Genomic DNA, 288358 nt, shown 5'->3' with positions numbered 1-288358 from the left:
AAACCAAGACTGTCATCTTGCAAAGATTAGCACACCTGCTTCTGGTTAAGCATGTAAGGAATTCAATGTGATTCTTTGCATACTTAAAAATTCTGCATGTTTTCTATCACAAGATCTGGCACTCCTCATCACTGCCAACATGTATCCATCTATGAAAAAACTGAGTTGAATATCAGCCCTCTTCTCTGAGAGGCAGTGTCATCTGCTCAGGGACTGATTGGAAATACTATTGAAAAATTGAGAGAAGAAAAACAAGCATCAGAAACGTGCTGTGCTACAAAAAAAGGTTAAAGAGATGAACATAAGGAGAGCTATTCAGTGATACAGACTGACAAATCAAGTTCTCTTTATAGACTGCAAAAAAGGATACATAATAGCGTAAAAAGTATACATTTATTACAACCCACAGAATATATCTTGTTTCCCACTAGGCTCTTGTGGCCTGGCAGATTTTTCTTCCATTATAGCATCTGGATAGGAAATTAAATGAGCTGTTCTTTGCTGTAGTTTCTCATCCCTTGAAACAATGAAGCTCTTAAAGGACCTTTAAAGCACATCTGACTGAACAATCCTTTACAAGTAGGGCTGAGCAAAAATAAGAACTTTTTCTCCTTATGAAAATTTACATTTGTCTGAGCTGGGGCAAAATAACTAATGTTCACAAATTCTCAAGGAACAAAAAAATCCAGGAAATGACAGTTGAAAAATTTATTGTTGGTATAAAATTTTTTTTTTTTGATTATATAATTGGGCAGATGCACAGAGCTTAGCTAGATAAAGGCTGGTGTTGGTAGTACAGTGTGTTCCCCAGTGAGGCAGCACCTATGCCATTGCGTTCTCCACATAAATACCACTGAGGAAACAGTTCTGCCCAGGGAAATCTGGAAGAATCACCTTGGCTTTGCTAAACTCTTTGATGATGAGCCCGCATTTCCCTATAGAAAGCATAAAATGGGTGGAAAGGCAGCAAAAAGGAATCTCACATTCTTCTGCCTTTGGTTAGGTTGTTTGCATTTTCCAGCTGACAATACAAGTGATGAAAAATAGCTGAGTTCCTGCTTGCTTTCACTCAAAAGCATTAAATCCTTTAGGCTTTCAAACAGACGGGTCAACTCCATTATAGTGTTTACATTTAATTCCTCAAGCTTATATTTTTGTGTACAGAGTTCTCAATGGTTAAATCATTCATTACCTTAAAATTAGACCTACAATCACTGCAGGTACCCTCTGCGCATAGGAAGCTAGTAATGGGGCTAGGAACTGCTGGTCTAGCAATATCCTCTGTTCAGATTACAAATATTATCCTAGCTTTGATTATAAAGGAACTGAAGGATTATGCTGGTGCATCTCTGTGGATATACCACTAATGTAATGATGGTTCATTATATTTTAACTACTCTGCTTTTCCTATGTGTATGTTACACAGCTTACCGCTGGTTCTCCCCTTAGCAGATGTCAGACATTTTCCATTTGGCCATTTTGTTTTTAGCATAATTTGTCTAATTTGCTAACACTATATTTGTTGATGAATTCCCAGGACCAACCAATGTGGTCAACTTCTTCCACCACATCACTGGGATTCCTTTCTTTGACTCTTCCCACATTCTCCCCAGATGATACCCTTCTACTATCTTTTGATGAAGACTTCTGCAACATGGTCCAAGGAGAGGGAAAATCCCAGCACACATGTGCGCATACATGAAGTACCAGAAGTACCTTCTCAAAAATGCTCTTGGGGTCTTATTCTTAATGCAGATCACACAGGCTGAAATCATCCTCTCTTTTAGGCCTAATTACATCCCTTTTATAAGTGGAGCCAGCTGGGGTTTTTTCCAGCTTCTTGAATTCCTGGAAGGTTACTCTAGCTCAGTGCCTATCAGGTTACTGCTGCCAAGGAGTTTACAGCTGTACTCAGAGAGGATAATCTACTACTATATCAGTCATCTAATCTATATGTTCACAGGTAAACTTGGTTTCTTGAGGACTGGTTTGGTTTGGTTTTCTTTTTTTGCTGTTTCTGACATGCTGCTGTCCATTGCCTGGGTGTGCTTGAAAGGAGGAAATCACTGGAGCACCCAGGATGAATTCTCATACTCAAGAAATGCACTCATAGCTTAGCTTCAGCAGTGACAGGGCGGGATAGGGATGAAGGGGCTTTTCTTCTGGCTGTGAGCCATCCTCATGGTGCAGGGTGTTTAGAGGAAGGAAATGCATCTCTATTCTTTATTCTGCCGGTTCTTTATTATGCTAGTCATGTTGGAGGGCTTATTTTGAGCTGTGGTAGGAAACCTCTCTTTTTCTATTCAGCAGAAAGTGTTTAGACAGTTTGAAGAACTCTTGTCTCCCTTCCTCTATTTGAGCTTAAGTCTTCAATTAGATGTAATTGAAAAAGGTAGAGTAAATGGCAGGTGCCTGCCTCTTTGGAAGGCATAATTATGACTAGCTTGCAGACTTGGAATTTTGATGACTGAATAAATAAAGAAGACAGATGTGTTTGTGTACACACTGACAGCAGTATTGACAGGATGACACAGGGACATTTTAGCTCTGTAGAATGAGGGGAAAAGTGAGGGGTCTGGACTACTTTCCCCCTCTTATTTAGAAAATGAGCATCTGTTCTCTCTCTCTCTTCATGTCTATGGACGAGGTGAATTTCTATTGTGCCTATGAAAAATAATAACAGCTGTAACTGGGACTTAGGCATTGATTTCTGCTAGCTAGAGGATTCCCATTCAACATATTCAATAAGAGGTCGTCTTGTATTTCTACTTCCACTTCTATTCTCTTTTGTCTTCTCAGCATTCTACTGGTAAGAAATGACCTTGAATCCGATCAGAAATTGGAATGTGTTGCCAGGTAATCCTGTCTCCTAAACTCAAAGATATTCCACAAAAAACGGGCTGCGCAAAGGACTTCCATCTCCTTTAAAAGCACTATCGTAGCCATGTTGTTGTGTGACATCTTTATCAGCCATAAAAAAAAAAAAAAGGCCAGGGCAAGTATTACTTGGAGTGGAACAACAGAATATTTGGGTAACCAAGTTCTTTACAAGGTTTTCATGCTCCCTCTGCCATGGCTTGCAGGTGGTGATACTGGGGCAAACCAGGTTCTGCTAACAAACCAGTCGAGAATAAGCTGTTATCTAATCTTTAGCTTAATAAAATATTGATGCTTCTAAGACATTAACTGTCTTCCCTTCATATATTGTTAACTTGCCTATCATTATTGTATCTGATATCAAAAAATGTTCTCAAAACACTGTTTGGTCAGCAGTCCTCTGTTTTTTTCATTATCTTGTATGTTACAGATTCACGTACTCGTGTATTATGTTGTTGTACTCTTTGCACGCAATCACAGGATGGTCACTGCTGAAATTACCATTTTTTAATTTACAGAGGCCTTGTGAGAAAACTCCCGGGTATATTTTTAACACATTTTGTAAGCTCAGTTCAAGAATGGCACATTAGTTTAAGATAATTTCCTTTACACTTTGTAGCACCGACTTCATACATGGTCAGACTTTGCTAGACCTGCTCTGATACTGCTCTTGCCACATGGAAGGGGTTCTGATTTGCTGTGTTTTACAACTTTCTTCTCTTTCACTGATACATTATCTTAAATAGCCAGTATGTAAATTAAAACAGCATAGACGTTTTGATGGTGTACGTAGGGCTTGGGGATTTCGGCATAAGGACTGATAACTTAAGAGGGTCTCTATTTTATTGTCAGTTGCGAATTTGCCTCTGTTGTAGATACAGTTTCTTATGAACAGTATCTGAGAAAGCCCGTGCAAAGGGTGGTTAGGATTGCATAAGGAAACAGCTTTACTCATCTATTTATCCTGAAAAAAACTTAATTACTAGGGATATGCCTTCATTGCTCCCTAAGGAATAATAGAGGAAAATAAAACATCTAAACAGAGTGTAAAATATGTAAGCAAATAGAGTAGGAGAAAGGAACAGAAATGGCTTTGAACAGAATGTCTCTTCCTATGCTAAACTATTATGGGGTTTTTAGACGGTGGGTTTTTTGAATTCAGCTATTCCCTGTTAGCTCGCACTTCATTTGTTTCCCCCCTCTGTTCTGCTCAGTGAAATAGTTTATTTCTGTAGCTGAGTGTCCATGATGTTGTGTACCAGGGCCCTTCAAATTGCAAATACTTTCATACTTTTTATTCCTTCAACTAAAACCAAGGCTCTTGTCTGTGAGACACCTGTATTCTAATCACTGTACCTGCTATTGTGGGCTCCTTAGTTGTGTTTTATAGACCTACATGGTCACAGCTGCCTTTACATTGCTTGCACAATGTGCATTGTTCACTCCAACGTATGTCCTGTTTCCACCACATATCTGGTGTGATTCCTCAGGGAACTTCCCTGTGCCCTCAGCCAGTTTTACATCGAATGTAGAAAATGCTAAAATGTATTAATATCATGTGGTTTATTTTTATGGAATAAGCTCACTTCTGCCTCTGTTGGTGTGTTGTTGCAGCTTGACCATATTCTTCTGTCTGTCTTCATTTTAATAAAAGCTCTGCTGGTGCTGGATACTCAATAAATGTAATGCAAATCATTGCTGTGAGAGCTCGGTTCAGCTTTTTTGCTTTAGATGATAAAGTAACCGCCCATTCCATGTGTTTTGAAACAGTAATCTAGAAATGGGAGAATGTGCTTAATAAAATTTCTGGATGTAGTACTATTTTGATCACAGCCCTCCTCCTACTGCAAGCACTATAGCTAATGTATAGCATTAAATTTTTACATAGGAAATGAGCAACAGGTGTATTTAATAAAAATAAATTACATTTGCTGTCTAAGGTCATCTTCCTGCCTTGACTGGTGTGAAGTAACCCCGGAAAGTTCATTGCCAGAGGAGCTTTTCCTTCAGATATGACTACGGTACATAGTAGCAAAGTGGCGTTTTTATTTCTATCATTTATTTTTGCTCCTGTTTCCTTTCATAAATTAAAAGAAGGCAAAAGCCCCGGTTTGCAAATAAAGCTGCCTCTGTATCACCGAGGCGATAGCACAGTTATCTTTGTCATTGGTTGTACCGCTTCACTACCCTCGTTGCTACCAGGGTGTCAGCTAAGCTTGTCTTAATCAAAGAAAGTTGTGTTGTGAAGATAAAAAGGACAGCAAGGAAGGAGGAAATGGAAATGTTTTCCACAGCTCTTATTTAATTCTTCTATTTAATTAAAAAAATATTTTTCCTAATATTAAAATAAATAATGTCAACATTGAATTTCTTTTTTTTTTCCTCCCCCTCTTTTGGTCTGGTTAAGGAGAGGAGAAAAAGAGAATAGATGGAAAAAATATTAGAAATATTATTTAAATTATAAAGAACTGGGATAAAATGGGCAATGCACCTCCATCTACAGTGTGAAAGTTACGTATGTACACTGTTGTAGGGTCTAGCCATCCTATAAAATTTGGAGAGCGGGACTGTGAAGGGGAGACGCAGGGGAGAGTTCACATGAATAAGAAAGGAGACAAATACAAGGTCTTATACCACAATAGTGTACTGCAGCTATTGTCCTGGATCTGTGAATCAAAAGCGACTCTTTTGTATCATTATTAAATATTTTGAAGAAAAAATATTCTTATATCAAAATATAATTCAAAAGCTAAAGAAAATAAAAGTCACTGTTCAGATAACAAGAACACTTGCATCTTCTGGAGTTCAAACTGCTGTGAAGACCTAAGTGTATGAGCTGCAGCTTAAGAAATGAGGAAAAACTTCAGTGAAAAGACTGCAGTTGGGCTAAAAATGATATTATTCTGGTCTGTAAATGTGGCACATCCATTTGCCCTTCAAGTCCATTTTGGGCTTATGTTCTGGACTGTTGTGGGTGAATGGAGTACAGGCGTGTACTGCTTGCTTCCCTCACAGGTCTGGTCTGTGTGTGCTTATACCCGTGTCTACTGACTCTGTGCCCAGAGATCCAGCCTCTGCCGGCAAAAGCCCTCTGCTAGAATGTTCCTATGAAATGCACAAAAAAGTTATCTTAAAAGTTACTATTTAGTAGAAACTCTTAAAAGAAACTATTTAGTAGTTCCTCATGCAGAACAAGTAAGGAGGTATCAAAAATTAAAAATTCATTATACAGTATGTTGGAATGAGTAACATTTTTGAGTGGTGCAACATGCACTGCAGTGAGGAAGCATGTTACAAGCAGAATGTGACTGATATGGCATAAATGATCATCAGTTTTGATGCAATTTGGAGCTTTGCCAGTTACACTTTTGATGAAACACTTGATTCTGAGAATGTTCTTATGCTGTATAAAAATATCCCGTATTATATGACATAAACTATGCATTACTGTAGTTCATGTTCCAAAAATGTGTCTTGTGTTACAAAAATAACTTTAAATTATCATGGGAATTCTCCAGGTCCTTTGGAATTTGGTGTTCCAGTAGTAATTCTCTCACAGACAATTATAAAATTGTTCACCTGAAATATTTTTGTCTGTATGATGTCAGAATTGCTGCAAAACATTTTCCGTGGAGAAAAATATATTAATCATCTAATTAAAAAAAGAAGAGTGAGAGAAATGTTTTGGTGAAATGATCAGTGAGCAGGAAAGAAAGTGATCAGTTGCCTCCCCAAAAATACTGTACTGATGTGTCTGTTGCAGATGTATCCAAGCGGTGTGCCTTTAGTCACATTCAGGTACCAAGTCCCTGGTTTTGCACACAGACTTTTCACATTTCTGGGTTATTTTTCAGTTCACTCGACTATCTGTACCCACTGCTGTGTAATGTTCTGACTTAATGTAATGAGTAATTGGTCCTTTAAGCAAAATTATTAACTATCTGAAAGTATCATTGATATCTGATGTAGAGAATGTCTTTTATGTCCGCTGATTCACAGTGATCTGCTTCTAGTATTTCTGGCATAGGCATCCTAGCCTTTAAGGATTGGTTGGCCCTGTTTAGACAGCACACGCATAATTAATAATCCATGAAAGGGTCCTTTTCTGCGTCATGTGATCTGTTGAGTACACACGCATATGCTTCATCTACTATTAATTCTACAGAATAGGAAAATCACCCTTTGGATGTCTAACAAAGCTGTTCCACCCCACACCCAATTTCCATATCGAGATATTTTGGAGGATTGTTGTTCCCTAAGGTATTCTGCTGTCTTGCTACTCTAGTTCTTGAAAAATCTCTGTCAAGATGCTTTCCCTCCCTTGCAAAGGGCAACATCTGGCCCCTTATCAGCAGCCAACATGCAGTAGTATTTCTTTCAATACAGTTTGCCATCTCTTTGTTTCCTCTCAGCCTCACAGAAATTTCAACTGTGTTATTTTCATTGTGCACTCTATTTTATTTCTGGGTTTGTTTTTTATTTTGTTTTATTTTATTTCCTGGAGCATTTTTGCAAGTTCTTAGGAGTTTTCTCTGCTTCAGCCATTGGCATAGCGTAGCACTGCCCTGACAATGTGTCCGCAGTCATTTCCTGTTCCACGTACTGCCATATCTCTCATTATATCACTGTGCATAACCCTTGCCAGGAAAAAAAGGGTCTCAAATTGATTTTTCATAGGAAAACATGGATATATTTATTTGGTTTGCTACTACAAATATTCTTCCTCTAGGTTGTGACCGGGTGAATTCCAGGCATGTAGAAGCCAATGGAAATCTGGCACTTGGCTTCAGTGGAGCCAGGATTTCCACCCAGATTTTTGCCTGTTTGGAGAATTAGAACTGACAATGATTGTTGACAAAAACCCTGGAACAGCACAGCTCTTTAAAAAAAAAAAAAAAAAAAAAAGATTCAGTCATTTCTGCTACTATCAAATAATGGCTTTTTCAACACTGCGTGAAAGCAATTCAAACAACTAAGCCTTATGTTTTGCTTGGCTTTTCTTTTAAATCATTACCTGTTGTTATTTGTGTGATGATAGGATCAAGGAGTCCTAGCCACAGATAAGAACCTCAGTGTTGTATAAACAGAGAAAGAAAGCACAGCCTCCTTCAGGCTTGCCAAATAAGTGCTCACCAAGAGACAAGGGAACATGGGAAAATGCCATGACTACACTGATCGGTACCTTAGGCTGCGCATTGGCACCCTGGGAGCCTCTTCTTGGGCTTTTCTAGATGTGATGACAGAGGAGAGCTTTAGGAGGCATTTTAAGGAATATAGAGGAGATCTGTGCTAGCAGATAGTTCTTTCAAAACAGGAAGAAAAGGGAAAGGTGTGTGAAACACCTAGAAAGCTGTTAGGGAAGGCTGGAGTTATGAGCCGTTGCCTTTGATAGCCAAGAGAAGAATGGAGATGAGGGAAGAGCAAGGCCAGGAAGTGCAGGGGAGGGTCTGTGAAGCAGTAATGGCAGTAACAGCAGGACTGGTGAGACTGGATAGCCGTTCCTCAGGAGAGGAAGGTATCTCAATCCACCTCTCCTTTCTCCTCAGCATGGCTTCTTAACACATCTCTGGTGTTTCCAGTGTTGGTTGTATCCACATAATCCAAAATTCAGAGGCTCAAATCAAATAAATGTCCATATCCAGACACTTCTCTCACACCATCAGCAAGCACTTTTGGAACTGGATGTAGCCCAGCTGGAAATAAGAAGAGAACAGATTTTCTTGCAAGATTTCTCATACAGACAAGTTTTGGCTGGGTTGGAGACATTTTGAAAGAAGTATTTTTTTCATGCTATTTCAGCATTTCATCATCCAGTCAAAGCCAGGGATAATAGTTTTAAAAGAGAAAGATACTGAAACCTGATTGCAGAGCTATAGTAACTGACATAATAGAAATATGATAAGCAGATTTTTTTTATTTGAAAAAGAGTAGTGGGGGTTTCAGACAATCTATGATATGAATGAAGGCTCAAGCAGGCCACTCCTCCACTACAACCCATGGTTCTTCATTTAATAAACATGGGTTCAAACCAGATCCCAGACCCTAAATATTTTTAAACTTCGAGGCTCTTTGAAATCTCCATCTGTATTATATTTTCCATATAATGAGAGTAGATAGCTCATCTAAAGTCAAGTCTAAGAGTACACTAGAATTTGGAAGCACAGAAATACCATAGAAGAGTGACACAGGAGACCATCTTGGTGAAACCAGGGCTCAGAGCTGCTGCCCTCGAACACTGAGCATATCAGCCTAACCTCTGCTTTTGTAACTGTTGAGCGGAGCCTGTAGTTCAGTGTAGGTGTCTGAAACATGGCTTTTGACGTTGAGGCTTGTACCCCCCTCTATTTGACTGTCACAAGGTAGACCTCCCTTTCTTTTTCATCTCAAGTTCGCTTTGTCTCTTCTTGAATCATGGTAACACACTCCTCTGCCTCTGCTCCTTCAGATTTTTATTTCCTGCCTTACTTTTTCTAATCCCTTCCTATCTGAGCACTTTGGTCATGTAGACATTCTTTATTGGACCCTATATTTTTCTGGTAGTGGTGGGAAGAGGAGATAAATATAGTTCTTGTGTGTGAACTTGGGTAAGCACTACCGTGTGTGTTCTTTTGACTGCTAAGCCATATTTCCTGCTGGCTTTGTTACCCACAGCAGTATGTAGCTTTCCTTCCTTTGTCCCATTCAAACTCTTAAAAAAAAGAATCAATTCTGAAAGCAGTTATAGGTTTATGATTTCTAAATATTCCGCTTTCCTTCTTTTTCCTTACCTCACAAGCAGATTCTTTAACTTTATGAGAATAACCACTTACCCTGGCTTATCTGTGCCATGCCAGAGGTGCTCAACACACGTCTTCTGTTCTCAACATGAATACTCCTGCCCTGACCACTGCAGGTTAAGAGTCAAAAGTGCTGCTTCTGTGCTTATGTAGCAGGGTGTTTGATGTTATGTGGCTATAACTGTACAAGAAAAAAAGCTTTCCTGTCCCACAGTTTAGTTTTGAAATTGTGGCTTTCATCCCAATTCTAACCAGTTGGAATTTTTTCCCTTAGACCATGGACTTATTTTTTTACTATAACTACGAGCTAGCTAGGATGATTTTTCAGAAAAAAGTAATTTTGAAATTGGCACCTGTGTAAACTTTTCTTAAATACAAAAAAAATATTTTGTTGCTCTGGAAACTTTTCTGTTAATATTTTTAAATTGTAAAATTTATCTAAAGTGATTGTTTCCTGCACAAATAAAAATCTATTTATTTTTGATAAATGGATGTTTTCTGACTGGGAAAGTTGTATCAAGAAATTCCCAAAAGGCTCCTCTGCAGGCCTACCAATATAGAATAGTGACACATTAGAGAGCTGCTTTAAAAACTTTAATTTCACTACTCAGTCAGTAGTAATACAGGTTTTATCTAAAGCCTGATCCAAAAGTTAATGTAGTCAGCACTTAATGGACTTCACACCTGGAAAAATCAAAGCCATCGACAGATAGTAGTAGCTTCATGTGGCACCTCTGAGGAGCTTGGTGAATTTTCTCAATGTTCCAGATGTCGAACCTGAAGCATACCAAAGGTGAAGGGACTTGCTCAAGGACATGCTGTGGGTCAGTAGTGACATCCTGAACAGCAGCAGCGACATCTCATTACTAGACTTTGGCCTTCGGAGTACAGAACAGAAAATATACACCAGGACAGTAGTAATAATCTTAATGTTCAAGGTTTTCATTCGTTTGTGATCGCAACAGAGAGTACAAATTTAGAACACATTAAGTGCAAGTGGCTTAATAGAGTCATGTGCAATGCAGGTGGATTAATAGATGTCTAGTGGCAGTTAGTGGGGAACCACGCACATTGGACAATAAAGCTCAGCTTTAGAGGGAGCAGCACCGCCTTAAGGATCAGCTGCTGCTCTGAAGGCATTTATAAAAGAACTACTTTTTCCCTTATGCATTTCCAACTGGCTGTGCCTAATGCTGACAACAGCTTCAGAGTCTCAACCCAGCCCCAGGATCTCGGAGTAGCTTCAGGCATAGTTCTCAGTACCATAATTTCTTTCAATGGAGAAATACTGTCCCTGCTCCATTAGGTCAATGAGCCACAAATTTCCTGATATGTATTTTGTTATTTTGAGCAATATTTGTATGTGTCCTTTGTCTGTCAGGGGCAGAACTCAGCTGAAGCATCCCTTGCTGTGTTGCCTTTTTTCCTGTTGATGCTTTAGCCCCTCCTTACACAGACTTTTTTTTTTTTTATTGTCAGCCTAGCTGTAGCACAGCACCTCTGTTGTTTTTTTTTTTTCAAAGTTTCCCCAAGGCTCTAATCGCGTTCTTCCATTGGTTTTCTAATAGTCAGGAAATGCCGCCTCTGTTGAACTTAATGCCTATTGTAGATCTAGGCAATCTAAACCGTTGCATTTTCTGACGTAACTTTTGTGTCCTGAAATGAGCCCAGTTTGAGGAAACACTTGTCATATGAAGTGCTGCATCTGCCCGGACTTGTTAGGTGTGATCATGGTAAGCATCAGCTGGCACAATGTCATGAGTTACAGGGGCCATCTCTTGCTGGGCTCAACTTAAACCACCTTTTACCCCAGTCTTTTGTCATCTCTTGATTTTTCTCAGGTAGCTCCACTGGGTTCCCTGATTTGAGTAAATCTGAGTACATTGTCAAGGTCTGTTTATGTGTCCTCCAGTGTTCTGTCTTGGAGCTGTTTGCTCCAGGCATTAATGAGTGTCTCGTGCAGCGTCCAGTTTTCCCCTTCCCAAACACTGTAAGGCTCTGCAGCCTGGGTTCATCTGTAAACATGCTTCTAACTGCCCCCACCCTTCCCCCTTGTATTCTCTGTTCAAGAACTGTCATCTCTCACATTTCATTTTTCCTCTGGAGTGTAACAGGCTTCATATTTTTGTAATGCAATTTCACTTTTTCTTCTTTCTGTCTGGATTAATTAATGACTGTAAAAATCTACCAACTGCTTTGGAAACCCACTGTTGTCAGAAACAGGAAGATATTCCAGTTACATTTTTTCCCTGAAACCTGTGCTCTCAGACTCAAAACAAACGATGATTGTATTCCTTTTCCAGTTCAGCATAATTTCAGAGACATTCAGCTCCAGTGGAGCTTCTGAGTGTGCCATATTCCCATCAGCAAATTGTCTTATCTCTTTCATGCATATAGCACTCAAAGTCCAGCGAACATGAGGTGCTTAAATTAGGACATGGAAGAGATGACCCTTTTTTTCTGTGTCTGGTTCCATCTGGCTGCCTGTAACAGGAGTTTGACAGAAGCCTAAACAGACCATTCTGGAAAACTCAAAGCATAAAGACAAAATCCCCAGTAGTGAAAGGAATTATTTAAGCGCCACTCACTGAAGGCATGGAAATCAGTCCAACCATGGATGGTACCTGTGGAGTAGAAGTAATTGGGAGATGACATAAAAAAAGCTTGCAGCAGTGAGCCAGAAAGCTGTGCAGTTAGTTAGGATGTATGGTATTTCAGTTATGACTGAGGGACACTTTAGTATAATGTATTTAACTTCATTGGGAAACTATGTATGTGATCATCATAGAGCGGAGGTGGGTCTCACCTAGCCCAGTTTATTGTCTGTCTCACTCCCGTGACTGCTTCCTGCCTGTGTGGGGGACACTCCGTAAGAAGCATCCTTAGGGTGTATGTCAAATTCAAAAATTCCTGCAGAAGCTTAACCCACGAAAGAACAGGAAGGGCTGACTTGTTGCAGTCCATAGACATTTCGGCATTTATGTGGCACAGCACTGTGTTGCCGCCTTTGTATCTTGGGACTGGGCTACCTCTTTGATCCAATCCATAAAACCCCCACCCTGTAAATTTTGTATCTTGCGTAATCCTTAGGCACCGAGGAGAAGAAAGGGATTTTCTTTGCCCCTTTCCCGCCTGTGTACTTCTGTTGCTGTGGCTGTTTAACAGCAACCTGCCAGGAATGCAACGTGGAAGTAGGGGAAGGCAGACCAGTATGAGAGGGCAAAAAGTGCCACGGCTCAGCCTGTTGAGTGTGAAAGGGAGCCTAATACCCCTAAAGGGTTTTACTTTTTTGAACTACCTCTGGGGTAAGAGCAGCAACATGCTGGCCATCAGATAGGACCTGGAGCAGCCAGATATCTGTTCCTGTACTAGCTGTCAGCCTCTGAGCAGTCACAATGAAATCTCCTGCTGGAATTTTTGCACATTTGCCCAGAAGAAACTGAAGATGTGCGTGAGCTCTGTTGATTGCCACAATCAAAACAGCCATGGCAGCAAGCAAAACCTGCTAATAGGCTGTGATATTCATTGTCTCCCCAGTCTGGAAGGACAAGAGATTGTGATAATGATGTCTTGGGGAAAGCAGCTTTACAGAGTTACTCTTTATGTATGACACATCATACCGTTGTTCGTTTCTTCACATACATACACGTGGACATTAACTTCATTGTCATGTGCACAGTTACATATCTGTCTTGCAGGCATCTTATCCATGCCTAACTTCTAATACCAAAACAGCTCTGCGACTTAGTTCAACACACATCCCAATGTAACAGGCAATCATATCTTTATATTTTATTTCCTGATCAACATAAAGCTCTCTTTCCCTCGTGGGGTGGAAAAGCGAATTGCTACACAAAATCTTCTCTCATTCATTTATTCATGTTGCAAAACTCCCACCAATTAGGCCTCCAGGGGCAGATACTTTTCTTCGACTTGCATCACTGTGTTGCTAAAAGCCCAGTGCAGTAAACAATATGGCAGGGACACAATTCAAGACATTCAGACCGGCCTGTTTTTCATATCTCTACTTTTCATGCCGGTCCAGGTCTGCAGAGGGATAGGGTGTGACAAATAGAAAGGCCAGATCTGAAAGAAGTGATATGATGGAAGTCCAATAACTAACATTTTGGGAAAACAATTCATTCATAAAAGTATAAATGCTTTAGGACTTATTCCTTAGTTTACATAACTGTTTCTACACCTTCTGTTAAGTGGCTTGTAATTTGGCAATAAAAATCAGCAGAATGAGTAAGTTAACTGCCTGCATGACTCTGGAATACGGGCAGGTTTGGAGCCCAAGTGAGATGTTACGTTTATTGTGCTACCAGCCTTCCTAACCTGCAGAGCAAAATATGAGGTTTTGATCAAGTTAATGTAGAAAAGGCATTATTAGACGCCTGCTTATTTGTTTGATTTGCTACTGAACTTTGTTCCTGCTTCTCTTTTACTGTGCACTGATTTGATCTGTGTTTTGGTGGAAGACGTGCTACATGTGCTTTTCTGTCTATAGGCACCTCACAGGCGTTCCAGCTATCACGTAGCAGTCATCTGAATGGGAAGTTTAAGACTCAGAGGGGAGTGCCTGTGGGGCACAGGATGAAGCTTTCCCCCCAGGTTGATGAAAGGCCCACCCTTGGCTCCTGCTGGAATGTTGTAACTCTCCTGGAAAGGAGAGTGGAGAAGATCAAAGGCAAAATACTGCCAAAGAAGAAAATTTAACAAAGATTCCTCACCCTGCCTAATTATCACATCACACTTTCTGTCAACATGTGAAGCTGCTGGTGCCAGGTGTGAAAAAGGCAATTAATAACTTTAAACGGAGCCCAGCTTCAGAGTCAGGATGAGAAGCTGCGAAGAGCTACGTACAGGTAACAGGCACACTGTTTTCATCCCTTGATGCGGCACACTGGTTGTTTCATGGTGGTGTAGTAGGGGTGGTGGAAAACACCTTTGAGAGACTTTAAGAAACATAATGAAATCTAGATAGATTTTAAAAGATCTCTGTTTATCCTAAAAAGGTAGCAATGGCATTTCAAGAGGACAAGGCAAGTACTGCTCACCCTCATCCTGGCTGGAGTGCTGCACTGCCAAGTGCTGCAAGCGGAATGGCAAAGGGCTTGAGTTCTGCTATTGTGAGGTGAATTTTCCAAAGGGAATATGGGTCTTTACCAACACAAATTATGCGCTGGCTTCCTTCAAAGGACCTTAAAGACTGTCTAAACACTCCTGGTTGAATCACTGTAGCAGCAGGTGATGTAAACTTTGTAAACGGTGCTATCTCCATTTTACAGGTGAGAAGCTAAAGCACAGGAAGTAACATTGATTTGAGCAAAAGGTCCATGAAGCCCCAAAAGGGTGACAGTTGTTTGCAGACAGTCTGATGCTGGTGGTCAGCTCGTTTCAAAATTCCAGTTCTGAGTCTGTGCCTGCATTGTGTCCACCAAAAGAAGGCACTTTCTTGGCACTGAACAACTTGCTCTGACTCAGAGAGGAAGGCTGTGGCTGACTGAAGGCTAGCAATCAGGTGCCTTCATTTGGGTGCTTGTCCTTGAAACAGAGACCTCTATTTCATCTCTTTAGCATGTGAATAACCTGTTCCACATACCTTGTAATACCTTCAGGCACCACACACCAAGCATTTGCCATCAATGGCAGGCCTGGCAGCCAGAAAAGTGTTCCCCAATACCTGATGTGTGGTTTATGGAAAGAAGGATTTCATGACCAATTTTACTACACATTAAGGGCAAAAAAAATGCCCAAGTGTGTTTTATATATACATATAGAAGAAATCCCTAGCATTTCTGAAGCTGTTTCTAAGCCACCTTGATTCAATTTGAGATTTTGCTATAAAATAAACCTTCTTAAAAGCTGCATGTCATTATGTTTTGACTTAAAATTAAAGGAACATTGTAACTCCTTTTATTTTGCTAATATTCCAAAAATAAACATTTTTACTTATAAAGCTTTTAGGAAAATTCATTCCTGTTTACAGTCCCAGCACATGCACCATGCTGGTTCCAATTCTGTCAGCCAAGCAGCTGTCCTGCCATTAACGCTCTTTAGCAGCTGTGTTCTCTCTGCTACCTGGGGACCTGTTAAAAAGCGTTTACAGAGTTTCGTGCAGACAGGTGTCCCTGCAAACGCGATGCTGCCTGCAAAGGAATGCAATAAGAGCAACCTCTCTTCCAACACCCTCGGATATTTTAGATATTTTATTTCAATAATAGAAAAGTAAATTGTTAAGGTGCTCCACCCGCCTGCCGCTCAGATAATTTAAACACGTCGTAGAAGTTGTACTTTTGCAAAAGTGTCCACTGGCATGGAAAATCTGTCTGCCTCACTTTTTTTCTAAAGCACTCTCGGAAAAGAGCTAGAAAGGTGTTAAGGAATGAACTAATGCAGAATAGATATTCCACATCCCCAACAGCCGCCTTTTTGTGCAGGATACCACAACTGAGGTGTCTTCTTTCATTTTGTAAATCTTTAAGAGACCATTGAAGTCTGTAAGAGTTCCTTGAGAGTTTGATGGACAGAACTAAATCTGTGTTGTAAGGCCCTGTTATGCTCAACTGCATGATGACATGTATGCTTTGTGATTGATGGGTGTCATTGTGAGTGGTCTGGCAGAGGCTGCCAGGTAAAGGCAAACTGGCAGAAAGCCTTCTGGTCACCTCTGTCTACCTGCAGCTGAGCTAATAAAGTTTTGCTATGTCTGAGGTAAGAAATGGCCTCTGAGGAAGGGTTTTGGCCTGTACATGGTCTAAGTGCCTCGTGGAAGTCCTTAGGCTAGGCAGGGATCTCGCACGAATCGGAGGGTGACCTGTTGTACCGGCCGAGGGGTAGGGCAGCTGTGCACGTGCTGCCAGAGCCTGTCTGTAGGGGTGGATGTTAGGGCATATTGGTGACGTGTCTGCACCAAGCATTGACCTAGAGGCACCTGCGTGAGCTCCAAGCCTGCTGATGTAGCTACCTGGCAAAGCGAAGCACTACCTCAGACCCCAGATGCAGTACAGCTGCATTAGCAAGCCTTGCTCTTGGACTCATCAGGCCTGCGTTGTAAAGCACTTCTGTGGGACACAGGGACCTTTGATCCAGGCCTGTCCTGGACCCGAGAGGTAAGATCTAGACAAACATACCCAGCATTGCTGGGAAAAGGCTCTGGTGTCTGGCCTGTTAGATAAGGGAGCAGTAGAGACTTGGTTTTGTCTGGCTAGTCCCCTTCGTATTTTCAACTTCAAGTATTTGAAAAAAAATCATAAGTAACTATATATCTAATTGTCTAGCCCTCTCTGCTGGAAAAAAAAGAAACCAGAGGAGAACGACAATTTTGGCAGTCAGCCAGGAATAGAAGATCTCTTCTCATCTGTGTAAGACCATAGGACCACACAAATGTTGGCTGAGAGCAGCCTCTGGATTTCAGATCTCTACTCACACCTCACCACCAAAATCTAAGCTTTACATTATGGTTTAAGAAGGTAGTATTGTATTTGTGCTGTATGACTTCTTCACGTCTGGTTTTCTGCCTGACAGTAAGACACCTCTGAGGAGGTCCCCTCTGCTTGTCAGAGCCTGTCCTGTTTCCACAAGCTTTATGATTTTTCCAGTTAGCTACAGTTGGATCCTCTTTTTATGCATCTCCCTAGTGTATCTGGAGTTGGCACATGGCGATGCCTAGCCACTTTTTGCAGATGGTGGCTACAGCAAATGGAACACAGAAATTCAGGGAGAAAGGTAAAAATCATCACTTCATTTGCTTACTGAGGTGTCTGCAGTTGGAAAAGGACACATGCAGGTCCTTGGACTAACTTCTTCATTTTCAACTTTACTTTCAGGGTTAAAAAATTTCAATTAAAGAAAAATAAACAAAAGTGGCCAGTATTGCTCTCACAGATGTGGCCAAGGGGTTTTCACCAGTAAAGGAAGCAGAGCTGAGAGATTATCTTAAACTTCTTCCCTATTAAAACAATTCATTTCATATATTGCCACAATGCAGCAACTTTATCTGAACTTCCTTCCAACCTCTATAAACATGCTTAAAATAAATGCTGTGAATTAATAATATTTGAAAAACAAACTCTCTCCATGACATTGGAGAACATTTTTTAAGTAGTAGAGGTAGTAGAATTTGCTTCAAAACAAAAAGCATTGCATTATTGTGTGAAATAGAACTTAGTTGGAAAATATGCCTAGTGTGTAAACCAGCTGTAACTTTAAGGTAATTTTTTCTGGTTTTTAATGAGCTTTGTTGCATAAAATTGAGGTTTGGATCTAACAGTTGTTCTGGGGCAAAACCTCCGCTGAAAGAGTTTGAGCAAGTCTGTGAAATATAACAGATAAGAAGGACTATCATTTGTTATCCATGGAATACTGAACTGAATTGTAAAACCTCCTGTGAAGGAATATCTCTTCTTGATACTCAGTCCCGTTCTTTGGGATGTTTTTTTCAGAGAAGAAAAGATTAATTAAGAGTCAAAGTGCCTGTTTTATGCGCCCACTTCAAGGAGTGAGGAAAATTGGTGCTGTCATTCAGCAAGGGCAGTGTTGTTTTGTTACTCCTGAGGTTGTCTGGAAGAGGTCTCTGCTGGAGACCATGAAAGAAGTTATAGAAGAGGAATTTTCGTATATGCATGACCCCAAAATGAATGAAGAAAAATAGGATTGTGTATCTAGCGATTTTATTGCTTTAGCTTTTAAAGTTCTTAAATCTGGATTCTGATTTGATTCCTTAATGTTACTATAATGTGAGAGCATGGGAACACTTGCTGCGTTAACCAGAGAAAACTGTTCTGGGGAAGCGGTATGTGTGACAGAAAATTTAAGACTCGGGATTGGGGGAAGGACTGTCAGGCTCCAGGCCTTTCCCGTGGCTTTTGTCTCCGTCTCATAACTTGCCGCTCCTGCCTGGCTTCCCTCCCTTTCAAATATGTTGCAGTGCACTCCAGGCAGATTTGGCTGCATGGCGGGGTTTATGGATTTTAACATTGTTGCCTCAAGGTCTGTAGTCCAATTTCTTGCACCATAAATGGATATCAAGGAATCAATGTAGGTGAGAAAGTACTTCTGTGCATTTCAAGTTGGGAGTAAGGGGCGCACCTCCGCCTCTTCCCCCAGCCATGCAGGTGTCTGCAGGAAGGCTATGCTTCTGCACAGGCACCCGCGTTTCTGAATGGGGAGGAGTTTTGGGTGCCCTCTCCTGACACGCCGTTTGGCAGCTAGTCACTGGGAAGCAGAATAAGAGCCATTGCATTTTAAAGATCTTTGCAAGGTCCCACAACGAAGTCTTGAAACAGCAAGGAGGACCCTCAGAGTGTGAAAACCATCCACGCACGGGTGCACACAGCGGGACGAGCAGGCTTGGCCAAACCCTGTGCCTACGGCAAGCTTGGCTTATTTTGAAACGAGGGCTGGGTCTGAGGGGGGGACCCTGCACCTGCCTCCCTGTTCCCCCTTCTCTTCCTGTGTGTTCCTTTTCCCTCCGGGGGGATTTATTTTTTTCTTCCCCTGGCAGCAGCCTCTTAATGGTTTTAGTTTGCCAACAGCAGCAGGCAGCAAGTGCTTTGCACACCTTGAAACAATTTCTTTCACAGGTCACGCCGTGGAGTGAATCTGAGCAGCTGAGGTGCTGTCAGTGCAGAGGAGCTGCATGCTGAGGCGCTGCGAATCTGCCTAAATCCCATTGACCTCAGCAGGAGATGGTTAAATGTACATTTAGGATTTGGGGGAAAATGGTGAATAGGCATAGGAGAGAATGCAGCCCTAAGGAGTGGGGATTTGGTGGTGAATTCTGAACTCCTGTTTTTCTAATTAAAAAAAAAAAAAAAGAAAATCACTTAAAACACTGAGGTAAAAGTTTTTGGGTGGGTTTTTGGTTTTGGGTTTGTTGGTTGTTTTTTTTTTTTTTTTAATTCCACTCATTTTGGACACATCCAGGTTTAGGAAGGATAACTTGTGCCCCACGAATGCCGGGTGTCCAGAGGACTGATTAGATCCCCAAAGTCAGTTAGAGGAGCCCAGTGGGCTGCTCAGGATTACCACCCCTCACTCAAAGGACAATTTAGCTGTCGACTGCAGTCTGGAGCAACCATGAGACCTGAATTTTCCTGTGCAGCGAAGTTTGCATTTGGACCTGGACAAGCATGAAGGATAGAAACTAAAAAATAAGTTAAAGTAAATAATGTTTTGTTGCCTGTACTATTCCATAGGGTTTCAGCTTGTGGTCTCTGTTGATGAAAGAAGAGGAAGAGGCTACCAGCATGATGGAAAAAGATCCTACAAATAATATGACAACCTACAGGACAAATAGCTTTCAATTGAAACATGAAGAATCAAATCTAGAATACTTCAATATAAGCTATACAGAACAAAGTAGGGGTGTCTTCTTTTTGAATAGCCACCTAAATGTCTCACATACAGTGTTTAAGGGCTAAAAAGTGCTGTCAAGCTGCTTGTCTTGAAGTCCCTGTGGAAGGAAACGCTGAGCTTATGCAACGCCGCAGCCTTGCCTTGCAGATCCATTGAAACAGTTGTTTCTGTGCTATTACAGAGCTGCCTTTTCTGTGTCCCCGTTGTAACCGACCTCCTAACCTGCCTGCCAGGCATTCCCCCCCTGGAAGATGACAGTAGCTTCATGCTGGCACTTACTTGGAGAAGCTCATTCTAATTTTCTGCTTATCTGCCAAAGGAGTGTGATCAGACATGCTATTTGAAAGGTGTATTGGGGTTTCTAAGCCTCATGAAACAAGGCAGAGGTTAACCCAGGCAACTGTAAGGCTGTAGTTGAAAATTGGCCTGCCTTCAGAGGATAAAAGAGCAGTGGGAGGGTCTCTTCAGGCAAACACAGCTAGTGAATTGCTAAAATACCTTGATCTTCAAGACATAGAAAGAAGGAGCTTTCTGAACTTGGAGAAGATTGGTAAACTGGAGGTTGACTGCAGAACGTTGGTGCCCCCCCACATAGAGGGGATGGGGACTGTGTTGCGTTCCAGTTGGAGGAGAGCTTTGCTATGAGGGGATGCTCTCGGGTCAGGTGAAGACAGCGGGATTCTTGCAAACCAGATAGGTAAGTCAGCTCCTCAGAGCTGGATTTCAAATGAAACCTGGACCAGTTCATTATTCCGGGGTGGAACCAGGAATTTCCATGGCTTTGATCAAAATCATACAAAAGTAATGGTTGTGGAGACGGTTTGCTTTGAAGTTTTGAATTTGAAGTTTGAGAATCCAAAATGCAAACTAGAATAGGCTGAAATTTGTTTCAATAAAAACATTTTGTGAAAAAATAAATGAAAGACAAACATGAAATATCATGGAAAGGAAAGGAAATATTGTTTCAACGTTGGTGGAACGTGTGCACATGTTTCAATTAATCTTCCTGATGAAAAGAAGATAAGACTCTCCAAATAAAAAATGATAATGTTTTCACTGAAAAGGGGATTGGCTTTTACACACTATGCTTTCTTTGTTTAGTTTTGGGGTTTTTTTTTAAATTATTTTAACTTCAGCAGAACAAATACAATACAAACTCTTCTATGTACCTGAAAACACAGTGGTGTGAGAAGCGAGGTTAATACTTTTCTCTCCGTTTTCCAACTTGCAAAAATCTTGAAAAAGATAAATAAGCTCCCATTTATTCCCTGAACCTTCCTTCAGGAAAATCTTTCAAACTTCCAAACATTTTTTCTTCTGGAACAATTCTTATGGGGAATGTTCTAACTTGATAGTCATCCGTAGTGCAAATGACACGTAAAATCATTTTGTACAAACGCTGCTGATCGGATACTGCTGACCTTAGCCTCGCTGCGTTCCTTCTAGGGAAACTGATTACTGTAACTGTGGTTATTGAGGAGGCAGGAGAAATATTTTAATTGAACTCCAGGTGTGGTTTGTGTCTGTGTATGTATTTGTGTGTCCATGCAAATATATATATAGGTACTATATACTATATGTGTGTAAGTATGTACACGTGTGTGTATATATATATGAAGTACCTCGGTTTGTGTTTTCCAGAGTACTGGGAACTCTTGCATCAAGACACCAACATTTGGTTGCACCCTGTGACAAGAGTAGTTTACACACAGCTGAAGAACAGAGTCACTATTTAAATTGTCAAATTTTCTGTTTCATGCCACTTTCATCTTGACGGACATTAATGTTACTTTCTTTCACCAAGCTGAAGATAAGATGTTTGTCTTGCAGTCTCATTCCAAAATAGAGAAATTACTTCAAGTGCCTCACCCCTAAAAGGAACAGTATGTGATGAAACAGAATATGCCTGAACTTATATTTAATTTTGCTGACAAATGTCTTTTGAGTGACTGGCTGTTCCTCAGCCTCTTTTCCAGACCTCTATTTTTATGAGATTTTTTTTAATACTGATCTTTCCACAAACTGGTGACACAATGTCATCTCAAGATTGGAACTGGTCAGAACATGTTTGATGAAATATATTTTAAATGAAATATGCTGCTTCTTGGATGCCAAAACATTTTGCAGAGGGGTTGGTGTTGATGAATGGGGAGTTTTCTGTATCCCAGGATGAGGTCTCTGATTACGTCTGATCTGAAAGCCTGATTGAAAACTTGATCTTTCTAACTCAGAAATAGATGTTTCAACACAATTCCACACCCTTCTATTTGAAAAGATTCTGTTTTCAGTTCAAGACCATATGAAAAAATTGTAAACCCTGCACAGTTTTGGAATGGAGTTTTTCCATGGTCACACAGCCAGCTCTGATGGAGACCTTCTCTCCCATAGATGACTGTGCCAGATTTCCAGAAAAGGGTGTAGGGCTACAGCCATAGTTTTATTCCTCAGAAGTCACCTGTCACTTTCACTGTAGCTTGAGCTTCAACACACTTTCTTTTCCATGGAGGCAGCTACGAGATGTTGGAGCAGACCACAAGCACACATGCGGCCAGAGCTCTGACTCTGCTTTTTGGCTCTGGGATGCTGTTGTGGACATCCTTCCTAGTTTTGGCAGTGTGACCGCCATGTCCAGGTTTTTTTTAAAAAAAACAAAACCAACAAAAAACAAACCAACCAACAAACAAAAAAAAACCCCAACCAAAAAAGTTTATAACTGTTTGACTTCAAATTCCTGCACAGGGGTGACTTAATTGAAACCCACACCTGGTTGAACAGGGCTAGGCTGTGCCAAAGAAAGCCTCTGTGCCTCATTTGAATCTTATGGAGGGAAGATAGGTCATTAAGTCTGCGGTTTCTAGAAATGTCTCTGATGTGGAGTTAAACTTTTTTTGTTTTGAACTCTTGTTTTGTTAAATGAGTGCAATGTTAGTTGTACAGCCTGAATTTTAATGACCTGTTACTTGGTTTAAAGAGATGGAGTCACATTTTCAACCTTTAAGGCTGTGGTTGGAGATCAGGTAGATAAGCTAAAAGCCTGACCAGCTCCCCTAATTAGACTTTGGTTCTTGCAGTATATGCTGAACTTCATTGGTAATGTTTCCACTCACTGAATTCTCAGGCCATTTCCCAACACACCTTGACCTTACAGTAAAACCTGAAATATCTTATCGGAAGTGTTTTTTATTTGGGTTCCCTGGAAGTCATAAACTTGATCTGAAGAAAAATACTTTTTCCAAGAGTAAGGCATTCATTGAAATTGTCAATAGTTTTGAAAAGTGGCTGTCCTGTTAGTCAAAATATTAACAGCAAATGCTATGTTCTAATTCTTTGAAAAGTACAATGAAAAGCAGTAGGCACTTCTATCAAACCTTTCTTCCATACAGGATCTTGCATTGCCATTCCTAGAAATATGTAAGGGGTGAATTCTCCAAGAGCTCATAACCTGCCAACCATACCAAGAACCAAATATCTAAATACTGCTTAAGGAGGTGGCCCTTGGAGAATGAAGCGTTGGTGTCTGTCTGACAGGCTGTGGGAGGTGGGGTCCTGATCCCTCAGGCCGTTTCTGAAAATGGCACTTGGGGTGACTGAAGCACTGTAGGAAAATGGGCTGCACACCTTTATGGGGTTCCTTTTGTAGACCTTTGGAAAGTGTGTCACTGGGGATGGTCTGCGCTAATGGTTTGACAGCAGTGGCTGTAAAATTGAGTCTGGCAGGTTGCATGGTTTTTATCTAGTTTAAAGTATGTAACATGCATGCTCCGCAGCTGGTGGGCAGAAACCACAGAGGAGCTTGTAGGGGACGTCACCAAGATGACTGCAATCTGTTAAGGGGAAAATATCCAACTCCTCCTTCTCAAAGTAGGAATTTATCATTGTGCCTAGCTGTTACAGTGGGTGGTCTCTGTACTACTACTATGATGTAGCTGTTAGAAAGGTATTCCCATCCCTCAAAATTTTGTACTGTTTACTTACCCTTGCTGTGACACTGCTATTGACTCTGCAGTTGTAATTATAACTAATAATTCCGTAATCCTGATGATATATTGCAACAAATTGACCAATGATCACAGAGGACACTCTATTGTGGCAGTCACTGGGGACTGCCTAGCATCAGACAACTTTAATTAGAGGCGACTAATACCTTATCCAGCCTCCAGGGTGCAGAAGATGTTGAGTGCTAAATGCTAACATTTCTATTAATTTAAATGATCTTAGGGGATGCCAATTTGCTAACTGTTCAAATCAAGGAATCTCCTTTTGCAAAAAAAGACTGGTTTGTGGCACATGGAAGAACACCATTCCAGCTGCCATTAGCTCTAGCTGAAATCAGCATCATCCTGGATTGTCAAAATCAAACAGTTCTGTGAGGAGGAGCGTAAGTGCCTGCAGAAGTGCCTGGCTCCTCTACAGGCACTAAGATGAAAGCTGTTTTTCCTTTATTGAGAAAAAAAATTAAAATCCATAATATGTTTGTAGCCATGACAGTCAGTTACCCAAAGAACTGTGAACATGAACTGGAGAGGAAAACTACCCCTCTCCACCCCAGACTCCCAAGAACGCTGTTTCTATTTCGATTAAATGTGTGGCATGTGCCACTTGTTTTTTCAGTAACACTAGTGAGATGCAGCATGAGAAGCCCTTGGGATCAACAAGCTATTTGTAAGGAATCTGTAATCTACAAATTAAGAAAAGACAGTCTATATATTCTGTGTACTACCTACACATGTGGGAATTTCAAAATATGTCTTCTTTTGCTTTAGAAAATTTGCAGTTATCCACGAGTGGAAATCACAGTTTGCACCATAGCAAAAATCGGCAGATACCTCCCTGGTTTGTGGGGGGCTGCCATTCAAGGTATTGCTGTGGTTTTTTCCACAGCACGTCTAATACAGGTACCATCATCCCTTTCTTCCCTGTAAATTGTTTTCCCATATGCAGCTCTACTGCGAAACCAACTCCTCCGTAGTGGCTTCAGGACAGTGGAAGAAATGCATTCAATTACATACACAAACCTAACCATGAAAAGTTAAAACGGGTTCAGCTGACTACCTTCTCACATACCTTTCATATCTTGCTTGTTTTCTAAGCTTTGGGACAGAAGCCTTGTTTAAACATAAGTGAGCATAACACCCTAATTTTAAATATGGACCTGTAGGCAGCAGTATAACATAAGTGTTAATGCAATAAGTATGGCTGCAGACCTCAGCTGAACCCTAGAGCCATAGTTATTCTGTAGTACAAATATAGTCATTCAGGGGTGATCCTTTGCTTGGATAAAATGCTTCCATTCAAAACTAATGATAGTGTTTAAATTAATTAAGTTATAACTGAAGTTTTTACATGATGCTATCTTAGAATAATAACCTAGCAGTGGTACCCACAGCCTAATCAAAATCAGGCTTTGTGGTTTTAGGTGGTATACAAACTCTTCTGTAGGCCTGAGGTAAAAAAGTGGAGCATTTCTAAGGGAATTAAGAACCTCAAACTCACCACCTAAAGCAATTCTGCTACTTAGGATCAGTTTTTTCACTGTTTATGCATTGCCCCTTTCAACAGGAACAAAAGGTAAATGATAAAAAGAGACATGCAAATTATAGGTGCAGATTTTGGTAGCCTGAAGTACCCAGGCCCACCTCTGCAGCTATTTGCACCTATCTACTTTTAAAAACCTGAGCTTAGATACCTCCCTCACTTTTAAATACGGGAATCAAAACCACAAAGCCTAAGCATGAACAGAGCAATGTGAGCCAGAATACCTTTAGAAAATAATTTTCAAAGGTATATTGTTAGCTCAGGTTGTAAATAAGCTGCCTGGGAGAGTTTGTTGTATGAGGTTAGTTACAGAAGTAACTTGAACTATCCTGACAGGCATCTGTCTGTCTGCTTAGCTGGGAAGTTGTTTAGAAAACCAGTGTGCTAAACATGCCACACTTGGTAGTTAGGCTCCTAAGTCACTGTTGAAATTTGTCTTTAGAGTTGCCCTGAAGCACCTGTACTGTGCTTGGGAAAGGAATGCACAAAGGAACAGAGATGTTAGGACCAAATACTTATAACAAAACAGGGCTTTTTATGTTAAAAGAAACGGTATGTCTTGTGTAATGTGCCTTCAAAATGTTAGAAGCTTTTCTGTCTGAAGCTGTCCTGTGAAGTGAACAGAAGGCAGAAGGAAAGCTCCTTAAAGGCTCAGGCTCACTTTGAGCTTTCACTCGTGGAAATGTTTTTTGACTGGTGTCTTGTATAAATTAATTTAGTGTCACTTGTGCTGAAAGGACATGTTGTCTCTTGATCTTATTGCTCACAGGCACTTTTCTTTGTATACCAGAGAGACAAGAAAGCATCCATCAAATCACAGCACTTACAAGAAAGAGGCAGAGAGAACTCTCTCCTTCCTCTACTTTTCAGCCACAGGAGTTTCTGAAAGTGCTGTCTTGCCGCTCCCCTCAGCTTCCCAGCACTGTCCTACAGTTCAGACCATCCCTAGCATCACCTTGCAATAGACATGTACTGGGCTGCGATGAGATTTAATTAAGCTGGTGGAATCAGGCAGAGGGCTTGAGCATGGTTACAGTGCAGGGTATACTTGAGGGATTTTTTCACTGTGTCTGAACCAAGCCTGAGTTAATCTTGAAGCTAATTTGAGATCAAAAGCACAGAGACTGTTTGAAATCTTATCTGAATCAGACTGCCAGATCATTTAAGGCAAACGTTAAGTAAGATTGCTTCAATTACTCCAATCAGTCAATCTTGGTAACTGAGATTGGGCTATTCAGATCAGGGGATGTTCTACTACTATTAGGGTAGTAAATGCAGTACATTAATTTACATGTATTTCTTAGGGCTGTGGCTAGGCATCTGGAAAGCTGGCTTCTCCATATATGGACCACACCATGGCATAGCTAAAACCTGGGCTCACAAGTCTGGCACTGTTGTTTCCAGCATCCAAAGGGCTCAGAGTCAGGGTTTCAATTTTGACTCACCATCAGTTTGGCCACAAAAAAAAAAAAAAAAAAAATCCCAACATTTCCAGGGGCATTGCCTTTGCAAATAGACTTATACCATTAGATAAAAAAGTACCATAACAGTCTTTGTGATAGCTGAGAGGCTACAGGAAATGTTCGCTGTGATATGAGATAGTTATAAAAAATGTTTTAACTGAACCTACCGTAGTCAGGTGTTGGCTGAAATCCTGACAAAATCAGCTCATTTAAAAATGCACCTGTGTATGAGTAGGTTGGCTTTGTTTCATCTGCAATGGTTTGTATTAGAAGGTAGATAGGTCTGATATGTACAAATTTTTGCAGAGCTTTTTACTAGCTGAGCATTTTTTCCCCCTTTTCATGATTGGCTTTGACTTGCAGTTCCCATGGTTTACATATCAGGTTGGGCAGCTGGAACTCAGGACAGGAAATGTGGGGCCAAGCTTCTGGTCTCTGCTTTCTGGTGCCTGCCTGAAGCACGGTCCCTGGCTATGTCCCTGCCTCTCTTCCCAGGCTGTAAAATGTCTGTCAGAGCTTTTGTCTGTCTCAAAAATTAGTTGAGGCCTTTGACTGACTACAGAAGTGAAAAGGGCTTTTATTTTTCCTCCTAGTTTTAGCTGTTTAGGACCTCTACCTCTTATGCTAATCTTTCCTTTTGGTAATTCCCTCTCCTTCTCAGAGTAGGTATAAAGAAACTTGTTAAAGAAAAAATTCTTTGTTTCAGAAAAAAAAAAGGTTGCTTTGAATTACAGATTTTCAGGTATCAAAAATACAAACCCATGGTTCAAACTATGGCTGAGCATAGTTATCGTCTTTTCCCTTGTGTGCAGCTGTTTCTGCCCTTGCAAAGAGGACTATATGCATTTTAAGAGAGAACGCAGGCCCCGCTCTTATATTTTCTTTGTACAGCTCTGTGGAGGTACTTCACGCCTTTCTGCAGAGTCCACTTTTGCAGGAGCTCTGAACATGCTGGTGGGTTTATAACGTACCCAAATGGAGGCTTAGAGTAAGGCCACCAGATTCATTTTCACTCCCAACCTCAGGCAGGGTCAGAATGCAGATGAAAGGCTGAGGCCCCAACCCACCGAGTCACCTCACTTGTAAAAGAGGCTGGAGGAATCAATAACACATGTAATTTACAACATAGCAGTAATAGTGGAATTTTATAGTGGCTTTCAATTATAGCCTTGAAATTGATTTCTTTACCTTCTGTATATTAAATATGCATAACACTTGCTGTGGTACAGGGCTGGAGCAAGCCAAGCGATGGGTGTTAGATCCCAGTACAGCAAACAAGTCTCAGTGTAATGTTGCCTACAGTATATGGTAAGCTCCCATGGCTCAAATGTGCTTATCCCTCTTTCCACATATATTTCACAAGTTCACAAGCCATAGCTGTTAATAATACCAGCGAATTCCTGTTGTTTTTTTTTTTTACTAAAAAAGGCAGATTCTTTTGTAAATATAAGCAACATCTGGTTGTGATTGGGGAGGAGATCAGTATTGGAAGTAATTCTGAGAGGTTTATAATGCTTCTTCAAAAACTGTCTACAAAATCCCCTCCCTCTCATGTCCCAGGGCCTAAAAAATACATTTCTTTTTTCCCTTTGATATCTTGACACTTTCTTTAAGGAAAGCTCTAGTAGGGAACAGTGCTTAAGATCCAAGGAAAACGTTCTTATCTATTGCCTCAAGCTACAGCTTTTACCTGCTTAACACCTGTAGTTTGATCAGTAACATGTTACAAGATGTGATAAAGATACTTAATGCCATTAGCAATATTCGCACACTAGTAAGCTTTGCTCAGAGTTATAGGTTCAGCCATTACCAGTAGCAGTTCCTATCTTCTGCTGCAAGCCGATTTATCAGGGTGTGCAAACTTCGCTTGGGACATGCAGTCCCAGTATGAATATGACCAAGCACATTCTTGTTTCATGATTAGATCTGTATGAAAATCAGGAGGGAGCACCTCTAGTTGCTTTATATTATGAAGTAGCTGTGGAGAAACCTGTTGCTGTGGCAATGCAAGATAGCAGTTGAGAGATTCGGTGCACTAGCTCAGCATAAAAACCTGTCCTCTTATTTCTTTCTATGAGACTCTTCCAGATGTGACTTACAGCTTGGCAAGATCCTCCATGGTTTTGCAGACTGACATTCGGACTTGTTTTCGGTATGACAGACACTCTTCCAGTAGAATAAACCTGCACTTCATTCTGCAGTTTTCTTGGTTCATACCCCCATGCTTTCGGCTCTGAAGGAATGCTATACTGGCACACAAAGCCTGGTTTTTCCCTAATCTAGCTTCTTGTGTGGTTACTGTTTGTTTTCCCCAAATGAGCGCATGCTGCTCTGTAGTGGTGTAAATGAGTTTTTCCAGGTGCCAGGTAAAACATCAGAGGATCAAACTAATAAAAAAAAAAAAGAGACGATAAGAAACCAGGATCATCTTAATGTCCCCTGGGGCTGTACAGCCATCCCACAAGGAAAAAGAAACTTCAGCTCAGTGGGTCTGGGAGAGAGGAATAGGCCAAACCTGTCAGGTATCCAGAAACTGAGGGCTCTCACCTGGACTGCTGTTGTTTAGGGACAGTCCTGCCAGATGAGGCTTGATAGCATTTTACACCTACCATCTTACTAAGCAAGGCAGGGAAGGATCAGGTCCAGGTCCTCTGCATTTGCCAGGCTTGTCTCTACTTTGATCTCCTTCCAAGGCAGTACTGCTGCATGTGCCTCCGTAGTGTCAAATCCCACCCTCAGAAATGTCCTTGAAACCACAGTGGTTGTCTGTAGAAGGCCACCCTGCTCTGATCCGCTCACAAGGCAAAGTTATTAAGGAAACAAGTGTTCCTACTCATTCCAGGTGAAATGGCAGATGCCAGCTGGCTGAGCTCTGCCCGGGGAAGCAGGCAGAGGCCTCCCTCCCATGGCTTTTTTGCATCCCAGCTTCTCCAGTGGGACACAAAGAGGGACAATGTTTGTAAAGTTCTTCCTGACCACTCGTTCAGCAGGGAAGTGTGTTTTAAATTTTTGTGTGTGTGATATTTTTAAATATTAACCTCAATGATCTTCGTAAATGGCAGAAAGTGATGCCTTAAATACCTGTTGAAAAAGCAACTTTATTATGATCTCCTCAGCAGGACAGTTGTGCTTTTTATTTCTTCACTTCCATTGCAGAGAGTTGCTAATTAAAGATGTCTTGTAGACCCACACAGGAAGGAAAGAATTTCACAAAATATCCTGTTTCCCACCCGTCGGATGGGAATAGAGTGGGGGGAGAGAGAATGAATCAAAGGATGAGCACAAGAATATAAAGTTAAAACTGCAATAGTGACAATAAGGGTTTGTTCTTTTCCACAGGAGCCTGTCCCAAGAAGGGATTCCTGGTGGGACATTTCCTGTTCACATTGCAGTCTTTCTCATGAGAATCCACTCTCAGACCCCGTGCCTCCTTGTGGACTCTGACAGATGGTGGCATCCAACTGGACCCTGACCAAGCAAAGTAAGGAAGAGTCAATGACATGAGACAGTACTGATGGTGCTGGAGTGTGATCCACAGCCAACACTCATGTTACAAGAACTGTAGCAAGAATAAAAAATATGTGTGATTGCTTGTGCCCACTCCGGATAAAAATAATGCAAGAATGCATTATTTTCAAGAATGAAAAGACACTTCAAAAGCTTTATTCCATTTTGGTTAATACATATTAAATTATACCTATGGTGCCCTGATCCTGTGAAGAGATTTCTTGACAAGTGTTTAGCATATCTGTTGTTTATCAAGACTGCTTAAGAATAATCAAGGGGTATTTGGTAGTCTGTACAGTTGACCTCGGAATAGCTGTTTGGCCAGGGGTGCTGTTGATCTAAACTCCTACTCACATCCATCTTGAGTGAAGAACCCTCTATGAGAGGGTTTGAGAAAGCAATACTTGCTAAGTAGATATTGTAAGGATGTTACTGTTCAGTTGTGTAGTGGCCCACTGCACCTAGGTACTGGTACTCTACATATCATAAAAAGAAACCAGAAGCATTGGGAAGCTGAGATCCACTGAAACCTGCCATTAGTAAAAAATCACACACTGTGGGTTTGGAAACCTTTGTCTTTAACCCGGTTACTCTTGTAGATGCCAAAAGAAGCCTATTCAGGCAATACTTGACCTTATGGAAAATATCCAAGATTACTTTTTTTAACTGTTAGCTAAAAACCGTGGCTTTGATAAAAGGAAGGCAAAGAATCTCTTCCTTTAGCTATCCTCTCACTAGTAAACCCAATTTATTTACTAGATGTCTAACTAATTTTCAGAAGTTGGGCAGACACTGAGATGTGGAAGACAGCTGATTATGGAAAGTTCTGCCAACATATTTTCCACGTGGAGGCAGATTGAGGCATAAAATAATTACAGAAAGTATGTGAGGCAGAAATAAGAGGAAAATTTCATGTCTGTTATTGCTGTGTTTTTAAATACAAAAAGATACCTACAAGATCTAAGAAAGATGGGCTTCCCTACTCAGTAGGACTCAATTACCGGATACTCCTAGAGAAATAATCTATAAGCCACTGAGAAATTTTTTTTTTTCCCCCAAGCATAGCGACCACTTTTTGGAAGTACCTTTTACTCCTGGCAGCTAGCAGAAATTTTATGGGGACTTGATAAGAGAATGGCAGTGCTGTCTGGTACTCTTGGCCAGCAGTGGTGGTGCCTGCCTGGCTGAGTGCAGCCACAGAGCCTGTTAGTGCAAAGCTAGAGCCCTCCTGGCAGGGAGCACAAGGCCGCGTTGCTCCAGAGAAAGCCCTAGAGATGATCTTGGAATGTTTCTTGGGAAATTAAATGGATGTTTGAAATCCTGCTTCTGTTAAAATGATATTCTATTCCCCTACATTTCACATAAATTTTTATGTATTGCTAATCTTAGTTGATGCCACTATTGGATAATAAATACAGATGGTGGAAACCTACCAGAGGCTGGATTTTCAAAAACATCATCACATGCTGGTGTTTCCAGTTTTGTTGCTAATGAGACTGGCCAGAAAGCTGTGGCCTTCACAGGAGCAAAGACTTCACCATGCACTTTTATAGTAGCAGGTGTGCATTTGCTTTCTTTTAGACCTCTAGTGGTCTGTTTGGAAGAAACTGGTAAAGGTAGAGAATACAAGTTTCTCTTGGAATACAAAAATGAGAATACTCAAAGGCAATGCAGAGCATAAATTCTTACAATTTCCTTTGTATCTGAGGTGATTCAATAGACTCATTGCACAATGGGAGCAACATAGGTAAGCCTGTAAGCTGGTTAAAATATTTAGATGGTCTCTATTACATCTTAAAGAACAATCACAGGAAAAGTAACAGTGGAGCTGGAAATGAGAACTAACTCAGAACAAATGTTTCTTCATCCAGAATTACCCTCCTGTCACTGTTGTTCAGGAACAGTTGCAGAACTGCTGTTCTATGATAACACCCCTTGGAGAGAAACGCATCAGTGGACAGGTGAATATTTTATTTCAATTTTCATGTCATTGGCTAAAACAGAGGGAATGTCATACAGTTCCTTACCATATCTGTGAGTCACCCATGAAGATCAAGATCTCAAAATGCAAGAGAAGATGCCTGCGGGTAGTAAGAGGTGAGAGCAAGCATTACTAAAGGGAAGTCCTAGAGACTCTTAGTCTTCACAGTCACAGTGAAAAAATTTACACCTATGTTCTTGTATTTCAGCATTTTCAGTTTCAAATCCTACTCAGGAAATGTGGTTAATTTGTGATTTCTTTCTTTTGCTATCGACCTATTGTTACTTTTAACCTGAAATCACTGTTTATATCATTCAGTAGTTTATCACCAAGAACACCTGTGTGGGAACTGAAGGTGATAAAGGAATTTTCAATACATCACTGTTTTCTATTAGCAAGGTGTGAGCACATATAGAAGTCACTATCTGTCTCCTATTTAAGTAAGATAAGGGAATTATAAAATGGGGTGTGTTTTACCTATGGTTAATATGTAAAATCCCCCCTGAAGAGATAAACACTTGGAAACTGTAAATTAAATGTAAAAACAATATCTCAAAAAAACGTTCACTCAGGGATTTTATCATGCATTTGTGTTCCAGAGAAAATCCTGTTTTATTTTCTTTTTTCTATAATACTTGTTAATGGCCATGCCACAGTGAGGTATTGACTTACATCACGCTTCTTAGGAACTGTGTTTGGGCAGCTTCTGGTTTTTATACTGGATTAGTGCTTGCAAGGATGTATGGCTGAAAACAAATATAAGGAGAATCCAAAATCTAATAGACTGGCTTTGGCCAAATAAATCCTGAGGGACTGTGCTGAGTTAACATGAGGGGTTCTCTTTGTAACTTCAGCGCAAATAGAGTGGAAAGGGGACTTGCCCTTTGAAAATACTCTTGTTTGAAAACATCCTGCACTGAGGATAATACAACCAAAGGGAAGGATGGACTTTGTGGGGAGCACTGGCCTGGGAATCAGGGTACTTGTCAGGAATTTTCACAGCTTTTCCTTTCCCTCACAGATAAAAAGTGCCTAAATTGTGCTGAATCCAGTAGTCTCAACTCTTCCGTGAATTTATGTGTTGCCTTCTTCTTTTTGAGTTCCCTGATAAAATACCAATGCCACTATTATAATCTATGTCTCGCTTTTTTAGACTGGAAGCTTCTAAACTAGTCTTGTTCTGTGCGTATTACTGTGATAATGTAAGATTAATCTGCTCCATTCGAACTGATATAGTTGGGTGCCTGTAGTGTATCCTTCATGCAAACAGCTGGAAAACATTATATGCATAGAAACACTGTTGTCTAACCCAAGGCATTTTCCTACCTCCATATTTAGTATGCAAATATGTAGTCTGGCTTTTGGATCTGTATCTTACCACTCTTTGAAGAGTTGGTGTTCTGCTTATCTTACTTTCTCGAAACTTCTCAGAAATCTGCTTTTCTCCTGCACATGAGACAAGACTTCTCAGTGGCGTAATGCAGACCTGCTAGCATGCTAGCTTGTCACTAGCAGGGCTTGGAAGACCTTGCCAGTCTTGCTTTGCATTGGTCAAGACTTAACACTGTAACTATGCTTCTTGACAGAGACTATAGAGAAGTCATATCTCCTGGGACAGAAAACAACCAGGAAGTTGTTTTCTGGCTTGGAGATCTTGACTCTGCTTCACTGGTCAGCCCTTGTCGAAGAAGCCCGGTTGTCCTGCTGCTTTTCAGGAGCCTTCTCACAGCTCCTTCTGGTTCCACTGTGAGCCACTATCTTCTGGCACCAAAACAGACAAGTGTCCTTGGGTGAGCTTAGCGCTCTCTGCCCATGTCAGGCAGCCTCCATTGCTAGCAGCTGTTTTGCTGCATGGAGGTACTTAAGTATTGCCTCCACTGAACTAAAAAGAGTGGACTTGGCAAGCTCGTTGGCTTAATGAGGTCTGCAAACTGTCTTTGAATCCAAGACTCCCATGATGGCAATTGTTGGCACTTTTCAACACAGCAGTCTTTATATGGGGTAAAATATTCAAAAGTGCTTAAGTGAAGGTCAATAAGACCTAGCTATTAAAATAAATAACTAAATAAATAAATAAATAAACCCTGGACCCATAATTAACAGATGTTTGTGGTCCTGCAATAAGTGAAACTATTTTAACAGCATTTTGGTAGAAACCAAATGCTGAAGTAACCCTTTGGTTAAAAGCAGCATAACTTTGTAGCCTGATGGGAAGAACTCCCTGCCTGAGAATAAGCAACCTCTGGGTTCAGTGAACATCAAATTACACAGGCAAACCAAAATACAGCGAAAAGGATGGTGCTTGGAAGCACTTCCACCGCCAGTGCTGTACCTTGGGAGACCATCTCGCCTGCGGCAGGGTAACCAGCTCCTTTGGAGGCAGCTGCTTCAAGCTCTGGCGCCTCACCTCATTTCCCCATGTGTTGTTTCCATATTTGGGACAGCGCAAAACAACCAGCATGGGTGAAAGCTGCCCAGCTGCAGGGCTCTGTGGAAAGTCACAGTCGGCTTGTCCCCCTTAGCTTAAGGGATGGTGAGTGGCATCCCCAGGGGGGAGAGACAGCTGGTTCAAACACTTCAGGAAGCCAAAGGATTTATCTTTTGCATCCAGGCTACTGAATGAAAAAGGGGAGAACTGCACTTGCTTTGTGTAATCTAGCCTTTTCATTTCCTTTGCTTTTACTACATCTGTCCAAAAATGAAGTGTTTCATTTTGGGGGTCAGAAGGAGCTTTTCAATGCAAAATTATGTTTTCGCTTTTTTCCTTTCATGTAAAAAAAGGTGGGTGTGGGGAGTTGCATCAGTTTAATCCAAGCTTCCAAAATATTTCCAATTCATCAGTCACGTGAAAATAAATGCAATTATTCACGCAGCCCTACTCACTTTGTACACAGTAGCAGTGAGATGATACACAAATACATATATTTCATTTTAAGGCATTCATCTACACAGTGAAGTAGCAGATTAAGCATGGGAATATATGTTTCAACTTCAGGGCCTGGATTTGTGACCGTATATGACGGACATAGATGATAGAAATTGAGTACAAATGCCACTAAGATTTGAGTTCCTCCTCCTGTTAAAGCCTGCAGCTTGTGCAGTGTATCTGATTGTTATTTTCTTTAATAGTAACAACCCTGTGTGGGTTGGAATGAAAGCTTTCCACAATAAACCTCAGCTCTACTGACCTGACTAACTTTGACCCAAGTATTAGATGACTTTCTACTGCAGGCTGTGGAGGTATGGTGTAAAATGAGAGAAGCATCTGTCCCTAGGTTGAGCAAATGAAACCCAGTTTATGGCAACAAAAACTGTGGAGGCTAACTGGCCATCTCCTTTATCCTTCTAAACATAAATGGAAATCACATGTAAAATATTATTAATAAAACAACTGGCACCTTTGGTTATTTTAAGCCTGGACTCTGCCAAATACAAATACAATAAATAATTTTAAAGAGCGAACTGAGTAGGCTAGTCCAAAATCTGTTTTTGTATTTTTTTATAGAGATGCCAAGACTGTTTGATCAGCATGGGAGAGCAATTTGTTGACTCACGAACCTAGCTCTCTCTGATTACTGCTTACATAGCACTTTGGAAAGGTTGGCCAAATACCTTCAAGTCAAGTACCTTGTTATTATGAACATGAGTGCCAATAACAAAGAAAAAATAGCCTACATGTCACTGAATAATAAATCATGGAGGCAAATAAATGGCTTTTCTAAGAAATGCTCTATTTACATTTTGTCACGTGACATGGCTTTGCTTATGCTCATGGACGTGATAACACTTCAAGGAATATTTCCTTTTCTGTGCAGCATCTTGGCATTAATCATCTTAGTGCAAATGCATATTCTGGGATCTGTTTGCAATCAGGCAAACGAATCGGCAAGGGAGATTTAGTGGTAAGACCAATTTTTAGTTTAAGTGATGAAGCTGTATAGGTAAACATAGCTGGCCTTATTCAGCGGTCAAAAACTACCTCCCTCACATGAGCCTTTGGTATAATTACTCATGCAGAGCAGGTATTCATCCTCTCTAAGCACCACATGAATGAGGCCATGGTAAAGTTATGCAAAGGGAATATGTATCCAATCTGATAAGAAGTCCCTAATAATTGCTGGTATTTTCCATAATATTAGTTTAGGGCTAGAGCCACAAAAAAGGTTTAGGCATGTAAGCTCTGCCTAACTGCCTCTGTAGGCATTTGCGGCCAATATTTAGATCCTTAAAACCCCTGTTCAGCTACTGCCTAACCCTGGAGGCGTCTGAAGTCTGCAAGTGCCTACGTTCCTGCCAGTAAAATTCCTGAGGTGCCCAAAGGTCTGCTCCTGGGCTTGCCTGGGACTGCCTCTGGTTTGTCTTCTTTTTTTTCCACCTTCCCTTCCTGAGCTCAGTAAGTAGACACCCAGCTCATGTTTAACCCCTCATGGCATCCATGAATGAAAGCTCTGACAGACATCCTTTGAGAAGCCCTAATTTTCCTCTGACCACAAAACAGAAAAACCAACTGACCAAACAAACAAAAAGTAGCACAGCTGGTGGAAACAGTGATTTCACCTCAGTCTGACCCCTCCATGGTGGCAGAAGACCTGACTTCAGGTCCTCCCTCTTCCAGAGAGGGGACATCCCCCCTCATTGCTGTGCTTCAGGCAGAAGGCAAGTCTAGTCTACGGCATCAAGAGGGCTCCCCAGCCAAAGTTGATGCTCTGTTTTATGGTGTAAACCTGCCTCCCCTGGCCGGGCGAGGGGACATCCCTGGACCTCAGCTGGCGAGCATCCCTGTGCCCTGCTGCCTGGCCAGCTGTGCCATTTGCCTGCCCAGGGGAACACCCTGGGGCACCAGGCTCAGTGCCAGCTTCAGCAGGGAGGGCCTGGGAATGCTTCAGCAGGGAGGGCCTGGGAATACTTCAGCCTCACCTGCCTCTGGCCTGGCGGTCTGGGTGTTTGGCTGGAGGCTTGGGCTGCACTTCCAGGACTGCCCAAGCAGCACAATCCCTCCCCACTGCCAAAAAGGGGAGGCCCTACTCCCTCACCCCATTCACCCCACGCCCCTCAGTCACAAGCCCTGCCCTCTCTTGTGGCAGTTCTGGCATCGCTGGCCTCTGCTGAGGCAATTCAACTTCCTAAAAAGCCAGAAAGATTTTTTTTTCCCCTCTTGGCAGGTATAGTTTTCTGCAGGTTTAGTGAGTTATGTCATCCCATGAAGGATCCAGCCATGCCCAGATCTGGCTGGGAGAAAGCAGTGCGAGCAGCCCTGCTGGTGGTGATCAGCTGTTGCCAGCTGCAGCAAAAGCTCTGTTTAGACATCAGAGAAAACTAACTAAGAAATTTAACTGGTTTTTCTTTCTTTTTCACAGCAGCAGTTCAGTGGCTGATCACCAAAATGAGCCTGTGGCCATCTTGTACAGGAGCTGATGTTCATGAGAAGGGGCTATTTAGGTACCCTACACCAAAGGAAGGTGCAGCCAACATGAGACAGCTACTTTGTTGCTAGCAAAGGGAAGAGGGAGGGTGATTTCTTTCAGAAACACACATTACTTTTCTAGCATCTTTTTAACTGCCTTCAGGTGACTTGTATGAAAGCAGATGTGCTAGCTGTGCTTCAGAGTAAAATGAGTCATGTGAATGTGATGGAGGTATTTCCCCCTTCTTGCTTTTCACTCTGTCAGATGAAATCTTGGAGATCAACAACACAGCAAATGCCAAATGTGGCAGGTAAGTGACCCAGGAGAAGGAGAGGGAGATAAAGAGTCAGAGCGTATCTAAGGCTGTGATGGAGAAGGGCCTATGGCCCTCCAGGTTCTTCCTGGATTTAACATTGTACTGCTTTGCAGTAAGTGTCCACCTCTACTTTCTCTAGTTATAAAAGCCAGAGAATCTCACAGAAGCTTTATTTGTGCCCTTCCTGGTGGACTTTTAGGTAGGAGAACTCAGTCTGGACCTTGTCTAGCCTGGTCAGGTATAGCTGGGCACCAGCATCTAGCAGAACACAGATGGAGTTCAAATGCTTTGGTGACTCAGACATGGAGCTGAGATTCACCTTTCTCAAAGCACCAGGACTCTTTGGAGGCACGTTGTCATGTGCAGGTAGGTGGCTGCACAATTTAAAATCTGTTACCAGTCTGTTATCTTAGTGACAAAACAGCAGCAGAAATATCGTCTGTGGCCATCCAGACTTGGATGAATTGTGCATGTATGTGTGCTTGCCTGTATAGTTTCCAGTTCTTGGATGTTTTCCTTGACCATGGCTGTACTGGTAGCAGTAGGACATGAATCCATGTATTTCAACAGATAACATAATACCAAGTATGTAGCAGAGATGACGTTCGGGCAAGCAGATGGGGCAATAAGCCGGTATGGTTTTAAGTTTGTGTTAGACAGCAGTGCCAAATGCACAGGGTGCAAGTGTAAGGAAGTGTAAGGAAGGCAGGACTTGCACCTTGCACCTGCTAGTGGCTCCTTTGTGTAATGCCAGATAAACTATATGACATCTCTGGTTTGGCTTCAAAAAAGTATTACCTTCTTGTGACTTTTCAGTCTGTGGCCTTCTCGCATAAATGTCGCATGCCTTAATAGATGTGCTACTGAATAGCAGGATAATGCAGCTAACTCCTTTTCTGTCCCATGTATGCTTGCCTTAAGATTTTCTGTCAGTGGAGGATGCTGGACCACCCCTTCTGCATGTCTGTGAATCGCAATAGCACTTGCAAAGGCAGAGCCCTAACCACCGGGGGGGGGGAGGCTTCCTGCTGCTACAGTATTGCAAAGGGTCATTAACAAGCAGCGTCCTATATCTAGTGAGGAAACAAGCAAAATGCATCACTGCTTGAGTGTCTGCTCCTTCCAGCTTCTGTGGTACAGTGGACTTAAAATGTCAGGATGCTTTGCTTTTTCTATATCTTACCAATTTCAAGCATGGTGTAAACCATTGTTTTAATTAATCAAAGAATTAACTTTAGGATAAATAAATAGAGTTGTCAGCTTCTGCCTCTTACAACAGTTTGAATTTGAGACACGTATTAAAGAAGGTCTCTGGTGTTCCTGCTCTCTCCCCTCCCTCTCTGCTCTGCTACTCGGTCTGTGAGAAAATGTGTCCTCCTGGTAGTGCCATATTAGAAAGGAGGGGTGAGTGTTTCCTGTCTAGTGGAGCTATCATCAAGTTTCAGTACAAATAAAGCTGAAAGGGTCTGCAGATTGGGAGGCTTTTCTGGTGAGACTTGCTCTGTACGTTTGTTTTTATAGTACTATAGTTGCCAATCAAAGAAGCAAGCAAATCACTGCTGAATCCAATGCAGTCTAAACAGCAAGGGGACTGGTTATGGGAATTTGCTTACAAAGAGATTTCCTGTTCTGTTTGGAGGTCAGTCCCAGTAAAAATAAGATAGTGGAGTGATTTACCTTGGTCCCTTAACCTACAAGCATGGAAGTGATAATCCCAGTTTAGCATGTGAAGAACATGGGCAGGAAACTACGAAGTGCCCATGGAGAGAGACATTTTCTCTGTTATGTTGAGGGGAGGGTACCCTTACAAACTGACAGACAACCCATGCCTTAGTTTTGTCTTGGCTGTCTTAGTTTTCAGACCATAACAATGGTGTAGATCCTTAAAAGACAAATTTTGGCAGATAATTCTTTTGCAATCATATTGGCAAGTTTCTCTCATAGCGATGAGCTAAACTGTTAGTATGTTTTACAATCTCATTTGCTTTTAATGGTCCTGAATTTTCATGTAAATGAGGGATTAGTCACTCAAACAAAAATCCAATCTCTAGGCATAATTTTAGAGATTAGCTAGAACATCTAATTGCTTCATCTGATGCAATCACACTCTTTCAAATGGGTACAATAGAGCAGGTTTGTCATTTTTGTTGCCTCAGGGAACTCCAGGATATGTTTTATGTAACCACACCATCATATTATGATAGATGGTTAGAATGAATCTGAGGTCAAGGGTCACAAACATAGGATGCTCCTAGGCAGCAGCGGTCAGTGCGTGAAGCGGCACAGGCTGGGAACAGTTTTCCATGAGGCAGTGAGAGCTTGCTCTTTCCATTACGCTATGAGGAAGTAGAGCTGGAGCTTCTTTTCCAAAGGGGATTACAAATGAACACCCTCTTCTTTCCTGCTTCATAATAAAAGTCCTGCAAGAATAACCGCCAAGGGTGGTCAGATTGCATTAATCATTTTTGCTTGGAAATGTCCTCTCATTAACCAGTGATGATGTGCATGTAAGTAAGCTGGGGCACTGGGAGGGGCTGCTGCTAACGAACAGTATGGTTAACGAGTGATACAGTTGTTCGGCTTATTGCTCTTTCACATGCCACCCTATCCCCTCTGAGGAAGGGAGCAAAGATGAGCCTTCCCACTGCCCACTCCTGGGTTTGAGTATGCATGGCCCAGGTGTAAACAGCAAGGGCAAGAGCTGCAGATAAAGGGCTGGACAAAGGTGAGAGCTGCAGTACTTGGTGAATGAAGAAGTTGATACCCAGAGTTACTCCTGGTTATGAGTTAACAGAGGAAGGAATAGGCAACACTAGTCAGTAAAGTCATAGGGGCCACAACTCCAGTCACAGCCCCGTCATCGCCCTTGTACTCTCTCCTTCCATTTAGGAGCAAATGTGCCAGCAGAGGAGTTGTGAATTGCTGGAGTTCAGTCCAGTCAAAGCTTAGCTCAGCCTACATGACAGGTGAACCATTCTTAGTAGATGTGCTACAGCCACGAGCAAGACCCCTGCCATTTCCATCTGTTTCTGGCTGCTCTCTACTCGTCCTCTGTGTTATGAAGCCTGATGCATTTTTCTTGTGCTGAGTAGTGTTTTTTTGGCCCTGCTCCCCTATATATCCTTCTCCCAGCAGATGCTCTATCTTCATTCTTAACATGTATCCTAGAAATGTCCTCCTACTTTTCTGGATAACTTTTGGTTGTGAAGCTATCAGGTTTATCCTGACGCTTGCCAGAGGTTTATTCCATTAAATGCTTAACTATTTGCTTTCAGAAACCTACAGACACCTGTTTTTTTATCTCCAATGCATTTCCAGCCTTTACATCCATATATCATATATATTTCCATATATGGAAATAATAATCAAGTTGAAAATCCGTGGTTTAGTTCTTAAGATACAGACTTTTAATGAACAAATCTAGTTTACTATGGTAAATGCAGTTGTTCTCTTTTGTGACATTAAAATTTCTTCTGTATTTCGAGATTCACCCACTCAGGCTTCTTACATAGGCTGGAGTGGGATCTGCCAAGGTTCTCGTTAGATTCTTCTTTTGGGGTGGGGTGTATGGAGATTATAGCAGATCATTTCTTTTCCAAAAATATGTTTGATTCTTTTCTGCAACCCTGGCCAAAATCTTTGTCTGTACTTGCATATACACCAAGCTGTCAAGTACATGAGCTATATATTATTACACTCACTATTTCTGTGAGTCGCCTGGTGTAACATTGTCAAATCACATGATACTTGTGTTGTGTTCATCTGCACTTTGTCTTTATAGTGACATTGATGGCAAAGCCAAACAAAAGCAATGAGAGAAGGCATCCTAGTTTGACAATGGGGTCTGTGCTGCATTTCTTTAATTGGTAAAATGAATCTTGATATAAAACTTGGCTTATATCAATTATCTTTGCTTGTATACATTAACTTAGTCAGTAAGTGCTGATTTCTCCTGTTATTTGTTTCACTGAATCTTCCATTTCTTTATTTGGATATGAGATACAGTGCTTCATAGTTCTGGGTGTTAATCTTGTTGTCTAAATCAATGCCTTCTTATGACGTTGATCTGTTTGGCATCTCTTGCAGATTTCATAGCCTTGTTCATCCTCACTTTAGGTTTCCTCAACTGAGAACAATTATAATTTTCGCCAAATACACAATGCTGTCCTGTGGAAAGAGCCGTGACACATCAATATTGACTACTGGTGGTGAATCTAACTGTAGTAACTCAGATGATCTCTATTTGAAATTACTGCTTTTATGCTTTGTGCAGTAGCTTTTTGATCCTAGTTTCCTCGGTGCTTCTTGGACTGGTTGGTTGTTTTGTTTGTTGTTGTTTTTTTTCTAAGTTTGAGCTTCTATTTTGCCACATGTCAGTTGGAGTAATTTCTCAGTTCCTCTATAAACTTAGAAGTCCTGGAAAGCTGATTCAAATTTCCTTCTACAGCACAGGTTGGCTAACCTGGCTGGTAGTGACTCTGCCTGGGGAATTCCACACTCCCTGGTGGATAGTGTTGTTTGGGAATATTTCTTTCCCTCTCTTCCAATTATGAAGCAGGGCACCAGCCCCAGTTCCACCAGCCTTCCGAAATTCTGTGGGGGAATAAAGGTTGTGCAAGTCTTTGACTTTCTCAGTGACTTCCTGTAGGGGCACACAGAATGTGTTCTTGAACTTGTCAGTTTGTTGGTTTCATGGCACAAATGTCATTTTTGGGAACTGTGTTTGATATCTACCTTGGAGCAATTGATTACTGAATTGCTGTTGATATGGAAGCAGTTTCTTTGCTTTGGAAATTATAAGCAACACTGTTGTTTTGGAATATAGTTAATTATGGCTCTAAAAAGATATTATTTCCAAAAAGAAATTATTTTAAACTGTTTTCTGTCACTCTGGCTCCCAATACCCAGCTATCCAAGACTGAAGATTTTGAGTGTGCATTAATTTCCTGTCATTGTTTATGCTGCTTTTATAACTTAGCAATCCTCCTTATGTTACAAAATTACATTTTTATAGCTTGTTACACTACTTGCAAAGAACTCACTGATTAATGCTTTCTGTACATTTTTTGCTGAGACTTGTTAAATCGTCTGGGACAAAAATCTGTTCCTCAGAATGGCTACCTAATGTTATTTCTGCAGGGTTTTGGATTTGGATGGATTTTTTTTTTAAAAATAATACTTCACTGTAAAGGACCTCAGGGTTTCCCCTCTGCCCTCACTGCTGTGACCTTGGTCACTAGCCTAACAAGCCAGGTTATCTTCTTATGTCTCCCTGTCCACATGAGTCCTGGTGGTGCTTGCCGGGGTGGCTGAGGACTGAGGGTGCTGAGCCTCCACCCAGAATATCTTGAGGCCCAAGAGTAGGTAAAAATGCCACTTTCAGCCCAGAGGTATGGCTGGAGCTTCTGCCTGAATGCACCACCCTGCATCCCTTGCACCACCACATCTGCCTCTTCCCTAGGTGGGGGAGGTACACCCAAAGAGCATGCGAGGCGTGTGTCTCCTGGCAGGGCAAGGGGAGGTTTCTGAGGGGAGATTTGAGGATCACTCTGGCTTTTAGCAGAGGCCAATCCTAGCCAACTCTTTGAAGCAGAAGCTGGCAGAGGTGCATAACCCTTCCCCAGGTACAGTACAGTCTCCCCAGGTGCCACGCATCTCGCTGCCTGGCATCAGGGCTTTTTGCTGAACCTAGTCCTCTGTCTTTACTCTTCCCTTATATAAAAGCCATTAGTGTACATATTAAATGGATTGGTTTCCTTTATTTATGCCTCGCTACGCAGCTGAACTTTGTCTTAAGTAAAATACAGTTCTGTGCAAACTAACAATAAAACTTCAACCTCTGTACAAAACTTTTCCCCAAGTGGCACAGTCTCTAGGTCTTTACAGAATTTATTATGCTTTCTTCCATAAAGAACATTTTACTTTCAATATTTTGTGTGCTTGAAGTAGCAAAATATTTCATGTGATGTTTGGGAACAACAGTAGCTATGCAGCCTTTTTTAAAAAATCTCTTTTCACAATCTCCATAAGCTTTCTAATATATTTACTTTGAAATTATTTTGGATTCACTATATGTTTCCTGCAAATCAAAGCTGATACAAATCATGTGTTGTATTAAGTACTTGATCTCCCCCCAAAAAATTCAGCTACTTTTTACTCAATGGCCTGTCCAAACAATGAATTAGTTTCTTCATTAACTGGGTAACAAAGGCCAGCCACAACATATGTTTTTTTTCTTTTGAAGTGCTCTCTTAAAAAAACAGCTTACATTCAGATGTTTACTAGTTTAAAAAAAGTTTCCTCTGAGTGAGATGTATCTAGGGAGTTTTAAAAGATTTTATTGTTATTATTATCACTATTGTAAATTTAGTAACACGCAGAACCAGCAACCCCAGTAAAACTCTGAAATTAAGGAAACATGAAAAGCAACATGTTCTTCTGTGTGTAATTCCTCATCATTCCCTGAAATATGTAATTCTTAAAGTGCCTAAAGTAATGGTTTTGGCTACTAATGAATGTGAGTGAATGCCCATATCAAAGGTTTGGTCCTCTTGATCAGAATTTTAGTTACACAGAGAAACATGCAGAAATTAATGGAACCAATGTTGTTGTTTTAAATATGGTTATAGAATATCAGACCCATAAACCTGAATTCTCTGTTAATTTCCAGTCTAATGGAGTGGGAAGATTTAATAATAGCACAATATATGTTTTAAATATTACCTTTTGTCTAAGGATTAAAAAATATGCCACAAAAGGCACACTGTCAGTATCATAATGCCATGAGTTGCCTGTTGACAAAGGAATATTTTGTGATGTACTGTGTACCTTAAGATGATTATGATGCAAATGAGAAACAGGAGTTAATCAAATATGGATGTTATCCCAGAATAAAATAGAATGTTAAAGAGCAACAGATTTTGGAACAGCTGTCCTGTGACACACAGTTAAGAAATGAGATTGGGTTTTTTTTCTTCTGGTTTAGCTCAACGCAGTTTCAAAAATTTCCCACTGTATTGTCAGAACATGTTCTGCCACATCTCTCCTACAGGACTTCTGTATGTGGGCAACCCCTGATCCTGCCAAAATGCCCCGAGACCTGCATTATCTTCCACATGAGGAGGGATAGTGAAAAGATTATCTCTCTTAAGTTTAAAAAGGGGGCAGTTAAAGGTATATACAATAACAAGAGGTAGAAAGAAATGAGATCTAGTGCTCAGGTTTGATCATTCTTAACAGAAGGATTAGAGAACAATTCACAATCTTGAAAGGCAAGTTGTTTAAACTGCTAGGAGACTTTCTGTTTTTCTTGTAAATAAAATACAGAAGTTACATTTTGAAAATATAGCCCTAATAAATTGTCTTACCATTGAACTGTGAGACAGATCAGCTATAATACTCTTAGAACTGGTCACACCACTTAGAAGCAAAATAAATGGGTTGGGTAAGGTATGAGCCAGACATTATCTGTTGAGCTGCTTGGCTGGCGGAAAAGGGCTTCAGTAACAATTTCTTTGAAGAAAGCCCCCGATCATTATGTATAAACCTGCTGGAGGAAGGGGCTGTTCCACCGCTAGGTAGCTCGGAAGAAGGTGAAGTGTGAGGCTTACCTCAGCAGCCCCTCATCAGCTGGGGCAGTCCAGGATGGGAAACAGGTTAAAGCATGGCATATCTCACCAGTTGCCACATGTATGTACGCCCCCGCAGTTTGCAAATTGGCAGGATATGCCCACATGGCACCAAGGGGCAACCCAAGGGCAGGGAGGCTCTTGGTCCCAGAAACCCTTACCAAACACAGTGCCAAGACTGCCCAAAGAGGCCAGTCTGGCTCATGCTGCAGCTCATGGGGTGGTCAGAAAGTTTCTCCTAGAAACTACAGATCACTGAGGTAACAAGAGGGAACAGCTCTGCCTGCAGAAGCTTGTTCTAACTCCACAAGTCTTCAGGTCCTCTTTCTGCCCACTCGGTGGTCAGAAGTGCAGAGGTGTGTCTGTATCCCCGTAACGGGCTGTCTTGTGGTGAAAGTTCCCAGAAGGTGTGTTTTGCAATATTTATGGTGCCTTACTTCATGGACCTTACTTCTTCCATGGAAGAAGCTCAAAGTCCAGCATGTGGAGTCCTAGAAAAGTGGAAGGTCAAACCACTCCAGACAGACAAGGTCGAAGGCAGGGAGGAGGTGCTAACCAGTCCACATTCAGGAGAAAATTATGTTGTACCTCTTTTCAGCTTCCTTCAGTTTAGGGGTGGTTAAAACTGAGGAACCATACCTCAGTCTTCTCCAATGCTCCTCCAAAAAAAAAACCAGTCAGGCCAAACTTTTATAAGTGATTGGAGAAAAAGATATTTCTAAATTAAAAGACTTAATAGTAGCCAAAGATGTACTTTTAACCACTTTATTTTCAGACCTTTTCTGACTATAGTGAAATCATATCACATCTGGGTTAAGGGATATATTTTTTCAATATAGCAGTTCTCCTGTTCTTCAGTATTCAAAGCTATATTATTAATGGAATAAAGGACTCCTAGTGTTATACTTTGGCATATAATATAATTCACCTCTGACTTCACTTAACAAACTTCTGCCTTTCTGTTTCCTTATAGGCGTTATTCATTGTGAGGAATTACCCCTAATTTTAGGGAATAACTGTGGATTTAACCACAACATACAGAAACTTTATGTGAAATTCTGCCTTTGTTTACAGCGGCATAACTCATACTAACCTCAGTTAATGTGGGGGGAAAAAAATCAAGACTTATTTTAGAACTCAAATCTGGATTTGGGATCTAAGTTTAGTTGGGTGAAAGTCCTGATTTTTGAAGAAATTTTTTTTGAAGCTACTGCTTTTGATTGGAACTATGGGTTTAAATACCTTTCAAAACTGTTAACCAAGGTAACATGCTTTAAGTTGCACAGCCAGGATCAACCCTGAGGATAGCCCTGGGTCATTTTCTTCTGTTGGTCTCTCTTCCCACCTGAGCTCTCAAATGTTCCTCTGAAGGTTTAAACACAAATTGGTGACTAAGCAGGCATTTTCATGCTGAAGAGATATAACAGAAAGCAAAGAATGGCTTTTTAGGTGAGGCAATACTGGCTCACCAGGTGTTCAAAAAAGAAATAAGATATGAATGTATATATGCATATAAAATATAGGATCAATAGAAAGTGCACCTTCTCTTTCCCTTCCCCAGCAGATGAAAGACTGCTCCACATGTGAAGGCAAAAGCCAAGAGACTCCTAATTACAGTGCCTGTGGAAAGCAAATTACTATCTCTTTTAATTCTATCCCTGATAACAAATACCTTTTTAATGTTAAAACATCTAGGGCTTCCTTTTTTTTTTTTATCATGTTATTCTTTACATCATCAAATAGTCCTAACCCCTTCTTCAATCTTTTTAGAAAGGATCATCCTTTGCATTTACAGGTGGAGAAATTGTGGCAGAAGCTGTGTCAGGTAGTCACAGAGCAGGGCAGGGGCAAAGCCAGGAATGTGTCCTGGCTGGGTGGCCCCTTTCCTTCCCCTCGTCCTAGAGCATGCGGCCTCCTTCACGCACAACTGGTTGTGTCTTCCTTGGAGGTGGGCCATAAGAGTAACAAAATTGCAGAGAAAGCCAAGTTTGCATAAATGGGGCTTTGACCTTTATCACAACCTACAGTTCTTGTGGGTGTGGTGAAGCTCCTTTAATCATTTGGGCTGTGTCTCTGTTGCTAAATAAAATTGGTCCAGGGAGTGTGTTTGAGCGCTGCTGAGCATCTGTGCTGCTTAATTTTGAGTAGGTTCTCTGGTCTTTTTGGCCTTTGCCAAGCGGTGCTCCCTAAGGCAATGCCTAGGCCTGGCACAAGGAAAACATAGAGCAGAAACCATTTCTGATAGGGAGTCTGGGTAAGGCTGAACCAAGTTTAGATGCCTCTTGACAGGACAGACCTCTGAGGTCCAGCAGCCTTTGCACCTTCCAACATCTCTGTCTCCTTGTGCAACACATGCATTGGACTCGTATCATGAAAATAGCATTCTGGTGGACCTGCACGTTATTTCAGGCATGCTGAGCTGAAAAAAAACACACCAAAACTGTAATTATGTCTTAGGGCAACCATTGCAAAATCTAAAGGATAAAGGTGGAGTGGTGGGTGGGACCAAGGCCAAGTACTGTAGATGTAGTCAGACTGGCCTCCGGGCCAGGTATACTCCCTGGACCTGATTTATTTAGCAGTCTTGATATAGCCTTAGAATCCAGCACAAATAAGTTCTTCCTACTTTAAATTTTTACTGTAGTAATTGCTACTCTTTTTCTTCTTGTATTTCTTTAGACTTTTAAAGTCCCTCTACACCATGCCAGCAGACCTTTGTAGAGATCTGGGTGGAAAATGAACCAGAGTTAATGTAAAACAACAATTGACCTTCCTTTCTTTTCATCTATGCAGTGTAATTTTTTTCAGAGTTTCATTATTAAGTTCTTGTAATATTTAATTGAATATAACTATTTTTCAAATAGTTAAGTGATAAGAAAGAGTAAAATTTAATGTCTCCTGAGCTGGAATGACAAAATATTGAAAGTATTTTTAAGTTTCTATTTTTTTTTCTGGCATCACTAGGGTGTCTTTAAGATCTCAGTTCAGAAATATATTAAAACCTCAAGAAAGCCTATAGCAATTTCACTCTACTAACAACTAACTTAGAAATATCAGTCTTCTTTCATCATTTAGGCAAAGAATAGCTGTCATACCATTGATTTATAGGTTGCAATGAATGCATGTCTTATAACAGAAAACAAGGAGTGTTGCAGATCTGAGGTTTCCTATTATCCAGAACACATCTTGAGGAAAAGCTGTTCCTGTGCTTACAGAATAGCTGCTGTTTCCAAGATAGGAGATGCTCATCTTCACCTTCTACCAAAAGGTAGGATTGCATCTGGCATGTAAATCTGCCGGCATCTTAGTCTGGTAGTATGTTCATAAACACTGCCCTCAAAAGCAAATGCACAGGCTTGGTACTGGTTGGAACCCATGAGTTACTCATGCATCTGAAGGTAACTGAGATTCTTTTTGGTTGGTTTGTCCTTAGGAGCTAAAAAGGTTGCATGATCTAATGGGACTTTGTAAAACAGGCTGGTGTTATAGAACTCCCTCATCCTTTTGCCCAAAATACCCCTGTACCTCCCTGAAACATGTTTTCACCATTTGGGGTTTAAACCTTGCCTTCTGCTCCACTGCTGTACCAAAAATGCAGGTTTGACTGTTCAGTCTTTTGGTGCCCCCAACATATGGTTAATGACGCCTCAGAGTAGGTTGCAGATAAATGCTGAGGACTTCATAGAGTGGGCCCAATGCAATGTTAAAAAGCTGATTCAGGGTATAGTTTGAGGTTTGGCATTCCCATAAAGAATGTTTCATGAAAACAAAGAACCTTTAATGGAAATATTTGGGAAGCTTGAAATACACTTTCATCAATTGTAGCAATATATAGGGGAATAAAAGGAAGTGAAAGCCTGTGTCTTATCACCAGAGATCCCAATCCCACAGAATTCAGTCTGGAAATCTACTTGAAATCATGGAAATCCGGCTACCTTTGAGACAAACCTGCCTGATGTGAATCAGCATGTAAATTTCTGTTACTTTTATTACTTATATTTGTTTGTTTAAATGTATTTACTATTTCTATTAACTATTGTTTCAAAAAACAGACAATCAGTTCAAAAAAGCACAACAGAAGGGTGGGTTTTTATTTTACTCTAAATCTGTTCAGTGCTAATGTCTTTCACATAAAGGGTTATGCTTAGGTCACGGTTGCTAAATGACATTAAAGATGAAAAGCAGTCTGTAATTTTACAATGAACAATATTAGCAATCGGTTTAACATCTGTGGAATATATTAATCGGATTTTATTTTTCTGTCACAGAAAATTTGCAGGGAAATTAATTTCTCTCCCAAATATCTTGGAGACAGAGCAATTTTGAAATGAGAAGTAAAGTGGCAAACTATTTCTGATTTGGTTTTTTCCTTTCAAATATGAACATTAAAGAAGAGCCGGTAGAAATAGTTTGTTTCTTCCAAAACAGTTTGTTTCTTCTTTCCAAAAGATCTTACCATGTTGTCTGGCACAGTAGGTGTGTTCTTTGTCTATTTACTTTTTGATCTAGTCAATACTAAATGTCGTAAAGGTGGCATGTTGAAGAAAGAAGAAAAATGAAAGAGCTTTAAGGCTCTTTGCAATCAGTAACACAAAAGGTTCTTTGCTTTGTTGCTTCATTTCAAGGCAAATATAAATTTTTTTTTTACAGTACAATTACTCACTGCAATGACTTAAACTCTCTATTTCTACCTCAAGTTCTTACTTTCCCTAGAAAAATTGTGCAGTGAAATGCTAGGGCTGGTGTTTTGCAGGAAGACACTGTGGATGATCATCATCTTGCCTTCTGACCACAAATTTTCAAAGCCTTGAAAAGTTTCTGCTTGACAAATACAACCTAAGATATTTGTACTCATTTCTCTAACCTGGCCTTTTTGTAAATGGCAAATTTATTTATGTGTAGGGAAGGTGCTAGGTTAGATTAGGGGCCATTTTGTGATTACAGTGTTTTAGTCTGCTGTGATGTACTTTTTCATTAAGCCCAGATGTTATGTAGTAGATGCAATATAAATAAAATAAATGTGTTTCAGCTTGTCCAGTATTGGGTTCCCAATGCAGATGCCTCAGCATAAAGAGCAAAACCCTTTTTGTGAAATGTGGTTGCAATGAATGGGATTTTCAGAGGGTAAAATTATGTTTAGTTTTATTCTGGTGGCTCTGAAGTCCACCAAAGGCCCCCATCAGCTTCAGTCAAAGCAGAAATAGGTCAACAGAGAGGGTTTCTGATGCACTGATCTTAAATCAGTAGCTGTTTGCTGTAACAGTTCTAACCTTTCTGCCTTTGGTCAGAACTGGCTGTCATAGCCTGAGTTGCCCATCAGCAGTCTAAGGGCTGCTTATTTTGTGGGATGTTCGTGATACTTCAAAATAGAAAGTGCTATACCAACTCCATCGCTTTATGTCAGTTTTTTTAAACAGAACCTCTGGAATAATTACTAACTGCCCATGTGAACTAAGTTTTTTCCTTGAAAGCATTGCCCAGTTTTATGGTTTGTTATAGTCCATCCCCTCATGCATGCATGCTGGTGCCTGCATGGTCCTGTTGTTGCGTGTTTGGACTCCTTGCAAGTGTTTGAAAATAGGAACAAAGGCAATATTTGTTTGGGTTGTCCTCAAACATAACCCCTGTCAATGGAGGCCATAGGTGGGCGCCAAGGCCAGCTGCTCGACTGATAATATGTATACTCAAGAGTTTTCTCTGAATGAATGTGGGTTGAAAAATAAGCCTGTGTTGGAATTCAGATATCGTGAGGTTATAGCAGGAGTGTGTTATTACCCCACTCGGCAGAAATAGACTTCAGTGTTGATTCTCCTTTCCCAAAAGGTGAAGCAAAAGTACATATACTACCTTCTGTCCTCATCTACAAGAATCCCAGAATCAGGGGTCCATCATGAAAAAAGGTTCAATGCATTTATTTAATGTGTGCTGTCAGTGTCCATGAAGCAGAAAGTATCAAACCTATTCCTGAGTGTTTATGTTAGGTTCCCTCCATGCAAGCAGGGTGGCTCCTTTTTCTCCCTGGGTCAAAGTTAGTGTTTTGAAAGCTGAAGGCTATTATGAGTTCTGGTTATACATGGCTAGCTTATAAGTGTGATGTCTGCTTGTATGATATGTGTCTATGGAGTGAGCCAACTGCATCTTGCCCAAAATGTTTTCCAAGCACAGGTTATGGAGGCCAAAACATTTCTGGGCTAAAAAAAGAAGGCTAACCTACTTTATAGAGGCTATTACACACCATACTTTAAAGTTGCTCTCAATTTAGATTCTAATAATTTGAAACCTTGATAAACATTGGGTAGAAACCATCTGAGGGCCTGAAATGTATCAAGGTCTAGAGGCATAACTTGGAAAAAACTCACTGCCCTTTTTTATAACTCTAAAATATTGGAACGTCTCTGAAGGGCACTATTTTAAATTCCTTCTTCTTGCCACTCAAGCTTTGCTTTAAACTCATGAGCCAGAAAAGTAATTTTGGAGAGTCTGGAAATGTAATCATAAGATCTGGAAGAATGGCCACATAAAGTATGCTGCTAGCTTAAGTAAGGTATGAGACAGAGAATTTTCAGTGTGCCAGTTTGAGAAAAATGTTGAAATAATGAAAGGAACCTATTCTCTTTTTTAACAATTAGTATTTATAATTATGACTAGAGTCTATGCCTCTCTAGCTGCAGTTACAAAGGAGGATGCATTCAAGATCTCCACCATAATCAGGGCTGTACAGATGAAGTATGCATCTGATGTGGTAATCTCTAATCTAACTTTAGCATTAAAGGCATCTCTTCGTGAAACACCAGTGTTTTATCCTAGAATACCTCTTAGAACCAATGGTGCTTCATAAACACCTAGCAATTCAAGGATGGTAGGTCAAAGTGTTCTGTGTTTCTGCCAGCAAGACTTTCTACTTGTCCATGGTGTATGAGCTGCTGACTGTCTAGATATTCATGGCAAATAGCTTAGTCAACACTTCAGCGCTATTTTCCTGTTTCCTGTTTAAGATACCAACCCTCTGAAATGATGCTCGGTGCTTATGCCTGGTTTCATTTCAGCTCTCAAATAATAAAGACCCAGGCTGTTTGAATTAATGCAAACTGTCTTGGGTGTAAAATTAAAATAAAACCCTGACTTTTTTCCTACCCTCACGTAGTCTGTATTTATTTATTTAAGTTTACATAGAACCCTATTTTGTTAATACAGAATTAAACTGTTGCAGAGCAGACAACTTGCTGCCCCATTCTTGTGCTGCAGAATTCCCCACAGTGGCACTTGCTAGCTCTGGTTTCCCATTGTAACAGGGGCTGGGCAGGCATCTGCATCATATAGCATGAACTTTGCTCTGGCTGACCCCAGCTGAACAGGGCAGAGGCTCTTTCCTCCTGCCCTTTGCCTTCTCCCCATCAAATCTGTGACTGTCACTGTTGATATGAACAGTTGCACACTGTGCCATAATGTCCCACCTGTACAAAAACATTGGAAATGCCAGCACAGCAGAATTCACTCCTGTTGCTGTTAATAATGCTTTTCATCTATTTAGCACTGTCACAGGTAGCTATTCAAAGTGCAAATCAGAGCAGAAGAGGGCATTTTGGCATGGTTTAAGTTTGTCTGGGTTCATATGGTTCCTTATAAGTTCATGAGGAAAAAACAGTAAGTCCTTTTGCTAGTTCAATGGTCTTTGTAACATCATTCAGGGACTGAGTCTGGGAATCTGGATGTAGTACCATGCCCACCTTGGAGAGCTGGGCTCCACCTTCTGGGATTTCAGCTTGAGCATCCACCCCAAAGCACTGTGAGACATGCTTGGTATTAGGCACATCCAATTCCTAGCAAAGCACTTCAGCATGTGCTGAAGCACTTGTGTGAACAGGGAAGGATTATTAAGATTGTAGGTGTGGTTATGAACTTTGTTGAATCAGGTTGTTGTTTTCTATGGTTTTTTTTTTGTTTTGTTTTGTTTTTGTAAGAGGTCCATGTAGGTGCTTCCTACTTTGTCTGTTCAGTTTGAGCCTGAGAGCATTTTAGAGCTGCTGAGCACTCTTCATTGCAGGAAGATTCAATAGGAACAGCAAATGCAGGATGCTTTCAAAAATCAGATCTTTCCCAGAAAACAGAAAAAAAAAGAGCTGGCATTTCTGAAAGCTTCTGTCTTTAATGTATAAAACAGAAACCAGGAAAAAGAAACGTAGCAAACTCCACTCCTAATGCACCAACAGAGTATCTCTGATTTCAGCCAGGCACAAATAAACATGAGAGGATACAAGTTTCCTTGAAGCCGACTTAGGATAGCAAGTGATATATCACCATCTTCAGGCAAAGTGGATTTGAACGAGCTTTCATGAGCCCCGTCATCATTTGGACTTTACTGCAGGCTTGCTGAGCTCAGGGGAAGTCTTACGGACCCTCACCAGGTCAGGTTCTTCTCCTAATAATGTTAATGGGAGCAGGTTCAGTCACAGACTTATCACCTGTAGAAAAACTCCCATACACACATACACATCATACTACAAATACAATATAAATATTAGTGTGTGGTTTAATTTCAGTATATATTTCTCTGCTCTCAGACAATGGTCTCATAAGAAATAAGAATAAAAAGCCTTAATAAGAGAGGCAAGTTTTTGTAAATATATAAATAACACACTTAAGTTATTTTTCAATCATGTTTTAAGACTTGCCCTTTCTAGCACCACAGCTTCCCAAGAATGTTTCTCAATTAATAGAAAAGAAGGGTGGGGTACAGCCCTGAAAGCCTTGTGTCCACCATATCCCAGTGCTTTCCTCCATTTCAGTGGTAATCATGGGTCCCAGATGACGAGCTGTACTGGATATGTTTCCCAACAACATCTGGCTGCCTGGCAGGAACCTCCCTGCCTGTAGCACCGACAGCTGTTAAGTCCCTTGGAGTTGCTTCGTGCTCCAGCAGCAGCACAGCTTTGCTATTCTTGGTCTGTCTGGGCAACCGTGCTCCTGTGGATGCTGTTTGCCTTTGATCCTCATAGCTTAGTTCTTGGCCATTTTCTAGTTTTCTGTAGAAGTACAGATCTCTCCTTGGGATTCTTGGGCAGCAGTTGTGATGCAAAAAAAAAAAAAATAAATGCCAGCAGTCACCATGTATGTTCTGTAGTGTCCTCTTTGGTGGGGACTCACACCTCAGCCCTACTAATGGGATCTTCAAATGCTACTGCCACCTTCCCATCCTAAAGCCCAGATAGCCTGGATAAAGGCACAGGTCCTTACTGCAGCCCTGGGCAGCCACGGAGGGAGGGTCTCTTCATTGGGATGCTGGGAAGCAGAGGTCAATCTGAAACAGGGCTTGTCTGAGGAATGCAGCTAGGAGCACTGGCAGCAGAAAAGGAAGGGAGGGAAGTAAGCCAGCAGCTTTTTTTTAAAATACATGCGCACACATAGGTATGTATATATCTATTTGCATGTGCATGCATTGCTATCAGCTAACTGTGCACTTCTCTGGCCTCCTGAAGGCCTTGGGTTACACGTCCGGTTGCCTTGAGCAAAAAAAAAAAAGAGTAGAAGTGGCTGAAATTTTCCACTTCAGACCTTGACTGGATTTTTTTTCTTTGAAAGCTTCAGAGGTCCATTTGCAGCTTCTTTTGTCTCACCACCTCCTGTTTGCAACAAGCTGTGATGGGAAGGGTATATTACAAGGAACAGGAGCAGTGCTGGGTGGGGAAGAAAGGGTTAAGGGACCTGAGGTCTGAGAGGGAAGGTGCAAGGGAGTTGGAAGCAGAGCACTGTGGAGAAGAGCCAACAGAGTTCTACAGTAGAAGAAAAATCCCATAATTTTTGCCAGTAATCACTGACGTGTCTTGTACCGTGTTTGGAAATAGAGGCACATGGCAGGCAGCAGATAGGACATGCTCTACCCTCGCAGCACTGCTGTGACCAAACAGTTAAAATAAGAAAAACAAACTTTCTTCTTCAACCGTTCAGCTGCCTCTGAACCCTGTTACAAACCCTGAGCACAGCAGCCTTGTTGAAATCTTGCTCTGACACAAGTTTCTACTCTGGCTCCATTCCTCCAAAATACAAAGTCTGCTTAATTTTATTTGAAAAGTTCCTCAATTTTGAGCAATTTCTTATGCAAACAATGACTCCCAATAAAGTTGTGAAACTTCCCATGAAACACATCCTTCTAAAAGTATTCTGGTCATGTCCCTTGCCTTTGATGGAAAAAGGCTACAGCTGTTTAAAAAAATACCAGTCTGATTGGGAACGTATTTGAGCCAACCCACGTGCTAGTATTAATCGGCACAACTCCCCTGAACTGGCTTAGCCTCTTCTAGGAAATATGACCTAGAACTTTGGTTCCCCACCATTGCTCCTAGAATCAAAGATTTATAGCAGTGCTCCAAGGAAATGACGCTGTGTTTCAAAGTCTTGCCTGTGAGAGAGTGAGATGCCCAGATTTTCTGTAAGGGTTAAGAAACCTGAAGGTGTTGGTGTTCTGGAAATTTGGAAGAAGGTATTCACTGCCTTTACTTCTATAGCTATGTAGTACATAAACGTCTGCGTAAGTACATATACAGACACATCAAACGGGGAATGGCTGTGGAGGAAGTTTGAACCTGAAAATGTTACAGTGAGCTGGATGTAACTTCTATAGCTGAGAGCAGAAAAAGGTTGAATGTGGAAAGGTTCATTATACTGCAAATATCTTTTTATATTTAAAGCGCTGTTGTATTTAATAATAACTGTTTGTGTCACAGCAGGAAGGAATATATAAATGTTCTAAATTATGACAAAATGTGCAAGTAAGTTGTTTTTCCAGGCGCAAGCACTTCTAGAGCTAATCAGAAAATTAGAAAAATCTTTTTTTTTGTTCCATTGGGTTTATTTTTTCAGTTTGCTAGACTATCACAAGTGTTAACTAGATTATTGTATTTGTTCTTCTGATAAAAAATTGTTAGGAAAGAAATCCCTCCTTAAAGAAATTATTTATGTAAGGCATAAAAAAAACTTATGTGGGGGTAAGTTTATAAGCATGTATTTTCTTTACATGAAAAAGAAAACCAGTTGAATATTAATTAAAATATCCTGATTATTAAAATGCTCTAATTATTACCACAAACAGTGGCCCTAGTTCAGGAAAGTGTTGAAATACTTGCGGGTTTGTTTTTTAAAGTCTCAGGGACTTTCCTGGGTTCTAGTGTGCGTGCATAAACATTCTTCACAATTTCAGACCCTCTCCTTGAATTAGCTCTGGAAAAATCTTGTCTGCACATGCAAAGAAACCCAAGGTCTCTGTAGTCTGATTCTGCAACTTCTCAGGGAATATAAGACCAAGATATTTTCATATTATGCAAAGTTGCACATTGAACTCACTGTTGTTTTAACCCCCCTGGAAGCTTGAGGCTGAAGTCTGTTTCCTTGCTGCTGCAGAAGCTTTTCTTTTCTATTGTGTGTGTCCTGGGTTGTTATTGTAGGGTTGTGATCTCGGGCTGTTTGGCTAGCTGTGCTTCTTTTTGAGTTTTAGTTCAGCGAAGCATTTGATCTGAAACAAAGTGAGCTATATGTGAACTGAATCGGAAGAAGCTCGAATCTGTCGCCTGGTACCACTGTGTCCATGATTTCTGGATAAATTTTTGGACACGGCGACGCATTCCCCGTGCAATACATTTGCTGGCTGGTGGGGTTGCTTCAGCCCCCGCTCGGCCTGAAGAAATAGCCAGAAATGCATCTGTCACGGGCATCTGAAGATAAAAAAGTAACACTTGCAGCGCTTTCTGGATCAGGTTGCGACCGCGTTGAACACAAACAGAAGCCCTCATGAGCGGATACGTAAAGGCGGGAGGGAACAAACAGGATGCGTGCGTGCTCCCTTACGGTGTCTCCGTGCAGGCAGCAGCCCGGGAAATACCTGCCAGAAACCTTTACCAAACTTCCAGACGTGAGGGGCGGCTTACGACTGTGCCATTCCAGCCCGAAGCAGGCGGGCGCGCCTCCCCCCCCGCCGCCGGCGTTTTGGGGAGGCCTCGGCTGACCCCTGGCGGCTGCGGCACGCCCCCACCCCCCCAGCCGGCCCTCCCCTCCTGCCCTGCCTGTCCGACATCTGCTTTCCATACCGCCTTTCACTTCCTCGCTCATCCATCGTCTCCATCGTCTTAAGCAGTTCTAGATCTCAGGCTGCCACTTCACGGACGATGACGATGAATCCTTGCGCGGATTTTTGTTGTCCTGATGGAAGGAACTTTTTTTTTTTTTAAATAAAATTTTCAAAAATTGTTTCAATATATGCAAAGAAAAATATTTAAAATTTAAAAGCAATCAGCGTCTCTAAACTGTGTCGCGGAGAAGGTAGCAATGTGATTACATGTCTGCTCTTAAGAATTCCTATTACATAAACTGTCATCACCTTCTTCCAGGTTTTCTTTGAAAACATAGCAAAAATGAATATTCGTTTCTTTTCAGCACACCTAACCTTTTTGACTCTCCAGAACAAAAGCTTTTCACATTTTCAACAGGTATTGGTTTTGGTTTTTATACGAACACAAAGGAAACTCTGTTAGTGGAAATTTTTTGAAAGGAACTGATTTTTGAGAAGTCCAAATCACTGGAAGTTCTTTGAACCGGACAGACACTTGGTACCCAGAAAAGGAGGAGGCAGCGCAACAGTTAGAGCAAGGAAGATGAAATCAAAAGTGAGGAGAAGTAGAAAGAAGTGAGATGCTAACTACACCTTGATACTAAGATTTGTGCTATAAATGTATTCTGAGCAATCCTAAAGAAAGGATCTGATCCTGTCTTTTTTTGTTTGTTTGTTTTGCCTGAGTAAATCGGGAATTAATGAAATTACCCTGTGTGTTATATAGTGCTGATATTGTACAAGTGCTTGTAGGTCCAGCCCTGCTTTGGTACCCAGGACCTGAACACATGTGTATAATGCTTCGTTTTAGTCTTGCATACACTAGCTTTGGTGGATTTGCCATATAAATTACATGGTATGTGTATAAATGGTCTTTTGTTTAGGGTTGTTTTGTTGTTTGTTTGGTTGGTTTTTTTTAATAGAGAATATCTGTAGAACTAAACTGAAGCCAGTGGAATAAGGGTGGATTTGCATTGGTGAGCACAACAGCAGCATGTTATATGTCCTGCAAAAAGCATCTCCCTGTTCTTTTTTTTGATTTCTATTCAGGATTGCCTGATACAGTACGTGTAAGGAAGCCTTCCTCATCTGAATTAGCTGTGCCAATTTGCTGTGTCGCAGTCTCCCCCTACTTTTGAAGGGACTTGCTGAAAAGGAAATCCCACAATCTTGTCACAAACATAAAGATAAGTAACATTCCTACTGATTCATGATCAAAGAGCTCAGTTGTATTCCCACATTCTTATTTCTCCTTTCAATGCATTCCAAGCTCTTTTCTTTTTTTTTTTCAGTCTGGAAGTGTTGTATACTTTTCATGAGACCTTTCTGACCAGTTCCCACTAAATCAGGAGGGTGAAGTGAATGTGTCTGGCTGTCACAACCTTCTCCTAGCGGACCCTTTGCAAATCCCTGCATTTTTCCTATGAAACTTCTAATTGTGTTAGAACTGCAGCACCAAAGTTACCTGATTTCTGTGCTGAGTTTTCATGCTGCCACAGTTGCCTGTCTGACAGAGAAGAGATTATAGCAAACCAAAGATGGGCTCAGGCTGCAGACCCTGATCCAGAACCACGATCTCTCAGCCTCTGTGAGCCCGAGCCAGGTTTCCATCCCCTTGCTGATACCACTGGTACATGTGTTTGGTACATGCTCCTGTATGGAGTGCTACCCACTTCTTGTGTGCTCTCCCATTCCCTGGTCAAGGTGCTCTAGGACGCTTTATATACACCCTGCAAATACCACTGCCAGTTGCAGAGGTGTAGTTGACCCCAGAGTGAGGCTACCAGCCTTTAGGAGGGGGAGAAGCAAGACTGTGTATAGGTACTCACAGGGAGGTAAAAATAGCCAAGAAAAGAAACCAAAACACCAAGCAGATGTTAGCTGGGGGTTTCGATGCAGTTCTTTCAGTCATTCTTCATGTCTTCTCACCAGTTTTCTCAACACCAAGTGGCTCTGCAGTAATGACCTTAATCGGTAGTGTTAACTAGATGTAAGCTAGATGTACTCCAGAATTTGACTCCAAACTATTTAAATAGCTAAATTAGAAAAGTTTGTTTATTGGTAACTGTACCTTTTTTAAAAAACTTTTTTTTTTTTTTACTGTGTGTTTAAGAGATAGGGGCAGATTTTCAGTCCTTGTAAGTTATGGAGCTTCATTGTTTCTTGTGGTATAATTTGTACTGAGTAAGGATGAAACTGTGAGACCCTTTTGGTTCACCTCTCTCAGGTCTCCCAGCTGATGGGTTCCAGCTTGATCCCTGTAAAGTGGGTAGTCTCTTATCTCAGTCATGACTTATGGGACATCAGATTAACACTGCACAGATATAAAGGATATCTTTGGGCACTAAAAACCCTGTTTTTATGGTATCTGCCTGTCCTTTGAATTTGAAGAATTATAATCTTTGATTTGTATTGCCATGAAATTTGGTTTTCCTTTATAAGGTAAGCTAAAATCCATGAGTCGTGCCTTTCATTAGGCTGTAGGCTGTAAACACCATGATGTTTCATACCTGACACAGACAGGGCTCTTTACCTTAAGCAAGTCTAAGCCTGCATTAGGAATACAGTTGAGTAGAAGAGGATGTGGCTGCACATAAATAAGAGGACCTTCAGATCCTTGTTAGGTTTTACCAAAAATCATGTCTGATGAGGCTGCGCTCTGAGAAAAGTCAAGTGAAAGACAGAACCAAAGATGACACGGCTCCCTCCACCCCTCATTTAAACCAAGTCTTCAAATAGCGCATCTGTTTTTCCTTTTTCACTCTTGTAAGCAGCAAAAGTGTTTTGGATTTTTAAACAAAAAACAATTCAGACATTTTTAGGTGAGGATCTGTGTGGTACAGTATGAAGGTCAGCCTTGGCTGACTGAGGTGATTCCCTCCTGGCCTTAAAAAGTGAGAGAAGTTGTGTGTTCCTAGTGATCCCTGATGGTGGTGAAGAATAAAGTTAATAGAATTTTTAATAAAAGATACAACCACTGGAACCGAATCCACCACTATGTTAAAACGTGAACTAGATACTTACCTTATAAAGCTAGAAAGTGTTTGGTTGGTAGCCATGGCAACTTACAGGTGTTAAATTAGCCACAATGGGGCTGCCTGGTTCCCTGATGCAACAGAAATATTTCGAAACTTACAATGAAAAAAATTAATAAAGCCATGCAATATAAAGAGTATAAAGTTCAAACAAGAATGGAGAGTGCAAAGTTAGATCCGTAGTGCTATGAAATTTCATAAAATGGGATTTTACACTGCGTAATACAACCTGCTGCTTCAACTGAAATAAGGGACTTGGTTTGATATTTTCATTAAATGCAAAGTATTTGTGGATACTGGTGGCAATTAGGTGTTGCAAATGCAGTCATCAGTTTGAAACTGTGCATATAAAAAGGTATTTTAATAAAAAAATACAGTCACCTTGGTACCTGCATCTAGCCTTATTGTATTGTATGGCAGACACTCTATCCATTAGACTGCAGTCACAGGTTAACAAGAAGGGAAATTTCAAGGCACAGAATTAGCTACAGGAAAGCTCTCCTATTACTGAATGAATGCAATAAAGACACAGCAAAATTTACAAGGAAAAATTTAATAAAATATTGACTATAAAGGCTACAACGTTCTATGTCTGCTCCATAGCTTATATCCAAATCCATGCGTGTTCAAAACTCCATGCAAATTGGACTTAATTTACTTTTGCTTTTTCCTTCTTCAGGAATATAAAGTGAGCTCAATAATTTTCCTTTATTTTATCTATAAATGGTTTCCTAAATGGGAGCTTATTAAAAAGGAGGCAGGGTTAGGCTGTCCAGGATGTTAGAGTGATTACATCTTGGCAGCACCAGAAGAGACTGAGTCCAAGGGCCTGACTGTTTGTTAGCGTGTAGCCAATACTCTGGATTCCTAATCAGCTTAAGAAATATATGGATAATGACAAGTGGATTCTTTCCCAGCTTTATTTTTGTCACTGCTGACAACTGACAGTTCTGGGTACTTTATTTACCTTTGGCTGTGTAGATGGCAATTGGAATTGCCATACCCACCTCTACCAGGGATCCCCAAGTTCCTCTGTTATAGGTCCATATTAAAAAAAGTTGCTTTCACTGCAAGTGTTTCTATTGTGAAATGAGAGAGGAAAAAAGACAGAGTTTCTAAGGTAAGCTGTGCCTTTTCTCCTTTTTTTCAGGAAGAGGTCTGAAGAGGTAGGGGACAAAAATGGCTGCTCTCTAGACAGCTTTTAAGAAGGTAAATGTCCATTAAAAGACCCCCAATAAATATAGCCAACTTTAGTTTACCAGTTGGCATCACATTGCTTTTGCTGTTGTATTGCATGACTGTTCATCAGTGTGACTTGGACTGGAGCTGGTTTTGGAGAACCGAGTTTGTCAGCTCCTATCTGTGTGCAGAATCACTCTCCAGCATGCAGCTGTGGTGGAGTCTCCTCCTCTGGCACTCTTAGGAGGGCATACACCCAGCACACGATAACCTGCCAGTTATACTGCTGCAGACACTCAAACCCCAACTCTGTGTAAACACCAATACGCATACACCTCTTGAGTAAGAGAATAAATGTAAAGAGTAACAGATCCATCCAAATGATCCCAGAGAGGTCTGGACTACATGCCCGTTAAAGATACACCCTGGGCTAGAAGATTTCCTGTGATCACATAGTTTTTTGGAGGACCTACATATCACGAGACTTGCACCTAGTTCAAACCAGCACGGGAAGAAATTTCCCAACATGAGAGGGATAATGTGTTAGGGGTATTGATAGCACTTTGTCATCCATGGGCCCAGGTTTCAATATCTTCTTCCAGAAAAAAAAGCTTTGGAAGCCAAAGGCAACTTTTGGCCCAAGGGAGGCACTCAGTATGAAGTGTTTTGTTTCTGCAATAGTTTATGAATGAATGGGGGAATGAGGATAATGACAGGGGAAGGTATATTACCTAAGCGTAGACTGTTGCAAACATGTCTGAGCTTTATCTGCTGTTTCTGCACGCTTGTTATCTTACAACTCATGGTGGTCCACAGTGAGTTTGCCTGTGTCCTCGGTCACTAGACAAAGTGACTGCTATTTACTTTAAAACCGGTGGTGTTGGTGTGCCAGCATTGTCAGTGACTCAGGTGGTGATTAAACACAGAAGTATTTTTCCCTACATTTATGAAATATAAAGATATTTGTTTTGATTCCATCACTGTCACCTCATTAGGCACCAGGAAAGCTAGGTTATACATAGAATCAGTTTTGCACTTGGCTTTGTTTACTTTTCATAAATTAACACAGTAATTCACTGCAAGAAAATTCTTCGTTTATACAAAGATATCAAAAGGCATCGTCCATTATTCTCTTTAATGTTACAGCTTTAAAACATGCAGCAAAAAGCCCTGTTTATATTGCAGCTGGATGGAGCAGTTACCACAGAGCGTCGCATCCCAGATATGCTCCGCTTTAAGAAGCAGCAGAGAAATGCCAAAAAATTACAAGACTCCCCACCCCCCCACCCCCAAACAAAAGAACACCTCCTCCACTAAAATGTCTCCATTCTTACCGAATTACTTATCCTAAACTCCATCTCCTTCCATTTACATTCCTTTCTCTTGGTCTAGCAAGCAGCAAGGAGGTACACTCCTAAAGACAAGAGAAGGCTGAATCCTACGAGCTGCTGTGTACAAAAGGGCTGTCCCAGTCATTAGAGCGAGAAACACCTGCAGTGAAGGCAGCATAGAATTCAGACAGACCGTGCACTTTTATCACTGGCAAATAACCGATCCTTTACTGTCACAAGGCTTGAAATGCCCTTCAGTCCTACTGTGCCTTAGCAGGTTTTGGATTCTGGGTGCCCTTCACTACTGATCCAAACTGTTTGAGTTCTCTGAAAAGGTTTGTGCTGCCTCTAATTTCTGATGCTGCTTGGCATTTGCCAGTACGTTATTTCAGTCCGCTATATAACTGGTACTGGAGTTGTAGGCTATAGAAGAAATTATCCAGCTTACTGACTTCCCACATGTGGACGTGAGGTATCGAGAGCAAAACAAAGCTTAGCTTAAGCTTCTGTTTCTTCTTTTCTCTCTCTTTCCTCTTTTAGGACTGTTTATGTTTGCATGAGCTGCAGGGGAACTGGAAGTGCACTAGCTTATTTAGCAAAGCACAAATCCCCCCCAAATATCTGTGTGCTTTATTTGGGTCTCCTCTGAACTTTTTTTTTTGGGGGGGTGGGGGGGAGGAAAGCAGAAAAAGGGAAGGATCCGATGGGTTAAAAATTCACTATTGTGCTTTACATCAGATAACATTCTAGCCTGTACTTACCCCAGTGTCGGCTAATTTCACTGAACAGAGAACACATGGCAGATGAGATCCGGCCATGCTTTGCCATAGCGTACAACAAAAGCACCCACAAGAAGAGATCACCTGTGCAGTGAGCCCATGATGATTTTTAAACAAGTATTCCTTCCTGGGTATTGAAAAGGGCTTTCAACATTGACACTTTAAAAACAAGGAGGGATATTTTGAAAGTCCATTTTTTTGAACAGTTCAGAGAATTTTTGCAGAAGTTTTATGAGCATGTTTGGAGCAACTACTGCTAGGAATATGTTAAAAAAAACTTGAAGGTTTAATTTTGGGGTTTAAAGAATAAACATTATGACATTTAGAAATAGGCTAATAATTAAACCTTTCATCTAAAAGATACAAAAATTTGGTATCTTTTGTACGTTGATGGATGACATGATGACGAACAGTAATTTTTATTAACTTTAATATTATCACCCGTTCAAGATAAGGGACAATAAATTAACTCTGTTCTGGAAATCAACAAGTTATAGGAAGATTTATCACACTGTTTCTAACATCTGGTTTGCAGAGCACTGATTGTACATCAATTACTTGCTGGCAATCTTCACCCAACACACAGGATTACAGTGGCTGTAATGCTAATTCCAGTCACAAAATGCAGGGTGGACCCAAATCCTAGAGTAGATAGGAGAGGATGTAGTGGACTGAGCTGGGCCCTGCAGTGGAGGCTATCACTCCAACCGCTGCAGTCCTGCCTGCAGTACAGGCAAGCAGCTGAACTGCAACGGGGAAGGCAGTTGCTACAAACAGATCTGAGGTCATCAGCCAAGTTAGGAAAAACACAGAGCCAGAAGCATTGGGATATTAGGGATGCACCGTGCCTAGGGAACGCTCTCAGCACAGGAAAGGGGTTAGTATTTTGGCAACCTCTTCTTGTGGAAGGAGCGTCCCCGCCCCAAGGGTCATGTCCCCAGGCTGGCCACAGGCATGTTCGCAGGTGGCTGGGGCTGTCCTTCTTCACCCAGATGGTGCCCCTCTGCTCTCCCACTTCCAGAGAGACTCCTCTTGCCACGAGGATTTGTCACTGGACTTGATCCCAAATCCACACAGTTTATGGAAAGATTCCTGCTAAGGTCAACTGCTTTGATTTGAGTCACTGCACGGAGGCACTCTTGAATTTTGGCAGTTCAGGGTGGGGTTCTGAGCCTCCATCAGGTGTCGAGAGAGGTGGCAGGGACAGTGACAGGCATGGTAATGCCTGCGAAGGGCCAGAGTTGCTTGAACGCGTTCTCTACGTTCCCCCCTCCCCTGCATTTTAGGGGTTTTTATGGAAAACACATTTGTAATGTATTCAATTGCATCTATGCAGGGGAGAATTAGATTGGCATAAAGGTAAACAACTGGCAAATTATTCATAACTCAAAATCTGCCCAATGTCTTTTTGTTCCAAAACTTCAGAAATTAGAGACTGCTCACCAGATGTTATAAAAGAAATTACTAATTTAACTGCTAAACTGCTAAAAGGCTCACTCTGGTAATATTTTCCTGCAGAAAATGTCTGTGTCTTGTTAAATGTTTATTGAATACTGTAATTATATTACATTTGCTGTTAAACGATATTGACGTTTTTGAATAAAAAGGGGTTTTTGTTGTTTTTTGTTTTGGGTTTTTTTTAATCCAGGCAGGATCTATAATGTGAACATCTGGTTGCAACCTAATATGTGGCATTGAAACAAAAAAACAACAAAAAAAAAAAACTCCCCGCCCTCAAAGAAAAAAGCTTTCTGCCAATGTTTTTCTCTGTGTATTATTTTTTCAAAGTAGCTCCGGCTTTTGCAGGACCAGCTATGATTAAGTACCAGGACTTTCTCACTATCAGCAAATGTTTAAAAGCAACTAACCAGCAAAGCTTCAGCAAGCCGATGGCTGGTGAAATAAGGATATATTTAGCAATGAAACAGCTGTTTCTTAAGCAATAACCCAGCTGTTTGGCTTGAAGAATACCTGTTAGAGTTATTAATCATATTAAAAAGCAGAACACACACACCCCCCCCCCGACTCTAGAAGGCATGAAACAGACATTTTAAGGACTCTTTTTACAAAAAAAAAGGGTGGCTTTCTCACTATAAGAAGTGTAAGGAAAAAAAGGGGGGGGAGAATTGGGAATCTTTTACTCTTTTAGAAGTGTATAGGTATTTAAACAGATGCATTTAATATTGCTGCCAGCTACCAATCGAGTTTCTTTTCTTCATTTAGTGGATGATGCTTTTGTAAAACACTTGCAAAATGCTTTGTATCATAGTGTTTTCCATATTCATTCCCTCCCCTAAATCTTTCTTTTGAATTACTGGGAAGGGTTGAGATGTGATGTTGGCTAACTGCACCACTCAGCGTGCATTTTTTTTCCCCATTCCCCATTGGGTAATGGAAGAGAGAAATTTGGCTCTCTTCAGCCTTGGGACCTATCCACAACTCAAAGGATGTGATTTCTACTGGAAGCCAAAGTAAGGAATACATATAAAATTCTACCATCTAGCTGGAATGTTAAGGACAGACTTTCTTTTATAGGGTTTCCCTGTCACGCAGTAGATTTAATCTAAAGAGCCAGTCAATTACAGCATGCTGGCATCGAACAGATGTGAGACACAACTCAAGTATTTAAATTGTAACTTGTGCTATTCATAAAGGTGTTCCTGGCTGAGAACATCTTCAAAAGAAAAAGTTTCCTTTATGTAGATAGGACCCAATCCTGCCTGCTGTATATGCATAAAAGTAATTCTAGAGGCTCCATTGTTACTCCAGGTGGTCGTACACTGCACAGCTGGAACCACTGCAAGAAAGGCCTACATAGGTACAAAGCACATGCTCTTTGGACAGTGCATAAATTCACTAAATAGTGGACTGATACATTTCGTTCCATTTTGGGTTTTTTTTCTGACTTACGGTCTTTGAGTTTTCTTTTGCTTTATGTCTCTTTAAAGAGTAAGAAAATGGAATAAAACTCAGGTATTTTAAACATCTCAGACCTGAGCTACTTTTTTCAGCTCGAACAAAACATTGCAGTGTTTTTTCCTTAGAATGCAATATTTTGACCTGTCAAAATGAAATGTTTCATTCAGAGGAAACTGAATCAGAGAATAAAGACAATCTAGTTAAGTTATACTTTTTTATTTATACCACCAATTTTTATAAAACCATCCATAGGAACAGAAATGTATTTGTCAACAATGAAAATAGCTCAGACTTCCATCAAAAAATTAATTCATGCATTGAAAGCTTCATGGACTATCATAGCTAAAAATCTGCTCCCATTTATTGTGGTTTACATTTTTTGTATTAGAGTAATCTGCTTGTTATACTGCAGGATGACTCGGAGGGTCTGGCACCATTCCCTCCCAGCCTCATGTGATACAAGATGAATGTGCTCACTTTTGCCCTGGGGCTGGACATATGCCCCATGCCTCACTGGATATAAGCTTTCTCCTGCGAATTCTCCGGACTTGAGAAGGTTTTGAGGAGGCGGTAATTAGGGCAGCATATTATGAGCCCCTTTTTGGTCATCACCAGCATTAACCTGTCAAAGGCTCCATGGCATCTAGCAGATACACCATTTCAGCAGCTCAGCATGTGATAAAAATGTGCCTGAGCTCTGTAAATATTACGCCAAGGTATCGTGTCCATTTACACATAAACAGCCCACAGTAAGACAAATCGGCACTAATACTACAATAATGTAATAGATCAATGGAATCACTCTTACCCTGCAAAGGCTATTTGTGTTTTCAGATTCTCCTTTGCCTCAGAACACCACCGTGACCTAGCTTGCAGTTGCACTTTCGCTGCAAGGGTTTCTTGCAACTCAGAGAAGATAAAACTTTCATTGCAGACAATGCAAAGGCTCACATTAATTTCAAGCATGCGGGTGGGTGGAGTTTAAATCTGGTCCTTACATTCAGGATGCCAGAGAGTTGCATCCTGTCCTGTAGTGATTTATACACACTGGCATTATAGTACCTCATGTAAAGCTAACATAAACGAGCCAGGGAAAAGAGTGCTGTAGAAGACAGAGCAGCCAGTGAGGACCACATCTTGTCTACATCGCGCACTGTGTTGCTCCACATCCCCTTTCAGGGTTGTGTGGTTTCAGCCGAGGCTGGGGACCCTGCTGCAGAGAAGTGAGGGGTGTAGAAGACATGCATTTGCAGCAGGTACCAAAGGCCCTGGCAGTCTCAGTGTGAGTTTTCTGCTGGCTTCTGGAATGAGCTACAGGAATAACAAAATCGGTCTCAAGGTACCACCAATAGCAACATGGTGGCTGTTTGTCCATTTTTTTCTCTCTTAGAGAAAAAATAAATGCTGGATATAATTAAACACTACCCACTCTGTTTCTGCTGCTCTAAACTGGATATTGAAACATAAATGGCTTAGAAAAATGTCACCCCTTGCTCTGCAGGTAGGTATTCATCAGCAAGGATATTGCAAAATGTTTTTCCTGGGTTGATAGTGGAATTTAAAATGTGGTTTGTAAACTAAAATTTGTTATGCTGAAGGCTTACCAGGGAGGTTTTGACAGCCACCTAGGATTGCATGTTCTTAATGATAAAAGTAACTTCTGAGATGCTGCAGAGTTTCATGGATTATTCAGCAAGGAATTGAACGACCAAGTTCCTAGACACTCTCAGCTGATGCTTCCAGCAGGGCAAGAGAAAGGTGTGAAGTGGCAGGTCTGACGTACAACCATGCTGACTGGATGCCAACTCACAAGCTGTGAAGCAGACCACATCACATTGCTGCCTCAGGTTTCTGTCCTCTGCATTTCATAAAACTAATAGGAACACCATTGTCTGTTAAATATTGAATTGGATTGAAACTGGCCTGGAAGTTACTGGGATAGAGGGAAGAAAAAGGTCTGACCAGGCAAATAGGTCATCCTGGAAGCTTTGTTGGTTTAGGATGCCTCACTAAAAATACTGCTCTAATTTCAATGACATTTAGTAGACACTTACACAATTCCATAATTTCCTGACGGATTTTTAGATGTATAGGGAAAGATCCCATGTAAGTGATCTTCATATAAATTTTATTATAATAATATTAAAGTTATTATTATATTCTTAAACATTAGAATAATTATTGTATTATAATTGTATTTATATTTGTGTAAGTTATAATTACAATCTCACATATGAATACATATATACATGCATGTGTGTATATATTTTACAAAAAGTTAAACAGAAAAATCTGGCTAATAGGATCTACCTAAAAATGTTTACAAAAAAGAAAAAAAAAACTTAATTCCGAAGTGTAATCCTTAAGAAAATAATTGTTTGTTGTTTCGGAGCCTTCTTCACCACTCTGGGGCAAGTGCAGATGTCCATTTGTTTGTGGAGATGATAGGGTTTGTAAAAAGTTCTCAAGAACTTTTTAACCAGCCAAATCATTGCTGAGCAGCTGTCCAGTGAGCCAAAGGAGAATTAAGACATTTGCCAGTATGTGAAACAAATCTGACAAATATCCTGCCAGAACCTTTCCCAAGGGCTGTTCAGTCTTTCTCGTACATCATATGGTTAAGCACAAGCATATATGGTTATACTGATACGGATGTTTGCTCTTCATGGCATGGGTCCCAAAACCAGAGGGGAGTGTCACCCATCCTGAAGCTGGATATTCTGCAATAGTCTGACCATGTGCCAGTCTAACAAGAGACAAATAGTAAAAAAACGTTACTGCTATAACATGATATTTTCATCATCTGGAAGATGCCATCTTTTGTGAAGTTCTGCATTCAAGCAAATTAACACTATATTAATCCATGAGAAAAATTTGAACCATTTATCTGTAGTTTTAGTCCCTTTTTGTCCACATATTTCCAGGCTAATTACAGTTGTGATGTCATTTTTGCAGAACTTCATATTTGTGCAGTGATTTCTAATGCACAGCTTTTGCTATTCACCTTTTTGTCTCATTGTTGCTGGATGGTTGAGAGCACTGTTTCTGTTGCCTGACTAGATTCATGCACAAGAATTCCTTGTGGAATACTTGTGAAACACATCTCTGTTAATTACATTAGAATGGGAACAGAATAGTCTCCAAATGGTGTACATTTGTGTATAAAAGACTGTATCATAGTAGCATTTATTAAATCTCTGCCCCCTCATCTAAATTCTAACAAAATTTCATTAGTGCTCCTATTTGTTAATTTACCTTTACAGAGCAAGGAAACAAAGCTAGGCTGCAGGACTCAAAGCTTTGTTTTATGTACACTTCCTAAGAGCAGCTGAATCCACGGAAAAATATACTAGAAAGTAGAAGGCGCTAATTGTTAAGAGCTTTTTCGCTTAGATCTCTGTTATTCAGATATATTTTTCTTTTCATGAAGAATTCAAATATGCTTGCTTGAGCAATGCCATCTGCAGGCTTTCTAAAGACAGTGGTTTGTTCTTTCAGGTCTCAATTCTTTAGAAACTTAAATCCATCCTAAAGGTCACACCTTGACTTGGTCTCATTGACTTAAACAAGACTACCTACCAAAGAGGTAAGCAGTGGGGTTGCAGTGAAAAGTCTCCGTTTGTCATCCTCTCCAACAGATGCATTAGAAAGACACAATGTGGCATACAAAATTGTAGTGACCAGCAAGATGCCTGTCAAGCTCCTAACTTCCTACTGCTGGAGCAAAAATCCTGTCAAAAGCAGGCTGTTGCACGTGACACTGAGAAAAGAGAAAAAGACAAAAATCCTGTCCCCTTCAGTCTCTAGGGATAGCAATCCCCAAATTTCGTCTGAATCATGAATCATAAATGGGGACTCCTCTCAAACGGTGCAGATGACAGACAGGTTTCGTGCCTCTCTCTCCCAGTAAGCACGTACAAGGGGGTCAGTGACCGTAACCTTGTAGTTCATCTCTTTCCACAGTTCAGCTTGATGCAGATAAGGATGTTTTATTCTTTTTACCTGAAGAGTGATTGCATGCTCTAAATCTTATCTATTTTTTCAACTATTTTAGTTAGTCTAATAAAAGATAATGCCTCTCTCTACACACCTGACCTTGGTTATACCCTTAGACCATCATAGTACAACATTACTTATAAACCATCATGAAAGTAAAAAATAACACATCCATTTTTTTATTTTAATATTCTTATAAAGTTGAAGTGAAATTTCAACATTTTTATAACCCATGAGCACTGTGAGCAAAAGCAGGATGTAGAAATGCTTGTGGTCTGATCCCTAATTGGTTTAAAAGGCAATAAAGATAGATTGTTTCTTTTAAGATGCTGCAGTCACTTTCTTTTCCTAACTCATAGTACTAATCTTTCATAGCAGCAATAGTTCTGCATGGGTCTGACTCCTTGAAAGGCCCTTATAAGGCTTTGTAGCTCCAACACAGCTTTCTCTTAGTACCTACTTGTTCTCAGAAGAATCTTTTTTGTCATGTCACGCAAAGAGAAAAACTAAAGTCAGTTCCTCTTCCTAGCACTCTCAGCCATTAAGTCTGTGAGCTAGGAGGACCAAGACATGCATAAGTATATTACTAACTGCATTAACATTGTAGTGTTAGAAGGAGCAAATGATACACAATCCTTAAAGTCAATGGAAGTCCAGAGAAGGCCAAGCTGTTTATCCATTTTCAGTTCCTCTGCAGCACTGGGACAGAAGCAAGTTTGCATCTGAAATGAAATGCAGTACAAAGAGTAAATATACACCGGACACAACATCAGAAAATGTTGACGGAAGCAACTTTTCCTGCTACCAAAGCTAGTTCTCAGAGAACGTCCTGCTGAAAGTCCACACATAATATCTTTAGAATGGGGGTTGCTCTCTCCAGCACCATAGCATTTGCTGGGAAGGCAAAAGCAATTCAGCGCTTTTGGTCCATGATGGAAGTTATAGGAAGTTGGTGGAGGTTTAGGACTTTTATTTGAGTAAGAGGTCTCCATGAGAGCCAGAAGAAAACAGATATTTTTGAAGGCACTGAAATCAGGTCAGAAGAGAAACTGATACCTGAAACCGTCTCTGGTTTGGCTGCAGCAGGTGTAAACCAAGCCTACAAGAATAAATGAGATGGCTAGGTTTATGCTGTAGATGAAGTACTGACAGCTTACCTAAGGATAGAACTAAAAAAAACCTGACCTAACAATAGCCCTGATTCCAAAGGTCCCGTCCTAACTAAATCATTCTGTGACTCCTAGTATGATCTTCTTATGCTATACTGTCTTTTACAATATTGGTGAGTTATAAAAATTTCCAAATTACAAACATTCTACATCATGAGGGTTTGTGTTTGTTCAGCAGCCTCTAGCATGGTGGCCTGGGCAATAGCTTCATTAAATCCTATTTTGCTTTTTTATTGTGCCTGTTCCCTAGTGCAGAGTGTTTTTTAAATCTTACAACCAAAAAATTTTTTGTTTCTACAGCTTCTCATCTCCTCTTTTCTCTTGTTCCTTTTAATACATATTTTATACCCACACCCAAAATGAGCACCACTTGCAATTCTTCATTACTAACATTATCTACACATAGACAGCTATCTGCCACTTATGCTCTTTCTTTACAGAAACACAATTATAATCTTTAGAAAGCTAATGCCAAGCCTCATTTCTTTCTTTCATGACTTGGAAAGACTAATAAATCATCATAATGGGAGCTAGTAAAGACCACATTAAGCCAGTATCAACCTGATGTAAATACTTCTTTGACAGAGCCATCAACCCTCAAACCATTATACTCACTGCTTATCCTCTAGTATTGCAAAGCTATTTTGGCTAAAAATATATGGAAAGCTATAGAAGTGCCTTTCACCTGATATTGTGATATCTTCAGGCTCTTATGGAGGAGGGTGGTCTCATGGTTACAGCGTGGGACAAGAAGACAGAAGAGCTTGCTTCATTCCCAACCCTCACCCCAATTTTTCTGCAGGACTTCAAACAAGTCATCAAAGCTGGGAGAACTGGACAGACAACGAGTTGGCCAGAGTACAGTATGCACAAAATCTGTGAGGGTAAGAAATAAGGGAGGCAAAATTTTCTCTGCCTTGGGCATCTACTCTTTTTGCATTAAAGAAACAAGACGCACTTTAGTGTTTCTAAAGATGATATTTAACTATCTCATAGTTCTGTCACTATGGTGGAGGAATGTTTTCTAGATCGCATTGTATTGGTGGCTTTCTATGAACTTCTGTAGATAACTGCATGTACCTTTTCCTTGTCTCCCCCACCCCTACCCTGCCACCTTCTTTTCAAGTTATCCAGGAAGGTCTCAAGATTCTTTAGATCTATCACTCTAAAATGCATTGCATTGTCTGGCATCAGAAAGAGAAAATGGCTGAATCCATCAAATTAACATTTCACTGTTGACAAAATGAGCTGTACTGTTATTAGAGATTTACATGCTTATTCATTGCTATTTCTCACATAAAGATATAAATGCTTTTTTTTCTCAGTGCTTTTATAAATCTCCAAATGAGATTGATTACTTCTGTTGAGAGATTTCATTGTTGGTGTACATTTTCCATGGGAATGATGAAAGCCAGCTAGAATTACTGCTGAGTGAACTAGAGCAATCGAGGATTATGATGAATGGGAGCGGTGAATGATCACTGACTCATGTAAGTGAAACATACTGAGTTTGAAGCACCTGTAATTGGAGGGACATGATACTTCAGTTGAACATTTCCATGTCAAACATGGGGACAAATACAATATTAGTCTTTAAGTACCGAAAACCTTTGAGTGAGAAATTAGTTAATCACAAAATGGCACGTGGTTCCTATACAGCAAGCTAACTCACCCATTGCATAGCTTCAGCAGAACAGGGCTTATTTATATCAGGGCTGAATTTGGCAAGTGAGAACTAAAACATTGGGAAATGTTTCATCAGAGCTTGAGTTGACCCTGGTCACACAAAATCCTCCTATCCCATTACAAAATTTAGGTCTCATCACTAATCAAGAAGTGACCCTTTTCTCCTACAGCTTCCCATACCTGCTAGGCTCCACTCTGATATACCTTAGGAAACATTACTCTGTGCTCAGGTTGCTGCCTGGAAATAACTTATTTGGCCCCTTGAATTTGAATCAATATCTCTTCTCCTTTTTTTTTTTTTTTTTTTTTGTCCAATAGAGGATATGGCTCACAGACTACGGGGTGGTTACGTCAGGATATGTCAGGCGGCAGCTGGAAAGCTTACCTCCAAGAGCAGTATTTACAGAGCTGATGATCGTACTTAAAAGGATGTGACCCATATACAGGAAATCATGGCGATAAAGAAATCCTATTTTTCTAGTAAAACTCATTTCTGGTGAAACCTAAGAGTTTCTGAGGCTTAACTCAAACCTGATTTTGAGCAACAGTAGGTAATAGTAGAACATCGCTTCTGGAGGAGAAACCAAGGAGGTCAAAGTAATTGGCTTTAATTAGAGGAGACAGAAAGTGGAGAGAATATTGGTTTTTGAAGGCAGGACATCGGGAGTGCAGATCTTTACCTCCTGTACAAAGCAGTATGTATAATCAGAGTACTGGTGGCATAGAGTGGACCTTATGTTCACCTCAGTCCTCATTTCCTGAGGTTCTTTTGACACCACTGAAGTATATTAAAGACAATCTTCTCTGGCACTATTTCAAGAGAGAAGGGATATTATGAAATGCAGCAAGAGCAGAGAAAAATAAATGATCATCAGTAATGTCCTTTTAACATTGTGTGTGTAGAGGGGGAGTGTGAGCATGTGCACACATGTAAGTAATCTGGATTTAAACTGATTTTAGATTAAATGCTGTCAGATGCACAAAACAAACAGAAAAAAAATGTTTCTGTTCTGATTTGCCCACATTTGGGTAAGCTTGGCTGGAAACAACTGTGAGTAAAGAAAAATATTAGAAGAGCAATCCATATTGGTGCTGTTCCTTTAGGAGAAATGACTGGTAAACGGTTGTGGTGCTTCATACAGGCTTTGTTACATCTCTTTCCCTTTGCTTCTCTAAAGGAAATAGATCTGGGCCAGCACACTGTGTATATTAGCAGGTTAACATACTGGGCCGTACTTACAATTTATTGTAAATGTTTTTGGTACTTCTTCTAAGTCTGTGTTTACCTTGGGTATTTTCGTAGTTCACACATGTGAAATAACAGCTGGGACTTGCCAAAATATAGCAGTCAAGTGCTGTACATGTAGTAGCTTTAAAACTAACACAGGTGTCCTGGATCCCTTACACAGAATAAACAGAAGCACACGATCAAGAGTGTGTCTAACTCCTCTCTTCTGGAAATGATGTGTCTTGAAATGCTTGATCTGACAATTGCTCTGGTCTCTCAAGAAAGATGCATCACATGGGTGAAATGCTGTTGATTTCTACAAACAAGTACACCATCTCTTTTTTTTTCTTTTTTTTTTTTTAAATAGTAAGGCAGTACCATAACCTGACTCTACTGATTTCCACCCTTTTTCTTTTTTTCAAAGGAAAGGCAAGTACATTTTAATGAGCTCAGTTCACTCCTGGGTCACACCGGGAACGGAAGGACAGGACCTCCATCACTGGAAAGACCACCCAGAGAGAAGGAAGCCGCTTTTGCCCAGGAAGGCAAGAAGATCCCAATGGTTTTCCTCCAGAGCCCAAGCCATCAGTACCAGCAGCCTCACTAGCAGAAGCTCAGGGGCCTGGCCATGCAGAAGGGGCCTGTTTCTTTTCAGTGTGAGTACACCTCATTTCCTTTGTGCTGGCAAGGCTGTCTGTGAACGAGAAAATACAAATGTAAGGAGCTGCTTGTGATTTTTGTTATGGTGGCCTTTTCTTTTGTTGGGTGTTTTTGTTACCATGATTTTACGTTGTTCTGCTGTTTCTATATCTGAAAGAGAAGTAAAATAGGATATAGTACAGCAATAGCAGCTACTATACACAGAGGAGGACCTCACTATGGGTTTGCACAGCTGTACCCACCTGGGATTGAGTAAAGACTCAAGAATTCCACTGACAATGCACAGGAGGAACGGGAATTCAGGACAAAATTCAGGGAATTTTGTTCTCAGAGCCGTTTTGGCTCCACAAAGATGACAAACATAAAAGTGATATGCCCGTGGGGACACCTGTGCCTGCATAACTGACTGGAAGAAGATAAACAAGCCTAAACATGTACAAGAAAGAAGAGCAGCTGGTTGCTTCTACTGAAGCTGCATTGTTTTGCAAGGATACCATTCAGAGTAGCATCCAGAGTATTCCAAGTGAAGACATTCACTTGGCAACTTCACTCAAGAGGAAGTTGCATTTTGCATAGTAATCTCATTAACCTACACTTTCTCACGAACGTGCATGATTCATATTGTCTGTAAGGATAGAAATTAAGCTGTCAGAAAAAAAAAAAAAGTCAATTCTCTGGAATCAATGTACTCAGTTTAAGAATTTTGTGAGACTGGACAGAGGTTTCCAATACTAAAAATACAGCTAATTTTGACAAATGCATTTGCGATGTTAGCTCTAGCATATGAGATCCTATGGAAGTATCTTGGGTTTTGCTGTCATAAAAATGAAAGCTGGGAATTTATTTCTAATTACACTATGAAAATGTTTTCCATGAAGATATAAAAACAAGTATCTTAGGGTTAATATGTAAATGTCCAATGCCAAAAGACTTGTTGTCACTGCAGGGCTAATCTAAACTAAACTTCAGGTGTTGCCCATAGCTGCACTGGGTCTCTGTGCCTGAAAAGTTGTCTGCTTTTTCCAGCTGTATCGGTTGATCTGATGAAAGATATTGCTTCTCATTAGAGCTTATCTTGCTGTTTTTGTAGATATCACAGCTCAGTAAATCTTATTGAGTGTTTCGTCCTGACCTTTCTGTAGAGGTAAAAGTGTCTTGGATTCAAACCCAGATTCCCAAATACTTTTCTTGCAGATAAAGTACTATATGTAGTTTTCCACATTGTGCCTGGCCAGGACAGGATTAGTGCAGCATTAATTGATTGCAGGAGGATCAAGGAAGTGGATTAAAGCTGCTTCACAACCAAGAAAGTTGATGATCCTGAAGGTAAACTCCCCTGCTTGGGGTTATGAGATGAAGAAAGCAAGATTTAGTGAACTGCTTTGAGAAAAGTGTAAAGCCAGTCTTATGTCCTGGTTTCCTGCTATATTCCAGTTATCCCTTGGGATAACTATATTTTAATACAATGCCAACTTTCTTTTTATTATGATCCTTGAAATTTCTTTTAGGCCACCTAAAATGTCATGGCTTTTTTTCTTCATCAGTCAAAACATTTTTTTTTTAACTGCAGGATGTTTATTCAGTAGAGCTCGTTGTTTTTCTTTCATTGATTTTCTTTTTAACATGCAGTTGTTGAAAACTTAATTTTCAGTTTAGTCAGCTTTGTTCAAGATGCATTGCTGTTCCAAGTAGAATTTGTGGTATGTTTTCTGCAGTCCAGTCTAAGGGACATACGGCATGATGGATGATGTTTGGAATGAAAAGCTGAATGAATACAGGCATTACTAGAGCTGCCTTCTTGATCTGAAAAGAGAAATCCCTTTCTTTGTTACTCCTTGATAAGAAAATTTACAGCGATATGTTGTTGGAAATAATTCCCCCTGAAAAATAAACGCTACTTTAGATTTGGCAGTAAGATGTGGTTTGTGATTTTTGTCTTTCGTGCAAAAACCTTGTGAACGTAAAAACATGTTTAAAGTGTGTGTGTGTGGGTGTTCCTACTTTGACTTTATGGTCACTTATTAATCTTTCTATGTAAAATTGCCACTTCTTCCCCTTGAAACTTTTCCTCCTATCTATATTAGTGTTGCCCACCCAATGTTAGTAGCAAGCACTGGTTATTGCTACTTTTTTATTCCTGCCTAGGAGAGCCCATACAGTCCTCTAATGCCTGACAGATAAATTTGCTGCCGTAAGAAATTGCATATAGTGACCCAAATGCACGGTGCTAAGTTTTCAGCAAGGCAAGAAAGTATTATTGCCACTAGGTAATCTCCTGATTACCCATTTGGGAATTTTCTTTTATGCTCAGAATGGAAAAAAAATGACCAGCTTGTCCTACATCAGGGTTCAGGGAAATGTGGTTTGTGGGCAAATGTGGTTTGTGTGGCAAAACCAGATTTTAGGTGATATGGCATACAAAGCTTTGGTGGGAATACTGTGCCACTAATTCATTCTCTCTGTCTAGTATGGCTGCTGTGCTCTTTTTCCTCTGGGGATAATTCAGAGCAGGGACTGCAGCTGATTGCCTGGGTGTTCCCTTTAGCAGTGGTGGAAGAGCACATACTCTCAACGCTTACTCAGTGCCATACTTTTGAGAGCTGTTTGTACCATTGGAAAACAAGCCATAACTGCCGAAGCACCACACCAGTTTGGGTGGGCTTTAAGAAATTAGGAATGGTGGGGCACAGCCCGCTTCTCGCACCCACTGTGGAGAGCAAAGTAAAACAAATTGTAAAACAGATTTGCAGTTCCTCCATATTGTTAGCATCTGGCATGCTTTGGAGAAGACATAGGATGATATTCTTTAACCAGTGATTTTTGATATGTATTCCTAGATCACTGAGAAGATAAGCATGGTGTCAGTAGGGCTGATGTTATGGTATCAGAGTCTGTGCATCTGGAGACATGGCAGACTGGCCAGGACTGCAACCCACTGATCAGAAGATATGCAGCTCTGTAAGTGCAGCATGGTGACACATAGGAACCTGTACAGAAGTTTATTTTCTCCATGTTCCTTCTCAGTTGTGTGGGTATATTTGGCCATGAGAAGCATCTTAATGTTTGAGAATAAAAGATACTAATGAAGCGGTATCTTTCAACAGCATGTTAATTGACATGCTTAATTTAAATGCTGCAGTTGTCTGCCCAGTGGCTTAATTAGCATGGTATGAGATTAGCATGAAAAACTGCAAGTCCCTGTTGTGAAACAATCAAAGAAATTATCTGTTCCGCAAGCACATTCCTGTTATAACTTCAAGAGGCAAAATTCTCAGCTAGTGTGAACCTGCATAGCCTCCCATTCCAGATGTTGTCTTATACCAGCTGAGAATCTGGCCCCAATAGCCTTATGCTTCCTGCCCCAATAGTGTCACTTGGTAAAGAAGTGATAACAGCCTTACACATATGCAAGGCGTTAGATCATAAGGTCTCGTAAGTCCTGGAGGAGAAAAAACAGACTTTCAAGCAGTTTGAAGGCTGGAGAAGTCAAAGCATGCTGATCCAACAGCATAATCTTGAAAATACCGTGACAAATAGCAGAGTTAACTAATAGCTTCATCCTAAATTGCTGAGCTCAAGCAGATTTGACCTCCGTACCTGCAGCATAAGTTGTTAGTTAATGTGATTATCTTATTGATAATACAGAAATCTCCCAGGGAACAAGTTGTGCCTGAACCACCAGTTCAACCCTGACAGGTTCACCACCACCACCTCTCCCCTCACATCCCCACTCTATCTTTCCTGGTTCTGGTTGCCTGTGAGGGGCAGGAATATGTGAACTCTCTGTCTCATGCGAGGGAGTGTCATGAAGAGCCAGGAGCTTCCCAGGGGATGACACTGGTGACTTACTAGAGCAGTTTCTGTCACTGATTTCAGGAGGTTCCACTGCTGCTTTCCAAGAAACACATTTCTAGCCCTTATGGTTGCAGAGGAAAACCTTAAAACCTAAATCCCTGACAACTCAGAAAAATAGGATAAATAAAAGTAACCCTATTTTTGAAGTCAAAGCTGTTTTAGTTTTACTGTATTGCTTTCCTTCAAGCTGTAGCTGACCCCCAGGACTGCTGCTCTCTGAACAAGAGGCACCTGCCGGGCCAGTGAACAGAACTGGGGCAAGCTGGGCCTCTCCTTCTTCTCCTCTTCCCTCTGGCCACCCCTGTGGGCAGGGGGTGGGGTGAGAAGCCCTCCAGCATCACCCCACAGCTGCAGTGTGTAGAGGCAGAGGACTGGAGGAGGCTTAGTGCGGAGCTGTGGACACCAGCATGATGGGGACCGCACAAAGGCGGCTGCATGCTCTTGGCTGGGTGTCATCAGGCATAAGAACGTGCTGCTTCCCAGAGGTGCTTTTGTCCGTGGATAAGTAAGCCCAATGCCCTCTTTCAGAAAAAGCTTTCAGACGTATCCCCAAAGAGGAAAAAGGAAGTTTTGAAAGGTGGGATCTGAGGAGAGGAAGTGACTCATGGGCTCAAAGAGAAACGGGCAGGGAGCGACAGCCGGCCGAGGCAGCAGAAGTGATCCCCAACTGTGCCGAGTCGTGGGAATGGGGGTGAGGAAGGAGCCTGAGGCTGGAGGATCTGAGCTGTGCCATGGATGTGGGTTTGGAGGTGACTCCAGCTGCCCTCCCAGCCAGCAGAGCCCCGGCGGGCCCCACAGGGTGCCAGCCGCCATGCTGAGAGCGCAGCACACCTCACATGGCAGCTCTGACTTCCCCAGTTGCACGGGCACACCATCGCTCCGGCTGTGGCTGCAGCCCTTCCCGGCGCAGTCTGAGGGACAGGAAGGGTACCTGTGATTTGAGTGAAGAACAAGAGATTTTTGCCCTCATTTTACATTTTGCAAATAGCTGTCTTTTGTCACTTTAAAGCAGTAAGAGCAGACCTGGGGTGGGTTTACGGGGGTTCATGAGAGATGTGACACATGAGAGAGTCACATTTGGGACTTTTGCACTGGCCCCTTGCAGAGCTTCTTTGTCAGGAAGGACTTTCCTCCAGAAATGGGATGCCCTTTTTTACCTGACTGAGGGATGACCTCTTTCCATGAAGCTTCTCCTGCACCTTATAATCTGCGTAGCCTCTGGTAGAACGAGTTTTCTCTCTTAATGAGGAAGCCGTAATGGTCAGGACTTTGTGAAAACTAAATGAGGAATTTCCTGTCTTTCAAACAATTTCCCCCTGTAATTATGATGTTCTAATAACATAAATTTTTAAAAAATTAATCTTTACTTGATCCCTCATCTGCGGAGTACTCAAATAATAAACTGCCTGCAATTCTCTACTGTGTCTCCTAGAAAGGAAGTGAGGCCAGAGATAACACGATGTTACCTTTTGTTCCGTTTATTTATTTATTATGTATTTATCTTTGATGAGTTGTCCTATGGACTAAGTAAAGTAGACCAGATGAAAGCGCTCATTTTGAATGTTGAATTAGACCCTTTTTTGTTGAGATCAGTGTAGTTGAGATCTGCACTGCAGGAATATTACCAATCCAAGTTTTACTGGCTTTTGCTTCATAGCATCGACTAGTCTATTTGAAAAGTGTGTGTAAACAGAACTGCATATTAGTTAAGCACTTCAGGCATTGTTTAAAGCATCTTCTTCCTCGGAGGACTGCGGAGCTATAACTGGGAAAGAACTACTTCCTCCATCACTGAGGTCACAGGAGTGGAATTAAAACAAATGGTAAGAGTTTGCTGTAGAAGCTGGAAATAACACTCTACAGTTACATCTGCAAAAGCTGTAGGTAATTACGTTCTGTGTGCACCTCCAGAACCAAAGTGTCACAAAGACACACAGCTTCTTGCAGACAGCTCAAGCCAGTTATTAGCTAAAGCTTGGTTTGGAAAATGTTGCAAGTAAAACCTGAGGCTATTCATCGAGAGAGATGTATGCAAGATGTCTTTGCTTCCATGCCTGGAAAAAGAATACTGTATTGTAGAACCTTTCCCGAGAGTTAATAAGGGTTAAGATTCAATTTTTGGCTACAGCAAACACAGCTCATGTAATCTTCATTAATTTTACTTGGCTGTTTAAATAAACAGTATTTTCATGTGTCGGGTCTTGCTATCAGCTCTTACATTTTGTCCATCTTCTTCTTAGGCTTTTCTGTACTTTAAGATTTTAATTTTTTCCCATATCTAGAAAACTAGAACTTGCATCCTGAAGATACTGACCTAGGCAAGGGCAAAAAAGTTATATGCAGTGTGCTGTATCATCATGCTAGATTTCTTGGGCTTTTCCTAGAATCTACTTTTGTTTTAGCCAGACCCAATTGAACTTCTGGAAGGACCTTTGTCTCAGGTTATTATGGTAAGGAATCATGACTCATGCTTAATATTTTTAGCCTTTCTGGTAAAAGTGCCTAATCACTTGGTCTGGTAAGTCCCTTTGGACCAGCTGCACGGTTCCTTATTTATTGTATATTCTAGGCTAGGTAATGCTTAGTTAAATCAATCGGTAACCAACTGACTGATAGCCAAATTGGTACCAAGTCATACAGTATTTTAGTCCAGATTTTGAAGTACTTCTCCATGACAGTCACTGCAATCACTAATATTCAAGGTGTAGACACTTGTAGAATCATCTCAACACTTCATGACTCCATGCTCCTCACTCTTTCACCCAAAGAATGAGCTTTTCCCCAGTGATAAACTTAGCTATCAGTGCTTAAAGGGAGAAGGCTCTGGCAATCGTGTGAAGCACCCCGAAGCCATCTTGTAAATAACATCACTCATGTTTTCTTGCACCTGATGGTGTTACACAGTTGAAACAGTACACCTTGAAAGCATGTTCCTAAATGATTATGTATTTTAGAGTATTTGGCTGCCTCACCTCTAACATATATCTTTTGGCATGCTGGAACTATTATGAGTTGTATTAATAATTGTCAGGAACCCATTTAAAAGGCTCTTCTAATATAGTTCTATGTGTATCAAGTGTCACTGTCCATAACTTTTGCATCTATGTGGATCTTGGTGAATCAGCAATTAGCATATTTCTTTGAAGCAAAAGACAGTTTAATTCTTACTCTATTTTTTCATTGCCAACCCCAACATGACTTTGCTTATATTTATAAGAATTTATGGCCTCCCTCTGGTGGTTTCTGAAAACCAGAAAGCTAGTAGAAGAACATAAATTAAAAAAACCAGTAGTTTTGTTGATTGTTTGCAGAAGGCTGCATGCCTGATTCCTCCTCTGTCTGTCATCACACTTGTTTTTAAGCTGAGCTAGTTTTTTTCTATCAAGGCATTTTACCGTGGTGATGTATCTTCAGAGAGGAGAAATGCATATTGATATATCACAGAGCAATGAGGTAGATAATTCTGCCAAGGTGCTGTGCTTTCATTAACAGTTTCACCAGCAAAACCTCCAAGTGTTTACTAGTTCTTCACCTCCTTGTTCTACTAGTTCTTCATCTCCTGCACCGGATTTGTAATTACTCCATAGTTATTTACTGTAGAAAAGTATTGTTAAATTTTTTTTTCTTCGTAGCTACTGTGAAAATTATTAATAACATAAACAGAGAGTCGGACTTCACTCATAAATAGCCATGTTCTCAATATAGCATTTATATCTGGAGGTCAAAGGGGAAATAAAAAAAGAAAACACTGACGTCAACGACAACTTTCTTTCTCCCCAGGCTCAAATACATGGATATGCTATTTGCTGGTGAAAAGAGAATTTGTATAGGAATGTTCCGCATTAATTCACAGCTAATTACAAACATACAGAACATGCCAGGTGAAAATTGCTCCTAATCATGTTCTGCTTCTGCGGAAGTTGGTGCCGGCTTGCAGGCGGTCTGGCAGCGGGCTAGAATTTCAGTGCAGGCGTGCACATGGTGGCTGAAGCCCAAACACCACGGCCAGGATGCTCAGATGCCGGTTGCGCATTTGCTGCCTGACTGCTGCGGGACTCTTTGGGCAGCCAGGTGATGATTTGAGCCCAGGAATGTCCCTGGGACAGTCCCCTCACCCTTTACTATGATCGCTCCCTAGGTTTTTTTTCCCAGAGCAGCTGCATGATAGTCTGGAGAGGAAAACAGGGAACTACCTTTGATCTGCAGGAGCCCAGAGGCATCATGGTCAAACTTCCTATAGATTTTCCTGCCTTCCAAAGTAGAAAAGCTTTTTTTCCATTGTATTTGAATTAAACAATAGTTGTAGGGAAGGAAAGAAGGGAAGAAGTCTTAGAATTGAGAATGAGTTTTACCTGTGCAAAGATGTGTGGTTGTGTTCAAAATACCTCTGAATTATTGTAATTTTTTGGCTGACTAATTTGATCCTTCTGTCTTGTTTGATTAACATTCAGGAAACAAATCTGTTGCATTAAAATAACATGACTTCTCTACCTTTTTCATTTTGATTGTATTAAACATATTAATGGATAATTTGGTCACTGGCCATAGGAAATTGCAATTTAATTTAATATGAGAGTCAAATCTGAAGTTTGAAGAAGGCTCCAAATCAGCCTATGTCAGGTAATAAGGGATGAGCAAAATCCTGGCCCCATGACAAAAATGGCAGTGCTCCCATTTTGTTTCATGGAACCAGGATTTTTACCCAAATGACTTAACCAAAAGTCTTGTTGTTCAACTCTACATGTATAATTATATTTCTAAAATCTGTAGGTAGTTGCCATCAGGTGGACCCCTGCTTCTGAGGATAAGTGTTACGAGTGTTATTAGGAAACATGTGCTTTTTTAAAAATTAGTAGCTTTTACTCCACCTAAGGGATTTGTTCAATATTCAGTTTCTGTCCTGAGTGCCAGCAAAGAGCTCAGTCCTGAAAGGTGCTGAGCACTCTGGCTCCCATCCAGAAAGGCACTTAGGCATGTCCTTAATCTTAAACATGGGTCTAATACCCAGGACTTCACCAAACAGAAGCTGAAGAGCTCAGTACCCTGCAGATGTGACCCCCAAATGTCCTCTCCATTGGTCTTCTGCAGAGCTTCCATAGTTTTGTTATAGTAATATGGTAAGAATTAAGCCAATGGCATTTAAGGTATTGTTTTAAAAATACTGCACAAAGATAATACATGCTATATCATACAGTAGATCAGTTTTCAAACCAGGAAAATGAAGTTTTCTGCAATCTTCAGTTCCTTTGTTTTTTCATACAATAGGGAACACTCTTGTAGCATCTTACGTGGTTTTGATTATAGTATTTGTGATTCTTTAAATATTTATTCTTCAGCAGTTAAAAAACTTGGTGAAGGGGAACTTTATAAACATTTATCATGGATCAAGTGTTCACGTGGAAAGGAAATGAGTCTCTCTCTTCCTATAGGGAAGAAGTACCTTTTCATAAAAGCTGTGGCCTCAATTCGGCAGAGCATCTTGATTCAGGACAATGATTGACCTTATACCCAGCCCTACACACGTGTCCAAGTTATCTAAAAGTTGTCTAGACTCCCCGAAACACATAAATGCTGCCCTGAATCGGTGCCTATTCCACTTAGCTGCACACAGATCACTTCAGCAATATTAGATGTGCCATTTGGCATTCACAGCATGCAGTTCTCCAGAAGACAGATGAATAAACTTTTCCCTTACAGTGTCATGTAAAATACCACCAGGCAAATTCCTTTTGATTAAATAATTACCACGTATGACCAAAAACCGTAGCATTATGCATGAAAACAAATTAAAACTCCCAAAATTCCCTGTCATTCCTTCCTTGCTCTGTTAATTGCTCTTTCACAGGCGAGTGACGCAATTACAGATTTAAACTAAAAAAGTTCCAGGGTAGGTATGGTACTTGGAACTTAAAGTATCCTGTGATGATTAAAAATTTTACATATCTTATTTAAAACAGCTTCCCTGAGAAGAGGTGGAAAGTGCATCACTCAATGGACCCCAGGTAGTTTTCAGCATATTCAGCCCCACAGAACTTTTCCTAGGGAGGGTCTGGAACTGCAAGGAGATTGCTTCTGCCTCCTAATGCAAATAATTGGGGTCTCTTTTTGTGGCCCAGTTTTTCCAGGCTCTAACGGGGCAGAATCCCCTGTGACTTTAGTGCAATTAGGACTGTTAAAAAGACTTGCAGGATAGCTTCCAGTTCCCCAAACAGTAAAAGACAATGAAAATGGTGTGTACCTCATAAATAGATAGGATCAATCAGGTACAGGCACAGTTGTGATTTAAAGGGATTCCTGGGGTCATGGCAGCACAGCTAGGCACCACTGGCTGCTTGCTGTGACATAGGAACATGCCCATTACTAGTAGCGTGGTAAAAACATGATTAACAGTGCCTGCTGATATTAAGAGGGATACACAGAGAAATCTTGGCCCCATAGAGGCTGGTGGAAGATCCATCATCCCTTCCCCACTCCCACTCGTGGCTGCACTTGTTTTGTGCGCTCCTCTGCCAGCCGAGGTAGTACATCGGCCTGGCTGGTGGGATGAGGGTCTCCTGCGATGCTGCAGTGCCACCCTCAGCTGACAGTCGCAACATCAGTCGGATACAGCAAAATAGGAGGGCAGTTGTAGGGAAAGGTTGGCTGGATTCTTCAGCTGGATTGGTCTTAAAGTTTCTTTCATTTTGTTCTTCACGTTTTAGGCAGTTGCTTTCAGGATGAAGGCCTGGCACAGCACCTTCTGTCACCAGTGGGAGCCCTTCCTCTGACCTGCAGAAAGAGATGTAGTGTCTTCTTTTGTGCTTTTTAGTTTTTTAATTTTCTGAAGTGCTTTGTCCAACTCAGCCTTCAAATATCTTCCAAATACCGCTTTGTCTATAAAGGCTGTGCTAAAAGAGAAGTGTTTCATTTCTGATGCTGTGTGCGTCTGCTTGATTGGGCTGTATTTCTAGATTCCGGACAGATTTATTCTGAAAGTGGCATTACTCCACCTTGGTCAGTAGCTGTTGATGGTATTACTCCAGACAAGCCTGACCTGTTGAGATGTAATGTTTCTCATACTAGTTTCCCAAACTAGTGAGGCTGTTGCTATTTCAGGTGGCTTAAAAATATGTGCACAGTTTGTACTTTGAATGTTTAATAAGCTTAAAACATGAAATATTTAATGCAGCTTGAACTTTCTAGTGTTATTTCATCACCAAAAAAGCAAAGTCTTGAGGCTCAGCAATTGCCTTTGTCAGAATGTAAATTCCAGCATGTAATACCCAAGCTGTATGTTTCAGGAAATCAGTATTAACCTATTAGCATGCAGTTTTCCTTGGAGAAGAGCCATCTTCACACTGAGCCTGTATTCCTGCTTCAAACCTCCCTGTCACTGTTCCGTATCCACGACCCAGCCTAAGGCTGCCTTTGACGGTTCTCCAGCCATTTCCTGCATACTGCACTAGCACTAATTGAAAATTTGGGTGGCCTTGCTTATTTATTTTCCTGGAATGTAGTGGGTTATATTTTCATGGCACTTTCTCAGCAGTGCAACGTTTCAATTTCAAAACCACTGCAATATGAGGAAAAGTACGCCCCAAAATTAAAAAAAAAAAAAAACCAACACGAAAAAAATCCCAATAAAAACCAGCATAGCTTTGATTAATTTTTACAATAGTTCTTTTGTAAAAATATATAATGGAAAAAGAATTCAGTGTTGCTTTTGTCTCTCAAGATCAGAGGGAAGAGTAGCAATTTAAATGCATGTACAAGATGATCACATGCAGACACAATGAGGCATGAAACTTTAATTGTACAGATGCCGTGGAAATGAAAAGATAATACAACGTGTGTTCTTTGCAAGTCTTGCGGAGTTCAATAGCTACATAATGTGTGTGCAGGGAAGAGAGAAGCAGCCCCCCTGCACTCTCTAGGAAAATTCTAACTATGTCTGGACGTACCATTGGCACTAGTGCTGTACTTTTCCTCCCTGGATTTCTGCAGGAATGTAATTCCACAGCAGCCAGGGTTAGTGTGTCACTGTTACCTCCGTGCTTGGAGGTACATGTGGTTGGGTATGAGTGTCTGCATTAGATACCAAGTTTTGAGCAAATATTTTCCCCAATCCGTTCCCAAAATTTCAAACCTATATTTTTTTTCCTCTTCTTGTCTAATTATTTTTTTTTGTTGCATTTATTTTTGTGTGTGCAAAAACTAAAGGTTGGTGCAACCAAGTCAGCATCAACAAATAGTATCCTGTTTGGTTTTTTCCTAATACACTGAGTGGAACTATTGAAGTCTTTTGGGAATCATGTTTTGTTCCCCGGACTGCAGGCATAAGGAAATGTTTAACAGTAAATATGCCATTAAGATGCTGATTTGTATCCCAGAAATTATTTGTAGAAAGAGTGAACTGAAGACGGAATCTTTTTTTACCTACAGCCACACATTTAAGGATTACCCAACTATTTGAATTTATATACGTTTCAGAATGGAGAAAAAACTGTAGGCTGAAAGGAAAAGAAAGTCTCAAAAAAGAAAATGCCTGCTCCTATTTCTGAGTTTTCAGGATGCCATTTTGGGGGTTTAGCTATAACCCTGAAATTTGAAGACTTTTTAGTCAAGCACCAAACATTTTAATGTAAATGTGTAAAATAACAAAACAAGCGTGGTTTTTTTTCATTTGGTTTGTTGCGGGGTTTTGTTTGGGTTTCTTGTTTGGTTTGTGTTTTTGTTTGTTTCTTTGTTTGTTTATCAGAGGCAGTCTCAAATCAAAGTGTCAGCCCTAGCATTCCCTCGTTTCCATTTCCTTCTTTGAAAAGTCTAGATCTCCCCACCGGGGAAGTTCAGATTTGGAGTGGACCTCCCCAGCCTGTTCCAAATCCTATTTCCAAACTCCCTCACTACACATTTCCCAGGCAGAAGGTTGATTTTGGCGGTTTAAAAGTGCCCCAAGCTAAGGGTAGTGTAGCAATCGATCAAAGTGTATCTTGCATGTGCATATTGTGCCTCGTTACAATTAACAATGAATTCTGGATCAGCTGGATGTTACAAACTCCCTGAAGTGTAACACAAGTGATTAAATGAACACTTCCCTCTATATTTATGGCTGGTTAATTCTGCCTGGTAAATGTGAGCAGTTATCAATTAGGAAAAATGGATTAAAATGGAAGAAGATGGTGCTCCCCTGGCCCTGTCTCTTCCCACTGAAGGTTTCTGCCCCTTGTCGAGGATGCAGCCACACTGCCAGCTTGGCATTTGGCACAACTGAGGCACAGCACGGAATGGGAGGGACCCTGCGGCAGGCACAAGGGGCACTTTTAAAAGTGGGTTTGCTGCCCCTAGAGGAAATTCTTATTGTATAATCACCAGAGCGCAATCTGCTTTCTTCCTCTAGGCTTTTCCTTTACTTCGGGTGAAGGCAGCACCAAGGGCTACTGCCTTTTCGTGGTTATGCTCTGGAGGAGGGAGCAGGTACTTTAGGTGCAGGCTGGATCTCTTACAAACCTGAACAACAACTAGTGACTTTCACATTTGCAAATGACTATCAATGTACTAACTCCTTTAAGTTTCGTTTTGTATTTTTTTCTGCAAGTGCTCCTTTAAAGAAAACGCCAGGATTTCTGTTAGATCATGACTGATGTTGTCTTCAACTGCAGCTGATAGCTTTGGGAATGGAAAAGGGGAATGGAAACTATTTTAGCCAGTTTTCACATGACATCTTTTTTTTCTGTTGCTAGAAATACTTGCACAAGCCAAAAAATTGTCTGATCCTGCTGCTTGCTCATAGCTGAATCATGACACAGGTCCTGTGTGGGCAAATGCAAGGGTATCAGCAGAGAGGGCTAGCCAGTACATAGCAAGAGCCAAATATAGGCCTGATGCTGATACTAATAGTTGCACAGGGCTATAAGGGACCTTACAAACTTGCCTAGTACATGCTGCCTCTTAAGGAAGGACTGACTACAGCATGAGGAATAGCATTGCTCCTGTAGGTGCTTTATCTAGCCTGTTCTTAAAGGCTTCCAGTGAAGGAGGTTCAGTCCATTTCCTAAACAACCTACACCAGTATTTCATTGTCCCTAGTGTTTCTGTTATCCCCCATGCCTCACCTGAATGCCCTTTGCTAGACTGCCTTCTATTAATTACCCTGTCCCTCCCAGCTATGGAAAACTGACTCTTAACTGCTGCTGTGGGACTTTTATCAGGCCTTCAGAAGTGGGCGAATAGTGCCCACGAGTTGGACTTGGATGTGCAAAACCCAATAAATAATAATAATCATAAACAACAAGTAGAAACAGAATATTCATTACAACTGTATTCAGATATTGTCCATAATATACCTTTAAAAATGTGTGTCTCAAAGTAAGTTCGGAAAGTGTGTCTGATGGGCATTCGGCCCTTTTGAAAAAACAGCCCTGCAATCAGAGTAGTTTTACTGCTATGGCCAGTTCCACTACTGCAACAGGGCAAGCCACGCGAATAAAGTGAGTCAGGGTCTTAGCTGCGGGCAGAATGGGACTGGGGGGTGTATAAGGCTGAGATCAACAGGCTACTTAATGTACATGCTTGTTTTTAAGTATTTGAGTCCAGTTATTTTGGTAAAGTGAATAATAGACCTGAATGTGTTTTAAAGCTAATGGGAACACATAAGTGCTTTCTTGGATCACAGCCAGAGTGCTCAGCACGTTGTAGGGCTAAATACAGATTTAACAGTCTAAATTTAGGCCCTTATGTTTTAAAACACTGACCAACATTCTTTTCAGAAATTTCTGTGGAAATTGCTGTAGATCTGAAGTCAAGGCCAAACACCTCTCTCACGAAAATGTACTTCTGCGTCTAAGAATAAAAGTCAATAAGAAACATTAAAGACTAGAACTGTAGTTCATTAAAATCAAATATTGTCATGTATTTAATGGGTTTCAGATTAAGTTGTCTGGTCTGGTACCTTTGATCGTACATTTTGGTCATAGATCAAAATGTACATTTTAATGTTAATTGCTTGTCTGATATATTAAATTAATTTTTGTCTCTCAGAGGAACTTCATAATTATATCCAATTGATGTAAAATGCAACCCCTTGCTAATAGCACACAGTTGTGATACTAATTTGAATGTAAATTATCTAAAAAGTGAATTTTTGAAAGAACAATTATACTTGGCCCAGATTGCATAGTTTACCTAACTGTGTTTTGCCATTCTTGTTCCCTTTTCCCCAGCCTTATTTTGTAATTTCCCCTTCCTTTTTCACCTTAGGACAATTACAGATCAGGAGGATGGGAGGAAGAAGGGAGGAAGAAGAGAGGAAGGAAGAAGAGAAAGACAGGGAAAATTAGGAAGAAAAAATATACAGTCAAGAAGGGATTTAGAAATAGATGGAATCTTTATTTGTAATATTAAACACAAAAACCGCCTGTATTATTTCCATTAAAACAAATGTGGTTTTGCAAGTACGTGTGTATGTGATACACTTATTGTGGTATCAGATCTGATTATTTATTGTTGTGTATCAATTGCCAAAAAACAACCCCCATTGTACTACCTATTGAACAGTTGTAATGGCAAAATGGATCTGTCCCTGAAATGCATGTAATATAAAGCCATGTTCCTGCAAGACACTGCACATAGACATGAAATTACAAGCTGATAGGCACTCTGGCAAGCAAGCACTGCTAGTGGCAAAACCCAGCCAACCCTGGGCTGCTTGTCACATCTTCTCTCTACAGGCACGTGTCAGTAGAGCCACTGAATGGGGCAAGTGAGGGCAACAACTTGATTCCATCGAAATGAGCCCGACTGATAATTAAATAATAGTTACTTGTTACTCCAGCTGATTTTCACTGCATTGGGAAGTGCTGGCTGCTACCACAGTAGAGGTATACTCTCTTCCAGTGGAGGGGAGCTGGGGTGTGCAGGCAACTATGAACAGTCCCACAGGTACAGTTCAATTCAGAACAGGAGATCTGATCTCTGCCCCCACTCAACATGATTTCAAAAGCCTGTGGAAAAAATATCTAATGAAGAGCTCTCCCCTGCTTATTCCCAAAAGCATAGAAATGATAGCAGCTGTGCCAGAGTTTGGTCTTGTGGTAAATAGGGACAGAATTTTACCTGGAATTTGAGGGGCAAAAACTGCCACATGGTTTTTGGAGTGTTTTTGTGCCTTTTTTTTCCCTTTGAGAAAGAAATATGGCAAAATTATAAGTTGGTTTAGGTTTCAACTTCCCCCCCACCCCTCCCCCTGCATCTATTGTTTTAAAATACACACAGTAGATGAAGGTTGGTTCCAAGAAGTATTTAAACCGGTGCAACTTAGTAGTGACACCCTTGACAGAGCTGTGGTATATAACATTCAGTATTTTTAGCTGCACAAAGTAACTTAATAATTTGTTTCGTCAGTGCTGTTTAGAGAAACAATGCCTCTGGGTCAGTAGTGCACAGATTCCTTGGATAGGCCTTGAAAGGGAAGAATTAGAGTGGTATTAGCCAAGAAAGTAAAACAGTGAGAGAATTTTGTGTACTGTTGGAGATGGCTTAAAGTGCACAAGACTATATTTTTTGTTTGATGTGGAAAAAGTGACTGTACATGTTCTGGAAGAAAACTCAAAATATTGTGTGCATTTATTTATATGTTGTTCCTCTTGAAACATACCAGAAATCTTCTGGGGGAAAACACTGATCAGTAAGTTGTTTCCTTCTCTCTCGCCTTTCAGCTAAGATAAATACATTTCACTTCATAATGAAGGTTTCTGGCTTAAAATCCTGGATAATGCTCAAAATGCTGCCAAGGTCATAGAGCTTATTTCTGTACTTGTTCTTTTTTTTTTTTTAATAAAAGCGTAAGATTTAAGTAGATCACTTCCTGGATGTTGGTATGACAACACAGATCCAGGTGATTTTCAGTTTAGGAGGAAGCAGAAAGGAGGTGGTCTTGGGAGCATAATACAACACAGGAAATCTGCTTGGAAACTGAAGTATCTGTATGAATTTTTCATAAAATCTGAGGCAGCTGCTAGAAGCCAACATCTGCAGGAATGTTCCATCAATGGATCAAGAGAATAAAGAGAAGTGGAATCAATGAGGTGAATAAAGGTTGTGCAGGGATTATAGACATGTTAGAGCAGGCAAGGACAGGTTGGGCTTCTTGGCTCTGCTCCTGGTTCTACTGCTACAGCTTTGGCAGGTTACTGATCTCCATTCAGAAGATACCTCTCACAGTCATGGAAGCAGCCCTCTTAATTTCAATCAGGCTTAAAGTTAAGTACACATGAGAAAAAGGAGGAGCTGGTGAGTTATAGATATAATTAGCTTCAGTTTGTGGAAATTATGAAGCAACCATCTGTAAGCATTAGAAGACAGACAGACAAGTAACAATAAACATGGATTTCTCAAGAACAAATCCTGTTAAACCAACCTGATATCCTTCTACAATAAGGTAATAGGTGTTATGCAAAGGAGAGAAGTATTAAAAAGTCATGTATATTCACTTTAGTAAAGTTTTTGACAACATTTCTCAAGAATAAACAATGACAGTATGACCCAGATTGAAAATCCCAGTGGGTCAGAAAAAGTAGGGCTGAGGAAGAGTTAGCAGAATGGGGCACTATCAAAACGGAGAGATTATATTGAAAGAGGTTCCTCAAGGGTCTATCCTATATCTGATACTACTTAAAAAACATCTGAAGAACAGAAGAGACACTAAGCTTGCTACATTTGCAGTGGGCATGAAGAAGAGAGCAGCTAAAAGTGTGCTAGAGAACAGAATTAGAATTCAGAGGGATTTTGTCAAACTGGAGACTTTTTTGTAATAAAAACACAAAATATAGTACTCAGTAGGTGCAAGTGTAGTCTATTAGACATAGCATCATCAGTTCCCCAGATACAGGAAGAGGAAAAGTAAACAGGATTACAGTTGCATAGAAAAAATGTAGAGTGAATCACAGGCTAAACATGAGTCACCGCTGTTATGCTGTTGTAAAAAGGCAAATGTCATACGAGGGGGGTAGGAACAGGAAGGCAGCCTGCAAAAGAGGCAAAGCAATTATTTTGCCCTGCTAACCCATGCTGCAAGTTCAATTTTAGTTCTTCCTTTTTTTAAAATGTTTTTCACCTGCAGCATGCTTGGCTTGGGCACTGCGCTTCCAGAATGATGTCGAGTGACTGGAGGAAAGTGCAGCAGAGAACAAGCTTGATAACAGTCCAGAAAACATTAAATATCAGGATACTAATGGGACTATTTGGATTAATAAGGATGAGAATGTACAGGGGACAGAGCCTTTAGATATGTGAAAGACTGGTACAGGGAGGGAGCAAACAGTCCTTTCTCTGGGCTCTGCAAAGGCAAACCTTTCACTAATGGACTGACATCGCAGTAGGGGATATATTCAGATTATACATTAGAAAAAAGACCTTTAGTGATAAGGGTAGGGAAACACTGGGAAAGATTGCCTGAGGAGATGGCAAAAGCACCATACTGTGAAGCCTTTAAGAACAAGATCAAAACAACAGTTATATTATAGCAAAGGAGTAGTTGATCCTGTCTTGGGGCAAGGGAAAGGACTAGAAAGGGTGGTTTCTTTTTCAACCTTATGCTTCTTAGCTTTTTTCTGTTCCTTAGATTTCCCTGGTTGTAAATATTCGCCTCACAAATGCAAACAGAAATAGGGAGAGGTCTGGTTTGGACATCCAGATGTCAAAAAAAGCAAGGTGATAGCTGTAAGCTCAAAGGCATTCAGAAAAGGGAACAGTTCTGGAAAGCCAGTTACACAGTGCAGAATCAAAGTTAATCCACACAGTTTATCAGGAGAAGGTGAAGGAGTGAATCTGCTGTATTTTATAGTCATCTTCTGAAGGAAGTTATTTCTGCTAACAAGAAGCAGGCTTGCAATGGACAGATGATGCAGCTAGATGAATTTACCTTTTCAAACAGCATTTATATTTCTATCAGTTATTTTTTACATGTTAGGGTAGCATGGCACATATTAGGGTGACCACTGAGAAATCTTCAAAAGTGCAGTGATGGATTCACCATTTCTCCAACTCTTTGAATTAAATGAAGATGTCTTTCTAAGAAACAACTGCAGAAAGATCTTGGTGTGGGAATGGCTGGAGGAAATTCTACAGCTTTCAATATCCAGGTTAGAAAAGATGATCACAATAATCTCTCTTGGCTTTCAAATCTGCTTATCCAACTTTGTAGACAGATGTAATGTTTACAGATCACTGTCAAATCTTCATAAACGGATTAGAAAAAGGCATGAATAACCAATTACTCTTGTGACCTCTACGAAGTATAATACTTACTATTTAATAGGTCATTTTACTACAACTTGTCATTTCTTTCCTCAGTTTTAACAGCATAGATTAATCTCTTTAACTGCATCTGGAGTTCCATGGAGTAATATATTTATATTAGCAGCATTACATATGACAGAAAATATATACTATATATTATGGTATATACATTATAAACTACATATAGATTTTTTATATATATATATATATATGTTGACAGGACTTGTTTTCCTCCTTTTTTTTCTAAAGAGATGTGTGGGGCAGTGTTTCATTTCTCCAGTGGGTCAAATCTACAGTCAGTCACCATCAGCTTTGTTCTGGAGTCACTGAAGTGGTAGGGGATGATCAACACATGGTCACCACACATCAGCTGGGAAAATCACCCACAGTAGAGTCAACAAAGCGCAGCACACAGGAAGTCTTCATTGACAATATTACCCAGGGCCCCTGCAGATCATGAGAGTCCTGGATGCTGCTCTTGTCAATAGGAAGATTTGCCTGTGTGGAAGCCTGTGATGAATCTACATATACCATTTATAACGCTTCTGTGGTTGCAGAGTTTAGCTGGTTTGCTGTTCTGACGTGTTCCTCAGGACCAAGATCTCAATAAAACCACTGCTGAGCAGCTGTTTAGAAGCAGCGGGTTAAACCTCTGAAAGGGGAGGCTAGCAAAGGCCTTGCAGCTTTTTCTTACTTCAGCTGACATTGGGGGGTTGTCTCTTCTCAAGTTCAGACTCCCTTTTCTTAATGATTCACCTCTTTAGGGTACTTGCATTTACAACAGAGGTGAAGATGCTGCCAACTCCACAACAAAACTTTAGTCTGGCACTGAAGTTTGTCACTTGAGATAAATCTAAATTCATGGTTGTTTATTACAAAATCTTCTAGGTAGAAAGCTCTCTATGGACCCCCCACTAAAGCCAATGGGCTTTTTGGGCACACATACCCTCTACCAGAGGGCATCGGGCAGGGCTGAGTATGTAGTGTGCTAGGTGGGGCCTTCTGTAGCAACCAGACATTTCAAAGTAGTGGTTTTATTTGGCACATCCGATGACAGGCTTTTAATGAGAAAATGCAAACAAGCTGTCATGGAGGAAAACCATAATTTTGAAACAGGTGGCAAATAGTTACACTTTTTATTTTAATGTGATGCCAACTTTACTTTTCTTGGAGGACTGACGAGCTCTCTTTCTGCATCAGATAGTAGCACAAAACTGCGGAGTCACTAGTAACAACTTTGGAGATAATTTGAGAAAAGATGGGTAACGGATGCTCTTATTTTTCCCCAGACCGATGGTGTGTCATATTTTACAAAGCCTAGACGAAAGAGTCAGAAAAGTACTGTTTATTCATGTGATGAGATATTACAGCCCACTAATTTAACTTGGATGGATTTAACCTCTGGAAAAAGATGAGGAAAATTATGTTTCTTGGCCATAATGCTTTTTATGGTGCTTCAGTTCTCTGAGGCTTTATGAAAGGTAATTTGTTTTCCCACTAATGTCCTGGTTTAGCTCTGGTTTGGCAAAACTGAGCAACGGATTCTTCCTTCTGTGTTTTTTCTCTCATTGCGCCCCAGGTAGCCATCAGGTTTGGTAAGAAACATTTTTACTTTTTCATTGGAAAAGGAGGACCGATTTGCTGACAGCACTGCCTGCCTGCTTGTGCCTAGGCCTTCCTCCATCGCCCTTCCTCCTTCCAGCCACAGCAGGAAGGACCCCTGGGCCCTACCCTCACACCACAGCACTGGGGTCCCCACGCTGCCGCTGTATGAGTTTTCTGCCCGCTGGCACCTTGACATGGCTCTCGGGGGTGGTTTGGTTGTCTATTATTGTTGTTGTTGTTGTCACCATTGTTATTATTATTTTATTTTTCCCCTCCTCCTCTTCCATGAGGGCAGCAACTGCCGGCGCTCTCGACGCCTTTATCACCCCCGCCCAAGGGTGAGATGGCGGGAGGGAGAGCGCGCGCGCGAGGCGCGGCCCCTTTAAGGGGGCGGAGCTCGGCGGCCGCTGATAGCGGCTCCCCCCCGCCCTCGATCACTCCGCGCTCCATCGATTTCCTCGGTCAGCGTCTGGAGGCGCCTGTGCCCGCCGGACGCGGAGGAGCTGCTGGGAGCGGAGCTGCCCCCGGTGCCGGATACGAACGCGGCGGCGGCCGGTGAGTGACAGTCTCTGGCCTCCCGCCCCGCTCCTTCCTCCGCCGGGCTCTGCGGAGCCGGTTCTCAGCGGGGCAGCTCCGGCTTCTTCCCCCCCTCTCCGGGGCGGAGGCCGTCCCCCTGCCTGCGGGGGGGGGGGTGGGGTGGGGTAGGGTGGGGGTGGGGGTGGGGGTGGTGTGGTGTGGTGTGTCGAGGCTCTGGCCCGCTGGGCGGGGTCGTGTGTCGCCTCCCAGGCCCCGCCCCTGCCCCGGGGAGCGGGGACGGAACTGTCGTTACCAGGCGTTGGGGTGGGTGTCGGTGGTCTCCGAGGAGAGGGCGAGGGGAGGCGGTGGTGACTTCCCGGCTGCGGCGGCTCCCTTCCCCTCCTTCCCCCAGCCCCTGGCAGGGGACGGGGTACCGCCGGCAGGGCGGGCCGGGGTGGGGTCCCCGCGGCCTAGAGCCCCTCGGCGGGGGCGGGCAGTGTCCCCCAGGCGGGCGGGTGGGTATGAGGGGGTGCGCTTGTGAGGGAGCCCTTCTCGGGACCGGTGGGGCTGGCCGTGAAAGCCAGCCAGCCGGCAGGGCAGCACCGCAGCGGCTTCTGCTTTTGCTTCTCGTTGCTGGCAGCAAGGTCTGGAGAGCTCCCGGGCCCGCTTGGTTGCACCATCAAAGGGGGCTGGTCTAGAGCAGTCTTAAATCGTGCAGCTCGATGAAGTGTTTGCGTGGGGGTGTGTGCTGGGTGGGGAGTAGAGGAAATAAGCAGGGGAGGGGCGGGGTCTGGCCTCTGAAGAGCTGGTTTCTTGCAGGTCTAATTATTTTTTTTTAACTTCGTATTCAGTGGTACTGTTAAGTGTCAAATAACTCCCCATAATGAGCGTGTACTTCAGTAAGTACAGTAAGAAAGTACCGTAGTAAGGAACGTGGAGCAAATTAATGTACACTGGTTGAGAGATCATTGCTTTTATTGATATCTAACTGGAAGTGTTACACTTTCTCTGTGACTTACATTTTTGTTGTTTGCTTTTTGGTTGGTTGGTTGGTTTGTTTGTTTTTTAACTTGCTGCCCAGTTCCAAATTTCTCCCTCACTTTGACTGAACTGCAGTCCTAAGGGTCCCAGAGCTGGGTGACCAAATGTCTTTCCTCCTTGCCTTTTCAGTTAGGAACCTGAAAAGGATCTCGTATCGAGGGGAACAGATGTCCAAGAGTAGGGATGATCCTGTTTCCAAGAGGAGTTTCCCATTCTGTCCAGTTTTACTGGTTTTCAAAATGATGTTCCTTCTACACTGTCAGCTTTTCCTTCTCATTTTTTTCTCTGCTTTTTTTGATTTCCTGCAGTTTTCTTGCTCATTGGGGATTAACAGCTTCTAGCCATGCACTCAAAAGCTTTGAATTGAAAGCCGTCTTAGTTCTGACAGAACATCAGATTAAATCTAACCTACAAATATTCATTCTTTAAAGTTTAGTTTAAAATCGTAATCTCACTTCAACTTCCCAGGCTTTCTGATCATTCTTAAAATAAGTAAACAGCCTCTCTTCTCCTTTAGTGATTTGTGTGCATTTCATTACTATAAGCTTGGTTTTGTTTTTGCTTTTGATAACATTGTCAGAACAGTTAAAGAATGTCTATTAGCTTGCTTTTTTAATGTAAACTGGAAATTAACAAAACTTGTGGCATAGGAGAACAGGTCTGTTTTCTTGCTCTACTTTTTGCTCACCTGAAGAAGAAAAGTTCTAGAAGTCTTGGTTCCCTGTTTGTGTAGTACCTATCACAGCTTGCACTAATCCAGCAACAAGGAGCAAAAGGCATGTCCTGCCCTTAGTTTACAGTTTTTGTGATTTATGCCCACCCTTGGACAACAATGTTTTTACTTAGATGGGATTTCTGTTGTCTTAAACATAATTTAAAACAGGATGCAATGATTTTCATTGTAGCGGTATGACTTATCTCGGTGAAAATACCATTGTTTTACATTGTAATGGTAAGGGTTTCTTCTGTATGGAAAATCTAACTGGTTTTAGAGTGTGTCGGAGGTGAAGCTGTTTAATTAAAAGCATGTTACCAATCAGATTTGTGCTGTTTTTATTTTTTTTAAACAGTGTATAGTTGTCTTGTGTTTCCATGGCCTTTATTCAATAAATTACAGTATATTTACAGACTTGATAGGTTTGGTTTTTTTAATGCTGTAAATTGCTTTATCAGGTACCGGTACTGAATAGCAGTCTAAGTTATTAGGCATTTTTAGAATTCATTTGAAAACCTTTTAAAGTTCTAAGCCGTGAACTGAAAAAAATAACAATAAGGATTTTAAATAAAATGTTTAACACCTTGCCCTTTGAGCAGTGGATATTGTTGTGTGGAGAAACTGTTTCATCTTCAATACAAAAGGTACTGTTCACTAAGTATTTTTGACTCTATAGTATTCAGATCTTATTCTTTTTAGTTGTAGGGTTTCTCGTGAATATGAGCAGAGATTTTTGCTGGCCGATGAGACCATTTAAGGCAAAAAACGGACAATAAAGGTGTTGAAATATGTAATCCACCAATTATTTTCCTAAGGTCCTGTTAAAAATAAACTGTATCCACTGATACAGTCCATTTTTATATGCTTTAAAAATAATATCTTAATGGGATGGTGACAGAAGGCTGAATATAAAAGGTATTCTTAAAAACATGGATTCTGACAGCTATTGAAAGGTATCTGTGAAATAATCTACAGTTTTGTACCCCAGGACAAAACAGCCTGTGAAGCACAGGCAGACACTACCTGAGTGGATTTTGAATGGCTGTATGTAGCTACTTAATTCTGCGAACAGGCACAGGAAACTTTTCCACATGAGAAATCAGTGGTACTTCATTTTACCATGAAGGACTGGAAAGTAATACTCAGAAGACTGTGCATGTTACAGTGAATTTATTTTCTGTGTGAGCTTACCAGTAAGAGTGGAATCTGCTGCTGTACTTAAAAGTATGCTGAAGGTTCAAAATCCAAAACCAGGTAAAGTGCCAGCACTAAAAGCTATTGCTAGTCCTCTCCAAGCCTTGGCAGCCCTTTCACAGCCACGCAAACACTGGGGCTCTGCACCTGCCTAGCCTCCAAATAATCCAAATGTTCACTCCCTCTCTGCCTCTCATTTTCACCGGAGATGGGCTCCGAAATTCAGAAGATATTAAATATCTTTTAGCAGAAGTCAGACGTTAGCTCTTCAGCTTAACTTTGACCTTCTGTCTTCGACCACCTACATTCTCTACGTCTGTGCTGCACAACATTGTCTTTCAAATTACTTTTCCCAGGGGAGAAATACGGTGCTTGGTAATGGGGGAAATCATGTTTGTAAAGGTGCTTGTAGGATGAGGGATGATTAGACAGCACATGCATAGCGCAGTCACGTCAGACTGATGTTTCATCCTTTGCACTGAACATGAAAGCAAAGGTCTGTGTTTACAGCTTGCAAAGTATTCATTTAAAAATAAAGCATATTAAAATTTTTGTACCTTAATCTGCAAATTATTTTCTAGAAAAAAGCAGTTGGATTGTTCTCCCAATGTCAAGAGTTGGAGGAGGAAGGAAGGACAGGAGGGAGAACTCATTTTTGTGATCTGCTGGGGCCGGGGGGGTGGGGGCCAGGGAAGGAAAACTGAAGCAGTTTTCCTAGAAACTGTGTAACGAGAGAAATGCTTGAAAATGAGGATTAATTGTGTGATTGGTATGTTATGTGCTTTGCATAAGGAAAGGTAAGCTAAGTATTTAATATTTTAAACAACACTAAGTCAAGCGTATCATCTCCCTACTATGGAAGATTTGTTTGTAGTTTTACCTTTTATATTCTTTTGGAAGTATTTAGAGCTTTTTCTTCAAAAGCAGATTTGTATGTGTAGCCTTTTTTGACAACTGAAGTTGTTAATTCATCTGCAGACAGTATGTTCAGCATTTTCAGTAGAAAATACTGTGGTGGCACTCAGTGATGGGTGTGAAAGCTCGTGTTTCCTTTCTAGTTTTGTTTGGGGGTAGTGGTTTTTCTTGTTTGGGTTGGGGGTTTTTTTGGTTGTTACAGAAAACAAAATTTCTGAGGCACCAAGCCCTTAATGGGTCTGGCTTTCTCTTGACCTTAAGGGAACTACTGATACCCAGTTTTCAGTTTAATTCTCTAAGGCAGACCTTAGGCTATATTGTGCAGAAGCCAGTGGAGGTTCTGGCAGTGTCTAAGTGTCAGTGGATCAGATTACAATACAAATCAGTGATTTTTAGGTATATTTAGATAATTTTTGTTAAATTTCACTTCATGGATAACCCATAAACAACATACCCTGTATTGGGAAGTTCATCAAAAAGCCTGTAGGCTTTACAATGCCTACAATGCTGAGCGGAAGTTCCTTTTTAGATGCCCACTTTTTTACTGAGGACAAACTAAACTGATTTTTTTTTTATAATCCAGAAATGTCTCAATTTAAAAACCAATTACTTGAAATTTTCTGTGTAAGAATTCTGTGAGTCTTGTGACACTTTGAATCTCAGTGTGGTTTTAACATGTGTACCTTGCTTCTTGCAGGAAAACTGAACGTTGGATTTTTGGCAAAGAGTTATGGAGCTATGTATGTAGCTGATGGGTTTTTCTGTTATTTCTTTTCCATCAGTGTAGAAGGCAGGGGAACTTCTGTTTCTCACAAGGCAACTTCACTACTTTGAAAGTGTGATAATTCCATACAGGAGGGGGATTTTAGGTGGATGAGTGGAAAGGAGGACTGAGAGTATGTAAGGCAGAGCAGGCTGAAATATGTCAGAAAAATACCTGTGCGTGCAGGCTCTGAGACAGTGAAATACTTGAGCATGTGTTTGACCATATGAATAGGGAAAGGTTCTATAGAGCATGGCTTGAGTACTTCCCTGAGCAGGGTCCAAGAAGAGGTGTTTGGGGGAGAGCATGAAAAATACAGGAATCTCAGTAACGCATGTACATGTATCATCCTTTAAATATTTTTGAAGCAAAGGGGACTGCCAAAAAAGTCACACAGCAAATGTTAAATTTAGTGTTGCAGTCCTACCTACAAGCACCCAAGTTAAAACTTCAACCATGTGAATTGTGTAATTACAGTGGTTATATAGTGTTTTTATAAGGAATATTGTGTATAGTTACAGGGCTTAGAAGAAATCTGTGGTGTCTTGTTTCTTTTCTCTAGAAAAAAAAATAAATCCCATCCCATTGGGATTTATTTAGTTTATTTTTCTGAACTTCTGGATCTTTCTGAATGCATTTGCATAAACATTTGAAAGTTTTTGATGCTTGAAGTATTGTTTTCAAATTTCTGCCTGTGAGTAACATAACATAGAGGAATGATGAGGGTATTAAGATTCTTTACCATTTTCCTAATAACTGAAGTATGCACAGAAAATTGTGAATAACTTTAGAACAAAAGGGGGATGAATGGTTTAACTGGGGGACTGTAGGGAATGACTTGTAGACGAAGCAAACTTTTACTGGATGTTGGAGGTAGAAGCAGATGTAGGAAAGCATGTGCTTTGTGAGAATTTAGAAATTAATGGGAGATTTATGGCCATCTGTGATATGGTCTTGTATAAAGCTGAGTTGACTTTTTGCTATATATATGTTTATATATAGATGTTTAAGGCTTTTCTTCACAATGTTGCTAGATTATAGTGGTGTGTCACATAATAAATACAGAAGCTTTTAACCAAATAGATGACTTAATTTCTGGGGAGTTGTAATGCAATTTATAATGAAAATAGCGGAAATTTTGGGGAGAAACATCTGTGTTCAGTCTTTCTTGAATTACATTTTCTTCTATGCTATCAACCTTTTCTAGCAAATTCAGTACGACCAGAACAGACCTTCAGAAAAGCTTAGATTGACTTGATTTGAGGTTGGTGATGACTAGGTGCTGTAACATTGAATATACTCACAAAAGTGTTCATTGAAGAATGGGTATAAACAAGCATGTAGACCTGATTAATAAATTGGGGGAATAATTTATTTTCAGTGTGAAGTTATGGAACTTTAAAGCTAACTTTTTTGAAAATTTATTTGATAAGGTGAAATATTTTTAGGAATTTTTTTCTTAAGGTTTTACCTGACTAAAATGTCCTAATCCAAGTTTATAGAGGTAATATTGACATTTGAATTATTACCTATCAATGCTTTTGTTTAATAGTAGCACTTGGAGATTGTCATTGTCACTTAGGAAAATAGATCTTTTTTTTTTTTTTTAGCTGAGGTGATAATGTGACTGTGCTTCTCGGCTGTTGAGGCTGTGTATGTGGATTAAATTAAATTTGTGTGTTGATGAGTTTGATAGAGGAGATATGTGTATTTGTAGTAGCAGAGTGGAGGGAAGGGAAACTTTATTTTTAAAGTAGACTGACTAAAATAGGTTTTTAAATTCTGCAAATGTTTTATTCAGCTTCTTCTGTTTGAACAGGTGATATAATTGGCAGATGAAATGATTTTCTGAACTAAAAGAAACAAAGAATTCCCCCCCCCCGCTTCCCATTTTAAAAGTCTCTTTTCATCTGTATTGTAGATTAATGTTCTTTTTAATCTATTTTTAGAGGTCTGCTATTTTTACTTCTTGCTGATGGCTCACAAACTAAGTGTTATGTGTAGGCTCATTAATTTCCTTCAGGTTGTTTATGCTGTAAGGTACTAATGAACAAGGCTTCATTTTACAACAGAATGTTTGTGGAAAAAATCAATGTTTTGATGTTATAATGGCATTTGTGCAGTTAATTGTTCTTTGTGGGGAATCTCTCCCCAAATAAATAACATATCAAAACTTGTGATCTATAAAATACATCAATATATAGATATGCAGTCCATCATAACTGATAAGATGCTGTCATTGAATATGTACAAGGAAATAGTTCATACTAGTCCAGACTTTTTGTGTGTGTGATAGATAGAAGGTTAATTGATGTTAAATGGATGCTTTGTTAGCCCTTCATCAGCTACTAAACTAGTACAGGAGGAGTGCAAATCATTACTACAAAAGGCCAAGACAAGTGTGTTTTTTTTAGTGAGGTTTATAGGCCTTTTTTTATCCCTCCCTTCTTCCCCTCCTTCCCAACCACAGAAAACATAACCAGCTGTAATGATAGGAGGAGAGAGCAAGCAGCGTTTCTAAACACACACACACACACTCTCTCTCGCACTCCTGCCCCCCTTTTTCCTCCTCATACCTCAGCAGAGTGACAGCTTCTAGATGTTGCGTGCGAGTGAGTTCAGCTGGTGCTGTGTGGTCTGGGTGTGTGGTCTCCAGCTCAACCGAGAGGCTGCTAACAGGGTGGATGAGAGAGAGCAATACTGTTTACTTTAATTTATTTCGGATGCCGGAACTGTGCCCGGAGTTTCTCCTGAGCTGGGTTCCACAGTTAGCAGTGTCAATCCCTCGCAGCTGCAGGCCAGGCTGCAGCGGGTGCTGAACTCTTCTGCTGAGGGCTCTCGCAGCATCTGCCTCGGGTCCAGCCTTTTAATCCCTTGTGACTCAGAAATGTTAATGGCGTCGCTGAATGCTGTGATTATTTTGCTTCCATTCTGTCAAGATATATAGCTATGAAGATGTACCTTACTGGGTTAAGGAAAGCAGCACCTCTGAGATACTGATGAAGTATGCGAGTATGGCTATTGTGAAAGCAAAACTGCTGCGCTTATTCCTTGGTTACCCTAAAACTAAAATCTCTAGTACGCCCTTCATAACTGATCGGAATATTCAGGGGTCCTTTGAAACAGAGAAGGGTGTGGTATTATGTTGTTTAATACTCCAAATCTTTTCATCATTTGTCCTCTCCATCGCAAAATTTGCACATCTTCCCAAACTGAAACTGATTTTGGCATGTAATGTTGTCCTGTAGATTAACATGTTTGTCGCTGTTAATATTGGCTTGAATCAACATGCTGGATATGACAGGGCAGGACAAATGAGGCTTTGTTTTTTCTGTGTGATGGTGAAATTATCCCCTTTTATATGTTTGTTCATCTTTTCATTATAAGTAGCTTAGTAGTGTTTTGAAGAGTTTTTTCCCCCCTAAATATAAGATTCGTGAGCGCTTCTTGTTTAAATTGACAAGTCTTCTTTTATTATTTAAATAAACATGCATAGATTCTTAATATCACTTGGAATTTCAGCATTGTTTAGCTTATTCACTTCCCAGTCTTTTCTGGCAGGCTTGCAGGAATGGACTTTGTATTATTAATGCAGTGTTGAAGGCTCTGGAAATTCAAGGGCACTGAAGATCTCCAGAGGGGTTAATAAATGTCAGTTACTTTCACAGTGCTGCTTTTTGGGTGCTTTTAAATCTTGGTTTATGTAGATTGTCTGTCTGAATTTGTATTGTTGGGAAGATAAAGCACAGAAAAGGTTGCAATAGCGTGTTTCATCATTTTGTAATGGTTTTGAGTACAAACGTGTAGGAAGTTTTTTGCTTTGTCGTCCTTCTTGGGGTCATTTGCCGTGTCCCTTCACTGACTCTCATGATAGTGTGTTGTACTCAGGGGACTTCTTGGGTTTTCTAGTGAAAACAAATTATTAGATTTATGTAGTAGAAGTACAAGTTTGTGTAGTTTAAGGTGAAAAGGCCATCACCTAGGTTTGGGAATCTGAGTATTTATTGCTTGTTTAAAAAAGGGCGTTTCATAAATCTGTTCATTTGGAAGTCATTTAATGCTGTGATGTTAGTGTGATGAGAGTACCTCACCTACTAGTTTCGGGTTGGTTTTTTTTATTTTTTTTAAAATAAACAACATCATTGAAGCATACTATGATTTGAACATGGGCGATGCTTCGGTCATTGGTGCTGTTCCTGCCTCAAAATTTTAAAAGTTGTATTCTGTCACATATATATGAGTGAGAACAAATAAATACGTGATACCTGAAGACTTGCATGCAAGTCTTCTAGCTTAGACTTTCTCAGAGATAAGAAATAGGCTTCTTCTTTCCTCCTTTCTTGACAGCTGAGATTCCCTTTGCTAGATGACTATGGCACTTGCATTGACCTTGAGTCTGTCTTCCTCCAAGAGAGTCTTTTAAGTTCAGCGTCTGTGACAAAGTACCGCTGAAAACTTCAACTTAACTGAATTTTAAGTTGCTGGAACCAACTTCCTATCCTATTTTAGCAATTGAAATGTTTTAAAAAGGAGTTTCTGACTTCTAATTTTACCTCTGGTGAAATTTATAAGGTGGCATCTGATTGGTACTTGTCTTCCAAAGTTCTGTGCCTTCATGTGGTTAGTAGTTTTCCTTTGGAATTTGAATTTACCAGCCAACTTATTATCCTTAAATCCTGAACTTCTGTCGTTCACTTATTTCATATTCTGGTACTTCTTCCAGATGGGTAAGCAGTACTCCGCTTTACAGAACAGATATGGTAGCTATGGCATTTTACTTTGTGTTTCTTCTCTGCTCACCATTGACAGTCGAATGGGGAAACCTATTTAAGAATCCTCATTTTAAACAAAGGTTTACAAAAGCCAAAAAAGCAACCCTACTTCTATTTTCTCTTATGTTGGGCCATATTTCATTTCTTCGTTATTTGTTTTTAAAGTGGCTTTTCTTAGGATAAAGAGTGAAGATGTCTCCTCTTTAGCAAGCTTGTAATTCTCAGAATTGTCTGCATTTTTTTTTTTTTTAATCGGGCCTTCGTGAGAGGACAGTTTATTTGAGAAGCTCATGTATGGACAAAGATGATGCTTATGAAAGGCATTTTTCAACATGGCTTTGTAGTAGGTGGTCTTTGCAGAGGCTGTCTAACTCCTTGCACTTTCATAACAATTGTGACAAAATAACAGAATAATATGGGCAAGATCATGAGAGCAGTCAAACAGATGTCATCCATGTTAAACTGTTGGGGAGATATTTTGAGGAAATTAAGAGAAGGGGTGGGGGTGAGTAAAGAGGGAATGAGACCTCTGTTAGTGTAGAAGAATATTGTCCGTTGCAAAAAAATAGTCTTTTTAACACTTCTTCACTGAGCCTGGCTCCTCAGAGGAAATGTCTTGTATAGAAAATTGTCTATACTGTTGCCCCTAGTGTGTGTAAGAACCATTCTTTCACTAAGAAGGCTGCTTTTTTATTATTATTATTATATACATAATACATATTTATAAAGAATAGAACTTCCTTTTAGGGCAACATATAGAGTTGCAACAAAAGCTCTTAATTATATTGTTGTATCTTTTCATTAAATGAAAAAAAGTAATTTTTTCTGCTTTGCCTTAAAGATTAAAAAAAAAATAATTGGAAACTTGCTTTTGGGCCACAGTAGTATACTGGCTAGGCTTCCCAATAAGCAGGTAAGTCATTTTACCAATTGACATGTTTGTCATAAGAAGGAGGAGAGGAAATATTATAAATGAATTGAAGGCTCCCAAGCATGTGTTTGATATTTGTAGTAAGGACAGATTCCATAGAGTTCCTTCGCTTACTCATTTTGAAATAAATGAAACCAATGAAACCAATTGCTCCTTAAAAATAATAATAATAAGAGTGTCTTGGTGCTGTAGTACTTTTGTAATGTGTTGAGATTTACAGTGGTCCTCTCATTTCAGTGAGGTATTTTAAAGCAATTCTGCAGTAAGTATGGAAATACTTTAGAAGAAATATTAGACCTCAGGAGGCTCAGCATTTTTATTACATTTATTCATCTCATCATGAAGGGAGATCTAGTGCCAATTTCTGAAATCCAGAAGAATATGTCATAGTATTACTTTTGAGTTTTGGTATTGATTCAAACCAATTACCTGTGTGCCTAGGTATTTTGTAACAAACAATGGCTGCAATTCAAGGCAACCATAACATTGGGGTTGGGGGAAGGAGAAAATCAACTCAGTAATACCAAAGCAATTTCTATTTTACTTGTTTTCCTCAAATTTCTTCCTCTCCATATTACTGAGTTCCTGAAGATGGCTTTTTTACATTTATGTTACTAGTTAACATTCTGTATAAATCTTTTTTAAAAATGCTCTGAAGTAAAAGAGGTGTTTTATGTTGTCTTACTGGTATCTAGACATGTGCTGCTTCCTGCCGAAGGTGAGTAGGTGTGTATGTAGGGACATAACCCCGCTGTTGTGTATCTTTGAGCTCTGCTGAGGATCTGTGAGAAAAGCCGCAAAGACTATGTAGATAAGATCATGAGGAATAGAAGCAGTTTGTCCTCCTTGCTCCAGGTAAACTGAGGCACCTGATTCTTCTCTAACATCCTCTTTGCATAGGAATCCGGAGGAAACTTCGAGTTCTGAAAGTTCTGGACTTCTGTGCATATACGTGTAATTGTATAGGAATAAACAAGACTGTCCCTGCATTTTCAGATTCTGTTTGCTCCAAGTAGTATTAGATTTAGCAGTCAGAACTTGAGAAGCTTATTTCTATTGTGCTGCTCATCGTTTTGTCAGGTGATGCTGTGTTAATGCAGCTTTGAATACAGCACAGATGAGAGAAGAGCTGGGCAAGACTTTGACTCCAGGACTAGGGATCTTGACAGAAGACTGGGTCTGTCATCTTTACCTGTGGTGAGGAAGTGGGTCAATAGTGCAGGTGGGCTATCTGGACAGGAAGGCTCAGGGTAAGGAATGGGAGGTAAGGGAGAGGACTTTCCATGCTGTCAGGATTTGAAAGGAGAATTGGGGTATTAACAGCTCTCTCCCTCTGGTCTTGCACTTAGGGATAAGAAGTCAGAGGGAAAATGGTCAGGTCAGGGGCAGGAGATAGTTCAGCTGCAAGACAAGACTCTAGGACCTGGCCTCAGCTTTGAAGTGAGGCAGAGACTGTCTGTCCCTGTGTGAGGGGAAAAACAGTGCTTGGAAAGAAATAGGAATAGGGCAGGAGGGAGGGGACTCTGCCTGCCAGAGTACAACCTTCTCTTTGTAGGTGGAGATGACTGTTAGCTGACTTCTTTGTAATTTGCTGATACAGTCCTCCTTCCCTTCAGTGCTGTTCTACCCACAAGGTTATAGACTGCATCTGTCAACTACTCAGTTCTCTAGCCTCATGTTGGGTTCATGTAAAAGGTTCCAATATCTTACATACAGACTTACAAGAACATCCATATGCTTAATTGATCCTCATGGTGGATCTGTCTAGTAACACTGAAGAAGTTAGGGATGTTGTGTAGAGAAGCATGGTGTACAATGGTATAATGAAGGTATTTTGTATATGCAGAAGCAGCTGAAACAAAGATAGCTGACTTAATTCTGGTATTTCCTAACTGCAGGTGCTTGGAAACGACAACTTTACTCCAATTTATTGTTAGGGATGAGTTACAAGCATTCTGGGTTTCACAGACTTGACTATTTGCAAGTATAAATAGAAAATACACCTTGATCATAATGAAAAATAGGTAAGAGAAGCCTTATGAAGCTTGGCTTATATTCCACACATCTTTTTACCAACCTGAACTTTTAAAATTGTGTACACTAAAGTGTTCTATATGTGTACCTAAGGCTTCTGAAAAGTGACCTGTTTCATAATTCCTGGATTGTGTTAGAAATAAAAACATTGTTCCTGTGGGTTATATTTGGTTGTTACCTTTCCAATGCAGATGAATTCCTATTAGAAGCTGTTCATAGATAACTTTATGAAGTTCCAGAATAACAAATGAAGCTTTTTTACTAGGAATTCTAAGGAAGTTGTGTCTTAGTAGAAGAATTCGGGAGTCATGAAGTAGAATAAGTGATGCAAAATTAACGTGGAAGTCATTTAAAGAAACATTTTTTTTTTTGCCTATCTGACTTCTGTAAGACCTGTACCTATGGGCAGGTCTATGTTTAATAAGTGGTGTAAATGTGGAGAAGCTGGTGGGAGCTAACATGTTTCAGATTATACTCATCTGTTTCTTATAGCTGCAGAGCTGCACAAAGGAAACGGCTAAAAAGCCTATAGGAATTTGTGATCAGTTGCATAGTAAACTAAATGTAGGCCATACCATACTGGTGTTTCTATTACAGAGCTAATTAAACTGGTTTGAGTTGGCTCCTAACTTCAGGTGCAAAGGAATACTCTTCTGGAAATGCTCTTCAGTAATGTATGTTTTTGTTGATCTGTTGGGATATTATTTGTTTTGTTGATGTTCTCTGCTAGTGTAGTGCCTCTAAGTAATGTTTTAATTTTCTCAGTTTATCTAAGTGTTGATGCTTATTTATATGAAGCGCTGGAGGCTTCTCCCCATGGGACTGTCTGTGCCAATAAGTCTACTTTTGATGGGGAAGTAATCTGAATATGTAATTGTAGTCTATTACTTAGCTTAGCAATTCTAAACTTTCTAAGGAATACAATAATAGCTTTCTAATAGAGGATTGAACAGGCTTATTTGAATTCTGACATAAGTGATTTAGAGTGTGTGTGTATAGTTTCATTAAGCATTTTGAGGGTCTATTTTTCTGAATATACTTTTTCTTTACAGTTGAGTGATACTTAAAAAAAAAAAGGAAGTGCAAAGAAGGTGTAGATATTCTTAATCGTTTTATGACAATGTGGCAAAAAAGACTTTGGTGTTCCGTATTTACATTCATGTTTTCCTTATTGTTTTAGAAAAACAGATTGAAAGGTTTTTAATAATTGTAACATAATATAATTATTGTTTTTAAATGTTTCTTGTCGAACAGATATAAGCAACTCAGTTTTCAGTAACTGAATAGACATCATGTCTCGAGCGCGGCAGCCCCCACTTGTAACTGGCATATCTCCCAATGAAGGCATCTCATGGACAAAAGTGACAATTAGAGGAGAAAATCTGGGGACGGGGCCCACGGACCTCATAGGTAAGTTGAAAAAAAAAAAAACCAAAAAACCAACCAAACAAACAAAAAACCCCACCTAACAACAAAAAAAACCAAACTTATTTTGAGATTGTAGAATGTCACATTTAGGATATGATTAGAGATAATTTTTTTTTGCATGGTAAAATTGATGTTGCATGGTATGAGATGCCCTTTTCACAAATATGCACTTGAACCCACAAATTCAGGGATGCTTCCCGATGTATAACTGATGGGAATGACTATACTTTGCTAGATGAACCTTTAGCCTGACTCAACATCCTGTGCTGAACACTAGTGAAAAGTGAATGCCTATTGGAGTGCACTAGAAGAGGGTAGATGTAATAAGATGCTCCTTTGTCACTTTTCCAGGCATTGAGAATTTCAGCATGGAGACTTTCTTGTCAGAAATGTTTTCCATGTATTGAGAAAGTCCCTCAGCATTGTTGTTCCATGAATTAGTGTAAAAGTCAAGGTCCAATGATTTAGCCACAAATTATGAGAGAAACCATTTCCTTTGCTGTTTTGATTTTAACATGGTAACTTCATTTGAATCATCATATATCTTGTGTTGAAAGAGGGAATAAGCAGTTTCTTCTGTTTCTCCTGACCATACAGACCTTGATCATCACTGCTCTGTTGCCTCTTTTCCAGGCTGAAAAGTCCTAGCATATTTAAATTTTCTGTATATATCTTTGATCCTTCTTGTTGCTCTTCAATGAATGTCTTTTGGTTTTGCTACCAATGATGGGTGAACAACAGCTTGGTTACATGCAGTGTTCAGGGTGTGAATGCACTGTGGCATAATACTGTTACTCTCAATTTTGCTTTGCGTTTCTTCCATAGGATTCTCTCTTCCTTATAACTCCTACGAAGCATCAAGCTAATGTATTTTGTCGTTCTGCCTATTCTAGTCCAATGATTTAATGCTTGAGGGTTACTAGTCAGTTTGAGCCTGTCACCTGTGAATTTAAGGTTTTGCCTGAGTGCATCATATATTTGCTCACTGAGTTTCAGCTGCTGTTTTGTAGCATCTACACTATAGTGCATCCACTCAGTCTCATACGGTCTATTCCACATGTTTTCTAGCTTGTATTGTCTTCACAGTCTGAATAAATAATCAGCATATTTTTAAACTTTTATCTTGTCATTTATTATTATATTGAACATAAGCGATTCCAGCACATACCCTGTGGAAATTTTCCTCAGTGAAAACACATCATTTACTGTAACCCTGTTTCTATCTTTTAACAAGCTATTTATCCACTTGAGCATTGTATCCTAGAGCTGCTTAATTTTCTTAAACCTTTTGAGAAGGACTATGTAAAATCTTCTGGAAATCCAAGTTAATGAGAACTACTGGAATTTCCCTTATTTCTTTTGTAAGTTAAGCATACGTGTATTTCAGTATTCATGTTAGAGGCAATTTATCTAATCTGTTGTGGAAGCATGACTCCTCTGAAGTCCACTGGAATTTTGTTTGGCTTTGCTAGAAACAATATTTCACTTCATGGCTGTAAACCAAGATTCCCAAATTCCTTTCTTGGCCACCACAATGAACTTTATGGCCAAGCATAAGCTACTACAGTTTTCCTTTTCACTTTAGTTTGCTGCCTCTTGAAAGGGGAAGTAGTATTTTCCTGAGCTGCTAGACAAGATTGTGGTACAGTAATGAGTCTTTATTGAGAAATAATCAAATAACTGATGTTATAGGTGAGTATATTTCTGTGTATTTGTGTGGTTGATATGCTTGTTAACCTCATTAGTTCGTTGGTATGTTCCACTCAGAAGTGATCAGTGCTAGGTTCCTGGGAGGAAGACATCTCCTGAACTGTGTCTCAGTATTACAGCTGATTAACTGCTAATATTTTTTCTCATATTTTTTTGAGTAACTCTCGTAACACATAGCTGCTAATTATTTTTACCTCAAAGCATGAAATTAAAATAGAAATAATGGATTGTCTTATTTTTTTCCTTAGCTCAATTCTCAGCTTTCTCCAGTAAGTGACTAAAGCCCCAGACATGTAAAGATTTCTTTTCATGGTTAAATTAAGCATGTAAATATTCCCTGTGACTTGAATGGAAATACTTGCAAAAGCGAGCCTTTGTAGGCATGACATTTAAGTAAGTTTGAGTGAAGGTTTTATAAAGTTTATAATCTGCTATTTGAGATGCATTAGAGTCAAATGAAAAGCAAGAAAGTTTTTACTGTATAAACAGAATATCACATAATAGAAGAATATGCCTTTTTGTTTCATTTAAGAGAGCCTTCTTGTAATCTATTTGTATCAGTGAAACCAAATAAACTTTTAATTTGTAACTCTAGCTCACAGTACAAAAAGCCAAATCCAGGAGATACCTGCAACATTTATGCTTTCAGGGTTTACTTTATCTTTTAAGATATTTGTAGCTGTATTTTGTAGGCACTGTAAAATTGTCACTCTATAAGCTTAACCAAAATTGGAAAGTCTCAATAAGAGAATTAATTGTGCCTATTTATTGAAAGGCACATAAAAGCTAGAACCTCAGTATGATGTTCTCAAAGATCTTTGTACTACACAACAGATGAAAATGAAGTTTTATTTAAAGGGAAGTTTTCTCTTTTTGAAGAAAAAAATGTTGGTTTTGTACTATCAAAAGGTCTCCTCAACATGCCTTTATTTGTTTTAGACATTGTTTTGTACCATTGCTATATTTAGTGTGGTATATAGAATGTTAATAGACATTTACTTTCGTTTGCATTTTTAAGATACAGACAAAGGCTGTTTTCCCTCTGTTTCAGATGCATCAGATCTTGTGATCTTGCTGTCGTGAGAGCTCCGATAAGTAGAAAAAAATTTATACAAGGATCTTGAAAACAGTTCTAAAATGTTTACCCTACTAAATTGCTATAGCTCAGACATTGATTTTAAAGTATCAATTAATTTAAGCATGAATTCGGACTTTTCAAATTCTAGGGTGGAAAACTCTTTATGAATTGTTCAGACAAATTCTTTCAGTTAGTCTTAGTTCCTACTGCAATCTTTTTCCCTTCAGAGAAGTTGCTAGCATAAAACCAAGAGAGATGTAATAATATAACCCAAGGTTAAAACCCATGCATCATAAACATGGGGTTTTTTTTTCTTCCCTTCTGAAAAATAAAAGCTGGCATGGTTAAAGTGTTGCGAATAAACAATAACCAATTTTTTTAAAGGCTTTTTTTTGTGTGTGCATCCTATTTTGTGCCCCCAGCCTTTATTCACCCATCTTTTAAGAAACAAATGTGCCATCCTTGCTCAAGTAAAATCACCTTCAATTGTAATAAGATTCAGTGCCTTTCTGTTTTGTGTGGGTTTGGTTTTGGTTTGCTTTTTTCTAATTTTCATTTTCAAAATAGTTTTTGGCAGGGAGTAAGGCATTTTTATGTCTGACAACCATGAAAACTGCCAAACTTTTCTGCTGTGTAATGGCAGAGACTTAAGTTATGAGAAAAAGTAAGTGTGAAGCTTTGGTACTGAGCCACATGCTGACCCTTTTCTGTCCATAAGTATTTTTTAAATTGGTCAAAGCTTTCTAGACATTAAAAACAAAAGCCAAACCAACAGGGGAATTATACTCCAGTGCAGCCAATGTGCCAGTATGGCCGTGCCCTTTTGGAAATGCTTCTAGGTAAGGGTGTTATTTAAGAACAACAACTTCATTAGGTTCTCCAAATTGATACTATAGAAATCAGGATCTTGCCAATTCTTCAGGACAACAGAACTCTGATTAGGAATATGGGCATTGTTCTACATCTGAGAAAACAATCCATCTATTCCAGCATCCAGAGTCCTGGTCTGACAAGAATTTATCAGGTTGATTGGTCAGACTGATCTGATGCGAAGCCCCAGGAAGCCTTGGACCTTACATTAAGATGTACCTTGACTCTTAAGTGTTAAGATGTGTTCTTAATGTGTCAAACTCTAAAGCTTGACATATTAACATTATGCCACAGTCTTTTCCTACAAGAGAACTTCATGGTTAAAATATATGGGGTTTTTTTCATAGTTTGTCATTTGTACTTCTGTTATGAGAAACTATAGGAAAGGAAATAGGTGAAAGCTACGTGACTATTCTTTCATATAACAAGGGCAGTTTATTCAGCAGAATCCCAGTTTGCATCATGGATTTTGTATGTAAGAGATCGGGACAGAATATTTGTCAATTAATACTTTTTGACCAAAACCCCCTTCTGTGTCCACAAAAGTACTATTAACAAAAAAGGTTGAAGAAACGTTGTTCATTGTGAATATTTTGCAGAGTTTCTTTATTTTTTGCTATGCAAAGTCACACAGAATGAACTTATTAAAGACTTTTTGCATGCAGGTTTGATGGAAGTTTCACATAAGTACAATACTGAACTGCAGTTCTCTAGTGTTCTACAGACAGAAGATCTACTGTACAACGTGAAGTACAAGTTGCCGTAGTCCGAACTGGTGGAAGAGATTAAAATACGCTTCAAGTAGCACTGCATATGTCTCATGAAGTGGCATTAGGACAAAAGACCTGAAGTCACCTAGGGAACATCTGAAAAATGTCTTCCTGACTCTTTTACTGTAGTTGGCTGTAAGGGACTAGAGAAAGGTCATATATTTATGTAAAATATATGAAGCATCAAAAATGTATTTGCATTACAGAATTTCAAAAGGTGCTTCTATTCACAGCAGGGTATTTCTTCTTTTTCTTTTTCCCAGGTTTAACAATCTGTGGGCACAACTGTCTGCTAACTGCTGAATGGATGTCTGCCAGTAAAATTGTGTGTCGAGTTGGACAGGCTAAAAACGACAAGGGAGACATTATTGTCACTACAAAGTCTGGTGGCAAAGGAACTTCAACTGTTTCCTTCAAACTGCTTAAACCTGAAAAAATAGGTATTTTTCTTGTTCCAATTCACATCTGTTGTTCTTTGCTGGACAAATACATGACTGATTGCCTTTTTAAATAAAATGTAAGTTTAAAATGGATCCACCTCAGGACAATCTTCAGTTGTCTGGAAAAAGCAGATTATATCAAAATGTGCAAGTATATATACAGATAAACTCATGGTATATGTGAAATTAATAATTCTATCTCAATATCCTGATAAAACCCCCAATGTCTAATGAAAGGTAGCCCTTTTTTATGTAAGGAGTAGGTCTAAACTTCAAAAATTAATTACTGGATCTGTTATGATTTTTTTAACCTTAAATGTACTAGATAAATACAAAATACAGACCAGCTCATGAGCTTTACACCTAAATCCTGAGCCTACAGTTAATTCTGTAAAGAAAGTTAAGTCCTCACTGCTGTTTCTTATTTGTAATTCAAACCATCCTGCAAGACAAAGACTTAAACATTTTTCATGATATGCTTAACCATTTATATAATGTTGCCAAGCAGTCTAGGACCTCTGCTTAAGCTAGAATCCAGTCTAAATACCCTCTGGATTGAAAATGTTTCTTTCAGAACACCTCCATTGGTGAAGTTGGATAGTTACCTTTTCTAACACAGAATCATAGAATGGTTTAGCTTGGAAGGGACCTTTCGAGGTCATCTAGTCCAGCCCCCCTGCAGTGAGCAGGGACAGCTTCAACTAGATCAGGTTGCTCAGAGCCCCGACGAACCTGACCTTGAATGTTTCTAGGGGTGGGGCATCCACCACCTCTCTGGGCAACCTGTTCCAGTGCTTTACCACCCTCAGTGTAAAAAATTTCGTCCTTATATCTAGTCTAAATCTACCCTCCTTTAGTTTAAACCCATTACCCCTTGTCCTGTCACAACAGGCCTTGCTAAAGAGGTTGCCTGATCCTTCCTATAGTCCCCCTTTAAGTACTGGAAGGCCACAATAAGGTGTCCCTGCAGCCTTCTCTTCTCCAGGCTGAACAACCCCATCTCTCTCAGCCTGTCCTCAAAGGAGAGGTGTTCCAGCCCTCGTATCATTTTTGTGACCCTTCTCTGGACCAGCTCCAACAGGTCCATGTCCTTTGTCTGCTGAGGGCTCCAGAGCTGGACGCAGCGCTTCAGGTGGGGTCTCACCAGAGCGGAGCAGAGGGGCAGAATCACCTCCCCTGACCTGCTGGCCACGCTGCTTTTGATGGAGCTCAGGGTACGGTTGGCCTTCTGGGCTGCAAGTGCACATTGTTGGCTCATGTCCAGCTTTTCATCCACCAGTACCCCCAAGTCCTTCTCTGCAGGCCTGCTCCTCAATCCCTTCATCCCCCAGCCTGTACTGAAGCCACAAGAACTATTTTAGGCTTTTGTTCTCTGTGGTTCAGTGACAGTTAAATAGTACAGCTTGAAAGAAATTATGTGTTACTGTCTTAATAGAAAGGTGAATCAAGTGCAAATGTTACACAGTGAAGCTTTTGGTGATGGGAGAGGAGACTTGATATTTTAAAACATGGATAAGTGTGGGGATGAGTTAGTTTCTGGTATTGAGTGTCAAAAAGGACATGGCCAAGAATATGGCTGGCTGCATTTTTGGCTAAGGGCCAAGACCTATTTTGCCTCGGAAACAAAGTCGGTCCTGTGTCCATTGCGTCGTCCATCTTGGCGTCTGGCCAAAGTTCACTTACTTTTTGGTTAGTGAGTGGCACAGAAAAGGGATCTTCCCCAAAAATATGCAAATAAGGGGGTGTCCAAGTAATTGCTTGTTTTGAAAGTAGTAGATGGTGAAATTTGGACAGATACCAAAGTAGTTGGAGGAATGAAAATACTACATGATCAAGCAAATGCTATTAATGTACAGGAAGCTGTGCAGTCTGTAAGAGGTAATGTTTGAAGCCTAGCCACGAATACATTTTCAGCAGCTATAATAAAATAATTTAGCATAACTGCATCCAGGTTGTTTTGCCATGTATCTTCCAGTATATTACCTAGGCATGCATTTTATATTTATCAGGATTTTTCAAATTAAATCAGTATGTTAGAAGTTGATGGTGCTGGACTGCCCTTGTTGTTTTAAGGATCTGCACTTTGTTTTCTCTAGGTATCTTGGATCAGTCTGCTGTCTGGGTGGATGAAATGAACTATTACGACATGCGCACTGATAGGAACAAAGGGATTCCCCCCTTGTCCTTACGTCCAGCTAATCCACTTGGTATTGAAATAGACAAGTGAGTACCAAATGCCTTTAATCCACTTTTTTTGGTGGTTTTCTCTATATGTGCATTTGAATTCCAGAGAAGTTTAATGGCTTTCAGAGCAGGGAAAGATTTAAAAATACACACATATATTAGCTGTTGGTATGCTATTTGGTAGTCAAGAGAGTTGTTTTCTGGATCATCAGTTAGAACTGTAGGTAGCCTAAAAGCCTGATATATTGAACCCCAGTGACGTTTAGTTTTTGAGGACTGCTAAATAACCTAGGGCTTTGGATTTATATATTGTAGTTATGGAACAATTACTGTTGCATTTGAGTTTCATGGGGCTTTTAAGGATGTTTAGATTGGTATCTGTTGCTAAAATTGGACTGTAAATGTGATTTATGTTACCAAACCAAGTAGTTTATTTTATTGAAATATTAATACTGTTTTCCAGCTGACAGACTTCTTTACTTTCGTTCATAAATATGGTGGAATTTATGACTTTTTTTTCTGAAACGGAAACTTTATATAGAGTGATAAATGGAATTAGAAGACTTTAAATGGGACATTCTTAGGGCTCCAAACCTGACCAACTCCTAGAAATAGCATCAGGAATAATATTTCTCGTGATCAAGATACCAGCTCTACCAGAAACAAAAGCTATTTAAAATTAGCTTATTACTAGGGGTCTCATCTGCTGAATATCCTGTTTGTGAGGAGGAGTGTATTGGAGAAAACCTGCAGTGTCCATTGTTACCTTTTTCTGATCGGGAAACTGAACTTTCCCTGAATCTCTATGGGATTTCCAGTGGATCTGTCATTAGCTTCCCAGCCTCTGGCTGTGCATTTATTTCCTAGTTTGAATACGTATTTTTCTTCCTTTTCAAAATGCAAACCCAATTTTTTTGTAATAAGGTGAAGATTTTGTCTCTAAGTATTTTTCTCCAGCCTCTGATATAACTTCTGACAGATATTTCTTTTCATCTTCAGTTTTCCAACCCTATTAAAATGTGGACTCTAGGACTGCAGACAATATTCCAGTGTCTTACCAGAAGACTTCCTGTCTCCTTCACTCTTCCTCCCCTGTTCATAAATTAAAAAAAAAAAAACAAAAACAAACAACAAAAACATAACAATCCTGGCAACTAGCAGTGAGTGGCTTGTTAGATTCTCTTGAGCTGCTACTTCTGCTGCTGGCATGGCTGCTCATTATTCTGTAGGGATGGCCTAGATTCCTTTATCTTAGCTATATATTTTTGCATTTGACTGTTTCTCTATTTGCTTCCTTGACGAGTCTGTCTTCTCAGTCCAGATGATAGTTTTTCTTAATATTTTTACCAACTATTTATCAAAAAATATGGGTGATAAAGCTTTCATTGGTGATGATGTAAATACTGATAAAAGAGGAATGTGGGCTTTAGTAAAACTTTACCTACAGATGTTCTTAGGCTTCTCCATGGATTGGGGGTTTTTTGAGTTAGTTCTTTGATCCATGTGATGTATTCTAGTTGCATTGCATAAAACTAAGGTTTTAATCACTCTTACGGTAGCAAGTCTTTAAAATGATATATTAATTTTGTCTGGTTACTTTTTTTCAATGAAGCACTTAATATCAAAGCCTGTATAATATGTTGTCAAACATTGTATGAAACAGTTGTGACTGGCTGACAATACATCTAATTTTCTCTGCTGTAGTTCTGTATTTGTTGAACCCTGCAACAGCTTTTCCATTATTTTATCTGGGATTTAAGTGAAGGTAACTGGTTCTGTTGTATAGTCCTCTATCCATATGTATCTCACAATACTTCTTTTTGTAAATATGGTGGTTATGACACAGTTACTTTTAACTTGTTCTTATTTTAGCAAAACTTCTAATGTAGTATTTGACTTCATAACCAAAATGGATAGTTCTTACAATTAAGGTAGTGTCAATGTGATTAAGAATTATCTGCTAGAAATTATCTGCATTAGTTTAGGATTTGTTTAATTTAGTCATCTGTTTGGATGTTTGTTAAATAGGAGACCAACGATATGTTTTAAATGTTTCATCTGAAAGCATCAGAAAATATCATATTAATGAAACCTCAGATTTTGTGTGGAAAAGAAATAAGTCCTAAATATGTAAATACAGATAGGAAAGAACTTTTTTTTTGGGGGGGTGGGGGTGGGATAGGGAAATATTAAGGCAAGCATAGTATCAAGCCCAGTTCATTGATCTCCAAGTTCAGTAGAGGTGAAGCATGAGGATTATGGCAAGCACTGGTATTGAAAATGGCCAGTTTGAGAGAAGGAACACTAGTCAGTATAACAAATAATTGTGTAGAAGGATTGAGGGTTAAGTTGTGGAGAGGGGAGAGAGGTAGGGAAGGAGAAAAGCCTGGTCTGCCCTCATGCTATGGATGACAGCACGGTGTTAATAGTTGTGACTATAGATGAAACATTCTGTGTTTAAAAAGTGTCTCCCCAATGGAAATCTTTCATTATTTGCTTGAAAAATTGGAGCAATGTGATGTATACTTTATACAATAATCTCTAATAACTTGTAGTTTAACTGAACTTGCATGTTTGCAAATACTTGACGTATGGGATGGGTAAGTAATGACAAGTTGTAGAAGGTAGTGAAAAAAAGGCAATTATAAATTAAGAAAGGGAGTGGATAAACAAGATATTAGCATTAACTTACTAGGCATGGGAATAATTTGTCACTAGAAGCGATAAAAATTGTTAGAACTTTGGGATGCTTTAAAATAAAAGAAAGCCTAATACAATATTAATTGCATTTTAATTTTGAAGCTGAAGCATTTGGCATTGGTATGGCTTGGTGGGATTTACAACTTTTGTAGCCTGATGGCTAATAAGGAAGGGAAAGGAGTGCCTTGTATTGGTTATGCAAATAGTGGTAAACAAAGGAAACATTTAAAGATAGGACCAGGGAGAAAATCAGTGAAAAATAGATGTCAGAAAGTAGGGTAGGAATAAGGTAGATGGGAGCACACTGAAGAAGAGGCAGGAGGTGGGTAGACTACAGACTGAAAGAGTGAAAGAGGTCATCCTCTAGCAAGTGTTTCCCAGTCATCAGCAAATGATTCAGAAAAGACAATCTGCGGCATGGAAAAGAGTTAGATTGCCTATCTGTTGTAATTTTTAAATTTTTTTTTTAATATGGGTTGTGCTTATCTCTAAAAGTTCCTTTTGTGGGTTTTTATGGTTCTTTGTCCAGTTAAAATGAGTTTAAAAATTAATCATAGCTTTTGAATCATTCAAGTGGGTACTTTCAAGGTGTTGCAAACAGGGCATTGGAATATTAGAGAAAAGAATCCCGTAAGTAATGAACAGAAATGCTTTAGTACAGCATTTCAATAAACTTTTGGGTGTTGGGCAAGCACAGGGATGAAAAAAATTTATTCTGACTCAGTAGACTTAAGATTGGAGTTTAATTGGGAGTGACTGGGATTTAAGTGAACAAAAGGTTTGAACTGTGAATTAAGGGAACTAAATAATAGCGGGTCTTACACATTCTATTAATAATTAGAATACCACCTGTAAGTATATCGTAGGAGTAATATATATACTCGCAATATGCACTGGAATTTTCTTTTCATATTCAAATGTCGCAAGGATTCAAAGTAAGAACTAGGGACACGCACTCATCCTCCTGGTTGTTTTTTACATAGTCAAGATATTTTAAATGTTGTATGTATACACTGTGTGAGCCATCATCTTTCAGCCTGCAAGTTTAACAAGTAGTAAATATACATGATTTCTGGCTGAGAAGTTCTTCATATTTTCTGAGAATGAATTGCTGTTTTTGTGACATACAACTAAGAATCTTGGTAAACAATAAATTTACTTATATTGTAATGAAACTTGAACTTGCTGGTTAAGTTTCAGTGGTGATCCTTAAAGTCACAAATGTATTCATAGAAGATTCTCCTGCCTTGCTAACAGTTGTCTGTTCCTCTTTTGAAGCACGGAACTGATCCATTAGATGAGGGTCTTTTACATTGCTATCACTTAGTGCGTATTGTGTGTATGCTATTAAGTATTTCTTTCACACAAGAAAATAAGTATTTAAAATCGTTAATCTTTGAGTTCTAGTTTTTTAGTTTTCAGGATGGAGTCAAGACTGATACGAAGCTTTATTTTTCTATCACCATCTTTATGCTGTCTTTAAGTGTAAAGCAGATCTGTGCCACCTTCCTCTGCAAGGAATATTTCTGGCTGTGGTGTTAGGCAGATGTAGCCAGAAACACTTACAGGGAGGCTTAAAGAGTATACAGAATAGGTGCCTCAGTCTGAGAAATGTGGAAACTTGGTATGAAAACACTAACAGCAATGTTGTAGTACTTGGGTTGGTTTTTGCAGTTGAGAGCTGTTACAAGAGCAGTTTGGTAGGTTACGTTCCACTGGCATAGGATTGTTCAGGATCTTGAACAGTTCTGGGAAGGAATATGTGATACCTGTTTCATGTAGGCACTGGTTGAAATCTGTTGGAAAATTTAGATCTATATAAAATTCATGAATGAATTGCTTGTTCAGAGGTACCACATACTTTTTCCCTCCTGCAAGCCCTTGTTAAATCAAACGTTCCCTGCCACGCCTACCTACTCTGTCAGACTAAGGAAGTACATTCTCTGCAAAGCAGAGCAGCAGTCAGACCTAGTGGTGGTTAGAAAAAATTGAGTAGTGTTTGTTGTTTTGCATGTAGCAGAGGTCATTATGGTGGATCCATCTCGTACATGAAAGCAAATGCTCACATGCTAAGTACATTCCACATACTTCTGTATCCACCCACTCAATACAGATGCTTCCCTCTTCCCACGAAAGCTTCCAAAACAGCTCATCTGGGAAGAGGGAACAGATGATCTTACGCTGCCACCTAATGGTAGATGTCAGCTTGCTACCATGAGATAGGAAAAGACTTTCTGGGGTCCTTGATATTTATTTTCAAGTGGCTTGTATGGAAATGTAGTCAGTTTCATCCTTGAATGTGATAGACTTGTGGAAATTTGTATCACAGAGATGCATGCGGAAAAATTGAGACTTGCAGGAGAGAGACGCAGTATATAGTAGTATATGGTCCTAATTTTATGATGTTAAAAATATAGTAACAGTTTTACTGCTTGTAAGGCTGATGCATCAGTTGCAGTTATCAGCCTACAATCTTTTAGTAGATTTCTCTTATCACATTCTGCTGTTTTTCAAATATGGTTGTCATTTTGCTGTCATATTTCTGATAAACCCAGTGCTATGAGGGAATAATTGCCAGAGTGCATCCTTCTCTTTTTTTTTTTTGTTGTTGGAATGACCTTTGTTAACACCTTCTGATTTGTTGAGTTTAGTCTACTTCAGTGTCCCTTATACTTGTCTTCTTGCATGCATGATTAATACAGTACAGTTGGTACAAAGTCTGGTTCTAGGAGTCTGGCTGGTACCAGACAGAGGGGAGGGTGTATAGCTGCTCTAGCTGGAGCTTGTTTATGCTGGTTGCTATTCAGGATCTGTGTTTATTTAAAGTTGCTCCTTTTGACCTATAAACTCCTGTGGAATTGAGGTTCAAGTTACCTTTTGGTGGCTGTATCCTGTTCTGGGGCTTGCCTTTAATCTGCAAGTATTGTCATGTATGCTGAAAAGCATACTATAACATTCTGAAGCTCTGGGAGCAAAATAACCTTTACAGAAAAATTACAACTTGTTTAGCTCTGTTCATAGTCAGGCTCTGTTCATTCGTATCTATTGTGTTATGTTGCTTGTTACTCAACTGTGACTGCTTGGAGGCTGTGATTTGGCCATGGAGGCTATAGCTAATCTTAAACCTCTGGAGAATATAAATGTTCTGTACATGCACAAGTTCTGTAGTAGAGTTTGTATGAAACGATATATGCTGTGATGTTAAATCAGATTTATTGAGTATCAGGCTATACAGAACCTAAAGTTTGGGGTAGGGGAGCGCACATGTAGCACAGGTGACTTGATTGTGTCCAATGTGCTTTGAATCCAAAGTAGATGTGCATGCCCTTTACATGGAAGGAAGGACCACTACATCTAATACTGCATGACTGCATAGATATAGTCAAAATGTCTTTGAGGGAAGTGAAAGTGTATACCAGCTTGAAACCAACCTATTTTTATTATAGTTCTCATGGAAATAGTATATGAAATCATAATCACTTCTATATTGAATATTGTTGCTGATGCATGAATAAGACTACCTTAAAATGTTAACTAGAGGTCTAGTACCAGATTTGATTCCGTTTTAGATAAAATAGTCTGCCTAGTAGAAAGTACTATGGTATAAATCTAGTATGTGTTCCTTAGCTGAAATTGTGAAGGTAGTGAAATATGTTGAGTTGTCAAGGATGGTAAGCATCTCTCTTCTTTTTCTGAGGTTTTCTAGATTCAATTTGTGATTCTCAGTTTCTTTTACAGTGCTTGCTTTTTAATCAATGATTAAGTATTCAGAGTTGCTTCCTGAAGTGATTCTTTTATATCAGGCAAATCAACAGAAAAATAATCAACAATTTCATTGTGTGTCAGCATGGTCTCAGCTTTTGCTACTAGTTCATATTCACCCCATAATGTTGAAATGAGTAAAACTGAAATACTTTCTGAAGTCTCATATGTGCTTGTTTGTAAGTAAACGGTAAGTAAAGTTTCATGAGAACAGCTTCCAAAGACTTACTTATTTAATTTCCTAATGGAAGTTAATGAAACAAACTTGTGTATGTGGAATCAAGTCTCTCTTTAGATGCATCTAGCCGGACACTTTAGAAATACAGTTGCTTTCAGTTTGGACTTTTTAGTGAGCAGCTTATTGTGAAGACAGCTGTAGCAAGTCATTTCAAGCTCCCCATATCTGTTAGTGGAAAAACTACTGGTAAAATTTATGATAAAAAGGAGGATACTACACCATAGAGTATAACATATTGTTAACATACCGCACACGTTTGCATTCATGTTTCTGCTCTGTTGTGACTATGTCTAAAATATGTGTGCACAGATAAAAGCACCCATAAATGCATTGCTAATTTATGGTTCTGGACAAATAACATCTGCTGGGAAAAAAGCTCCTAATAACGTTTCAATGCAGTCAAACATCAAACTGTAAAAACCCTTTCATTTTGGTCCCACTGTCTGTGAGCAGAACTCATTTGGAGGAACTTACTACATCCCTAGCTAAATTCTTGGTCCCCATCTCTCCCATTTTTTCTTTTTTTCCCCTAGGAATTGTAGAGCTCATGCATAAGTTCAAACTGTCATGCATATATCCTACAGTCTTGCAATAATAAGTAGCATTTGGTAATGGTATACTTGCGGAGTGTATGTGCTTTTTGTGTTGTATCTGTTTCTTTTGGCTTCTGAGAAAATACATTGAAGTTCTGAAAAAATATGAACAAAATTCTGCTTCTCTGTTGTGTGCATGCACTCATATAGTGCTTGCACTGAAGGTCTGAGTTCCTTTTGAGGTAATGGAAAGCTTTTTATTGTTTTTGGTTTTTAGCATTAAAAATGTAGTTGACCACAAAGATGCCACCATGCATGGATTTAATATAAACGCATTTTTGGACAACCATGACATGTATCACGTGTCAAGTACTGTCCTGCAAGCAAGTTCACGTGCCTACTGGGCACTTCCAACTACTTTGAATGAAAAATAAGGTATCTTAAAAAGGGTTTAAAGGAAGGATGAATTGAAACTTTCTTCTTGCATCCATCAGAATTTTCTGCTAACTAACTGGAATTCATGAAATTCAGTGTCATTGGTAATCCTGAATCTTACTACTTATGTTTATAAATTTTTATATTAACATTATCACTTTTTCATTAAAGCCAGACAAATGTTGGGACCTTCATTTTTAGTTGCTACATCTGTTTCTCGCACTATTTTCCCTGTCTCTCTACTTTTCATGTCTGTCATCACTTTTCCTTGCATCTCATTTGATTTTTTTGCTTGTTTTTCACAAAGCATTGTTTCATGCCCCTGCTGTAATCAGGTGCTACTGATGAGACTTCTGTGCCATGTCATTATGTATGTAGGACCTTTGTACCTGCTTGTGCTAATGACCATTTAGATAGGAATAAAAACGTACAGAAAACAACTCTTGTTTTTATATAATTGTACTTCTAAATGTGTCTGCCTTTATATTTGCTTCACTTAATCTGCAGTTTGCTTTTTGTAATAAAACCAGCTTTAGCTATCTTGAAATATGTTTAGATTACAGAAAAAACAAAACTAATAAATCACTACTTTCGTGTCCATTCAAAGGGCTTTTCATATGTATTAAATGTAATTGCAATAGCTGACTCTGGATTGCTACCCCCGCCCAAGTTTGTCAAATGTGAAGTATGACAGGTTTGCATTTGTTACAGTGTACTTGTATAGCAGAGTTCACCTGGCTTGTGAGCATCAGAGAGGTATTTTATTGACTTGATTTGACGTTGTGATACAAAAATTACATAGTAAATTTTTAGAATAGAATAGAAAATTTCAGTTGGAAGTGACCAATAATGATCATCTAGTCAAACTGCCTGACCAGTTCAGGGCTGACCAAAAGTAAACTAGTTTGCTGTGATTAGTTTCTGAAGATGGGATGCAGCTGGTGGTAAAGAACAGAGTGATGAGTGCACCTGGTGATGTATTGACAGTGCATGGTGGAATGAATATTGCCAAGTGTTAAGTGTGTGTCTGGATTGAGGGATGAAGATTGTCATGTTTTCATCAAAGTGCTTTAAATATATTTATTACACTGACTTAAAATAAATGGAATACCTTTTCTGTGTGAGTATTTTAGAAGGTACTTGTAGTTTCAAAAATACTGTAGCAGAGAAACTGCTTTCACAAGGAATAGGCTTGCATGCTATCTTTATGCATTGTAAGACTGAATAAAAACAAAGCATGCTGTTCCTTAAGACATGCCTATTTTCCTTTGTTTTGTGTGCTACAAACAGATAGATCAGTGTATTCTGTTTTGCAAGAGGATGATTTTAACTCAGGATTTCTTTCAGTGTGTTTATATAATGGAAGTATGCTCTGTGTATCTTCCTTTGTTTCCATGGGTCTACTTCTGCACGTGGACCAATAGACACTGATGGTGCAAGATCACTTAGAAGCTGTCAACCTGGTGATGTCCTGTCATTTTAAAGTTAGATAGATACTGGTTCATGGCTTATAGAAAATATTCTCTCTTATTTACTTGGCTTGGTGTACTGATTTTCTTGTTAAAGGTAGAGTTGACTTTTGAGTTCATTCAGCATTAGTGGTCATGCATTTGAGTGTTGTTAGTATCACGGTGAGTCTGTCTAGTCCCATGTTCTGAAGGCAGTTCTCTTTAGAAGCGTTTTGTACAGGCAACATTTCTGTCATGTGTAATGGTGAAATCAAAATAGTAAAATTAGTTTTGCTTAGGTTAGGTTTCAGTCTTTTCTTGTCCAGTGACACTACATGTGTTTGTAATACCAGATTTAATTTCATGGTGAGATATCAGTTTATACTTACATCTTGTTGGAACATGATTTTTCTTTCGGTTGGGTTTTTTTATGTGACACTTAATTGTAAGCTGTTTACCAGAGTATGTCTCACTGATGAAATGAATATTCATTTTTCAGAGGCAGATTTCCTCAAAAAGATTTAGAGGCACTGTTTCCTGGGATGAGTGCCGATTTCACTAGTGAAAACTTTTCTGCTGCCTGGTACCTGATTGAGAATCATTCAACAACAAGGTTTGTTTCTGTCATGTAAATAATTGTTTTAAACGCAAGTCATTTGATGTTACTTCATTATACAATAGATGTCATTGGTGGTTGACATTTACAGTAATAGACCAGTAGTCTCTACTGCCTGTAGTGTTTCTGCTTGGCTAGAAACTTGAATCAACCAGTTTGCTCATTGTGGTTATGAGGAAAACTTCAATTTTAGCCAGATCTGATTTATGGCCTCTTCCCCCATCCCCTCCCCTCCAGTGTCAGATGGTAGTTGTCTTGCTTCAGGCTAAAGTAGATTATGAATCAAGAAGTTAGGCAGCATGGCCTTGAGTGGAAACTCCAGGTATTAACTTAAGTCATGACTAGAGGCTCAGGATAAGGGCACTGAACAGACTAAGAGTAAAATTGTTAGTAGTATCGGTTAGTTTTTAGTTAACTCTTGTCAAATTTCTTTTACTATAGCATTTTCCACAAGTGAGTAAGATCTTTGAGGTAAATGTCTTAAAACCTTGACCATGTCTCCATTTTTTAAATCTAGTTCATAATAAGTACTTACATGACTGCATTATATAAATAAATTTTTGTGTGTATAACTGAGTTCTGAAACTTTTTATCTGCTGGTGTTCGGATAATACTGGAAGCCATTTTTAGTAGAGATGATGAGCCTTTTTGTTTTGCAGCTGGGTATTCTGATTGCAATTTGAAGGGAAATAACCCTTTGCATATTTATTTAATTTTTTTGTTATCTAATGTAGAAACAGGTGTGGGTTGGTGTTTTTTTGGAGGAGGTTGGGCGGTGGGAGATAGTGTGTGTGGTTTTGGGAGCTCCAGAAATAAGCATTAATATACTCGGGGAAATACTTCCATTTCCTCTCAAAGTGATGGTAGATCAAAGAGCCAAAACAACAGCAAGAGAACATTATTACCCAGTACGCACATAATGACAGTAACTAAAAGAGGAGTGATGCAACACTCTATCACAACACTATCTACCACAATCTGATAACTTCGGGGATCATCAGGTTTAAAAAAAAAAGCTGAGGGGATAATGAAGTGAGAAAGACAAACAGCTTGTGTTGTAGCTGTTTTTAAGACATTTCCTTTACGTTTGGCCCTTGGACTGTTACCATTTTGTTGCTTATTCATGTGGGCACCTGTGACACTGGCAAGAGAGATGTAAAACAGACCAAGAGTGACTGCAAAACCCTGGGGACAAAAGTGTCATGGGAGTCCATGTATTCTCTTTAATTTACAGATGAAGGGGAAAGCTTCAGGTAGTAGTGGATGCATCCTGCAGGTTCACAGATGGCTGTACCGCTGGCTTCAAAGGCAGCATTTTTCACTTCTATAGACATGGATCCATTACTAAAGAACAAGGACCGCTAGGAAGAAATGGGCTTCATTTGAAAAAGTGGGGCGAGAGCATAGCACCTTTGCTGGCAGAGGTTTACACTTTGGTGACAAGGGCTTCAAGTTAGGAATGTCAGGGGATGGTGATAACAGCTTGCAGTTAAGTGAAGGGACAGAGTGCTACATGTGTGGTTCAGTGATGGCATTGAGAGCACTGTTGGGGATTACAAAACCGGTTGGAAGGGTCTAACCTCAAGTGCCATTGCACACTCACATGCAGCGTGGGAAACAAGTAAGAGGAGCCAGAGCTCCACATGTGGGACTAGACAAGCATATAACTGGAATAAACTGGGATAGTTCATATGCCTGGTGTTCTGTGATGGGTGGGAAGAGGCCTTCTGAGAAAGATACCCAGGAAAGACGAGAGGGATTTGTTCCTTCACTCAAAGGTCAACTTGAATAAATATATGATCCCTCTTATGGAGCAGGTGGCAGGATGGTTGAGAGCTTGTTCAAGAGGCTGGAAAGGGTGACATAGCAGTGGGATGAGGAAGTGAACGAGATCTTCCTTAAGCAACTTGAGGAAGTCTCCAGAGACCAGTCCCTGGTTCCTGTATGAGACTTAAACTCCCTGATATTTACAGGAAAGGCAGCAATCCAGGAGGCCTGTGGAGAGTTCTGGGAATGACTTCTAACATAGCTGCCAGGTGGGCAGTCAGGGAAGCTGCTTTCCTAAATCTGATTATTGCAGGCAAGGCAGGGGATCTGATAACCAGTGGCAGCTTTGGCTGTAGCAATTGTGAAACAGTTGAGTGCAAGGCTCTAAGGGGTGCAAGGAAGGCAAGCAGCAAAGTACACACCTGAGGTTGGGCAACAGTAGTACAGAAGGCAATCTGGTGTTTGTAACACGCCATAAATACCAGTTGGCTGTCTAGTACAAATCGTCTTCTGGGGTGTATCAGCAAGACTGTATTACATAAGACATGGGGATAATTATTCTGCTCGGCGTTACTAAAGCTGCAAAGTGCTCTGCCCAGTTTTGGCCACTGCTTTAAGAAAGTAATGAAAGCTGAGCTACAAAAATAGGAGTATATTTATATCTGTGCCTATACAGCTTGAATGAATTAAGTGCTTTTAGAAAAGAAACAAAACTAATATAGAATGCATGTTCTGAAATACATAGTGGCCAGTTCAAGGATAGCCATCAGTTGTTCTTGGTTTACCAAGAGTAGAACAAGCTGTCTCACTTTGCCACAAGGGAGATTTAGTTGCAGATTAAAAACAATATTAGATTGCTTGATCCCTGGGACAGTGTAACTTGGAAAGCTGTGGAATCACTATCGCAGGAGAGTGCTGAGATTTGATTTGACAGCTGTCTGTCATAGATGGCTTAGGTACATTCTAAGGATGCTGTGGATCCAAAAAAGAGTTAAATAACTTCTTAGAACTGATCAAATTACTCTCTCTATCAGAATTACCATGGAATATGAGCAACAGCATAATCTCTAATAGGACAAGGTGTCAATAAAATTATTTTTCTGGTCATCAGTGCTGTGAATTGATAACTTAAATAATTACATTAGCTTGTATGGTCCCTTTTAAACTTGTATTATGCCAATGGGTGAGTTCCTGAAGTCCATTCTCATGTAAATTTGAAGCCTCCTATTAAGAAACACTTTGTCTAGTATAAGCTTAAGTTCTTTGTTTTTTTCTTGGGATAAGAAATCTTCCATTGATTTATGTCTTTGCATATTAATAGTTTCAAGTCATGGTCCCCTCAGTCCAGTAGAATAAGAAGTATTAATTTTTGTTTTTTAAATGAAAGCTGGTTTTTTGCATATTAATTCACTTTATATGGGTTTATAAAATCCAAATCTTAGTGTAGAAGGTGCAAAAGCTGTGTAGAACTCAAAAGGAAGAATGGCTCAAATGGTAGGATGAATCCACTCATGTTTTGAATCTAATTATAAATAGATTTTTAAATAAAGCAGCAGCAAAACTTTTTTCTTCCCACTTCAAAATATGTAGTCTTAGAAATAATCTGGAATTATATAATTATCTGCCCCGTATCATTTGTGCTGTTTTTCTGGAAACACACAGCAACACTTTAGTTCTTGTCCTTTATGTAACCTCAGGTATCGAGAGTTCTGAATGTGTGGTGCACTGATGTTTTGGTTAGTTTATGTCTGTTTTTTCCTTGAAGGAAATTCTTTTTAAGCAATCAAAATAACATCTTTTTTTATGTATATACCCCTGGCAATATCCTGACATATATAAACAAACTATTTAGACATACTATTCAATCATCAGAAAACATAAAACAGTGCTTAAAAAGACCACTGTACGCATTTTTGTTAGTTTGAAAATGCTCCTGGTAACTACTTCTTGTATGCCCAAGTAGACCAGTCCAGCTATTGAGTAATGTGACTTCTGTCCAGCAGATGGAAACAGGAAATAAACCAAAATGTTGTGACATCATCAGTATAAAAAGGAAAATGTCTCTAAGTGCACCAGTGTGTTTCATCTCCCATCAGGTGGTGATAGCCTTCTCGCTGCCTGGGCTAAAGTTGCGTTTGTTTTCTTAATATGTCTTTTTCTGACACTTTAAAATGGGCAACGAGTTTTGGTTGATTTGCCGTATGTCTTAATTTCCTGCTTCATTGTTTCCCTCTCTTCACTGAGATATAGTGCAGTTTTTTGTTTGATTCTCCTGTATGAGGGAGATGGGTTTGGAGAAGCTAGGAGAAAATACTTCAAGGATGAAAATCGTGTTATATTTTCATTTCTGAGCTTGTTCGTGATAGTGCTTTTATAATGAATCCAGTAGCATAACTGCTGAGATAATATTCATCATCATGAACAAAAAAAAGATATGCAAGTAATGAAGAATGTCATGACAAAAGGCTTCTAAAATAATTGCAGCTGTTTGCAAAAAATAAAAATGTGAAATGAAATGTAAACTGGCAATAATCTAGAAAGATTAGGAAACTAAGATAAAAAGAAACCTACCATACAAACAGTGATGAGTAGGTGATTAATATTCCCCTATGAAGTCTCTTTCAAAAACAATTCAATAGGCTACATATAAAATGCATACTTTTGTAAAGCAGGAATCTGTTCAGCTTGTCTTTATTTTTGCACTAATATGATGTTCAATTCTGAACTGTGTGTCCAAACCAACATAGAAATATTGAAGGAATTCAGAAACTGAAAGTGAAGAAGGGTTGTGCACTAAGCTGCAAAGTTAAACAAAAGTGGTTATTAATAAAGAGAATTCTAACATCCCAGTACTTAACCTAGTGTACTAAGTGTAATACATTGTACTAGCACCTATTTAATATAGTACAGACAGTTAACTAAGAGCAATATTGCATGTTTAGAAGAAATTTCTTGACTAATTTGTATTATAAAGAAGCCTATTCCATCACAAGTGGTGGGAGCCCTGCATTTAGGATTAATACTAAAAACCCTTTGGACTAAGAGTAAATTGTCATTATTGAGAAGCACACTTATTAGCAATTACTCATTCCTTAATAGCTGATGCAAAAGTAGCTGCCATTATTTTCCAAGTAGTTTGTTCTGTTTATTCGTTAGCTGACCTTTCTTGTTGTTTGAATGTCACAGGGGTTTTCTTGTTTTTTGTTTTTTTGTTTTTTTTTTTCCAGTTTTGATCAGCTAAAAATGGCTGTTGTGAATTTGAAGAAACAAGCTAATAAGAAAAATGAGGGGAGCCTAGCTTATGTGAAAGGAGGCCTCAGCACATTTTTTGAAGCACAAGATGCTCTGTCAGGTAAAGATGCTTTGCACTTACTAAATACAGTATAAAAGGAAAGACAATATCTGCATGTATGGTTGAATTTAAGATTAAAAAGTACCGGTTTTCTTCACAGTCTCTCCTAAAAGTGTATAATGAGCCTGAAATCTGTATTGTGTTGGTCACAAGCTGGGACTAGCTAGCTGATTGTTGTTATATTTGCAAAAGGTGGCACCAAGTGTATCTTACAGGAATTGGAGGCATTTAGTGAAACTGCTTAGGCCACAAGTCCAGAAAAGAGAGGGAATGTTAAACTGGAGATAACGTTAAGATGACCTACAAACTGTAGCAACAGAAAAAGTTGATGTTATGATGCGTTATTGCATAGTCAGACTGTAATATTTACGTGAATATTCAGTACGCTCTGACTTGGAAAATCAGACAGCCTTTATATTCTGCTTGCTGCAGGGAAAATGCAGTACACTAGTCAGATTACCTTAGTTGTCTGTGCCATTTTTATATATATGTTTTTACTTATTTTTATATACAGACACATATTCACACAAACACACACACACACACACTCTCCCTTAAAGCACAAAATGTCTCTCAGGTAAAAGCTCATTGTGGCTACCATAGTCCTGTCAGTGGCAGTGCTGGCCCATCCCCAATACGTTTGACATTTACTACTGTGCTGTTCTCCATAGCTACTGTAGAGTGCAGGATTATCTCCTGATCACTGATCCTGTGTTTATGGTACCATGGAGTAAGAAAACTTAGAGAACCTCAGCCAGGCTAGCACCTCTGTTGGCTTTAGGAACACTGCTTTGGAGAAGCACCATTTTTCTCTTGACCCACTTGAAGGCCACTCACTTAACTGCCTAATAGCCACTTCTGTGTGTCAAGGGAAAGGGAAGGTAGTACTGTCTCACCTGGTGGTCCACCTGTATTCCTGCCTCAGGCAGATTAACCTGTGTCCTGCCCTTCATATGACAGCATCTTCAGAAGTGCTTGATAGCTTTTGGCTACCTGCCTAATTTGGTAGTTTTTAAGAGGAGAACTTTTTCCACAAGTGTGCACATATGAGCTTTGGTAGGGAAGATGTTGTCTTGAGACATCTGAGGAGTCTTCTTGCAAAGAATCTTAACTCCTAAATATCTTTATTACCCCACCCAGAACTGACCTATTACTGACTGTTTTTGGAAAACCTTGGCCTAAATCTAGATAGGTTTAGTAACAGAAGACAAGTATTAAAGGATTTAGTGGAAATACTAAAGAATGTGGTGGTGGTGGTAGTCCTAGGGAAAGGCACTAAGAATAATCAGTATTTGGCATCCTTTAACTTTTATAAATTGAGTTTTTCTTAAATTCTAGGAAAAATTATGATAGGCTATTTCTTTGTAAGTCTTAAACAGGATTTTAACATTTTCAAGATATTTTTCTTAAATAGTTCAACATCCTAAATAATCCTGAACAAATGTTGAAATGTGACTTGTTTTTCACAGCCAAATTTGCTTTGCATGTAGAGTAGCAAATACTCTAAAAGATTCAGAGTGTTCTGTTTCCAAACAGTTACTGCTATGGGCAAATAGTAGTGGATGTGGACATACCTGTTGTCTTGTAAGATTATTTTTTTGACCAGCAGAGAGTTAGTAGGATTTATAGAAAGCTAATGTAAATCATAAATGTCATGAGGTTTTAGAAAGACTGAACACAACTCAGTGATTTTCTCTTGTCCTATCTATTAAAGTGTAGGCTTCTTGCCTTTGGAGTCTGATTTCCTGATAAATGAAGAGGTCAGAGAGCTGGTAGGGTTATAAAAATACTAATAAAATAATGTTAGGGAAAGGAAACTCATTTATTTCACTAAATATTATAGTTTGTTAAAGTTGAGAACATAGTAGCTGCAATATTGGTTTGCATCTCTTATCTGTATCAGAGTGTTATTTTTACCTAAAGTTAGAGTTTATCAGGACAGTCCTTTAGATAAATTAAGAACTCGGAGCTTGGGATGACTCATGTGGGTCTTGGTGCCACTTTTCGTCTCTAACTAAAATGGCTTGTTTTTGTCTTCCTCCCAGTGATCCCGCTTAAGTGCTCAAAAGGAAGCAGACCTGTAGCTTGTGCTGTTATAAACAGTGAATTAAAACAGTACAAAGGAAGAATGGCCTTGGTGCTGTTACAGAAGAAAATTAGAGAGTTGGAAGTCTTAATCTCTTATAAATTCAAAGCTATAACACTGGAGGTCAAGGGACTTATCAATACAGTATTTAGTTTTTAAATTCTGAAATGAAAATCTTAATGAGGATGCAGTGCAGGTCACAGCTGCCATCTGTAGTATTTTAGTATGTGTTTCTCTGTTGAAATTTCCTATTAAACACGCATACATGAGTGGTTTTGATTCTTTTCAGTCAAAAAAGCCCCCCTTATTGCATATGAGTTTCAGCTTTGTAACGCAGAATTGCTTATTTTCCCTTTCTTCCCGCTCATGCAGAATATTTTTTGAGGGAGTGTAGCTGGAAAAATTGCATAACTTTTAAAAAACTTGGACCTGTGATAGGTACAATCAATAGCTAAGTTGGATGTGGAGAGGCTTCCAGTAGCAGCAAGAAAAAAGGGTGTCTTCGATGACGTCATCCAGCCCTCCTGCCACATGTCAAAGATTTTTTCCAGAACATTTGATCACCACAGTTTTCTCGAAGGAAAGATGACAAGAATTACGTGTAAACATTATTAGCATTGTTCTAGAGAAACAGCTCAGATGCAAAAAAAAAAAAGCACAAAACCCCCCCTGAAACAAACAAAAAAACCCCAAAAAACCCCACCCCAAACAAACAAAAACACACACAATAAAACACAAACAAGCAAAACCCCAAACCACCAAACAACAAAACCAAACCAAAAAACCCCCAAACCCTAAACAAACAAAACCTCCATTAATTCTTAGGCGTGGAATGATGAAATTCAAGCTCTTTAACAGAAGAACATGAAATTAAAAGTCCCGTTATACTCTGGCTATACAGTGTTTGTGCAAGATGATATAATGGCACTTTTCTGTCCTTACACATGTAAGGGTGAATTTGTGTCTCTTATTTTCTCCTTTAAAAAGGTGCAACTAGAATTTGTATGCATTTAAACAAAGCTACATGAAGTATAGTTTATTTTAGAAACCTGAAAGATTGTTTCAGCACGAACTCTTAGGGACATAGTCTTAGGTCTGCGAACTTTCATTATTTGATGCTGTACGTACAACTGTCACAGATGAAAAGTGACTCAGGGGAAAATCATTATTGAATACCATCTTCCAATATGATTTAAATTTCCTGAGCGGCTTAATTTTGGTGTGGGTTTGGGGTTTTTTGTTTCTTTGGTTTTGGTTCGGTTTGGGTTTGGTGTTTTTTTTTTAATTCACTTCCTCTGGGAAGATCTCTAAAATCTAATGTATTTTCTGAAGATATGTTTTTGTTGATGGGCAAAAGTTTAGGCTCACAATTTTCCCCTCCAGATACCCTAGAACACAACTTCCAAACCCAGTGCTTTCTAAACTGTAGGTCTGTTCTGTTGATGTAGAGCGGAGCTATCTGTGCACAGTTATTTCTCTTAGGTCTCCCAAAATTGGTACAGGATGGTGCTTTTTGCAGGGGCTCACTTTAAGATGTATAACACTTGCTTTACCAGGTACTTCGTATTCATCTATTTGCACATCTGTTGATACCTGCTTTTTTTAATTCACACTTTTAACAGTTTTGTTTCAAATGCATTTACTTGATCTGGGGAACCCTGAATTACTGATTACAATGCAGCTTTTTTCATTAGTTAGGATCAGGAAGATCCATCTGATTGTAAGTGTGCTGTCAGACCATATTACACATTTAAATGAGTATTAATACTTTCACAAGTAAGCAATGAAAACCGTAAAAAGCTATCCTGAGATGTTTATTGTATCTTGTGATTTAGAAACTATTTACTGAGAAAATAAGAGGTCAAATAGGCCAGAACCCTTGCTTGTTTGGTTTAATTTCTTGGAAAATAGAATTGCCTTATCAGATCCTCATGTCTCTCCGCCTGTTAGCTTGGCTGACAGTTTGACAGTGACTTTGCTGCACAGGAGATGTTCAACAGGAAGTTTGTTTCATCAGCCGAAGAGAGCTGTAAACTGAGTTAAGGGGAACTGGGCTCACCTCAACTTGACCCACTTGTCAACGTCAGGGAGTTCGGCTAATTTATTTCCCCTAATTCTAATTGCAACCTAGAAAGTAACATTCCTAAAAGTGCTGCTGTTTATATGCTTGTAGGCAAGTCCTGTTTTATTCTCATGAGCAAGTCATGTCCCACATAGAAGTCTCTGGAAAGCTAGAAAACTAATTTACTTTGAGTACACTTTTGAGAAGTGCTCTTTACAAAGAGCCTTAGGCTGCAGAGGTGCTTTTTATTTAAGTGAAAGAAAAAAAAACAGGGAAATGACCACTAAAGTTGCTCAATTATGCAAAACTATGCAAGTACGACATCCATATTGGCAAGTAAAGAAGATGCTGTGTTGTCTTTGAAACACAGATATGCTGAACAAATTTGAGATTTAGATTTGATTCTCTAGTTTGTCATGGCAACCGTTCTTCTTGTGCAGTTACAACCACAAACATATTTACAAGACTTTCAGGGAGAAATCTATACAGAGGAAGCAGTGCTGGCTATTACAGCACTACTCCTTTTTTCTCTTTTCACTCCTGTTTACGTATGTGGCCTGTGGGAACGCCGGTATGATGGGGAACTTAGACTGTAGTTGGCCTTTTGTCTAATACCTTAATACATATACTAGGATAATGTTTACCTGGCTGAAGTGATCCTATATCTGGTCAATGCCTGTTTTTTTGTTTTTTTCCTTCCAATAGGGGATGAGTTGTAAAAATATTCTAAGACCCATTCTAGGATAAGCATGTCAGTGATCCAGGATCTGATTCAGTATGAATAAGTGTATTCTGTTGCCATTATGTCTGTTAAATTAATTTTCTCTGAGACTAAAGCAAAAGATACCACTGGATCTATATTCAATTCTGAGTCCAACTGGGAATTTGAGAAACCTAAAAAACTGATGCTTGTCTGTCATATAAGTGTCCCTTTGCTTCTGGCTGTTGAGTTATGTCATGTTTGAATTTAAAGAGTACATATAGCCAATTTTTCATTAGTGATTCTGCTTGCAAATTAGACTAATGACTGACTAACTTTGAAGTGGTTTTACATTGCTAGCTCTTACCTTAGTTCACTCTTTTTTTTGTCTTTTTGTCTGTTTGTCCAGTGAAATGCTACTCTGACTGTTTTTGCTAGGTAGTATGGCAGCAGACAATCATACCAGGTTTTGCTCTTGTCCTATTCCTGTTTTGTAACATTATCCAATTCACAGTTTTGCTTTACTTTGGTCTCATACGTGTTTTCCTGAATAGTATGAATTTTTATTAAACCGATATGTTTGAATTTGATTTAGTCAAATCCATATGGTTGCTACAAATGGTATGTAACTGACTTGAAATGGCTAGAATAGCTCTGTGTTGAGTGCTCTGTGTGGTCTGTCTCTATCTATTAATGTTATCTTCCTCGTCCCGCTTCAAGTGATATAATATTTTCTTTGCAGGGTAAGAACAGCATGCTATTATAGCTAGTAATTTTCGATATGGTAATTCACAGAGGTTAAGAAAGAACAGGGCTATGGAAACAAGCTGGGAAGGATAAACTAAGATGCTGCATGTACTGGGAACGTATCCAACAGCGTATCAGTCACTTCAGAGTAACAGTTTACATGCATGTATGTGCCCCACAGTAGATGCAAGGTAGACTATTTCCGTTTGAGAATTAAGATCATGCCTCCAAGTAGTCATGAAGCAATAGCTGATGTGCTCTAAGCTCACTGTCTAGCTTTCCAAGTGGATGCTCATGTCTGAAGACTTGAGGTGTCCTTGTGCTATATTTGTACATAAAAGCTGAATAAGAAGCAATCGCACTATCATTGCTACATATTTTGTCCTTACACTTATGGGCCTTCTCATGTATGCACAATGAAAAAAACAGGCTTGCTGATTTAAGTTTGACTGTTGAAAACGTGTGTTCTGAACTTGCAGTGCTAGATACTAACAAGGGGGATGTTGCAATAAGCAATGTATGCAGAGAGAGAGATGACCTGACAGAGGGGTGCCATTAAGGTAGATAAGTGGTGGTAGGTAGTTTAGTCTCAGGTGGATGCTTCCTCTTCATGCAATGTCTAAGATTAATTTCTGTAGAAGACCAATTTTTATCTTAATGCAAATCTAAAAAATAAAAGGTTACGTGATCGTGATTGATAAAAGGCTTATTTGTGCAGGTTCTGGTATAACATTGTCTAGAGGGTGTATTTTTAAGTGTCTCAAGCAAGATTTCTGAGATACTTGCCTAGAAATGTCACACTTGCTTAAATATAAATTTGTGTAAGATGAAAGTAATCACGTCTGTGTCATTAAACTACAGTTTTCGGCCTCTTAGTGCCATATAACCTGCCTTCCTAGCACTGTGCTTATTTTGTTGGGGTTTTTTTTGTATCATTTTAAGTCTGTCTGTTTTGTTTGATTTTTGCCACTGTGTTGGGTAAGCAAGCTTGAAAAAGTAAATGCTGGAGAAACAAAACACAAAATGGCAATTAAAGACAATACTACATTTACTTCAATGTTTTGTAATTTTTGCTTGGATTAGCAACATTTACCAAAATAAAACCAAGTTTGCAAAAATATCTAGAAGTCTTGTGGGGAAAAAACCCAAACCAGATTAAAAAAACCCAAACTTAGTGGTATTGACTATTAGCCATAGTTACAAACTTTCAGGTTTTTAAAGTTTTCATAGTGTTAGATTATTACCAGCTCTGTTCATGATGTGCGCCCTTTATGTATTGCTTTGCTCATTATGTATAGCTATGCACTCATGTTGAAACCAATCGGAAGTTTTTACCCTACATATGAGCGCTATCCTCATCAATAACCTTCTTATGTTTTGTTCAAATTACAGAAAACTGTTAATCTTTTGATAAAGGGAACCAAAGGCATTTTTATTCATGTGTTGGCATGAATCCTGGCAGCATGTTAGCATGTGCTCTTCATCCCTCCGTTACGGTGCTTTGGTGCCAAGTTCTTTATAGTTACCACATCAGATCTTCGGAAATACTTTACTGAGTCAGTCTCTCCTTTTTGTGTTGGGTTTTTTTTCCCCCTGTCTTGTTTTTTGCATCTGACTAAAAGGGTTTGATTCATTTCAGGTACTTTTTTTTTTTTTCTTTAGCCATATTTCTGTGGAAATGGGTAAGATTTTCAGATATACAAAATGCATTTCTAGCCATCTTTTAATCAGAAAATGGTAGAAAACTTGCATCTGTGTTGCTTTGAGCTGAGATAGGCTGAGCAATTTTTCAGAATACCACTCTTCCTGCCTATCTGCAAATACGTTTTTAAAAATTTCTAATGAGTAAATTAAGAATGGAATTCGCAAGTCAAAAACCATGTGATCCTGGCAAATGGGGTTTAATTTGTTAGATTTACGGTTGCCAAGTAGAAAACCATATTCTTCCTTAGATTAAGTAAAATTGTTTTCAACACAAGCAGCAATGAATTAATTGCAGTTTACTTTATAAGGCCTGCACTGTGGCTTATTTTCCAGATGGAACTTTTTGCATGTGTGTTAACCCAAACTAACCAATTCTGAAGTATTTAGTCATGGTTTAGAGATTGCGAGCTCTAAACTGAGTCTCATCACTATTACTAGTTAGTATCTCACTGCAGCTCTGAAGTTTGCAAGCCTTTAAATATTCTGACTTAGCTGGGAAATGTAAACACTTATTGGCAAAGATGATACCAAATACAGTTAATTTTCTGGCCTTAGTTGAAGCACCTAAACCTAGCTTCTCCTTTATTTATTGCATGCTCCTTACAGTAAAGCTGCTGAATAATGGTAAACAAGCTCTCCTAGGTTTCCAACTGTTGTTCGGACTTGTAAAGTTTGTATCAGGTGAGTCCAGGGTGACTGGCAATTCAAGAAAAAAAAATCCTGTCCATCCTTTATTTCAGGCCTTCAAAGACCTGAAATTTTCTCCTTGCTCTTCTTGCTGCAGCCAGTGATGAGTTGAGGATATGAAGTTGCATCTAAAGTTAATCTTAACTGCTGGCTACTGTAAGAGGCGGAGGCTGGCTTTCTACCTGCCATTGGCCATGTGCTCCTTCCTCTTCCCTTGTATTGCAGCGGTGCAGCTGAGGCAAGGTTTAGACAAGCTCACTGATCAATAAAGAAAAGTCTCTTGCTTACTGAGTTAGTTTACCATGAAGTCATCTCACTATGGCTGCCCTGCAGCTGTGTGATTGTGAGATCCAGCAACAGGAAGCATGTGGGTGCAAGAGAACAGGGATTGTCCCAGGCAGCACCATCTCACCGTTATATGGTTTTATACTCTAAAAGAATAAATTGAGTATCTCTAGATTCCTTCCAATCAGATTAGGCTTACAGATATTTTTCTTGACTTCATATAATTTTGCTTGTATAAACTTCTAACTTGGAGACTTTTTGTCTGGTCTCCATGGAAGGAACATGTACTTAGCTATTCAAAAATCAGTTGATGCAAACAAAGTAAACTTAGACTTTCTGGTAAAGCGTTTTTCATAACATTTTTTCACTATGGAAACTTTTTTTTAACCCATATGAATGCACTTATTGCTAAATCTGAATATAATATATAAAAAGAGCTTCAGTATACAAACAAAGTAATGTGTTAAACATCTAGAAGGAAATAAAGCAAATCCTCTTGTGTGTATACAGAGTAACTTATGTAGGTCTATTTTTTTAAGTACGTCCTAAAATACATTATTTCAGACAGTGGTCCAAAAATGGCTCCTATTTTTCCACTTTCTGTTACATATGTTTAATATACATTTATCTGTACTCCACAGTGCTTTCCACCCTTCTAGAACTTAACATATTGTTTTATTTTTATTTTTTCCCCATTGGCATCTTTTTTTTTTTTTTTTTTGTCTGAACATCCCTACAAATTGGCTTAATGGTATCACTCTTCCTGGGTTTGCAAACTAAGAATCTCATACTTTATGCTAAGATGCTAACTTTAAATGCTACCAGTGTGAAAAATGTTATCCTCCATCTTCTAAAACGAAAAGGAGGGAATAGCATTGCCATTGTGTATTCTTACTGAAAGGAGCTGAGAAAGAGAACTGCTTTGGAGAAGACATGTTTTAAAACTTCCAGGAACTGTTAATGATCATGTTATAATTTCTAAATAAGCTGCCTTCAGAATAAAAAACTACAGTTCATGACTTGACATTTTTGAAAGTGCTAACATGGTAAATCGTGCTCTTTCAAAACTTCTTGTTCTGTACATGAAATTAAGTCTTCATCATGTTTTACATATATTGGCAACAAAAGGGGCTTTGATAGAGTTTTAGATGTTACAGTTAGGTTTTGGAAATTTTTAGGTGTGTCCCCTTCAAGAGTAACATTATACTTAATAGGTGAGCAATTAATGCTATGTAATTAGTGGTTCCAAAATACTAAATTTTAAAAAATCTTTGAGGCAATATATAGCTTAGGGTTTTTTAATCCACGTCTGTTTAGAAAGTATCTCTCAAAAATATGCTTCATAGAATGATTTCAAAATATTTAAATTCAAATCATTACTTTGATGTGGTTCCAACAGTACTTGCAACATTTGTTTTTAAAATACCTGCTTATGTTGTGGTTGCTCTTCTGATGAAATTGCCTTTCAGTATGTAACATTAATTGCAGTACAGTAATTGGCTGCTCATGACCGGAACTGATGTATATAAATGGAATAATATCATTAGAACTTTCAGTGTTTTTGTTATTAAGTTGTAGAGGTTTCCTTGTAGGTAAGTGGTGCCCACATCATATATAAAATATGTACTACAGTTAACAATACACCATCTTTTAAGAGAGACTTCTGGTCCTTAAAATATGCAAGAATCTGTCAGTTTTCGGTCATTTCATTTAAGTGTTGATTGTCTTAAGAGATACGGTGTCCTAAATTAGATTCCGTGACCCCCTGCCCTCCCCCGAAATGACTTTATTATAGGTGCTCCTGCATTTTCAAGGAAGCAAAGCTTTCTGAAATTCTTTGTGTAGGATCAAGAGTGAAGGGTCAAATTTAGCTGTTTGAGAATAATGGAATTCTCTTTCCCTTCCCCCACCCCTGCCCTCCCTCCCACCCACCCCAAATGCAAATTCCTCCTTTGAAGGAGGCCGGAGATTATCAAGGGCCATCCCGATTCAGAATAGCCACCCTCAGCCACAGGGCTGCCTTACTAAAGGTAGTTTCTGTCCGTGTTTGGTTGTTCTTAAAGTGTGTCTACATAGCATGTGCAAGTAGGGATGGCATTGCGGAGGAAACCAGTTGGTGATGACATTTCTATGTGCACATTATTTGTAGTTCAGGGTGGCATCTTAGACTAGCTCGAGTACCACCCAGTGTATTGAATTCCATTATCTCTTAGAGCATATTAGGTATACTCACAGAGTGCATCTTGTAGTTTTGTTTCATCTTAAAAGAATCCAGCTGAGGGACTCTGGTTGCTCTGCCATGCAAACCAAAGTAATATAAGCTGAGACAATTGGGAAACTGGTTTCAAAACTGTATTTGTGTTTTGAACTAGAATATGTCGTTACTCGCTTTCATCACAGCACTGAGCATCACCGTTTTCAAGGGTAGTTTAGCTTCACTTCATTCTACTGAGAACCAGCAGGAAGCAGTAGGAGGTTTGTTTAGAAGTCTTAATTTTATCTAAAGCAACAGAAACTTGATAGAGCAGATTTTACGTAAGGAAAATAGTATTTTAAAATCATTTTTATATATGCTGTATGCATATATATACAGGAATAATACCCTAAAAAACAAAAACAAACAAAAAAAACCCACACCAAAAACCAAAACCAAACCCCACAAACAAAACTAAACCCTGATCTGTGCCAGTTCTCCTGAATCCTGAACAGAGGAGATGAGAGAAGGAAGGATGTGTAAGAGAGGGGAAATAAAAGAGTATCTACACTCCATTCACTGTTTGTATTTGCAGAGTGGTATAGTGTAGTCAAGCTATGCTGGTAAATCTCTCCCTTCCTGAAAAAGAAGTTGTAATAAACCAATAAATTAATGCTGATACTATGCACTTCCACATCTACTAGTAATACCATGTGGAAACAAGAATTAGGGATTTTGGCATTTTAGGACAGGAAAAAAAAATAGCATCTTCCAAAAAAATTAAGCAAACTTCCTTCTGTTTTCAGGTGGTTTTGAGCAAAAGGATTGCAGTGCTTCTGGGTGATGGTTAATGCAGTGTGTTGCTGCAAGATACTCTAAGTTGTGTTTTTTGAGCATACATTTTATAGATGAAAACAACTGGTGGGCAGTGTCCTAGCACTTGATTTTTGGCCTCAGCCAAATTCCCTATGACTCTTTCTATCCTTTAATTATTGGTAATGCCTTTTTTGGTGAGATCAGTGTAAAAACTTTGCCTTACAAAGCAAAAGTATTTTGTACTTAAATGACACCTATTTTTCAAAATAGTACCTTGAATTAACACTTGTACTACAGGATTTTTCTCTCCATGTTTTTTTTTTCCTTGGCCATTAGCATCTTATTCAAGAAGATGCAGGAAGTCTGTGTCAAAGTAATGGTTAAAATTCTGCAATGTCTGGCTCTAAGCCCTGTCCTCCACTAGACTCTGCTGCCATGAAGCATGCTTGTATTTTTTATGTCTAACAAGAAAAATAATGCTTTATTTTAAATTTTAAAAATGTTTAAAAGTGTCACTTTGATGTAATGTATTCCCACCTATTAAAATGTTCTGCATTTTAACTAGACACTTTATTCCAGCGATCCATCAAAAACTGGAAGCGGATGGAACGGAAAAAGTAGAAGGATCCATGACGCAGAAACTGGAGAATGTACTGAACAGTAAGTTTTGTCCTTCCAGCAGCAACTATTTATGGACTTTGGACTTTCTAACAAGCTTTAATATATTCCTTGGAATATGGTAGAGAGTAGAAAACAGTACAGTCTCTCTTGCCTTTTCCTGTTTGTAGTGATTTTGGGGTGTGATAATACACCTTTTGAAATAAATGGCAGCTTTTGCCATGACTTTCAGTGGTGTTTGTGATAAGGGGAATAAATGTCAAAATAAAGGAGTTAAAGCACTTTAAATGAATTCTGGTGGCGTCGCAATTTTAAGCGTACAAAACACACAGGAGCTATATGGATAGGAGATCTGCAGAAGGATGAGCAAAGCTAAATACCAGGATTGTAAGAATTTTGAGCAAAAGAGGAAAAAACCCAAATACAAACCCCTGTGTAATTCAAGGTCTAGTAACAGAATCTTTTTCATTTAATGTACTGCCATTTAGTCTATTTGGAATTAGCATTATTTTTAGAAACTTTGAAAAGCCATCAGTACTTTCTTTTCTGTTTCTCTTTATTAGCTGTAGGATTGCATTGGGAGATGGCTTGAATTTACTGCAGTTTGGTATGTGTTTCATCAGATCAAAAAAGTTACTTTTTTAATTCTGGGACTTCTGCCAAGATAATTTTACTTTGTTTCATTGTGATTTTTTTCACAGAGGAAGGGATGTTTCCCTTAGTGCTGTATCAATAAGCAGGAATGACATGCAGATAGCTGACTCAGGGTTGGAAAGTCTGAGTGTGTTTTATGAAATCAAGAAAGTGACATGGAAGTTCACTGTTTTTCTTCTCTTGTGTGAAGAAAGCAGTGACTGTATGTGTGTTTGTGTGGGGAGCACAGAGAAAGCAGGGGGTTTTGTGAACAGCTCTAGCTCCTTTTAGTAGGCATTAATTAATACTCCCAATAAAGGTATAGTTTTAACATTGTTATTCCCCCATCTTGTTGCCTGGAATGCAAAAAAAAAAAAAAAGCCAAACCAAAAAAACCCAACCAAAAACCCCCACAGAAAACTGCGCACACAATATAAAGACTACAGTGTGTGACTATGTGTGCAGAATATTTGATACATATAGGATGTAGGAGAAAAAAAGCATTTGCTGAAATTTGCCGGTGCAATCCTGGATGCTCTGTATTTATACTATGTCATGCACCAACTACAGGTTCCCTGAAGAGCACTTTGTGTGACAGATTTTAAATAAAAAAGCAAAAATTTAGGTCTGACATTTTCCTACATCCACTAATATGAGACAAACCTACCTGTAACATGTAATTGCTGTTTCATTTGAAACATGGTGGCTGAAATCTGTATGCAGGTAATGCAGATTGTCTCTTTCAAGCTGGATCTGTAGAGGAACTTGTGCCAGGCACTTCAGAGTGGTATTAAGTTTGGCTCTGCTGTGAAAAGAATTGGCTGCTTTTCTTCCCGATACTTTGCAAGTCATGATGGGTGGGAGGCAGGGAAGTAGGGATACAAGGATTTAAAAAGAGTAAATAATACTATGCAAAGTAGTTTAGGATCAAAGCTTTGTTTCTTGTCTGACCATTGAAAAGCTTCCATAATCCATGAGTAACAGGGCCTACTTTCAAAAATTACTTTGAATCTTAATTTTACATTTTTACGGACTGTAGGTAAATATTTCGAGACAGCTGGTGTTGTGAGCTTGATTACAAACTCCTCTAAGAATAAGGATGGTTTCCACAGCATCTGAATGTATGTTAAGAGTGTGCCAAATTATTGATTGAAATGGCATAGGACAGTAGAAGTAGAGTCTGGTGTTTTAGGTGGAATGATAAATGTTTGGAGTTTTTGCTAAATTGCTACATTTAGTTGCTAAACAAGCTATTAAATATACATTTATAAAAACAGAGTGTGTGCTATAATAAATTTCACAAAGAATTGTATCTTAAAGGAGGTCAGTCAAATTCTATTATGTTGGGTTTTTTGTCAGGCTCTATGAAAGACAACTGTTGGATAACTAGAGCTTTATTTTGAAGTAAAAAAATTTGCACACAGTAGATTAGTCATCTATTTTGAAAACATAGTTAGCCAATATAGGACCTGAATCTTTATCCATGGACTTCATTATTTGGGTTTAGATTATTCATCAGTAACCAAGAGATAAAGGTTGCTAATGTAGAAAGGATTTGGAAGGGTGAGGAGGGAAGAAATTTTACAATACTTAAATACTTAGACTTAAAAAGTAAGTCTAAAAAGAAAGATCCTTTTTTGCATGAAGTATTGAATTTCATTAAGACACTACTAAGTAATTTGATATATTTCAATTTCTGTGTAAAACAGAAAAAGTGCATATAGAAAAAAGTAAAATCATTCACTTTGAATTGAGGATTTCTACAGCAAATTAATTAATAAAGAGATGAAGGCATGCAGTTTTAAGCTAAAGATGGAAATCACTGTGCTATTCCTGCAGTTGTTAACTGCCTTTTAAAAACATTTGTATTTAATTTAAAAAAAAACGCTTTATGCATGTAACTTTAATTCCCGGATATAGTACGTTGCTTCTTGGCTGTTAAAAGAATGGACAAGAAACATATGAATTCAAACAAAACAAATGATACTTACTAGAAGGATTTACAAAATAAGCATTTATTATAACCTCAAGAGAAAAATCATACTTTATCAGTGGCCTGTATTTAAATGTCCAGCTAGCTGTTTTTATTGTACTTCTCCTAATGGATTAAAGTATTCTGTGCTAAATAGTATGCAGTAGAAATAGCTATCCTGACAAAACTTTTTTTTACATCAAGACTTCAAAATTTCAACAAAGTTTAAACATTATTTAGATATAACAATTATTTTACAAAGACTACTTTTAACATGAGCAGGCCACCCACAGTGTTGACTAGAGAAAATGGCATGCAAGCCACCCAGCGAGACAGATGTAATTTTTTTCATCTTTGCTTAAAGTATAGTCACTAGACCAGATAATGTAGAAACTTCTACAAGCAATGATCAAAAAGGCTAAAACAGTTCCACTTTTTTGGGGGGAAGGTTAATTAAAAATAAGTCACGAGTTGAAAGATGCAAATATTCACATGCGATGTAAATCTTCGCTACTATAAATGAAATTATATTATTCTGTGTTAGGAAGTTATCCTTATTACAAAATAAAATGCTTTTTAGTCTGACTAGAAAAGGTTTTATGGCTATATTTAATGCCCTTATTGAAGAATATTCGCAGGTAATATAGACACTTAATTGCACGAAATTGTTGACCAAGGCTTGATCCTGTATGCAGTGAAGACAGTGAGACTTTTAATGCAATGGGAAGAAAATCCGTATTCATTCTGTTACAGTGACTGGCTAGATAGACTTCTCTCAGTCATGCCATTGTCTGTGACTTAATCATTGGTACTTTTAAGTGACTCACTTAAATATCAAATATTGTTAATAATTTTTAAGGCTTAATTTGGAAGCACAAAAAAATGGCTTGTAAGACCCAGTGATAACTCTTAAAGCTATGACATTAATTAACATAATGAAATTATACTTTTCTGAAAAGAAAACTTTCTATGGTTTTTTTCCATATCCTGAGATGCATAATTTAGTTGTAAAATGTAGATCTGGAGCCAAAGCAAACTATAAAATATCTCCAGCGAAGCTAAGCATTTGAAATAGGAAAGAGTGATTGTTTTTAATTGCACAGGGGTCTTACCACATTGAAATGCTAAGTGGCTTACTTTCAAATAGTATTTCATCAGTTGCAAAATGTTAACCCAGTTCAACAAAAAAAAAGTATAAGAATTGAGCAATAATTACTCATTTGCTGTAGAAAAACTTGAATGACTCATTAAAATGAAGAAAATCTGTATGTCATTTGAGCTGATTGCTTACTCTACTTTTTCTTATTTTCATCCTTTTTTAAAATAGGAGCCAGTAACACAGCAGATACCCTGTTCCAAGAAGTGCTGGGTCGCAAGGACAAAGCTGATTCAACGAGGAATGCGCTTAATGTTCTTCAGCGTTTTAAATTTCTTTTCAACCTTCCCTTGAATATTGAAAGAAATATCCAGAAGGTATAATCCTTTAAAAATACTTTTCTATTTGCTGAAATTAGTGTGTTACCTTTTTCTTGACAAAGCTAAATGTTTGTTTGTGTGTGTGTGGCTTTTTTTTTTTTAGGGTGATTACGATGTGGTTATTAATGACTATGAAAAAGCCAAGTCACTCTTTGGAAAGACAGAGGTTCAAGTATTCAAAAAATGTAAGATACGGGTTCACTTTTGTTTTGGGGGGTTTTTTGGTTTTTGGTGGTTTTTTTGTTGGTTTTTTTTTTTTAAACGTAAAGGCTGAAAAGCACATAGTAGTCTAGAGAGCTTTATGTGGGTTTTTTATGGACTTTAAGCCATAAAAAATTATGGATTTATAGGAACCAATTACTCTAAGCAATATTTCTGGCAAGTTTTTCTGAGTGAGGTATATACTACAAAATGTGAAATCACAGACAATTTTATTTATTAAGGCTTGGTATTACTGGACATAAAAAAAAAGGTTGCCATAATTAAAATGTAGTTTCAGGTATCTCTCACTGGCATATTGTTGGAAAGACTTCAAAGTACAATTCTCTGTTTTTGTAGAACTGTCGTATACAAAATTTTCAGATGTGGCTTGTTATAAAATAAGTTATATTGATTTCTACATGAACTCCAGAAGTGTCTGATGTACTAGAAAACTAACATAACTTTCAGTTCATGCCACTATACTGAAGACACACATTGGATTTATTTCCCCTCCTTCCTAGATTATGCTGAAGTTGAAACCAGAATCGAAGCTTTAAGAGAACTTCTGTTGGATAAGCTGCTTGAAACTCCATCAACATTGCATGATCAGAAACGTTATATAAGGTAATAATTTGACTAGTGTCTTCATCAGACATATAGTGTTAGATGTGTATTTAAGTCTGTTTCCTAAATAAGGTAATGACTATTTTTACTATGGTTTAAATACTAATTTTAAAGCTGTAAGTAGAGCATTTTGAGATTTTATGATTATATAAAGAATGGAAATGGATTGGGTTTTGATTGTTTATTGAGTGATTGAAAAACAGTTCTGGAATGAGAACAACTTAAAGGATAATTGAGATTGAATTTAATTGATTAAAATCTTTAAGGCATGTTTAGATTCTGTTGCTTCCTCTAAACCATCATATTGCAAGCTGTGTCTGAAAAGATCACTCAGGGGTTGAATATCTCAAAATAGATTCCTTATTAACTTGTCTTCCACTTCAGTTTGGCTTGGTGTTGAAATGGAATCATCCTGAGTCAGATAATAGGGAGGTTTTAATCCAGGCTATCGTTTAAATATGGCTTTGGCTCCTTTTATAAAGGAACTACATTATTAGGCTGAGTAATATCTCATGAACATGAACCAGTTCCCCAGTTTTCATTGAAATTCCTAGATTTTCTGTTAATCACAAAGCTGATGTTGAAGTCTCTTGTAGGCACACTGACATGAGTTGCTTCGACCTTCTACTGGTAGACTTTAACTTGCTTTACAGTCCTTGGAGTCACACTTTAGAGTGCTCTGGCATATTTGATGACTTGACTTAAAAAGCTTTTGCGTTTTGGACGTTATTAGGGCTCCTAGTGTGGCTTCACATTCTCAGAGTTTTTTTCAGTTATTTTAAAATATGTAGGCCAAATGCACTGTGCAAGGAGCATTCTTAAAGTTCTGACACCTGTGTGAGGACTTTCATGTTTTGTATGATCACCAGGCCCAGTCTGACAGGACAAGGTGCAGTATTGGTATCTTAGGTCCCTTTACATTATGTTAGTTTGAGGACAGTGACCAGTGTACATCTAAATAGAGTGTTTCTCATTCTTCTGGGTGCTATATGAATATTGACTATTTATTGGAACTGCATTTTAAGGTAAGTAGTTAAGCATTTTTAGTCTCTGAAGAAGGCAGTACTGTTTCCTTTCTACGTCAGTCTTGAAAACCTTAAAGAGCAGCTTCTTTGTCTAAGCTGGGTCCTATGACCACTTCTAAGGATTCTTTTGAAGAATCACAATTGTGTGTTTTATTCTGGGATTTTGGAGTTTGGTTGGGTTGGGTGTTGAGTTTTTTTGTTTGTTAGGGTTGGTTTTTTTTGCTTGCTTGGTTTGGTTTTGTTTTGGGTGGTTGGTTTTTTGTTCCCCCCTCACCCCAGCCCCTTAGCTTGTAGTATCAAATCTTTAAAAATATCCTGGCCTGTGTTAAAGCAGACTGTGTTAATTTAACTACCAAATGTATTCCACGTGTAGAACAGTATAATAAAGGAGAGCAGGGAGTGGACAAATGTGGAATAATCTAGTTGTAATAAATTAATTTAATCACTCTGTATGCTGGGATTCTGTTAGTTTCACTACTCTAGATATGGTAATGTGGTTATACTAGTGTAAATTTTCTGGAGGCAAGGTGTGAAGAAAGCTTTCTTCAGAGCACTTCAGCTAAAAGGAAATTAACAAAATCCTAAATGTAAAATTATTTGCATAAAACCTGCTATTTTTGAGGATTTTTTTTCTTCCTTGATATGTTTGTTATGTGTGTCTCCAATATCTAAAGCTGAGCAAGACCTGAAATACTATGGTTTTCCCCCTCAGATATTCAGTGTTTATAGTTAGGCTTCAATTCATATTCTCGTCTTATTTGTTATGGTATTTACACTGATAATTATTTTATACTGTTCAGAGACAGTTTACCATATCACATAACAGCCAAGTAGATGTATCTTTTTCCAAAAACTGTGGTAATTATTTTTTTATTAGTTTTTGTGTCTAAGCAAAGACTAAAGTCTCCCTTAACACTGAGGAGGGACTTGAGCTCATAATTTATAAATGTCACCCTGTCAAAATGGTTGGTTGTATAATGTTCTTGTCCATCCAATCAATCCTACTTTGACAGTTTGTTTTTTTTGTTCAAGTACTGCGGACCGTTCTCAAAGACGACAGAATTTTGTAACACAGTCCTAATTAACATTAGGTATTATTGTAGTAATACAGCTTTTGTGAAGGAGTTAAACATTCCCTGTGCTGCTTAACATAATAAATCAGTGTACTTCAATTTGAGCATCTTGAATTTTTGAATCTGTGCTGAGTCTCATTAATGCAGAATGTAATGGAGTGCATTAGAGTAGCTACTGCTTTTTGCAAATACTCTTTTGAAAGTACTGTTGTGGGACAGTGTTGAATGCCGTGTGTTAGATTATATTACTTCTGTGTTCTCTCTGAAATCACAACAGCAGGCTTCTAATGCTCCTCTCTCCCTGAAAGACAGAGTGTGTTTTGCTTCCTCATATTAAAAGCCCCAATTTTTTTCATTATCTCTCCCCGCCTTTTTGGTTTTTTTTCTCCCAGACTGTGAGTGCACATCCTAATAAAAAAAAAAAAAAAACAACCAAACAAACAAAAATCAGCCAAACATAAAAACCCCACAGGAGCTTGATTTATATTTGTTTGTGCAGGTGTGTGCTAAAATTATTGAGCTGCCAAAAATTAATTCCTTCTGTACTTACTTGGTAAGGTTACATGATGATACAATCAGGACGTATAAAGTGGGAAGAAAAATACCATATTTTATGTACTTGAGATGTCATCACTGATTCCAAGTGAAACATGAAGAACTGAGTTGCAACCTTGGCAAATAGAGCTTTGTTTCCAAAGTACTTTACTAGAGCACAACTGAAAATACATATTAATGTGGTATTAAATATATATGGTTTTGTTTATTGTACAAGGTTTTTTGGAGGAATTTTGCTTCACTAAATGAGGAAGGGAGAATGCAAAGCTTGTGTTTGCATTGGCTATGAGTGTATCTTAACAACTATCCTTGAATTTTTAAAATTATGTAAAAAAAAAAAAAAGAAAAAAGTATTTCTTGGTACATCTTTGGTCTGTTTTAATGAGGCCTTCAGTATGTCAAGTCAGAGCTGTGATTTTTGGACTGGGTTTTACAGATATCTTTCTGATCTTCATGCGCCTGGGGACCCTGCTTGGCAGTGCATTGGTGCTCAACATCAGTGGATTCTGCAGCTCATGCACAACTGTAAGGAGAGCTATATTAAAGAACAAAAAGGCAAGGATGTATTTTTGCTTTATATATATATTTGACACTTAGGAATTTGGCTTTGCCTTTTATTTGACAAGTTTTAACATACAAATGAAATTTGGGGTTTTTTCCCATCAATTTTGATAGCCTTTTACAAAGATGAATATTGACTTCTGTTTTTTTATTTATTCTATTATAAAAACAAAACAGCAGTTGGAGTTTTCTTTTTGTTTAACTTATAACTTTTAAGCTCTTTACATGTGGAAAAGCAGTAAATTTCAATCATTTATCTGAAGTTTACTGTCCTCTGGGAATACTTTGAGGTCACATGAAGTTTGGGTTGTTGTCTGAATCTGCCAGTTAGATTTCTTTGTCACAAGATAGGCCGTTAGTATATGGATATGCAGGGCACTGGGAGATGGTGGTCTTGATATGTAGTGAATGATAACATGGTGTTCTCTTGCTCTTTGTGTGCAGTTTCAAAATTCAGATTACACTGTCTGGGCACAGACCTGTGAGTTGCACAAATAAGATATTTAGATGATGTTATATTAAGACCAAGATGAATACTTGGTTGTATTGTCTTTGTCTTTGCCAGTGTTGCTCCTCAAAGAAAGGTGTGCTCATAGGTATTGCTTTCAGGTGTGGCAGCAACTTAGCTACCAGTTAATGTGATCTATCACATTAGCTATTTTCTAAAGGGACTAGGTGGAAGGCTATTGGCCTGGTATTTCTAGTAGTAAAATCTGAAAACTGGATTTTTAAATTAGAAAATGACAAGTAGTGCCTTGTTTCTCTAGAAGTCTTACCGAGTTTGCTGCTGTTTCTGAAATGAATAGACATACTGCAATCTGGCCTCTCTTGGCTTATAGGTAACTCCCATGTTTAGTGCTAGTGCATGTATATCCCAAACCAAATAATGTGTTATTTTCTGAGAAACCACAAGAATTTTACTGAGTTGGAACTGCTGCAGAAATATGCTGTAAAATTGCTACAGGAGGCTTAAACTCTTTAGGAGAGGTTACGACATCAGGTATAGAGTTCACAGGGTGCGTTGCATAGGACAGTGATGTCAGTAGGTTTTAGCTTAAAGCATGCACAGACCATCTTTGTTCCACAACATGGTGTGGAGTGCTGTGGGACCAGTCGGAACACCAGCTTGGTTTCTTGGCCTTTTGGTCAAAATTTGGAACATTTCCAGAACCTTCTTACCTTCCTTCCTCTTCAGTATCCTGAGATGCCACCACCCACCCACCCCTGCCCCAAACATACAGCTATCAGGAGCAAAACTCGCTTGTAAAAACAGCCACGATGAACAATTCTAAGCTTTCCTTTTCTATGCTCACTTGTAGATGCTGTATAGCCATCTCGTGGCTTCTAAGCAGATAGTAAGTGCTCAAGGCTTTTTTTTGTTGTAGCAGTCTATATAATTTTGATATGCATGCTCCAGTAAAAGAATCGAAAATGCGTCTAAATTCCTAGGCTTGTCTTGAAAATCTCAAACTGTTCAGTGTTTTTCTTGCAACAGATCTGCTTACCTCAGCCTTGATATCAAAGGGGCTGTTACGTTAGCAGCTTTGTTTGACTCACAGAAGAGGGAATGTAAATAACTTGAATGCCCAGTATGTATGAATAGTTAAAAACTTAGTGCATATATGAAACAAATGCTAATATATTATCGCAGTTATTAAAGAGATCATCAAATTTCAGTAGTTTTCTTACAGCCTTTTATGTAGTCCTTACTAATGTAGTTTTTGTACAGCTTATAAGATACTCAAGAATTGATCCTAGTTGATGGAATTTCTCACTTAGTATCTATTATGGCAAAGGAAGGTTGCTAAACGTGGTTTTTCCTTTCATAGATCTTTAATTTTGGCATATGCCAGACAGGAGAAGGGAAAAAGAAAACTTGGAAGAATTGTTATTAACTGCTAAGTAGAACAATGCTGATTGTGATCAGAGACATGGAATGTATTTTAATCTTCTTTAATAGTTGTATGTTTTTCACACAGGAAAGGTGTGGGCTTTGACTTGTAGATATCAAATTGGTTAGCAAGACTTTGAGGAATATAATCACCTTCAATAAGTCAAATGTGGTTTATATGTTCATAAATTCACAGGCTATTTTTGGGAGAAAATATTAATACATTTTCAAACATTAAAGTCCTCCACTTAAAACACGCTTCCAAAAGAGATTATTTTGTATGTCAAGCATTTGGAGGAAGAGGAGAGTCATAAGGTTGATATTGTGCACAATTTTTCATCTGAGTTTGTGCCAAAGCATTTTGCTGCTGTTTTATTAGTTTTCAACACAGAACTGTGCCCCGAGTCATTACACATGAATTTTACTACCCAAAATGTATTTGGAATTAGACAAAAGCCTTTGCTTTTCTTACCTGGAAAAGTCTTTGTTGAAAACTGTAGAGACATTCTGGACAGGATTTTTGTAGCTGATTGTCAAACAGTAAATATTATAAAATAATTTATTTGCTGGATATGATGTATTCAGGAAGGTAAGGTTAACATTGCAATTATTTGCTAAACAAGCTAAACCCCAGACTTAAGTGAATTCTAAGGAGAACTTATTCCAAATTCAGTCACTGATATGACAAGCCAACAGTGTACTTTGTGTGGCAAAATTGTTGCAGTCGTCTCCATACTGCTAGGAGGTTGACCCTTTAGTCATTACAACTGAAATAATTTCATTTTCTTATATAGAAATAGCGTCTTCTCCTATCTTGAAGAGATTTAGTGACATATTATCTCATTCAGGCCACTAGTAATGACAGTCAGGACAAATCCCCAATATTGATAAGAAGTAAATCTACTTTTCTATGTCCTCTGTAGGTTCCTTATTTTTGTCTGATAATTGCTCTCTTGTTAGTAACTGTACTTTCAAGGCTCTCCTAAGCACAGGTGAAGAGTGGAGTGTGCTAATACCCATGTGAGATGGTTGAAGGTGCTATCAGAAAATTGTGTATTAGAGATGTATTTAAATACATGGGTTTTTGGGGTTTATGCCCAAGTACGTATTTTTTATCAAAATGTGAAATGTGAAATCTTCACTCTCAGTAGTACTATCACATGAAAATGTTGTGTGGGTTTTGTTGGTTTTTTTTTAAAAAAAAAAGACTGTGCTTGGATATTATTAGAGATTAACTCTATTTTGTAGAAATACTCTGCAGTTATAAGCATGTCCTAGAACTGTGAAATATCATAGTGTAGTACAATCTCTGATGCAGCCTGAAAGAAGAAACTGGCAAGTTTACAAGGCTGTAATGGTCTTTGAGTTCTCTCCTGGAATTTGTTTCAGGGGTTAGCAGAAGTCCTATGTGTTTCAAATACCGTCTGTTTTCAGTTATCCAACTGTATTAAGATTCTTTCCAAAAACGGAAAGGTATATCAAGCTATGCTAAGCTTTGTCAGATAATTCGGCCGTGTGGCTTAAAGGGTGACAACTACCAACAGCAAATTATTCAGCTGAATGTTTCCTTTGATTTTAATAGATCAGATTACTGCATCTTTTATAATTAATAGTGATGATTAGCTAATTGGTTGCAGTTATTTCAACAGGTACAGGTAGGATGGGGCATTTTCTCAAGTTCTGTCTATAAAGTACTTTAAAGCAGCGTTTTGGAGTGTATTTCCCTTGAAGAATATCTCTGTATGTGTATTAACATGCAGTTTCCTCTCAGTTTTAAACAATGTGTTGGTTTGCTCATTAGTCTTGAATTAGGTAGATCAATGTTTCATTACGTGCTTAGATATAGCTGTTGTTACTCACCCATCATTGCCTTTAGCCTATCTATCACTTGCTCTGTATAGCCATAGCAGAGCTTCCTCATTTGTGAGGCTAAAAAAAAAAATGCAGACAGATTATGAGAAACTGATAGAATCCAAACCCACATGTTTTAAGGAGTGAGTGAATATGCCTATATGACAGCAGGTCAGAATCTTTCCAGCTCTGAAGTGTGAGCTGCTGGGACAAAGAGACCAAAAAGCATAGCCAAAGTCATAGTGGAAGCATGAGGCAGTACTCGGGGATGCCCAAATCATAAAGCTCCTGTGCTCATGTCCTTATGTTGAGCCGTTCTCTTGCTTCACTGATGGCCAGATTCTTCCATTAGAGGTGCAGCTGTAGATACAGGACCTACATGCAACTAGCTGGAGCTCTAGCTCTTCTGGCGTAGTGATGCTTGTAAATACATGGATTTATTAACTTCTTATGTATTCTACGTAATGTTCATCTGCCCTACTAATGGAATAAGCAGTTGTGCTCTTCTAGTTAAAAAGAAAAACCAAACCTTTTATGATTATGAAGTTATTTCCTGAAGCATTGATGGATTTCTTTTAAATATCTGATTGCATTCCACTGTTGCTGCCTGCTGGAAGGACCTGAAGTAGGTAAAGGCAGTTTACTGCTGTTACTTAGTATATAGATATGTTAGAGAAAGGAGATGCATGAGACTGAATAGACAGGAAAAAGGGGGTTTTTGAAGGATATGAATACAAACCTTAACATGGAAAGTACCATGCTCCCTCAAAACAGTATTTCTTAAATCTCTAGCAAGAGATAGTTGAATGATTAGAATTGTGCTGATATTTTATGCCTTGTATTGGCTAAAGTCTGAATTGCTTCTTTTGAACTTTGAACTTATGATTTGTGGAAGTCTGGGGACTTTCAAACCTGGGACCTGGATAGTCAATGGTTTCCTTCAATTATGATTTTACACATTTATAATTTTTAACTTTACTTGGCAATTCCCCTATTATTAGGGAATAATTGTAGTTTTTCAATAGGGTTTATGCTTCCCAGACTTGCTGGAGTACAGGAAACATGGAGGATATAATGACATAAAATGCAGTGAAAATAAATGTAAATAAATGAGGTTTAGTTTAAAATTTGCCTGGGACACTGGGTAGATAGCCAAAATGAGTTAAGCAATGGGATTCTTAATGTGAATATCAGGGAAAGAAACTATGGAGGCTAAGACTGTTTTCTGTGTGGCCAATGGTTATTTGCTTAGACTTAAATAGTGGCTTAGTAGGCTTCATGATCCTTTGAGCTAAAATGGATAGGGACTCTAATCCAGTTATTGTCAAACTGACTGAAAAAGTCTTCGTTTCTTAACAGGTCTTTCTGAGATATGTAACATTATTGTAAATAAGCTATCTATTAATACCCTTTAGAAACTAAAACTATAAATGGAAATGCTAACACAGTTTTAGTGTGATTTTTTTCTGCTGCCCTTTTTGGGTTGCAAAATATAGAATGCACAACTTATTAAAGTTCCCAACATGGAGGCAGTTCTCGAAACTGGAGTATACTAGTTCTGTCATTGTGATTTTTGTTGTAGTTCTTATTGCTGGAAAAAAGTATAGTTTTTGCAGCACTCAGAATATGATGCACAGCTCTCCTGAGGTAAAAACTACACAGGGTTTTTCTGTGCTGGAGTAACAGCAGCTGTACATAGTGTGAAGGAGAGAGATGGATGCTTAGACCACGTTGGTCTTTCTTCTGTGCCACACTGAGATTCTATTCACCTTGCAATGAATGATCCATCTTTGTTAGATCAGACAGGCCGGCAAGGCTTGTGTCAAAAGGGCCTTTTCAATTTGTTATCCTAGCAGCTGGTTCTCTTCCATTGCCTTTGCTTACTGTACATCTGGAAGAAGACTTCTTGCAGCTGGGAGCCATTTCACGTCTAAACCACATCCCCTGTCCATAGCAGAAATACCCTTTTGACAGCAGATGTCAAGCAAACCCTTAATGGGTTATTAATTAAAAAAAAATTAATCAGTACAAAATTTGACACTGGATTTGTTTTCCTCTTTTACCACCTGTATCTGTAACTTTGCTGTTATTTAAAATTTTTTTTCGTAGAATCTGACAGGTTCAGAAGTGCGGGGGTCATTCTTATGTAATACTTTAAATAATATCTAAAGTATTATAAAGACAGTAAATATCGTGATTAAAAAGCAGCACAGGTAGTTGTAAACAAAATTGGAAAGATTAGTACTACTGAATATAAAGTGAAACTCTTCTGTGGCCAGAATTTTACCTTGGTGTCTGCTCTTGCCTTTTAAGTCCTTATTCGGGCAATTAAGTAAAAGTGGGTTGTTTTCAAAGTTGCTGATGATATTAATGTCCGCTGGAGCTAGTGCTAGTAAAATGACATAATTTTTATTTATGTGCTGAACTTGAAGTGATTGGCTCTTGCTTCAGTATTATTCGGCCTGCAGGACTGACAATAAGGCTTACCCTCAGGCTGTGAAATACTTAGAACACCACTAGAAATAACAGGCCCAATTAAGCTTTTTGTGGCAAACTGAAAAATAGTTTCATTATAAATACATTTAGTGTAATGAAGACTAGCCTTAAGATTTAAAAAAGCATTTATTTTTAAAAGTATTCAAAAATATTTTTCCATGAAGTGCAGCAATTTTCATCTTCTGCACTCATCTCTGCTAGAAATACAACACATTTTTTTCTTGATCATTTAAAAATGTCAGATTCCTAATAAATGTGAGTTTAGAACGAAAAAGTACTCAAGAAAAAGAGTAAAATACAGTCATTCATCTGCTGAGCAGGTTAATTTTTCAGTAATTTCTCCTGCTTGCCTAATTTCTTGCCTAGACAAATCAAAATTCTCAATGCGGTGTCCTTGAAAGGAATCTTATCCTGGTTGTGTCGGCGCGGGCTCCAGGCACTGTGTGTTTGGTCAACAAGCAACAGTGGGTGGTCAGGCTGTAGCACAGGACAAGGGCCCGCTGTGCACAGGAAAAAATGTTCAAAGGTGTTTAAGGGTGGTAAGGAAGTCTGCCGCCCTTCAGAGAGTCCGGAGGCTATAGATCAGCCGTCCCTCACTATTGTAGCCTGTGAGAAAATTCACTGTAAGATACATAATGGATGAAAAAATACAGTTAGTGTATTCACCTGGTTGCACATCTGTAGGGTCTTTTTTTTTTCTTTCTTTTTTAAATTTAATCTTGCTCATATACATGCAGTCTGTGTAACGGCTGGTGTTTGACTTACTGTGGAAAATGGCACTGAAAAACTACTCAGCCAGAGGTTGGTCACTGGTTAACAATTTTCTTTGTCACCGCAAGAAGTACAGGCACTATATTATCCCGATTAACCAGTAGTTTTTGTAAAAAGCTTTAGCTGAATGTCACACAAGTCCTGCACCAGGCTGGCATAACTGCAGAGTGTCTGAGGCTTGGTTACAGAGGGAGGCGAGAGATGTGTGACTCCCACGAGAAACCTCCGCCTGTCAGACTGCAAGGGGGGAAAAAAAACAAGCAGAGTTGTAGAGCGATGGGTATTGCAGAACAATTTTTACACTCGGTTTGGTAATCACTTTGAAATAAGAAAGTAAAGCTGCTTTTAAAGATTTAAATCATTGGTTTGCAAATCGTGGAAAATCTATTTGGGGCAAGCTTCACGTTAGTCGTCTTGTTCACTGAGTCCGCAACATGCTGCGTGCAGGTAACATCTCAGAAAATGGGGTCAAGGTGTGTGTGCATGAGCTGTAGGTACTGTAGGCACATCCGTACCTCGTAGCAATTCCACTACTAATAAACTTAGAGAAAACCTGCAATTAGAGGCCAGCACAGGTGACTTCTGATTTACAGAAAGTGAAAGCACAAGTTAAATAAATGTCCTCAAAAAGCATTGTGCTTCCCCACCACCCCCATCCTTATTTTGGTGAGATCCTACTGCACTAGAGCAGAAGAGGTCTGAAGAAAACTGTTGAACTATTTATATTTCACACAATATCTGAATGTGTTTATTTCATTCTACACACCTTTAAAATATCTGTGCACAAAAAGTTGAAACCCAGTAAAATCCTTTAAAGAAAAAAATAAAACAATGTGAATATCCTTAAAACGTCTTATTCGATCTTCTCGTGATTTTACAGTTGTAAATGTAATGGGGCTTTAATTATACTTCTGGTTTGCCATGACTTTGGTAGAAGAGAATGTAGTACATTTATTTTTCCTGTGTTTCCTTGGTTAAATATACACTTGGCAGTGGAGTCACTGACAGATATGCTCCATGTAGATGCTGTATTTTGGAAAAAAATACTTCTGTAACTTCAAAGATGCAGTATATTTTTTAAAAAAAATCTGCCAGGAATGTATTGTTCATGCTTTTTATACAACATCTTAAAACCTGCTAGCAGAGTATAAAGTTAATTTCTTGAAACCTAGATTGTTGCTGTCCTATATTCAGGATCTAGGAATGTAGAAATAGTACACAAATAGAAAAAATGAATAGGCAGTGAATTATTATTTGGGTAGTTTATTTAGATTTATAAATATTATTGTCTACAGTCCATACTAATATTAATTCATTGTATTACATTATGCTGCTAAATTTAAGCTGCTGGCTCCAGAGAGGGAGTGAGTTGGGATGGGAGAAAAATTGTTTGTAAGTTAAAAAGTGAGAGTTAACAAGATTTATGCATTAGTGTGCAGTCTTCAAGCGCTATCTTCTGGTCGGGTGAAAGTAAAATCAGCTTTGCTAATGTAGTCCAGATGTTTATTAGTCCTGAGGGTATATGTGCTGTTGTAGTTCCCTGCTGCTGTGTTATACTTGCTTGTAATGCTAGACAACCAATTAAGAAATTAGTTCATGTTAAACTTTCTTTTCCTGGTACGGCTGCAAACTGATGATGTGGTTTTTCTGGTGGAACAAGAGAGTATTCTTTACATGTTTTCTGTTACTGGTGAATATATAAACCATTTGGGCGCGTGGGGCTAGTGTATCAGCAGCAATACTGAATTCTCAGGTTTTCAGCTACCTCAGGCAAATGGTTTTAATTGAACTAATTCACATTAAGATGTTTTGGTAAGTGTGTCTGTTTTTCTTAATTCTGAGGTTTAATTGGCACTGTCATTTTTAGAAACCATCTGTTTACAAGAAATTCCTCATATTAACAAGGTGTTTGAAGGGTGAGAGCCTAATTCTATGAGAAGACATCAAAGAGGGTAGTTTGGTGTATCGTGGCTTTTTAAATTGTATTTTTTGTGAAGATAGCATTGCTGCACTTCTGGGTTTTTTTGTTTGGTTTGGGTTTTTTAGTATATATTTTAACTAACAATGCCTCTGACAATTCTGGTTTGTCCTTGGTGTACATTTTCTTTCACCCAAATAAAATGCAGATATGTAGAATCTCAGAGTCAAATTCTTATGGAGGCCCAAGAACTATGTGAAGCACTTAAAATTTCTCATGGTCTTCTATACTTTTTTTTGGGGGGGGGGGGGGGGGGGGAGGTATTCTGGGTAGAATCTCTGTAAGATATTGAATGCGTGGTTTTTTTAATTTGGAGGGGAAGAAATTTTTTTGGTTTTGCTTCATTGTGCAGTCTTACTGGAATGTTTTTGCAGAAGTTAATGTAATTAAAAAAAAAGGTACTTTTTCAAAGTCATAGGTCTTTAAATCATAGATGTGGAAGATGTGTGACCTTACACAGATCTCTGTTACATGGGCAGTTGCATAGCATGTGTCCATAACTAACTATCTGCACTTGCAGCATACATACCTACTTTGAAAGCTTCCGATAGCTTCAGGTTTTTTCCTTATTATTCTGTAATTTTAGTTCATTCAGAAGGAAAAAGTCTTTCCCCAAATTCTTGTCTAAACTCATAGAACTTCTCCATGGTGATGGTGGATAATATATTTAAATCACTGTATCAGAGTCCATATTGCTGAAAACTCATCAGTTTTAAAGGTGTCATAAAGATGAGTTCTTTTTAATAAGTGGTGTAGGGTTTAAGTAGTCAACAGAATCATATTACAGGCTAAAGACAGCACAGATGAGTTGACCAAGTCAGTTAATGCAGTGTGTCTATCACGACTGTGAGCTACATAGCAAATGGATCTATTTACTTAGGTGGTTTATAATGTGAGCAGTAATAAGATGAATGGAGGAACCGACAGCTCAATAATGACAATGCCTTGGTGAGGCCACAGTGAAAGGCCACAGGAAATCTCGTCAAAAGCAGTTAAAGAATTATGGGAAGAAGAGCTTCTTACAGAAGGAACTAAAACCCAATACTGTCACCTATTGGAAGTTTGCAGTAAGTTTCACAGTACTTAATATTGCTATTTAAGCCCCAGCTGTTGAAATAAAGTGACTAGGTGTTTCTTTACTGCCATACTGGTCTGACAGCAGCATAAATTCAGAATTCTTCAAATCCTTTTGCTTTGTGTTACTCTTGAATCTGGGTATTGCAGTGTTGCAGCAGGTGCTTTTACTCTGTGGCCTTCCTGTTATTTTAAGTGAATGTAGGTATTGATGGAAAAGATCAAACAATATAAACTCAAACGCTCAAGTTTCTCACTACAAAATTCAGGATGAATTAGCAGGAGAGGTTTCATCTTGATACAAGAAAGAAATTTTTTCACACAGTCAATCACCGAAGCAACCTCCTCAGGGATGTGGTAGAGTCCCCATCGCTGGAGGTTTTCAAGACTCAACTGGACAGGATGCTAGATAATCTCACCTAGGCTCCCTTTCCGATGAAAGGTTGGAACAGCTGATATTTTGAGGTCCCTTCCAACCTGGGCTGTTTTATAATTTTATGAACTGTGGTTAATTTAAGTTTAGCTGTTACAGCTCAGTTGGCCAAGGCTGAAATAATTTTTGGTGGTTAATTTCAGAAATGTATCTCTATGGTGAAATGCATAAAGCAGCAACTTAGACTTAAAGAGAATTATTGGCAGTGTTACGGTACATTAAAAAGCCATCTTGTCTGCTCACTATCATATGGTTGTTTTCCAAAATGTATGTTAGACTCCAGGTATCCATCTCTATCAGATTAGATCATTGCTTAGGACTTGCTAATAGTGACCTACATATGGACAGGCACCCAAAGAAAAAAATAGTTATCTGATGACAGTAATTGGTTCACTGGGCAATATTTTGTGTGTTTGTGGATATGTATTCGTGGGGTGTTTTACAGATGTGCACAAGCATACAGTGCCATTAGTTCATCTGCTTCATGATGGATGGATTCTTTCTACTTGAACTCTGCACAGGTTGAACAGTTTAGTAGCTAAACACCGCCTTAACTGCTTCAGCTGGAGGCATAAGAAACTGTTGCTGTTGAAAAGCATATTTAGACATACACCATATAAAAAATGTGTGCCATGTCACCAATAGCATGAATACATATTTATCCATGGCTTTCAAGCAACTAATTGTAGGGCATTAATTAAAGTAAAGCCAGAGACACATACAGACCAAAAAAATGATATTTTCCACATGGTACTTGTGGTTTTGGCTGTGCTACAGGAGTCAATAGCGGTGTTATTGAATAACCTTGATGTAGATGAACAGTCAGTCTAAATACAAGATTAAGAATGGTTTTGCTAGATAACTTTTTGTCTTGTATCGTTTCAGAATTAAATTATAATTCCCCATGCAGCATGCAGTTTCATGTCAATCGATGTCCAAAATCATTGTAACTTTTTTCCCCTCTCCCTAGGCAACTCATTGCTCCACAGCCCCATGTTAGACCTGGACAGTGATGTGCGTCCATCACCAATCGGCCATCTCAGTCAAACTGCTTCATTGAAAAGGGGCAGCAGCTTTCAGTCTGGCCGTGATGATGGTAGGCATCTGTTTTATTTGGAAAAACAAAGCTGCAGTTCCCTACATCCCATGTGTGGTGTAGTCAAAAAACCCAAACAGAAGCCCACATTCTGTGTGTTTGCTGTGGTTTGTTACCAAATAAAATTCTTTCTTCTCATGTATTGCCATTGCTTACTAAAGTGGTCGTCTTTGGTTTTTTGCAAGCGAAGAGCAGTTCATAACTGAACTCAGCTTCTTAAAATGTAGTCAAGGTAATAAGTCTCTCTTTTTTTTTTTTATTTATTTCCTACAAACCCAGATTGTTTTTTTTTTTTTTGGCATACATCACCACCTACTGCTTACCACCTTTTGCTGCTGTTACCTTTTGTGTGTGTTTGCTAAGGTGGCTCTCCTTGCATTTGCTCCTTGTGTGACTTCACATATCCAGTCCTTTTTCTCTAATTCTGTAAACCCAGAAAGGGAAACAAAAGTATGTGACTAAGCTCTAGCAATGTGTCCGCAACCAGCTGAGCCCTTCTGAGTCATAAGTGTCTTCAACATCCTTGTCCAAGCAACTTCATCTCAGGAGTCTTTCAATGGTGATATCACAGGAGGCAGAAAACATGTTTTCACAGGATATAGGTAATTTCTTACCAAAGTACTTTTTCTGCAGAAAGCGGGTTTTTGTGAAGAACTTTCTGACTTTGGTCTGCTTTGATTTTACTCTTCTCCCAGTTTTGTGAACTTCCTTGATAAACCATCAAAAAATACCTGATTTTTTTGAGCAAGAGGAGAAGTGAAGGGAATCCTTCAAGAACATGGACTGGAGAATAATGAGAATTGTACATTCTTGTGCTGCAACAGTATATTCACATGCAAGACAATTAAATTGCATCACAGTTTGAGGTTGAACGTATTTCAAAATATAAATTGCAGACTTTTAAAAATATACATGTATACCAAGTAATTACATTACTGTGTCACGGTTACTCTGGTCTTTTCTCAGCCCAAAGCCTTGCATGAAGTTGATTGACAAGTATTACAGAGCAAAACAGTAAATTGCTGGCTGTTGTTGGATACCATCTGCTAACACGCATGCCACACTTAATGTAGCAAGCAACATCCAAAATCCATTTTATTTTTTTCCCTTGTCTGAATTTTTTTCATGTGTTTCTGCTTAAATAGTTGTGTCTACAGAAGGCAATTTCAATTCAATTGGTTATCTTTGCGTTAGTCTTATTTATGGATCTATAAACCTTTTACAAACTGGAAAAGGGGAGTCTTCAGCAAGCTTTGCAGTTTCTGTAGGCAGCAGTTTAAACTAGGATTCAAAGGAAAACTGGAGGATCAGTGCAACACAATACCTTAGGAGCCCAATCCACCACAAAGACCCTAGAGTTAGAATGAGTTGGCTCTGAGTCGAGTTTGTTGGTGCCTAGGTGCACGTGCCTACTGCATGCTCTGGAAAAGTTGAAAGCTCTACCATCCTTGCTGTCCTCTGGAGAGCCAAAGCAAACCAACCACTTAAGATACCTGTGCAGAAGCTGCCATTCCAAATATGCCATGATGTGTGCTGTTTTCATGTTGTTTGTGCATCCTTTTGGTTTTTAGCAAATTTAAGGAATGGCATCTCTGGGGTTTTTGGTGTGGCGCTTTTTTTTCCCTGATGTGACTGATAATTATTGTCCCTGACAGTTAACAGATTACTTTGAATTTGAAACTGCAGCATTCAAATAACATTCAGGTCTTGCTTGAGCATATATTCATGAGGGTAGGTGAACAATAGCTCTAATTTCTTCTTTAGGATGTTATAGCACAGGTTATAATAAATTGAATAAAAGAAAATTTCTGCTTTAATATAGATTGGAGCTTTCTCTAGCAAAAGAAGTCAAAATATCCTGAATTTATGGCCAGAATGTCCTTTTGACATGATGTGCAGTAGCTTCTTCTAATAAATATCTACTGTCTGCAGACCCTGGACTAAGGCAATCTCTGAAATAGGCCTGAAGTGTATGCTTCCTGGGGGGAAAAAGAATTTCATATGTGAAGTAAATCTTAGCAGTATGGTCTCAGTTAGGAACAGACATCTCTGGTTATACTCTTGGGTTGTTGCTGGAGCTTTTGGCAAAGATGAGGTGGTTTCTCAAAGGAGCTGAAATCTTTTGGTTAGAACTTGGGGTTTGTTAGTGTTACAGAGCCCCTGCTGCTATAGGAGCGTTGGCACAGCCTCCTGGCATAGCCACAGCCTATGTTAGTAGGAGTTTTTATCTCCTTTCTTTGTAAGAAGGGAAGAGACCCATTCCTCTACTGGGTCTAGACCAGTTCTCTGACAGTCATAAATTAAGGTGGCAAATGTAGTGCTCTGACATCCTACCTGTGTCCACACTATGAGCTTTGCTGGTTGAACTTTCGTGAAGTTTTTGTGCCTCCTAGCAGATGCATCACTACCGACAGAGTTACACTTCAGTTATGTCAGTTTCTCTCCAAATTTTGGGCTTCTATTGTGATTTTTTTGATTTTTCAAATACTAATCCAGAGTCCCTAAACTTTTTGGCTGTGAGGAAAAAGAACATTTTGGATAGTGCAGGTGTTTATTTGTCCACTAAAGGAATGGAACAATAATTGACCTGCACCTCAACAAGTGGATGCTGCTGAAAGCATGCTGTGCTTCAAGGAGATTCAAGACTGGTTTACCAACACAGTAAAATAGTGAGGCTGTGGTGAACCGTTCTAGTTACTTAATGTGCTTTAGGCAGCTATTTTTGCCTAACTGGTGAATTCCTGTTCTGTATAGGCAATTTTCCCTAACAGATTAAAGACAAAAAGTGCAATTTCACCCAACATTTTTCTGCGTTTCCAGACTTAGGTAGGATAATATGTTTTTAATTTTTTCATTTATAAAAAGATCAGAGTTTATACCAAGAAAATCCAGCAAACATGGACCTCTTTAAATATTGTTGTTTTGGTTTGTTTTCTTTTGGTTGTTTTTTCTCAAAAATCTGACTTCTTTTTCCAAGTATTCTAAAGTGGACTGTAATTTTGGAGTTGAAATACAGGTCTCTTATCATGTTATATTATCTGTGTACCCTGTTTTGTTGAAACATCGTTATCAAGAAAGTTTCAATGGAGAAGACAGATGGTTACAGAAAAGTATTTCACAGTTTTCTTTTTTCTGTATTAATTGGAACCTTTCTTCTGCCCCTTTTCAGCTCTTTACCTTCCTCCCCCCAACCTCCCTTTGCCCCATCTGATAAGAAACTGAGAGAAGTTATCTGATACCAAAATGTAAGCTATTTTCCTGATGCGTTTTAAATGCCAGTGTACCAGGAGCAAGTAGGTTCGTGAAGTGAGAGATGCTGCAGTGTTCTTCCTCCAAGAATCTCAATAGATACTTAGTGATATGTTTATTGAGTTTTAACAAAAATGTTGGAATGTCCCCTGGTTTTCAGATGAAAGATTTTACTAAACAAATGTAAATAAAGATGAGAGGTTGGCAACTTGCCCAGGCCACAATGGAAAATTTTTCTGAGCTTTAAATAAAGCAAGTCTTTTAGTTCCCATTGTTTGCTTTAATCACTAGCCTATCCTGGCAGCCCTATTTCTTCAGCATCACCACCTCATAATTTGAAACTCCTAATGTCTTGATTGCTTTCCTGTTACCTTACCTGTTAGAGTGGTTTGAAGATGGAAGACTGCCTAAATGGATTGTTAGGTGGATTGCATAGATACCCCTACAAAGGGGCCTATTCTTTATGTACTGTCATAGTGCTGGCACCTTGTAAGCATATGAGAAAAGAAGAAAGAGCTTGTGTGTGTACCAATTGTGTACGCATATATGGACTGAGCTTTGAATTTTTCAACTCCTACCTGAAAGGTTTTATATATACACTATGTAGTTACTAGTGTAATACAAGGCAGTAGCAAGCTAGTAGTACTTTATTATTAAGTCAAACGTTTTTTTTTAATTTTCCATTTTCCATTCTCTCTCCCCCTTTTAGCTTGGCGATACAAAGCTCCTCAACAAGTTGTATTTGTTGAAAAGTTGACAAAACTTGTTGTAAGTCAGCTGCCCAACTTCTGGAAGCTCTGGATTTCTTATGTGAATGGAAGTTTATTCAGTGAGGTATGGATTCTTCTATATAAATGACTTTTAAGTAATAAAGCTCCATAATAATAATAATGTTTGAAGTGTTATATTTCACTGGAAGAAGTACAGGGCTTATTTTAATCAGAGGTTTATAAAACAATATGTAGACTCTTACACATTTGAGAGATGCTACCTTGACTAGTAACCTGTCTTGCAATACTAACCTATAGAAGTGAGACTCTTCGTTTTATTTTTAAAAGAATAAGGCATACGATGGAATTACTTAGAATTCTGCCAGTGGTGTGTCTGTTTGTGTTCCAGGTGCTGGAGTCAATATTGTGTAGTTTCACCTCTTACTCATAGCTGGCCAGCTGCCCTTCATTGGTGATTTGAAGAACTAGGAAATCGCATGAAGGATAGAGATATGTAAAAGACAAAGTCATACAGAAAAAAATTATTTCCTTTCTTTGGAACAAGAGTACTCATTTCTTGAGCTTTAAGTATTTGGAAGTGAGGATAGGTTCAAGACCAGAGTCGCAAAATGACCAAGGTCCAGAGTGGTGTACACAGACATACTATAAGGAGTTTTGTCTGGAAGTGCAGTCAGCTGCAATCACCTGAGCTTCTAGTCGTTCTTGCTCAGATGATGATGTTTGTTACAAATTGTGTAAATAAAATATAATGCTGATAATCCAAGAAGCAGGGAAAAAGTAATTAATCGTAATGTGCTGTTTTTATGTGCACACTAGTAACAGATTTTGAAAGGATACATTTCATAATTAATTTTATATGGGTAGTATACAACTTACCATCATAATCATTACCAGAGAAATACAATAGCTTTTATGTTTGTGTTGTTGCTAAAATTTGGTGACAGAATTACATTATGTTTCACCAAGAGTTCACTTCCGGTCCTCAAGCCATGTTTCTTCTGCAGAAGAACTGTAGTGATGGTATATCCCCAAGGAGCAAGTATGACAAAGACAAACACACAAGTGAAGTGTAGTGAAAGGCAGCTCTCTGATCCATCAACAGATGATAAGGCAGTAGCTCACACCTCATCTGCATAGCTATCACTGGAAAGCCCTGCTGAGCGCAGTTCGGACTCACTCATTCTGGGTCCTAAAAAACTCTGAAGACAAGGTCTGTAAAGAGTTGTAGAGACAGTCGGGATAATACAGAGCAGGTGGAAAATAAGCAAGCTTTTGGATATACATATGATTCAGATCAGCTTCTGTATTGAACCTAAAGCTTTCTGCATCTAAAAATTCTCTGCTTTACTGTTGCTATATCATTTCATTTGATGGGACTGTTTTTATCCTGCCATGCTTACAGTGACCTGCTGTACTTAAATCCTTAAGTCATCACAGCTACAGTATTCTACCACAAAATTATCCCTAAAACAGAACGACAGCCATAGCTATCTACTATTCTTTGCAGCTTTAGTAGAAAATAAAACAAATTAAACTTGGGAAAAGGAAACTGGGAAGCTTATTTTGTCATTTTCCTTTTCTCTGACTAACTAAAGAATTAATTTCTCAAAGGGTCGATCTATTTATTCCACTGTAAATGAATATAATATTTTCATATGATGATAATCATAGGTACTGTAGCCCTTTATATGTTGAAAAAAATATACAGAGCATTACAGCTCCAGTGAAATAGATTCTATTTGTGATACTCATTTTACATTATAAAATCAAAAGGAGGGTATGACATTTACTCATAACATTCAGTGGAGGAAGTAGAATCAAGAATAAACCTTAGTACTGTTGACTTTCGCAAAAATAATGATTTCATAAGGGAATTGACAACCTTTACATTTGACAACAGTACCACTGGAAATTAGACTTTACAAATTCACCTGTTAAGTTATTGTGATTTTTTTGTTGTTGCTGTTGTTCTCTGAATACAATGAAAAAGAAAGCAATTTCTAGGGAAACAGAGACTTGAACTGTAAATAAGGTTGAGAAATTCTGCTCATGAAAATGACTGCAAGTGGAAAATGCAGCGATCTTATGTCATGTCTGAACAAAACATTGTTTCCATGCATTTAAAAAAAAACAAAGAGGAAGTAGTTTTCCTGTTAGTATCGAAGTCGTCTTCTGTTGGGCCAGATTGTGAGCTTGTAAGAAATTAATCCACATACATTTGACAACCACTGCTCCTTACAGAAACCCCCCAAGTTCTTGGGGAGAGGGGAGAGATGATGCCCTCAGTTCCTTTTGTGTGTGCTGCATGCCAGTGTCAGCTGAGGAAGAGTGGGAGGAGGGGGTGGCATAAGCTAGAAGACTTCTTCTAGAGCACCTAAGAATATCTGTCACCATATCACATTCAAGACTCAAGGTTTATATGTTTTTCTCTCAGAAACCATACAGATTTTAATTGTCCATGAAGAATTTTTTTACTATGTTGTTTGCAATTTATTGTCATTCAGGAAGCAAGGTGACTGCTACAAGTTTTTTTTAAGTCCTATGAAAATAGTATAGAGGGTCATTTCAGTTAGCTTATTCAAGTCTTCAAGGCATTTTAAAAATGTGGAAACAAAATCCCCACATATGAATAACAAGCTGTGTTTATTTTCTCTTGTTCAGTTTTTAGGGTTATGGGGGTGTGTTATCTTTAGTTTTGAAAGGTTAGATATATGCCTTAAAATATTGTCAGTTAAAGATTTACGTGGTATTTTCAACAGTTTAAAAAGTTGAGTTCTTTGAATCATTCTAGGTGAAGTAGCATATGTGAGTAGTAACCGTTGGTCTTACCACAAGATAGTTTTGGTCTGTCTGTGCAGGAAAGGTTTAAGTGGTTTTGCTGAAGACCAATCTAAGGGGAAAAAAAAATCAAAGATCTGTGAATTTTTTTGTTGTGTTTTAATCCAGCTGTCAAACAGTGTGAACCTTAAGTTGATACCTGAGGTTTAAAGGAATACAGCTTGTTTTCTTTTTAAGGCATTAGAAGAGAGAAATTGATATTATATGCAGCAATAACTTGAGTGTTGCTCTCCTTTTCTGAAAATGTACAATTCACAGCCTTAAAGTACGAGTTTCTTACCTACATATTTTCCAAAACTACTAAGCAGTTCTATTTTTCTATAATTTTTGCTCACTTCAAATTATTTGTTTTACCTTAAAAATCTGAAATGCTTTAGCTAAAGAGGAAATTTCAAAAATACAGCTTTTCAAATTAATGACTTGAAACTAAACTGATTCTGAGAACACTCTTGTCATGTTATTGCACTTCTTGTCCAGTAGATGTTGCTGTACATACATAAAATAGATGATTTTCTAACTGTAAAATTCTGCATCTGCACTTAACCCAGTATTTGAAATAACTTTTTCAGTCTAGTTTACGCTACAGTGTTCTCAGTAGACTCCACAGAAGGCTAGAACTACAAACAGGAAGACTGTTAGTCAAACCATGTTTTTCTTCAACTGTAACTGTCTCATGCAAAGTGTACTCACGTTCCTCGGTTTTCAAAGAAGTGAACTGTCCATGAAGACACTGAATATTTTGCAGACTCTCTTTTACAGTTAGTTGAATTATTTGAAGAGCATTGTCAACAAAATGCCGTTCAAAAAAAAAATCCTCAAACAGAAACCCCTCAATCCTCCCTCTGACATGTTACAGTTCCAAGTTGCCCTCATTCCAAGAAGTGTCTCCCGCTTCACTTCGATGCCCTTCTCTTGGCAGCATCCATGCTGAGTAAATGGTTCCTTCACGTAAACTTGAGGCATAACTGGACTATATATGTTTTAGCTTTCACTAACATTGCAGTGAGAATACTTTAACCTCATGAAGTTCGTATTGTTTGAGCTATTCTTTTCTGTTTGTTTTTTGTCTTAAAAACACACTTTTCCTCAGAATTAAACATTTGCACACAGATCTATAGTAAGTAGAGTTTATTGATGTTATAGTCTTTGCTTATTGAAATGCCATGATTTAGTTTCTGTAATTGCATTGTAAACTCAACGTTTTTTACTTCTTCGCTTTGAAACCCCCTTTTTTGGAATTATTTTAACAGTGGTTATGAGATACTTACACTTTTCTATTTTCTCATTTTCACAAGACTGCTGAAAAATCTGGCCAAATGGAAAGATCAAAGAAAAACGCTAGGCAAAGGCAAAATGATTTCAAGGTAAGTTACTGAGGGGGAAACGTTGCTTTCTTCCAGTTGTCCTTCACAGCAAGATACTTTAATGTCACCGCTTTGAAAATAAGAGTTCTTAAATCATCTGTGTGCCCTTATACATCCTTCTTCTCTACTCTCTACCATGTGGAGCCAACTGTAAATCATACATTCCAAGCTGCTGTGTATAGCAAGTACATGGCTGCTTAAACACATTGATAGAGCTTTTTGCTTGATTTTTCTTTCCCTTCTTCTGATACAGAAAATGATTCAGGAAGTGATGCACTCTCTGGTAAAACTTATCCGTGGAGCTTTGCTTCCATACAGCCTCAGAGAAGGAGAATCAAGGCAGTATGGTGGCTGGGAGATGAAATCTGAACTTCCTGGCCAGTGGCTAACACATGTTATCCAGACTGTAAGGTAAATGATGCTGTTCCTGGGATATGTGTTCTTTAAGACAAATTGTTTTATTTATTTATTGCATTAAATACCCTGAGTAGTGAGAATGTTAACATTTTCAAAATTAGGATTACAAATAAATTATTTATGGCAGATTTAGGATTCTGTGTACAAGTGTAATTAATAATGTCTCGTATAGCCTTACTATGTAATGATATGTTCATTTTTTTTCCTGTAGCATCTCAAGAAAAAGTTTGAATAATATATTTGCCTGGCACAGCATAGGCACTCCATGAATGAAACAGGATTTTATTTTTTAGGGTAGAAAGCAATTATCTGCTTCATTTGCTACACATCTTCCCATCTCTGCCAAAATGGGTAAAAATAGCATGCTTCTCACTTTAGTACCATTCTTAAATCATAATTTACTTTTACAGGTTTTGTTATGGAAGGTGATATGTCTGCTTATAATGTCATTCTGCTTATAATTATGTTTATAAACTTTGTAATTAATGACATGCACATTTCTAAATGTCTCAGTATTAGAATTCACTTCCCTTTTGTCTATGGAGGATGTAAAAATTGTCATTATCTTTCGGAAACTTGAGTAATACCTGGATATGATGCTGTACTTTTTATGTGCAGTTTTCAAAGTATCTAACAAGCAAAGTACAGAGGAAGAAAAAAAAGGGGTATAATTGCATATAGATATTCTTCTTGCGGATGGAGCTAGCAATGATACATACCTGTTGTCAAGTCTATTTAATGCTTTCCTGAAGTCTGTTGTCAGTTACGTTATCTGTACTTTAACCATTCAGAAAAAAATTTCCATGCGAAGTTTCTTATTCTGGCTGAATTTTATGGAAAGCTTCAAGTTTAAAAAGGCGCTGACATGGCATTTGCTGAAAGGATGTAAAAGGGGCAAGGGAACAGTCTTTGGCACCAGTGTTGCCCTTTTATGAGAGGCAATTTAATTTATCTCAAATTCTAAAATTCTAGCACTTTTAACATTTGCACATCTGTAATATTGGCTTGGAAATTTAACCAACAGATTATTTAAAGGTTGGTTGTTCTTCAGAATCCTGCCACCCGAGGTGGGATCCAGGCTGAGGTTATAGGATATGTGAAGGCTCTTTTTCAGAGAACTTCCTCGTGCTTTCAGACCACTGCCCTGGTAATGAACAACTGAACTGAGAGCTGGGGGAATTCTCTTTCCCTTCCACTCTTTTCCCCACCTCATGTTCTTACTGATGCCTGTGCTGGCACTTTACTAAAGTGAGCTAGACTTTAATGCAAAGTGGTCAAAAGTAGAGTGGCCTGAAAAGGGGCAGTCTGGAGGAGAGGAACTGAACATACTGTGATGGAGTACTGACCAGTGATGACAAGATCAGAAGTTTTTGCAAGTGCTGCAACTACTTTTTCTTTTCAAGCCGCCACACTCTATGCCAATCTAGTAAGTTCTTGTGACTCACACCAATGAAGATGGACTCTTCTCATTAAGACTCCACACATTGCATAAAAACCTTATTTTGGTTACATTAAGTTATGTAATAGCTTAAATCTTATTTTTATAGTTCCTAACATTATGGAGCACATGACAGAATTTTATTCTCTTCAGTCATCTCAAATGATTGACAGTTCTCTGCTTGTATTTAGGAATACTAAAACTTACGAAGTTAGATAACAAGGAGTTGGCGTTACATATGTGATCTTCATTTTTCTGCTTGTTTACATGTATCACACAGCTTAAAGTGGGGTGGTTGCATAGTTTTTCTCTTGTACCATTCTGTCATTGCCCAGTTTGAATAGGTTCCAGAGGATAAATTGGAGGTATGCAATAAGGTGAAGCCATTGTCAGCAAGACTTTTGCCTTGTAAGGATAGAAAGGTATGTATTTGTAAGGGTTGTGACAGCTGCATGCTCCCTTAGAAATTGAATCAACTCTAAGTACAGAAATTCTGTGCAGCCTAAAGTCACTTAAACTTCTCACAGATGGGTATTTATAGCCTGTGTTTCCTGGATGGCTGAGATAGAGCAGATTTATGTGATCTACGAATTCAGTAGTTGTGCTGAGCTGATAGTAGTCTGGTTAATGGTGGGGTTTTGATGGTTTATGCCCAACATTGAGAGTAAGGAGCCTTACAGGTAGGTGACTGGAAATGTTCTACTTACTACTCAAACTTGTTTGCTTGTGCCTTCTTATCCTGTTCTTTGGCATTTTCTAGTACCTGTGCTTTGCTCAGTATTAGCAGTAGGGCAAACAGCAATGACTGCCTTTGAGTTATCCTTGCTTAAATACCCAAGAATAGAATAAAAGCAGTAAACCTCACTTTATGCCCCTAACTAAAGTCTGAGCACAACTGCAGCCTTTTAGTTAAAAGCTGAAATGCTATTCCTTGTAAGTAGCTGCTGCGTTACTATTTCTAAAGGAAAAAATGTAAATTAATGTGTCCATCCTCAGCTATATAGCTGGTGATTTGTGCCTAGTCAGTCTGAAGCAAAAGAGCAAATGAATTCACTCTTTGCTTTGCAGGTGATGCAGTATTTGCATTTTGACCCCTTAAATGTGTGTGCTCTTGGCAATCTGATGAACAGCCACATCACCATTTATGGCAGCTTGGTGGCCGTTACTGTTGTAAATGCAGGTAAACAATATCTCAGAAATGCTATTGTAGACCTAGGATTTGATCTAGGCATTCACCTAAGAACAGCAAAAAAGAATCCAAGAATAATCCTTTTGGAGCAGAAGTAGCTAAGACAAGAGAAGGATGCAGAAAGGCAGGCAGGGAAGTGCAAGAGGACAGGGGGAGAAGGCATGTTGCCATGACATTATTGTAATGTTATTTTAAAAAAAAAAAAGCTGTGTTTGCAAGCTTCTGAATTAAGCAAATAATTCATCTTCTCTGGGATACTCAGTTTTAAAAGACTCACTGTGGATGGAGCTACTGTATTCACATACAGAGAAAATGTCTAAAAAACTCAGTGAAGTTTTATAAGCTAATTTTATTTGCTTTGCAGGCTTAGTTCTGAGTCTCTTACTGCGCTTGAGATACCAAATGATATGCTTCAGATCATCCAGGATCTTATTTTGGACCTTCGTGTACGTTGCATTATGGTGACTTTACAACACACAGCTGAAGGTAATAAAGCGCTGCAGGTCTCTCTGCTTACATTTATCTTCCCCCCCTCCCAGATTAGGCCAGACCATGTTCTGGAAGATAACAATGTCTGTTGCAGATATTGTAGTGGCAGTGGACTCCTCCAAGTTCTGTAATATCTCACAAGAGTTACTCAAGTATTCCAATTTTCTGACAGAATTGTGTTATGAGTCTTGTCTTCCCTTAGTCTAACAAATGCAGTAGTTTATATCTGTTTCCTTTGGGTTGAGACAGTTTTACAATGCCAGTGATTTTATCTCATGATGCAGCTTTTCCTTGTTGGAAATACTGTTTTTCTTTTTTGAGTTCTTCTATAAAGTGAAGAATTAAATAAGCAATGCCCCACCCCAAGAAAAAGAAAAATCCACAGCCTTTTATGAAGCGTTTTAGTTGTGTTTTTCATGGCCTTTTACTAATATTACAATCCCCAGGCTTCCTACTGTGTACACAGCTTTTGCCGTAAATATCTGGATTGTCAAGGCCAGTAACATATTCTCTAAATCTAATGTGACTCTATGTGCTTCAAAGGCCATTCATATTACCATTTTGTATTCAACTCTGAAACCTCAGTGTGAATGAAGTAGATCTTCCAGAAATAAATGTCTCTCAAAATCTCAGGGCAGATTGATCTACTAATTCACAAAGAAGGGTTTTTTTCCAAAAGACTTAATTACCCTCAATGCTAAAAAAAAAAAAAAAATCAGGGCTTTTTTAATCTTACAATTTAATCAGGTTTTAATCTCCAACATATGATCATCATTATTTGGTATGCTGACGTGAAGCTAAGTTTTTTACCCAAGCCTTAAGTGTACTAAGTGCAGCTGACTGTATTAAGCAAATTTTTAAACTTTTGGTGACAACAAATCATAAAGTCTCTATGGTTTATTTTATACAATGTTTATAGAAACTGTATTGTTGGGTCTTAATTCTTTTATTAAATCCCATTTCAGTGTTAACATTATTTTTCTGCATTAATATCAAGCTAGTTGGCCATACAGGTACACAGGTTATCTTGCCTCTTTGAAACTCTTTAGGGAAAGTACTACCACTATTTTAGATTTCACTTGAAGTATAGGGAAGTTTCTGTATCTTTTCTTCACTTAGCACAGTTGAGATCAATTATTATTATTTTTTAAAATGGCAGATGAAAAATATTTTTGTTGTTGTTGAACTTGTGACAAGAGGATGTCCTGCTGGACTGACTGCCCTCTGTCTGGGAATTGCCAGTGATTCCTCAGATTTCCTGACTGCTTCAAAGGAAGGAAATATCTAGCTTCGAACAGTTTTGCTGACAATCCTTAGGTTATCAAATCTCAGTGAGCCATCCACCTAGCTTCTCCAGTGCAGTCCAGAAAGCTCTGATAGATGATTAATGATGAACCTTTTCAGCTAAAAGTCTGCTGTCTTACTAGTTTTGCCTACTTGTTGCATCATAACAATAGCTCAGTTCTTTGTTCAGATCCAGAGTTTCTGCTTCTTACGTCCTGATTGCTGGCCACATACATTCTGTGGAGGAAAAACTCTTGTGGTAGTCTGTAACCTTAGGTTTTTTTAAAAGCTTATTTGCCAGTCTATGTTTGAATGATTCTCTTTTTGGTCTGAGCACTTTTATTCATACTTTTCTTGAATCAAAAGAGATTAGATCCCTTAAGATGCCGGTATGCTATGTTGGCTGGATAACATATCTCTCTCTTATCTAGCTGGTAGTAGCAGCCTTCCTCGACTGCTGCTTCCATCCCCTATCAGTGAAGCAGTTCTGTTTATTGGCTGTAGCATCAAACAGGAGAAGAGAAAAGATGCCTGCCTGTATGATGACTCTCATTCCATATTGTTACACTGCATGCCTTACCTATGGGACCCTCTTTTTGTTGTTGTTGTTGTTCTTTACCAGCTAAAGCAAAACTGAGTACGTTGAATGCGTTTGGATAGTTTTTCTTGCACAGGACCAGGTTAATTGGGCCCTTGAAGAAACTCTTATTTTTAGGGATCCAGTGAAAAAAGCAGTTAATGGATATTCTCATGCAGCTATGTAAATGGATCTCAGATGTAGTTATATCTCTAATATAGAAGTCAAAAAGGCTCTTCCTGGACTTGAATCTCTATAATCTCTCAGAAATATGAGCCGTGTAGTCTGCTGATATAAAGTTCAGTCTCATCTCTCGTTGTGTGTTGTAAGAGGGTAAAGGCATTCAGATCGGTTAAAATTGTTAATAGAGCACTCTACCATTAGCTACCATGTTGTTAAATAGGACAAATCTGCCCACGCACAAGGTTTTTTTGTTGTCTGGTGATAAACACCATAAACTCATGCTGGCCCTGAGAAGCAGGCTGTGTTCTTTCCTTCTCATATGTGATCACTGGTCATAAAGGTCATGAAAGCCAATTTATGTGAATGCCAGATTAGATGGGGTTTACATTAATGTATTTGACTGGAATTCGGTGAGCAGTGAAATACGAGAAGAAAATTTGGGGTTTTTTGTATTAGCTCAGAACAGAATGCAAAAGTGAGCAGCCACAAAAACATGTAAAGCCTGACCAGTGCAATCGTAAGCCCTCATAAGAATTATTGGTTAAATTAAGAGGTTTACTAAATAGGGAAATGAGCAGAGTAATAATTCTGCACAATCCCTTAATACTTTTTATCCTCACTAAGCCTATACTTCCGTGAAATGTAGAATTGCAGGGTATAACACCGTAACCAAGCTTCTTAACCTAGCTAATTAAAGCACCAAGATAGTGAAGATACCTTTCAGCGTGCATTAGTTATTCTCTTTTCTTGGATTTTGGGGAGAGATGGTAATTTACTGAAATTCTTGCTCATTTAAAATGGAGTTTCAGATACAGACAGTTCTGATGAGCAATCCGTGTATGGAAAAACTGCATGTCAAAGCTCCCATGAACTGCACACAGTTCATCTTTGTTCTGTTTGCAAGTCGGTAAAGCCTAAAAAAAAAAAATGATGCAGAATGCGTGTGTCCACAGAGGAATTTTGAGCTTTGGATTCACATCCAGACTTAGTTTCTGTTAGCTTCAGTAAGCGTCTAGAAACTGGCACCTTCTGGATAGTGCAAGAGAGTGCTTTTTGCATATGCCTTCATGTATTTTTGAAAAGAGTCTAGCACCATAGATCCTTGACCCTGAGTGGGGACTCTGAGCCCCCCTTATAATTATTAAATATTAATTCTATGCTGTCCTTTCTGTCTTTGCTAAAATGCTAGGCAGTTGTTCTTTCATTTTTAATTAAGAGCTGGTGTATAATACACTAGAGACTCAGGTTCTTAAATGCAGTGGTTTATGTTGTGATTAAAAATTTACAACATAAAACAAATGCAAAGCCTTCACAATATTCCTTTAATTTTAAGCTTTCCAGTAAAAGATGTGCTTCATGCAACTCTTGCCATGTATCATAGATATGCTTCTCTAGGTGGTGTCACCAGCATACCACGTATGAGTCCCATTCTTACTCATTTGAGAATGCTGAAAGCTTTGAAGCTTTTAGTGCTATTTGCTTGTATGCCTAGTCATTGCAGTCCCAGTGTCTGTGGTTTATCTTTTCAAGTTCAAGGAGTTTTTAATAATGAAAATGAATACGTTCTCCCTCCCCCCTTCCCTCTCTTGCTCTGTCTTACAGATATAAAAAGGTTAGCTGAAAAGGAAGACTGGGTTGTTGACAATGAAGGTTTGACATCGTTGGTGGGTATACTTGCGTGTCTTGTAGGCACTTTCTTTGCTGGATTTTTTTTTTTTCTTTTGCAAGTGTAATGAAACTGGTTTCTATGTTCTCCAGAAATCAAATTATTTTGGACTTTGTATGCGTGCATATGGGCATCTAGAGTTTTATTGAAACATGAAAAAATAAGAATGTAAATACAAAATTTTTTGTTTGGTTATTTATTTACAGCACTCTTAACAGATCCCATCACCAAACACAAAGTTACTTTTTTCTTCCTTTTCCAAAATTTTTATTTGTGCTTCTCAAACTATTATGTCTGAAGTAACTTCAAGTGATAATGGTACTAATAGACAGCAATATTTTTGAAGGTGCAAAATAGAAAAAAAAAAAAGCATCAATAAAAGCTTTGCAGATTTGTGCCATGTATTGAGAGACAAAAATAAATAAGAATTAGGCATCAAGATACATAGCACGACTTTCTGCCTTAAGTTGGGTTATTAGAATACGTTAGTATAATTACTGCTGACCTCTTAACATGATTTTGCTGAGACAAACTATAGTAACTTTCATTGTTAAGCATCTTATTTTAGGGATGGTTTACCAAAGTAAAAAATTATTTTTGAGGTCACAACAAGTTCAGTTCACGTCAAGATGCTTCATTACTTAGTAGGCACACTACCATGGAATTGGTCTGTAGCTAAATAAATAGGTCACTTATATGTTATAATGAGAAATTGAACTGAAAAGCAACTAATTTAGGAGATTGCCTACACACAAACAACAAATGACTTGAAACCAAATTCAGATAAATTAGTGAGATGCTTTCTGGAAATACACAGTAATGAGTAATGCCTAAAACACAGCAAGCACGTTGTAGGTGTGACTTAAAAACAATCTGCGAAAGCAGAAAGGGCCTGTGGGAGGGAGAGTTGATTTGTATATATTATCTAAGAGAATGCTCCACAGACTTTTGTAGTTTTTCTTATTTGCTTCTATAAATACATGTTTGAAGTTGAGTAGGAGGGCATTAAGCAATCACAATATACACATTGTAGGAAGGAGCGTTGTTGGGCAATTGTAGTATTGTAACCAGATTTACAGCTTCTGGTCTTGGTTTCAGTTGCCACTCGCTCGGGCAAGTCCCTTAACTTTTCTGTTTTTTCACTCTGTTCATCTGTAAAATGGAGGGAGGGGGAATGATCTTCCACAAAAGCTTTGTGTCTTTATGCTTTTACTGTATCCTAACCCATCTTCTTTAAAAAACCTTTTCAGTCTTTTCTGTATCTAGAAATCACCCATTAATTCCTTGTATATAACACTTCCCTAGATACCTTTTGAGGTTGTGGTTGAGACATGCCAAATTTTAATGGTGGCGGTTGACTATGTTTTGTCATAGTAGGGTTATTTATCTACTGAAGTAGAGTTCATTGTGGTAATATTATAGCAAAAATTAGCCAGTATAAACAAGGGCCAGGCCGTCTCTTTGGGGACACTTCAGGCTCAAGATAGAAACTGTATTTTAAGTTCATAGTAAATACCCACTGATAAACCCTTTAGTATTTATATTCCAGGTAAGACACAGAACCAACTTTACTCAGCTTCAGAATATTCAATGAATAACATATCTGAACAGCTTTCTTATCCTGAGGTGTGATGTTTTGTTATATGGAAACAAAAAACCAAGAGCAGCACTTTCCTGCTGTTCTTTTTCTTTTAAGCGGGTCCAAAAATAATAAATATAGATTGTCTTAGTGGCTTTTTTCATAATTTTCAGGTTGCCATGTAGGCATCATTTTCACAATCCACCTCCACCCAGCATTTACAGAAATAAAAGTTACTCCTAAGCCTAAAGTTGGTGATGTGCCATAAACTATCTGGTGGATGAAAAGCGGGTTTACATGGCTTAGAGAACTTTTTTGTCTACCCCTCTGACCCAAATCCAATGGGATGATATCCCTCTTTTCTAGAGCAGTGACACCCCTCTGCTTCACATTGCACGTTGCCCTATACAACAGCTTCCTGCCTAATACCCCAGCCGGCAGCCTCATTAAAAAAAAGGTGTGACTTAACAGGGAAGAGAGAAAGACAAGGAAAAACTGACTAATGACTCTGATGCTGTGAACCCATTTGCACTTTCAGAGTGAAATCGATACATGCATGTAGACATTTGTACTTCAGGTTTGGAAACCTGAGGGTTAAAAAAAAAAAAAAGCCCCCCAAACCAGTGGGGTTTTTTCCCCCTTCACGTGAAATCAATTTCAATCCGTTTTTCTTAGAAACTTTTTACTGAAATAAGATGCAGAAATATCAGGTATCCCAAGTGAAATTCTATGCCAACTCAGATCAAAGAAGAGAGGGCGTCACAGGCATCTATAGCATAATTGTCAATATATGCTACCACAAACAAACTATAAAACTCTTTCATGACCCTTTTAGAGGGGGCTGTTTGGTGTGGAAGTCTCTCATTCAGATTAAAAAATGTACATTGATCTATGGTAATAATTCTGTAGATAACAAGTACAAACGTACATTACTACAAAAGGACCCTCTGGTAATATATGAATCGTGAGGGGTTGTTTTTGGTGGGTTTTTTTGCCTGATTCGGGATCATTTGGAGACAGAGCCTACCACATGGCATGGAAGTTTTTATGTATTTGTGTAGTGTACATTTGACATGCTTATCTAAAGCTAACAGGTCATTTGCCTTTCAGCCATCCCAGTTTGAACAGTGCATTATCCATTCCTTGCAATCTCTGAAAACTGTGCTGGACTGTAAACCTGGAGAGGCCAGTGTAAGTTTTGATTTACGCTTTTATTTTCATTCTTTTTATGTAAATTATATTTGGTTTCAGAACAAGAACTTTCAGAGAATGATACAGGGGTATAACTTTCCTCTTTATTTTTTTCCATGTACAACCTTTTCACTTCTGCTAGCTTTCAGAATTCTGTTTGTGTTTCCTTTGTTTAGGGATAATTGTGTATGTATGGGGCAGATTGGACCTATATTTAAATCTTTAAAGCTATTCTTTTATAAAAATGCTACTAATGTATTTTCTAGAAACCAGTAGATGTGACTTTATTTACATGAAGGAAAAAAACAGGGGGAGGGGGGCATTCCTACTCTTCATTCAGTGTTGCATCCAAGCTACTTGCAGAACTTGAATTCAGCTTTTTACTTCTGTAACCTTTATTCTAAATCAGGAGTACTGATTGTCCCCGTCCACTTAGTACCTTGAGGCCCTGATTGATTGTGATACTGAGGTTTTCTTTCAGGTTTCAGTGATCTGAGGAAGTTTAACACTTTTCCAAAGTCCCTTGGGCCCCTCTGTATGGGTATTGTTTTTCTCTCCTACCTTATTTTAATTTTTGCAGCTCGGCTCTCTAGTTTCTTAATGTACGTTATTCAAAAGAATCTGCAGTCTGTGGTGAACACTTCTTGTTAGGGTGCAAAGATCCTTGAATATCCTGGGTTTTTTTGCTGCAATTCCATTAGCCAACAATAAGTATCCCGTGTACTAGGACTTTTTTCCTTTTAGTGTGTTATCTCATTATGCTTGTCAAACTGTTTATTGAGACTTGTAGTTCTCTCTCCCCATTTTTAGGGTGGGGAAAACTGAAAATGATCCATGAGAAAATACTGTGTCCCAGTAGCCATTCCTGTAATTGTGTCATCTCTTTAGGGATAAGTTACCCAAGCCTTCCTTGAGAATAAGGCCATGTGAGGCTGTTCTGCTGAAATAATATGCTTGCATCTTCAGGTTTTCCAGCAGCAGAAAACGCAGGAGGATGTGTGCCAGCTAAGCATTGGGATAATGCAGGTAACTCAAGCACTTTTATGTATGAAATTGATCAACAAAAATGTGTGCTTTGTACCTTGCCCACCTCCCAAAAGGTAGCATAAGTTGATGACTCTGTTATTCCTCCAATATACTCTGGGATACTGAGAAATGTTTGACTTTAAAAGTATATAGAGCTTACTAGCTGAATCTGATGATATAAAATCCTCAGAGGGCAAGTGACATATTTGAGTATTTTACTGATTATGACTCTTCAAGATTTTAATGATGATTGGGAGACAGTTGCTGAGCTGATGTCGTCTAAAATCAATATATTGCAGTAAAAGGAGCAATGCTGATTTTCATCAGCTGAAGATCTAGCTTTTAATTTTTGTATCAGAAACCAATGTTCTTTGTAACAAAATCTGTTTTTTAAAAACATATTTGAAATTAGATAATAGCATGGTTTAGGCTTTTGAACCATCTTTATAGTCTTCTCAAATAAGAAATCATAAGCCAAAGCAAATTTATTTTAGTGATGCTTCTGTGATGTTTACTTGGGATCAACTGTTCAGATTCAACACTTGAAAACTATTAACAATGCCTTCTTTGCAAATCAGCAGATTATCACTGCATAACTTTAGCCATGCATGATGAGAATCACTTAGCAGGATTAAAACTCTTGTGTTTTGCTACAAGTAAACTGTGATGCATATAAGATTGAAAATATGGATTCAAAAGGCGTTACAGAAATGTTGCGGTATTTATGTAAAGTTTAAGACAAAGAAAGGTGACGATTGTTCTGCTCTATTGACTGTAGTAAAAGTGAATTTAAGAATTATTTTTTTTTTTTACTTCGGGCAGAAAATGTAGATCTTGCTTTATTGTTTCCTAGGTCTTTATAGACTGTTTGGAGCAGCTGAGCACCAAACCTGATGGTGACATAGATACAGCGCAGTAAGTAAAATAACAGGACCTAGATGTAGTATTCTGAAATTGTGGGTGTAAGTATCAAATTTCAGTGGTGGTGTGGTTTTATCCCCCCTGGTATTTCATATTTCTTGTGAATACTTTTGCCTCCGGTTAGCGATGCTTTGAAATAAGAGCAGATATTTTTATGCCAAAAAATTGAGTGGCATCATGTAGCAAATATTGTACAAGATAATGAATAATTTTAGTATTACTTATACCATTGTAGTCAATGACAGGAGTTGCATGCTGTAGAAGCAGGTGTGGTGTACTTTGACGTGCCCTTACATGGAATGAGCTGTCCGTGTCACTAAGTAACGTCTATTCATAGAGAAACACCCCTGCCTTTCTTTTCTTCCCTTCTATTTTGATTGGTGTTATTGGTATTTTTGCTAAATTTTTTGAAGTTTGTTCGATAATTGCTCATCAGCCACTTATTTTAGAGACCAAAACGAGTCAGAATAGCCTGAGCTTCCAAGAGTACCTGTCATTTCCTTGTGAAAAGCCAGTGACTTGGCAAATATTGGTACCTGCAATATGCATTAGAAAAAGGCAAATCAACTGTTCCTAATGCCACTTTTTTTTTTTGCTATTTGGATGACTTGGTTGGCTGGGTAGGTGTAAAAACAAAACAGAATCTGTGGCAAATCAGAGAAATTATAGAAAATTCAAATGTTTTAAGAACAAAAGTTCTGTAGTTAGAGTAGTACCGCCTGTCCAAAAAGCTCCTGCAGGCTTTGTGGACATATTAGAAAAAAATGGGCAATGTGGGCTGCTTTATCTGGTGTGAGGGGACTTGAGACAAGATTCCAGTCTTCTATTCCAACTGTTCATTTTAATCCACCATACATCAGATAATCAAAAGCACTATACTACTCACTTTTTAAACAATATTCCTAGTCTTTCAGTTGATGTTTCATCTCCAGACTTGTTTGGAAGCATTCATGAAGATGCCAGTCTTTCTTCAGTAAGTTTGGGTTCTATTTCTAAAAGCTGATGTGAAACTTGCAAAGTTACAGGAATGTTGTAATTTTTTTAAGTGTTTCACTTTTTTGTTTTCTTTTTGTAGAGAGCAGTTCTGTATTCTTGAGGCATTAGGTAACATACATATGTATATAAGCATAAAAAAAATACAAAGCTATAAAGCCTGAATGTCAGGCTCTCTTTAAAAGCACTGTTTCTGTATATCTTAGTATACCATCCTAAGGTAGCTACTGAAGCCATTTTTTGAAACGAGGTCCTCCTCAGAAACTAAAATGGCATCGCTGAAATCAGTGAAAATAGCACTGGTGTTAACACAGCTGAGGATTTGAATTTTGGTTTATCACCTTGTTTTAAACTAGAAGAACTGGTCTGATTATTAGTTACTTTTTAAAACCCGTGAAGATACAGATATTCAGTAATGTGGTTTTCCAAAAAAAATTACTGAGAGTAAGTATTGGTTATTTGTTTGGCTTGGTTAGATTTGGTTTTTGTTTTTAGGAAATTGGAAAAAAGGTGTTTCAATATTCTTGACACTATGACTTTGGTTAATGTACTTTCTTCTAGTCCAGTGGCTGATGAAAAAATGTAGTTGTTCCCTGCAAGAGAACAACTTGTAAAGTTGTTCCTTAGTGCACATTTTAAATGTTGTCAGCTTTGCCTCATATACAAGAGCAACAAGCATTGCTGCTACAATGAAGGATCACAGATTGCCAAATCAGGCCAAGTTTCTGAATTGCAGACTATGATAATTAGTTCTTTATATCGTTTTACTCATGCAGCACACGGGTTTTTATATTAATTGTTGACAAAGTAAGCTTTTGTTGGTGTGACTTCCTCCCATATATCCTAGGAATGAATGTGTAAATTAAAAAGAAGGTATCAACAATTTTAGACAATGTTTGGCTTCCAAGGTATCATTAACTTTTTTCTGTAAATCACAGAACACTTTTCTGACTGAGTAATGAGAACAGAGAAAGTGAGCGAACACAGTAAGATTTGTAACTGTGTTTTTAAAGTTCTTCTTTTCGAAATAGTCTGTATACCAATTGATTATAATGTAAAGTAGTAGGTAACTGCACATCTCAACACTAGTCATTATATTACTGGAATACAAAAGTGTCATGAGTTCTTCTAGGTCTGAAAACCAATACCAGTTTTAATCAGATCTGCACTATTATGATGACTTGATTGCCAAATAATTTTTATTCCAAAACATTGGCTGGTGTTGATTTTGAACTTCCATCTGAGGTAGAAAAATGTTTTCCCATTGGGAGAAGGCCAGGGGAAGAGGGAAGACCCAATCTATTTAAACAGCAGTTCTGCCTTGTTTGGTTCTTTGTCTCTTTGGAAACTACACCTTGTTGCATCAAGGTCAGGGAAAGGCAATTCTGCTATCTCAACTCCAGAATGTATTTGACCTTCTTGCAATTTTAAAAAAAAAAATAAATTGAAGAACAGAGTTAATTTTCAACCACCCAGAATTTTTTTCAAATTAACTGCTGAAATTATATTGTGTACATCAGAACCTTCTAGTATTTTAGAATGGGTGAGTGCATTCATTCAGTACCTGTTTTGCTTCCCTTGTTTTAGCCAGCTTCATGTGAAAGTGAGGATGATCTTCAGTTAATTTTATGATGGTCATAATTCTTAGCATATTTCTTGAAACAAAGCAGAAGCCAGAAATAGCTTCCTGGAAGGCTGTCTGAACCTAATTTTTGTAAAGAAGTCTTAACCACAATTCTGTATTAGTCACAGTTATTCCAGTGAATGCTCCAGATCCTATAAGAAAAAGCATACATGTTCAGTCATCATACCTGATACTCAGTTCTTGGAGTTTTAATGACAAAAATATTTGTAAGCCTTATTTATCAACATGTGTATCACACACAGAGTCAATAAAAAGCTATAAATTTACAGTATTGGTCATGCTGATTACTTCTTTTTTGTAACTATTATACTCTTTCTTAAAACAAATTTTTAGGAACAGAGGCTGTTAATCGCACTCAGTAACTGCCGTTATCTGGAACGTCATACCTTCCTAAATATAGCTGAACATTTTGAGAAACATGGCTTTCAAGGTGTTGAAAAAATAACTCAAGTAAGTGAGAGCACTGGAATGAAGTATCATTCCTTGAAGGAACAGTTTTTATTTGTTTTACTTTCTGTGGAAATGAAGTGCAAGTGTTCAGATGGCCAAAAGGACTCTTGGGTGAGCCTTCTATGAATGAGTGGGACTCCAGGCATCACTTGGACGCAACAGTGATGGTTGTATGTGTTCCTATAAGGCTTAAATAGCTGGTATAGAAAATGTGACCTCTTTCATATTCAGGACTTGTGTGTTCAATGGCAAAGCTTATCAGATTTCTTAGTAAAGCTCTTTAATGTCACTGTGCTTTCTTAATGCAGAGAGTAAAAGATTGTTATCTCAGAATATACATGATAAATTATTTCATCTGGCAATCTGTGTTACTGATAGCTGTTGTTCATAAACTAGTTCAGGTTTTTTTGTTGTGTTTTTTGTTTTTGAGTTTTGGGGTTTGGTTTTTCTGGTTTGGTTTGCTTTTTTTTTTTTTTCAAAGAACGAAAATGTCAAAGTGGGTGGCAGTAGCTGTCTCATTTTCCTGCCTTTTTGTAAAGATTAATCATTTTTTATGAGAAATGTTGTGACTTAATCCTTAGGACCATAAAGCTAGTTTATTTCCAGAAATATTTGCTGGTTGGAAGTAAAATGTTATCTTTTCCAGTACAGAGTACAATATTTGACTCCAACTGATGTTTCTACTATTAGTACATCCTTAGTCCCGTTCTGCCTGAATATTGTTTGAATTTCTGTGCCTGAAATAATTTTGAGTAGCATTTAAATGGGGTTGGCACGATTTGTATGGTTAGTAGAGTATAGAAAATTAATCTGGATATTGCAGTTCTTTGCTACTGAGACAACTGAGAGTTGCACCAGGTACGGTTAGTGTTGTCTGTATAAGCAAATAAGACATCTGTTACGTATGGATTGAGCACTCTGTACAGCCACTTCAAAGTATTGCCATTAAAAGTCTGGTAAGTGTTTAGATGACAAAATGCAAGTGTTGAAGTTGCGGATAAATTTCAAATCTGTGTCAACCCTTTGAAAGCACTGACTGGTGCAGAGGGGATATATGGGACACATCAATCAGTAATGCTAGCTGGGACCATTTGGACAATTAGGTAGTAATCTTAAAATTAATGAAGGGTTCAGAATTTGCCCTCTTAAGAGAGGCTAGAAGCTTGCTAAGGTTTAGGGGGATTGGTTGATTGTTTGTTTTTTGTTCTGTCACTTAAACTTCTGTAAGTTTCTTAATTTATTTAGCCACTTAGTAGATTAAAAAATTGCTATAAAGAATTGACAAAATTTTTGAAAAACAATGTTTATCTGAGAAGACTGAAACAAAACTATACTTCTAAATTCTGTTAGCTTTAAAATTGAATTTCGAAGTTAATTTTGTAGTGTATGTTGGTAAAAACTATCTGTTGTTCGGTTGAGGTTTTTAAAGTTGTCTTTGTTAGAAGGGAAATCATTATTATCTAATATTCTGAAAATCCAGAAATTATAAAATGGTAACTGAGAAAATTTCCTTACATTCGACATGGTTTTTATTTCAATTTTTTTCTTAGTGTGCCAAAGAGTTACATAAGAGCGCCCAACTTTAATCTGCTTTAGCACATGCCATCTTGGCACATACTTACGGTACTCACCAGTAATTATATTTAATTTCTACATAACTTTTAAAAGTGCTTTTCTGTGGGAATTCTTCAATGCGACTTAGCCAGTTTAGTCGGTTAGCAATTACTGATTAAGCTTCTGAATAAAATTGCTTCCACAGTTCTGATACTTAGATGAGGTAGAGGGTTTACTAGGATAGAGGCTCAAAATGGCTTTAATACAAATATTGAAAACTGTGGTTACGGGAAGTTCACAGCAGAAAGATAGCAATGAGGGAATTTTATATAGTTATGAGCATTTACCCAACTTGGGAGTCAGGAAAATGTGTATACACAATGGAAGTTGTTGAGGACTTCTACTGTGCTTCACCGCCCCCCATCCTCAGCTCAAAATAACATTCAGATGAATTGTTCATTCTTTCTTGTAATCTTTCCACCAGCTGAAAAGCAGGGTTACCCACCACTATCTTAATTACATGTGGAACTTGAAACAGGTTGAAGAGGACTCAGATGAAACCAAAAACCTGTACTGAATGTGCAGATGATGTCTTGTATTGAATGACTGCAGAAGTGGAAGGTGGAATTACCTAATTCTAAAACACTTTTTGTTAAGGACAACTGAAGCGGTTGGCTCACAGAGTCTTTGTATGGGTGCATGTTTGCAGGGACTTCGTACTGGAACTTGTACTTTCTTTTTCCCACTAGCTCAAACCTTAACAGGAATGGTCTAAGAATAATTATTCTCCCTAATCATGAGAAATTGAGGTAAAGTATGTCTTGAGACCCATTCCAGGTGTACGTTTCTGTGATCTTGTGTAAGGGGAAAAAGAATGACATTTCTGTACGTTTTTGAGTGTGGTGTTCTTTTTCAAGTCTTGAGTGTCAACGGACTGTCAGGCAGAAGGGAAAGACAAAGAAAACAGCCTTGATCATCCCCTGGAACCAAATCCTCAGTGCCTCATGAAAATCCTATCTTTGGGATATAGATCCTCTTGTGACAAATGAAGGGAGGTTTATCAGAAAAGCAGGAAAGTGGTGGTGTCTCTTGCTTCTGAGCACCAACTTGACCATCCCAACTTTCCTGAATCTGGCAGCAACTTTCACCTGAATAATACCTCTGGTTTCCCTTGTGGTTATGATCTTATTACTGAAGGCTTATCTGTCTGTCTATTCCTGACTCAGATATTGCAGTTCCCTTTTCTCTTCACTTAACAATATAGGCATGCCAGAGGAGAACATAGTTTAGAGACGTCCTTGGAGTGAATAAGCTTCATCCCCTATTCTGCAGCATGCAACATTAAATCTTTAGAAAGAAATGATAAGGAGTTGGTATTCTTTTCGTTCCTTCTGAATTCCTGGTTTCATCTAGAGCCCTGCCGTCTTCCTCACTTTTAAACCCCTTTGCTTCTGGAAATTATGATATGTACCTAAACACTCACTCACACACGCTCACACGCTATCTTTTTTATAGATAGTATCTTTTAGAGAGAGGAGACATCTTTTAGCATGAGCACAAGGGGGCATCTTTTAGCATGAGCAAATCTTATATATATGGTATCTTTTCATTTATATATATGGTATCTTTTTATATATGTCTATATAGTATTATATATAATATAGTGTGTGTATATACTTTTTTCTGCTAATGGTTGAGGAAAATGGGTGCTAGTTTAAAAGCTTTACTATTGCTTAAGCTCATACTTACAATATTTAAATAGTAATCACATGATATTTTCAGCATTTTTTTTTTTTGCATTTAGCATCTACTACAGTCCTAAGATACTGACTTTCTACTTGAACATTTTATGATACTCATTGTGTTCCAGAATTGTTTCAGAAGCTGTATTTACGGGGTGTTCCTGTGTTTAATAAAAAGTCTTGTATAAAGTTTATTCAGATACTATGAACAAACTGTGCATATCCCTTTAACTTATAGTGTGACTAAGTTGTGAATTACTAAAAATTGTACCGAGAGCTGTTAAAAACAAAAATTCTGCAGATGTTGGTGAGCTGCAGCTTATGCATCTGTTGTACAGATATGCCTTGAAGTAGAGCAGGGAAGTTCACCTGTACAGTTTCAGAAGGCAGGGACTCCTAAATAAATCTGTGTATTTTTCAAATATAGAGCAGGTAGAAATTGTAACATTACAGTTGGTAGATCTTAAGTATTACACAAAAATCTTCATGTTTCAGGATGGAAATTATTATGGGCATATTTTAAAGCATTGACAAAATTCAGTTGTTTACTTGGTGCAAGATCAAGACCACCTGACATGCAGGGGAAAAAATCATGCCATTAGACTAAGGAGTGATCAGCTTGCGTTGGCATACCTTGGACTTTTCCCAGAAATGGCTCCTGCTGAGCACCATCAGAAAAAAAAAGTTCATACTGGGTAGGATGGACAGATAATACAGAAAGAAGTTCCTAGGTTTTAATATATGTAATTATGAACTGAAATGTGTAAGTAATTGCTACTCTTTGCCAAAAGTTAAAGAAGACGTGAGATTTAGTTCTTGTAATTAATGACTATTTATGATGTTCTTTCTCTTTCTTTTTTTGTTTTGGATTGTTGTTTTATTTTGTTTGGTTGGTTTGCTTTTTTGGTTTTTTGGTGGTGATCGTGGTGGTTTTTTATTGTTTTGTTGTGTGTTGTTTTTTTTTTTTAGGTTAGTATGGAATCCTTGAAAGAGCTGGATCAAAGACTGTTTGAAATGTACATTGAATTCAAGGCAGATCCAATAGTTGGGTCATTAGAACCTGGCATTTATGCAGGATATTTTGATTGGAAGGATTGCCTTGCTCCAGCAGGTAAATATCTGCTTATTAAACTCTGAAATTATTTTAGCAGTGATTGATAGGAGCTAAAATATACTGTAGAATTAAAAACTTTTTTCTAGTCCGTGTTTTTAACTTTTGACAAGTTCTTATAATAAGTTCTTTCTCACAGACTTTACTTAATTCCTAAATCATTTTTCAAATATCCCCAAATGATTAAAGTACCTTTTATCATTGATAATCTCTTTAATACTTGTTTTTTGTGATTATTTTGCTTCATTGCTTATATATAATAGAAAGAATTATAAAAGACATCTTTGAATTTTCATAAAAAAATAGCATGGAGATTGTTTGGGATTTTTTCCAAAGAATCTGGCTACTTTTGTAATAGATGTAATTACTGTTCTGAAATGATAAAATTATGAGAAAATGCATACTATAACAGTAGTTCAGCAAAGAATGTTAAACCATCAAAGAAGGGCAGGTATAAGGTATGTAGAATGACTGAGATGTTAGTCATTATTTAGGTGCTTTACAAGCCTCTCTTTTAAGGAAGCATAATGTAAACAAGTCTGTCTTTTTTTAAGTAGTGAATACTGTGCACATCTTAACACTTAGGCCCTTTGAGCATCTAATTTGTCATATCTAAAACTAATACATCTAAATCACTTATCACATGAATGCCTGGTTAAGAGTAGTAGAATTAGCTTTGGTATTTTGAAGGTAGTCTTGTATTAATTATCAGTAAATCAATGGTTGGCATGCCAATTTGTACTTTCTTGTTTTGATTGTTCCATAGAGTTGTATGTGGCAAGCTTAGAAATTCTGTGGTACTTTAAAATTTGATAGGGAGGTAATTACAAGAAGAATACTTGTAATCTGAATCAAGAGCTGCAGTGCTTCCTTGCTGGGCCTTAAAAACGCAGAGATTTTATGGTTTATTACATTAGAGAAAAGTGGCTCTTCTATCTTTTGTTGCTACTTTTGTTGCTACTTTTGTGCTTAGAATATATGCTCTAATACAGGTTATATTTGAAATAACTTAAATTTGAATGTGCAAGATTAAAATCTGTATCTGAATAAACACAGAATGGTAGGGTTGGAAGGGACCTCTAGAGATCATCTCATCCAGGCCTGCTGCTTGAGCAGGCACACCTAGAGCAAGGTGCACAGGAACACATCCAGGTGGGTTTTGAATGTCTCCAGGGAAGGAGACTCCACAACCTCCCTGGGCAGCCTGTGCCACTGCTCTGTCACCCTCACAGGAAAGAAATTTTTCTCATGTTCAGGTGGAACTTCCTGTGCTCCAGTTTGTGCCCATTGTTCCTTGTCCTGTCATTGGGGACCACTGAAAAGAGTCTGGCCCCGTCCTCTTGGCACCCAGCCTTCAGATATTTATAAGTATTGACAAGATTCCCCCTCAGTCTTCTATTCTCCAGGCTAAACAAACCCAGGTCTCTTAGCCTTTCCTTATAAGAGAGACGCTCCAGTCCCCTGATCATCGTGTGGCTCTCTGCTGGACTTGTTCCAGCAGTTCCCTGTCCTTTTTGAACTGGGGAGACCAGAACTGGACACAATGCTCCAGGTGTTGCCTCACTAGGGCAGAGTAGAGGGGGAGGGTAACCTCCCTCGAATCTGCTGGCCACACTCCTTTTCATGCACCCCAGGATACTTGGTTGTCTTGGCCACAAGGACACAGTGCTGGCTCAGGGTCAGCTTGCTATCCACCAGTGCTCCCAGGTCCTTCTTGGCAGTGCTGCTTTCCAGGAGGTCAACCCCGCAACCTCTACCGGTGCATGGGGTTGTTCCGCCCCGGGTGCAGGACCTTGCACTTGCTCTTGTTGAATTTCATGAGGTTCCCCTTGGCCCATCTCTCCAGCCTGTCCAGGTATCGCTGGATGGCGGCACAGCCTTCTGGTGTACCAGCCACTCCTCCAAGTTTGCTCTCATCGGTGACCTTGCTGAGGGTATGCTCCGACCCTTCGTCCAGGTCATTGATGAATATATTGAACAGGACTGGACCAAGCACAGACCCCTGTAGAACACCACTACTTAGAGGCCTTGAACCAGACTTTGCCCCATTGATCACAACCCTCTGAGCTCTGCTGTTCAGCCAGTTCTCTATCCACATCACTGTCCTCTCACCTAAACCCACAATTCCTAAGCCTGCCTATTGAGGATGTTATGGGAGACAGTGTCGAACACCTTGCTGAAGTCAAGACAGACAACATCCACTGCTCTCCTTTCATCTACCCAGCCAGTCACACCATCATAGAAGGCTATCAGGTTAGTCAAGCATGATCTCCCCTTGGTGAATCCATGTTGACTACTTCTGATAACCTTTTTTCCTCTGTATGCTTGGACATGACCTCCAGGATGAACTGCTCCATCACCTTTCCAGGGATGGAGGTGAGGCTGAATGGCCTATAGTTTCCTGGGTCGTCCTCCTTGCCCTTTCTGAAGGGCAAGTATGTAGCTTCTTGAAGGGCATAATGTGTAACTTCTCATCATGTTTGAAGTATGTTTTTGCTTGGAGTGTTTGCATTCCCACTAGCTAACAAAGACAGAGAGAAAGAAGTTTTGTCAGCTTTTTATATGCTCATTTCTTGATCTAGTGTATTGGGATCTGCTTACCAGACTCACGCTGCCTTTAGAATTATTCTGTAGTATTTTTGTTTAACAGGAATATTGAATTTCTTAGAGGTGTGCCTTAGTCTGCTTGTTGTCTAATTTACTGGCGGTTTTACATACTTTCTGTGCAACTTTTTTGGCAAAAATCAAAGCGAAGATGGTGAATATTAGGGACTCCTCTTCAGGGTTGCATAGCATAGTGTTGGCCAAGAGGTGGCAATTTGAAGTAGTAAAAAGTTGTTTGGTATTTTTTGTTAATTCCCGAGATGCTGAGGATTAACATGTTAAAAATGAACATATAATCACTTCTTCCATGCTCCTCCACCTTGATGAAATATCTTTCTGATGGACAAATTGTGTCAAATGTACCCTGTTAACTATGGGTATAAAAGAGCAACTTTGAGTACCTTCAGTTTGCCTGCTTTATAGCAATGGTTAGTTAACCCTGAAAATATTTGGTGCTCTGAAGATAAAATTAGTAAGTGACTGGGAGAGCCTCTATCTTGGAGGAGGTAGATGAACTTCATTATTGAAAAGGACTTGGAGGGAGGGAACTCTCCTCCTCATGGGGCATATAAGAATCTGACTTTTTCCAGTATTCAGTTAAAAAAAAAAATCACCCAGCAAGCATATAATAGATTTTTTTCCTAATAAACTAGTATTTACAAAAACATTAAATTGTACAAGATTATAATTGAGAAAATATACCCTTATGTAACCTAAAAGATTCAGTTAGTACTGCAGTAGCCATACTATCCTTTCATTTTCCTCTTAGTAAAACCCAAACCAAAGCAAGCTCCACTTTACAGTTCATCTCCAAATACAGCATGAAAAGTATCTACTTTATTAAATTAAAATAGTATACAGAGGACTGGGAGTGGGTCACACTGAGTCAAACACAGAGCTCACTCAAGGATTTGTAAAAATTGACACATTGATTTCTTGGGAAAAAAGATTATTTGTATAGTCTAAATTATTATCTGTTCTTCAATAATCTTTAACTGCAAAATTAAAAGATCTTGAGTCATTTGCCTGGTTTAGATCTTGACTTGTGTAGCCTTAATTTTAAAAAAGAAAAAATGTTGATGGCATTGGCAAGACAAAACATTTAGGCCTCAGTTGTGTTCCTGAGTGGTACTATCAGTGATGGGTAGTGTTGCGTAACTGAAGTTACTCAGTGTTCCATAGTGGGTGCAATGATGCCTGATAGGCAAGACATAATAGTGTGGCCTGAAGTTTTTTTATATGATGTTTCTGTATTAGCTTTCAAATAGTACTAGTGATAGTAAAAACGCAAATTTTGACAAGAGCAGTTCTTTACTTGAAAAGAAAGCAAAGGGCAAAGACATCAATTTTCCTATATTTAAAAGATAAGGTAAAAGGCAAATAATTTCTCTGATGCAGTCTGAAACTTTCAAACATTCTATGAGGTGATCAAAAATTTGACCAGAGTGGGGGCATGTTGATGCCACGGATATATCTTTTGCAAAGGACATTTTGGAAAAATGTGAGCATGAAAATACTCGAATTGGTTAAAAATAACATAGAGGATTTTCTGATTATGAATTTCCCTCATTGCTAGGCCAGCCCAGAGCTTCAAGACTGCAATTCTTTTGAACAATTGTACTGGTCAAGTACTAGCAAGTATTTCCTTCTTGATGCTCCCCCTGCTGTTACCGAGCAGAATGAAGAAGCTGGAAGGCTGAATAAAATACAGAGAACATCTGATCTGGACTATTGGGAAGATAATGCTTTTGGGTAGATGGAATTGTTCATGGGGAGGATACAAATGCTGGTAGAAAATAAGGTGACTGCAAGGGAGGCAGCAGACTGGAATGGAAAGCTTGTGATGAAGACTGGTATCAAGCAAGGAATAAAGGTGGTACAAAGGGGGAAACAAAGACTGGATGGGCAAGGGAGGAACGTAAGTTAGGGTCAGATTTAGAAATGGAGCTAACACAGAAATGAATTGCAAGGGACTGTACAAACAGGAGACAGACTTGAAGTGCAAATAAAAGGGCAGAGAGGTCTGATAGTCACTAGATCAGTGAGTTTACCAGAAGCTGCAGTGTAATTGAAGAAATCCCCTCGATTTTGCACTTTTGTCCTTTAGGGATGACAGCCTGTTAATGTCATTGATCACTTTCTTTGCACAGATGGGAGAAGTTATGTATATATTACTGTATACTTAGAGTAACACTACAGGCAATGCTACATGCTATATACAGGCAGTACCACTGAGAAACACAATGGCCTGAATGTTTTGCCTTGCCAATGCCATCAACGTTGCTTCTTTTTTAGTATCAAGCTGCAAAAGTTAAGGTCTACAACATCAGCCAAATGACTCAAATACATATAAATCTACTGTACAGAAGTTACATGTATGTATTGCCAATTCTGTTGAGCCACACAGACCAATGCAGCAGGAAAATTTTCTGGTTTCAATCCTGGTTTTTTCTTTGCTTTCTTTGCATGTCAATAAAAATTATGTACAGAAAAAAACTGCACAAAGACAATCAAGTATAATACAATCTTTAAATAATCACAGTGGGTACACTTGACTTGCTTAATGAAATGGAGGCTGTTTTGGAGATAAAACTAGGTTTTGTATTAAGTAGAGCTGTTACAGGCAAAACTCTATCCTGAACTGTTACAGACTTTGAGGAGTGAGTGAAGCATAATCTGGGAGGGGGAAAAAAAAAGTGGAGGCAGGAATCTGTCCCTGCTTCTGTGGGTTTTCTATGTCATGTTAATAACTCACTTAAGCATTTTTGTCTTCATCTTTAAAAAGCCTTCTTTGACTCCTGTCAATTTGAACATTTGTGTTTGACTACCTAAAGTCTTGTAATATATAGAATATTCAGAAAATTCTTATCCAAAACCCTTGACAACCTGTTTATGATTGGCAACTTTGCAGTCATATATCTGTAAGTACTGGGAACAGTACTTCCTTGCATCTTATAATTCATGGGCAAATAGAAGGGAAAATAAGAATGAGAAGAACTGTACTAAATGAACAGTTCTGAAGAAGAAATTAGAATGGTATTAAGAAGCTTGCCTTTTGAGCAAGCTTTGAAAAACAAGTAATACTAAAGTTTTTTTCTGTCAGTGTGGAAAAAGCATATGCCTTGCTCACTTAGGCAGTTGTCCTGTAATTATCAGGTATTACTTATACATACGGTTTTTGTTACAGTTTTAAATATAAGGAAGGGCAAATTGTTTGCATGGGGCAAATTTTAATTTAGCCTATGTGCTAAAATTTTTTATTGTTTCGTTTTTCAACATACATGTGCTTTTCAATATAACGGTTCTGAATGTCAGAAAGAACTTATGCACAATGTAATTATATATTTGCCCCTTTATTTTCATCTAAGGTGTGACTGCTGGTGTTAGCAGGCAGTATGATTAACTTAGATTTATTGTTAATAAATAACTTTCATTTAAATTTTCATTTTAATTTCAATGTTGACTTCTGAGTCTTTACAACAAAGACTTCAATTTTAACATGCAGCAACAATGAAATCTACTTTGGTTCTTTTTTTCTTGTTTGAAACGTTCTAATTTAATCTACGGTATTAACAGAATTAGAAGAGATGAAAGGGATAATGGGAAACATAACATTAATCAGTTGCCGAGTATGTTTTCAGATTACTTTTTTGTGTATACTAGTCAATCAGCTAGTTCAGCATGCAAGGGTTTTTGTTTGTGTTCGTTCATTCTCTCTTTAGGTATTAGGTTGTGTTTTGTTGTTTTCTTAAAATTATTCTAAATGCATATATTTTATCTTGGTCACCTGACAAGTAAAATTAGACTTTGTGATCTCCTCTAGATTCTAAGCCTGTAGTCTTTTGGAGGGTTAACAAGGTGGTTGTGTTACTCTGAATTTGGGCAGAAAAGATTCCTGTGTATTGAAGTTTGTGCAGTACAAGCAAAAGTATTTGTATGTGGGCATACATGTGTAATGTGAGCTTTTGCATGCAAGTGTCAAATTATTTTTAATAATGTGGCAAGTTTAATTATATTTTATTTGTCTAGATATACAACAGCTACATAAATTTGAGACTCTAGTAAGGGTGGATTTATTTACCACACAAGAAGTGGGTGTTCATTTATTTTTCTGGGGAGTTCAGATATGGTCATCTCTCTTCATAAACTATTTTTGAAATGCTGCAGTCCAGCAAACATTCACTCAAGGTTCATAACATACAGACTTGCAGAGGCTACTCTAACAGTCTTTTTAAAATATGTATCTTCTGTGTTTCATTGGTGGTGTCAGATATTGTGGGGTTTTTTTGTAGTATTTAAAATTTCACATTGCATTGAAAGTTTCAGGTGATTTCGCACTTTCAGTTGAAAGTTGATTGTGTTTTTTAGATACTCATTCTGTCCTTGGCATAAATTGAATATAGTGGAGTTAAATCTGAATTTCTTATTTGGTATGTTAAGGGAGCATTGTTTGAAACATTTCATATATCAAATGCCACTCTTGCAGTAAAAGATGAAGTGCGTCAGATCTGCTAAATCAGATTTGATATACTTGTCACATCTCTTATGTTATTTGTCTAATGCAAAACCGTAATAAAAAACTTCTGATGGCAATAGCCTGATGAAAAGGTACTCAACAGTTAAAAATGAAATATCAAAAAGCATATTTAATTTGTAGTTACACAGCGACATACTTGTCAACCCTAACTTTTCTTCTTTTGTTTAATTTGGGGCACCATCACCCTGCTTACATGAAAGATGACAAGTGCATTTACATCTTAAAAACATCTGGATATAGTAGAATATTTTTTTGTCAAGTAATAAGCAATTACTTTTTGACTGAAGTGTGCAAAATAGTTTGATTTGAAATCTCTGTAACCCTTTACATTTCTTCTGACACTTCAAGTGGATGGCTTCAGAATGATCTTACTAGATGTAGGTTATTTTGAACTCTGACAGGTCTCAAACTATTGATGTTCTGTGTTTAGGAATTGTCTGTCTTTTTATGCTTTAGTAAGGCCAAATTCTGCTATTGTGATGCAGGGATATAACGTGCCAGTTAGTCTTTGTATGTGAACAGGAAGAAAGCAATGATGCTTTTGCAGTTTTGTTGCATATAAGAAATAAATGCCATAATATTAAATAAATTTTCTAAGTGTTCTGCATTGGCAAATAAACGACTTGTCAGTTGTGCTTTTTTTGTTACAAAATGCCAGTTGTTTAACTGTGTGTGACACAGTCGTAGATCTGGTCCACTAGCCAGTTATTTTTGTGTAGCTCCTGGAGTAGGAGGCGAGGGTACAGGCTGAAGCCTTACATGTCTTGCAGCCTGCACATTCTTGCATTGTATGCCATTGTATTTCATTTTCTTGCAGTGTTTCTTAGGTTGCAGTTCAGAGTGCACGGGGGGTCAGAGTTGGTGAGAGTGCCAATATTAGCTACTGCAGAGGGAACTTACCTTTAACTGCTAGCGATGGCAGCAGCAAGGTGATTTTGGTTTTCCTTTTTCTTCCCCCCCATCCCCAGTGGGTAAGTATAAAGTATAGGTGGGTGTCTTTTCTACATCCTGGAAAAAGTGAGCTGCAGCAAGCTCATCTGGGATGTGTGAAGGAAGGGGGGGGGGGACGACACACGACCAAAACAAAAAAAAACACAGGGCTGCACAAAAGGGAAACAGTGTTTGAAGAAACAGCTGTGTAACGTGTTGGTGTGTTGTACCTTTATGGATAAACCTTTTTGAACACCAGAGTGTTCTTATAAAATGCTATAGTTAAACTATGCTATTTCTCATTCAAACTAACTGAATTTGCAACATCCTTAGTAAACTGATATTTTATTAGGATGAGCTGAATTCAGCAACCTCAAAAGACCTGTTCAGCCAGGAAGCATGACAATCCATGTGTTGCCTGACTGCAGTTCTTGCACTTGGTTTACTGCACGTAATTCTTCACAGAGCAGAATGATGTACTAAAATATCGAAGTCAGGACTTTTCATACTGTAGCTTTTCAGTTAATTTTGTAAAAAAAATTTATATCACTTGCTGCTTGAAAAAATAAGCACAAATTTCACTGCATGTTTCAAAATACCTTCATTTGTGTAACTTCATTTTAACGTCAGATTTTTCTTCAATTTCACTTTCAGACATTCAGGTTTCATTACATTTGTCACTTCTGACAACAGTGAGATTTCTTTAACGTATTATACTGGTGTGTGAATTATAAATGTTAAGGGTCATTCTAGTGGTGAAATGGAATGGGCATTGGACTTTCTCTGCCCTTGGTAACAGTTGCAAGAGATGAGAACAGCAGAAGGAACTGATTCCCAGCTTCCTGTAGTGTCTGCTGGCAGGTTGTCTTTAACTTCTGACTGTTAAGGAAGTCTCAGTAGAAACTGTTCTGGAGAGACATTGCATTTTCCAGGTCCCTGTCTGCCGTGTATTGCGTTGCACTTGTGCGTAGACTTTATTAGATATCTTCTTGTGCTTCTTCTTGCGTGCACTTCTTGCACGCAAGATTTTCTGCTGCTAACATTGTATCGAGTTTCTTATTGAATGGTCTCAGCAGACACCAGACTTCACGTGTGCAAGCATGCAGTAGTTCATCTGCAACTTAACTATTTTATTTCTTTTGCGGCTTTTTGCTTTACACATGTCTGCCTTCACACACAGTTCTGCTTCATAGCATTTTCTGCTATTAAGCCTACCAGTAGTTGTTTACTAGACTGTCATCTGTGTCTCTCCCAGCTTTTCTTTGGCTTTACCTGTCAAACCCCTTCCTGCAATACCTTGTGGCATTTCTGTCTGTGCTTTGCTAAAGACTATTAAGTACCAGACGTTAAGCTCCAAAAATTTTTTTTTCTTACATTTTTCATTAAAAGTTGGAAAACCTGCGTTCTTCTCAAACTGCAAAATTAAGTGGTAAGCAAATTTGTGAATTGCCTGTTTAAAGCAGGGTGTATTTTAAAAAGGGAGATAATATGATAGGGGGGAAAGTCTTTCTCATCTGAAAATTTTGAAGACCTAAGGCTTCATTTGTATTACTTGAGGGATGAGAAGAGCACGAGCTCAAAAGCCTTGTGTGTCTAAAAAGAAGTCTTGCTGTGATTCCTTGGTCAGATTGAATCCTAGTCTTGTTTTAGCTTCAGAACTCTGTCTATTCACATACCCTTTCTAACTGATGGTATTAGAAGTCACTCCAATAGCTACATGAGATGACAGTTATCACAACTCCAGAGGATTTACTTATCAGCAGTGTCTGACAACTCAGAAGTCTCTTTTGTTGTCTAGCCAGTTGTAGGAAGTTGTACCATACTTGTCTCCAGTTTGGCATTTCAAAGGCCAGTTTGATCTTTACCTGGGAAACTTGTCATCAGTTCAGTGTTTTCTAGTTGACGCAGTGTTAATTCGCAGTCCACCTCTGGGTGGACATGTGTTAATGTAACAACCTTTTTTGTTACAAAACCTAAATATTTTTTTAGAGCCTCAAGCACACTCTTCGAAAAACACTTAAGCTATTGTAATATTATTTCATATTTTTATGACTGTCTCTGGTAATAGCATCTGATCTCTGCATTGCTCAAAGCAGAAAATTAATTGGGGATTGGAATCAATGATAATGCATAGAGGAGAAAGGGCAAGCATCATTTTTTTTCTTTTCCAGCACCCCTTATTACATACATGAACGAGGGGATATCCACACAGTTTCATACTGTACCAACCCCTTCAATAAAACTTAAGTAGTAGTAAATCATAGCAGCAGAACAATACTCAGTGGTCTAACCTGTTGCCATAGTGAATGCTTTTATGCTTACTTTGAATTTGATAGGCACAAATGCCATCTTAATGTGTACTCTTTGGTTTACTGATTACTTTGGGTGCCGCAATGTTCCTGGAGTAAGCAGGAAAAAGTTTTGGAGCGCTAGCAGGTTGGGTTTACGGGTTGGGTAAGTGAGTAGGAACAGATGGATGGAAGGGTGGGAAAGGAAGAGCTCAGTGATGCTTCAGATGGGTTTGGGAGCCAGAACTGAAGACCAGGGAGTTCAGGGTTGTACGATAAGGTCATGGTATAAAAAGCCAAAAGCTTAGAACTCCAATAGTCACTATTGCTATTATTTCTTTTTATTTGATTACGAGTTTTATTATAAGCCAAAAAAAATTAAAATCTTGGTTGTGAATAAGGTGTTCAAATGGGCTCAGTGTTAGACTGCTCTTTCAATCATTACCCTTAGAAAGCAGATTTTTATTATCTTGGTGATTCTCAAGGTAGTTTCTGCAGCAGTCTTTAACAAACTGAGGTGTCATGAAACAGGTGGAGTGGGGAAAGTAAATCACACAAAAGTAAAATCACCTATAGTCCCAAACTGCGGCTTTGGGTCTGTCTCAGCCTCCCTAGATCAGCTTTTTAGCTGGGGCGTATTCTCTTCCTACAAAGATTTATTTCCACAGGTGTGCTCACTGTAGATGTTTTGCGATTTCTCACGTAACATCCGATTGGGTAGTGTTTGCTGCTAAAAGACCTTGGGACTGCTGTCGTCTTGTACCCCAGAACTGTTGTAAAGTCCCTTTGACAATCTCTAGCCGGATCCCGAAGAGACTTCTGTTTGCACTGCTGTTGCATGGCTGTGAGTTAGTGTATGGGTCTTGGCCTTCTGTATTGACAGAACTGGTTCTTTACTGTACAACATTTATCTGCTGAGAGCTAAATGTATTCTCAGGGTTATCTCTTTTCTTGTTTTATATTTAAATGTATTTGCTTGCTTGGAACAGTTGTTTTGTTTCATATTGTGTTGGCTAATGCATACAATTACATTTCCTGTTTTGAGGCTGTCACTGCTGCAGACAAGATTCTGTGGAAATCAAGACATCAATTTTAAAAGTTCAGTTCCAGGCAGCCTGATATGCTTAGAAACTGTGGGACTTTAAACTGTAGAATAGGTTATTAGATCATATTGAGGTCATAGTCTTAGTTTCAGAAGACAGACCATGCATGGGAGCACTGTGACGTTAAGAAGCATCTACAGGTCATGATTAATATTTGGGAAACTTTAGCGTGGTGTTGTTACCTACTCATAGGTGACTGTGGCTCCCATTTAAAGCTAATGGTTGACCTGTAGTAGAGATTTGACGTAGCTACGAACAGCAGCAGACATAGTCCTCTAGCTCAAATTATAATGGTTCAGAGTTTTGTGCGTGTTGTTTAGATGGGAAGTTCTAAGTTAGAACCTTGCTATTGGTCTAAGTGGACTCAGCTGCATCTAAATTATCAGACTTGTCTGTGCAGGGAGCTGCCTATATGGCTCCTATAATTCACACTGCTGTGCTTGGAGAGTTGTTTTGTCATGTTAACCTTTAGCATGTAGGTACTAGTTAGAAACAATCTGTAACGCCGTGTATTCTCCCCTGGTAAAGGTGCTTAGTGTCTTGTTGTGGGGATTCTTCAAGGGCCATGCAAAATAGCGTTTCAGTACCTCCTGTACCACCTGTGCAGATGCAGAGAATCATCTTAAAATACCTGGGGTTTGCCCCAGACAACTCAGCAGGCGAGGTCCAAAAGCCTTGCTGCCCTTCGTAAACCCACTGGTAAGTTCATGTTCTTGGTTGCAGGTTTGAAGTGTATAAGGGGTTTATGGTCAAGCATAAAGCCAATACTGAATTCAAGAGAAAAAAGGAGTGATTAGAGAAATGACTTCCTAATCCCTGAATGTGTGCAGTAGTTAAGGGTGTTGAAGTTATTAACACTTAAATACACTGATGAAAATACAGTCTCCAGGATGTACCTTGCCACTGGACAGCTAAACAAGCAGAGTGGGAAAATAGCTGTCTACTCAATGCTTCAGTAACACTTTCAGCCCAGGGGTGTGTGCATGTTTTTAAGTTGAAAATTTTAATGTAACAAAAGGTCTCAGCTTTCTATACAAAACTTCTATACAAAATTCAGCCTGGAGCATATTCGTTCTGTAGCCAAGTTATCAAGCCCTTGAACTCTTACTTTTTAAGTGGGAAAATATGATAGACTTCTACAGTACAGCAGATCCATTGTAATAAAAAACATTTCATTAGCTTAAAATTTCTTTGCACGATGAATAACAATTTAAATTTAATGAAACACTTACACTTTATTGATGTGTGGATGAAATTATAGTGCTGGACTTGTTCAGCCGTTGAAGTAATTCAAAATTATTAAAAGCCTTTACTTTGAACTGTGAAAAATCTTAAGCCTTCCAGTTATTGTGGGTCACTCCTGAGTCCAGATAGCTTCCAAATGTTAATTTTGGACTTGAACAATTTTTAAGGATCTATTGTTCAGGTCATGCAAAGACATTCTTCATTTCAAATCCATGCCCTTTTCAAAATGCTGTAGGGATTCAGTGCAACTTGGAAGGGAAAAAGCTATGAAATAGTAACATTGGAAGCCAGTGCAAGTTCTCACCTTCACTCTAATAAATAGAATAAATATGTGATCTCACTGAATACTGCATGTGCCTTACAACAATTTTTATCTCATTTTTTGTTTTTCCTAGCAGAGTAGAGGGCAGTAACGGTTTGGGGGTTGGTTTTTGTGTTGTGTTGTGTGTTGTTTTTTTTCTCTTCGTTGGTCGGTTGGGGTTTTTTGTTTTGGTTTGGTTGTTGGTTTGTTGTTTTGGTTTTGGGTTTTTTTGGGTTTTGTTTGGTTTTTGGGGGAGTTTTGTTTGGGTTTTTTTTGTTGGTGGTGGTGGTTTTGTCATTGGTTTTTTTTAAACCGCAGTAACATCTCTAAATGCTGTAGTCTGTTCCAACTCACTGCTTATTTAAACAGATGGATAAATAAAATTCCACATTTAGTTCAACGTATGGCATTTTTTGCCATAAATTTAAGGTATATCCTTGTGAGTAATTATTACCAATTTGCTGGTCTACATGCAGTTGACTGCAGTACATGGTGCAGTTTTAAATAGGTGTATTAGTAGAAGTTAAGGGCTGGCTGAAAGTCAAAACAATGACCTCTTCAAGGTCATCGCAAGTTACCAAGTCTGGAAAAATACCCTAGATTTTACCATAGAACTCAAATTTGAGAATTTGGTGAAATATAGTAGGAGGTCATGCTCTGCTTCATCTTCCAAAGAATCCTCTGCATCTGTAACCAAGGTCCTTTTCTTTGGTCAGATCTTTCTCGTGACTCAATACTTCCACCGTGCCTACAAAATACTGCTACCTATTAGTGTTTGCTTCTAAGCTAATACTCTGGCATTGGTTTGATTGCCAATTTGCTGAATTCAGTTACTAAGGACAAATAAAAATTCCATGTATCCATGAATGGTACATAAAGTAATTTGGAAGAAAATATGTAAAAATATTAACAGCCAGTCCTGTGGTTTCTTTCAGTGTGATTGCTTGCATATTTTTTTTTTCAGTTAAGAACATTCACAGGGCTTTGCAGAATCTGGTTCCAAAAGTAGCGGGGCTTTTATGTTATATCTGTGCTGCTTGCTTGTTACCGTTGTACTTCAGATATAATTCAGTACAGATAGCAACTTAGTACAATTAATGATATTTTTTTTAAACAAAACTACACAGTAAAAGACAGGAAAATTGTGTATCTTATTGATGCTAGTAATCTTTTTTCTCAAAGGACCACTTTTAAAGTTTCTTTAAAAAAGTCTTTTTAAAAGCTCGTACTGTACTTCCTTTTGCTGTGTTTGCCTTTTCTTTTACTTACCAAAGTATATCTGTCTTAAGTCACTGTAATAAAGACAGGACATGTTTCACTGGTGACTGAGGTTTTTTCTGTAGCTTGAAGCTTAGACAGATGCAGGACATAAGTGGATACCGAAATTATTAGTGTCTGTATTGTTCCAAATACTTTCTTTGTGAAATTGGCCTCTCTTGGATCGGTTGGCTTCAGTTTTCTCATTTCGTATAATAATATTTGAGTGACAACCAAAGTAAATTCATAAACATAGTATATCTGTAAGCCCATTCTTCATTTATGAAATTGCTGTCATTTTGCATGTGACAGGCTATTATTACAGTACCGGTGACTTCAGGAATTATGAGAAGAACACACGGTTTCCTGAGTGAGTCTGTGTTTTGAAAGGTTTTAATAATTTTAGGTTTTATAAAATCATGAAAGGACACCTTCAGGGTGCCTTTAAAATGATGTGTTTGAAAGAAATAAATGAATATTCTTGCAGACTATGCTTGGCTTGTGTTAATGAAAGGAAATATTGCTTGAGGTTTTTGGATTCGACTGTTCTCAGTTTTGATAGAGATGTTGATTTTTAGTATACCTTACAATTAAAGAAGTGACTGCTTTTCCCATTGAATTGGTCATTCTGTATCTTTATGGTACATATAGCTACCCTCTTTTATCTGTGAAATAAATATTTTTAAATTTATGCTTCTTGCCATCACATAAATCCTCCTGTGTAGTGATATCTGTGTTGCTGACTTCGACACCCATTGACACCACTGGACATGTGACTGGGCATTATTAACCTACACACCTGTAAAGTGAGAGATGTGTCTGGGATTGGCAAGGATCACCAAATATGATGAATTATCACACTCAGGCTTTTGGAAGTCTATGTCAAAACTGTGAAGGGGTACAATTGGTCGTCTTTTTCCTAAGTGGCTCACTTGTGAAGGATTTGGAAAATGCTTAGGTAAATGACAAACAGGGTGCAGTACTGGAAATGATATGAGTACCAGGCTTTAGAAGAAAGTAGGTATTAGTTTTACAAGATGATACTCTAGTATGTCAACCACCCACCAGCTGCTCTGTTCCACAGTTTCTCTATTTTTCTGGAATCTGAAAAAAATCCAAAGAGCTTTTAAGCAGCAGAGCAGTTTCTTGGTCAGTGTGCTCTAACTTTATTTCATGAGAAAACTGTTGATGCAGATGGCTTTTTTTGAAAATAGGTCCAATATAGATCGAATATATACATATGAAGCAGTTTGTCCTCTCTTACATGCAGTATTGTGTCTTGCCTCTGTTTCTCTTGCTTACTCGGAAACTTAAGAATGTTCTGAGGGCAGAAGACAGCCATTAGGTTCCCACTCTGCAAAATATCCTGGATATACATAGAAGGATCTCAACCCTGCCCTGAACTGCTAAAATCGGTGGGAACGTGTGCCCTGTTGATTTTTCAACTCTTTATATGTTAGTTATTAACACTCTCTGCTTTAGCAAAAGAAAATGCTTCAGCGTTAAAATTGTTCTTACTGGAAATTTAGTGATAATAGAACTTACACAAATAACGCTATGACTATTGTATGCTGAAAATGATGAGGGCAGAAAGAGGGAATTTTTAAGAAAACTTAAGAAATTTTCCTTGGGGAGAATGAAGCAGTATTTGCTTAGGAAGCTGTCCTACAGCTAATGGATTGCTGGTAGAAAAAGCTCAGGTAGTACTGAGCCATGCTTAAATATATTCATTTTCAAGCCAGGAAGGAGACTTTGTTATATCTAAGGATCTCACATATAAATTCCATTCTGCAGAACCGATTTTTCCCACTCAGGGAGAGCAATGGTTTTGTTTTGGACAGTATATATTTTGTTGTAGTTGGGTGAAATCTCTTTTTTTGTAGTGCAATTTTTTTTTTTGTCTACCTCAAACCAGATACTTTAAATATCTGATAGTCATGATTATTTGATGCTGTTGGGTTTCCCTTTAAGTCAAACATATATAGCCACTTAAATTCAATAAAAAAAGAAGACTCGACAACCCCAACACTGTTAATACTGAAGTAGAATTGGTAAGATTGGGTTTTTTAAGTGCTGCTAAATATGTAAGGCAGCACACTGTTGGCTGTGAAATGTTTGTATTCTTATTCTGTCCCAAGTTTGTGTTCATGGGTTACAGCCACACCTTGATGGGGCAACTGTGCATGCAGAGCACTGTTTAATGGCTGTAGTTGTGCCAGACAATATTGTTAAATGACAGCAATAAAAATACAAGTTTCTATGGGTCATATCTCAAGTACCGGGCTCAGCTAAGGGTCATTGATGCATTTGTTTACAAGTGGTGATTTGGGTAAGCTGATACCTCTGTATGCTTAGATAAAGAGGTATGGATGACCGTAAGCTCCGAAGTCAGTATTTTTTTATGTTAAGTACATAGGCTTTTTGTTTGGTTTAGAGGGTTTTGATTTTTTTTTCCTTTTGCCATTTACATTTCTTGTTACCAGATTAACGGGTTGAAATATGGCTTATCCTGCAAAAATTCAAGTAATTTGAGTCTTTATGGTTCAATTCTCAGTATGGTATGCAGCATCCTTTGGTCATGACCTTCAGGTCTGGGTTGGTAAAAGGCCCTTTACACATTCTGCTGCTGTGTTTGAAGAAAGAAATGAAAGTAAATCTATCTCTTAACAAAACTGTCCTGATAAAATGCATACATATCAAATTGGCCTTCAGCTACCTTCACATCTTTTAAGTATTAGATGCTAGCAAACATCTCTTCTCAAGTGAAGCACTACTGGGCTTCACATTTCCTATTGTAGTCTTTGGCCTTTACAGGTTTTGCTCCTTATCTTCTAATGATAAAGCAGATTATATTATGTCCCAAGAAGCAGTGGTTTTTAACATGTGTGGTAAGGGTCAGAAAGCATCAAGTATTTGGTTTGCAGACTTCTTCATCTGTCCCTCAGATCCTTCTGGCAGGTTTGATGGAGTAGCATAAAGTTCAGAACAACCTCAGCAGCTTCTTTTTTTAAAGACATCTTGATCTGGGCTATGCACAAGGGCACAGAATCAGTATTAGCCTCTTCTGGTGTTCTCTTGGAGGCTGAAGTTCATGCAGAGGCAAAGGTATTAATCACAGTATTGGCAGTCTTTAGAACTCTTGCTACTCCAAGCCAGCTGAAACACAGAAACTTTCAGGTTCTTTGAACATCATGACATAATTTCTATTGCTTGAATTAAAATAGTTCAAAAACTACAAGTAATGTAAGTCATGAAAGCCTTCATGTTTAATGTTTTTGGAAAGTAGTTTTGTGTCAGGTCCTTCAAGTGACATGCACTGTGTTACATTAACATAGTGTCATAGTTGAAAATAAGAACAAGGCAACTTGTCATGGTTTCAGCTGGGATAGAGTTAATTTTCTTCACTGCAGCTGGCATAGTGCTGTGCTTTGGACTTGGTATGAAAACAGTGTTGATAACACACCGATGTTTTAGTTGCTGCTGGGCAGTGCTTGTACTAGTCAAGGGCTTTTCTAGCTTCCCATGCTCCGCTGGGTGCACAAGAAGCCGGGAGGGGAGGGGGGCACAGCCAAGAGAGCAGATTGAAACTGACCAAGGGGATATTCCATATCATGTAACGTCATGCCCAGTATGTTAATGGGAGGAGCTGGCCGGGAGAGGGAGGCAGCCATCACGGCTTGGGGACCAGCAGTGTTGGTCAGCGGTTGTATCATGTGTGGTTTGGTTTTTTCTCTTTTCCCTTTTCCTTTTTATTATATTATCATTATTGTTGTTGTTATCATTATTATTAACATTATTTTATTTTAATTATTAAACACTTCTTATCTCACCCCACAAGTTGTTTTGCTTTTGCTCTTCCAATTCTCTCCCCCGTCCCACAGTGGTGGGGGCAGTGAGCGAGTGGCTGCGTGGTGCTTAGTTGCCAGCTGGGGCTGAACCACGACACAACTAATTCAAAGATGTAGTACTCTGGCTTTCAGATATCAAAGTACTTGGCTAGGTTCTGACTCTCACTGATATGAAGCAAGGGAGGACAGAGCCTGAACTGCACTTTGAAAAAGCACTTTCCCAGATTAATTGAAATTTAATGAAGGAATTGGTAATTGGTAATTTGTGATAGCTATTTTTTAGGTCACTATTAGTTCTTATGACTTTTTCTCTGATTCCTAAGGCGCTGTATATTTATAATTACCATGAGCTATGCAGAGAAGAATTTCAAGGAAACATTAATCTGATTCACAGTTTAATTAGTATTGAGCTAGTAAGAACAATAGATTTATCAAAACATTTTCAGTTTTACCAAGACAGACCTGCTAATGAGCTATTTATAGCACACTTGTATCTATTTTTGTCAGTAGTCTAAGGACTGACTTAGGACAAACGGGTTAAAAAACAGGAAATGTGGTTAAACAAGTGGGTAATCTCTCCAGAGAGTTTCCAGTTTGCCTACACGTTCACATTTTCTTCTGAATGTACTCTCAAAACAACACTAAGTACAGTACCTTGAAATCCATCTCCGTTTAAAGGAGGGAATGTTTCCAGCAATAGCAGGAAGTGGCCTAGAGAAAAGTTTTTACAGTCTTGGTTAAATTCAAATGAGGTTCTGGAGTCACTGTCTGTAAGTGAGTTTTTTTCTGCTTCAGTAACATTGGAGCAGTTGTATGACATTTCAGTTGGTTCAGGTGTATCAAATGAATCCATAAAAGTCTGAACACTGCAATTTTATTTTCAGTTCTAGATTAGTTTTAAGTACTTTCCTCTAACTTTACCCTTTCTTTTATATGGGGCTGTGTTTACGTGTTAATACGCTCTGCACATATTTTAAAAAATATGTATAATTCATGTTTGGATGTATTAAAATTAGTGTTATTAATTAGACTGCATAAATCTTACTGTGAAGTAAGGACTTTACCGAACATGATGACGCCCATTTAATTCTCTAAGAGGTGGTGTCCATATTTCTTTCTTTGGGCAAAGCAGAAGCAATAACTAAATGAAAGCCATTCTTTGCACTGCCTGTTATTTGGTTTTTGACAGCTACTAATTATTAGCCCTTTTTTTAATCAATTTGAAAATGGTTTGTGAGTCAAAACAAGGAGGGAATATAATAAATAAATAAAGCAGCTTAAGTGGTGGTAAAGGTTATGACCTGGCGCAGTTCTATTTATAGAGCCACTGCCAGAAACAAGTGTTCTGCTCTTAACACCCTACAGAGAGTTTTCTAAAAATGTTTTTATCCAGGGCAAACAACAAAGCATGATAACAAATTCATTTTTAGTAATTAGGAAGAAACAAACAGGCTTGTCTAGCTACTTTAATTTAGAAAACAGTCCACTGGTAGTACCAGTATTTGAAGCTGATTTCCTATCAACTGTCTTTGAAGGGAGAAAGCTGCGTGCTGTTGTAAAAGAGTGGAGGTGAGCTGCTTATTTATGTCCATGGGGAAATTCCAGGTCACATCTCTGCTTTTTTCTTTTATGTTTTTTTTTTCTTTAAACATCTGCGGGGTGTCAGGTTAGATGATATCACTGTGTGGGTGGGGACACTTCAGTAAAATAGCATGACATACTCATGTAGCGGTGCTGCAGTTCATGAAAGGCTTGTGTCTGCAAACAAGTTAGGTTACTGTCTATTCCACCATTAGGAGACTGTCTTGAAGGGTATAGGCTTCTTGGAAATTAAAACACTTTTCTAAATGAGGTATTGCCTTCACTGTAGTAAATGGAAATCGTGGCTAGCTTTTAAAATTATTTTTCAGAATTATTAAAAAATTCAGGGCATATTGTAATGAGCCAAGTAGAGTTCGTTGTAGAAACACACAAAGTTTTTGTTCAAAATGGAATTGTAATTATTTCAGTTAATATCTGCGTTTGAATTAGACTGGCAATCACATTAAATTTTCCCTGATTATAAAGGTTAGAGTTCTAAATAGTTTGGGGGGACAACACCTTGATTCAAATGCATTTCATGTAGCCTCAGACATGTTCTTGGTCCTCACAGGCAGCAGATGCCACCCTCTTCTTTCATGTCATCCTGGTCACCTAATTCTAAATCCAAATTTCTTGTATATATGTTTTCAAATCCAAGTGCTCTGAAGGAGTCAATACATACATTTATTCCAAATAGCTGCACAATACCAACATAATGTAAAACAATTTTTGCCCTACATACTGCATATTTTTGTGGCCTGATTCTCTGAAATATTTTACATGTAAAGTATACTATAATTTCTGTTCATTTGGAGTGCTGCATACTAGAAATGAAAATATTTTGGTGTTCATTTTAATTTTCACTTTTAGCCTGTCCTGCCTCTTGTTCCTTTCGTGGCATAATTAGTTGATACAGCTTCATCATGCTCTGGGAAGTGTCAGGCAGTCATCTGTAAGTATGGGAAGTCTAGAGCTGTTCTGTAGATCTCTTAAATTAAAATTGGTGTACCAAGGCATGTCTACACAGAATTTTTTTTTTATTTTTAATTCTAGCAACTTCTGCATGCAGACAGTGCTGACTACTCTGCTGACCTGCTGCGACCTCAGACAATGTTTCACTTTTTAGTGTTTCTTCCCCCTCCCACCCATTCTGTCTTACCTGTTTGTATTTTTGGTTTTTGAAAAGAGATTAGTTGATTTTAGTCGGAAGTTATGGGTTAGGTTAGATTGAAAAGTGAAATTCTGTGGTATGTGTCGGGCAGTCGGGCGACTTGGCTTGTCAGGCAGCATCCATCTAACACTGAAATCCTCAGGCAGGTTGCACGGGCAGGACGATGCTCACTTAGTGTACTCATAGCACAGTCTGCCTTTCCAAGAGCTGCAGAAATACAAATAATAGGCTGCCATCCCACAGGGTATCCTGCTAGCCTGTAGTACTGCTTTTGTAACATGAGTTTCATGGAGGAAAAAAATGTCCTGACCACACTGGAAATCGTGCTAGAATAATTGTAGTTAAAGAAGTTGTTAAATGTTGCTATTGCTTCAGCTGCAATGCAGCCAGAACCTAGAGGAAATTTAACAGTTAAAATCAGACTGTTTAAAGAAGTTACATGGCTTTGTGGATGCCATTCATTAGTTTCTTTTTTAATGTGCTCTACACTGCACTGATTAACGACTTGCAGATGATGTGTGCAGGTTTTTTTTCCAGCAGTTTCATGTGGCAGATTAAAAACTTAAAGAAGAGCTGCAGGAGCTTAACTGACACACAGTTCAAAACACTTTGTGTATGACTTCCACTGAAGTTTGGTACTGTATATCTGAAGCTCGGAGACAAACATTTCCAATATCAATTCAGTTAAATCTGGTGATGGGTGTAATGTAATTGTAAAGAATATGTTTCAAATAATTTAAAAAGCAGGTGCCTTCCTTAGAACAGAGCAGTTGAAATCCTAATTTTTTTCCATTTATCATTCTCTAATAGTTATTATTCCAAATTCTCTATCAGCATCAGCAAATGCAACATCCAAGAACAGCCAAATTACCAGCGCTGTGCAGCTAGGTATGAAAAGTATAAATCTCTTTGGATCACCAAAATCTGTTTGTTATTATTTTTGAGGAAAGTGGTGTGGCTTGGGTTTTTTTTGTTGTTTATTAAAATGTAATCAGGAAAAAAAAAGGTTTTCAGACTGAACGACTGTTACTGGCATAATTCATCAAACAGAACAATAATCAGGAGTTGGGCTCGATGATCCTTGCAGGCCCCTTCCAACTCAGGCCATTCTGTGATCTTATGATAAATTGTAAAAATATTGCATACAATTGGATGGGTTTAAAATTTGAAATTTCAGACTCCCAGGCATCAGTTTTCCTAGCTCTACCAAGTCACGTTCAAGCCTCAAGGCCAACAAATTGAGCGCGCTCTTTTCAGAGGCACTAAGAAACATTGCTACCACCAGCAGCAGTTGCTTGCCCATGCAAGTACTGGCCTCCTACAGAGGCCAGAATGTTCTCTGTTGTTTCCTAAATTGGTGGCTCTGTGCCTACCCAAGGCTCATTTCTGTTTCAGTCCCTCAGAGCTTGGGTTTCTAATAAGCCAGTCAGTGCAGTCTTGAAACAGGACTGGTAGATTGGTCAACATACAAGGAACCATTCATTCCTCTTTGGTGAATACTTTTTTTGTTTTTTTCCCCCCCTTTAAAAAAACAAGCCAGAATTGAGTGACAGCTGTCAAACTGTAGCACTTCCTGTGGATGGCTTTTTCTAACTCCTCCCCAGAGGAGTAGCAACTTTTAATACTCCTGCGTGATTTTTATTTGACTGTGAACTTGCCTCAGAACTTTTTTTTTCTTTTGACCCTTCATAGCCTCTCATCCTCATGTCTGGTGTGATTTACTGATGATGAGCGGAGTTACCTGTTGACACCATCTACTTTCTCTAAACAGTTAGTGCTTTTATCCTACACACACACACACCCCTTTTTGCACAACTGGCAAGCTGAAAGGTTTGTTCAGCCAGAGGCAGCAGCAAAGTTAGCTTCCCAGTTGTCCATCTCAAATGATGTTCCAGTCTCACAAGAGTTAAAGTATGTTGAACCCAAGCTGCCTGGGTTAAAATTTCCTGTGTATTTCAGTTGTCCTAGCTGAACTTCTCAAAGGAATTTCTTTGAACCCCTAAGTCTGCAGAAGATGTAAAAATGTTTGACTCTTGTATTCTCTATCAAGTTACTCTAGAAGGACTGGGAACATATGAAGACCTGTGTTGGCTTCTGGCACAGAAGAAGCATCCAGAGGAGTTCAGTTTTACTGCATGTGCAACTTTTGCTCTGTTCGTGCATGCAAGTTTTTTTTTTTTTGTAGCTTCTTTGTGTCTTAAAATTACACATATGGTATTGCAGTTCCAGGTTTTGCATGCTTATTCAGTCACTTTGGAGGTTTCGTAGTAGAATGCTGTCATCTAAGTACTTGAGGGAAACATAGCTCTGAGAACTACATGTGGGACAACTGGTAGCACTACGCTGAAGATCTCCTGAATGACTCCTGTATTGGCAAGCTAGAAGTTCAGTTTCTGTTACTCCTCAGAACCACAAATCTTTTTCCCTTCTGCTTTTCCCATAGTTCACACAGTCATCCTTGCTACAGCTTTATGGTATTGTTAAAATTGCTTGTAAATGTAGACTTTCTAATAGATTTAATTTGTGTAAAAAAAAAAAAAAAAGTTATGTAAACTGGAGATTAAATTTAATGGATAATCTTGTTAGATGTTTCACCAGTAAAAAGTACAGTGGAGGGCCCAAAATTGGAAGGTGCTATGTTAAAGCTTCTGTCATCCATTCTGATAGTTGATGGCTGAAACTGCCCTTCATTTTTATGTCTCAAGTCTTCCCATCCATTTTTCTTTAGCACAGTACTGGGGCTTTGTTAGTGGCAGCTAGAATTCCAGTAAGTCAGAGTCTTTGGTGTTAAGAATAGAGTGGGAGTGGAACGCATTTATGCTGTAACAGAATAATAACATTTTCCTGAGAGAAATTGCAAGGGCTTGTTGAGACTTTCTTTAACACATTTCTGTCAGAAGCTATGGAAAGGCATTGTATTTGTGCTTCAATATGCTAAATAAGAGGTATTTTAGACTTAAGAATGTTATGTTTCACTTGATTAGCCTAATAGTTGCAACCTACAGTTATATGGCGCATTAGCTTTCAGTGCTGTATAATAGGACTGGCAGCATGGTGTCCCGAAAACTGTAATTGCGTGGGTTGCTGAACAGTTGTAGAGAAAGCTGCACAAAAATTTTATTCTAGACAGAATTCTTTCATTTTGAAATGAATTTCACAACATATTCACAGTTGGATACCACTGCTTGTATTGCCAGTGAATCGTACTCCAGAAAAGTAATACATTGCTTCAACAAAGCCTGCCACAAACAGCGCAGTGGTATAAATCAGAAATTGGATATTTTTTAATTGTAATTTTTCAAAATATAGTACAGTTATTAACTATGCCTGCAGGTCCTGACATTCAGATATGTTTGGCTTTGTTTCCACTTGCAAAACTGAAAATGCTTCACAAATAAGAAAAAAAGAAGGGCTGGGGGGAAATACCCTTTTTACTTAAGCTCTATTCACGATAGGAAACTGACTGCCTGACAGCAATGGTTGTCACAACACTGCATAATTAATAGCATAGTCAGAGCAAACCTGTTGCACAGTTACCTTTGATTTCCAGCCTAAGATTACTGATGGTCAATTCATTTATACCTTCCTTTCTTGTGCCAGTATTGTTCATCAGCTTAGCTAGTTCTCCCTTCTTTCCCTGTCTGGTTCCACTTACTGGCATTTTTTGGAGTGCAATTGCATTTTCTTGCCATCTTTGGTTTGTTTAGCTTAACAAGACAAGGTCTTTTAGACTGTTAGATGCTGCAATTAAGGCAACTACAGTTTCATATATGTGGCTGTCTCTAAACTGCGTAGCTTTGCACAGTTTGTGCTGAATTATATGCTCTTAAATTGCAAAACCTGTCTAAGAAACTGGGGAAACGCTTGAGCTTGTGCTAAGACCCCTGATCCTGCAGTCATTGCAGGACCGGACCTGCTGTGAAAGGTCAGGAACACCTAGTTAGTGCTACTGCAAGACATAATCTCCTTTAAGCTCTCAGTTCACCCATTCGTCCTTGCATGTGGTACAAGGATGCAAGATAAAAATATGTCTGCTTACGCCCTTTCACTGAGGTTTAAGTTAACAGTTTTATCATACAGCTGGGATGTAAGAAGTTAGCAATAAGCAATACTAAGCTACTGTCACTTCATTTTTACCATAGGTTCCACCTCAATTCTGTTTAGTCTATTCATTCTGAATTCCGCAGTTAGAAGACATAAATGACCATTTTCTATCTAAGCTGTGCACCACCAGACAATGGTATTTAATACCTGGTGCTAATGTTGCTGACATTAGTACTTCATGCTTGTAGAAATTAACGGTACCTGGTTACAGTAACTCAGTGACTGACTCTAAGAAATGTGGAAGGTTTCTACAGACATCGCTGATGGGCAGCTTTTACTAGCACAGTCAAAAGTTGTTTAATTTGGGTGCTCGCAGCAGCAGCAGAGAGAAGTAGCAGCTCCTATCCTGAGCTAAGTTGCATGAACACATGAGAAGAGGCACACTTAAGTGGGTTGGGTGGGAAATGAGGCTTCTTCCTTGGAACACCACCACCCTCTTACACAACCCACTCGCTTTGGTGTCTGTACGTTCCAGCTTTTCACTTGCCTCTTTCATACCATGTCTTCCCAGCTCAGCCAGCTGTCCTCCTCTCTGCAGGACACACAGCTGCCCTCTCTGACATTGCAGCCCCCTCTCTTTACTTCCGTTGTGGCTCCCCAGCTGCCCCAGGGTTTGAGTGAGATGCTTCAGTGGAGAACAATTAGTTGGGGCAAAGAAATGCTGCTTAATTCACAAGTGAAATTTTGATTGACTAATGAACATGCTCCAGTGGTGCTCAGGTATCCATAGAGAAGGGAGACATTCAAAGTTTTAATCTTGCGCGGCATTTGTGCAAAAGTAAAAACACACAGTCTCCACATGAAAGATCCTACTGTCACCAGATGAGGCCAGTAGGCAGCCAAAAGCTGAATACCACATGGGTTTGCAGACCAAGATCAACGCTTTGCACCCTGAGGTTAACTGCAAACCAGCTCTCAAATTCACGCTGTAGCTCTTGATGTGATTTGCATACCACTGTTCGGTGCCTGGTCAAGTTGTGTTTGCTTGTGGGACATGATACAAATTTTGTCCTCTGTGATATGAAGCCTGCAAAGGATTTAAACTGGGGCAGAGTGAAGTACAAGAAGGAAAACACTAGAAGAGGAAGAAGGAAGGGGGTGTTGCATTTCCACATATACCTGTGATCTTTTGGTGTGGTTCAAAGAGTGGTGTGTAGCATTCTTACTTTGTTTTGCAGGTTACAGGGAGGAGAAAAAAAAGTCAGTTTCATAAAATTTCTGGTATTGCTGTATTCCTCCCTCCCTTCCTTCCTTGTTGCAAAAAAATCACTAAGATAACAAGAAATTACAAGCTTGCAACCAGGTATACTATGCTGTTTGACTTGTCGTTCGTTTAGTTTAAATGGAAAGAGTGACTGAGATTTTTCAAGGAAAAGAATAAAGACAGCGAGAAAAGGCATTAGAGGTGTTTTGGAGTGTGTGGGGAAAGGCTTGTATTTTTCTTTACTTTTTTCAGTTATTTGCATCTCTTCTAGAGTGAAAATAGAACACTCCTAAAAAGGTCTTGATTCTTTTGTATGTTCAGAAACCAAACTTCTTTTAGTGAGAGTAGTAAAATCTTTGACGCTCTTCGCTACGAACTTTTGAAACAGAGACTGTCTTGATACACAGGCCTCAGTGCAGAGCTCAGCTACATCCTGATTGTGCATTGGAACAAGCGTCGCTGTTCAGCATCTCTCCTGCTTTCCCCCATGCACCCTTGCTTCCAACAGGAGACCCGTGATGCCCTCTGGGAGGCACCTTCCAATCTAAACTCCAGGCTGCATCATGTGGCACAGTGTAGATGCAGGTGATGAAAGTGTTCGTACCTCATGCGAGGGGGATCCTGTCATCTTTCCATCCTACTCTTTAAATGTTTCTCCATAATTGTCTAAGTAAGAAAGAACAAGTATCTCCTTTTTAGATCTTGAGGTGAGATGTGGGACCAGTGGTTAAAAAAATGAGCACAACTGAGATGGCGGTTGTGAGACACAACTCTCTTCTCCCATAGAATAACTCACTTTTGTTGATCTCAGGTAACTCCTTTTAAAGCTATTTTTCATAGCAGGATTAAGTTGCTGCATCAGTGTTATCTGAGGAAAGGTGGAGCAAGTAAGATGAACTGATTAAAGGTTCACTGTGTAATTTTTATGACAGCAGCCTTAATCACATTGTGATCTCTGAGCTGTATGGTCTCACCAGTCTCTGTCCACAATTCTGTTCTTTTACTGTTGGTTGAATATACCAAAGGGAGCAATGGGGTTCGTTGCACTTTCTCTGATTCATGCTAGAATAATCGAAATCCGAAGTTGAGGTCCTGTGGATCGGTAACCCTCTCATTATTTTGTGTTGCATTTCCAATATTTATGCATACTTAAATGAGTTAAATGCTTTCTAATTTGCCTTTGCCTACAAAGTGAAGTGCCCAGGAAAGCAAATGGGGCAATTCTAAATTTTTGCCTATTTCAGATCTTACACAGCTGGGGTCCAGGTCTGGGAGGTTACTCCAGAATTGGAGCAGCATAGGGGACTAAGAGCCTGTCCTAACTAAAGCGTACCCTGCTGGATGTCCTTCTGTTTAGAATTTCCTTTTTAGTATAAATTGACAAGCATTTCATATGCTTGGTAAATAAAATGCTTACTTGACTTCAGCCTACCCAAGAGGAAATTTCTACTAAGGCATGACATCTCCTATAAACTGCCATGAGTAATATCTTCTGAACCACTTTCAGAGAAACAAAGAGTCCTTGCTATCTCTCTCTGTAATAATAATTTACAGTCAGAGAAGCTGAGAAAGTAGTACGATCTTCTTGAAGACTGTTGTACGAACAAAAACCCCTGTCTTCTCTGTTTCTTTAGAACTTACCAAGCTGTAGTGCATGTTTTGTGCCGTGGTACGTGTATTCTAGCAAGACATCCAGAATTTGTTTTTTAATAATGCTAGGTTTTTATTAAATCGCAAAGTTGGTGAAATTGGGTTGCCAGAGAAGAAGAATACTGAAACAGGAACTTGCTGGCTTTTTTAACCTTTTGCTGTAAGGAAATGTGCCTTTCTCCATTTGATTTGAAAAAGGAAATAGACTGGTGGTGTGGCTATGGAACTTTCTCTTTCTGCCTCTGATTGCAAAAGTGCTAGTAAAAGAATGAAAACAAAAAGTATGGTATTGAACAGTAGGATGTTATGGCTTTGTTGAGAAAACAATGACAGCAATTAATTATCTTTTTCGTTTTGTTTCAGGTGTCAGAAACTATTTGAAAGAAGCATTAGTGAATATCATTGCTGTGCATGCAGAGGTGAGAAAAACTTCAGAATGTTTCATGCTTGCAGTCATATGATTAATTTCAGTGTACTTTGCATGATATATCCTGCCTTTCATCATCCCTGAAAGTTGTAGCTCAGTTGAAATGTCTTCATTATAGACGTAAGTGCTTTGGGTTAGGTTTAGCCAACCAAGTACGCGACTGCTAACTTTTTTAAGGGCAGAAGGAGATGAACAGTTCCTGTTTATCCTCAGTAACACTCCATTACACCTTTCTGTTTCCACTATCTGATGAAGAGGAAAGCTGAAATCTAAAGCTCAATTCTTCCCTTTTCATGCAGATTAAATATAGAGAGAGAGGTAGATATGGAGAGATACAATGCTCACTTTCTCTGATTAGCTTTATTTTCCACAACATATGAAAATGAGCTCATGCTTCGCTTTGGAAGAAATGTTCAACGTATGCCACTCAGAGTAAAAAGGCAATATATGTTATTCTTGTACATAGAATAAAAAGTGGAAACCTGAAGCCAGAAAGCTTTAGAATCTCTGTACAGCACAAATTGTGTTTGAAATACTTAGGTAGGTAATGGCTTATGATGGGGAGTGCACATTAAAATATTATTATTAAAATAATACGCTTGCAGAGCTGGAGTTATTTGGCCTTTTGTGATAATATGCAGGTATTTTCTATGGTGCTTTAAATTACAGCCTCTGTTCTACATATTGTTTCCTTCTAATCATCAAGAGTGTTACTAGATCAGTATTGCTCCTGGTATAAGCATGGGTAGTAATATCACTCTTACCTTGCAAAATACCATAAGTGTAGCTGCTCTACCTTTTCCATCTAATTAAAAGCTGCTGAGATTCACTTGAGGTTTTTGTTTATTTTATTCCTCCTTAAATTACAAAGATTCATATAAATTAAAATATTTTCAGAAACTTTAAATATCACTTGCAATATTTTTGGTTCAATTTCAGTATTTACTTACAACAGTTTTCACAGAAGCATTGCTGATTTTACCAGATGCTTTCGAATGAGGGAATAAGCAACATCAAAAGTATATACCAATATGACATTATTTTTTAATGTTGATTTCCAGTGTAGTGGAAATTAATAAAAATGAAAAAGACAATTTTTGCTTTAAAAAATTCAAAGGCATTTGTGACTTATTGAGCTAATTCAATAAACATGCATACTTGTTAAAATGCTACAGCAGCAACGTGCACTGCCTTGCTGACTTCATTGAGACTGATACCAATTTTGGCCCAAATAGTGTTGCCTCATAAATTTCTAGATGTCAAATATTACATAAATATGAAAAAGAGTGTCAAGATGAAACTCCTATTTCCACTGTTTTCTGGTGAAATTCTGTAAGCTGGGTCAGATTTAGTTAGCAAGGCTGCAAGTTTCTGAAGTTTGAAACAGCAAAAATTAACCATCAGCTGAACAGCAAGCATGGACTGAAGTGGAAAGAAAATTGTTTTCTACCTTTGAATTCAAGTTTAACTGAAGTCAAAATAAGGGCTCCTTATTGCAAATTTTGCGATGATTCACCTTTGCTGAGAAATTTTTTTTTTCCTGGATTCTGTATAGTAACTTCAAGAGTGCTCGTTGTGGGCACAAATATTCTCTTCTCAGTAGAAGATTTTTGGGCATGTTCCTGGTATGTTTGTGTTGAATTGCTCAGCAATATTTGCTGCTGAATGAGATGACCCCTTCCCAAATTGTTACTGGTTGGGGTTTTTTCTTACTGTACAGCTAAGTATGTCACCTACTTAGCTTTTGTGGGTCAAAACAGTTAAAACAGGCTGAGTGTTTGAATTAGCAATGTTAACAGCTGATAACTGACATATATGTGGTCAGTGTACTTAGCCTACGGTGCAGAGCTGCCTTTTGGAAGGGTCAGCTTTATGGGATCCCTGATAAATAATTCATTACTTAAATCACTGAAAACTGTGTAAGAATCTCCCTCCCCCACCTTAATTTAGTGGGAAAAATGTGGGGGGGGTGTTTCCCCCCTTAATTTACTTTTGCACACGTGTATGAGAATTTTTTCTGTCAATTACTACATTTCCTTGTCAGGCATGAGATCTAAACTTCACGTAAAGCAAAGGTATGCTAGCAAAAAACCATTCTGCTACCTAATTTTTTTAGATCATTTTAAAGCAGAAGTTGGGGAGGGGAGGAGTGTTTAAAAACTCTATACAGTTCATTTTCCCTCTTGCACCACTCCAGTCACATCATCTTCAGTTCCTTGTGGCATCTACTCCCCCAACCCTATGCAGTTTTAGTGCATCTTTATCATCACCTTTAAGTCTTGATACAAGTTTGGTCTGTCTAACCTATAATCTCACTTCCTCCTATATTCCAACCTCTTGGCCTGCATTTTCCCCAATTGGGTGTAGAAAAATCATACTTTGTTTTTATTTTTAATTTACCAACAATTTCTCACTTCCTTAAAGCTCCCTTTATGAAAGATTGGCTTCTTCATGCTTTCATTCAGGCATAGATCTAACGTTTAATTTTGTGTTGCTGATGTGTTGCAGTTGCTTTGCTGAACCTCAAACAGAGGATCCAAGTACCGCTTTAAAAAGTTGCACAAATAAGCACTTAAAAAGATGCTCTTGATGCATGGAAAAAAAAAAACAGTAAAGTGTAATGTTTTTGCCAGGGAACTAATAAATGGCAGCCGTGGAAGAATCTAAATGAAAATCCATTACACCGTTATACTCTCAAACCCTTTCAAAGGCTTATCTCTGCCAAAGAGTGTAAAGACACTAGACATTTGACAGCGGTCAAATATAAAGGATTCTAGAAGACATAGCAAAATATGTGGGTAAAAAGTGGCTGAATGTGTAATTGGGTCAGTCAGTCACACAACCCTGAATTAAAGGTGCTATCTACAAAACAGCAGTCTATGTACAACCACCGGACTGCCTGCATCCATTAGCAGAGAGCATCTGTTTTGAAGTCTAGCTGCTTTTAGGCATTACAAGAAAGCTGTCTATCACATATCATATAGTTAACACTGCTATTAACAGAGGTGATCTGTCAAAGCACGGGACAAGCATCAAAAGAAATCCTTCATATTCCAGTTGCTTTGAAATTTTTTTTGTCCATTGATGATAATGTAGTGGTCCTTTCAAAGTGTTTAATGCTTTTTACTGAAATATTACTGTAGAAAATATTTCTCTTAATATAGGCGTTGTGTTCATGATTCTTCTTTCATAAAAATCAGGTGTTTACGATTTCCAAAGACTTGGTTCCTCGGGTAATTTCAAGGGTTGTAGAAGCAGTCTCTGAAGAACTGAGTCGACTGATGCAGTGTGTTTCATCCTTCAGCAGAAATGGAGCTTTACAGGTACCTGAATGCTTTGTGCCGTCAAACATGTGAATCTAGAAACCTGAGAATGAGAGAGAGAGGTACAATCTGTGTATTTGTTGGATTTATTGTAACAGCAAAAGCAAGGAGCCAAAAAGGATTAGTGTACAGCCTGTTTCAGATTTATGGATTAATACCCTTTTGGATTCTGGTTTTTGGGTTTGATTATAATTTAGTGTTGTCTTTGTGTCTGAGTGCATGAAAAGTTACCTATATGCTATGAGATAAAAATATTGAAAATATAACGCAGTATGATCTTGCAGGTCTTTGCAAAACTAATCATCTGCCTGTTAAACTATTTCTACATTAACATTTTGTTGCAGCACGGGTAGACTAGATACTCTTACACTACCGTCTTCATTTACAGCTGGGTTAGTAGCTGTACTTACTATTGGGTAACTTTTAAAGGACGCTAAGAAAAAATCTTTTTAAAATAAATCCTATTGAGTCAGTGATTGTTGTGGCTGTACAGGCAAGAAGAGCAAACTCCCAGTTTTATTTGTACTTGACAGCATTCTTGCATTATGATGGGAAAATAATTATCCAATTGCAAGCCTTATTTTCCAGTTGCTGGTAGTAATTGCATTGGACAGAGAATAATGTAGGAAGATGGCAGCCAAATAAGATTGACTGCCTATTTAAAGCCAAATCAAAGAATAGCAAGAAAGCTACCCGTATGTCATTTTTGTTTGACAAGACAACTCACTGTATGAACTTGGTGCCTAAACCCATAACTGAAAGGATTTTCTCTCTCTTCTGTAAGTCTATCGCTCATGGTCATTTTCTGTTCCTCTGAACATAGAAAATCCTGTCTGGCAGACAGCAGCAGTGTGAGAGTGATCTGAGCCTTGTCAGACTGATCAAAAAATACCCATTCCTAAGGAGAAGCCTGAATCTGTTCCCACATCCCATGGCCCACAGTTTTGCAGGGTTTGCCCTTTCACCATGCTTTTTTAGGCTGTGGTACTTGAGAATGTGAAGCTTCCCCATGGTACTGATACCTCCTAAAATGTAGGGAAGACTCCAAAATCTTATGTGTAGGACTTCAAAAAGTCCAAAGCTGATCAGCTTGGATCACCATACAAGGAGATGTGAAACGTTCTATGGTGAGAAAAGCATTTCTTTTGAGTATAAAATTGGTCAGTTGCTATGTCATATTTTGTGCCACTAAGTTCTGGCACTAAAAAAGCATAAATCTCAGCTGGCTTCCTACCTAGAGGAGAGATGAGGGGAAGACCTAAAAGCCAAATCCTATCATGAGAACTGGAATTAGATGTCTGTGTCGCATTATAAAAAGTTTTGGTTTGGATGATTAATGTCGTATTAGTTGGGTCTAAATGTGGATCAGTTTCTATAATTTCTGACTGGATTAAATTTTATCTTTATGATGATCAAGAATGGAATATGAATTTAGATGAAGTATACTTCGTATTTTTAAATTTACTTCGATTATCAATCACATGCAGAATATTTCTATTTCATATAAAAACTGTGATGATAATGATTTGCTTTTCAAACACTAAAGGGCAGTCTGTGAAATTTGTTTAATCTTTGAGTTTATTCTTTACCATAGTTTGCCTAGGTGATAATCAATACCTAGACACACAGTACAGTGCAGGAGTAAAATCCCCAAGCTTGTATGCCCACCAGGTGACAGACAAGAAGCAGAGCACAACCATTCGACTTCCTCATCTGATGGAAAAAAATAAATTCAACAGGAAAACCAAGAATAAAATGTGTATTAACAGATTTTTGTGCTCTTTTGTTTCCTTCCTCCCTGGCCAAGCCGTGCTGTGAGAAGTTAAGCTTACTGTATTTAATAAAATAAAATAAAAAAAGAAACTATTAAAAAAAAAACCAGACTAATTAAGGTAGTGTCCTTCTGTATTTCTGTCACAGTACAGAAGAGATGGAACAGAATTGAAGGTTACTGTTACTGGTTACTGTTACTGAGAGACAAACCAATATTTTCAGACTGCTACGTAGTGACTGTACAAACAGTTTGACTTGAATCAAAAGTACGAAATTGTTCCTTTTAACAGTCTCCTGACCTAGCAGTGTGGCAACCAAAAATACAGGAAACAAACTGTTAAAGCCAAGGCCACTTACAACTGCAGCATGCAGTAATATTTGCCTCTAAAAAAGATTAAGCTTTGGGATGCTGGTATTCACTTCATGAAAGGACATTGTGTCATTGTTTCAATATTTGTATTTCTGGTTTTAGGCAAGACTTGAAATCTGTGCGTTGAGAGATACTGTGGCCATATACCTAACACCTGAAAGCAAGTAAGACGTGCTGTAATGTCTGGTTTTTTTAATGTAATGAAATCCTTGGTGAACATGCGAAAGCACATAATTAATTAAGAAATTTTGCCTCAAATAGAATATGTATTGTACTAGGTTAATATATGCAAAACAGATTACTAGCAAGGTTTTATTAGTTGAAAGAAATTAATTACTTGGGGGGGGTGTTACTTGAATTTTTAGACACAAACTAGTATTTGCCACCAAAAAAAAAAGAAAAGGTAAAACTTCTTAACAACAGTATAGCTGCTGAGGAAAATTATGATAAAACAAGACAAAAGCAGATGTCGCTGAATTTTATCAATTTTTTTCACAGCAGTCTTGTAAAGCACATGGCAAAGAACCTGCGAGACACATCAGAGAGGCTACAAAACTGGAGACTGTCAGGATGCCCTTATTAGGGGTGTGGAGGACTAGGGCTCTCCACAAGTGTGTGCAATACCCTACTCCTCCTCCACCCACATAATCAGGGAAAGTGAATTCAGCTACACACTATCTCTTAGAATGAAAGCCTTCAAAAGGTTTTCAGCAATTTATCATTTTTCAGTGAGGTGCAAAACCAAAGATAGATAGTCGGACACACACGATATAAAGGGAGAAAGAAAAGCATTAGCAGCATCAGTGGTTGATGCAGTCAAGGCATGTAAAAACGGGCTATGATAGCTGTCATCAGTTTTGTGTAAAGTTGATTGATTGAAATTTCTAGGTGATTATGTTGGGGATTGGATATGGGCAGGTTCATTCCTTATTTTAATTACCTACACTTCTGTTAGGATTGGCATTTACATGTTCCTGCAGATAGTAATTTGGTCATCTTACATAAATGTTTTGTAGGAGACATTTCAGGGCTTGAGGGCCTAATGTGTCTTCATAGTGTCACAGATACTGTCCTATGGTGTCACTGCATTCCATTTCAAAAGACTTGCTTCCCTATTCTAAGCGTCTGATATTGATAAAGACCTCTAAATGAAAACTACTTGGCAATGGCTCAAAGTGGATAAAATGGAAGTGGTATTGTCCCTAATCAGCATAGGGGCAAAGCACTGTGAACCCAGGAAGCTGGAGCTTCATAGATGGATTTTTATTCCTGGACTTGTCACTAGTAGTAGTTGCCACAAGTCACCATACTAATCTTCTGCTGACAAGATTGTACCTATCTGTGCAGATCCTGCATTGTTCCCTGCACTTCTGTTGCACATCTGTTGCCCAGAGAGGGGTGGGAACACCATGTTTGGAGTTACTCAGGACTTGACTGGATAATGCCCCAAGAAACCTCCTCTAACCTCGAAGTTGGCCATATCTTGAGAGGGGGTGCTGGACCTGAAGACCTCCAGAGGTCCCTTCCAACATAAATTATTCTATGAGTCTAAGTTACTTCAATGCAAACCTACTGTAATTATCTCTGTAGGCCCCCTTCTGTAGGGGAAGATGCAGCAACCGGTCTACCAAGCACAGAAAGTCAAAATCAATGTTTTATCTGTGCTTCATAATTTGATGGTCACTTAGGTTGAGGCAGAAGGCGGGCTGGCAACTATCCGTAATTCTCGAAGAGTCCAGGATGTCAAGCACAGTCTTAAGTCAGCTGTTGATTTAACATTTCCTGTTGGCGTACGGTATACATCACATTAGGAGTGTCAAGAGGCCTGCTTGAACCTGTGACTGCTTTATGTTCAATTTGCACATGAATGTCAGGTCTCAAGGCAATATTTTGTTAGTTTATTGAAATAAGACTGGATAAAATATAGCATATCTCCATAGAATTTATAGAGGTAAAACTGTGCTGAGACTTTTACCAATGGAATATGAGTATTTTTGTTTTCCTTGTAGCTCTAGCTTTAAACAAGCTTTGGAAGCCTTGCCTCAACTCTCAAGTGGAACTGACAAAAAGTGAGTATAATGCATCATCTTGTTCCTTTTCTGGTCCCTGCAGCCATTGCTTTTTACTCTTGTATCAGAACTTTGTTATAAGAGGATTAAAGTTCACTGTATTTGACCCTTCTGAATAGGAGAGCAGAAGCCTCTTTGGACAGAGTTAAGAATAAGCTAAGTCCTTGTTCGTCATGGCCTATTAAATTAAACAGAAGAGCTGATGGCTTTGTGGCATATCCTTCTTGTCCATCCTAGTCTTATCAGTTCAATGTAGCTTTGTATTTATTTTGTAATTGCAGTATATTTTAGCCTTCCTTGTTAATCCGAAAGTTCTTGTAAGGTCCGTTGTCTTGTCTTACTGAATTCAGCAACAATAAAAAAAATGGCCAAGGAACAAAGTCCAAGTTTTTGCCAGCTTGATATGTGGGGAACTCTCATAACTGGCCTGTCATTTTAAAAACAAATACGAAGGGTCTGTGGTTCATTGTTAACATCAGAAGAAGGAGTTTTGGGTTCCTCCTTCCCCACTGTAGCAACCTTTGACAACCAAGCTGCTTTGCTGCATCCAACCTAATATTTAGTAGTCTGCTTTACACGCATAGCTTAATAAAGAGTAGCATAGTAAAACTAGGATGGATTTGTAATGAGTATATTAGTATAAGTATAGATGTTTTGAACCTGAGGTTGGTATTACGGTACTTTCAGGAACTGAACTGTATCAAATCAGTTTGCACTTAAGTCACAATTTAGAATATTTTGTAGACACATGAAGAGACTGTGGAGCCCGTGGACTGTGCCTTCTTCAGATGTCCTCTGTCTAGTCACTCTTACTCCTCACTAGCCACAACAAGTCTCAAGATGCCTCCTTGCCTTAGCTCTTATGGTTTCTTAAAGATAGGGCTCAGTTTTGAGTAAGGAGAGTTCTTTCAACTCACACTTTCCGAAACACCTGTAGAATTTTTTTTTTCACTTAGTCACAAGCATTTGAGCTTCATGGGACAGATGAGAATCAAGAACTGCATCATTTTTACATCTGCCTCAGAGTTCTGAGCCCCGGACAGTGCAAAACTTGTTCTGTTTCCCAGGTCATTACACCACAATTGCCATTGTTCCAGGCAGCTCATTGTAATCTGCATGTATTTGTGTAAAATAACACACAATTGTGCACTGATTTAGAGCTGTTAATTTCTGTTCATTCACAGTCATTATTATGATACTAAATGATGAATGTGGCCATAGTCATCTTCCAGAGGACCTGCTGAGGAAGCAGATACTGATTTTGTGGTTCAAGTTGTTCTTGGGTTTGTTTGGGTTATGTTTTGGTTTTGTTTGTTTTTTTTTTTTAACATACAGGATAATTTCTGCTGTTACTGGCTGTCCAATAATCATAGCTTTCCAAAAAGTTGAGGTGATAACATGTCTGCCCTATCTAGCTTGTTTTTGAAACAGTGCAAAAAGTTTGCCAAACACCTTCTTCCCTAGAATACAGGGGAAAATAAAACACACAGGCAAGACTGTAAAACTTCATAATGTATCTCCACTGTCACAATAAATATCTTCTACAGCAGAGCCATCAACAGCCTTGGTCCTACACCTGTAGTTTGTGGATTATAATAAATATTATCCACTGTACCAAGTACCTTCTTAAAAGCTATGTAGATGTAAATGAAACATTGTTATGCTCCAAAATGAACTCATACATAGTTTGTCTATAAAGGACAAAAATTTATTGTTGCCAGTGAGTTAGTTTCTTCTAGAACAGTCATACCACCTCTGATCTTTCAGCCATGATACTTAAGAGAAATCTACGAAATACCTTCCAAAGCCAAGTTTAAGAACTGGAATTTGCCATTCAGCTGCACACGAAAAGCCATAGCCTTGATGAGGGATGCTGGTTTTATGGTACATAGTCTGGCAGTTTCTGGATTTTCCTTACAGAAGTATCTTATGAAGCTCTACCGGTCCTTTTGGCACTGTGTTTTGCAAATATGTTTCTCTCAAGATGATGATCTTTATCTGAAAGGAAAGCCATATAAAGGGCTATTTTATCACCTTGATAAAAACTCTGTGGCTATGTCCTCCTCCGGCCACAGATCATCCTGGCACACTTGGTGTAATTCTAAATACCTATAATATTCAGATATTTCACTAGATCCAATTTTAGGGCCTTTTTTTCAGCAGACAATGTACTTGAAGTCACAAACAGAATAGCCAAAACTTTTGGTAATTGTTCCCTTTCAGAATCTGCCAGAGTTGTAACTATTTTCCTCTTACAGGTTACTGGAAGAGTTACTAAACAAATTTAAAAGCAGCATGCACTTGCAGCTGACCTGTTTTCAAGCTTCTTCATCAGCAATGATGAAAACATAGACAACAACACAATGCAGGCAACTCGAAAGACAAATGCGCTTAAAAGTCACCCATTTTTTCTGTACTGCTTCAATTCCTTTGAAGACTCTGAGGAAAACAGAAGACATTTCACTGAAAAAGAAGTTAATACACAACTCTGAGTAATGGTATAGGGCATCCTGCTGAGTGAGAATTCTGGTCATAAATACCTTGATAAAATGGTTTTCTGTCTAGTGTATTTCGTTCTGTGGTGGGGATTGGGCCAATTTTGTTTACATACACTCTTCTTGGATGTATGTTCATGAAGAAATACTCATTGGTGTCCTGCAATCTCGGTTTCATTTTTTAAAAATACATTGAAATGTATTTTTAGCAAATGTCAGCTTAAATTTGAGTATTACTCATGTTGTTCAGTGTATCAATCTGTTACTTTCTAGATGTAGAGTGATACTGATGTAAGTGACTGGAATACTCAACTTCTATAAACTATTGAGAAGTAAAAAATAAACATTAGTACGTACCGCTGACTGAGAAGTGTTCAGATACAATATGGAGAAGGACACTGGTTCTTTTGCATTTAAAAATTATCACCTTTTTTTCCTGTTATCTTCTATGGTTTTAGTGGTTGCAAGTCTGATTTCTTGCGAGGCTTTTATTTTCTTGATTCTCTTTTAATTAAAGCATGTTCCTGCATCTTTTGTTTCTCCCTTCGGTTGGAATATTGATGATAACCTTCACGTTTGAAATAAGCTCTCCTCTCACTGCAATTAACAGAAAAGCGGTCCGAGTTTATAAGATTAGTAGAAGCTTTAAAAAAAATGTTCAAGTGAAATATTATTTGGTGTTAAGTAGAATAGTTGAATATATGAATAAGTGAATAGTAGAACATGCGCTCTCATAGTCAGAAGCAAGAAGGAGCACAATATGTCATTGGTTTTGCTGCATCCTTCTTACTCCTGTCTTTTGCTGTTGCAGACTTACTACCACTGTCTTCCACTTCCCTCTTGATAGTCGGTCCTCTTTTCACCAGCAGTCACTGAATTTGTGTGGAGGGCAATAGGGATTCGGGAAGAGAGAACAATTTTGCTGCCATTAAGATGTAGTTACACAAAGGTCAAGAACAGTCTTCCCAACAGGGAAGATTTGGCACTTGACACTGAATTTCATTTTGGGCCTTGATGTAAGATGCAGGAAGCTATAATTAGAGAACAACTAATAGAAAGTGGTCTTGTTTTGGGGTGTGAGGAGCAGGTTTAATTTTATAACGGAAATCATGACTTGCAAGTAAATCATGCAGTAATAATGTATTCTTTCTGTGTTTGCAGTCATTTTGAGTGGGACTTTTCAGAAACAGTGCACTCAGTTTTCAAATAACTGTTTAATGTCAACATTTTCTTTTGCAACTTCAGTGATGTGCTTTAAAAATACAGCATACAGGTCTGGTAAAGTGGAATACTGAAGAAACAGCTTGATGCACGTGTATTTACTTGTTAAAAAAACAAATGTGTGTAAGTACTAATAGCATGTTGAATGGAAGTTTGAAACTTCAAGTATATGTCATTGTTGGCTTCCAGGGAGAATCATTAAACACCTGGAGCAATGTTGTTTTGTTAAATGTCGTCCATTCTAAAGCTGGTCATAGTCTCAGCTGCTGGTATTAACTGAAATAGTCCTCCAGTTAGCTCAATCTGTAAAGGATTTTGCTTCAGAATAATAAAATCTTAAGATGGTCATAAGCTCTTCTTGAATGCCTCACTTTCCAAGAAATGTGATTTCTTTATGAATTTTGCCAGTCTACATCTTCTACATTTGTATCAGACATATTCCTAAGTATTGAAAACACATTTTACCGTCTGTACTGAATTAACTTATATTCAGGCATCTCTTCATTGTAACATCATTCTCTTACTCGTCTTCTGTTACAACAGCTTGTTGCTTGCCTTTAAAACCTGAAGTCAGATGTTTTTGTTTAGTTGCCTTTCTAAGTCACACTTCAGAACACGTCACTGACAGCAGAAAAAGAGAATAATGCGTAAGGGAGCAAAATATTAACTTGAATTTAACCTGATATGAAATAAATGCTCACAGTCAAGTCAGAGCACTGGATTTCAATAAATCCACTTGGTGGAATTGAGGAAGTCTGTGAGCATCATGCTGCAACAGGATGTATTGGAATCTTTTTGCGTGGAAGGAGAGCTGGGACTTCTGAGACTTCATAGCCACCATACAGCAGGCTGCAGTTCCTCTGAAAAGAAGACTACAAAAAACAAGAAGTGGTCAGTGTGGTTTTGCACAGGTTTTTTTTTTTTGGTTTTTTTTTTTTTTCAAAAGATACAATGAGGTTTAAATAATATTATTGGAAGTGGAAAAAGATGGGGAGACTATGCCAAAATACAGAGTCAGTTAGGCCTTGCAGAGAAAAGAGAGGCAGCAAGGAAATCAAAGTAACAGAAGTGAAAGGCTCTGACATTTAAAGTAAATCAAATAAGTAGCATGAAACAATGAAGAAATCTTACCCACAAAATGGGTTTTTAAAATTGATATTCTTTAGAAAATATGTTTATTAAATGTGCTCATAGTGCATCGTTGTCGAAGTTAAACACCTTCCTGTAGCTTTTAAAAAGCCACGTAGAGAGTTTAAAAATACAAAAAGAACCATAGTCCTGCTAAGTTTCATGCACGTGCTGAATTTCAGGCATATGAATAGGCACGAAACTCTCTCAGATCTCCTTCAAATGTTGCGCATGTGTGCCTGTCTGTTGGGGATGAGGGAAGTTGTATTCCGTAGGCTAAACCCCTTGCATCTTCCTCTGGTTGCATAAAAAGACCCAGGACTCCAACCAGTTTAATTTCACTGTACGGCAACAAGAGGCGGAGATGAGAAACCCATGCTATGAGCGCTGCAGATTTCTGCTTTGTAGGGATGCTTTGGGCTGCAGCGATAACGTGTGACTGTTGGCTTGTAAAAGTAGGTCCAGCCTCCCAACCTTTGCCAAAGCTATTCCATCTCCCTGAAGAGAGGCTGCTTTAAGGTGAAGGTGAGAGAGGGTTTTTTTTGCTTTCTACCCAGACATCCTTTTGTCATCCAGAACTAAGGAAACATTTCTGAAGTAATAGCACGTTTATGTGGCTGTATTGGTAAGTAGAGAGGTGCAGATAGAATAGAGCCATAAAAACTAGCGTAATACTGTACAGAGCATGGAGCTGAAAGGATGATAAGTGTCGTTATTGCTGATTCTGATTCTACTTTAGTTAAAAGTACGTATGTTCAGAAAAAACATGAATAAGAATTGATTGTTGGTATAAAGGAAGGTGTAATAGTGATTAATGTTTAAAAAAAAAATTATGACAGAATTTCATGGAACTCTCTGACTGCTAAGCTACTAAACGGCATGCAGAAAGTCCCTCGCCCGTGAACATCTAACACGTAGCAAGGGAAAGCCCTAGGAAATATATCATTAAAAAATACTCACAAATTTAACTCCTTTTTAACTTTGAATGTAGTGACAGCCATTTTCTGTTTCTAATCCAAGAGAAGGTAGAAGACCGCGATTTCCTACATACAATTTTGGCCTTGTGAAGAAGGAAACATCAAGACAATCTTTTTCCACGGTTACACGCAGTCATCAGAGGCAGTGCTACACGGGGGACTTACACTTCCAGACCTGCTGCCTGACCATATTGAAGTCAACTCCAGCCAACTTCTTTGAACCTGTCCTGCTAAAATACTCTTGAAGGGCTGTGACTTTCCTAAGAATATTAATTGATACAATATTGATTGTATCAGTGGGTGCAAATGCTGATCTTTGTGTCTGGACTCGCTAGCAATGAGGGGTTTACATGTTTTGCACACTATAAACATACTGCTATTTTGCTCTTTTCAGTCTATAGTATCTCTAAAGATTAGAAGGAAAATATCCTTAATCTCTGAAAAACGAATGCAGTGTTCCTGCTGAAGCCTGAGATTCAAAATTAAGATCTGGCTCTTTAACAGTGGAAAGCTTTGGCGCGCTGGGCCGGATTGATTGGGTGCATCTCATCCCGGGTCAGAGAGAGGGACCCCTGAGGTATGAGACGTCTGCAATCTGTTCCTGACGGTTAGGAGTTGTAGATCCTGCATGGCACTTAAGTTTTAGCATCAGTCAGGAGTTAGTAATAGGCTGCGTCTACTGTCAAAACAGGCAACAGCACATGCGTTATTTAACTAGTAAGACACAAATATTTTTTTAATTAGTTTTGAATTGGTCAGGCTTCTAGGTGGGCTGAAATATCGGGATTTTAAATGTGATTATAGGCTTCAAATAGGACTTTGGTCCTTTGGTCTTCTGGCATTTCTGGCCTAGCTGTGTACCTGGAGGGGTTCTGGCTGACAACCCTTATCCAAAAAAAAAAAAAAAAAAAAGAAAGAAAATAAAATTGTAACTTGTAGATTTGTTTGAAAGATTTTTAGGAGAGAATCTGGTGGGTTTACAATTCAAGGGAAAAAAAAAAAATCCTGCTGGAACATTTATCCCTAGTTATGTTCTAGCCTGTCCATATACTGATACAGAGATGGTTCAGTTTACTTGCTGTCCTCATTAGCAGTTTTCCTATTCTTCTGTATTAGACGTATTAAGTGTGCACGCATTAGGATGTTGGTATAGTTAAGACCGCTTCTGCAGTGCTAACACATGACAGTTTCTTCTAACGTTGTTGAAGGAAGCCATAACAGAACGCTAGATGGTTAGTTGTGAGCAAAACTAATTTTATACAAGCTGTGTAACGTGTTGAGAGTATTTTGGCTTCGTGTGGTTGACGGCTTGTTTTCTGACTTTGTGGTACCTACTAGAGTTTTTCTGGCATGAAATAAAAGGGAAAACCCTGAGTAACAGGGAACACGGTTTCATTAGGGAACATGATAGCCATTTCTGTCTTCACTTTTTTTAAGTTCTGTTTTTATGTAGTGCTGCCATAGGTTAAAGCGGAGATTTGTGCGATGCTGCTCTCTCTTCGTGCTGATTGAGCTTCAGAGCTCTGAAAGCTTGACTTAATGGAGATACTAAGAGAACGTATCCAAAATAGTGTATTTATTTCAGAACAAGGTGTTTATCACGTAAATTACACACTTCTTTCAGTATTACTTGACAGCCCAAGGGGGCTTTCATTTGGAGAGTCATCAATGCACCCTTGAAGTCCTTTAAAATAATGTGTTGGTGAGTAACTTAAATGACACAGTTTGCGACATTTATCATTGCACGGAACTGCGAGGGAAACTTGCTGCTTTTGGAGTAGCAGCACTAACAGATCTGCTGCAATTTATTTTTGCAGTCAAAGGGGGGACTGGGTGGGGGGCTCCTTTATTGCATCTAATTTTTTCTAACCTGAACATCCAAGATGACGTCTGTGTTCCTTTTCTCTGGGGCCCTCGCTATTTAAAGGCTTGTAATGGATTTTGTACAACTCTTCTGCAGGCAGCCCTCCTTGAGGTCAAGACCAAGTAAGGGAAATCTTCAGCCAAATTCCTTTTGAATTGGAAAATTTAAACAACTTGAGGAAAAAGGAGTAAGACAATGGAAAGTGGAATCCAGCCTTATTTGTAACAGATGCTATTAACACAGGCTTAGTTTTATAGCCTATTTTGGCACCCCTTCGCCTCTGTCTTCTGAAATAACTTTAGTATTACACGTTCACTGTCAGTCCCAGGCAAAAACGCCTCAATAAAATGGGCTGGTAGTCTCAATATAGCTCATTAAAAATGCATTAAATACAAGTTAAGGATTAAGGATTATCTTTTCCGTCACTCCTGAAATGGGCTTAGGGGAGCGGGTAGGGGGAAGGACAACTTTGCTTAGCACTTCCGTGCATTTGACACCTGTGCAATGAAATTAATGCAGTTGTGATGTGACTACAGATAACCAGGAGGCTCTGCGTAGACTCAAATCCGAAGCCTGGCATACCTAGCTATTTGCAGATACACGGTGATCTAGAAACAACCACGAGAGTATTCATTTCGGTGGCAGGGGGTTTCATACTGCAGTACTAATGCAGCAAAATTTTTGTGGCCACAGATTCTGCTTCAACCAAGTGGAGTACGTCCCTTGCTTTTCTTGGTTCATAAGCAGATTTTTAGCACAGAATGTCAAATCAGATAATTTATGAAGTAAAATTAGCAAAATGAGACCGTCTTCCTCACTGCTCATTACTCATTTTTTCTGATAAATTTCACTCACTTAACTAGATTGTACTTCTGCTCACAGAGGGGCTTCCCCTTCCAGCTTATCTCTTTAGATATTCAGTAGATAATTAAAATTCAAAATGTTAACGGTGCTACTTATTTTTAGAACCTGACATAAATACGGGCAGACATAGATTTGAAAATAGATGAATAGAGACCAGAGAGCTCTGACCTGACCATTGGGGTAAAAAATGTTGGTAGACACCTGTTGTAACCCTCTTCGGTGCAGCCTGTGCAGGGAAGGGATTCTCCATCCACATCTCTTCAGACATCTCCGCCCATTGACGCTGAGAAGAGAAGGTGATACCTCAGTGCAGAAGGCGAGGTGTTTCCCTGTAATAATTAAAATGCTACGAAACTGAATAAAACAAACCCCAGCAACATTCTCCGTCTCACAAGGATAAAATATGTTCTATGTTTTGAAACTTCCAGTCAGCAACGCAACCGGCCTAATGCCGGTACGGTCTTCGAGGAAGAGATCTCTTGCAGGCACCTCTTACCCTTGTGCAGCAGCGTTGCCCAGGCTGTCCTTTTTGGGCATTTATCTAAGTGTTGTGTCAAACGGGGAAAGCTGATTTCTAGCTCGCATAATCAGGGACCGCTGTACAAACCCAGGTGGTTCATGGATTAGTTCATGAGCAAAATGTACAATTTTTCTGAGGGTCTCTCGTATGTGACTGTTGAATCTCTTCTTGAACCTCGATGAACTCTGCTCCCTCAAGATTCTGTGTGCCAGTACAATGCATTCTGTTTGCATGTATTTTTCTCCTAGACGCACTTGCTACACAGACCCATTTGAACTGCGTTAATCCCATCTTATTTCAGTCCATCCTCCTGAATGACCCTGGGGACCCTTCTCATAGCACATCAGAACTCATGTGTTTGCTTTTCCAGCACTGATCCCGTAACTTTATGTGCCTGCTTCACAAGTAGGTTTTGGCACCTAAGATCGGATGTTGAAACAGCAGTTGAAGAGCAGGAGTGCAGCACTGCATCTCCTTGCCTGTGCCTGCAACTCCTAAACATGGTAGGCACACACCTCCCTACCGTTGTGGTTGTGGCGGGGTGCCTGCCCGTAGCTGCCTACAGTTGAGTACTGCTGATCAGCTACAGGCATCCTGCTCACACCTGAAACATAACTGCATCCCCAGAGCTGAACTCCTGTGGCATCCTACAGCCAGGAGCTCCGCCTAGATGCCACAGTCTGGGTCTTCAGGACAAGACCCCAAGTAGAGTGTCCTTCCAGAAAAAGGACCTCTGGTTTTGTGTCCTCCCTTGCCTTTCACAGCTATGTCATATCTCCTCTGCTGTAGGTGGGGTAGGGAGTCCCCAGTCCTGTGGCTTAAGCTGTGCAGGAAGGAATTCAAGGCTTCTTTGGTCATAAAGAAGGAGCAAAGTGATGTTTGGTTGCCTAAAGTGAAAGGTAAGGACAGGGAGGGACCTGCGTTTCAGCTTTGAACGCTGCTGAAGTGTTGTGGCTAAGGAATGTTTAAAGATGGACTTATGAGTTCTCCTAACAACTCATGTAAGTGCCCTTTCATACAGCTTATGTGCTCTTGAGACACCTTGTTAAGGTGCTTTCCTTAAGGTGTTAGGAATGGATTCTGCTGCAGGACTGAGGCATTGCAAAGTTGGACACAACACTTCAACGCATGGCTCTGAGGAGCGTGAGGCTGCTGCATCGCCACCCTGGCCCGGCCCTCCACCTTTGCCTCAAATTCATCATCAATTGCAGCAGATTGCTGAGCAGATGGTTGCCAAAACTCAAGGGCTGACACAAGGAAGAGGGCAGAGAGCAGGGATAAGGAATATGGTCCAGAGCTGGATGGACCGAGAGTAGCCCTGCTTGAGATGGGACAAAGCACCCAAGGCTCCCCTCCTGACATGAGATCAGGCTCAATGCCTCCCGGGTGGTCACATGCATTGACACCAGATCAGAGACATGAACCTGGAAGTCCTTCTTGAGCAAAGCCATGGTACTTCTGGTTGGCTTCAGTGAAGGCAGCACTGCTCTAACTCAGCTGACACCCTCATTTGCAATCCATGAGTATATTGAAAACTCAATTCACAAATCCAGCATAGCTTCTAGTAGCACCCTGGGCCTTTGATCTCTGACTCCTGATGCATTTTGCAGGGATGAGCACCAGAACCTGTGAAAGCCAACCGACAGCGCCCATTGGCTTCAGTAGTCCCAGAATGATGTGCCTGGCACTAGCTAACTTAAATAGCAGAGCTGTCCCACTGGCTATGCCACGGTCTCCCCAGGAGGTATGGAGCAGGGAGGTGACTCACCCTCAGCCAGCCAGTGAGTCAGTGGCAGGGATGGAAGTGAGATATGCAAAGCCCTGGGCCTCTGCTCTACCCAGCAGACCGCACCCTCCAAGGTTTCCTGCCAGTGGTGAATTGTGTCAAGTTTTATCTGCGAGACAGGTTTCGAAGGGAAAAAAGAAAGAAGGCAAAAAAAGCTCCAAAAACAAATAAAAAACCCTGTTCTCATGAATGAAAAACTATCCAGGCTTCAAAAGCTTTCTCAACTTTTCTGGGAGCAGCATTTCACACAAATAACTGAAGAAATACTGTGAGTTATCTCTACCTCTTACGACCTTAAGTCTGACTAGCTAGCTTTTACCAAGTGATAAACGTTCACAGTTAAAAATGGTTCAGCCTTTTTTATCAGGTTGACCACTTTGGGTTGAACAGCTCTCAGATTTTGGTCTAAGCATGGTATCTCTGGTGTGCTACAGAAATGAAGGATGAGTCAAAAGCCCCCTTCCCCCGCATACACACATATATTTAAAGAAAAGTAAAACCAATACAACACCAAGGCTGTAATAATCAGACTTGTACACAATATGGTCAGCCCTGACTGACCACGTGGTAGTAAACACTCATCTGGAAATAGGTGTTTGAGGCTGGCTGGGAGGTGTTATCAGTATTCATAATGTTGCATTCTGTATAACAGAGTGTTTTTCCCATCAGTGGGTCCAAGATGAAGTGTGTTTGCAAGATCAGTCTAGTTGCTTTACCAATGTTGTTCTTTTTTTTTTGTTTCAGCTTATACGAGTATGAGTGAATCTCACTAAATGACTCCCCTTTGAAAGTGGCTGATGGCCAATCTGCCATCGAACATCCTTCCTGTGCTTTTATCACGCTGCAGAGAGCGGGGAGGGGAACAAAGCCGCATGGGGCTGGAGGAGCATCATCTGAAGTGACTTGTCGCACCACAAAACGTTAGGCTTTTTGGAATGATGCCGCAGGCACTTATTTCCTTCTGTTCTTCATCTTGGTTTTTTGTTTTTTCCCACTTCCCATATCTGCGTTTTGTTTGGGTTTTCATCTACTCAATTCACCATGTTCCACTGAAACCCAATTGCTGTCCTTTTGTCAAGAGTTTTGGGGCTGGTCAGTCCTTTTGAGTTTTGTATTTCATTTGTTCTCAGTTTGGTTTGGTTTGCTTGGACTTTTATTGGGAAGGGATTGTTTATGTGTTTGATTTATTGGAGGGGGGTGTTACTTGAGGGGGATTTTGCAGTAGCAAAGTCTTGTCTTTTTTAAAAAATTTACGCTTCTCACCAATATATTATTTCAATCTTAACTTCAGTATAATAAAGATTTTTCTCTCTGGCAAAAGGGAACGTGTTTTAAGAGATCTGTTACATGACATAAGAAATTGTGCCATTTTGACCCTGGGATAGGAGAGACCATACAGTGCTAACATTGCGGTGGTGACACCTGAGAAAGAGAGAGGCAGGCTCACTCTCCTCAGACCTGTTCCCTGGGAGATCTACCTCTGCTCATAGACACAACACACTCTTCTGCTTTTTGTTTGCCCCACAGGGTGAAAACTCAGGGCAGGACTGCTCTAAAAATCGTGATGCCTTCCTGAGTGTGAGGAGGAAGAAGTGCTCCAGCTTTACGGGCCATAGCCTGCCCTTCCTGCCTACCTGGTAGGAGATTTCACTGCAGCATCCCTGCAGTTCTTAATGTCTGCACAAGATTGCATCAAGATGTTTTTTTCCTCTGCTGCACTGCTGTGCTTTTCCCTTCAGCACTATGGACGAGGGAAAAGCGTTTGACTTACCAGGCTTTTAATTCTTCTGCTGAGCTATTGCCTCAGCAATACGTTGTGGCAGTGAGTCCACAGGTTAATACGAAAGAGTGAACAGCCACAAGTTTTTCCTCCTGTGCTTGCATGCCATTAAGGCTATTACCCTAACCTGTGCAAAGCGCTGCATGTAACAGTTTATCATATAATATACAGTCACATTGCTTTTTTTCTTGCAGGGTTGAGTTTTGGTCCTCACTGTATGACCAAGTACAGCTAAGCGTACCGGGGTGCTGCCGTTCCCATGCTGGAGCCTCCCCTTATGTGTATCAGCTTCCTAGATAAAGTCACAGCAGCCTGGGCCCACAGTCTCCAACACACGCCAGACGCTTCCTTTCTCTGCAGCTTGCCTGTGGGCGCTGTGCAGGTCAGGCTGTATTTCTGGAGGCACTTGTGCTTTCTCATTCCATGAGGACAGGTTTTGTTGCATATCCTTACTGCTTCCCACCCTTTCCAGCAGCGCTCCAGGCAGTAGCAATGAAAGGGAAAGGAGAGACTAGGACACAAAGGGAGGTTACTGAAGAGACAGAGAGAGAGAAAAGACCTGGAGGAAAGTGATGGAGGTGAGTCAGAAAGCACGAGGGAGAGCGAGTCAGCCAGCAGCACCCAGGGCAAGTGGAGGTCATCCCTGGTGAGCAGTCCGGGGGCACCTTCCCTGCTCTGGCTTGGGGAAACTGAACCCATTTGTGCCAAGTGGGGCCGGTGATGCTGCCCAGGCAGCCAAGCCTTTCCCCAGGACATCAGCAGGAGGGTGCGCTAGCCGGGATTGCAGCCCCGCGGTGTGACGGGGAGGCGGCCCTCCTGCAGCCTGTGCCTCCCAGGGCACCCCGCTGGCCGCGAGGAGGAGAAGCGGAGATATGTGGGGTTAGACTCCAAATGAGGGGGCAGGCAATGAAAAGCATGGGAAGCCTTTCCTGGGGCTACCCAGAACCTCCTCAGAAGCCTTGCAAGGTCCACGGGACTCTGCACAGCCCAGCTGCTCGCTCAGCCAAGCTGACCCTGATGGGATGGTCGCTCGTCACCCCGCAGCAAGTTCAGAGATAAGGATGAGAGGCTCTCAAATACATTTCATGGAAGCCAGCTCAGAATAAAAGGCAGCCCTTCATTTCAGGAAACCTCATTTTTCATTTGTAAAACACTTTCATTCAGAAAAAGGGAGGTGGGGGGAGAAGAAAAGCGGGGTGCTGCTTCTTCCCAAAGAAGAAATACACCTGCACAGCCGCTTTCATTCTTTGAAAAAATTTAAAAAGCATGTTTTAATGGGGCACCAGCAAATCTAGCAGTTGAGTGTTGCTTCTGAATTACAGTTGCTTGTAATTTTGTCAAATGACAGCTGTTTGGGCTAAAATATCTCAGGTTAGAGTCTGCCCCAGTACATTTTCTCTGCCTGGAAATTTTAAGTGGTTGTTGAACATTTAGCTGGAAGAAAATATGCTCTTTTTCCCCCCTCCCCATGCTTCAAGAAATTTGGTGACCTTTTCTTAATACCCCCAGGGTTTGGATAAAGGACTTGAAATGTGGCTTGTGTGTCAGGAACGTGCCACTTGCCTGCAAAAAACCTCCAGCCAAATTTTGCCAAGTTATAAACCTCTGAAGAGATAAATCATCTTGCTCACAAGCACTCGCTAAAGCTGGACAGATAAAAGAACCCTCTCTAGCTTTATTCCAGTCTCACAGCTCCCCGTGAGCCCCACAGGGTGTGCACCTGAGCCCCCCTGCGTGAAATGGTGTTGCGGCCCAGCGGCTGGGGCTTATTGGGGTCTCACCCAGGAGGAGACTCCCACCACCACAAGCCCCAGCAGTGACAGGCAGCAGCAGCCTGAGCCCCAGCAATGCCTGTGGCAAAGCACAAGGAGCTGGAGGTGGAGGGGTGGGCAGAAGTGGCTTGGAGGTGGGACTAGGCATGAAAAACAGAGGGAGAAATTTGTGGTGATGGGACAGAGAAGCAAAAGTAGAAACCAGTGAGGGAAACGGCTCCCCCATCCCATCATCAACTTGCTGGGACTGCGGCTGGGGAGTATGAGATAGGGCTCAAAGGATCCTGGGACCAACAGCAGAGAGAAGCAAGGGCAGGAGATAAAAGAGGAGGAGCAAGATCCAGGAGAGGCCGAAGAGCAGTGGAGGCGAAAGTGCCTGTAGCATAGAGGGGACATACTGGATGAGGACTAATCATGAGGACAGCAACTTAAGAGTACCTCTACGAGCCGAAGCAGCAAGCTACAGCCAAAGGGGCCAATATAATGTAATCCTATCTTGATGCTTGAGTTTGCTCTCCCTTCCAATTCTGTCTCCTTAAGCTAAGGGAAAAACATACAGGCACACTAACATGATGTAGACAAGGCCAGTGCCAATATTGCTTAGCATTTCCCTATGTAGCCTTCATAATTTTCTCCTCTGTCTGCACAGTATTCTATGTGAAGTGCAAAATAAAAAATAAAAAAAAAACAACAAGCCAAAGCAAATAAGCAATCTGAAACTTTTGTGATTAAAGAGACTTCCTACGAGAGTTCAAGGCAAAGCACTTTCATCAACAGGCTTTGTAAATAAGTGGGCTTGTAAATTATGAGTGGGTTTGTAAATAAAAGATTGACTTTCTGACAAGCTGAACACCCACCACTTCAGACAGAGCCACAGCGGTGACCAGCACCTCTGAATCACAAGCCATAAGGCCTTTCTATACTCTGAGACCTGGGCCAAAACAATTCCTTATCTCTGCTCTTCTTTCCAAGCTTGACAGAGAGATGTTTCATGTGCTGCAGTTTCATTCTTCAGTTCTTCTTTGCCTCCTTTTGCACTCCTTGTAGTACGTGCCACTGGGAGGAGATCATAGAATCATAGAATAGTTTGGGTTGGAAAGGACCTTTCGAGGTCACCTAGTCCAACCCTCCCTGCAGTGAGCAGGGACATCTTCAACTAGATCAGGTTGCTCAGAGCCCCATCCAATCTGACCTTGAATGTTTCTAGGGATGGGGCATCTACCACCTCTCTGGGCAACCTGTGCCAGTGTTTCACCACCCTCAGAGTAAAAAAAAAAAGTTTCCTTATATCCAGTCTAAATCTACCCTCCTTTAGTTTAAACCCATTACCCCTTGTCCTGTCACAACAGGCCTTGCTAAAGAGGTTGCCCCCATCTTTCCTATAGTCCCCCTTTAAGTACTGGAAGGCCACAATAATAACCCCCAGAGCCTTCTCTTCTCCAGGCTGAACAACCCCAACTCTCTCAGCCTGTCCTCAAAGGAGAGGTGCTCCAGGCCTTGGATCATTTTTGTGACCCTCCTCTGGAGCAGCTCCAACAGCACCGAGTCTTTCTGGTGCTGAGGGCTCCAGAGCTGGATGCAGCGCTGCCCGTGGGGTCTCACCAGACCAGAGCAGAGGGGCACAATCACCTCCCTCGACCTGCTGGCCACGCTGATTTTGATGGAGCCCAGGGCACAATTGGCCTTCTGGGCTGCAAGTGCACATTGTTGGCTCCTTTTTTTAATTAAAAAAAATCAGGTTGACGACACTCAGTGGAGGTGGCGGGTAATTCCTCCAGTCAATCCCAACCCTTGTCCAGAATTCTGGGGTTTCCTTCTTATTTAAGATAATGGATACAATTGCTCATAAAACCGGGTTGTTGGGGTTTTGGGTTGGTTGGTTTTACTTTAGATAGGTGTGTTTTCATCACCACCACCATCCTGGTCCTTCTCTGTGGGCCCCTCTCTCCAAGGCGTGGTGGAGAAACCTTCCTCTTATCATGCTGAAAGGATGCAAGGGAGCTTGCTTTAATTCATAGCTTAGCTGTGATCACAGGTTTTCACCTGTGTTCATTAGCAAGTTGCTCGGTCCATTCAAAAGCAACTGCTAAGGCAACCCTGAGCCTACACCTACCTCTCACTGCCACCACACAACTACTAGGCACCATCCCACCATCAGTCCAGCCGGCACCTCTCAGCCCATGTGAAATACCCACCTTGTAAAGTGTCCCCACAAGCTCCCCACCAGCCCTGCATTTCTGTATGCTGTGTTGAGACCTCAACTGTCAACGCAGGGCTAGAAAAGCATCCCACCAGCTTGCCTGCAGCTACCTGATCCTTCCTTTCTCAGCTCCCCGTGAGCATGGGCAAGCAGGGAGCAGCAGCAGGACCAGCTCCTGGAAATGCTCCCTTCACCACCGACTAGGACAGCGCTATCCGCGTAAGGGCGATGTCTGAGGCTGTGAGTTCATGAGGAGGAGTTACCAGGCCTTCCCCACTTGGGCTACCTGGGGCTGGGCACCTGCAGGGCTCCTTACAGCAGCACTGAGTACCCAAGGAAGATGCAGGTCAAGTGCCTAAGACTGCAAAGGAGTCCCTGGTGTGATTTCCAGCACTTCCAGGCACATGACTCCATTCAAAAAATGCTGTCCATGTGTTGAGTCATTTCATTAATTTTCACTTTTTTTTTTACATTATCAAAACCTTGACCCTTTCGTTATCAGCCCTCTCTTTGTATCATTTTTTTCAAAGGTGGTGGTGGAGGAGGGATCTGCTTAGTAATGCTTCCATTCTCTGGCCACTTGCCCCATTGATTTAGACAAAGAAGCTTCTGACGACAAAAAAAATGTCCTTTATTAGATGCTACTGCACCAGATAACCTCATTTTGGTTTGGTGTCTAGACAGAAAAGCAGAGGAGATCCTTAATAAAAACTGAGCACCCAAATGACTGAAAGTTCTTGTTTGACACTCTCAAACTCACCTTCACTGAAGGTGAAGTAAAACCCCTGAGTTTTTCAAGGGTTTGTGTTGGATTTGGGTTTTTTGGGGTCTGTCTTGATTTTGATTTTGATTCCAACATGAAGGTGACCTGATTTTTGTGTGTATGTGTGTATTTGCATACGCATGTGCGCTGATCGTGCACTGCTTTTAATAATTGAAGTAGGAAACTTCAGGCAGAGATGTGCTGCTTTTTTGGAAGTAAGACTGTACTGCTGGAAAAAGAAAATTCAGGTCAATTCTTTAAAGCGGCCAGTAGGGAAAGATGTCCCTCACTTTTAAATTCCCTAACTCTGAGTAGAGCAGCCTCAGTGTCTAAAAAGAGCCGTTTCTGTTTACCTCTGCTTGTAACAACGTGGGCCAAGGACTCATGCCTATGTGAATCTTTTCTAGGAAAATACTTCAGTGATCCTTCTTCTTGCCATTATGACTCTCTGTTTATATTGCCATAGCTTTGTAAAAATGCCAAGAGAGAAAGAAACTGGCCTCCTATTTATGTGCATTTTGAATTGCTGTCATAAGCAGAGGCCTTGATTCATCGGTTTGGGAATCCGTGAAGTAAATGCAGCTCGAACTTACATAATCATGAAGCGTGCTGGGGAAAGGGCAAGAGGAACGCTGCGGTTCCTTGAGACATTTGGTTGATGGTTCTGGGGATCTTCTGAGTTGCAGACAAACTGAAAGCAGCCTATTGCCGCCTCCAACATCAAGGTGCCTGAAGGTAAGGTCAAACCACCATTGCTCTCTTTCCGTCCCTTTGAGTGTAGGTTTTGAGCTAACATGGTTCTTGGCGGTGGCATCAGGCACCTCCCTTGAAAAGGCTGGAGGCTAATCCAAGCACGTATCCCAAAAGTTCTGCATCATCCTACATTGCACAGAAACAAAGCTCTTAGTTTTGCAGCTTGGATATGCTGCTTAAAAAAAAATTTAAAAAAAAATAAAGAAGAACAGGAACAAAGAAGAAAAGCAACAAAAAACCAGGAAAGAAAATAGTAAGGAAAATGCTAATGGTCTATCCCTGTGGAAAAGAAGAGGCACAGATTTCATTTAAGGTAACACTATCACCCCCCTCACATTCACCCACATCCATCTGGTGGATGAAGGCTGCTCTCTGACACAACCCCTGCAGAGGGAACTCCCCACATCCAGCAGCAAACCAGCAGCTCCAGCTTGGCCAGCAGCACTCAGTTATCTCCGCTCCCCTCCCCCTCCCCAGCACGTCTGAGCTGCGATTCATACAGTAACTGCTGAAGTAAAATCAGGAGAAATGGGGACTATATATAAAAGAGCTGGAGTAAAGGCGAGTGCTACCTCAATTCTGCTTCTGAGTAAGTCTTCTGTTTTTAGAAAAAGCCGGGTGATGCAGACAAGCCCTGAGCCGGCTCAGCCTCCCTGCCCTGCCATGCATGCCTGCTGCAGGCCTGCGAGGAGCTGCGGGCTTGCAAGGCATGGTTTTCCCTGCAACCCCTGCCTTGCCACAGAGCACCCGAAACCACGCTCCTGCTGACTCACACAGGACCAACCCCGGATCCCGGGGAGGCGTTCCCCGCCCGCGGCTGGGCTTCCCTCTGGGCACCCGTGGGGCACAGTCCTGGAGAGCCGGGCAGCAGGGATGCCACCAGCATGGCTGAGCCTCAAAAGCGTCACTCGTGGCAGGGGTGAAGGAGTGTCCTCCCTTGCCACTGAGCCTCTCCTCCATCGAGTTCAAACCTCCCTGGCTCAGCCTTGGCTGCACACAGCCTTTCTCTGGGGACAGAGTGGTCTGGGCATCTCAGGGCCTCCGCTGAGCCACCTGCGGCGACGCACAGCACAGGTTGCTGCACCAGAGCAAGCGAGTGACTGGGGAGACTGGGCTGAGCCAGCACCCACCTCCTGATTTCCAGCTTCCTTACTGCTGTGGAGTAGTGTCCAAGCTTTTGAGCAGCTGCTCTTTGATTATTTTTTTTTTAATTATTTTATTTATCTTTGTTTGCTGCAGCTTTTTTTCCCCAGGAAAAATCTTAATGAAATTTTGCTTTCCCCCCACCCCTCGCTGAATAAAAAAAGAAAAACAAAAGCCCAAACCCCAAATGTCACAAAACTCACTGCTGCTTCTGCAAAACAGAATTCTTATTGTCCAACAGCCCCAACTTATTGACAGGCAGAGGCAAAGCAGACAGACCTGTGACAGTGGGGGGAAAAAAGAGACAGAAGAAACACACAGACATCCTCCCACGTGGGATGCAGCTCAGTTCCCAAGAATGACACTGCTGCCACAAGCGTGGCTCAGGCTATGGGGTTGTGAGGTGCCTGGGAGCATGGGGCTGCCCTGCCAGATGTTCCTGTCGCCTGGGATGAGGGCTTTCCACATCCCGCAAGGCTGGAGAGGGGTGTAACATGGCACAGGGCCATGCATACACCAGGTAGCCTCTTTTCCCTACTGTGTGAGACGCAACCCAAAGCCAAACCAGCACAGGCAGAGACAATGCAACTGCTGCAAAGAAATGAATACCAGCAAGCCACCTTGCCTGCCTCGCTGCTTGAGACCCCATCCCTCCTCAGCCAGTAGTGCTGAATTACAGAGGCACAAGAGGTGAGACTAAAAAAAAGGTGGGGGGGCTGGAGGGAGGGGAGGGCAGGAGGTAGCCCCATTCAAACTAGATAAGAGAAAACAACAACTTCTTTTAAAAAAATCACTGGTGTGAAGTTCCTGAAGCCAACTACAGAACAAAAGGAACTGCTTTTTTACATAAGTAAATGCAGTCAAGTGGCTGCTGTCTCTGTGCGCTGATTCACAGCAGCTACAAGAGTTTTACCTGGAGGTGAAGCATCCTGGTCCCTCCCCAGCAGTGCCCAGCTCATGCAAGCCTCATTACTGAGCAGCAGGAGCTGCCCTTCCCAGGGGTGGGAATGAAAACCATTTCAGACAGCTGAAATGTCTGATACCATCAGCTGTGGTCATGGTTTAAGAACACGGGACTGAAAAGCCCTGGCGCAGCCAGAGCTGTGCAGTAGGGCCATGTGCATGCCACAGCCACACTTTTGATACCTTTGCTTTGGTCATACCCTTGGCTTATGATATTTTTTTAATATGAAACACCCTCAAGGGAGCTGGGCACTCATTTTGGTGGTATTAGGGTGTCTCTGACTGCACAGGAGACTCTCTGCTTCTTTTCCCACCCTGTTTTCCTGGGGACAACCCAGGACAACCCAAGGCTGGTGGCGGCAGGGGCCGTTGCAGGACATGCTTGCAGGCTCTGCCAAAACACCCAGCAAGCCTGTGCTCTGCATTATGCCAGCAAGTGTGTGACTGGTAATTTCCGGCAGAAACTAGCATGCTACAGCAATGCTAGTACTTGATACATTTATTTTATATACCCTGCTGCCTTCCCCTAGCATGGATTGTCCTTGCAGCGTGGAACCATACATAGCTCCCAGCTGGGCCTGTTTTTTCATGGTGCTTAGTGATAAGTGCACACACACTGTGCCAAAGGATTTGCAGTCTATAAATGCAAATAAAATATCACCAAAACAAGCATGGGAAGAGCAGGATGGGCAGGGGGTAGGCCAGAGGCAATGCCAGCTCAAGCCTGAGCTTTTCCAGATTTATGCCACTCTATTAATCTTTGAAATGACAGAGGTAAGTCCAGAGCATCTCCCTTCTGTTTAAATCGCAAAAAAATATATTAGCTGGGTGAAAGAATCTACATATTTATTTTATTTTTGCGGTTATACATTTGAGGAGAAACAAGACCTATCAGAAGGCTGAGCCTGACCTACAGCGAGGAGTTTGGTACCAGTCATGGGTGGTAGTTTTCTCATCCCACTACAGGTAAGAGCTGTAAGTAGGAGCGCAGCGCTGCAGAGGAATCCCTGCTCCAGTGCAAGAGATGTCTCCTACTTGTCAGCTGGTGCCTCATGAAACACAGACCAAATTTCTGCGCCGAGAAGCTCCTGCCTCATCCTCTGCACACACATGCTCAGTTCTCTGCAGACGTGTAGAAGAGGCAGCTACAGCCCTGGGTCCCCATGTCTGTTGCTTCTATGGAGGCCCGAGGGGCAGGGGGTGTTGATACCTCACCATTTGCAGTACCCCTCACTGCTGCAGGTAAGCAGTGAGGAAGAATCAGTCTTCAGGCCACTGTCTAGTGTTCCCCCTTTGCACATCATGCTCCCCTCCACCGCCGTACGCTGTTGCACAGCACCATGCATTGCCGAACTAGGCTCCTGCCAAACCAAAGGCACCTGCTGGGCTCCCTCCTGGCTCGTGAGGAAGGGAGCCAGCCCCTCATGGGGGGCAAGGGCAGAGCGGGCAGAGCCCAGGAACTGCACCTTTCTGGGCTACCCCTCAGTTCTGGCCCTCTCGTGATGCTGACTAAAAGGTTAAGCCACTGAAAGGCTGGAATTAATTATTTATGGCAATTTTATTTTAAAGTGAATTTTGCTAAAGAAATATTTTCTCCTTATGCAAAGTCTTCTGAGGTGGTCAGAAGGGAATTAACATCCTATAGGCTGTCCAGCGGAGCGCGCAACACCATTACAGGTGGCCTTTTTAGCTTAATAATGAGGGAAAGATGAACACACACACAGAGGCAGAGACAGAGGAAGATGCTATTACACACCGTTAGGTTATCACGTCTGATACGGCCATCAGGCAGAGAGTCTGATTCACTTCTGGAAACACTCCAGCCAGACTGCTGAGCCCGTGGCTGCAACGTGGGCCTACAACTGCCACAAGTCTGAAGTGAATCAGCCATGCCACAGGCAGCCTTTTTCTAGGTATAAGAGGCTGGCAGCTGGCAGCAGGCGGTAGGAGCCCTGCTGCGGCACAGAGAAAGAGAGCGCGAGCAACTCAGCACTCCCATCAGACAAACTACCATCTCCAGCATACCCTGTGCACAGCAATATTTTTTTTCTGTTTCACCCACAGAGGCTGTTTGAGTACCTGCCGCACAAGCGCACGCTTTTGCAGGCAACCTCAGGGCGCTGCCTGTACACCGTGGCAGTTCAGCATCGTTCCCATGGAGGCCCCTTGTCTCTTCTTGTAAAAGAACCGATTCAAGTAAATTCTGACTCTATATTCCCACCTTTGCTTGACAAACAGAACAGGGAAATGCCATTAACACGCAAGCGTTCCTCAAACCACCTTGTTTTTGCTAGTCGCTCACTGCCAGTCACAGTGGAAACAACACCACTTCCTCCCACATGCTGTCAGTGCCTAGACTGTAGCTATTCGCTTTTAATTGAATTAGCCAGCCCATTGCTTTTTTGTTATCCTATACAAAGCAGCTACATTCTGCAAACACCTTGCTGGAGTAACTAAATCAGACAGTGAGATAATTATTTCCACCGCATCACTCACTTTGGTTCCAAATTGGCCATCAAAACACAGGCGGCTGTGAGGTTCATGGGATGTCCTCCTGTTAAGTAACATCACAGACATGCTCTCAAATAACTGAAGTAATCTCTGGTTTTTAAAAACTCAGAGTTTACTATCCGGGGTGAAATCTCAGCTCACAAAGTCAGCGGAATCAGGATTTCGAGCCTCCCCCCTCATCCCTGCCCCACTCCAGCTTCTCAGACTATAAGCATTTCACCAACACATCGGATTCCACTAAAATAATACTTATTGCTCTTGTTGCTACTGCTGTCATTAACACAATAGAACACTGCTCACAATATTCCTTAGAGAGAAAGAAAAACTTTTCTTTAATCATCAGCATAAGAAGTGATAAATCGTATGTTTGCTTTGTGTACCTACCTTAAAACTCACCTGCTTCCAACATGTTCAAAAGTAGATCTAAATAAGTTCTCACAAATAAACACAGGACTATTTCAAGGATGGAAGGATGGTTTTGAATAGCCTTTAACCATGGGGTTACTCTGGACCTACCACAGACTTATCTGCCCCTTGGCAAAGCTCACCGAGTGTTTCCCAGCACATACTGAGGGCAAGATAACCTTCCCTCTTGCCAGGCAGCAGACCTTGCCCCGTGCTAGTACAAGACACAAAATACGGGTGCTGTGAGCTTGGAGAGGTTTTACAGGCACTACTGTCAGTGTGAATCATTCTCAAGCATCGTTTAGATGCCCCTTGTCTGGGGCATTTGCCTCTACCCTCTGCCCATGTAGCTGGGGAGGAAAGCAGCATCTTCCCCCAGCCCAGCCCACAGAGTGGCTGTGAGGGACTCAGAGGGAGGAGACGACACTCAATGTGTGGGGTTGGCTCCCTGCTTGTGGAAAGTAAAGGCCCATTTCTGCTGGTCCAGTTGGTTAAAAGCAATGCCAGGTATGCTGGGCGTACACGCTTCCTTGCACCCTCGCAGCTCACAGAAGTGCCTTCTGCTGGGAGCACGGTCACGGCATCACCTGCCCAAGGGGCTGGCACTTCCCGGAAAAGAAGTGTTGACTAGCAATGGCAGCTTGTACCTCTGTGTCACTGGCAATAAAATTAATTATTAATTGAACTATTCACTACTTAAAATCAGCCTTCCTGGTCCACTAAACCCTTTGTAGTCTTGATGAGATTCCCTGGTGGACTGAGCTGGAACTGCTGTCTTTGTTCCAGAAGTAACACCCTTTGCCTTCTCCCTCCAAACATGGAGCTGGAGAGAGCTGAGCAGGAACAAGAGCACATGGGTAGCTGTGGGAAGATGCTTACCTGAAGCCAAGGAAGCTTCGCTTGACTTTGTTGAGGAACCGAGGAATTATTCAACATCCCACTTTCACTAAGACTTCACCACATCTGGACCACTTGTTGACTTTCACTCCTCTTAAAATGTTCTTCAGGCTATGCGCTGCTCCTTATCTGATCTCTGGGCTCTCAGTTCCTTCTCTATGGCCACCTTTTCTCTCCCTCAGCATCATCTTCTTGCCTCTCTGCCTGGCCCTGCCATGACCTCAGCTGTATCACTGGCCATGGCTTTGCTGCTGTTTTCAGCCTCCCCTTGCCCCTCTGCACAGCTATGGTCCTTCAAGACCTCTCCAACACTTTGAGTCTCCTACTTTTCTCTCTCTTTAGCACTGGGTCCTATTCTGGTTAGCTCAATCCCAGTTCAAGATCGGATTTTTCCCATTGTCCCAGTGTGCCTGAAAGCCTCCTTGCAAGGCCCTCCAATAACTCTCTCCTTCAGCTCCTCTACACCTAGCCACACAGCATTGACTCCTCTAATTACAACCAGCTCCTTATTTCTGACTATCACCATCCTCCATCCTCTTCCTCTTTCCTGGCCTCCCTTCCTCCTGCTTGCCAGAGCACCAGTGGCTGCAACATCCTTCTTGCTGTGCCTTCTTCTGCCCCTTCCCTCCCTCCAACGTCTTCCTCGAGCTTCCTCCCCTATTCCAAGCATGACCCATTCCACTGTATTCCTCAAACTCTCCCTTGCCCTCTATTAACATTTCCATTCAGCAGCCCCACTGCTGCCTTCCCCCATGGCCAAGGCCACCACTGCCCCTTGGGGAGCCCTTCTGCTCCCTGTCCCCACCTCCATCCTCCCCTGGGGTGGTCTCCAGGCTTGCTCCTGGCCTGCTCCCTCATGGTGTCCCTCCTTCACCCCTGCAGACCTCTTCCTGACCCCGCTGCAGCTCCCATTCCCCCCCACTGCGTAACCGACTTTCCCTGTGCAGCCACAAGCAGCAGCTCATACCTGCTCTCCTCTTTTTTAACCAGTTTTAGCTTCTCTCTTCCTTTTTTTGGTGGGGGGAAGGGGGGGGCAGAGCTTGCTTTATGCATTGATTATTATTTTTGTCATGCCTTTCGTGCTCCCCACCTCTGCATGTGCCGCTTTATTTCTGCGAAATAGCTGACTTCTCCTCCTGGCTAAAACCCACTTCTCCACTCCAGACCTGCTCCCCCTTCCCTTGTGAAAGGCCAAGCTAATTCACCTTAGCAGCACGTACTAAATGGCCCTAATGATCCCCAGCTAAAACTGGCAACTGAACTGTCCTCAACCAGCTGTCCTTCTCCACACTTGCTCCTTGCATCCACTGGGTCCACGCCTGCAGCCACCCTGCTCTGCCTCAGCCATCCGAAGATGGAGTTTTTCCTGGGGAAGATGCAGTTTGGTAAAGAGAAATGCTGACGATCCTTGCATCCTGCCAGACTAATTTCAGTACCAGCCTATCCACAGGGGTGTGCCAGAGAGGCTGGAAGGAGAGGCCGCACATGAGCACTCACCTTCCCCACCAGAATTCGAGCCCACCTCCTCAACCTGACGGCCAGGGGATGGGACTGTGGGTACCAGAGCTACAGTCTTCATTCTAGGAAGACCAAGCACGTGGAAGGAGGAGAAACAGGTTTATCAGGGCCCTTGGAGTGTGTGGTTTGTTTTCCGTAAGACCTTGCAGGAAAGATGGAGTTTTGCAGGAGCACAATTAGCTGCCGATGTCCTACAGTGCAGTCTCTGGGGTTTAATAAGGCACAAGGCATTGATGGACACTCTTCCCTAGGTGGAGACTGAAAAATTAAGTGCCTAATATGTGTCGAAACCCTGCAGCAGACACCCATTCACATGTGCTCACTTGATCTTTCTTTCTCTCCTCTCCCCAGCCCAGTATTTTCATAAAACTTCTAGGGCATCGTTAGCACCCTTTCCCTCACTCATGTAGGAATGAACCTGGCCAAATGTGTAAAAATTCATTTTAGAGGGGTGAGGGTGGCTTGCTCGCTGCACACACACACTTGCCAAACCTTCATGTTTTACTTAATGATTCTGGCTTTAATATAAACTTTGCAAGCAAAAAAAAATTAATCAGCCTTCATAATAATAAATGAAGCCAAGCCAAATAACCTTGCCAAATATCTGCACCTAGCAGGCTGCAGGATGGTAAGCAGCATAGAAATCATGCTTCAGATCAAAAAAAAAAAAAAAGAAAGAAAGAAAAAAGAAAAGAAAAAAGAAAGAAAACCTTTCCCCCCAACTTCCTGCATTAATCCTCTTCGCACCCCCCGCGCGCTGAAGCACCCCCACCACCGCCTCCCAGAAATGAGCTCATTGGTTTCCAGAAAATGCCGTGCCGTCCCCTCCCCGCAGCAGGGATCCCGGGTGCCCCAGGGCACCTTCGGCTTTTGCGTCGGCACAGGTGCCCCCACGGCATAGGTCTAGACTGCTAGATGTGGGCCAGATCCCTGGCGAGTAGAGGCACGTGGGTATGCGTGCCGGGGAGCCGGCGGGGAGCTGGGACAGGCGGGTTGGGTTCAGCGGCTGTGTCACTGCCATAGTGGATGGTGAAGGTTCAGCAGGGTCCCTCGGCAGGAACCGACCTATCACAGCTCCGGGCTGATTTCAAACTTCCTTTTTGCGGTCTATGTCGCCTCGATTTATTCATTTCCTTGTAATTTACAGATACGTATCAATGCTTGCTATATTTAAACGGTGCCTGTATCTGTGTGGGGATTGTAGGTGAGCCATTTTACTTGTAGAGTGATGGTTTTAAAGGAAAGTGAGACTTCAGAGTCACCCTTCAGGCTGGTGCTGTCTCGTGCACGGTACAGGTGACCTGCCTCCGCATCCAGGGATGCCAGGCAAACCCCCTCCCTGGTCCGCGGTGCTTGGGACACGGCTCTTGGCTCCTCCACCTTCCTGCCACTCCACCACAGAGAGGGCTTGTCCTCCTCTTTCCCATCCAGTGACCATCCAGGCTAATTAGTCCAAATGAGAAAATTGTTAAGGTGGTGCAATGAAACCTTCCAGGATTTGGTTATATTTGGGATGAGAGAAGTTCTGGAAGAAGAAATAGTGTTTTGTTTAAAAGGAAAAATGATTTTTCACTATTCCCATGCAAATGTCTGTCATTTGTTTCACCATTTTGGTTTGGAAGGTCCAAGCCTGGCGAAAGCTACCATGACCGGTGCTTCAGGATGGTAACCTGTGTTAAAAAATCACACAGCAGCAACTCCTCTGGATGGAGGGTGTCCAAATAAGTGGGGAAAAGATGAGATAAAGGATGAGGATAGCATGAATTCTTCAGACCCGGTCTGGGTTTTTCAGCTGTGTTGTGAAAAACCCCTTTCTCTAAAGAGCTCTGACCTTTCCTATTTCTTGGAGACTGACGTCTCTACAGTAGATACATGATGAGGTCACTCACCCTGTTTTTGAAGTCTTTCTCTCTTACTACTCCTCGCATGGGTTTTTTCCGTGGGAGGGGACAGTTATGAAGAGGGCTAAACCTCTTGATCATGTGTGAAAAAAGGAAATGAAAATGACTTATTGGAGATGTAACTAGACCTGACCCATAACTTTGGTTTCTGAGGATATAAAAATCATGAAACCCAGGAGAAGTTTGAAAGGAAAATGGTAGAGCATCTAGTTCTAAAAGCGATTTTATCTGAAGCTAGATGCTCTGTGCTAGAAACTGGAAATGCTCAGCCTTTGCTTTTACGAGAGACTTATGAATGGCAGTAACAGGAGCGTGAGAAACAATTGATTCAATCACCTCCTTGAGAAAGAGTAATTTGAATGTGGTGGCTTGGGCTGAAATAAGCTGTACACCAGCTTCCTACGGGAAAGCCTAGCATAAACGACAATTATACTCTGCTGAGCGTTTTATCGTTTCTAGGGTGAGAATCACAACTGGCGAGACCCGAGAACATCCTAGTCAGAGTCATAGGAATTTTGGTGTTGTCTAGAGGCTCACCTTCAAAGGTGGTGCCCCATTGCACTTGGCACTGTGCAGAGAGTCAGAAGCACTGCTTGCCTTTAGATCTTGCTGTCAGTGTAGAGTAATACTGAGAGAAGACCCAAGAAAGAGCCAAAACTGTTAGCTAGACCCACAACAAGGTATTTAGCAATGCACATTACTAGATGGTTTCAACCACCCGTAAAGAAAATGTCTTTGTGACCACATACCAAGGCTGGTACCTGTATTAGACCAGCAGGAGAAGGCATAAGACTACATGAGACAAACAGTCCCCTGATACATGAGTAGGACTTATGCATGGATAGAGACGTGCATTTTGGAGACAAACAGCAGAAGTGCTTGAACCTGGAAGTGTCTGACCTCCACCTGTGCTGCGCTGGCCATCCCCAGCTTGGAAAGAGATTCTGCATTCCTCTAGCTGCCTGAACCAGATTTAAACATCTGCTCTTCATGAGCTAAGTGAGAAGGAGCAAGGTGGACAACGGGGTGAGGGTGCCTTTCATGCACATGGTGACACGCACATTGCACTAGTACTGATACAGCTGAGAGACCCTGGCAAACTTTTTTCAGCTACTAAGATGCAAGTATCTGCTTTAACCTCACCAGGTTCACCTGGACATTCACAGAACCTCCTGTGGTAGGTGGTTTCATTGATACTATATGGGCATCATTTCTGCCTGGTCAGGAAAGGGATTAAAAGCTGGGTTGAGCAGCCAGGCCAACCAGAATTCAAAAGGTTTTGCATTTCAGACATTTCCAGAGCAATAATGCTTTTGAAACCAAAACAGAGCAAGCCCAAGGGTCAAAGATGAGACCACTTCCCAGGAATACAGCGGACACACATTATCTGCTGCTTGTGAAAAGAAATCACCTAAATCTGTCTGTTCTCTTAGCTTAAGAGGCAGAATTTGTGCATAATTCACGACCTGCCTTTTGAAGGGAGCAGGAAATGACAGATGAAGCCTGGGAGACTGATTTCAGAGAAGTGCCCGGCACACAGTCCCACGTCTGACAGCACTGTAACTGGCGTGGCAGGAGACTGCCAGCTGGCCTGCAGAGACGTGTGAGGCAGCCGTGCTGCACCAACACAATACAAGTGCATTTGCAAAATGAAGTCCTGTGTGTCATCTCCATTGCTTCCCAGGGCATGACGCTACTCCTATCTAAGGGCTGAAAACATGGACCAGGCTCTAGCCTTTCTTGATTATTGCCTTTTTGTGAAACACCACCCTGTGCAGAGCCGCTCAGACATCACCCTTCAAATCAGACTCTGACAGTGCAAAGTGGAAAAACAAATCCAAGCCCAGAACCCAGGCATCTGGCCTGTTTATCAGCTCCCACTTGAGCACAGGCGATTGTCTCACCCTCATGCCGGTCACCAAAAGGGCAATGGCAACCCATCCACTCAGCATGTTCATTGATTATTCAATGTCTATAGTTTAATGAGTGCTATTTTGAGACACTTAAGTTAGTGCCTCGATTGTCATTTCAGCACGGTCAAGGCACCGAGCATCTTGCAGGTATTCGGGATGCTGATACCTGTAGCCCAGCACTGGAGCTGGTTGTGGGATGAAGTGGATGTAACCACCCCTCTGGGATGTAGAGAGGACGTGCTTACCTAACTACACACTTGAGAGCTAAGTACCTGAGTGAGCTGCCCACCAGCTACCTCCTGACTGCTCCGAGTCACAGTGACCTGTCAAATCCTCTTTGGAGCTGACCAAACTTGCAACCACTTGATCGCAAATAAATAACTCTTAGCCTCATACTAGCCAGATCAGAGTTCAGATAAAAAACACCCTGGCAATCTTTAAAATCTCACTGTCCGAGTTCAGCTAAACTTGACATATAGTACTGCCTGGGAAAGGAGATATTATGATTGTTTCAAAGTACTCAGCTTTTTTTTTTTTTTTTTAAGTACTCTTTCTCTCTCCCTCCCTCCCCCCCCGCCCGCCTCTCTACGAGTATACACAGACAATGATCTGAGAGCATGCAAGAGAAAAATGCTTTACTTTTTCCTGAAAGCTCTCTGCCGAAGGTGGTGTTTCCCCACCTCCACGCTGCTGACAAATGCTGATGTAAACAGCATGCATATGCCCATCTAAAAGGCCACGGGGGTTTTCACGTGAATCCTGTGTTTTTTCCACAAACCCTGTTACACTGTATTTCAGCTTAAAATATATCTCCTCGTTTCTGGTTAACCTACAATCCCTTTAAGGCTAATACAGTTTACAGCAGCAGGCAAAACCACTTAGCAGAACCAAATTTTGAATATAGGTACTTCAGCTGCAGAGCTCTGGCACGAAACCCTTTCAAGACACAACTGTAAGTGTGGCCGTATTAAAATCAGAGAAACCAATACTGACACAAATCGCATGCTGAAATTGTTTGAAAAAAACACCAGCTATGCCTCTGGTGTTGATGGGAGTAAAACATGCCATTTATAACGCCACCGAAATCATAACAGGAAGGAAGTAGACCTCAGAAACTATAAACAGAAGTTAACAGAAGTAGGAAGTACTTCAAATGCTTTCACGTAGTGACTGTAAAAAAGATACTAAAAGGAGAAAATATTTTCAGGGTTTTTTCTTGTTTGCTTTTCTTTTTTTCTACTTTACGTATCCATTAGCTATTTTGAACAGTAAGAGATGGTCACAAAAAGTCAAATGCAACTTTGAAGTCCTCACACGCAAAATGATTTGTGGTACAAATCAACAGCTTGATTTTCCTTCCACTCTTATCCCCTGCCCCATCTCTCCAAGAGAAATATCTCAACCTCTTTGCTTGGTTAAAATAAGTCTTTCACCTGCACCTGTCTGCATTCAAAATAAGCAAGTTGTGTTTGGCCAGAGCGTAGATGGTGCTCTTCTCCCTCCCTCTTCAGAGCCGCTGAATCCTTTCACAGCTTTAAATCATGCTCCTTCAAGCAAAATAATTAAAAGTTCATTCCAAAGCCAGAAATTATAATGCACCCTGATAGTCAACAGGAGCCTCCACATAAAGAGAAAATGCCACCCCCCCCATCCCATCTTGAGACACTTACAAATCTCATAACTACTTTTCACATCTTGCTCCATCGGTAAGCTACTGCACCCAAGGACCCTTCTTGGGACCCTGATTTCCAATAAACAGGGGCTGCCTGGTGAAATTCACTCCTATTCTTAACTTCACTATTTTGGTTCACTTCCCACTGTCCTTTTCTCACTTTCCCAGCTTTTCTCACTTGAAAGCACTCTGGAAACTACAGCGACCAGTAACCATCACCCCCAGCTGCCAGCCTGGCAAGCCCTGGGTGAGAGGGTCCCCGAGTGCTGGGCTGGGCAAGGGGGCACCAGCCCAGTCCCCACCCTCAGAGGCCACGGAAGGGCATGGAAGTGTGTGGCAACTCCGGATCCCGAGCTGCAGGGCTCTGCTGCATCATCCGTGGTCTGGGAAACCAACAGCTAAAGAGCAACCTCCCTGTTTTCCCTTTTTCTACTAACTGTAGTTATTATCACATACATTTTTGTAATAAAAATTCCTTACCTTTTGACCTTTCCCTGCACTTTGGCTTAAAACACAGTTCCCCATAGACTTAGTCAGCAGTGCTGCTCAGGTTTGCAGCGCAGAACCGAGCCTGTTAGATTTGCCCCGCTACTGAAAACAACACATACGAATTGAGTTGGTAGGGAATAAGGACTTTATTCTAAGATGTGAGCTGAAGCAATGAGCATATGAAGCGACGACCACTAGAAAAGTGAAAACCACATCAAATATTTGTATTGTACCAGTTCAGTTTGAACACAAAAGTCTCTCTCAGCATAATGTATGCACAGGCCAAAAGTATATGTAGAAGGTCTGAAAGTCACCTAGACCAGTGCTTTTAATGACTAAGAGGTCTCCCCTATTAAAATCTTTAAGCCAGAAAAAACCCTTCAAGTAACACAAACCCTTCAAGAACACAAAAGTAAAAATGCTCTATTAATACCACTTGGCACTATGGAGATGGAGTGGGATAATATATCCCAAAAGAGTATGCATCTTTAAGATGTATAAATTCAAAGTCCCTAGAACACAAGTCTGCTGCCAGACCAAGTACCAGTTTTACTTCCTCATTTAGAAATTCGAGCATAGGGAGATTGTGTTCTGGAGTTAAAGCTAGTAAGATCACACGGTTTGCTCACCAGTGAGGAAATTTCACTGACATGCAAACCAAACAGACCTCTCTCTTCACCTTTGTAACAGCACCCTACCATTAAAAGCTGCAAATTGCATCAAATTATACTTCTGTAAAATTTTTGAAAACATACGTTAAAACAAGTACTTCCTTGACTGTCTTCATATGGAAAGCCAAATGCTGCTGTCCTTGAACTCTCCCTTCACATTCATTTCAGTACCACTGGGAGGAAGCTGCAAGTGCACACAAAGAGCAGAGCTGGCTCTGTACGAGTCAGAGGTGGCAGTTGTTTTAACCTGGCTCACACGTGTGACATCAAAAAAGGGGTAGCAGGACCATTTCTGTGCTATTTTCTAGGTCTGCCAACTTAATTCTAATGCATACCTATATATATATGTACACACACACACACACATATATATATAAAATGCATAGTAGCTTTCAGTTATAAGAAAAATGTAATTTACTTTTAAACCTGCTTTTCAGGACTCTAGAATTTTAGCGGTTAATCCACTAAATCCACAGGTAATAAAAGCCAAACGGTCACTTTTTTTAACACAGTACCATGAACTGCTATTATGGGGGTTAATCCAATAACAACAGTGGCAGCAACGAAATTCATTGTCAGGATGAATGTCAGTTAGGCATTAAAAAAATATGTCTCTGAAGAATTGCATTGTTTTTAAAAAATACACTGAAATATTTTATACAAGAATATAGCCGTTATGCTTACGAATCTAAATTTATAACCACTTGCGTGTATTAGCTATTCTCAATAAACCATCTACGTTTGCTACCCACCTATAGTAGCTACAGTTTCAAATTGGGAACACTGCAAATTTATGTACCTTCCCTGAGATCAGTAATCCAAAATAAATAGCCCTGCAAATGTAACAGTGTAAACTCTGTATTTAAGTCTTCGGTAAGAATCAGTCCTCAAAACCCAAGGAGAACATCAAGCAAACGTAAACATAGCAATCATTTCGTCAGTTTTGAGTTATTCTCAGCGACAGTGGAACCTATGTGAGATGTAGCATCCAAATGTTGAAGACCCGTCATTTGTATAATACAGTATGGTTGTCCTAGTTCACTTCCCTATCATTGAACCTCTGAACACATCCAGCTGTGATGTGGATCTCCAAATTGCGACACAGATCTGCTCCTCCACTCTGCATAATCTTTACAGTGCCTTTAAAAACACTCTTTCTGAGGATCTTATTCTTGAATAGAGGAATGGCGAATAGATCTGTGATAATCCTCTGGACTAGTCACAAGTTCTGGTAAATCATAGCCTCTCAGAAGATGTCCACTGTTTTGTTGAGCAAAGTAATACAGCTGCCTGGCAAACATTGGTTCAACCTTAAGAACAGACAAAATGTTAATCAGACATGTGACAAAATGTCATGCTCCTCATCTTAGTTATTTACAGTGGTTTTAAGTTAAAAACAAGGCAAGACAAAACAGTTCTGCTTACCAGAATGGGAAAACGACTTCAGTGGTCTCACTAATCTTGTTTTAAGCTAGGCCTTGCCTGTTTTGCTGCCAAGTGCCTTGCTAACTGCACACACTCCTTACCTCCACTGCATTTGCTTAGGAGGGCATGTACCAGTGACACAAAAGATGTATTAGCAATTGCAGCCCCTTAGCCAGCCTCTGGGTGCTGAAAGTCTCTGCATTGTGAAGTACTTTGAGGACTTAACTTGAAATGCTGGAGCCCTCAGGTAGTCTGAGATACTTTGCCAAATGACTGTCTTTGAAATCAGACTTCAATCTAACACCAAGGTTACTCTTGTTTCTGTTCTTTTAAGCTCTGATGAGCAATCTGTTCAACCACCAAGAAGGACTTGTATGATTTAACTGCTGCCTTTGCTTGTCTCTTCAGAAACCACCATTCCCCCTCAGGGCTTTGGGCTCTGGCTGCAAATATTTAAGTTGCACACTGAGAACAAACACTTGAATCTTTCCTTACTCTCAGGGGATGGACAGGTTGGACAACTCTTCTCCAAAACCCTCTCCTACTGGTCAGCCTGTCCCTCCACATTAAGACACAGGCACCATTTTGGAGGAAAAATATGCTGTCTGTGCATCCTGCCTCTGGGAAGGGAGAGAGCCAGGAGGGATAACTGCCTTAGAGCATCCCCACCAATCCCCCGTCCCTTCCTCTCATCGGCATTCAGAGGCAGCTGAGCACCTCCTGTCCTGCTATGAGGGAGATGGGAAGGCAGCGGGGCAGGTGAGCCAGGCAGCTCCTGGGCCGTAGCTGTTTGGTGGCGTGGTAGAGTGCCCTCAACCCACAAGCTGCGAAAGCCAGAGAAGTTGAGGAGAAACTGGTAAGGGGGAAGCAAAGCTCTGGCGAGAGCAGAAGGTACAGGCTCACAGAAAAGCTGCCAGGACAGAAGATGGAGAAGGGGGCTGGAGAAGGGATGCTAGGAAGAAGGGATAGGTAGATTTTGATGTATTTGTGAGTTTCCCACCTTCCACCCCAGAGGCACTCTAAGCAGCAGTGTGGCAGTACAAAAGCTGCACAGCTAAGGGGAGGCCACCGCTCATGACAGAAGTCTGACCTGGGACCCATGCTACTACTGAAGGGGCTTTCGAAAAATTGAGACACCAGTTTTCTTCCCAAGGGTGCAATAAGCTAAGCCCTGCTGCTAACATGTGCGTTATCACCTCTCTTGTGGTTTTATGGGCCAATACAGCCAATTTAGAAAGTACCTGGTCTCAGTCTCCGTCATCACCTTCTCTCAGATAGCATCCCGAAACACTAGCTTTGAATGTGTGTGAACTGTGGTCAGTCAGCCCATAAGCTTGCCAGCTTAACCCTGAAGCTGCACAGGCAGGTCCCTGAGGTCCCTGAGGTGCAGGCTGGGATTCTGGAGCACCTTCAGGTGCAGTGGTTGTGAAAGGACCCTGTCTTGCACCGGCCCGGCAGCCCAAGCAGCTGCACAAACGGGCTGGCAATAACAACACAGCCCAGCTCTTCCAGGGTACCTTTCAGCTTTAGGTTTTGAAGGGATTTGCAAAAGAGATCACTGATGTTCTACAGAGAGGGAAATCAGGTGCTCTGCCCTACTGACACCTACCAGCCAGTCCCTGGCAGATCTGGGGATTCAACCCTGGTCTGGATGGTGCTGCATTTTCAATAATTTATTACCTCCCTCACAACCTACACAAGATAGAAAAGCCTGACTGGCAGATTCATGTCCTCCAAGGAATACGTTTCTTTTAGATAAGGCAGAAGTCCTACTTACATGGGCTGTAATTAGTTTCCTCTGCCGCTGTGGATCTGGAAATTCCTCCCCAAAGCACAGAGCGACCTGGTATCTTGGCAGCGGGCGTCCATGGTGAGCAAAGGCTTGCAGCTCTGGGAAAAGAGAAAGGGCCGTGTTGTGGGTTAACCCTGGCAGGCAGGTAAGCACCACGGAGCCACTCGCTCACTCCCGCCACCAGGATGGGGGAGAAAATTGGATGGGCAAAAGTGAGAAAACTCATGGGCTGAGATAAAGACAGTTTAATAGTTTAATAGGTTAAAAAACAAACAAACAAACAAAACCAGCAACAACAAAAAAAAAAAAAGAAAAAAAGAAAAACAAGGGATGCAAAAATCCAGCTGACCAATGCCCAGATGCCCAGCCAGTCCCCAGGCAACAGCAACCTCTGGCAAACTCTCCTCCACCCCACCCCACCCCACCCCCACCCCCAATTTTTACTGCTGACCAATGGGTCATGTGGTAGGCAATATCCCTTTGGCCAGCTTGGGTCAGCTGTCCCCGCTGTGTCCCCTCCCAGTCTCTTCTCTACCCCAGCCTACTTGCTGTGGGGGCAGAGCGAGAAATGGAGAAAGTCCTGACACTGTGCAGGCACTGTTCAGCATCAGCTAAAACATCCCTGTGTTATCAGCACTGTTGTGATCACAAATCCAAACCATAGCACCACATGGGCTGCTATGAAGAAAATTAACTCTCTCCCAGCCAAAACCAGTACACGCTGGTAAGAAAGACTTTGTGGATGGCTGAGCTCCAAATGGAGGACCGTGCAGCACAGTGGGAGAAGAGGAAGTAATGCCAGGGGAGGGTGACAGAGGTCAGGAAAAAGACAAGAGGTAAGGAGAAGACACTGAGTTTAGAGACTTTCTCACAGATCAGGGGGAGCTCGTTATAACTCTGCAATTTTTCTATTTGCCTTGCTTCACAAGTAATTTCATACACACAAACCAGAATGTCTTCCAATTAGTATTTCTGTTGGGCCTCAACAGCAGGACCTGGAGCAGACACTGGCAGTAGCTGGGCCTCACTCAAGCGGACACCTAACAGCAGCACTGAAACCAATGGCTTAGTAGAGCCAGAGTCTCAAAGTACTGCCAGGCACAAAATTCAGCCTCAGCTAGACACAGTATGGAGTCACTGTCATCACGGTGCCTAGTGGGGGACAGGGAGCCACGGGAAGGTGAAGGACCTTATTTAAGCCATGCACTTAGCCAGCAAAAGAGCCTGTGCCTTCTGTGCTCCTGCACTCCCTTCACTAACCCACACCCTTGCACAAAGGGAAAAGGTCAAATAGTTATTCCAAGAGTCAAAGCGTCCCCTACAAAAGACAGCAAGGGAGGACTTTATAAGAGACTTCCACTCGGACAATAATCACTGTGTTGTGTTTTAGACATTACATTTCCTTCCAGAAAAGAGAAAATTCCATCTAACACAATAGCCTAGTTAAAGTCTGCATTATGTGCAGTATTTCTACACAGCTGATTGGTAAGGATTTAATTTTAATTTATAACCCTGTCCAAGCTTTCTGGGAAAAGCTGAAATTAATATTAAAACCAATGTCTTATAATGAAGCACCCCCTGCTATACGGGGAGAGTCTTCAAACTTGACATGACAAGTGCACCTTTTCCCAAAATACACCCTTGCCATTTCTACTCCAACTGCAAGCTTTTCAGACCAAGGTGTGAATTCAGCAGCTGCCACAATAGTGTCCCAACCCTGGCACGGGACTACTGGCTGACTGGGAGGGTCAGTTATAATGGGCAGCTCACTTAAAATGCAGAGTAAAGCATAGTTCTCCCCAGTGCCTCCCACAAAAACCCCTAAAAGCCCTGTGAAATTTTTGGAGGTATGCCCAGAGAGAAGAGAGATTTTTCCGTAGAACCCTGCTTTCCTCTGTGCTGCCACAGGACAGGGAAAGGCAATCCACCCAAGGCCAGTCCAACGCCATACTGCTAATGGGGAACTTCTGCCACCTTCCTCTTTCCCCCAGTTTCATTTGGCCTCAGCAATTCTCCAAATCCTGAGTACCCGTGGGAGCACCACACAGCAGCCCATGGGATGGACCTGGAGAAGAAAGCCCTTTCTTTCCCACCAGCAGGATAATCGGGGCTTGAGGTCAGCCTCTTGCTTCTCCAAAACACTCCACTTGCTCCATCTCCCTTCCCAGGCCCAGGCGCCTCCTCCTGTGCTGCAGGGCTCCCCACACACCTCCCCAGACCTTCCCCATCTCCTGCTACTCTGGATCCAGCCATCCCTCCTTCTGCCAGGCCAACCCTCCTCTGGCTGCTGCCCTCACGCTCCCAAATTCTCTTCCTCTACCCTCCTACTCTCCACCCAGGCCAATTTACTGCATTTATTACCCAGTACTCCCCTGAGACCATCCACCTGTTTTCTCATTTATTGCCATTTTAGCCTTCTCTACTCTACAGGCTGCTGCTCAACATGGGCCTTGATGCCCCAGCACAGTTTGTATTGCAGGGTCCCACTGGCGTCCTAATAACTGTGGTCCACAGTAGTTCTGCTTCTGCCCCTTTCTCTGCTGTTCAATATTTCCTCTCCTGGTAGAGGTCTCCTGCATCTCTTCTGAAGGAAGCCCTGGTTTCCTAAGGGGGGAAACCCCAAGCTTGCCTGCAGCATGGGACGTCAGTACATTCAATTAACATGCAGATGTGATACGCCCATGGTAAGTCACTTACAAACTTAGCTGAGCACCAACACATGCAAAAACTCACTTTGCACACACCACAGACTATGACTTCAACCACATGCTTGGGTTTGCAAAGGCATTGGTGCATAAGTAATTTAGGAGGGGGGAAAAGTAACTATTGCTTGAGCTTATCTTTGGGGTTAGGCGTCTAAAAAGGGATGTCCTGTCAACCGTTTGGAAGAACCCAGAGTTCATCTAAAAAACCACCTGAGAAAAGGGAAAGGGATTTCCAAAACTATCATCAGAGGCAGAATTATACATCTTTAAATTAGCATGTGATTGAAGCCCAAGCCAATACCCTGACCTCAAATTCCCCTTTCTAACTGTCAATTTTCACATCCATATGAGATTACTCGCTTCAAATACATTTCTTGTTTGACCGTTTTGCTAGGATGGTGCATCAACCTTGGAATATAAAGTAGGCTGAAGCTGCTGGTTTGGGTTTCATGTTTTTTTTTTTTTTTAAAAGCCTTAAGAGACTCATGCCAGTGATGATTCCCTGTTCTAATGGGAGAACATGCCAAACCATAGGCACTGAGTTCACCTGTAGCGATGCCAAACATATCAAAAACGGGGTAACGTATTCCTGCTGCCCAAGTTGTCCTCTGTGACAATGACCAGCACCCACCAGTTTCTCTGGGTGGACAGCTTTCTTCCCTCTGACTGCTCAGAAGTGCTAGGAAGCAGGGTTGAGGCTCTGCCTCTTCCCTCCATGGACTGGAAGGTGAAGGCACAATCCCAAAGCGTGCCCTTGCCCTCCCTGTACTGATGCTCCCAACTGCCCTGTGCAAAATGAGACCTTCCCACATCACTCTGGAAAGGTAATGCACCTCCCTGCTTAGAGCCATCTAGAAACTCCAGAGCTTGTGAAATCCTTTTCACCCCCCAGATATCTTGTAAACGCTGGCACAGACTGAAAAGGCGGCTTTCTACTGCTTTCTGTTGAAATTCATACTGATATTTGATTACTCTGAGACAGATCCTAGGCTCACCCTGGATCAGGTTGAGTGCAGCACGAGTGCACACCACAGACCTACCCAGCACTCACACTAGCAGATCCAAGATCAGGATCCACTTTCCTCTGTCACCCAGTATGTGGAAAGACTGTTTTGTTAGGTTCCTCTTTATGCTTCTTAAAGAGACGTGAGGTTTGAGGTGTCACCAGCTGAGCATTAGTTCACTCCTGCTGGTTTGTGCAGGGGCTTTGAATGTGCACAGAGAGGAGAATTTGACAGGATTATTCAGGAGTCAACTAACCCTTGACTGTGCTTGCCCAGAAGAAGTGAGTGGTAATTCTTACTGTAACTTGTAAAGTAACGCAAAAAGAGCACTCCCATAAAGCTGATGTGGAGAGCGCCCAGGTGACATCTCCAGAAACAGTATCAAAGCCATAGTGGGAATTACCTGCTAAAAACTGCTGAGTATCAAAGAGCTTGCATGTTTGGTCCCGCTCCAGCTTGTTGGGTCGGTCACTGCAGAGTGCCAGAGGCCCGTCCCAGTAGATCCTGCTTTGGCAAAGTCTCTTAGCGTAGAGGCCATCAGGTGCCATCCACAGTATTACTCCTCGTTCCAGGTGGTTCAGGAGTTTTTCTATGTTCTTCCTCTGGCCATTATCCTCTGGATAAGGGAAGATAACTTGCTCCAGGCTGCTGACCTCGTAACTTTGGCCATGGGATATCCTACAACCTTCAGGACTAGAAGTTGTCACCTCCTTTACCAGTATTTCACGGTAATATAAGCAGATGTGGAGACGACAATCTACAAGGAGGAAAAAAAAGAAAAGGAATCACTGTGATACATTAGTAGGAATGGTTTATGTTTCAGATCTGTACTAAGGCCAAGAGAGAAATTTGCATGAGATTTCTGAGTCTGGTGGTCACCACCACCCAGAAGACAGGCTTGCATTGGCAAAAATAATCTAAAGAATATAAATACTAAAACTTTTGGGGCACAAGTAGCATTAATGCTCTCTCATTTTATTATAAGGGCTACTGATGTGGGAATTTGGTAGGAACTAACATCCTGCAAACTTCACATTTCCATCTAAAAGGAAAGTCTGCACATGAAGAGTTGCTGTTCATGACATTTTCCAAGTTCACATCAAAATTAAACCCACCGGCTCAGTACACTTCCTCAGATTTAATCAGGAAGTAGCTGTGTTTCTCCCCAGATTTTGCATAAAGAGGCTTCTGCACAGGGGACCTGCAAATTTGCACTCAGCTGCCTGAGGAGAAGCGACTGCTGGCTCCAGCTCCAACAGGGCTGTACCTGCAATCCCCAGCCTTACTTTCAAATGGCCATTTGGGCAACTAACCCCTAAGAACTCACACACCACTGAATACATATACAGAAAATATATATGTGTGTGTATATAACACATTTTATATAAATACATACACAAACACACACATATATATACAGACAGACAGACAGACCCTGATTCAGAAGAACAATCCTGCTCAAGAAACCTGCCAAGCGTCACATTACAGGTTTATCCATTATTTCTGAGAAAAGCACATTCTCCACACCTTTTCCCAGAGTTATTCAGAAAGTTCCCCAGCATCTGGACATCTGCAAACCTGGCCAAAATAATTTTCCTTTTCCTTCCTGAATGCCTTTTTTTCACTGGGAATAATGAAGCAGAGCAAAGCCAGATGGCACCAGCAGGCGCACAGCAAGGTACCCAGATAACACCAGCTTTTGGGGGAGCTCCTTAGAAATTAAAAACTGAGCTCAAAGTCACCGACAACCCCAAAATTTCCAGACTCCACTGGGAAGGCCTGATTTGGTTGCTCTCTGAAGCAATCCAGCGCTAACACCATAAGCCAGTGAAGCACTTCCACTGGCTTAACCACTTAACCACAGTCCCTTGATCCCTTGGAGCCAGGGCTACAAGTGCTTGACTTTCCCTGCAAACAGAGGCTTAAGCCCAAACGCAAAATTCGTTCATTAAAGAGGTTTCTTGGGGTTTTTTTCTTCTTTTGTCTTTTCATCAGAAAGGAGAGATGGTGCCAGGGCAAGTCAGAAGTGGGAGTCTCTTGTCAAGCTCCCCAGAAAGCCCGGGGGGTTACGGACCTTACCTGACAGGGCGAGGGCTTCACCAGACCTTATGCTTGGCTCAATCGGGATGCCAGGAGTCTGGGACTCGGGAGGGGCACAAGCATAAAAGGTTCCTGTCACCTGACAACCTGTTTTCACAAACAAAAGTCAGTGCCTAAATCCTAAAAGAAAAGCTCAGGCAGAGATGGCAGCGATGCAAAAGCAAGTTCTTCTCGGTCCACCAGGAACTCTCTCTCTCTTCCCCCCCTTCTTCTTAAAAAAGTCTTATTTCCCAGTTTTTCCAGGTATGCTAATTCTACCAGTCTCTCTAGACATTATTTGGACTGTATTTTTATTTGGGTCTGCATGAAATACTCCCTTAGCGTTTCAGTATTCCCCCTGGTACTTTTTCCTTACCTAACGTGTTATTCTTTTCCAGAAAGAATAACACATTTTTAACTAGACTATAGGGATTGTAAAAGTTGCCTGCATAAAATAATCCATTCAGTAAAAGGAATTTTACTAAAGACAGGTATAACAATAAAGCTAGAATTAACACTGTTTAAAAAGCAGGTAAAGAACATTGTGCAGCAGGAGATTACTCGGGTTTTCTTACCAGGAGTACTATTAGACTGCTCCAAGAGATGCCTATCAGTAAGTGGATTACAACACAGGTGATTGATGTTTTCCTCTGTTTCTTAATGTCAGTGAAAATCTCTGAAGGGTGGTGCAAGTGACTTGCAGACAAGCGCACACTACCTTTCCCAATGGCAGAACCCACCACGATCAGGAGCTGCAGCGCCTCGGATACAAAACACCCGCATCTCTTGGAGAAGTCTTAGAGCCCAATCAGAAACCCAATAACAGCCACTAACATCTGCCTCCAAATTCAACAAAGGGTCTGACTGTGTGTTTAACTGATGCAGAGGATGTACTTCAGGGCAGAGTTTATTCAGCTTGACACCTCGATTTTCTATTAGTGAACAGCTCAACTAAAAGCAAAGGATTCTGCCTAATTATTCCAATATACTGCCAGTAAAAGTGGCAGTGCACTGAGCATTTACTTCTTAGCAGACCCAAGGAAACAGAAGTTTATTTCTCTGCACCAGAACCTCTAGAAAACTGTCCTCTGAAAATGTAGCATCTGCTCTAAGAAGTCCTTCCTCACTTCCCACCCTTTCCTGCCCTTCTGAACCAGCCGCTTCCCCTCACGAAGCAAAAGCCTGTATCCTCGGGTGAGTTATCCTGCAAGGGCCTTTGGCACACAGTTCCCTTTCTCGTATGTTTTATCTCCTGTAGGCTTCAGCGTTGCCAATTGTCACAATCCAGGCTTTTTCCTAAGGATGCAGAGCTTGGAAAGCTATGATTATATTAGACTCTGGTACTGTGAGATCTTTGGGGATCTTTTTATTCTGTTTCTGCTGTACCAGCCCCAAGAGAGACTCAATCCATGACAAGTTGTCCCATTGCCACAGCACTAACATCAAGTAATAATTTCAGCTTTCCTCCTGGGAGGATAATGCCATTCTAATCCGCAAGGCTGGAGGGAAAACCTCATTGATGTGTGCCTCAGAAGGTCCAAAATCAGAAAGCAAAGCTAAAGAACACATGTTCCCATTTTGGATTTTTTGGGGGGTTGGTTCCCTTCTCATTGCTCAGGGCGTTTCAGACAGCTCAGGACTTTTGGGGGCTGACTTGTATGAACTCAGAGGAACGCATAATTCACACACCGCACATGCTGACAGTGAAAGCAAGAGCCAGGTCAAAGGCTCCAGCCACGGGCCCCGTGGCTCTCTTTGAAAGGAGCCCAGCACTCCACTCCGGCCACTTCTGTTAATTCCAGTGAAAGCCACGAATAAGAAACCTTAAATCTGCATTCTTTCTAGGTGACCAGCCTTAGCAAGCAACCCTGAACAGGAGCATCTTACCATTTTCACAGCCAGGCCCTTGCCAGTGATGACTGCGAGCTGCGAAGGGGACGCTGGTGCACTGGTAGGGGATGTCGGGATGCGGCTGCTCCGGGGCGTACTCTCTCCAGTTCCGTTCATGGGGCACCATGTAGTTTGGTACCTATTCAGTTTAACAAGATATTATTTTACGCGGCAGCTGTCAAAACTAATGCTCTGCATTGAGCCAGCTTTCACATTTCAGCCCTTGATTTCCTCTGCCAAAGCCCCCAGAGGTCTAAGCATTGCCCAGGCTACACAAATGGCACTTCGCCACCACCACCAATGAGGCTTTCAAGTGAAATTCTCACCACTGGTGAAAATAATAAGCAGGGTGGAATAACAAAAGGCAGACAAAGCATTGCTGGTAAATGTCTGCTTGGAAGAGCAAGGCTTCATTGGGTGCTCACATTCTGGCATCAGCAGAATGGCAGTGCATTAGTATCTATCGCCCAACAGAAAAGAGCTGTTACTCAGGGATAAACAACGCCAAGGGAAATAACTGCCCTGTGGCCGCATATGACATTAGAAAAGTTGCTTCTCAATTTATCAGTTTTCATTATAAAGTTTCATTCCAGAGAGAACTAGAGAGCTGTGCCAGCAAAGACAGACATAGCACATAGCACAGAAACGATGCTGATACCTGAGACGGTAGTGAAGTGTAGGGAGACGTTATCGGAAAGGGATGGTTCATCATTAACGGTTGCTCCTCCATGCTGATCTGTTTTGCACCTATGTTCACCAGAGGGATGAAAATAAATTATGTCAACCACATCTTAAGAAAATCTGAAATTGGCACATTGAAGACAAATCTACACAACCTGCCTTTGAACAAGCAGAGGACTAAAATGCCCCCCAGTGCTGTCTGGGACAGCATTCCCAGCCCTCCCTTGTGGGCAGCTCTTCGAGGCAGACTGTCCTGCTGGGCTCCCCGGTGCCCCACAGGAAAGAGCTGCCCAGCCGTACCCAGTGCGCCACAATGGCCCCCTGGGGCCCTGCCAAGCCTCTGCCTCCCGCAAGCCCTGCCTGGCACCTGGGGCTTCTTGGAGAGCAGGCACTGCCCCCAGCCTCTGCCCAGGAGGCTGCAGGCTGGGCATCCCTCGCTGCCAGCTCTTCCCCCTGCAGCAGTTACCTACTGTCCAGCTCAAAACACTTCTGCTTTTGACTGTATTCAAAACCTAGATCCAGCAAGCAATTTTTTTTTTTTTTTTTATTTTTTTTTTCCCCTGTCCCTTGAGCCACTTGCTTGGCTCCCTCTACACAGAACTGGCAGGGAGGCTCCAGCTATAAGAGCAATTCCTCCAGCGATGTGCAGGGCGCCAGCCTGCATCTTCTGCAAGGGCTCCCTTTCAACTCTCCAACTCAAACGCCAGCCGCCCTCCCGCAGACACAGCCTCTTAAGTCAACAGAACAAGCTGCACTTGAGCCCTGCATTTTGGCTCCTTAAAAGACTTAAAAAGACTGCAGGGCCATTCCAGGAAAGCACATTTCAGTCCTCATATGCTTACAATGAGAATATTCACACTCTGTTACACAGGGAGTTTAAGATGCTTTACCTTTTTTAGCTCCTTCTGGCACTATTCTGTACACTTTATAGGGATCTGAGATGTCCAGCTGGCTTCTCTCCACCAGTTCTTCAAAGTCATTGCTCTTGTTCAAAGCACACCTTAATCTTGTCTTCCAGGTAGGGGGATCTGGTTTATCAATGCCCTCTCTGAACTTTCCTTTAAAAAGAGCCCAAGCCTGGAAATATTTCAGATAATCAAAAGAGCAAGAAAAAGGAAAAAAAAAAAAAAAGAAAAACAACAAAAAAAGAATCAACTACAAGGTACAAGTCCACAATGCTTGAAACAGCATATATGTGTGTGCTTATATGTGCATGAGTTTACTCCCTACAGGTTTAGGCTTTAAAAAAAAGCAGCATGGTAAGGTAGGAAAAACAGTTTAGCAGCCACAAGAGAAGGGAGAAAATGATCCAATGTAGAAATAGATGTGCTGCAGTCCCACAAGCGTTTAGCTCCACATGGAGAAGTGAGAAAGGTCAGGCTGCCTCGTCCCACAAACACAGGGGACACCAGGGCACAGCCAGGGCCCGCAGGCAGGCAGCCGGCGGCGAGGGCACCCAGCGGAGCCAGCCTGCAGAGGCGGGCGGCGAGGGCACCCAGCAGAGCCTCCGGGCACCCCTCCAGCCCTGGCTGCATCCCACAACCCCAACCCCGGGCTGAGCCCTACCTTGAAGAGGGCGGCATCCTCCTCGCGGTTGTAGTCCTGCTTGCCAGCATGCTTCCAGGGGATGCGGAAGATGCTCTTCTCATCGTTCTCCCACACCAGCCCCGGGTACTTGCCGCTGTCTATCTGGTCGATCAGCCATTGGCGGAGTTTCCCGTTGCCGCAGCTCACCGAGTTCATCCCGCACTCACCCAGCTCCAAGTTCATGCCACTCGTGTCGGGGGTCGGGTGGTGGGTTTTGGGGTGCCTCACTGAGCCCACCTCTCCACACAGGCCCAAGCACCGGCTCTCTGGGGGGGCTGCGGAGGAGGGGGAGAGGGGCAGGATGGGGGGAGAGGAAAACCCACAGGTCAGGAGCTGGCTGAAGTCCCCGTGTAGAGCCCCGCCAGCGGTCCGCAGTCCCCAGCGCCACACGTACCACGCCAAGCGGCAGTTATGGCGTGCAGGGGGGGCCCCGGGGAGCCCGGGAAACACGGTACAGAGCCTCAGGAAACCGGGCACAGACCCCCCCACGGCCCTACCCAGGCACTGCTCATGCTGCTGACTTTGAGAGACTTCCCCCCTGTCCCGACACTGTTTTGCATGAACATATGCAGGTTGTTGAAATTTTAATTGCAAGTGGCTTAAGGCGCAAACCCCCTGCCCTGCTCAGAGTTCAACTGGGTTTTTACTTTTCAACCAAAAAAGAAAAAAAATGCATCAAAATGTATTTCCATATGACAGCATACATATGTAATGTTAGACACGTGCACACAATTTGGAGGGCTTCACGTGGAGTTATGATTTATACAGCATCTAACTATAACATCAGAATAGTTTTCACTAGCTCACTTAAGCAAGACACATTTGAACACATGATGTCCTATACATATCTACCCCTCCAACTGCTCCCAACAGGCATATATAGTAACGTTGGAACCTATACATTGCAAATGCCTAGAAGTGGAAAGACAGCAACCCACGGAGCCTGGCACAAGGGTACTGTCCCCAGAGACGCGGGAGCTCGCAGCCAGCCGCACAGAGCCCTAGCTGCACGCAGAGGTCCAGGCGCGCGCTGGGAGAGCGGTGCGGCTCTGCGCTGACGGACACCTGCCTGGAAAGGTCCCAACGGTGAGGACACCGACACCAGTGATGGGGACCTGGCGTCAGGTTTGCCTCCCCGACCTGGAAAAGTGCTTGAATGCCCAAAAGCTTAAGTTTGGTGGGTTTTTTCCGCCCCCATTACACTTAATAAAAAAGTGATTCCTCAGCCACAGCCTCTGCACACAGGGAGCCCTTCAGAGCCCCTTGGTACGACAGGTGCACACTGCTGCGGGCAGGCGGGCACCGCCGCACCCCTTACACCCCTCCTCAGGCGGCGGCAGCCCCCCCGGACACCAAACCCGGTGCCCCAGCTTCTCCCCTGGGCACGACGTGCCGGGGGGGCGGCCGGGGCTGCGGTTCCCCCGCGTGCGGCCCGCCGGAGCCCATGCAAAGACCCCCAAAAAGTCCTTTCCCACAGCTTAGACGGAGCATGAAGCAGATCAGTCCCCCCCGGCCCGTTCCCGCGACCCTCCCCAGGGCTGGGGGGACCGGCAGGGCCGGGGGCCGGTGCGCGCCTTCACCTCGGGAGCAGATAACGGGGCCGGTATTGGGTTTTTTTGCTTTAAATTAGGGAAAAATAAAATCATAATAATAAAAAAGGCGCTCTCAGGTGCCGACAGCACCAGGAGAAGCCCAGAGGGAGGAAAGCCGAGGTGCCCGCACCGCCCAGCCCCGTCTCCCTCCCCGGCCCGTCGGGTCCCGCGGCGGGGCCGCTCTGCCCGGGGGGGCGGAGACGGGACGGACGGATGGACGGACGGACGGACGGACACGGGGGGGCTCCGCTGCTGGCGCCGCTTACCTCTGTCGCGGCGCTGGGAGCGGGCTGGGGCCGCCGGCTGCCGGGGCGGCTGCTGCGACGGGGCGCACCGCGACTGGGCCGGCGGCACCGGGAAGTTTCTTTATATGATGGAGGGCGTCGTACCCGGGGCGGGGGAAGCAGGCCGGAGGTGGAGCCTCGGCGGGGAGGGGGGGGGAGCTGGAAAACATCTGAGGCAGAGACACATGCTCATTGCTGGTAAACACACGCCGCGGGGGGAGGGGGGCGTACAGGCCGGCGCCCTCTCTGCGTCCGCGTCGGTTTTTTTTTTAATCTGTACAGGCAGACACCTATACATAAATAGCATGGGGAAACTCCTACCTATGGTAGCCAGGCGGCTTTTACTGTAAAAGACCTAGCTTGCTACACCCACCACAAACGTGCTAGACGGCGCCGGCCGGGCCCCCGGGCGGCTCGGGGAGACGGGGAGGGCATCCGCCCGCCCACCCGCGCACCCACGCCGCGCCCCGGGCCGGTGCCCCCTGCCCGCGCCCCCTGCGACCCAAGCCGGCTCTGCCCGGGCCACCGAGCCGGGATCGCGGGGGGGGGATGAGGCGCGCACACACACCCACACCCGCCGCCCCGAGTCGAGGGCGAGCCGGCGGGTTTGGGCCTCGGGGTCTCCCCCGGCGAGCCTGCCCCGTGCTTTGCAGCCCCTACGGTGTGAAATGGGGGGCAAGGAGGGGGCAGCGAGCCCCGAGGGGGCGGCGGCAGCAGCCGGAGGCGGGGGAGCCGGCGGCCCCGACGGGGCGGCTCCCGCCCCGCTGAGCTCGGGGGATGCTGCCCCCGGCAAGCCCGTCTTAAGCACCGGCACCGGAGCCGGGGCTGGGCGGTGGGTCACCCGCTCGCTCGCCTGCCTGCAACGTCCCCTGCCCTAACGTGGTGGGAGCCGGCGCAGGATGAAGGAGCGAGGTCCGGGCTTGCATGAAAGTCTTTCTTACTGCCTTTCGGGTTTCAAACACGTGTTTCATGCCACGACACTTTCTTGTTGTTGTTCTGTTTCAACGTCTCCAACACACATCCACATCCTTTCTGCTGTAACGTATCAGATCAAAAAACCAGTCATCGCGCGCTGTGCTGGCAGGCCGCCGGTGTGGAGGGTAGTCACAGAGTTTAGGATATTAATTGCAAATCTTCAACGCCATCTTCTGAAATTTAAATGTAATTATCGCCACGTTTTGAGGGAGAAATGAGAAGTGCAGGCATTTTGAGATATAGGGTTTATATCCTCTAAAGCAAGAACTGGCAGTACCCATCAGAAATCTTTTCAGTCACGAGTTAAGGTACCTTCAAAACATTAAAATATGTCTTTGAGATTGGAGGTGACTGCCACCATAAATCAAGACAAGCAACCACAGCTTTACCAAAAGGCATCTGAAAGGCTTTCTAAAAATCTAATTTAGATTCCTGGGGGCAAGACTGTGTGGTACTCAGGGCGCTGACTGTGATTTCATTAAGTATAAAACCATCTTGAAATACATCACTATAAAACGAACACTTCTAATGCCTTCTCTCTTTTGCAGCTTTTAAGACACCAAGTTTTGGGCTAGTGTGAAACATGCAGATTTGATCCACGTTAGGTCAAACCATTCAAGGAAAAAAAAAACCCAAACATCTTTCTCAAATGTCGGAGAATATTTTGAAAAAGTAATTGTACTAGTCCAAAGAAATCCGTGCATAGAGAGGTAGATGAGTAACATGTTCAGAACTCTTTAAGAGAAGACAAAGTCAATCATAAAAAACCCAGACAGTACATATGTGGGAAATTACCTGGCTGGGTGGTTGGTTGCTGTCTTTGTGCAGCAAGAGGTAGAAAACTATCTTCAGTTGCTTACATTTGAGAGGGGATGCTTAAAGCCAGACCCCTACATGCACACTCAGCCTTTGCAAATACGTGTTCTCGTGAGTAAGACATGTTAATCTCGTTAGCTTTGCTGACTTTGTTACTCGGGGTTTCTGGACGTCAGCCATTTCCATTTAAGATGGCAAAAAATATTTAGGACCACCGTTTCAGTCTGTAAAGTAGAAAACTCTGATCAATAACACAACTGTGGTGTCTGCATTAAATGCTGCAGCAGTGTGCTGGTAAACTTTCGTTGGGTGCTTTTTGCATATGTGAAGAGACGATTCCTCCCTAACTGGCCTTGCTGGTGATCTGAACACTTAGAGCACCTCAAGCCTGTTCATCTTTTTCTAGTGATTTCCACACCGTTGCGAGTGCCCAACCCTTCAAACCTTACCCAAAAGCCCCACTGCCTTCATGGAAGTTTTCTGTGTTGGTGACCGAATTGAAGTCCTCGTGTGAAAATGCTCTTGCTGCTGTTTAACCACGGCAGTCACCACTGGGCCCCCAGCTTTTCACACTCTTAAGGTCACACTGACTAAAGGCATGCCAGGAAAAGTGACTGTTTCTTCTCAACAGTTGCTCGCAAGCCCTCAGTGCATAGAGAGCTGGCTTCTGCTTTCACCAAACCCCTCTGAGGTCCCAGCTGACTCACCTGGGAATTGCACCCAAGGCAGAAAAGCAGAGACGCCAGCTCACACTGGCTGCAGGGGCTCACTGAAATGGGTCCTTACAGAAAGGCACAGTGCTGAGGCAAAGGGCACACATATTAAATGCTCCTGCACTCAGGATTTTACTCCTTCTTTCCTTCGGGAAGGTTGCCCTTTCTCTCCTGGACGCAAAGGCTCTCTCCTGCCTCCCTAAAAAAACACTGGGTGAACCCAGTCTCTAAGACAGAGGGACCTGTCGGAAATATCCCAGAGGCAATACATCTGCAGAGGCTCTTTGAGAATTGCCGCTCGTTCAGGGGCTCTCCCCGCGCCGGAGACCGCGAAATCCCCTTGGGCACCGGCACAGGGGTTGTTCCTCCTTGCAGAAGAGGAACCTGCCAAGTGTGAGCGAGGGGCACCCACTTCCTCGCGCTGCTCCCACCTGGGCTGAGATGGCTGCCCTGGTCACACTGGCGCAGCGCGGCCATCGCCTGTGGCTCTGGTGGGAAAGCGCTTGTGACGGCAGGTCCTGGTGGGCAGTAAAGGTCGGCCCCCCTGCGCACTCGCTGCAGCCCAGAGCAGACCTGCCGGTGAGCAGGCGTGCAGCAGGGAGCGAGCTCCTTCCCTAGCAGTCCAGCTCTAGTCTTGGGTGAAGACCCTGGCCAGGGCTCTTCAGGAACCCAGCAAAGCTTGTGCTGAAGCCCTTGACAAACGACATCGGTAAATTCATTTTCAGAAGTTAATTAAGTCCCTAAAAGTGGTTTTGAAAAGCCCACAACTGCCTGTCCACATCTTCAGCTGCCCCAGAACTCCTTTCCTGAGATGGAGGAGTTTGAAGGGCTCAACCCCTTGCTGTTGGCACTGTTTTCTGCTGGGTGTTTTCTTCCCTAAGAAGTCCTCACAAATTCCTGGTTGCAAGACCCTGTGAGATGATGCCCTCCACTGCCCAAAGCTGCGGCGCAACTCAGCCCCCAAGAAGCGGCAGTAATACAGCCTCACAACCCCACGCTTCAGTCAACAGCTCTGAGGCACGAGGCTCAGTTCATAAGTCACACAGTAGAAAGAACTCCATGGACAGCATTGACAGAATCCAGAGACACGGTGGAAATCTGGGGCAGATTCCCGGTTGCTTTGATTTATTTCAGCAAAGCACCTGCCTTACAAGCAGTCTAACGTGTCACACCAGGCAATTTTTAAGCATCCTCTGTTGTGGCCACTTCTGGTGTCATAAGTGCTCCCTTCTCATTTTGGGAGGGTATTTGCCATTCCCCCATTTAAAACAGTGAATCCTGAAACACTGTTAGTCTATCATGTATCTTCTGTATCACTAATTACACAGTCATTTTTAGCTGTTAGAAATAAAGCAAACTGGCGAGCGTGGCCATGTCTTTCAAGCAGAAAAGTCTCACGGTGCAGTTGCGATTATTTTGTGTGGATTCGGTGTACATTTTGGTTTCTTTTTGCATACTTCCCCTCCACTTCATAGCCAAGAATATTTCAAGCCACCTTTCATTAGGCTGCTTTCATGCCTCCGTGCATCAGCCCGTGCCTGGGACTGCAAGACCCTTTCACCTCATGGCCTAACACCTGAGATATCCCACAGCTTTCCCTCGAAGAGAAGGTTGGCGTGCACATCCAACCAACGCAGCACACAAGCCGCAAGGAGCCTGTCCCCACTGCTGGGTCACCAGGCCAGGAGCTCAGAAACCCTGGGCTGACACCTTCATCTCTGCAAACCAACAGCAAAATTTTTATGGACTTCCTGCTCCTCTGGGCCTCCTGGTTGAGCAGCAGGCTGCTTGGGTAGCTAGTGTTGGGCTGATGGCGGTTTCTTTATAAAACAAGCGCTGGAGGGCTGTGTTGCTGGAACGGGGGGGATGAAAGGCTTCAGCAGCGTAAGCATCCTGTCTGTGCCTGACAGTCGTGCCCTGAAGGCCCAGGTCCCATCAGGCACCTGAAGGGAAGGGTCATACCATCAATACCATCAATGTTATACTGCCAGAAGTGGGAGCTCCACCTAGAGCAACACGGTTTGCTGGAGACTGTTTTGCTGATGTAATCAACATATTTGCATCTAATGGCAATTATAAGCATTAATTTACTTTTTCTGGAAATCAGAGGTATTTCCGTGCTCTCTTCCACTACAACCGCCCCCCCACCCCACCCCCTTATTTACCTTTCCACATGTCTTCAGGGATCTCTGCTTAGTCTCGGATCATTATTAACCCCTTCCCACCAGCACCCCAATAACATTTCTGTTTTCCCAAACGCCACACTAAATTGCTAAGCTAGGATCTGGAGGGGTACAACTGAACAGCCCTTTCATGACCTGCTTCTGATGCTTTCCAATGCTCCCCATGCAAGCTGGGAAAGGAGATACAAGCAGAGCGTGTCCTCTGAAACAAGGAATAACTCACATTCAGAGTTATGGACTATTTTCTTCAATATGCAGAAATGTGTGAAAAGCCCTATAACTTGGAAATAACCATGCTACGACTGAGATTCCTTGAGGGCAAAAGCTGATGGAGGGTTGCTAACGTGTATTTGTTTCCATTGCAGGTACGAAAGGTAATTAATAGATACCGCTGCCATCTGAGAAAATGCCAAGTGCCCTGAGCTAGTGGAGGGAAACCGAATGTTAAAGAAGGGATTTTCCTTTGGGAAGGCAGAGAAGCAAAGAGGACTATGAAGGATAGGAGTCGGGTACTTCTCCAGTGTCCAAACTGCTTGTTGTAGCCATCACAACCACAAAGGATGAACCACAAAGCATGAACATTTCCAGTCTAAAACTAATGGGAGGACTGGGCTTTACTCTTGAGGTGCTTTAGGTTTTATTAATTTTGTAACGGAGAAAAACCTTGGATTTTTTGTGTCTGCACACATGTTCATGTGACTGCATTTTGCAGGGTGCTGGTAACAACATCAATTTTGCTAAAAAGCATTTTTTTAAAGCTCATCCTGCACTCCTTGAAAAGCCACTAGGCAGCTCTGGATCACTGCCTGCTCATCATCAGTCCCAGAACAACAAGGTGGAGCTTCCTGAAACGTCAAAAAAAAACCAAACAAACCTGCAGTCACATTTGTGCTGAACACACAAATCTGATGATTCTACCAAGCTGAGGAAATGAAAACATGTGAGCGAGTAGTGTTGCGAATCAAATCATCAACATTGTGAATAAAAACAATATTGAGAGTTTGTTGCTGAATGAGAAAGAAATTGGACTTCTTGTATGCTGAGGTTGGACGTGAAGTGCAGCAACTTACCCCAGAGCAGCATCCTTTTCCCATACTCTTTCTGCATTAGCTCTGTTTCTGAATGTGATGTTGTCCTCCCTCCCTACCTCCCCAAAGCAGTTCAACCCGAGCTAGTCCAGCCACTTCCATCAGCAAGCAGCAGTTATGCATCTAAAAAAAAAAAACCATAAATTGAAAACTTTGGGGGAAAAAAAAGAAAAAAATTAAGTAGTTTTCAACTGAAAAAATAAGGAAAGAGTGGTTGCCATCACTCAACAAAGTGGAGTTCTGAAAATTTCTGAACAGATCTATAAATGTATTTGCAAAGAAAGTGTTCGCTTTGTCTTGAAATAACATATTTAATATCTTGAAATAATGCATTTAATTCACAGGCAGTCATTGCATAGTCGTTATTCACTATCACTGTCTGAGCAGCTGACGGGTCGATGACCTTCACCTCTTCTTCCAGCTCTCCCCAGTGAGTTCAGGCGAGGGAGGGAGCCGTCTCCTCAGGGAAATGAGCATCACAAGGACCATGGTCGCTCCTCTGGTGCTGAAAGGAAAACTCTGCTCCCACCTGCCTTCGCTCCTGTTTCTTTGCTTATTGGCATTTGGTTGAAGAAACCAAAAGCTTCCAGTTTTGTGGAAAGGGGAAACACTCAGTTTTTTTAAAAACCCAACTTTTTAACAGTCACCATTTCTACTCTTTAAAACGTGTTATATTAAATAACAGTAAGTACCAGTACCAAACCCTGTTTTTTTAAAGGATGACCCCCAACATAAAAGCTTTGGAGAGACAACCTGTCCTGATGAAGTCTGAGGAGGGTTCTGGCACTTAAAATAAAAACATAAAGCTGAACAGGATGTATTGCTGCAAGAATTTAAAATTTATAACAAATAAAGAAACTCTATCATGGAGGAAGATCAAGAAAAAAGCCAAATATTTTTTCCAGACTACTTTTAAAGAAGAATAGAGAACTTCCTTTTAGGTAAACATTTTTAAAAAATCGTTCCGTTTTCATATGAAAACTCAAAACCCAGCATGTTTGATGATTGGCAAAACAGAAAAAAAAAAAAAAAAGAAAAATGTCTTAGAATTCTCTTTTCCAAGGCTTTAAAATTCATTCATTTTTGTTTACTTACCATTGACAAAACATTTTTTCAGCTTTTAATTTGGTGCTTTCTGGTTTGTTTGGTCTTAAGGGCAATGAGTTTATTTTCTAATAACCTCCAGTAAACAAATCGGCCAGCTCTGCCTCGTGTTCTGGTGCTGGCCAGGAGGTGCTGAGAAAAACCTCTCCCTTAACTCAAATAATTTGAGACTTGCATATTTGCAGGGCGGCTATCAAGGGCTGCCCGGGACTGTTGGTATTGAGGCTAGGAAACCTTGGTCCTTTGCAGTGACACGGGACACAGTGTGGCCGCGTGTCCCCTGCTCCCTGGAGTAATGTGTTCATCTCACTCCCACCTGGGAATTCATGCTACCCTTCATCTAGTGGAAGGGGTAAATCCAAATTATAGAATTGTGTTTTTGTTTAAATTTTTTCTCACTTTATTTTTTTCATATCCAACCTTCTTTATGTAGAGTAAAAAGGCAGGGTGGACAGGGGGTTAGGTTTCAGACCATCATCCCACCTGGCCAAATTTCTTCAGCTACATTGTGTCCTCAGAGCGTTTCCCATAAATGCAGTTTACACACTGCACTCAAAGACATCCCGAACGTGACTAACGCTGACAAAAACCACTTATTGCATCTTGATCACAGAAGCAGTTAAACCAAACTGGGGATGGTATCTCACTGGAGTGGAGAAGTGGGACCGCTCTGGAGGTGATACCCGATCTAAACATGATCTATTACAGTGAAGAACAAGGAAAAGGCTGAATTCACGCCCTCAGAAAAAGTCCCTTTTTTTAGTGCATTCCCAGCCTGCAGGACATGCGGGGAGAGGGAGGGCCAGGCCAGCTGTTGCGGGAGTGGGATGAAGATGCAGCTGGTGATGGGGGAAGCTGCCAGTTGGGTGCGTAGGCTGGGGTGGGATGCCCAGGAGCACTCGTGAATCCTTTCCTCCAAGGAAGAAGCGAATTCCAGGTATCTGGGGAGCAGTGAGCGCTGACTGGCATGTTGGTTGACATTTGGTGCATTTTGAGCTTGTCAGGAGTGTGGTTGGATGACCCACCAAGGTTGGGATGTCCTGGGACACTGTGAGAGCCCCCTGCCTGGGGGAAGGGAGGCTATCAATACTTTAAGTATCTTTGCTTTAACCAGTCTTTGCTGGCTTTCATACCAGCATAATGTAAGCATTGTGCTTGGGCTCATTTGTATCTAAGTTCGAACCTGTATCATTTCCTGGGTTCAAAAGAACAACTTGGTTTGTATGGCCTGGGGTTGCAGTTCCACTTCAAAGAAATTGAGCTGCAAGGAGCCCAATTAAATCAGAAAAGGACTTGGAGAGGGAAGGGAGTAGGGTGACACAACAAGACAAATCACTGAAAACTAAACACTGAACATTAAAAAAAGCCGCAAGATCTGTACTGCGTATGTATTGCCCATTCTGCTCCCACTATCTCCTACAGTTCTCCATTAAATATAAAACTGTCTGGGTTTTTTCTCCTTTTGAATTGAAGCATCTTTGTGAAAAGCAACGTAAAGCAGGAATTTAGATGGTAGAGAAAAGGACCCAGAGGGTAGGGAGCTTTGGGAAGCTTCACAAAAACCATAGATGTGGCTGCCACTGAGATTTCCCCACTTTAAAGAAACTGGGAGACTCTCCTCTTTTCTGTGGCCATGGTAGGGTAGAAATAGCTGGTGGCACATACATCCCTTTGGAAGGAGACATTTTAGAGGCCATATGTATAGCATACCCTCTACAATTTCAAACATAATTTGATTTCATTGCTATCTTGATTAGTGAGGGGTAAATCCTTTGCCTGGGCTTACTGAGCAGATGGTGACGAGATGCAGATGGTTGTGAGAAGGAGGTGGTGGCAATGGTCTAGCAGTTTGTGTTACCTTCTTCTTTTTGATAGACAAAAGAGGAACTCATAGCCCCAAAGGAAAAATATATAGTGAGCAAGGAGGACTATAATCTACGTTATTTAAAGAAAATAAAAAATCCAGTTATTAAGTGCTCTTCCTTAGGCAGCAACACAAATAACCTGCCTGCATTTTGCTGTTGAGAGACCTGACTCGTCATTCACAGCGGCACAAGGCAAGTTTGGCTGTACGCTAGAGGGAGTGAATGGGAGCCCTAAATGAATGTACAGTGGTATTTCACTTTGAAAAGAAGCAGGTCAGCCCTATTAGAAGTGCAGAAGAATGATTTAAAAGGAAACAAGTCTTTGTAAACAAGGATTTCAAAGGGGGGCAACAATGGAGGATAGCAAGTACGTCCAGTCAGAATTTCTCCTGCTATCAATGATCAGTCTAGCACGTACATAAATCAGCAAATGCTTTCTGAAAGTTTTCAAAAACACGAAACACCTTCATTAACTGCAACACCAAATGCAACCAAACATTGCGTTACAGCACAGTGCCAGATGAACTGCTAGATCCTCAGTAGTTTCAGCTCCAGTGCTCAGATCACGGGGCAGCACAAACCGCTCACCAGGCCAGCTGCCCTAGGCAGGGGCTTTGGTGCAAGCTCTTACAGGAGGGAGATTGTCCTTCTACAGTCCTGTGACAGTTGGGACATTTGTGTTACCATCCTCCTTGACAGGTGCCTTTACAAATGAGAGGTAACAGGAGCATGGAAGAGTGCCTGACGCTACAAAATTTTAATAAATTGCTCAAAGTAACTTATGTCTCCTAGTATGGCAGCATCTTTCTACCTGGAGGAGTTTTGGCATGGCTTTTCCATACTGTGGAGCAGCAGGGAAGGGGCAGCATAACCAGGCTTCTCCTCCTCACTGATCCTTGATCCCCCAGGCGGGGGTCCAGGTAGAACAAGAAGGTTGAAGCAGGGCTCCCCAGGGCTCACCGTGCATCATGCCCCACGCAGGAGCCAGCCACATGTAAACCTGCCAGGGAAGAGGTGAAAGCTGGAGGCGCCGGTGCTCTCCAAACAGCAGGCTACTGCCTTGGGCCAGGGGGAGAGAGATGGCTGCGCTGCTCCTCAGCTGGGTACAAGGCATGCTCCTGCCCCACCGCCGGTAAAGCCTCGTGGCAGGTGGGCGCCCAGGGATGCTTCTCCTTCCTTGCAGAGCCTGGCAGCACAGTTCTCATAAAGCTTTATTTCCAAGGATGCTGAGAACATACCATAACCTGCAAAGAGCAAACAGACATCTCTGTGATGGAGGATAAAGCTACCAAATGTGAGGGAAAATAGACTAGAGCTGAAACGTTGTCAGAATTCAGGAGGAAACTTCACAAGGTTGTGGCTATTTTGGAAAAAGAGACTTGGCTGCTTTGGAAATGACTTCCTGAACAGTGAATATATGAAATTGTAGTAACAATACATTATTACAGGTCCTCCCACCTTTCTCCACTCCAGATCGCAGCAGCTTTTGGTATCACTGCATGAGGAAGGGCCGTGGCAATTGCAGCACTGCAATGCGGACGGTCTTGTCAAGAGAATAACATTTGGGACCCAGCGAAGTTTAGGTAGAAGAAAATCTTACACCAAGTGCTAGTCTGCAGAGGTGCTGGCAGGGAGAACTGGAAATGCCCGGCACAAGCAAGGGGAGATTTGCAAAGGTAGGGAGGGAAATTTTCAGTGGCAGTGGGGTGCTGCTTTCCTTTTAGCAACATGGGAAAACTCCCCTTTTAAAAATGTATTGTCCACCTCGCTTTGTTTCACTTTATCTCAGGAAAATTCTGAATATTGTCTGAATTTCGCCTGACAGTTGATGCTAGCCCACAGTACCTTCTGAGGAGTTAACAGCTGCAGTGGCTGTTGACAGCTGATGCAGCCTGGATGGCCTATTGCATTAACTTTTGAACCAGGTTGCTCTTTTCTAATGGTGAAAAAAAAAAAAAAAAAGATAGATCTCTGCATGCATGGCTACCCTTGGTTAGCATGAACAGGAAGGCTGCTCTGAAGGGTGACTTACTAGCATGGGCGAATGCTTCCCTTTTGAAGCAAAATAAAGTTTTTCACATTGCCAGTGATGCAAGCTTAGCCATGCACACTTCTACTGAAGGCACTGCATGCTAGAAAACACCAAGGAATTCCCTCACCCACTTAGCAATTACTCATTTTGTTACATAATTTGGGGGGGGGGGGGGAGGGTCAACAAATACAGTGCCTGTTAAAAAAGCCTGTCTGTTGTGCTTGCTTATAGCCAGTGCCTTTCTGGCTGTGGCTGAGCAGAAAGGCACCATGGGCTACTGGTCTGAGCAAGAGACTGGCATGGGTAACTTGCCCATGGTTTTCCTGCAGCATCTCAGGTCCTGGGACAGTTCATTCCTCGTTATCGCCTCTGGTTATTCAGACCTACCAGATTTACGAAGGCCTCCAAAATCCCCTTGCAGTGCTCCCCAGCTCTTATTGCTTGAGAAGCATACAAATCGCTGCCAATGGTTGCTGTAAAGAGTGTATTATGAAACGTGCTAGGCATTTTAAAGCTTTTCTAACCCTGCTCTTTCACAGACATTTTGTCCTTACAGAGGGGTGAATTATTTGTGATAGTGCAATGGTATAAGAAGTAGAGAAGCAAAGTGATTTTCATCTTACGTGAGCCAAAATCCTGTCACATTTCTTTATTACTATGTTAGCCTTTCCACCATGCTGCTGCTGCAGCTGGCTGCATCGAGACAGGGAGAAAGAGGAAAAAGAAAAAAAAAAAAAGAAAAAAAAAAGAAATGGCCACTTGGTGGCCTTAAACTGCTACCCAAAGCACCAGAAGCCAGATCCTGCTGTCACTGAGCTCGGGAGGAGTTTCCCCACTGGCTTCACTGGGGGCAAACCGTCTGGGCCAGGAGCTGCCTGTTGCAGAGAGACTGACAGTCCCAGTCCTGCCAATGTAATGGGCTGCCTGCTGCTATACTGCCCAAGCAGCTGTGAATTATGAGGTTTCCGTCCCCAGCTGCAAGGCAATGACTTTTAAAAAGACTTTTTGAAAAGGACAGACAGCAGCATTTAAAGGGATGTGGACAAAATTCCCTGCTGGCACAGCGTGTCTTGAGTAATGATAAATGCTCTGCATAAAAGGGTGCATGTATCAGGGCTTCTGAGGCACCTCTCAGGTGAGGACTTCACTGGCAGAGTTACTTGCAAGCCCCCACGGGCCTGGCAGCACCATATTACTAACAGCAGTCCCAGGACACAGTTTCAGTGGTTATGTTCCCTATCCACCTAAACTCCAACCTGAAACCTAGACCAATATCCATTTAATGTGTAGTTACCTCAGTATGTTAGAGAGAGCAGTGTCTAAATACTCCAGTAATCCTGTGTTTGGGATAGGTGCCCGCTTCCACATCAGACAGTCAAATAAAGTCCTCTCTACTGAGGACTGGGAGAGCTCCAAGGACCGGTCCTTAATTTTTGTAAGGCACATGAGGATCGTTGCATATTGTTGGAAAAGCAGCAGTACAAACTGTCCTCATTAGGAAAAAAAAAAAAGAAATGTCTGACAGGGAACTCGAGAACGTCATTATTGCTGCCCAAGGCTCATTTGGGAACCCATATTACAAGGACTGCTCCAGCTCTGCTTGCGACCAATTCTTTCTTCTTCCCTCAAAGGCCCCCTTGAACCAAGGTCTCATAATTTTGACACTTGCCAGAGGTTGACAGGATGCCTTTGGGAACTCCAATCTATAAATTTACACTTTAAAATATTAACTCACATTTCTATAGCACAGAGACCATCCACGGAAGGTTCATAAGGCAGAACAGGGTTGTCTCAGCACGGAGAAGTGATACAGAGTGGCACAGAAAAAGCAGCATCACCGCCTTCTTCCACTTACGAATGCATGAAGCAGCTACAGCACATAGGATCGACAACAAGTGCTGGTGCTTTCAGTGCCTTGGAATGAAGATAACTGTTGGTGTCACTAAACAGCAGGGAAAAAAAAAAAAAAAGAACCAAATTATACCTGCAGAACTCAGGAAAACTATTCTACTTAGTGCATACTTTAATCAAGCTCTCCAGAGCTTAAGGGAGCAGAGGTTGTCCACCTGCAACATCACCTTGCCGCTCCATTTTTGGCTTCCTTTTACCCCTCCATGTAGGCAGGACTTTAAAGTACAAAATATCAGTGGAATGCTGGGGCTAGCTTCCCACTGCTCAGGAGAACATCGGCTGTCAGCATGGGCTCACGCAGTCTAAGCCTGCAAGTCCTAAGTCTTCTCTACCAGTGCATTTGTGCTCTCTCCTCATATTCCCACTCCTCGCTAGAAGTATTACAATGGCACTGTAACCCACTGCGCTGCCAAGAACGGTTCACTAGCAGCCAGTTTGCCTATACACTACCGACTGAAAACATAGTGCACCAAAAAACCCAATAATGAAAACACGGACATAAAACAGTCAACATAATTCCT

General features: G+C 40.4%; 2 protein-coding genes and 1 long non-coding RNA gene across 3 annotated transcripts; 2 read left to right on the top strand and 1 right to left on the bottom strand.

The window, feature by feature from the left end:
• The first annotated feature begins 59001 nt into the window (after positions 1-59001).
• On the top strand, positions 59002-77836 carry LOC142053065 (uncharacterized). Its single transcript, XR_012659079.1, has 7 exons — positions 59002-59762; positions 60395-62191; positions 70689-70776; positions 73158-73239; positions 73681-73845; positions 75451-75595; positions 75694-77836. It is a non-coding gene; the product is annotated as an uncharacterized LOC142053065 (long non-coding RNA).
• A 19269-nt stretch (positions 77837-97105) lies between these two features.
• EXOC2 (exocyst complex component 2) lies at positions 97106-231972 on the top strand. Its single transcript, XM_075084156.1, has 28 exons — positions 97106-97217; positions 110798-110953; positions 115663-115839; positions 117936-118062; positions 127639-127752; positions 132750-132874; positions 144735-144815; positions 148706-148851; positions 148958-149039; positions 149577-149679; positions 152769-152887; positions 164358-164483; positions 168442-168566; positions 172597-172665; positions 172919-173076; positions 176074-176195; positions 179845-179906; positions 182598-182678; positions 183645-183704; positions 184558-184619; positions 185532-185598; positions 187597-187713; positions 191979-192120; positions 220307-220362; positions 223571-223693; positions 225939-226000; positions 227846-227905; positions 230164-231972. Exons 2-28 carry the CDS (start codon positions 110836-110838, stop codon positions 230255-230257), a joined length of 2778 nt encoding a protein of 925 aa, XP_074940257.1. The 5' UTR covers positions 97106-97217; positions 110798-110835; the 3' UTR covers positions 230258-231972.
• A 27597-nt stretch (positions 231973-259569) lies between these two features.
• IRF4 (interferon regulatory factor 4) lies at positions 259570-273543 on the bottom strand. Its single transcript, XM_075084155.1, has 8 exons — positions 273254-273543; positions 272578-272764; positions 271665-271753; positions 271004-271145; positions 269117-269224; positions 267441-267794; positions 263314-263426; positions 259570-261421 (listed from the first exon to the last, which is right to left on the bottom strand). The coding sequence occupies exons 1-8, from the start codon at positions 273455-273457 to the stop codon at positions 261278-261280; spliced, it is 1341 nt and encodes a 446-aa protein (XP_074940256.1). The 5' UTR covers positions 273458-273543; the 3' UTR covers positions 259570-261277.
• Positions 273544-288358: the final 14815 nt, after the last annotated feature.

Source organism: Phalacrocorax aristotelis, chromosome 2 (assembly GCF_949628215.1).
Source record: "Phalacrocorax aristotelis chromosome 2, bGulAri2.1, whole genome shotgun sequence".
In the NCBI taxonomy this organism is placed as follows: Eukaryota; Metazoa; Chordata; class Aves; order Suliformes; family Phalacrocoracidae; genus Phalacrocorax; species Phalacrocorax aristotelis.
This window is presented reverse-complemented; position numbering and strand designations above follow the sequence as displayed.

Excerpts from the sequence above, each read along its gene's own strand:
- EXOC2 (XM_075084156.1), top strand. The coding sequence starts at position 110,836 with ATGTCTCGAGCGCGGCAGCCCCCACTTGTAACTGGCATATCTCCCAAT. Across the intron at positions 127,753-132,749 it reads GAGAATCATTCAACAACAAG|TTTTGATCAGCTAAAAATGG; the intron begins GTTTGTTTCTGT and ends TTTTTTTTCCAG. Across the intron at positions 152,888-164,357 it reads CTATATTAAAGAACAAAAAG|GCAACTCATTGCTCCACAGC; the intron begins GCAAGGATGTAT and ends CCCTCTCCCTAG.
- IRF4 (XM_075084155.1), bottom strand. The coding sequence starts at position 273,457 with ATGAACTTGGAGCTGGGTGAGTGCGGGATGAACTCGGTGAGCTGCGGC. Across the intron at positions 267,795-269,116 it reads TGAAGCCCTCGCCCTGTCAG|ATTGTCGTCTCCACATCTGC; the intron begins GTAAGGTCCGTA and ends TCCTCCTTGTAG. Across the intron at positions 261,422-263,313 it reads GGAAACTAATTACAGCCCAT|GTTGAACCAATGTTTGCCAG; the intron begins GTAAGTAGGACT and ends TCTGTTCTTAAG.